Consider the following 288358-nt stretch of genomic DNA (forward strand, 5'->3'; position numbering starts at 1 on the left):
TGGACGGGTTGGACCGATGGGGTCTGTTTCTGTGGTGTACATCTCTATGACTGTATGACTCTACGAACAAGTGCAGCTGCTTTTTGTTTCAGTTTTGACTTTTGCCTGTTGTTCAAAAAATTAACATTTTCAACTGTTTAAAGTTATACATTTCCTTCACGTGATGCTCCCAGATTGAACAAGATGTCATGGTATAGAAGGTTTTGGAGAAGAACTAGCAGTCCCTTGGAGAGCTCTAATGTACAGTGGTTAGCACTGCTGTTTCACAGCATCATAGATTTGGGTTCAATCCCAACCTTAGGTAACTGCCTGTGTAGACTTTGTGCATTCTCCCTGTGTCTGTGTGGGTTTCCTCCCACAGTCCAAAGGTGTGCAGATTAAGTGAAAAATGCAGGGTTCCAGGTCATGGGGTGAGCTCAGGTGGGATGCTCTTTAGAGGGTTGGTGTTAACTCAATGGGCCAAATGGCTGCTTTCAGACTGTAGGGATTTTTCAAAATAATGTTAAGTACAGGAGCTTTAATTTGTGTAGCTGCAGTTGTAATGACAGTCGATCAAGTGACACACAGATGCTGATATTACAGCTGTAATACATTTACAGATATAAGTCTCAATTTGCAATGTCACTTAACTGCTCACAGAAGATGCTCCTTGTCATTTCCCTCCCACTCCATCTATTATCACTGGCTATTTGTTGTTGGTAGCAATTGATGTGATGCACAGATATGAACTTTTTAAAATTTTATAAATATACTTTACTCATTAAAAAAAAATTGGTTCATACAAGAGGTTTGCCGTTATGTTCTGGACAATCGTTTCAATGAGGGAAAAAAGAAACCCAAACAATACGTTGGTATTGTACATTCCGCAGAGCTACCATGCAGTTGCAAATAACAGCCGTTTTTATCTCATACAAGAGGAAATAGTAAGGAAACGAAGTGGTCTGATAACTTTCCCTTCAGCAGGAAGACTTCAGACAGTGGTCTTTCCCCACTGCTCCAGGCTTTAGTGCGTCCCTCAGCACCTAGTCCTGAAGCTTGGAATGTGCCAGTCCGCAAGACTTTGTCAAGGTTAATTCTTTGCACTAGAAGACCAACAGGTTTCAGCCAGACTAAAGAGGGTCTTTCACTGCATTGATGGTCCTGCAGGCGCAGTCAATATTTGTCTTGGTGTGCTTCCTGGGGAACAGACCGTAGAACACTGGTACTGCTCAGGCTGAATGTCACCAAAAGCCGTTATATCTCTCTCCAGACCTTCTTTGGCAAGGGCGGATTCCAGAAGGAGGTGTGTGACAGTCTTTTCACCAGCACCTTCTTCATTCCTGAAGAAGGGCTGATGCCCGAAACGTCGATTCTCCTGTTCCTTGGATACTGCCTGACCTGCTGCGCTTTTCCAGCAACACATATTCAGCTCTTCACCAGCACAGCCATACTGAGGGTCTATACACAGCGTGACAGCCACACACAAAGATGGCCATCAGGATGAGGGTGGTGTTAGGTATGTTCTCCCCTCATTATCCAGAGTTTTGTACATAGTGTCCCTGTGGACCCAGTGCACCTTTGAACTCCAGATGATGTGGAAGCTGGCTCGGGTGACTGCAGTGGTGCAGGCTCAGGGAATGGGCCAGATCCACCCCACGTATCACAACAGAGAGAGTGCTCCACACCTGATGACCAGGTCTTTACCCTCAATGGAGAGGGAGCAGCGTTTTTATTTATCTGGTTTCTGCTTCACCTTGGCAAAATGCTCCTCCCAAAATTTTGCACACACCCTGGCCTCTCCAAATCATATTCCGAGCTCCTTCAGAAATCTGTTCTGATGGTGAAGGGGCTAAAGGATCAATCAGCCCAGTTCCCAGAGAGCATGGCTTCACTCTTGCCTCGATTTACCTTGGTTCCCGAGGTCAGTTCAAATTGTTTGGCACAATGGCTCAGTGGTTAGCATTACTGGCTCACAGTGCCAGGAACCTGGGTTCGAGTCCAGCCTCGGGTGACTGTGTGCGTGGAGTTTCTCCCCATGTCTGTGTGGGTTCCCTCCAGGTGCTCCAGTTTCCTCCAACAGTCTAAAGATGTGCAGGTTAGGTGAATTGTCAAGTGTCCAGGGATATCTAGGCTAGGTGCATTAGTCAGGGGTAAATGCAGAGTAATACGATAGGGAAATGGGTCTGGGTGGGTTACTCTTCGGAGGGTTGGTGTGGGCTTATTGGGCTAAATGGCCTGTTTCCACACTGTAGGGATTCTGTGTACATGTACAATTATATATAGGTCGCAGCTGCTCATGCATCTGCGCACTGACAGTGGATCTGAGCAGAAAACGGTGACATTGTCCATATATGGGGAGACTTCGACCTGCAGGCACCGCTGCCTGAAATAGTCACCCCTCCCAGAGTCGCATCCTTCCTGATAGACCTGATCAGGAAGCTTTCTGAATCCACTGATTGAGACTGTGCTCACAATGTTGGTGTAGAGCAGTTAGATCCAATTGCGGATTCCCTCCCGAAAGCCCATTTGGAGTGCACATCCTACATGTTGATGTGCGATATCCTGTCAAAGGCTGATGAGGCAGGTGTCCACCCCCTTGTCCTGCACATAGCGATCATATCCCTGAGGAGCACGAGACTCTCAGCGACCTTCCTGCCCAGGACAGCACAGGTTTGGTCAAGACGATTCACTGATCCTAGAGCAGACCTGACCCACTTGGTGATGACCTTAGACAGGATTTTATAATTCACATTTAACAGTGAGATTGGTCACCAATTTCTAAATTCTTCCCCCTTGTAGATGAGAATGACGATACCTTTCCTCATGGATTTGCACATGGTACCTGACAGAAGCACACTATTGTGCGCCCCCAACAGGTCCTGGCCAATCAAGTCCCACAGAGCTGAATACAGCAGGTCCTGGCCAATCAAGTCCCACAGAGCTGAATACAACTCAAGTATACAAGTGTCCTAAGGAAGGGTCACTGGACCCAAAACGTTAACGCCGAATTCTCTCCACAGATGCCGCCAGACCTGTTGTGATTTTCTGTTTTTGTTTCTGAGTTGGGTTTTAGGTATGGTGCCAGTGGCTAAACCAATTCCAGTCTGCTCCAATTAATTTAGCTCCATTTCTCATGGTCCTCCACTTGTCTGCTCCTCTAGGTGGCGCAGACTGCCTGCCTAGGGGTCCTCAGCTCATCTGCTCCTCTAGTTGTTAATGGCTCCCCCTTTCTCAAGAACCAAGGGCTGGATGAATTGAGACATAATCCATGAAGATGACTTCAACTGAACTTTTACAAAGATGGAAATTTTTCATACCTTGGACCCCTAAAGGTTTTCTGCCACAATATTCACACTGTTCAATATTCCAACCAAACCCAAAGAACTGCAGAAGCTGGAAATCAGAAAGTAAAACAGAAATTGCTGGAAAAACCCAGAATTAAAGAAGGATCACTGAATCTTAACTCTGCTTCCCCAGCCCTGCCGAGATTCTCCAGCAATTTCCGACTTTGTTTCAGTTCAATTTTGCTCCTTCCTCAGAAAAACGATGAAGAAGAAAAATATTAGTTTTTGAACAGGGTGGTCTGCCTTTAAACATGGGGGCACCTCCTGTATGAAGACCATGGGTCATGTCTCTTTCTCAGTCAGAGATGATGCAGCAAACCCTCATTGCACATTCACCGGATTGCTGACGCATAAGGTAGCTGTATCCTTTCTAAACCAGATTCCTGACTTCCTCCAAGTCTGTCTTTCAGGTCACTGATGGAGAACAGAGTTCAAATCTGCGTTCCCTTAACTTACTGAGATCTAAATAAAACAGGAAGTCCAGAGGTGAATGTAAAAGGAAATAGATTCACATGGAATCCAGACAGAACTAGTCATTTGGATCCAAACTTGGCTTGAAAGTAGGAGACAGAATAGTGGTGGAGGGTTGATTTTCAGACTGGAGGCTTGTGGGAAAGCATAGACTGCAGGTGCTGGAGAGTCAGAGTCGGAAAGTATGGTGCTGGAGAAGCACAGTAGGTCAGGCAGCAGCCAAGGAGCAAGAGAGTTAATGTTTTGGGCATAAGCTCTTCATCAGACTGAAGGCCTGTGATCAATGGTGTGCCGCAGTGATTAGTGCTGGGTTCACTGCTTTTTGTCATTTATATAAATGATTTTGATGTGAACATAGGAGTTATAGTTAGTAAGTTTGCAAATGACACCAAAATTGGAGGTGTAGTGGAGGTGAAGAAGATTATCTCAGATTACAACGTGACTTTAATCACATGGGCCAATGGGCCAAGGAGTGGAGGTGGAGTTTAATTTAGATAAATGTGAGGGGCTGCATTATGGAAAGGCAAATCAGAGCAGGACTTATACACTTAATGGTAAGGTGCCTAGGGAGTGTTGCTGAACAAAGAGCCCTTGGAGTGCAGGCTCATAGTTCCATGCAAGTGGACTCGCAAGTAGACAGGATAGTGAAGAAGGTGTTTGGTATGCTTTCCTTTATTGGTTAGAGCATTGAGTATGAGAGTTGGGCATGTTATGGCTGTACAGGACATTGGTTGGGCCACTTTTGGAATAGTGCGTACAATTCTGGTCATCCTTCTATGGGATGTTGCCGGGACTGGAGGATTTGAGCTATAGGGAAAGGTAGAATAGGCTGTGGCTTTTCCCCTGGAGTTTCTGAGGCTGAGGGATGACCTTATTTGAAGTTTATAAAATCATGAGGGGCATGGATATGGTAAATATTGAGGGTCTTTTTCCTAGGGTGAGGGGGATCCGAAACTAGAGGGCATAGGTTGAAGGTGAGAGGGGAAAGACTTAAAAAGACCTGAGGGTAACATCTTCAAACAAGGAGGTGGTGCATGTGTAGAGCTGCCAGAGGTGGAGGCTGGTATAATTACAACAGTTAAAAGATATCTGGATGGGTATATGAATAGGGAGGGTTTAGAGGTGCTGGCAAACGGGATTAGATCAGATTGATAACCACCTGATGAAGGAGCAGCGCTCCAAAAGCTCGTGCTTCCAAATGAACCTGTTGGACTATAACCTGGTGTTGTGTGATTTTTAACTTTGTACACCCCAGTCCAACACCGGCACCTCCAAATCAAATTTAGATCAGATTGGGATAGCTGGTCGGTGTAGACAAGTTGGACCAAGGGTCTGCTCCTGTGCTGTATGAATCTATGACTTCATGACAGAGTGAAGTAAAAGAAGAAATTAAAAATTGACTTAGGATAGAGAGAAAGATGATAGAAAGTAAAAGTAACTAAGGAAAGTTTTGCGTGTAAGATGTGACCACATTAATAGACCATTTTCATGGCCAGAGATGTTGAATTACAGTCAATTGACTTCACATCTCCTAGAACACCGAAAGGAGAGTTAAGCTTGTAGTGACAAGGCTTAGCTTTTGCTGCATTTAATGAGCAATTCATGTGGTAAATGTAGCAACTAACAAGAACATTAAGTGCAAATTACAACCTTCACCATGTTATTGGTGGGCAACATGACAGATTTTGGATATTCAGTTTTAGCTGCACCTTTTCTCCTATTCTGAAGCTTCTGGACTAATTATCCATCAACAAGGGCGGGCACCTTCTCAGCATTTTGCAGACATTTTTAGCTCATTGTTTAAATGAAAATCTTTTGATGGTAAGTTTGTCTAAAAAGATAATTGTCACAAAACTGCGATATTGATAGAATTAAAAATCATGGATCCAAGCACTAAATATGCCACGTCTCACTTTTTTTTGCATACTCCAGAGTTAGTTATTGTTTTATTTTGATTTCAAGCAAATAATTTACAAAATTCACAGAAACATGATAGGCCCTTCATCGCCATAAGCCTGTTCTGCTATTCAACACTACCATGGCTGATCATCGAGCTCAATAACCTAATCCCACCCTTCCCCAACACCCCTTAATCCCTTTAGCCGCAAATGATATATCTACCTCCTTCTTGAAAGCATAACTTTTTGGCCTTAACCACTTTCTGTAGTAGTGAATGCCATAGGCTCATCACTCCCTGGGTGAAGACATTTCTCCACATCTCAGCTGTAAAAGATTTGACCCTGAAACTATGACCCCTGCTTCTGAACTCTGCCTCCATTGGGACCACCTTTCATGCACCGACTCTGGATAGTCCTGTTAGAATGATCTAGGTTTCTATGAAATCTTCCCCACATTTTTCTAAACTCCAGTGAATGCAATCCTAACCAACGCAATCTCTTCTCATTCGTCAGTCCTGCCAACCCAGGAATCGATCTGGTAAACCTTCGCTGACATCCCTCTGTAGAAAAAACATCCCTACTTGGATAAGGAGACCAAAACTGCACACAATATTCCAGGTGTGGCCTCATCAACGCCCTGTATAGTTGCAGCAAGACATCCTTGTTCCTGTACTCAAATTCTCTTGTTATTTTGACCAACATACCCGCCTTGGGACCTTGCAACCACACAGTATCAATGTCGATTTCACCATTTTCCTCCCCTCCCCCCCCTCCCCCCCCCTCCCCCCCCTCATCTCAGAGCCAACCCTCTAACTAGGCACCGTCCTCTTGAACTGTCCCACCTCCATCTTCCTTCCAATTATCCACTTCAACCTCCGCTCAGACCAATCACCATCACTCTGTACCCCCACCTTCATCTACCTATCACATTCCCAGCTATCTTCCCCCCGCCCCCATCCTATTTATCTCTCCGCCCCCTTCCAACCCACCAACCCAACCGCATAACCCCCAAACCCCCCACCACCACCTGCCCCCCCCCATCCCACATTCCTGATGAAGAACTTATGCCCAAAATGTCAACTCCTGCTCCTCGGATGCTGCCTAACCGGCTGTGCTTTTCCAGCACCTTGCTTTCTCCAGCGTACCATTTACCTTCCTGACCGCTTGGTGCACTGCATGCTTACTTTCAGTAACTGGTACATGAGGATTTCCAGGTCTTATTGAACATTCCCCTCTCCCATTTTACAGCCATTCAAATAATAATTTGCCATCCTTCTTTTGCTACTAAAGTGGATAACCTCACATTTGTTCACTTTATACTCCATCTGCCATGCACTTGCCCACTCACTCAGTCTGTCCAAATCACACTGCAATATTTCTAGATTTTTCTCCCAGCTCATCTCTCCATCTATACATTTTGAGACATGACATTTAATTCCCTCCACCGAAATTGTCCACAAATATTGTGGATCACTGGGATCCTTGTTCAAATCCCTGTGGTAGCCTACTCGTCATTGCCTGCCATTTGGGAAAAAAAAGTTTATACCTAATCTTTGTCTCCTGTCAGCTAACCAATTTTCTGTCCATCTCAATACACTACCCTGAATCCCAAGTGCTTTCATTTTACACATTAATCTCTTATGTGGCACTTTGTTGAAAGTCCAAATTAACCACATCCACTGGCTCCCCCAATTAGCTCTACTAGTTCCACCTCAAAGAAACCCAGTGGGTTTATCAAGCATGATTTCCCTTTTGTAACTCCATGCTGACTATATCTGATTTTATTACTTTGAAAGTGTTCAGCTGTAAAATTTTTGACAATGGACTCTAGCATCCTCCCTATCAATATCAGACTCACTGATCTATAATTGTCTGTTTTGTCTCTACCTCCCTTTTAAAATACATAATGGGGTTACATAAACTACCTTCCAATCTGTGGCAACTGGTCCAGAGCTTAAAGAATCTTGAAGGAAGACCACCTCAAGTACTCTAGGAGGTAGATTATCAGGCTTTGGGGATTTAGCAGACCACTCAGTTTTCTTATAGTTATTCAAAGTCATCGAGGCATTTTCTTCATAATGATAATACAGGATAATTTAAAAGTATCTTACTTGTTAAATTTTATGTTTCTGTCTTGATAGTATTGTATCTATAATCCTTAAAACATGGCATTGGTTATTTAAGAAAGAAAGAAATCTAATTTTTTAAATCATTACATTGCACATTAATTTCTGTGTGTTCTAAGGTTTTCATAATTGACTCTATCATAAATCTTACAATACAAATGTGGATTGAAAGAATCTGGTTTTACATATTGTTATCTACTTTAGTATTTTAACATCTCTATCTGCACAAACTTCATACATGACAATTACAATTTTAAAAAATTGTAAAACATATTTTTCTGAGTAAGGCCTGAAGTTTATTGACTTTATAAACATTTGAGCTTATTAATTTCAAATCTGAAAATGAGTTAATTGTCTTCATTTTGAAAAGTTCACAGTTAAATATACACTTTGTGGGACAGGCACAGTAGTTATTTAAACTACAGACTTGTTTAAGGTGAGAGGGGAAAGATATAAAAGAGACCTAAAGGGCAACTTTTTCATGTAGAGGTTGGTACGTGTATGGAATGAGCTGCCAGAGGAAATTGTGGAGGCTGGTACAATTGCAACATTTAAAAGGCATCTGGATGGGTATATGAATAGAAATGGTTTAGAGGTATATGGGCCAAATGCTGGCAAATGCAACTAGATTAATTTAGGTTATCTGGTTGGCATGGACAAGTTGGACCGAAGGGTCTGCTTCCATGCTGTACAGCTCTATGACTCTATAACTTGTTAAGTAAAGTAATTTAGAGTAATAGAGTCATAGAGATGAACAGCACAGAAACAGACCCTTCGGTCCAATTCGTCCATGTCAAGCAGATATCCCAATCTAGTCACACCTGCCAGCACCCGGCCCATATCCCTCCAAACTCTTCCTATCCATATAGCCATCCAGATGCTCTTTAAGTGTTGTAATCGTACCAGCCTCCATCAATTCCTCTGGCAGCTCATTCCATACACGTACCACCCTCTGCATGAAAGAGTTGCCCCTTAGGTCTCTTTTAAATCTTTTCCCTCTCAGTCTAAACCAATGCCCTCTGGTTCTGGACTCCCCACACCAGGGAAAAGACCTTGTTTTGTTTATCCTATCCTTGCCTGTCATGATTTTATAAACTTCTATAGGGTCACCCCTCAGCCTTTGATGCTCCAGGGAAAACAGCCCTAGCCTATTCAACCTCTCCCTATTGCTAATTTGATCTATAAAATATGGCTTTTGTTAATATTAAGCCAGTTTGCCGTGAAGCAAGTTTGCATGGTAATGTGTTGGCATTGAATGAGGAAAATTAACAAGTGCTCAGCTGGCAGGAGTTGTATAAGCGTTATCATTGAAAAACAAAATAGTCAGATGCCTAGATGCTTATGGTCCCTGAAAAACAACTGACTAGGTTTTTTGGGGGGTGGGGGGGTGTGGGCGCACAGGGTGGAGAAGGTGAAGGGAGTTGGATCATTCTTTATTTTATTGACAGTGATGTCTTTACCTAGCCTGCCTGTGGAACTTAATCGTCTATGGATTGAGTTACCAGCCCTTTGAAACAAGGATGGGTTTTGACCTTGAGACCAAAGAGACATCAAGCGTTGCAACGATTTTGTTCTCTTACTTTTTTTGTTTTCTTTACTTGCTGAGCAATGTTAATTCTGTTTGAACAAAGAACATAAAAGTAGGTTAACGCTGCTATTATTGTAATTAGCATACATTAATAAAATCAAACAAATGTGCAATTCTAATTTAAGGTTCACTTGTTTCCTTGCCTCCTTTGATTTTAAAAGTGATGAGACTCATAATATCAGAAGTCATCCAATTTGTTAAAGTATTCCCTTTTATCAGAACTTTTCGTAATTCAGCACAATTTAATATAAATAATCTAATGGCAAATGCATTTTTTGATGGTTGTCTTGTTGTTTTGATCAGAAACACAAATTTTGAACAAATTCTGCTTTTTCAGAAAGACTTTTTCTGCAGAAGAACATTTTCCAAGCCTTCTTTTTTTTAACTTGAACCAAGTGAAAGCTCAACTTTACCACGTAGCAACCCAACCAAATCGTGGCAGCGGCAATGATTTTGAACCGCAAAGCAGGGCTGTCTCTTAACAGAGATTTCCATTTCAAAGCACCAGGTCTCTAGCTTCAACCTGGTTGACCATATATGGCTAGGTGAGTATCCCAGAATGCCTTAGCTGCACAGAAGCAAAACAAAATCTTAGGTGTGTGTAACTTAGAGGGAACTTACTAAACATTCCAATATTCTAAGATCGGTAGTGTGTTTACTCAGCAAGCACACAGAAGCGGGTGTCACTTTGGGAAGGTACATTAGCAGGAACTGGACTAACGTGTGACAATTACACCCTTGTTGCTATATTCATAAGTTGTGTGAAAGGTAAGTGTTGGACTGGCAGCTCTCAGCATAATGTGATTTTCTAATTCATTTGTATTAAGCTCCAGTTGTTTTTAATTTGGTGCTATTCAACTCAGTATTGCTGTATATATTATGTCATGCACAAAGTGCGATCGAGAATGGCATTTCGTATCAGAATTGTTTGTGACTCGTCTGATTTTTCACTTTGTTCACAGAACCTCAGTAGCACATGTAACATCAATATTGTGACGGCACTTACTTTGTTTGCAACTTTACACTCTGGCGTTTGGAAGTTTACTCAGAGAGAGAGAGAAAAAACAGTGCCCTGCGTTTGCTTAGAGCTGTGCATTAATTACGCAGAAGGGAAGACTTTATTGTGTTTTTGTTTTAAATATATACGATCTTACATTGGGAGGGGATAACTGAGCAACATATAAAATTTGAAAAAGGCACAATTAAACGGTTATGCAAGCGCACATTTCAAACCATGAAATAGTTTAATTTAAGGTAGAGATATCAGAAGTGTTATAGTGTGTGAAAAGTTCTCACTTTGTTTATCGTTTCATAAAAACAGTTGGAAATGTAATATCTTAAACAGCTAAGAATAAGGAAATAATTCATGGGATTTAAAAACGGTATACTACTACCTTTATTTCCTTACAGATATATTTTGGATTTCAATGTATATTGGAAAAAAATAACACACTAAATATTGCAAAGCAGTTTTTAAAAATTTTCACGACTTAATCATTTCTTCAACAAAAATGTAATAAGTCGGTATTTACTGGTACAGGAACATCGTTTAGTTAATCATTTGGTGGTGCGTTCTATGTTTATTTCAAAATGAGCTGATAATGTTGAAACCAAAACGCTGTAGATCTCAAATGTTTTGTGTCACCAGAGATAATGTATTGCACTTATACATTGCAAATATATATGTAGTGCATGTATAGAGAGAGAAAATATTTTGCAATATTTGTCCAGCATTCTTTTGCTTGGAAAATACATCCATAAATTGTATTTTATGTGAATGTGATTTAAAAATGTTCCCTCATAGTATTTTGGCCTAAATTAGTAAGTAAACATATTTGCATACAGGCCTGTGAGAATGCCAAATTGCTTTCTTCATTGTTATGTTTTGACAGATCTGGTAAAACTGTGTGGAAAGTTCCAGTAGCTTTCAGTAAATACTGGACAAACATGTGCTTGCTGCCTGTTGCTGAAATACTTGAGTTAGGTCAGACACGCAGCTGTTTATTCAAAAACTGCAGACCTGTTCATTTACATAATGAATTTATTTAAGCTACTAAAAGGGACTGGGATAACACTGTGCTGATTTCTATTGTTTCATTTAAACCAGTGGAACTGGATGCAGGGGAAAAGCTGTGGTTTGCATTACAAAAACAAAAAGCCCGGAGGCAGCTTGGGCAGAACCACAAGACTGAGCAAACAAATAGGAAGGATGAAGCTTTTGCCATTTCTTTGTCTGTGGATCAGTGATATTATCTGCTGCTGTTTAATGGGAAAAGGTACATTGCTTAGAGCACTGACTTAAGTGAGGGTTGGTGCTGCAGTTTGCTGGTAGCTGTGTACTCCCAAGTGTCATTTCCGATTCTAAGTCTTCCTGTCAAAGTCCACTGTGGGTTTTTTTTCCCCCTCTTTGTAGAAACTGCTAAACTCAGACATTCCCCAGTCAGAGTCTGCAGTGGTGACTGGAGTGCACTAACCCAGCTCTGCTCCAACCTTCTCAACTGCTACTATGTTATTTGCATATAACTTGGACAATTCGTGCATTGAGTACAGAGTTTCACATTATTTGGGAAAAGGATTACACTGGGAAATGGTGGTTTATTGAATTCAGAAGCTTGAAGGGCATCTAGAAGAGTTCGGGAGGATTTGCATTTAAGCTGCTGTAAGTACAAGTCTAAATCAATGAAATTGCATTGGACTGCCAGCAGTTGTCCAATTCTGAGGCATTAGTAACCCTTCTCTGTATTTGCCCTGGAGACTTAGTAAAGAAAGGCCTAGCTTATGTTTTAAATGGTACAGTTTTTGTACATAATAAGGTTTAATAATAATAATTAATCAATAATTATGTGCGCGCAGAGTGAATACCCTTAAATGTAGAGCGACTATTACATTAATTTGTAGAAATATGGTTTAATTTAATATTGACATAACATGCCTGTTACTTCCATTCATTGCTAAGGTTCATTTCCACACATTTCTTCTCAACTTCTGAATTTAAATGGCACCCCAGAGCAGGTGAACGTAGCCTTTTTTGGGGAGTTGTCATACTGATTTGCTGTCGATGTTTTCATTTATGATTAATAATATGATGAGGGGAAAAATGTTTGATATCTTGCCTTTGACATATGCTCCCTTAAATATACACAATGATCCATAAAAGTATATTTCTCAATGAAAATGAGTGTTATAAATTTGAAACTGAAGAATTTCAATGACCTTGTCAACCCTGCAAATCCCTTAATAAGTTTAAAGTTTTCTTGCACAAAGCAAAATACTAAATCCCCATAGAGGCTATTTCAGAGCAGAATAAATAGTGTCCTAAATTAAACCATTTCCATTTAATAGGGTGTCATTATGCTGAACATATGTCAAAAATGCTCACAAATAAATTGAATTTGTTTTTTACGTATGTTTGTGTCGCAATGTAACTTCTGATATAGTACATTCTATGGGCTATGTTTCGATTTGGTAGGAATTGCATAAACATGAAACATTAAAATTTTATTGTATTATTAATAAGTAGATTTAGTTACAATTTCTTTAAGTCATAAGCTATCATCACCATTCTTTTTGACTGTTGCTTTGTTAGTTTTGCAGCTTGATATTATACCATTTGTCGATGTTCTTTGAAAGGTATCTTTATTTGTATGGATTAAGTTTCCCTTAATGTACTGTTTATTTCGTATTTTTCAGTAGAACTCTTTAAATGCATTTGTCACATTCACCATGTTTTTGTCTTGAAATGATGGAGACATAATCTCAGTTTGTATAGCCAACTGTAAATTTATGTGAGCATGAGAAAAAAAAAACAAATTAAAGCAAACATTCTTTTATAATGGGGCAGATTTGAAGGAAAGAGGTGCTACCCGCTGCAAGAGTAAATATTGTCAGATTCACTTTAAAAGTGAAAGTCAAAAAGTATTGTGAATGATTGTTGGTTATATTCGAAATGTTGCCTTTTCTTAAAAAAAAATGCGATGCCAAACAAGTATAAAAATAATAACTAACATTAAGCTAGATAATTTGTTTGATTTATATTTCTGTGTTGTAATCTGCCTAGCAGTGTACGTTTGATAAATATTTGGCATAAAACGATACACTGTAATTGCAAACTGTAGTCCCATAAAAGCTAATAATTAAGGCAAGGTTTTGTTTCAGATATATATATTTGCACTTCATCCCTCAGGTGGCTTATGCAAATCTCCTTAAATGTGAGAATATTTTTGCAAACGGATATCAAAGACTGTAAGGTCCTCATGTGGCAGCCTTAGAAGTAATAAATGGTTTAGATTCGTGGCAAAAAAATTACTGGCAGCTGGATGTGTAGAGGTGCTAGCACCCTGTGGTGCCCTGACTGCTGTTAAGGGTTAGAATTAATTTACTCCTTCTGTCCAGATTCCTTAAAATCTACTTGGAAAGTGATTTATAAGAGTGAATGTTTGCATTCAGGTGTCGTTTTATACCTTAATATTTTACTCTTCTGACATGCAAACTTTGATAGTTCATATGTACATGAAAACACTGAAGGAAATTTTGCTAGAAGTAAATTATATGCATACTCGTTGAAAAATTCTCAATAAAGGTGTTTCTTAATCATTGTAGTATACTAGATGCTAATAAATAATCTTTTGAGAAGCTGAACCTCATATGTGACTAAAATTCAGAAACCTTACCTTATTCATATTATTCAAAACTGAAATGTCTGGGTATTTAATATTTTATGTTGTATTTTACTTGTAAATTGAAATTACTTGTAGATTTTTGGAGTTTAAACACAAAGCGAAAGAATACCTTCTCATTTTCTCCCGGCTCTGCGGTAGGGAAAATGTGATAAAATGTCTATCTTAAACCTTGTTTGATCATCTCTCAAAGCGTTTCCCTTCTGGAAATAATTTCTGGGGTTGAAGAGCACAGCATTAACAGATTTAATGTAGCAATTCAGGCAGATGGCTAAAACAGTATGTCAGATTCAACAAAACAAAAGAAACAAATTGGAAATGTTCATGGCTGTGGGTCTACAGCAAATTACTATTTAAAGAGAAATGATACTTTAATTAAAATAATTGCAACTGAGCTAATGAATTGTTTATTTTACAAATGTTGTTTATTCTGTCTTGTGGCTGCATTAGGCTTTTGAGTTTTTTTGTGAGAGAAGGTACTTCATTCATTTCAGTTAATATTTACTGTTTTTGTAATGTTGCAATATGTTTTTAGTTTAATGTTTAAACATGAAGAAAATGTATTGAAAACAACTTGCTTTTATTTCCTATTTTATATATGAAGTGATCAAATGGAAAAAAAGAAACCTTTAATCTATTAACCAATACTTGGTTATAAATATCCTGATTGCTTAGTTTTTTTCAACATCTTCAAAATATTTGATACATTTTGAGCTATAAATTTTGTTTTGATCTAAATTGTACCTAACAAAATACAGTAATTTTATGTTTCATCATTTTATCAAATTACATTCAAATTGCGTCTCGTTTTAAAATGAATTCTCCGAGGATATATTTTTCTTGGTTATTGTGGAAATTCAGGTGGGTTTTGAAGTTTAGTTACTTAGAAGTGCTGTAAACTGATCTTTTCAAAATTTTGACTTTTATTTTTTACTGCATTGGAAGAAGTACAATTTCAGCAAGATGTGTGCATCAATAATCAAGCACAAATAATGTAGAGATATTTGGATTCGAATAAATGAATCAGGTCAAAGTATCCATGGATATTGTTATCCCTCTATATCTTTTACTCACTAACATATTTTATTAAAACCAATACTGTTTATTTCCAATTGCTATGTTACTATAACTTATCAGAATTTAAACAATTAAGTAAATCAGAAGAAAATTGTAATGTGGAAAACTGAAGGTGTAGAATCTGTGCCGAAAAGCCATTTTTATTATCCAGATAGTAAAACATCACATTCAGAAATAAAACGGGACCATCATAAGGACATGTATGATTATAGACTTGAATGAATTTGGATGTAATTTAGGACAAAAATATTGAAACTGAACAATTTTTTTAATGACAATAACTTCAATTAAATAATGGATAGAAATAATTGTGTTGCTGCCCCAACCAAAACATCATGAAGTGTAATAATACTAAGTTGACAAAGAACAATGTCAATGTAATGTAAAAGCAAGTTACTAAAACTTGATATACGTTCATATTATCATCATAGTTCTCTTGGTTTGCAAGAATATTTTGAATATTTGAACCTTCTGCAATATTATACCTCTTTTGAAGCACTTTGAGATATTTGTCCAAATTAAAGATACTGCGTAATTGCAATTTGCAGTTTTTATGCCAGCAAATTCAGGAGAATTCTTTTAAATGTATTATGTTCTCATTTAAATTCCAAAACCAATCAAAATTCCATGCGAACCTTCATACTGATTATTGCATCCTGTATGTTGAAGCACCATTCTGTATAGAAGCTTACACTTGTAAACTCTTAGTGTTTATTAGTTCTATTAGTGAAACTAATTCCTTATCAGAAAAAAAGCAGGAGATTAAAATATTACCATGATGAATAGGATCTCTCTAAATTAAGTTCATCACAGGTGTTAGGCCTTGGTAAGTTAAACCATCTGGAATACTAACGCATTCCAGTTAAATGACCCACTGTCTATATTCTGTTTTTATTGCAGTTTAATAAAAAAAATCTTTGTTTTGATAGTCTAATATATTTAAAAGTAAAATTACCAAGCAGAGCGAAACACTTAAAAAAAAGTATAAACAGGGCTGTAAGAGTTGCTTTGTTGAATTGATGGCACTTAGAATGCTTCATCTCCTCCGGCTTTGTACTGAAAACATCAAAGAGTTACTGGGTTCGGGTTGAATTGAAATGCACATCAAAGATGCTGAATGCAGGGTTTTTAGACAATACTCTGTTAGCAAAGGATAGATTTCTTTGTGCTTTAGAGCCAAAAGTTTCGACTCACCTGGGCCATATCACCTGCTAGCAATTTGTATTCATTATTGCAGAAGGACTAGTGTCACTAGATGTAGCTCATACCTTTACATTGTTAATATGTGTTGTGATATAGTGAAAGTTCTTAATTAAGTACAGAAACTTACTTAAGTCAGGCAATTCCATTGGATCTTCACAGTAAGCATCATAAAATATGTATTATGATACAGTTAGAATGTTTTTTATAAAGTCACATTTTTAGGGGAATCATAGAAACACTATTTTCTCATTTTATAAATGCAGTTTTACAAATGCCTCTGTAATTGAATGAAATGAAATCACCACTGGTTTACTGGCACAAAGTTGTTGCTACATTTTTCATCTTACTAATGATAAGTAAAACAAATTAGCCAAAACAAAACTATTCTCATTCTTTTCACTGGGCTAAACGATGTCTTAATCAATATAAATGATGAATATTTTGTTCATCCTGCTGTGGAATGTCCAAAATTTCCTCTAAAGACAAAAGGGAAATTGGGTCAAACTTGATATTCCAGTAATGAGCAGGCTTTCCAGTACAATAGTTCTTCTATTCATTGTACAGCTGAAGGTGTGGAACATAGGAACAGGCAGAGGCCATTCAGCCCTTTGAGTCTGCTCCGCCATTCAATGAGATCATGGCTGGTCTGTGGCTTAACTCTCTATACCTGCCTTTGGCAAATATCACTTAATACCTTTGCTTAACAAAAAATTATCTACCTCAGATTTAAAACCACCAACTAATTTGGCATCAACTGCCATTTATGGAAGATAATTTCAAACCTCTATCATTAGAAAGAAGTGCTTTCTAATGTCTCAACTGAATGATTTGGTCCTCATTCTCAGACTGGGTCTCTTTGACTAGAAATAGTTCTACAGTAGTTGCTGGACTTCTGTCATGTGATCAATAGATATTATGCCTTGATTTATTGTCAATAAGAACTGTAATAAATTTACATTCACATTTTGTCATGCTGCCTTTACTAATACCATATTGGAACTTCAAAATGATAGAATCATAAAATCCCTTCAGCATAGAAACAAGTCATTTGGCCCATAGAGTCCACACTGATCCTCTGAAGAACATCTCACCCAGACACAAACCAGAGCCCTATCCCTGTAACCCTGCATTTCCCATGGCTAATCCACCTACCCTGCCTATGTCTGGACACTATGGGCAATGTAGCACGGCCAATCCACCTAACCTGCACATCTTTGGACTGTGGGAGGAAACCGGAGCACCCAGAGGCAACCCACGCAGACATGGGGAGAACGTGCAAACTCCAAACAGACAGTCACCCAAGGGTGGAATCGAACCCGGGTCCCTGGCACTGCGAGGTAGCAGTTCTAACCACAGAGCCCTATGAATGTTAAGTGGCAATACTTTGTAGTTCTAAAATACTGACGACTGTATTACATTGTCTTTACTATAAAATAATTTTATTAGAGCTGTAATACAGTTTGACTTGAGAACAGTATAATGAGGAAAATCTGCAGTACCTCTAACATAACAGTGGAGTCTATAATTCAAGAATGCTGAGGAAGCACTTTTAACAGTTTACAGCAATTGTGAAGAGATCAATTGCAATTTTTTTGAATAGTAAGAAATATTATTCCATGTAACCTGGTGACCCTTAACCTTGAAGCAGAACCAACAGAAAAGAAGTTAAAATGCAGAAGCCTCTTGGCCGATAACTGAGAAGACAAACAAAGAGGAGATAGGAAAACTAACAATCCGTTCCACATGACAGACAGAGAGAGAAAACAGGCAGATACAGAAAGAGGAACACACTGAACTGTTGTGAGGAAATGGGTCTGTTTTCTGTGTTTGACAGAAAAGGATAAATAAGTTCTTAGAGACACTATGTGTTGACTAAAAAGGACTAAAAGTTGGGAAACTGTGTGAATAGTTGAGATGCTAACGAGCATGGTTTCTTTTATCCCAGAAGTGCCAAATTGAATACCATGGTATTGTTGGTTGGTTGAGAAAGAACTTTGGAAAGCTACACCATCAGGCTGTCATGATATGAGGAAGAGAGACATCAGAGAAGTTTGTCGTGTTGTTGATAATCCTACCTGTGAATCTCGAGCCGAAAGCTTCTATCAGATAAAAATCTTTCCTGTTGTGGAACTGTGGAGTTACACAATGCCAAGTGTGTGGGAAATGATGTGGGTGATGGTGGTTATTTGAGTGGTATCAATGTTGGATTGACTACTTGAAATGAAATTTACCTTTTTTATGTAAAGTATCACTTGCCTATTAATTCACATTTAATTCATATTGGTTCTGAGTCATTTAAAGCAGATGTTACAAGAAATGAACTCTTTTGGATAATTTCTTCATTTGGAGTTCATTCAGTAATTCTGGCTATTTTAGTTTCTCATTTCCCCCATGGCGATTGTAACAAACTAATTACTCGATTTTACACAACCAAAGTATAACTCCTTTTTGCCAAATTATGTTTGGTTTGATTGAGTAAAAATTGCAGTCAGTTAATAAGTAAAGTGATGACAAGGCTTAACTAACTTTAATTATTTGCAGCTAAATTTAATATTGTTTACTCTTTATTCTTATTCAATTCATTCAAATGTACAATTTACAATTAGAGTCATAGAGTCATACAGCTTAGAAACAGACACTTTAACATTGCGATTTTTAAAAATCAGTATCTGCCCTTGAAATAGGACATTCACTCAGTGAACAAATGATTAATAAGCAGATTATTTATGAAAGTAATTAGCCTGCATTTTACCTTGCTGCTAGTTTTTTTTAGTTGCATTGTTACAAAATGTGCTGAGCTAGTCATAGCATAATTCATAATTTTGAACCTGCATTTATCTATTTTTGTCGAATTGAAAACTGACAATTAGGTCTCAGTTTATCTCAATTTTTCCTTTATTAGACAGGAATAAGGATGTATTTTAAGTCAAATTAAGAAAGTAAATGGGTATCTCAGTCTGTGATTTCCTCCAATAGTTCTTTGGCAGACTTCCATACTGTGAGAGGATGATTTACAACTTGGTGATCAATGCCATATTAAAAATTGCCCGTATGGCTGAGGAACTGCACTGTGGCAAGGCAATCACTGCTGAGCATAACGCTTGGGAGCAGAAGTGGACCATTCAGCCCATTGAATCTGTTCCACAATTCAATAACATCGTGACTGATCTGATAATCTACAACTCCACTCTCCAGCCTTTTCCCCGTTGTCCCTTCATTCCCTTACTGATTAAAATTTGGTCTATCTTGGACTTGAATATGCTGTAGATACTCGAGTAAAAGTCAATCTCATGTAAAAGTTGACCCCCTATTTGTGGATAAAGCATCTATAATTTTCCATATATCTCATGTAAAAGTTGACTCTAATTCTTCACCGATAACAGATCAACAGTTGTGAGGCAAGGTATTAACCTGTACATAAAAGTTATGGCTACAGTGATCAGTGAGACTGTATGAGAGTCAAATGTCTGATAACTTTTTTTTATCAGAAGTAAAAGCTTAAAATGTTTGAGTGAGAAATTAAAACAACAGTAGATGAGAGAAAACTGAGGGAAATGTTCGAATTTGGCACAACAGTTTAAGACGGATCAGGTCAGAGTCAGGTGAAAGCCTCCCTTTGTGTGCAGCTCAGCTGAGCACAGTTCCCCATAGCACTTGTATTTTGGACTGGAGCATGAATTGCACCCCCTCAAAAGTAGTATCCATGTAATAGTCAACCCCATAAATTTAACCTTAATAAAAGTCTAAAAACATTCAACTTTTACCTGAGTATATATGGTTCTTATCAACCCATCCACCACAGCCCTCTGCAGTTTGGGATTACAAACATTCACAACCCTCTGACAGAAGAAATTCCTCCTCTTCTCTGACTGAACTAGGAGACTCTCTCATTCTGAGATGATGCCTTCTGGTCCTAGTCTGTCCTGCAGAGGGAAAGAACCTTTCCACATCTACACTGTCCAATCCTATAAGGATCTTGTATGTTTCAATAAGGTCACTTGCCATTCTTCTGTATTCCAGTGGGTACAGTCCCAACCTACTCAATCTCTTCTCATGAGACAGTCCCTCCATATTGAGGATCAGCCCAGTGAACCTTATCTGGACTGTTTCCACTATCAATGTATCTTCCCTTCAAGACAAAGGATGCAAAACCATGCACATGATTCCAGCTGTGGTCTGACTAGTGCCTTGTGTAGCTTTAGCAAAACTTTGCTACTTTTATACTCTATTCCCTTTGAAATAAAGGCTAATATTCTATTTGCCTTCATTATGACTTGGAGGTGCTGGTGTTGGACTGGGGTGGATAATGTTAAAAACTCACACCTGATTTCCTCGCACAGTCCAAAGATGTGCAGGTCCGGTGAAGTGGCCATGCTAAATTGCCCTTTAGTCAGAGGGAAATGGGTCTGGATGGGTTACTCTTCGGAGGGTCGGTATGGACTTGTGGGGCCAAAGGGCCTGTTTCCACACTGTAGGGAATCTAACCTAATCTAAAAAAACAGGTTATAGTCCAACAGGTTTATCTGTTGGACTATAACCTGTTAGACTAGAACCTGGTGTTGTGTGATTTTTAACTTTGCCTTCATTATGACCTGCTGAACTTGAATGCTAGCTTTTTTTGTGGCTTTTTTGTGCATGGATGAGGACTCCCAATTCTTCCGTAACGTACTGCGGTGTGTCTCAATTTAAATAACATTCAGCTTATCTATTCTATTCCACCAAAGCGCATGACCTCACATTTCTCCTCCTTGTCTTCATTTGCCAGGTTTTTGAATACTGCTGCTTAGGTAACCTGTTTATCTCTGAGGATCTGTGTCATCCTCAACACGTGCCTTCCCACCTATTTTATTAAAGATCACACAACACCAGCTTATAGTCCAACAGGTTTACTTGGAAGCACTAGCTTTCAGAGCACTGCTCCTTCATCAGGTCGCTATTTAATACGACATATTGAACAGACCTAGACTGCTGTTAGGTAAAGTATCTCAGTTGTATGACACTATGATTGCTGGGTTGACATGACACCAGTTGTTAAAGTTCACTTGTGAATGTAACTTTAGAAAAGGTCTGCGAGTTACATATGAAAGATAAATGCATTAAGGATAAAAGGGTAATTAGGGAGACAATAGTGCTCTTCAAAGATTCTGTGTGGAGTCGCAGGAGATGGGGCAGATACTAAACGAGTATTTTGCATCAGTATTTACTGTGGAAAAGGACATGGAAGATATAGAATGTAGGGAAATAGATGGTGACATCTTGAAAAATGTCCATATTGCAGAGAAGGAAGTGCTGGATGTCTTGAAATGCATAAAGTGGATAAGTCCCCAGGACCTGATCAGGTGTACCCTAGAACTCTGTGGGAAGCTAGAGAAGTGATTGCTGGGCCTCGTGCTGAGATATTTGTATCATCAGTAGTCACAGGTGAGGTGCCGGAAGACTGGCGGTTGGCTAACGTGGTACCAATGTTTAAGAAAGGTGGTAAGGACAAGCCAGGGAACTGTAGACCAGTGAGCCTGACGTCAGTGGTGGACAAGTTGTGGGAGGGAATCTTGAGGGACACGATGTACATGTATTTGGAAAGGCAAGGACTGATTAGGGATAGTCAACATGGCTTTATGAATGGGAAATCATGTCTCACAAACTTGATTGTTACTTCTTCAAAAAACTCAAAGAGGACTGATGAGGGCAGAGTGGTAGATGTGATCTATATGGACTTCAGTAAGGCGTTCGACCAGGTTCCCCATGGGTGACTGGTGAGCAAGGTTAGATCTCATGGAATACCGGGTTTAACTAGCCATTTGGATACAGAATTGGCTGAAAGGTAGAAGACAGAGGGTGGTGGTGGAGGGTTGTTTTTCAGGCTGGAGGCCTGTGACCAGTGGAGTGCCACAAGGATCGGTGCTGGATCCACTACTTTTCATCATTTATATAAATGATTTGGATGTGAGCATAAGAGGTATAGTTGTAAGTTTACAGATGACACCAAAATTGGAGGTGTAGTGAACAGCAAAGAAGGTTACCTCAGATTACAACAGGATTTTGATCAGATGGGCCAATGGGTTGAGAAGTGGCAGATGGAGTTTAATTTAGATAAATGTGAGGTGCTGCATTTTGGGAAAGCAAATCTTAGCAGGACTTATTGGTAAGGTGCCTAGGGAGTGTTGCTGAACAAAGAGACCTTGGAGTGCAGGATTATAGCTCCTTGAAAGTGGAGTCACAGGTAGATAAGATAGTGAAGAAGGCGTTTGGTATACTTTCCTTTATTGGTCAGAGTATTGAGTACAGGACATTGGTTAGGCCACTGTTGGAAAACTGTGTGCAGTTCTGGTCTCCTTTCTGTTGGAAAGATGTTGTGAAACTTGAAAGGGTTCAGAAAAGATTTACAAGGATGTTGCCAGGGTTGGAGGATTTGAGCTATAGGGAGAGGCTGAATAGGTTGGGGCTGTTTTCCCTGGAGCATCGGAGGCTGAGGGGTGGCCTTATAGAGCTTTATAAAATCATGAGGGGCATGGATAGGATAAGTAGACAAAGTCTTTTCCCTGGGTTCAGGGAGTCCAGAACTAGAGGGCATAGGTTTAGGGTGAGAGGGGAAAGATATAAAAGAGACCAAAGGGGCAACTTTTACACACAGAGGGTGGTACATGTATGGAATGAGCTGCCAGAGGAACTGGTGGAGGCTAGTACAATTGCAACATTTGAAAGGCATCTGGATGGGTATATGGGCTAGGTGCTTGCAGGTGGGACTAGATTGGGTTGGGATATCTGGTTGGCATGGACGTGTTGGACTGAAGGGTCTGTTTCCGTGCTGTCCATCTCTATGACTCTATAACTGGAATCAACATGTTCATTCTAAAAGATGAGAGACTTAACAAACAATCCAGGTCTCTTTCAATATATAATTTCAGTTGCAACACACTGTAAACGTTTGCTATAAATTCTGTGTCTTATGATCTTATACTCCATAACTACCTGATGAAGGAGCAGCGCTCCAAAAGCTAGTGCTTCCAAATAAACCTGTTGGACTATAACCTGGTGTTGTGTGATTTTAAACTTTGTCCACCCGAATTCAACAGCAGCACTTCCTCATCACAACTATTTTATGTCATCCACAAACTTGACTATAGTATATTCTGACTTGGAGGTGCTGGTGTTGGACTGGGATGTACGAAGTTAAAAAAAAAATCGCACAACAGGTTTATTTGGAAGCACTAGCTTTTGGAGTGCCGCTCCTTCATCAGATAGTGTACATTCTATTCGTTAGTCAGTCCTCTCTCCCTGTTAATATACTACCACCAACACCATGGGCTCTTATCTTATTAAGTAGCCTAATGTGTGATACCTTATCAAATGTATGGACAGAAGGCAAATTTACAGTTGTCATTAAAATAGGTGGAAAGTAAGTTGCAATATACAAATTTACCAATGGATATGCACAGGTTAGGTGAATAGGCAAAAATTTGGCAGAAGGTGGATAAATGTGAGGTTATCTATTTTGCTTGGAAGAATAGAAAGGGAATTTATTATCTAAATGGAAAGAAACTTCAGAGTGATTCAATGCAGAGGGATTTGGGTATCCTCAATCATAAATCACTGAAAGCTAGTAAGTAGATACACCAGGTATAGAAGGAAGGCAAATGGAATTTTGGCACTTACTGCTCAAGGAATAGAGTACAAAATTAGAAAAGTGTTGCTACAACTATATAAAGCATTAATGAGACTGTACATGGAGTATTGCATACAGTTCTCTTGTTAGAGGAGGGATGTAGTTGTATTGGAGGCAGTTCAGAGGAAGTTCACTAAATTGATTCCAGTGATGAGTGGTTCGACTTATGAAGAAAGATTGAACAGTTTAGGCTGATACTCCCTGGAGCTTGGAAGAATGAAAGGAGACCTATTTAAGGTATATAAAATCCTAAAGAGAATCGACAGAACAGAGGTAGAGAGGATGTTTCCTCTTGTGGGACAATCTGGAACGAGAGGTCATGGTTTAAGAATAAAGGGTAGCAGGTTTAAAATTGTGATGAGCAGAAATTACTTCTCTCAAAGGTGCATCTGTGGGGTATGAGCCGGGTGCTGGCAGGTGGGACTAGATTGGGTTGGGATATCTGGTCGGCATGGACAGGTTGGACCGAGGGGTCTGTTTCCATACATCTCTATGACTATGACTCTAAGTGCAGTGGGTGCTGGGACTGAGTAATTTTAAGGAAGAAATAGATTTTTAATTAGTAATAGGCTGAAGGGTTATGGAGAAGAGGCAGGAAAGTGGAGTTGAGACTGAGGTAAGATCAGGTATGAAGGTATTGAATCCTGCTCCTGGTTCTAATATTCTGAGAATTCAATATATGACATCCACCGCTTTCCCTTTATCCCCATTGTTATCTCATCAAAGCATTCTAGTAAGTTTCTCAAGCATTATTGCCCTTTTACGAAGCTGTGCTAACTCTGCTTGATCATATTATGCAACATTTGTATTAATAAATAAAGATTTGTTCAAAAACCAAATGATATTTATTTTGAAAAGATTATTTCCAAAAATTTAAATAAGGTTTGATTTGATTAGGAATTGTGAAAGCAGAATAGAGAGGGGTAGCTGATATGTATAATCTTTCAGGAACAGAGGACTAGGGTCTGTTTGGAGCTGAATCATTGAAAGGATCAGGGAATGTCGAGAGATCTGTTAATGAAGCATACGCCATCCTCAGCTTTATCCAAAGGGACAAAACACACAAAAGCAAGGAAGTTCCGTCAAAATTGATTTCACAGATGAGGAATTTCAGTCCTGTAGAAATATTGGGGAACATGAGCTTGTTTCCCGTTGAGAAAAAAAAAAGGTTAAGAAAGTATTTGTGAGGGTTATTCAGAATTATGAAGGATGGCTAAAGAAATAATAGTGACGTGAGGAGAAAATGTTTTCACACAGCGAGTTTTTAAGATCTGGAATGCACAGCCTGTGAGTGTGATGGAGGCAGGGTCAGATAGACTCGAAACGTCAGCTCTTTTCTCTCCTTACAGATGCTGCCAGACCTGCTGAGATTTTCCAGCATTTTCTTTTTTGGTTTCAGATTCCAGCATCCGCAGTAATTTGCTTTTATTAATGGTACCTCTGACAGTGCAGCATTCCCTCAGAACTTCATGGGAACAGAGGCTTTTTATCCTCCAATCTTGGAGAGTGAGTTGAATCCAATGAGCACTTTTAAGCTTTAATTCTGCAATATCTTCAGGATGGAAAATCCTGTAAACTTCATTTCAGTTCTTGCTGTGAAGGAACTTTGAAAACCTTTCCATCCACTGTACAATTTACAAGTCTGACTGTGACTTGTAGTTTAATTTTATTCGTTTATCTAATCAGCTCTGAAATTTCTTTACATTGAGATTGTTAACAAGACCTTTTGTGAAATAATTCTATCTGCGCTCATTTTTATAAGTGCATCTTCATCATGAATCTTCAACCAAGATCAGTAGCCATAATGGATGAAATGTTTGTTAATGCTTTTAGGAGGGTGTGCCCTCTGTAGTGTGTGCGTTAAAGATAAACCATACATTTTTAATGTTATTTTTCAATTGTACATACATATGAATACATGAATTAGGAATAGGAGTAAGCTATTTGGCCCCTTAAACCAGCTTGACCTTTTGATAATATCATGATTCATCAGATTATCGTCAGGAGTCTTGTCAGAATGGCTTCTAATGTTATCAGGAAAATCGCTAATATTTCCCAAAGAGCCTGCCCAGCCATTCCCAGATCATGGTTGATTATCTCCTCAGTGCTAGTCTTCCATCCAATCTCCACATCCCCAAATGTCATACATTTTCCTAAGAGGCTAAAACTGTACACAGCCCTGCAGATGTGAAGCCTTATACAAGTGTAGCACATGGTCCCTATCTTTATATTTCATTCCCCTTGCAGTAGACAATACTTTAAATGACTTGGATGGCAAATTATGGTTTACATGACATTTTAAAAACAGTAACGTTTCAGGAATTTTCTTCTCATTTCTCCAATAAAGAATCTTTAATTCTATGACACTATGCCACTCTGCCACTCTTTAATGGTTAACATTATTTGAACAATATCAGAAAATTGATTTGTAAAAGTTGTCTAATATCTGGGATACTTTGGTAATGAGTTTAGAAGAATGATTAAATCTGCGTTGTTTACATATAAAAGTGTAAAGTTTAATGGCTGCGATCTGAAATACAGTACAGTGCATCTGCATAGCTGATTAAATTAACTGACATTATCAATGACAGTTCTGGAGCTCAGGGAGGGAATAATGATGGTATTTGATTACGTGAGTGGAAGGTAAAAGATCTAAAGTTGCTAGAGGTGAAATGCTTCTGTTTAATAAGTCCATTTTCAGGCATCCCCTGCTTCCAGCCAGTTTTTGCTGCTTTACCTTCACAAAGCTCCTTTACATGTGTGACTGCAGGGAGGGTTAATCCAGTTTGCAGCTGTCTAACCAAGTGATGAATCACCTTCTCATCATTTGGCTGCTTTCCCTGTTATGGGGAGGAGAAAAGACCTGTAGGAGGAAATGGCACAAAAGATCAACTGAAAGACAATGTGATTCTCTGTTACAGAGTCTCTCCTTGCTGATAAAGGGGAAGAATGTTTTTTTTTCAAGCTATTGTTCGGGAATATGGTGAGCCGTAACACTTGAATAACAAGGAGCTGTTTTGTTCTTGACTGGCAGGTGAAAAAAAAATCTCGACCTGATTCCAATGTTTCAGATCCGCCAGGTTCCAGGTAAGAGCATTGTTGAAATTTTACCAAATGCGTTATGATTAAACATTGTCTGTGCTTGATCTATGCTACATTCAAAAATGTAAAACTTCTAACAATAATCTCACGAACAGACTTTATTTGAAATGCAAGTTTACACTAATTCCACAATACTTCTTATTTATGAATACTATAAAATTTACATTCCACTTCTGAATTATTACTCATTTTTGTGTGCTGATTGTGCAGAGTAGCGAAACAAATTTCAAATATTTCAAGGTTGAGTTTTAATATAACATTTGTGACACTAGATCCACAATTATTAATATCACAGGATTTTTAAAATACTTTTGGAGTTGAAAATTTGTACAGCTGTGATAAATCATTAGATTTTAAAATAATGTGCCCTTTAATGATCAAGTGCAGAGTGAATACTGAGAATCTTGCAGATATTTTGGATCATGTCTTGCTGATGATACAAATCTTCCAGTTCCACAAGCGATAATAAATTAAATAATCAGACAGTGCACTTACCTCAGACTAACCTGTTTAATTGATTTGGCTTTGAGAGAGATGTGGACTCAGTCAGAAATCAAATAGATACAAGAAATGTTTTTTAACCTTCTGTTTTCCTTGTGGTAACTGAAGTACTCCAAATTACTACAGCAGTCTAAATCATTTACAAACTGTATGGGTGTAAATTTTAATCCTTTTCAATAGGACGTGCTTAATATAATCCAAAAAGCAAACAAATCGGAAAGCATAATAACGTTTTAATGTTTTTCATGCTGTGAAGGAAACAAAGCAGCAATTAAGAGTTAAGAGCTGGAGTAAACATATGTATCAAGAATGCCTCATTCTCTGTCAGTTCAGTTTGCAATTCTCAAGTTGGGTGGAGCGTTGGATGGCTGATTCAAACTAAAGTTGTGTATCATTTTTGGGAGATGTCTTATTGCTCCAAAAATTTTACATCATGTTGATAATGTTAACATGAGATTTAAATCACCATCAAATAATTACAAAGGATTGTTTGATAACATCAATAAATTGAGAATTTATACTAGTTTGATGCTCTGCATTTAATCTAATGTTGAAGAAAGTTAATTACGACAAAGGCAGTTGGTGACATTTCTGTCAAGTTGTGCATGGTCGCAATTTTAATTAAATTGTTTTGAGTTTTGTCACTGTTAAAAGATGGCATTTCTGAAATGCTGATTACTAGATATGGTAGTAATGTTTAAACACTAGTTCTGTTTTTTTATATTATCTTCTAAAGAGGATTTTTTGATGCAAAGTGTTTTGGTTGTGCAGCATATTATATCTCTGATCACCTACCCAGCAGTTAAAAACCATACATTTTCAGATTTGAGATTTTTTAAAAAAAAATGTTCCATAAAAGTTAATTTTTTTGGTGCATTCTCCATGGCAACATCTGTATTAATCAGCATGCACCTCTAACTAGCAGCACTCTTCTCAAAAAAAAAATACAAATACTGTTCTCCTTTACATTGGTAAACTTCTGAATGTCCTCATGAATGCAAGCTTCAACAAAATCTAACCTTTCTAACCAATATTTGGGTTGGAGTGGATGACTGCCAAAGATAAATGAGTGCACTTTTCTCAAAACAAGTTCTGAATGATTTAAATCTGCCTGGTCTTTAAGACTAGAAGTAGGAATAGAGATAGGGCAGTTTGCCCCTTCTGAAGACTGTACAGCCATTCAATTAAGCCATGACTGAGCTGACAGTGGCCTAACGCTGCCTGCTCTTCCCATAACCCTTGGCCCCTTATAGAGATCAAAATGAAAAGGCGTGTACTTTTAAAAATATTTTTCATAAAGAAACAAGGATTATTTCTTGTTGGTAGGTCTATGGAAATGCAGGATCTAGCGAGTCCACACGGGCGCCTGAGTGGAAATAGTGAATCTCCCAATAGTCCCAAACTTGACAACTCCTGCATCAATAATAATTCCATGACACCAAATGGCACTGAAGGTAAGCCCTTGATTTTCTCATTTTATTTGGTGCAGTATTGAAAGAAATTAGGCTACTGTGCTTTTTCTCCCCCGTACATTGTTTTGCCTTTCAAACTCCAGCTCGAACATTCGCTGTTTCCTCCAACATATTTGAAAATATCGTTCTTAATCTTTGAAGTACCTCTTTAGAAGGCTGTTATAACCAGGTGAAATACATCCTCCAGATCTTACATTAGGTGGGGACATAAATCTTGTGACACACAGCAAGTTTAATCAGGCAGGCAAAAGTGAGGACTGCAGATGCTGGAGATCAGAGTCTGGATTAGAGTCGTACTGGAAAAGCACAGCATGTCAGGCAGCTTCTGAGGAACAGGGAAAAAATGACATTTCAGGCAAAAGCCCTTCATCAGCAAGTTTAATCAGACAGACTAATGAAAGGAAGGCTAAAGTGAGAATATTGCTCTGATTATTAGTCAATTGAATTGAATTTATTGTCATGTGTACTGAGGCACAGTGAAAAGCTTTGTCTTGTGAGCAATACAGGCTGACCAGAGTTAAGTAGCATAGATAATTAAATAATATGTAAACAGTAGCAAAAACAAAAAGCACAGGTACAGACGAATGTTAAGAGTTTGAGAGTCCATTCAGTATTAATAGGAACAAATGCCGACTCATCGAGAAGTGGCAGATGGAGTTTAATTCAGATAAATGAGAGGTGCTGCATTTTGGGAAAGCAAATCTTAGCAGGACTTATACCCTTAATGGTAAGGTCCTATGGAGTGTTGCTGAACAAAGAGACCTTGGAGTGCAAGTTCATAGCTCCTTGAAAGTGGAGTCACAGATAGAAAGGATAGTGAAGGTGGTGTTTGGTATGTTTTTCCTTTAATCGAGTACAGGAGTTGGGAGGTCATGTTGTGGCTGTACAGGACATTGGTTAGGCCACTGTTGGAATATTGTGAGCAATTCTGGTCTCCTTCCTATCAGATGTTGTGAAATTTGAAACGGTTCAGAAAAAGATTTACAAGGATGTTGCCAGGGTTGGAGGATTGGAGCTACAGGGAGAGGCTGAACAGGCTGGGGCTGTTTTCCCTGGAGCGTCGGAGGCTAAGGGGTGGCCTTAGGAGGTTTACAAAATAATGAGGGGCATGAATAGGGTAAATAGACAAAGTCTCTTCCCTGTGGTGGGGGGAGTCCAGAAGTAGACAGCACAAGTTTAGGGTGAGAGGGGAAAGATATAAAAGAGACATAAGGGGCAACGTTTTCACAGAGGGTGGTATGGGTATGGAATGTGCTGCCAGAGGATGTGGTGGAGGCTGGTACAATTGCAACATTTAAGGGACATTTGGATGGGTATATGAACAGGAAGGGTTTGGAGGGATATGGGCCAATTCTAGCAGGTGGGACTAGGTTGGGTTGGAATATCTGGTCGGCATGGATAGGTTGGACCGAAGGGTCTGTTTCCATGCTGTACATCTCTATGATTATGACTTCCTTTTGTTTGCTCAGTCATAAATTCTTATTATTTTCTGACATTATTCTTACTTTGTTAACTGAACACATCCTGCCAAGAATTATGTTTTGGAATTTTTAAAGTTTGGATGAGAAAGTATTCAACACATCTAGATGCAATTATCTAATTTGACAAATAGTTTTTGTTTGCTGAAAAATGGCATTTCTCATAATGGAATACAAGAGCTCAGCAGCTGTAAAGAAACTTAATAATTTGTTACTAGTCTTGGTGGTGGTGAGGTAAATTTAGGAGATGGCAAAATTATGATTTAACATGGTAAAAAACCAATTACTGTCTGATTGACAGGGAAATGTCAAATAAAACTCTCAAAGAGAATAAAGGAACATTACAGCACAGCAACAGGCCCATCGGCCCGTGTTTTTTCTAAGGATCGGTATCCCTCTGCTCCCTGCCCATTCATGTATCTGTCTAGATATATCTTAAATGATGCTCTCGTGCCCACCTCTACCACCTCTGCTGGCAACGCATTCCAGGCACCCACTTCCCTCTGTGTGAAGAACTTTCCACGTATATCTCCCCTAAATTTTTCCCCTCTCACTTGGAGCTCATGACCCCAAGTGATCGAGTCCCCCACTCTAGGGAAAAAAAGTTTCTTGCTATCCACCCTGTCTATACCTCATGATTTTGTAGGCCTCCATCAGGTCCCCCTCAACCTCTTTCTTTCCAATGAAAATAATCCTAATCTACTCAATCTCTCCTCTGAGCTAGCACCAAAATTCTTTTGGTAAAGTAGCAACCAGAACTATATGCAGAATTCCAAATGTGGCTGAACCAAAGTCTTATACAATTGTATCATGACCAGCCAACTCTTGTACTCAATACCCCATCCAATGAAGGAAAGCTGCCATACGCCTTCTTGACCATGGTACTGACCTGCGTTACCACCTTCAGGGAACAGTGGACCTGAACACCCAGATCTCTGCATCTTCCAAAATGCATCACTTCACATTTGTTCAGATTGAATGTCATCTGCTATTCTTTGCCCATCTCTCCAATCTATCTGTATTCTGATGTATTCTGACAGTATCCTTCACTATCTGCCACTCCACTAATCTTTGTCATTGCAAACTTGCTAATGAGGCAATCTACACCTTCCTCCAGATCATTTATTTATATCACAAACAACTGGTCCCAGCACAGATCCCTGTGGGGCACCACTGGTCACAGGTTTCCATTTTTAGAAGGTCCCTTCCTCTACTGTCTGTCTCCTGTTGCCCAACCAGTTCTCTATCCATCTAGCTAGATCACTTGACCCCATGCAACATCACCATCAACCTACCATTGGGAACCTTATCAAACGCCTTAAAGTCTATGTATATGACAGGTACATCCCTTCCCTCAATCAACTTTGTCACCTCTTCAAAGAATTCTACTAGGTTTGTAAGACATGACCTTCCCTGCACAAAACTATCACTGATAAGGCAATTTTCTTCCAAATGTAGATCCTATCCCTTAGTATCTTCTCCAGTAACTTCCCTACCACTGAGTCTCACAGGTCTGTTATTACTTGGATTACCCCACTACTCTTCTTAAACAAGGGGACAACATTAGCAATTCTCCAGTCATCTGGGACCTCACCCATGTTCAATGCTGCTGCAAAGATACCTGTTAAAGCCCCAGCTATTTCCTCTCTCGCTTCCCTCACTTACCTGGGATAGATCCCATCCAGTCCTGTGGACTTGTCCTGCTTAATGCCTTTTAGAATACACAACACTTCCTCCCTCCTTATGCCGACTTGACCTAAAGTAATCAAAGATCTATCCCTAACCTCAACATGCACCACGTCCCTCTCCTTGGTGAATACCGATGCAAAGTACTTATTAAGAATCACATCCATTTTCTGACTCCATGCATATCTTTCCTCCTTTGTCCTTGAGTGAGCCAACCCTTTCCCTAGTTACCCTCTTGCTCCTTATATATGAACTAAAGGCTTTGGGGTTTCCCTTAACTCTGCCCGCCGCTAAGGATATCGCATAGCCTTTTAACCCTCAATTCCTAGTTTCAGATTGGCCCTACATTCCTGATATTCTTCCAAAACTTCATCTGATTTCAGTCACTAGACCTTATGTATGCCTCCTTTTTCCTTAGCTAGTCTCAATTTCACCTGTCATCCAAGATTCCCTAATCTTACCATTTCTATCCCTCATTTTCACAGGATTGTACCTCTCCTGAACTCTAATCAACCTCTTTAAAAGCCTCCCACATAATCGAATGTGGAATCCCCTTCAAACAGCTGCTCCCAATCTACATTCCCCGGCTCCTGCCAAATTTTGGTTTAGTTGGCCTTCCCCCAATTTAGCATTCTTCCATTAGGACTCTCGTCTTTGTCCATGAGTATCCTAAAACCTATGGAATTGTGATCACTATTCCTAAAGTAATCCCCCACTGAAACTTCAACCACCTGGCTGGGCTCATTCCCCAACACCAGGTTCAGTATGGTGCTGCCCCAAGTTGGACTATTTACATACTGCTCTAGAAAATCCTCCTGGATGCTGCTGCTTACAAATTTTGCTCCATCCTGACCTCTAAGTGAATCCCAGTCAATGTTGGGAAAATTAAACTCCCCTATCACCACCACCCTGTTGCTCCTACATCTTTCCATGATCTGTTTACATATTTGTACCTCAATCTCACGCTCACTGTTGGGAGGCCTATAGTGCAGCCCCAACATTGTTACCCCACCCTTCCTATTTGAGCTCTGCCCATATTGCCCTCCTTCAGTACATATCCTCTGACCAGTAATGCGCATCTTCCATGCCTTTTACCCCCCTCTCCATCCCACCTGAAGCATCGCTATCCTGGGATGTTTAGTTGCCAATCATGTCCTTCCCTCAACCAAGTCTCAGTCATAATAACACCATACTCGCAGATACTAAACCAAGCCCTAAAGTTAATCTGCCTGATCTACTACACTTTTCTTATTAAAAGAAGTGCACCTCAGACCATCAGTTCCTCTGCATTCATTTGCTGTTTTCTGCCTACTCCTCTTACTCACGCTGACTTCATTCTCCAGTTCCTTCCAGGCTTTAGTTACTACCTCCTTCCTGTCCACTAACCTCATTTGGTTCCCATCCCCCTGCCACATTAGTTTAAACCCTCCCCAAAAGGATTAACAAAAGCACCCCCAAGGACATTGGTTCCAGTTGGGTCCACATGTAGACCTTTCAATTTGTAATAGCTCCACCTCCCCCAGAACTAGTCCCAATGTCCCAAAAATCTGAACCCCTTCATCCTGCACCATCACTCCAGCCACGCATTCATCTGGCCTATTCTATCATTCTTACTGACTCACATGTGGCAATGGTAGCAGTCCTGAGATTACTACCTCTGCGGTCCTACTTTTTAAACTTGGCTCCTAACTCCCCAAGTTCTGCTTGTAGGACCTCATCCCATTATTTTACTTATATCATTGGTGCCTATATGCACCATAACTGGCTGTTCACACTCCCCCTTCAGAATGTTCTGCAGCCAATCCAAGACATCGCTGACCAGTGCGCCTAGGAGGCAACCTACCATTTGGGAGTCTCATTTTCAGCCACAGAACTGCCTGTCTACTCTCCTTACAATTGAATCCCCAATGACTATAGCCCTTCCACTTTCTCCTGCCCTTCTGCACAGAGCTAGCCACGGTGCCATGAACCTGGCTACTGCTGCCTTCCCCTGGTGAGCCATCTCCCCCAACAGTATCCAAGACGGGATATCTATTTTGGTGGGAGACGACCACCTGCACCACCTTCCTGCTCCTTCTTGGTCTTTTGATTGCCCATTCACTGTCTCCCTCAGCAATCCTAATCTGCGGTGTGACCAATTCACTAAACGTGCTATCCACGATCCCCTCTGCATCACACATGCTCCAAAGTGAGTCCATCCGCAGCTCCAGAGCTGTCGTGCAGTCTAACAAGAGCTGCAGCTGGACACTTCCTGCCCATGAAGGGACATCAGCCGCATCCCTGAGCTCCCATGTCGAGCAAAACAAGGGTCTGAGATCTGCCATTTTTCCCAGGGTAAGGGATTCAATGACAAGAGGTCACACATTCAAGGAGAGAGGAGAAAAATTTAAGGGGGATACATGTGGAAAGTATGTTAGAGGGTGGGAGGTGCCTGGAATGCATTGCCAACAGAGGCAATAGAGGCAGGCACAGTAGCTTCATTTAAGATGCATCTGGACAGATGCATGAGTAGGTGGGGAACAGAGGGATACAGATCCTTAGCTTTAGACAGTAGATTTGGATCGGCACAGGCTTGGAGGGCTGAAGGGCCTGTTCCTGGGCTGTAAATTTTCTTTGCTCTTTATTCTTTTTAATCTTAAGCTTCACCTAAGTTGAAACTAAAAGTTACAAAAAAGAAAGAAGTTTTTTTAACCATCTTACCTTACCAAAATCCTGACCTTAACACAACAGACATCCTTTTTGGTTGGAGGAGGGCGGCAGTTGGGAGACACTACATAGGTGTCTCTTCGGTTCAGCCGCTGCCCAATTAAATCAGCTTTTTAAGCTGTTTGTTTAGCTTCCCAGCAGCCCCCTGGTCATAGTTCTCTCTGGCCTCGCAGCAACTAAAATGGAGGCCGCAGACTCTCAAGGGAAGCTTTTTAAATGGTTAGTTTACCTTCCTAACAGTCCCCTTGTCCTCCTTCCATCTGCCCTTGCTGCAATTAAAATGGAGACTGTCAACTAGTTTGTCACAATGTTAAGTCTCGCAGTATAGTTACCTCAAAAACGTATTGAACAACTCCTGTATGTATAGCTGAATGTTGCATATTTTAAAGAACTTCAGACTTTACTTTTTAGAAATAAGTAGCTATGGTAAACTGCTTCCCTGCATCTTCCAGCATTCACAATCACATCCGATATTCAAACCTCAAGCATTTTGGCAAACCTCATTTATCATAAACTGGATTAGTGATGCTGGAAGAGCACAGCAGTTCAGGCAACATCCAACGAGCAGCGAAATCGACGTTTCGGGCAAAAGCCCTTCATCAGGAGGGGTGATGAAGGGCTTTTGCCCGAAACGTCGATTTTGCTGCTCGTTGGATGCTGCCTGAACTGCTGTGCTCTTCCAGCACCACTAATCCAGTATTTGGTTTTCAGCATCTGCAGTCATTGTTTTTACCTCATTTATCATAAAGTCTGTTGTTAAGTAGGTAGGAGTTAAACCCAATTCACCTGACCTGCACATTTTTGGACTCTGGGAGGAAACCGGAGCACCCGGAGGTAACCCACACAGACGCAGAGAGAACGTGCAAACTCCACAAAGAGGGTGGTATCAACCCCAAGACCCTGGAGCTGTGAGACAGCAGAGCTAACTACACTGCCACCATTTGCTGGTGGAGATTTTAACATTTAAGCACAAGGTGTTCCAGTATTTTGAAAAGATTGTTCCTATTTTCTCACTAAGTCAGGACTCTTTCCCTTAAAGGTTTCCAATTAGAATCTGGGTCAGTTCAAGAGTCAGATTCAGTTGTAATCAGTATGACAGACACCAAGAAGGAGACTCCATGTTTTTTGGATGCAGCCATTGTAGAGGGTACCTACCAAAGGGCTGCTGATTGCTCAGCCAGTTAGAAACAGGGAGTAGAATTTCCAGGTAGACCACGTGCTGATATTTCAGTCTCCAGGCTTCATGGCTCTGGGGAACTCCAGATGAACTGAGAAAGGCAGGAGGTCACTGCCTGTATGGAATAAATGGGAACTTACTGGAAACCCAGGGCCATCTATATGTCAGTGCAGCTGAGTGTGAGGTAGAAGGAAATCTGCAAGCAGCTGCTCGCTTGGTGTCACTGAGAATGATTAGAGTCTGGGAGAATGGGGCACTGCCAGCTGAGGACTGACTGTTAAAGAACCTTTATTGGTCAGAGTATAGAGTACAAGAGTTGGGAGATCATGTTGCAGCTGTACAGGACATTGGTTAGGCCACTGTTAGATTATTGCATGCAATTCTGGTCTCCTTCCTATCAGAAAGATGTTGTGAAACTTGAAAGGGCTCAGAAAAGATTACAAGGAAGTTGCCAAGATTGGTGGAACTGAGCTATGGGGAGAGATTGAATAGGCTGGGGCTGTTTTCCCCTGGAGTGTCGGAGGCTGAGGGGTGACCTTATAGAGGTTTATAAAATCATGAAGGGCATGGATAGGATAAATAGACAAAGTATTTTCCCTGGGGTCGGGGAGTCCAGAACTAGAGGGCATAGTTTAGGGTGAGAGGGGAAAGATATAAAAGTGACCTAAGGGCAACTTGTTCACACAGAGGGTGGTAAGTGTATGGAATGAGCTGCCAGAGGATGTGGTGGAGGCTGTTACAATTGCAACATTTAAAAGGCATTTGGATGGGTATATGAATAGGAAGGGTTTGGAGGGATATGGGCCGGGTGCTGGCAGGTGGGACTAGATTGGGTTGGGATATCTGGTCGGCATGGACGAGTTGGACCAAAAAGGTCTGTTTCCGTTTTGTACATCTCGATGACTTTAACACGAATGCTCCTGTGATTAGACGCTGGAGTGCAGCCACAGGAATCCAGCGGAGGACAGTTTCCTGATAACAGACTTATAGAGTCAAACTCATTCAGCATGGAAACAGGCCCTTCAGCCCAATTCATCTGTGCCAACCAGATTTCCGAAAGTGAACAAGTCCCATTTGCCTGCATTTGTCTCATATCCCTCGAATCTATCCTATTCATGTACCAATTCAAATGTCTTTTAAATGTCGTTATTGTACTAGCCTCCACCACTTCCTCTGTCAGTTCATTCCATACACGCACCACTCTGCATGAAAAGGTGCCTCTTAGGTCCCTTTTACTTTTTCCCCCTCTCACCTTAAATTTATGTCCTCTAGTTTTGGACTTACCAACCCTAGAGAAAAGACTTGGTCTATTTACCATATCCATGCCCCTCATGATTTTATAAGGTCACCAGTCAGCCTCCTACACACCAGGGAAAGAAGTCTTAGCCTCGCTAAGTTGCATCCTTATAAATCTTTTGTTACACCCTTTCCAGTTAATAACATCCTTTTCACAGGAGGTTGACCAGAATTGTACAAAGGCTCAGTGGTTAGCACTGCTGCCTCTCAGAACCAGAGAACTGCATTTGATTCCAACCTCAGGCAACCATCTGTATGGAGTTTGCATGTCCTCCCAGTGTGTGCACGCAGGTTTCCTCCTACCAGGTGTGCAGATTAGATAGTTGGCCATGGGCAATGCAGGGTTACAGGGCTGGGGTAGGAGATTGGTTTGGGTGGGATGCTCTTCGGAGCGTCAGTGCGGACTTGATGGGCTGCTTCCATACTGTAGGGATTCCATGATTTTACTCCAAATGTGGCCTGACCAATGTCTTGTATGGCTGTAACATGATGCCCCATTCCTGTACTCAATGTTTTGACTGTTGAAGGCAACCAAGTCAATGCCATCCTTCCCACAGCCTCTAACTGTGATGCCACCTTTGAAGAACTATGTACCTGTACCCCTTAGGTCTCTGTTCGACTTGTGAGGAGGTGAGCTCTCAATGAAGAGATTCTTGAAAGAGTGACTACTGAGGACATCTCAAAAGCTAGATCTTTGAAAAAGAAGAAATCTAATCTCTCATAAAGGAGGCAAGATTCTAATGAAATTGGGTGACTTACGGTGTTTTGCTGAGAAATCTGAGGGATACGTCTGCAACTGTTGCATGGTAATGCTATGTGGGCTCTATTTTTGACTCTAATCTCCAGCATCTGCAGTCCTCACCTTCACCTAGTCTATTAATGCCTAGTTATCTTGGGGTCAATCTTACTTTTTTGCCAAAGGTGAGTTGTGTTTAGTTTTTGGAACTATTTCCACCACACCTTTTCTCAGAATGTCTTACCAAACTTGCTTTGTTAATTACCTACCCCTTCTACGGCGTTCTTCACACCCCGGCCTGTGTCCATCTTGCCATACACTGTTCCCACGATGACACACCACAGGAGGTGCACTGCCCGTACCATCTATAAACAGCACCCAGATGCGCCCCTGGACAAGGCCAGTGTCTGGAGCGGTCCTGCACCATGGTCCCTGGAAATTGGGGAAAATTGGTACTCGGCTGTGTGGGCATGGTCCTGGAGATCCCACTGGGCAGGGTGGTGCGGAGGCAGGACCTCTTCTTCCCAAAGGATTGGTAGTGTCAGCCTGGTCTGAGGATGCCCACTGTGTCCCTGCCATCTGGAGGAATGCCCATTCTGCTAGGTGGAAGGTCAGTACCCTTCTGCATTCTGTCATTACAGGTGCCATCAACTTAATCGCTGTACCTCACTGTCACTCCACCTCTGCTCCGATACCCACATGAGCTCCTGCTTTACCACCCCTCATGCTATTACCTGCAACACCTTCAATCATTTCCCACCACCCACTCTATGCCCCTCTGTACTGTCTACTCACTCACTGGGGACACAGTCACAACTGTGCCACCCATTATCACCTGTCCATGTACCTGTCCAAATGTCTTTGAAATGTTATAATTGTACCAGCCTCCCCCACTTCCTCTGGCAGCTCATTTCATACATGCACCACCCTCTGTAAAAGTTGCCGCTTAAATCCCTTTTATATTTTTCCTCTCACCTTAAACCTATGCCCTCTAGTTCTGGACTCTCCAACCCCAGGGAAAAGAACTTGGCTATTTGCCCTACCCATGGCCCTCATGATTTTATAAACTCTATAGAGTCACTTTCAGGAGGAGAACAGCCCCCAGTTGGGCAGAAAGAGTCAACACAGGTGAGTGATGCTGTCTGACTTCAGGTTTCTTGCTCTTTCCGTGGAGAGTCTGCTGGCAGTGACGGTTCCGAGTGGTTGATTGACTATGGCCACATCCCCAGACTAGAATGAGAAGGTGCCCTTGACTTCCTGTGCCAGGACCTTTTGGCTGTAGGTTATCCCCCTTGACCTGAATCCCACTGACAACAATGACACTTTCCTGACTTAGTGTCTGCGCTAAAACCCCATGACAAGCTCAAAGTAACAGGAGCTTGTGTACTCTGGCTGAGGAGGCAAAGCAGAGATGCTGTTTGTGTGCACAATATTTCTGTTTTTTTCCCAATCGAAAAGTGAACAACAGATATCCTCTTGTTTCACCATTGCACTATCAAACTGTTATCTATTGACAGATGTTCCTGACTAAACATGGAAGTTTTATTTAGGAATGAAGTTTCATTATCCCATAACATTGGCTTACTTAGCAGACTGAACTCTGCATTGAATAAAATAATTATGTTAATGAAAGACAACTCAGGTGTTTGTTATAGAGAAGAAGTGGTTATGAAAGACAAATGGGATTGGTTTAGAGTGGCATCAGGGCTGGCACAGACATGGGCTGAAGGGCCTGTTCCTGAGCTGTATTATTCTATCTTGATGTGAGAATATTTCTTTACCTCCCCACAACCTCTGGAATGTTCCAGCTAATGTTGTGTCATTCAGTTGTATATGGGGACCCCCAAAGTAATAATCTGGAATGTATAGATTGAACACACACTAGTCGTAGTCATTACTTACGTTGAGTTTTCCCTGTGCACTGAGGTTGGTTTCCAAGACACACCGCACCAGAAGACATCCTAATGACTAAATTGTAAAACATTGAATTTTATTTTACTTCAAATGGATTGAATCCCAACATATATTTCGGTTTTGCTACAAAACCATTCTTCCTATTTTTCATCCGAGTTAAGACCATAAGACATCAGAGCTGAAGTAGATCATTCAGTGAGGTCATGGCTGATCCTCAACTCCACTTTTCTGCCTTTTCCCCATAACCCTTGACCCCTAACTGATTAAAATCAATCTCTCTTGAATATGCTTAATGACCCAGCCTCTAAAGCTTCATACCCTGTAGAACTTCACAGATGGACTACACAGAATAAATTTCTCCTCATCTCAGTCTTAAATGTGTGACCCCTTCATGTCTTCAGACAGTTCCATCTGGAGAGAGGTAATAGTTTGAGGTATCCTATCCTGATCTGTAGGACACACTACTGCAGTCCTATATTTTATAACTCCAGAGAAGGTCAGTTCAATTCTTATCGATAATGTCCATTTAGGAGAGAGCATCACTGTGGTCAGCACAGCCAATGGCTGTTCAGGTCTAGTACAGAGAGCGCTGCAGGTTTGTGTGGCCATAGTAGAGAAAAAAAAAATCACAAGATTTGATTAATGATCTCACATCATGTGTTCTCTGAATTACCCTACAAGAGTGGTTTTAGGTTAGTTATGCTGTATACAGGAATTAGGAATGGGAGTAGATAATTCAGCCCTCTGTCATTTAACATGATCATTGCTGATCTTATCTTGGTCTCAACTCCACTTTCTTGCCTGTTTCCCCACAGTCCTTTATCAGAAACATATCTATTTCTTTCTTGAATCTACAACTTTATTCTGCCTCCTCTGCACTGTGAGACAGTGAGTTCCACAGAGTCACAATCCTCAGATAGTTTCTCTTCATCAGTTTTGAACCCAGCCCCTCACTGATTAAATTAGATGATTAGATTACTAAAAAAAGTGTGGAAACAGGCCCTTCGGCCCAACAAGTCCACACTGACCCTCCGAAAAGCAACCCACCCAGACCCATTCCTCTACATTTACCCCTTCACCTAACACTCCAGGCAATTTAACGTGGCCAATTCACCTAACTGCACATTTTTGGACTTTGGGAGGAAACCCACGCAGACACAGGGAGAATGTACAAACTCCACACAGACAGTTGCCCGAGGCAGGAATTGAACCTGGGTTTCTGGCACTGAGGCAGCAGTGCTAACCACTGTGCCACTGTGCCCCCATCTATGCCCTCTTTCAAGGCTGTCCCACAAGGAGGCTCATCTGTTCAACATCCACTTTATTAGTCCCCCTTAGCATTTTATATTCTTTAATCAGATTCTCCTCATTCTTCTGAACTCCAGTGAGTACAAGCCCAAGTTGTTCAACCGCTCCTCGTACAACAGCCCTTCCATCCCTGGAATCAACCTGGTAAACCTCCTCCAGTGCCACCACATCCTTCCTCAAATAAGGAGGCCAGAACTGGACAAAGTGCTCCAGGTGTGGCCTCACCAATACCTTATGATTATAAAAGAAGTGTTGTTGCAATCTAGTCCTTTTGCAATAAATGGGAGAAAGTGAGGACTGCAGATGCTGGAGATCAGAGTTGAAGAGTGTGGTGTTGGAACAGCACAGCCAGTCAGGAAGTATCCCAGGAGCAGGAGAATCAACGTTTCAAGTATAAGCCTTTCATTAGGAATTCTCCTCCTAGGATACTGCCTGACCAGCTGTGCTTTTCCAGCACCATACTCTTCGACTTTTGCAATAAATGCCAAGATTTGGTTTGCCTCTCTATTTTTATACAGGCTTGTATAATACTTCTGTTTATGAAACTTAATTTATTGCCAAAAAAATCGTAAGACTAACATCATGTTTCTTGTTCGTATTATAAAGATATTAATCCTGTATTGTCTGTATGATGGGATTGTACCATATCAATAACATTGTGACAATTTGTGTCCCAATGATTTAACCAACACCCAAACTCTTTCTACATTAGTCATATATTTGCAGAATTAAAATTTGTAAGGATCTATTTCATTTCAGTGCATTTTAGATTGCTGTATAAAAGTCAAACACAGTTTATGGCTAAACAGTAACTTCCAGAAGTTAGAGGTAGTTTTGCAAATAACCTATTTCCATTTACAGATCACAATCAGAGCCTGTTCAGGACAGCACAGTAATAGTAAAAGAAAATGTGAAGAAATTTGTAACAATCTTTTGAAGTAATGTTGTTCCAAGTTAACTATCTTAGGTTAGATTAGATTCCAGACAGTATGGAAACCAGCCCTTCAGCCCAACAAGTCCACACTGACCCTCCGAAGAGTAACCCTCCCAGACCCATTCCCCAGCCCTATTTACACCTGACTAATGCACCTAACACTATGGGCAATTTAGCCTAGTCAATTCACTAACCTACACATCTTTGGATTGTGGGAGGAAACCGGAGCACCCAGACACTAGGAGAACGTACAAACTCTACACAGACAGACAGTCACCCAAGGCTGGGATTGAACCCGCGTCCCTGGTGTTGTGAGGCAGTATTTCTGACCACTGAGCCACCTGATGAATGACACCAACAGGAGATGGTGGGCTGAGTATTCCCAACATTTGACTTGATCCTAATGAGGGAGTTCCATGGGGAGTTTCTCTCAATGAGCTCTCATGATTTTTCTCGTGCACTTTGACAGTGGTCACCTCATTAACTACATTCCACAGTACTGCTGTCTTACTATTGTGCACCCCCCTGAGTGGATGTGCTTGCACCTGCTGGGTTTCGACATCATATTCAAACCCCAGTTCTGCACCAGGTCAGACCCTACAAGTGGGAGTTGCCACCGAGATGCCAATTCGATGGTGGCTGGGCTGGTGTGGAGAAGAGGGCTGTCCTTTTTTTTGTGATTGCCAAAGGACCGGGACCTGACCAGCAGGATGGAAAGTGACAAAGGGAGTATTGCACTGAGTCACAGCCCCTCCCCCCCACCCCATGTCTTCCTGTGCGCTATTATGTCCAACTCCTGTGCAAAGTTATCCCTCCTTCTCAATTTATGGCCTCTGTCACCAATTCTCATAATTAATATTGCACATTATCCCTGATAATCCCCCCCCTTGACATTCAATTACCATCCACCAAGGCCTAGCTCCCTGCCTGACTTGGAATGGCAGCCCTGACAATAACTGACCAAACCCACAGATCCCCATCCACCGCCCCTGTTCCCCCACCCCAGGGGTGATTCCCACCTTCTGGAATGCTGAGGTGGTTTGGATGTACAAGAGTGGTCCCACCTTGCTGTCATCTCCTTCAGATGCCTGAAGCTCAGTGCAGGCACAACTGAGGATGACCTGGGACACAGCCTTGTCTTCTGCACCCTGAAGGAGTGGCTGGCCATCCCATGGGTTGCCAAGGTGGCACCATGACACAAGTGTGCCTGACGTGTTCTGAACACCCACTGGGGATCTGTGCGGAATCCTGGTCCCAGACTGTTACTGCTTTGTGTAAGGTCGCAAGGCAAAGTTTTCACTGTGCCTCTGTACGTGACACTAAATTCAATTCAAGGTCATGCTGCCTCATCTCTTTTCCCGGGGGGGAAAAGGTCAGTGCTACAGCCTGGCAGTGGGATTTTATAAAATATTGCTGCCTTCCTCTAGGTGCAGGGCACTATTTCTCTCGATGCATCGACAGCACCTTGTTATAAATGAGGTTGAACTAAAAGGAAAGGGCACCACTTAATGGGCACCTCGTCACTGCCACATTGCTCAAGATCTGTGCCCAGTATCCTGCCAAGATGCCTATGTTCTTGATAACAGGCCAACTCTTGCCTCATTCAAAGGGCCAAATGGCTTCTTGTAAACAAGACCTAGCCCTTCCAACCAGGGCTGATGGCTCCTTTTAAGAAACCTCTTGACTGAGTAAGAACACAGGCATGGTGGAGCCCACTGTTCCACCAAGGCCATTAGGGAACTGTAGTAGGGTGGCTTATACTTGGTTCCAAGCAGTCTGGACAAGACTTCAGCCAGAGTCTGCTCCTTAATCTGTCCTGGATGTGCACAATTGAAGCAGGTAAAGAGGGAGTGGCCTGGACACCGAGGAGCTGGGAGACCAACTATCTCAAAGGAAAAAGCTGAGGACTTTGAAGGGGAAGAATATCACTGTCACCATGATACAATAGACCAGACAGAACAGAATTGACAGCTGAGATATTGAGTGATTGGAGCACAGTGAATGCATAGTTTTATGGTGGCAAAGGCCAACAGTCCCTGTTGGTTCACAAGAGTAAATGCAGCTGTTTTAATATATCTTTCTTCGGTTTTGTGCAATAGAAGTTACTGTTTATCAACTGTTTGAGTGCCTAACATCTGCTACTCCCACATTCAAGAAAAACAGCTTCATCTGTTCCGCTGGGCATTTGGGGGAAAAACTGAGCACTCATTCAGGCAGCGTTCTGACATCACCTGGCAGTAAGATTAGGTTTTGAGGCTTCCTTTCAAGTCAGTTGTTGAAGCCTCACCGTGCATTGGGCCATGGTGACTCTGTCTGCAGCATCCGAACACAGACTCATCTCAATATACAGCCTTCAGCATCTAGAATTTCACTTACATCACTGAATGAGCATGTCATTCTTTAGTTGACTTCACTACAACATCAAGTTACTAAGTCGGTTCTACAAACCTCTTTTCCAGCCAGTTCGGAAGCCCAGTTTGGATGTTTGTGGACATTGCACTCCCTTATAAGACCTACAGAGTTAACCTTTAACCCTGGAGAAATATGCAGTTATGGATGAGGATTTACATGCATACACAATGTGGCTATAAGTCTGGAATACAGGTGGAAGTAAAGACCATCACAAAACAATTTCATTAATTTGTAATTTCCTCACCTCAGTTTTGTCTTGGCTGTAGTGATGAATGTGAGGGAGGTCTGAAATCTACAGCTATGTGGAGATAAACAAGGCCTTGCAACTATCTATTTTGGGATTAATGAAGGAGCAGCTTAACTGTGACATAGTAACCAGTTAACCTGGTTCCATTGCTAAATGGAGAGTTGATCAGACAGCTGCATGTTAATAATTATGGATGTGAGATTCTACTGATAGTATATTGTCATCTCTGCTCCCTGAGATTGTTTCCATGTTCCTTGCCTTCACCCCATAGCTAGGTCCAGCCCTGGTCTCTGCAACTGAGCTGGAGGGAGCCATCTTGTCACAGAGCTGGTTAGTCTGGCAGGTTTGGGTGGATGAGCCCAGGGTTGTTAATCACTAGAGTACTGGAATGGTCTTCCCCAGCTACAGGCTCACTGTTCCCCAGTTACAGGTTCTCTTCCCCAGCTACAGGCTCAATTTTCCAAGGTCATGGATTCACAGGGTTGAGGAGGGCTGGCTGGGTGCAGGCAAAGGGGATCCAGGTACTGGGGAGTGTCCAGAGAGGATCTCTCTCTCTCGTGTCTGTGCATATGTATGTGTGGTTCCCCCTTTGCTGTCTCTGAGAGGAAGGAGCAGCAAGGTTGAAGTCAAGGTTGCTGGTCTTGCTGTCCTTCCCAACACAAAGCCCTCTTGCTGAGGGTGCAGGTCAGTGCACACACTGCTAAGCCTGGCTGCCCCTGATGGCACCAACCTGCCCGTGCTGCCAGCCAGGCAGACAAATACCAAACAAAAAGAATAGACATTGCTGAAAAGTTCAGGAGGTCCAGCAGCATCTCTAGAGAGAAATTAGAGTTAACACCTTGGGTCCAGTGACCCTTCTGCAGATTCTCTCCACAGATGCTGCCCAAACTGGAGTTTTTCCAGCAATTTCAGTGTTTGTTTCTGATTTCCAGTATCTGCAATTCTTTTAGTTTAGTCAAATACTCAAGCCAGCATTGGACTCCTCCAAGCTCTGATTCAGTTTACTGAGAGCTGCTATCTTTGTGCATGTACACAGCATTATTAATGGCTGAAACCATGCAGTGATCTTCTGCATGGGGTCACTCAGGGCCTGGTCTCCAGCAATCCTTCAAATGCCAGCACCCTGGACTGTTTCTTCCTTGAGCAGTGAGGAGACATGGCAGCCATGTGTTCATTGGAATATACTCCTGAGTCTAATCCCCATCGAGTACCCAGCGAGGCAAAAGTCTGAGTTGGTGGAGGGAGCAGGAGAAAGCTATGCCAGTGCATCCCCTGAAGGGTCAAAGTGCAGACAATGGGGTGAGCTGTTGGCATTGAGAACAGAGGATGTGTGAGTGCCAATGGTGCCTGCAGAAGACAAGAGATGGAATGGGTTGTGCAAGATTGGTTAAAGCTTGAACATGTCTTTATGCAGAGGTCTTGTCACCTTCACGAGTGGTTTCAATCTCTTGCTCATTCAAAGATCATCTTCTGGAAAGAGATGATAGCAGCAGGAGTAGGCCATTGTTATCCATCATGGGTCAGTTTCTTCTGCAGTGGGAAAAAAAGACTGAAGATATCAAGATGGGAGTGCTGTTAGAGAAGGAGGAAAGCTGGTGAAGAGATCTGAGTGAATTAGTAGGAAGTGCAGAGAGCCAGAAGTGTTAGTAGCTTTTGGGGGGAGGTGGGGGGGGGGGGGGGGGTGGGGTCATAGCTGTTCAGTGAAGTGCTACAGTTTGAGTGGTAGACCAAACCATCAAGCATAGTGCAGTGGCAGAGTTAGAATGTGTGTGATGAAGCAGAAAGGATGGTGACACATATCCTTATGGGAACACAAAGTCATTGGTTGTCTTGAGATACTGCAGCAGACTCACTTTGACCATGGAAGTGGCCCTGAATAAAGAGCTATCTCCAACCAGGCCAACAGGGTAGGATGCTGTGGTCTCCACTGAGGAAAGAGGGTGGTGCTGCTCTCCAGGAACATTCCCATCAGGATCGCCAGGTGCCTGTTTACAGAGCAGTGTGCCAATTTCCCTTTCTCAGCTGTCACCCTCTGGAATGTGGGTCAGCTGACAAACCCAGAATGGGCATCCCTGGCATGCAGCATTTGAAGTGGTGCACAGCTGGGGATTAAACAGTGCCCACTGCATTGACATTGGTGAGTTCTGTACAAGAGGGCACCTTGGAGCCTGGTTGTATAATTACCAAGGTGAGCAGCAAAAGGTGGTGTGAGGAAATGCATCAAGGCCCAGGAACTGAAACTTCCATAAAACTCCAAAACTCATACTTCACCAAAATATAGCAAGAGTCAACCCAGTGTGACTCTCCGATTCAAATTTGCCTAATTTTGTCAGTGACAAATGGTTGGTGCTCATAACATGCACTTGGAATAAGGCAATGCCATTGATGTTTTCCATCAAGATGGTTTTTAAAATTATTAATTCATTGGCAATTGTTACTCATTGAAAAATATAAAAAACATGATTAATTTTAATACAGGTTTGTAGTGTCAAAGACTGGGTTATAAACATGTAGCTGTCAGAAAGTGAAGCTATACTGTACATCCTGTCTACTTGAATGTAAAAGAAATCTGTTGTATTTTGTTATAATCCTGGTTATGGTGACTGTATTAGAAATTAGGTCTGAGAGAATTTGACAAGCTTAACTTGCATCAATTTTATCGATTAGTGAGCTTTACTACATTTGCTTTCCATTTTAGGAAAAATGTGGTGGCTCAAATTGTTTTATTCTATTCCTTTTTGAGAAGGCAGTGGAGAATTGGAGCTTTGCTATGCCACTTTAGTATTTCACAAATTAAACATTTGTATGAAACTCCTCTGACTGCCCTATTGAAGATGTTGACCAATTTAAAATAAGTGTGTTAGTTCTTAAACTTAATAGCAAGATTTGGGGCTAACCTGCTTGTGATTGATATACCACAGCACAATTGTATGTCAGAGTTAGAGACAGGACCCAATTAATGCTGATCATTGTTAGTAGTACATTGGCGATTTTAAGAAACTTTCTCTTCAGCTCAAAAGTGAGTTTGATGTCTGAATTGTAGTTATGTGTGCAATGAGAAGAATGAATAAGTATACACCATTTTTTGTTTAGTTTTCAGAGTTATACTTTGAGTTCAATAATAAGTAATAAAAATCAATCTTGCATTTTAGAGTTGCAGATAATTTTAAAGTCTAGTTTAAGACATGTGTAACAATTACATTCAACCTAATTCTACTATGATTTAGAGATGCTGGTGTTGGACTGGGGTGGACAAAGTTTAAAAAAAAAAATCAACACCAGATTATATTCCAACAGGTTTAATTGGAAGCACTAGTCTTACAATAGTGTACTCCACAACCACCTGATGAAGGAGCTGCGCTCTGAAAGCTAGTGCTTCCATTAAGTAAAAAAGGTAAAAACAATGACTGCAGATGCTGGAAACCAGATTCTGGATTAGTGGTGCTGGAAGAGCACAGCAGTTCAGGCAGCATCCAAGGAGCAGCAAAATCGACGTTTCAGGCAAAAGCCTTCATCAGGAATAAAGGCAGTGAGCCTGCTAACCCTGTTGGACTATAACCTGGTGTTGTGATTTTTAACTTAATTCTACTACAACAGCCTTCACATGTTCCAGTTAAAAACTGGTGGTTTTGTTGTTACCTATGGGACCATTTAGTAGTCTTAGTTAAAATTGCTGGCAATAAACTATTAGTTTTGTAACTTTAAAACAAAGACAATTTAAAGCAAGTAACATACCAATTTACAGTTGTTAGAATATCAACTAGTAGACTAGTTGAGCGGTATTATATCAACTAGTAGGCAGCACGGTGGCACAGTGGTTAGAACTGCTGCCTCATCAGTGAGGCGGGTTCAATTCCCACCTCAGGCGACTGTGTGGAGTTTGCACGTTCTCCCCGTGTCTGTGTGGGTTTCCTCCGGGTGCTCCGGTTTCCTCCCACACTCCAAAGATGTGCAGGTCAGGTGAATTGGCCATGCTAAATTGCCCGTAGTATTAGGTAAGGGGTAGATGTAGGGGTATGGGTGGGTTGCGCTTCGGTGGGTGCAGTGTGGACTTGTTGGGCCGAAGGGCCTGTTTCCACACTGTAAAGTAATCTAATCTAGACAAATATCGATGACTGATGCCCAGCCATCGATCCATATTTTCCAGCATTTCTCCAGTTCCTTCTGTGTGAGCCTAGAGACTGGAGAGAGACACCATCAAAAGGTTGTTTGATCTGACAAGTCTATCTCGTCTTCACCCAACACTAAGACTGGCGTGGTATTATAAGTGGAAACACAGCGGAGGCCAATCATAATGTTATCACACCTACATTGATTTATTGGATCTGAAGCATTGAATGTGGGACAGGTGTTGGCTCAGTGGGTGAAAACATCCTCCGCATTGGTCCAACCTTCAACATGAGACAAGTCTTTGCCCATGAGTACCATCTAGTATGTCCAAAGTGAACGAGCAGTAAGGAAGCCTAGGTGAGTCATAAAATATCAGAGTATAGGTAAATCATCAAGCCTTTTGGATCTTAGAAAGTAGGAGCAAGGGTAGGCCATTCAGCCCTTCAAGCCTACTCTTCCAATTGATATGATAATCTGACCCAGTCCTCTAATCTTCCTTTCTCCCAATACCCCTTTGTCCCTTTAGTCCTAAAGATTGTATGTACATCTTGGCCTCAAAAGTCTAGTACTTTAGTATCAATAGTCTTCTGCTGTCGTGAATTCCATTGGCTCAGCTCTCCAGGTGGTGAAGAAATTCCTCCTCATCCCTCTGCTAAAGGCTTACCTCTTAACCCTAGACTGTGGCCCCTGGTTCTGGACTCCCCTACTGCTGGGAACATCCTTCCTGCATCTGTCTGATCTAATCCTGTTAGAACTTAAGTTTTACATCTACCACCAGACTAGAGCAAGCTTGGCAGTTGTCTTGTAGTAAACCCATGGGAAGATAGCAACAGATTATGCTGGATGGACTAGGGAGATAATTAATAGCCCACCCATATTCCAAGATGGCTATGGATTGAGTCACCTCAGCCAGAGCTCATCCACTCCTTTTTTCCTCTTGTGCTTTTTTTTGTTCCTTTTCACTTGGTGATGTCTAGAACTCAGCCTCAACCTGGTGGTCTCTTAGCCCAGCGTAGCAATCCTACCTACATTTATAGAGGTTTATAAAATCATGAGGGGCATGGATAGGATAAATAAAGAGTCTTTCCTGGGGTGGGGAGTCCAGAATGAGAGGGCACAGGTTTAGGGGAAAGATATAAAAGAGACCTGAGGGGCAATTTCTTCATGCAGAGGGTGGTACATGTATGGAATGAGCTGCCAGAAGTGGTGGAGACTAGTACAATTGCAATGTTTAAAGGCATCTGGATGGGTATATGAATGGGAATGGTTTGGTGAGATATGGGCCAGGTGCTGGCATGTAGGATTAGATTGGGTTGAGATATCTGGTTGGCATGGATGAGTTAGACTGAAGGGTCTGTTTCCATGCTGTACATTTTTATGACTCTAAATAGATATTTTGTTCAAGTGCTTAATAAAAAGCAATATTCATATTCACTGCCCCATTGCCAAGATTTTATAGCCATTTGCAGCTGTCAGTCAGACTGAACTGATGAGCCTCCCACTATGACATGATAGATTGTGAAGTTATTCATAAATAGCAGCATAAATCCTATAATGATCCAACTTAAATCAACAGACAGAATTAAATAGCAAAGGTTTCATTTAAACTGCAGCATTTTGATGCATTGGCAAATTGACAGGCCCCTTTTGACAGCTCCAATCAACTTGACGTTTCCAATGTGTTCATACAGTTTCTAATGCATGTTCATGACTAATTTTAACTAATCCCAAAAGGTACTTGAACCTTCCTAAATATCACCCGACATCTCAGAGGGATGCCCCCGAAACTATTCAAAATGGTGCCCTGTTAGACTTCTTCCTGAAAGATCTAAAGTTAAGATGGGTTTTGTCCATCCCACTAAATAAAATTGGATCCTTTTAAAAGGCAATTCCACTTCAACACATGCAATTGCCTCCAAGAATCACAAATTTACAAAATATAGCCAGTCCTCAATTGTCCATCATTTCACTCACACCTCTCTCCCCCCCCCAACTTTCCCTCAGCCAACCAACAGGATAACATTGTGGCTAGCCTTCTGGAATTGGAGTTTTGTCTTGATGGAAATCACAGACCTGAGTTACCAGAGTAATTAATTATATTATAGTTTTACATTGAAAACATTGCTTACTTATTGTAAATAAGTTTCATAAATAGTAAGCTCTGAAGAACCATGTAAAACAAACAGAAGTCTCAAATCAAAGAAACATGTTAAAAAAACTAAACAAGATTAAATTATGACATATCCAGTATCAAATAAATGGGAAACTTGAGCTAAAGAAACCTATTTACTCCCCTTTTCAAGCTTACACTTTCTACTGGTGGTCTATGATTCCCTATCATTTGCATCTCCAATTGCTTTACACATTACATTGGAGATATGTGACTCTATATACAAGCTGTCATCTCAATGTTCATAAAATGAGGAACTACCTTGGTCTCAAACAAAAACAGAAATTACTGCAAAAGCTCAGCAAGGCTGGCAGCAGCTGTGGAGAGAAAGCAGAGTTAACATTTCAGATCCAATGATCCTTCCTCAGCACACATTTGTGAAGAAGGGTCACTCAACCTGAAACATTAACTCTGCTTTCTCTCCACAGATACTGCCAGACCTGCTGAGCTTTTCCAGTAATTTCAGCTTTTGCTTCTGATTTACAACATGCTGCTGTACTTTTGGTTTTTAAAATACTTACATATAGGTTTGCTCACTGAGCTGGCCGGTTCACGTCCAGCCATTTTGTCACCCTACTAGGTAACATCTTCATTGGGCCTCCAGACAAAGCACTGTTGCTGATTCCTGCTTTCTGCTTTCTATTTATATGTTTGGATTTCTTTGGGTTGGTGATGTCATTTCCTGTGGTGACATCATTTCCTGTTGTGATGTTATTTCCTGTGGTGATGTCATTTCCTTTTTTTCTCTCGGGGTTGATAGATGGGGTCTAACTTGATAAGTTTGTTGATAGAGTTCCAGTTGGAATGCCATGCTTCGAGGAATTTTTGTGTGTGTCTGTTTAATTTTTAAAAAAATTAACATCAGGTATAGTTTTAGATTTCTGTGAAGGTTTGCTCATCACATAGTTGACAGAGCTTCCTTTTATTTTGTTTTCAGTGAAAACAGAACCAATGAGCAACAGTAATATTGTCACGACATCAACAGATGGGTCTTTAGACAATTTCTCAGAATCGGGTAAGAAGACATGAAACAGCTGATGGTTATGGCCTTCATGTGTATCGAGCAAATCCACTAAAACCGCAGATAAAGAATAAGGTTCTCACATACAGCCCAGGAAGCAGGACAGTAGGCAAATTCTACTCTTGCATTTTTATTGAGGTGGAAAAATGGACAATGTGTCATTCATGATGCCAATATCCACCATTTATTGTCTTTTTACCTCTTTGATCTATTCCTCTTTGATCTATAGGATGACTAACATAAATTTGAAAAATGTCTTAACTATTATGTAAATACTCATTTTAGTTGGCAAGACATGATACTTTTATGTAGTTTTGAATGTTTCTGCACTTAACAGATATATTTCTTATTATATCCCTTAAGCTATACAGTAAATTTATGTTTTATATTAACCAATACTTTTATATTTGTTGTTATTTTCATTCTGTCGCAATCCATTGTGTAATGTGAAACCCAACATTCAGTTTAAAGAGGAAGAGTAAAATCTTCCTGATTTTCCTTCAGCAATTGTAGTCCAATTTTATAGAGTCAAGCAATAGTCTCAGAAATTTGTTTGATATTCTTGTAAAAAATAAATGATCTCACTGATTTTGAGACAGTCCTATTCAGACTGCTTTTTAACATCGTTGATGGTTGGTGTCCCCCTGTATTCTATGGAAGCTTAATGGAAAATAACGGGATCACAGTTGTGGTCTGGTCTGGCCACTGGATGTAGGTCAGTTTAGCTCAGTTGGCTGGATGGCTGGTTTGCGGTGTGGAGTGACCCCAACACTATTGGTTCCATTCCTACACCCACTGAGGTGACTATAAAGGATTCTCCTTCTCAACCTGTCCCCATCCTGACAAGTGATGACCCTCAGGTTAACACCCCCCCCCCTTCCTTCCCCCCACTCCCCCATGCATTGTTGGCCATGCCTCTGGAGGGTCATTGAGTGGCTGTGAAGAAAGGTTCTCTTATCCCCTCCTAGCCTTACTCCGTCTACTGAAAACCAGCATTAACTGACCTGACATACTCCCCTTGTTACTGGGGTTGCTGCTGATACCAGTGAGGGTGATGAATTTGCCACATAATGCTGGCTGCAGTGCCACAGATCTGGCCTCTGCGTGTAGTCTGTGGCTGCAGGAAGGTATTGGGCTCCCTTTCCGCCACGTTTTGTTGCTATTTAATGAGCCCTTAGCTGAGAAGCAGCATGGTTCCTATGAATACAATGCATTAGGTTGAGGAGAAGGAGAAAATTGACCAGAATTTCAACTTCTGATTTTATTCTGCTGAATGATCTACATGATCATTGGATTGAGAATAATATCAGACCCAGCACATTATTAGTAACAAGCAAATAATCCATCAACAAAACTGTCTTAGCATATTCATAAAGGAAGGTGATGCATGTTAGTTATTCAGGACCAATTTCTATTGTGGAACTGTAACCTTGCAAGTATCATGTAATCCAGGAGGACAGGAAAGGTAAAGAAATTTCAATTCAAATTAGCAATGTGTGAGATAAATTAGGAGTACTGTAAATGTGTTATGGTATTTAATTGTTTTATGTTTCTAAAGTGTAGGTCTAACATGCAAAACTATATAAATATTCAATTTCCTCTGCATAGATTACTCATCCAGTGGTGTAATGAAAGTTTCCATAACTGGACAATTTTCTGTTCATTTCAGCATCTGCATTTTATCATGTTTTACTTGAACTGAGTGCAATGAAGAACTGATAATTATCTAGTTATGATATTGTTAGTAGATTACATGTGGCCTCCTGGCTTATTTCCACTCTCTACTATTTCATAGTCTGGAATGTTTGGAAGATTAATGCAAGCAACTGAATTGGACCATAAAGTTAGGAAATGCAGAGTACAGAATAAGAAGCTATAACTAGTATTAACCTTTAGAAGTTTTTGTACTTTTAAACTGAACAATTTTTCAGAATTAAAAAAATGGCTTTGGAGAATTCTCAGGTGCTATGTAGAAATGCAAATTTGAAGTAAGATTTGATTATCCATTCATTATGGGCATCATAACATAGAGTCATAGTCAAAGAGATGTACCGTATGGAAACAGACCCTTCGGTCCATCTCGTCCATGCCGACCAGATCTCCCAATCCAATCTAGTGCCACCTGCCAGCACCCAGCCCATATCCCTCCAAATCCTTCCTATTCATATACCCATCCAAATGCCTTTTAAATGTTGCAATTGTACTAGCCTCCACCACTTCCTCTGGCAGCCCATTCCACACACGCACCACCCTCTGCGTGAAAAAGTTGCCCCTTAGGTCTCTTTTATATCTTTCTCCTCTCGCTCTAAACCTATGTCGTCTGGTTCTGGACTCCCCTACTCTGGGAAAAAGACTGTCTATTTACCTTATGCGTGCCCCTCATGATTTTATAAACCTGTATAAGGTTACCCCTCAGCCTCCAATGCTCCAGGGAAAACAGCCCCAGCCAATTCAACTTTTCCCAATAACTCAAATTCTCCAACCCTGGCAACATCCTTGTAAATCTTTTCTGAACCCTTTCAAATTTCACAACATCTTTTCGACAGGAAGGAGACCTGAATTGCATGCAGTATTCCACAAATGGCCTAACTAATGTCTTGGAAAGCCGCAACATGACCTCCCAACTCCTGTACTCACTACTCTGACCAATAAAGGAAAGCATACCGAATGCCTTCACTATCCTATCTCCCTGCGACTCCACTTTCAAGGAGCTACGAACCTGCACGCCGAGGTCTCTTTGTTCAACAACATTCCCGAGGACATTACCATTAAGTGTATTACAGAAGTGTCAGGACTAGGGATTGCTGCAGCACATGCTTTTGATGGAAAGTGAAATGATAAAGATTGTCATAGAGTCATACAACACAGAAACAGATCCTTCCGTCCAACTCGTCTATACCGACCAAGTTTCCCAAACTAAATTAGTCGCACCTGCCTGCATTTGGCCTGTATCCCTCTAAACCTTTCCTATTCATGTCCCTGGCTAAAATGTCTTTTAAATATTGTCAGTGTATCTGCATCTACCACTTTCTCTAGCAGTGCGTCCTACATATGAACCACCCTCTCTTTGTTCCACTTTGGCACCAATGATGTAGGTAAAACGGTTGAAATCCTGAAAGTTGAATTTAGGCAGCTGGGTAAGAGACTGAAAAACAGAACCTTTTCAGGTAGAAATCTCCAGTACCACATGGTGGTGAGTATAGAAACAGGAAGATTGAGCAAACATGCAGCCGGCCAGAGAAATGTCACAGCAAGGATTGCTTTAGATTTTGGGGCATTGGGACCAGTTCTGGGGAAGGAGTGACCTGTTATAGGAGATGGGATATATCTTCGCAGGACAGTGACATATATCCCTGTGGAGAGATTTCCTGGTTTTTCTGAGGAGGGTTTAAAATAGTTTGTCTCAAATCAGTTTGTCAGGGAATGGGAACCTTAGAGAGGATTCAGGCAGGATAAAAAAAGAACAGGCCAAGAATAGGAAGTGGAAAAGTTGTAAATGAAAGTGGAAAACAGTGGTACTGGAATCAACCAGGATTAAATTACAGAATAATGTTTAATAACATAAAATTAAAAGCACTCCATCGGAAGTGTGCACAAAAGGAATGGAGAATTGATGGTGCTAGTGGGGGAGATGGGTCTGTTTTAATTGCCAGTATGGCTATGTGACGGTGGAGTGACTAAGATTGGGAACTTTAGTCAAGGCTTAGGAAAGGTGGGATTAAAGGAGCAGGATAAAATTATGGGGCAGGACCTCTGATCAGGAAAAAAAAGCAAGTAGAATCCATTTGGGTGAAACTCCAAACAGCAGAAAAAAACAAACATTGGCAGCAGTGGTTTATAAGCTGTCACAGTAGCAGCCATGCAGGGAATGATATGAATCGGGAAATTAGAGGTTCATATAGCAAGGTATGAAGTAATCGTGGGATAACTTCAATCTGCAGATTCACTGGGTAAATCTCATGACTTCAATGTGGAGGAAAAATTCCTGGAATGTGTTCAAAATAGTTTACTGGAATAATATGATGAGGACTGTTGCTGGAAAAGTGCAGCAGGTCAGGCAGCTCATGCCCGAAACGTCGATTCTCCTGCTCCTCGGATGCTGCCTGACCTGCTGCGCTTTTCCAGCAACACATTTTCAGCTCTGATCTCCAGCATCTGCAGTCCTCACTTTCTCCTCTAATATGATGAGGAACCAAGCGTAACAGAGTCAATTTTAGATCTACCTTTATGCAGAGCAAAGAGGTCATTAATCATTTTGTTGTAAAAGAACCTGTAAAGAGTAATGACTATAGTATGATGGAATTTTCCAGCAAGTTTGAAAAAGACGTAGTTCAATCTGAAACTGGATTTCAATTTAAACTAGGCTACTTAAGAAAGTATGAGGAGGAAGTTGGCTGCAGTCGGTTGGAAAAACAGATATAAAGATTTGATGATAGAAAGGCAAAGGCTGGTATTATAAGAATAAATGCTTGTTTTCAAGGCAAAAATCCCTGCAGGAAAAACACAAGCTCTTTGGGTAACAGCTAAGCTAACAATAGTATTGGATCAAAGAAGGTGCCTTGTAGAGTTACCCAAAATACTGTAAGCCTGAGGATTGGGAGAATTTCAGAACTCAGCAATGGAGGACCAAGCAATTGTGAAGTAAGAGAGGATAGAATACACTTATAGAATAGCAAAAAAAAAAACTATTTGTAAAAGCTTCTAGAAGTATGTAAAAAGGAAAAGATTAACAAAACTAAATGTTGGAACCATTGCAGGCAGAGACAGGAAAGTTTATAATTTATCCACTGCTTGTCATAGGGGATTGGGCTCTTCATTTTTTTAAAATGAGGCATTATATAGTTGAAAGATTTTAAATATGTAAATGGGATTTTACGATTTTTTTTCCGTTTTTCTGAAATCTGCAGTACTTAGTATTCACCATGGGAAAAAATAAAATAAAAATCTAAGTGAGTTGGCATGGTAGGTGTGAGGGCAAAGAATGGGTTGGCATGAATTGGCACTATGTTGTCAGAGGTGCTATAAAAGGTCATGAGACCTTTAGAGGTGCATAACTTGACATGAAAAATGTGCCATTGAGGTTTGTATAGCGGCATAGGTTGGCATAAATGATGGGAATGTTTTAGGGGTTTTAGAGATGGTGAATTTTATAGGATGTTTAAGGGGTTGTAAAAGTGGAGACTAGAGGATGTGTTATATTTATTGTTTTTTCAGAAGTTATAGTACCCTGGTACTTCACTGAGAACAGTTCTGAGTTGTTGTTTTCAGACTGGTAGCTGTATAGGATCCTGTTCACCAGAAGTTGAAGCTAGTCTTAATCTTTCTCCTTTTTATATATATATATGAATAGCTGGAGTGCACAGGACATAAGTTCATAATTTGCAAGTGACCGAAAACTTAATAGGGGAGACTAGTGTTCAGCTGCAAGAGGACTGAGGTAGATGACTGAATGGTCAGACACAGATGAAATTTGAAGCACAGAAGGTATGAAGTGATAGGAAGTAAGGGAACAGATGTTATAATATAAAGACTGCAGTTCTGAATGGGTGAAGGAATGGTGAGATCTAGGGTCAAATGTTCACAAATTGTTGAAGGGGGTGAGACAACTTGATGAAGCAGTTTATAAAACATACAGGATCCTGACCTTTTTAGATAGAGGCAGGATACTAAAGCCAGGAAGTTATCACAAACCTTTATAAAGTACTGGTCAACCTCGACTGATTATTGTGTGCAGTTCTTGGGATGATACTTGTGGAAGAATATGAAAGTATTTGAGATAGTGAGAAAAGATTTATCAGAATCATTGCAAGAAAGAGGGATTGCTATAATTTGGGTATGTGGAGATGGTGGAGTTGTTTTCTTTAGAGAAGAGGAGATTTAAGTTTCTAGCAGAATCTAGACAGAGTTGATAGAGTTTGGTAGAAGATTTGTAGCTCGGGTGCTCGTTGTTGTGGTTCTGTTCGCCGAGCTGGGAATTTGTTTTGCAAACGTTTCGTCCCCTGTCTAGGTGACATCCTCAGTGCTTGGGAGCCTCCTGTGAAGCGCTTCTGTGCTGTTTTCTCCGGTATTTATTCCAGCTTACAACCGGAAGCGGCAGAGACAGGCCACTATAAATACCGGAGAAAACAGCACAGAAGCGCTTCACAGGAGGCTCCCAAGCACTGAGGATGTCCCCTAGACAGGGGACGAAACGTTTGCAAGACAAATTCCCAGCTCGGCGAACAGAACCACAACAACAGAGTTGATAGAGGAAAAACTATTCCCATTGGCAGACAGTCAAGAACAAGATGACACAGACTTAAGGTGATTGGCTAAAGGACCATAGGTCTTGTTGGAAATGTCTTGTTGCCCAGCTTGTAGTTACAGCCTGGTATGTGCTATCTGATAGGGCCATATCAGTCATTTCAATCACGGGTGTCAAAAATAAATTAGACAAGCAACGCTAGGAAAAAAATGCAGCGCTGTGCAAAAAGGATGCAGGCATGATTCCTAGCTAAATTGATCTGGAAGAGAGATAGTGTGGTCTTGAGGGGCTGAATGGGCTGTTTCAACATTGTGGATTAGTGGTGCTGGAAGAGCACAGCAGTTCAGGCAGCATCTGAGGAGCAGTAAAATCGACGTTTCGGACAAAAGCCCTTCATTGGGCTTTTGCCCGAAATGTCGATTTTACTGCTCCTCAGATGCTGCCTGAACTGCTGTGCTCTTCCAGCACCACTAATCCAGAGTCTGGTTTCCAGCATCTGCAGTCATTGTTTTTACCCTGTTTCAACATTGTAACCATTCTATGAGTCACCATTTTGCACTCAAAATTCCATTCAATGAGACCTCGCTGCATATAACAATATTTTCTCCATGTTCTTTAAGAGACTTAAGAAACTTCTAGTAATCATTGTGTGTCAAATTGTTCCATAACTTCATTCTTGAAAGGTCTAATTTTAAGCTGTACTTCTTGTCTTTGATTCACAACCAATGGAAGGAGGTTCTCTTGATCCATACTAAATCTTCCTAAAACTTGGAATCACATCACCCCTTAATCTTTTATATTGTATGGAATAGAACCCTTATTTTTGCAATCCCCCATAACTTAACTGTTGGAGTCAGTATATCATCCTGGTAGAATTACACAATACTTACTCCAAGATCAGTATATGTTTCCTGAAGTATGACACACAGAACTGCAGGTAGTACTCCAGTTGTGGACCACCAAGGCTCTGCATAGCTGGAGCATCATTTCTACACCTCTAAAAGCCAGAATATTTCTTCAGTTTATTTTCTGTACGTGTCAGTGATATTTTAAGGATCTAAGGACCTGGACTGCCAAAGTCTCTCTGGTACCTGCACTGTTTCTAATTCTTCACCACTTGGATCTAACAAAAATATGGCAGAGTACTTCCTAAGTGAATGATCGGGCATTTGGCTGTATTGACATCCATTTGCCAAGTTTTGTCAAATCACTTAAAATTCCAAGTAATCATAGAATCCCGACAGTGTGGAAACAGACCCTTCAGCCCAGTAAGTCCACAACGACCCTCAGAAGAGTATCCCACCCAAACACCTTTCCTAATACTGTATATTTACCCTTGACTAATGCACCTAACCTACACATCCCTGAACTCTATGGGCAATTTAGCATGGCCAATTCACCTAACCCACACAGACAGTCACCCAAGACTGGAATCGAACCTGGAGTCCCTGGTGCTGTGAGGCAGCAGTGCTAACCACTGAGCCACCATGCTGCCCCATTTGCATGATGCTGGAGCTTATGTTTCCACCTACAGAGCTTACAATCTGACCTTCCTTTCCTTCTGTTACAGCAAACTTGTATACATGGCTTTTTGTTCAATCATCTAAGTTATCAATAAATACACTGAATAGTTGTTGTTACAAACCAGTTACTTGGGGGACATTCTGCTATTTAGAGGACCTGCCCATCAGCCTTATTGTGTCTCCTCTGCCTCTCAGCCAATCTCCTCACTAGCCAGTAATTCCAATACCATAGTTTTTAACTGACAGTCTCTTTATGACACAAATTTCTGAAAGCCCGCTTTATTATCACTCCATAAGGCATGCCTCTGCCTCTACCTCCCCCCAGCAGTTATAGAACATAGAACATTACAGCGCAGTACAGGCCCTTTGGTCCTCGATGTTGTGCCAACTTGTGAAATTAACCTGATGCCCATCCAACCTACATCATTCCATTATTATCCATATGTATGTCCAATGCCCTTAATGTCGGCAAGTCTGTTGCAGGCAGGCCATTCCACACCCCTACTGTTCTGAGTGAAGAAACTATTCTTAATATTTGTCCGAAATCTTATCACCCCCTCAATTTAAAGCTATGTCTCCTCGTGTTTGCCTTCAACATCTGAGGAAAAAGGCTCTCATTGTCCACCCTATCTCACCCTCTTATTATCTTATACGTCTCGATTAAGTCACCTCTCAATCTTCCTCTCTCCAACGAAAACAGCCTCAGTCCCCTCAGCCTTTCCTCGTGAGACCTTCCTTCCATATCAGGCAACATCCTAGTAAATCTCCTCTGAGCCCTTTCCAAAGCTTCCACAGCCTTCTTATAATATGATGACCAGAACTGGACACAATACTTCAGGTGCGGCCTTACCAGTGTCTTGTACAGCTGAAGCATGACCTCATGGCTCTGAAACTCAATCTCCCTACCAATAAATGCCAACACACTATATGCCTTCTTAACAACCCTTTCAACCTGGGTGTCCAGGGATTTATGCACCTGGACACTGAGATCTCTCTGTTCATCTACACTGCCAAGAATTTTACCATTAGCCAGTATTCTGCATTCCTGTTACTTCTTCCAAAGTGAGCTACCTCACACTTTTCTCTATTAAACTTCATTTGCCACTACTCAGCCCAGCTCTGCACCTTATCTATGTCCCTCTGCAACCCACAAAATCCTTCAGCACTAATAACAACTCTGCCTACCTGAGTGTCATGCCTACATTATTTTAATCATCTTTTCATAAACTTCAAACAGATTCACTATGAAAGAGCAGATGAATGACATCCTATGCTATGTGATTCTGAGTTTACTGACCTCCGTGACATCATAAGACCATAACATATTCCAGCTGCCAATTATTTGTCCACTCTCTTAACCTGAATAAATTCAGAGAGTCATAGAGATGTGCAGCATGGAAACAGACCCTTCGGTCCAACCCGTCCATGCCGACCAGATATCCCAACCCAATCTAGTCCCACCTGCCAGCACCCAGCCCATATCCCTGCAAACCCTTCCTATTCATTTACCCATCCAAATGCCTCTTAAATGTTGCAATTGCACCAGCCTCCACCACTTCTTCTGGCAGCTCATTCCATACATGTACCACCCTCTGTGTGAAAAAGTTGCTCAAGATTAGAGTGGTGCTGGAAAAGCACAGCATCTGAGGAGCAGGAAAATCGACGTTTCAGGCAAAAGCACTTCAACAGGAATAGAGGTTGCCCCAAACGTCTCTTTTATATCCTTCCCCTCTCACCCTAAACCTATGCCCTGTAGTTCTGGACTCCCCAACCCCAGGGAAAAGACTTTGCCTATTTATCCTATCCATGCCCCTCATGATTTTATAAAGCTCTATAAGGCCACCCCTCAGCCTCCAATGCTCCAGGGAAAACAGCCCCAGCCTATTCAGCCTCTCCCTATAGCTCAAATCCTCCAACCCTGGCAACATCCTTGTAAATCTTTTCTGAACCCTTTCAAGTTTCACAACATCTTTCCGCTAGAAAGGAGACCAGAATTGACTTTGCCCAACAGTCCCTCCAAGATCAGTTGTGAATTTCACTGTTAGATAATTTTCCCAGGTGCACTCTGATGTCCAGCAATACATGAATTCAAACATCAAAGGCAGTAACGATGCAGGTTTTTTTTTCTCTCTCTCTCTCTCTCTCTCTCTCTCTCTCTCTCTCTCTCTCTCTCCTGCACTGACCTCACCCTGTGCTTCCTTTGTCTACCCTTTTGACTTTATTTTTCCAAACTTCCAAAACAATGCAACAGCATATAAACCAGTAATTGCTGCTCCTGGAATTTGAGGAAATCACCTCCAGCACCTAAAATACCTCAAAAAAGGAGCAGCTGTTACAGTCAGAAATGTTTCCCGTCCTCCAGCTTCCTCTGCAGACCTTGTGTCGTCCTTGCCATTTGCTTTTCTACCTATTTTGATGTCAACTGAAACAATCTGAAAGGATTAAAACTGAAAGAATTGCAGATGCTGTAAATCAGAAACAAGAATAGAAATTGCTGGAAGAGCTCAGTAGGTCTGACAGCATCTATGGAGAGAAAGCAGAGTTAACATTTTGGGTTGAGTGACCCTTCCTCATAATCTGCAAAGATTATTTCTCTAGCTTTAAATACAAGGGAATACAAGCCAAATTAATGCAAAATATCATCTTAATTTAACCCTTTATGTCCCATTATCTTTCTGGTCAGTCTGGTTGTATCACCATCAAGGCTAAAGAATGAAGTTCAGTGCAAAAAACTGAGTATAACACTCCTAGGATATGACCAAGGGTCTGTTCATCTGAAACATCACCACCTCACTTCGAAATGTCAACCTGTTGCAGTTAAAGGCTAACATTCCAAGAACCATTAACATAACCATTAACCAAAGGATGGTGAAAATTTAGAACTTATTGCTGCAGAAAGCTGTGGAGTCCAAGTCATTGAGTCTAATTAAGTCAGAGATTGATCGGTTCTTGATTAGTAAGGGGGTCAAGGGTTAGGGTTACAAGGCAGAAGAATGGGGTTGAGAAAGATATCACCCATGATTGAATGGGGGAGCAGTCATGATGGGCTGAATGGCCTTTTCCCCTCCTATATCTTATGGTCTACACTTATTGATTGCTGTTTGATCTTATCATTTGTTGACTCTGACACCTAAATCTCTTTGCTCCCTCACAACTCTGCACCTGTTGCCATTAAGAAAATGGTGCCCCATTAAGAAATGGTACACTCTGATATTCTCAGATCCAAAATGAAAGACCGAACACTTCTTCAAATTAAACTGCATTTGTATGGTTTTGCTTATTCCGAGGGATAATTATTCAAGCATTAATGTGTAACAGGTTCCTAATCTATTATACACTATTGACAGATGTCAGAATCACCTCCATTTAGTCTGTCTATGTCTCTTTAGACCATCTTGGTCCAATCCACACAGTTTGCAGTGCTTTTCAGCTTTGTCATCCTCTGATCTCTCTGTCTCTGTCTGTCTGTCTCTTTCTCTCTCTCTCTATGTGACTTGGAAATGCCAGTGGTGTTGGACTGGGGTGGACAAACTTAAAGATCACTCAACACACGGGTTTATTTGGAAACACTAGCTTTCAGCGCACCCCTCCTTCATCAGGTGGCTGTGTAAGAAGCAGCGCTCAGAAAGCTAGTGCTTCCACATAAACCTGTTGGACTATAACCTGCTGTTGTGTGAGTCTTAACTCTCTCTCTGTTCACCTTCTCTGCAGCTGTGACACTGTAGTCTGCACTCTGTTCTGCTACCCTGATGCCTTGATGTATGGTATGATCTGCTTATATAGAATGCAAAACAACACTTCTCCCTGTACCTCTATACATGTGACAACAATAAATCAATCAAACAATCATTCAAGTAATTGGTGTATATGGTGAAAGTTGAAGTCCCTGTACAAATCCCTAGAGAAGGATTCTCCCAATCAGAGTACAAAGCCATTGCCAGGACCCTCTGTCTGTCTCCTACCCCTCAATCAGTTATCAATCCGCACAGTAAGATTTATAATATCAGCTCACCTAAAAAGTAAGCTGGGCACTTGGAAATTTAATAAGCATGGGGTCAAGGGAACAAAGGGTGGGTTTGAACGACAGGATGAGATTGATCGATAACACAAAGAGGATGCTGGAAATCTGAAACAAAAACAGAAATTGCTGGAGGAACTCAGCAGGTCTGGCAACAACTATGGAGAGAGCAGAACAGGGTTAACATTTCTGAAGGAGAGTCATTGGGCTTGAAATATTAACTCTGCTTTCTCTCTACAGATGCTGCTAGACCTGGAGAGTTCTTCTAGCAGTTTGTGTTTTTGTTCGAGATTGATTAGGCATAGTTTCTTGGGGGGCACCTGCAGAGAGGTTTGGTATGATGGAAAAGGGAATAGATTTAATTTATTTCATTTTGCTAAATTCAAGCATATTAGGTCAAGTATAGGGTTCAGTATCTTAAGGTTTATGCTACTGGACCAGTCAGTCAGAGTTTCGGACTAACTACTGGATGTTTGAGTTCAAGTTCTATCATAGCAGCTGAAAATAAATTTGAATTAAATAAATTAAATTAAATAAAACATCATCATAAGAAATTTGACCATGAAACTTCCAGACAGACATAAGTACCCAACTGCTTCAATCAGGAAATGACATCCTTAACTGGTCATATCTCTTTACCCACAGCAGTGTGGCTGACTTTTAACTGCCCTATGAAATAACACAGCAAGCCACCCAGTTATGTTAATCCCCTTCTTGAGGTGAAGTTGCCTTGGTCCTGCCAGACCATAGGGCTGATTTCTCATTAAAGGGAGAGAGAGAGAGAGAGATGACTGGTGGTGGTTTAACCTGAGGGTGACCACGTTTCAAGTGAGGTCAGCCAGTGTAGGAATTGAACCCACACTGTTAGAGTCATTCTGCAAACCAACCATCTAGCCAACTGAGTTAAATGCATACCCTATGAAAGAATAAAAATATTGAGCCTGCACTTGATTCCATTGGTGCGTTGTTTTAATGGATTCCATTTAATTCCAGTCGTTGTTTATTTTGATTTTAGAACTGAGGTAATAGTAGATTAGATTAGATTACTTACTTACAGTGTGGAAACAGGCCCTTCGGCCCAATATATCCACACCGACCCTCCGAAGAGCAACCCACCTAGACCAATTCCTCTAAATTTACCCCTTCACCTAACACTACGGGCAATTTAGCATGGTCAATTCACCTAACCTGCACATCTTTGGATTGTGGGAGGAAACTGGAGCACCTGGAGGAAACCCACACAGACATGGGGAGAATGTGCAAACTCCACACAGACAGTTGCCTGAGGCAGGAATTGAACCTGGGTCTCTGATGCTGTAAGGCAGCAGTGCTAACCACTATGCCACCCACTTTTTTCACAGCTTGTGCAATATCTTCCATGTATAGGCAGAAGGGCCTACACTACATCTAGACAGTACTCAAAATGGCACCTGCATAGAATCATTATAGTGCTTGGAATTAAATACCATCAATGTTTTCTACATCAGGGAAACAACTTGGATGTGGTTGCAGAACAGTCAGTGTAATATATCTATGATTGTTCAAGGAGATAGTTACTGAATGGGGCCATCGTCTACCATTTTAAATGGAAGTGCAGCATAGTATCAGTCACAGTGACTGCAGCCCTAAATAATTATGCTTTAGGTTGTTCTCACATTCCTGCAGGATAATTCTTTTCAATTCATTCAGACGATGTGGGCCATACTGACTGGTTGAGCATTTATTGCTCTTTAGAAGGTGCCCTCTTGAACTGCTGCAGTCCCCTACAGTGCGATCAAGGAAGAAGTTCTATGATTTGTGGAAGGTGACTAAGGTCTAGGGGTGGGATGGTACAATTTGAATGAATGATTTTATTGTCACGCATTTGACATTAAAAGATAACAGTAAAATACAATGAAAAACTTCCATTGCCGATGGCTATGATCTGTTGCCATTTTGAACAGCTTAACAATAATATTAACGCGAATCCATAACCCTGCCACCACCGCTTCACGGAGGCTCGTGTATATTCGAGATGATCAGAAACAGTGGCCTCGGTTTCTCAACTCCTGAAATGGAAGGCAGCAGAAGCCATACTTCACCGAGACAGGGTTCTGGTAATAGCACACCTGGGTTCACAACTTACTGTACTCTTAAAAGGTTTGTTCACAGGATACAGGTCGTTCCATTATAACACGCATTTTGACAATGCAAATTCGCTGTACGCGATTGGCAAATTAGGGACACGGTTTCTACAGAGTGAAGTTTTAAAACCTGTATGAATTGTAACATGATTTCATCACCAGCGCTTTAAGCACTGTTTCTAAAGCACGATTTCTCTTTAGCATGGGGTTGTGAAAGAATGGAACCATCATGTTATAGAGGAACTGACCAAGGCTGCTGTTTCTGATCATCTCGAATGTACATGAATCTCCGTGAAGCGGTGGTGGCAGGATTATGGACTCTCATTAAAATTATTCTTAAGCTGTTCAAAATAGCCATTGGCTATGGAACTTTTCATTATATTTTACAGTATCTTTCAATGGAAAATACGTGACAATAAAATCATTCATTCATTCATTCATTCAAAAAGTCATTCATTCATTCAAATTGTACCATCCCACCCCCCCAGACCTCAGTCACCTTCCACAAATCATAGAACACAGTGTGTGAATTTACCAGAAAGCTAGGAATGGAAGTGTTCGTTGGGAATGTGAAGAGGTGCCTCAAGAGTGTCCAGTGGAACTGCAAACTGCACTGCTGTGAAGAGAAGAAGGCTGGGGATGTTAAAGAATGTGGATTGGTTAGACATTGCCCCCACCACCTTTTCTGCCCAGCTGAAGTCAAGGAGCCATAAGTTTAAACATTTAACATCTGAGCAGGCTTGGCAGACTAGATGTTAAGGCAAATGGCCCCAATCTTCACCACAACAGGAAATGTCTCCACCGTGGCAAAGTGCTTGAAGAACATGGCACTTACAAGCCCACCCATGAACTTAGCACCTCTCATTTATTTGCAGGAGTGGGATTCAGGGTGGGGTGGAGTTTTTGAATGCACTGGGTCCTAAAAAAACAACTATCCATTTTAATGACCCGCTGCTTCCACTGAAATAGGATATTGGAGTCTGTGGTGTCTGGAACTAGAGTGTGAACATTAGACCGGGTAAAAGCAGGTCTCTTCTCAGTGCATTTCTTTTGAATAGCCAAGATCCCTTTTCCCAAATTTTTCCACTGCTGTATCCTCACCTTGCTTTCAATGTTGACTTCCAGGAAGCAAAGTCAAAGTACATTCGGAGAACCACGTTAATGTTACTGCAATTGCCTTATTTACAAGGGGCTGCTCACAAGTGGTTTACAGCATCGCAGTTCACATGGAAGTTGCCGTTTTCCCAAAATGCTGGCATGTTTCCTGGATTTCGTATCCCTTCCCATCATATTTACCTTTTATCCAAGTTGAAGTTCTCTCTCTGTGCATGAAGTCTCTGACTTTCTGCCCCCATCACTAGTTGGGTGTAAACTGCCGGAACAGATTACCTTCCTGCTGGGGAAGCTCCTGCTCCTGCTCCTGATTTTTGTTTCCATTAATTTCAGCGGAAGTCAGGCAAGTCCTGTAAATGAGACAGTGATTCGCCCTTCAATTTATACCCAGTTATAACACTGCGAAACATTTGAATTTTATCGGGCATGAGCTGGACACCTGCAGTTTCCCACAGTCCATTCCATTCAGATGCTAAGCCCCACCCAAGGGACTTAGAGAGGTTGTTATTTTCTAATCAGCCTGTGCAGAGATGTTCTCGGGCTTTCTTGGCACTGTGGTAGTGTCCATACCTCTGAACCAGGTGATTCAGCCTGGAGGTGAGTAATAACATCCATGAGCGGTTGATTAGAAAATCACCTCAGAGAAGCTATTACACACCTCTGGAGCAGGTGGGACTTGAAGTCGGCTCAGGCTTAGGCTCAGAAAAATGGACGCTACCACTACACCACAGGAGCCCGCAGAACTAACAGTTGTAGATATATTTCTAATCAACCCATCCAGAGATGCTGTTGTGGTCCTCTAGTGGGACTTGAACCCAAGTCTGCTGGCTCAGAGATAGGGACGCTACCACTGCACCATAACAGCCGTAAGAAACAAGTGATCTCAATATATAGTTTGAGGTATTAACATCCTGTTCAGAGATGTTCTTACTCACCTATGTAGCAGGTGAGATGAGCCCATGCCTCCTGGCTCAAAGGTAAGGATGTTACCACTGCACCACAAGTACCCTATCTAGCAGATGTAGATATTAATGTTTTAGTTAATCCATCAGCATTGAGTTAGCTTCTGAAATGGTGCCATACTTGGCTTCAGCAAGCTGGAGCTGACGAGGTAAAGACAAGGTGAGCTTAACTTTCAGCTGAAGCCAATAGTGGACAGCAGGATTCTCCCTGTAGACATCATTCAATGTCAAGGAAAAATTAGGCAGTAATCCAGCACTGAGCTTTTTATGTCCTTGGTGAAGATGGAAGCTTTACAGAATCTCAGTAATTGATCGTTACTCAATATTTTGAGCTAGAATCTGTGATACTGTGTCAGCCGAGGAAAGCATAAGACTTTATCCATGCTGACCCCTTACAGTTGTCAGGAGTGGACAGAAAAAAAACACTGAAAAACAATGAGAAAGACTGCCTTTGTAAATTCCAAATATTAATGGAAAAGCAGAATGCACTGACAAGTATTGTTAGATTACAAGTCAATTAATAAGTAAACAAATTGTTGAGGTGGCATCAATGAACATTATAGAGGTTTATAAGTATCATGAGGGGCATGGATAGGGTAAATAAACACGATCTTTTCCCTGGGGTGAGGAGATTTAAAAAAAACTGCAGGGCATAGGTTTAGGGTCAGAGGGGAAAGATTTAGAAGGGACTTAAAAGGCAACTTGTTCACAGAGGATGATGCAGGTATGGAATGAGCTGCCAGAGGAAGTGGTGGCGGCTGGTACAGTGACAACATTTAAAAGGCATCTAGATGGGGATATGAATAGGAAGGTTTAGAGGGGCATGGGCCAAGTGCTGGCAAATGGGACTAGATATCTGGTCGGAATGGATGAGTTGAACCGAAGGGTCTTTTCCGTGCTGTACATCTCTATGACTCTATAACAGGAGTGAAGTTACAAATTTTCAATGCCTTCAGAAGTCTTTTAACAAGAAATGTATCCTGTAACCAACCTCTCCCTTATTTAATTCTCTACAGCAATCGGTAGCGGCTTTAGCCCAAGACAAACTCATCACTTCTCTCCTCAGATTTATCCTTCCAAGTAAGATTTCTAATATTCTTTAAAGAGCATGCAGCAAAAATATAATTTAAACTCATAACCAGCTTCTTCTTTTTCAATATATTTTAGCTTCATTATTTGTGTGAAAAATATGTCTCCATGTATTGAGCTGCTCATTCTCTCCAAATTCTTCATTTACAAATTTAACTCTCTTCAGAGGTAACATTACTTATTAACAGTGAATGCTGGAAATCTGAAACAGAAACAGGAATTGTGGGAGAAACTCAGCAGGTCAAATAACATCTGTGGAGAGAAGGCAAACCTCTGAAAATGGATCAAAATGTTAATTCGGTTTTCTCTCTCCTCAGCTCTCCCTCTCCCTCTCCCTCTCCCTCTCCCAAGATGGAGGATGGGAAAAATTTCTGACTGTAACAGCTGCTCCTTTTTTGAGGTATTTTAGGTGCTGGAGGTGATTTCCTCGAATTCCAGGAGCAGCAATTACTGGTTTATATGCTGTTGCATTGTTTTGGAAGTTTGGTAAAAAAAAAGTCAAAACAACAGCTGTTTTAAAAGGGAGAAGAACGGACAAAGGAAGCACATGGTGAGGTCAGTGCAGGAGAGAGAGAGAGAGAGAGAGAATCTGCACAGTTAGTGCCTTTGCTGTTTGAATTCGTGTATCGCTGGACATCAGAGTGCATCTGGGAAAATTATCAAACAGTGAAATTCACAACTGATCTTGGAGAAACTGTTGGGCGAAGTTCACAGCACAGAATCAGATAAGTTAATCGTTGTTATTAAGTGTGGCCCACAGAGAACCTGCAGTAGAGAATAGAGTGGGTTCATTCTTGATTATATGTTTTATGGAGATATGTCTCTTGATTAAACTTTTCAACTGCAACATTTATAAGGATGGGTATATGAATAGGAAGGGTTTGGAGGGATATGAGCCAGTTGCTGGCAGGTGGGACTAGATTGGATTGGGATATCTGGTTGGCATGGACGGGTTGGACCAAAGGGTCTGTTTCCATGCCGACCAGATATGACTCTATGAGATGCTGCCAGACCTGCTGAGTTTCTCCAGTAATTTCTGTTTTTTTGTTTCAGATTTTCAGCATCCATGTTTCTTTATTTTATACTAGTAATAGATTGTTTTATTTAGATATTGAAGTGGTAGAATTAGCTGCAAATCAATAGTTGATGGCAATTTACATAGTTTTTAATCATTTGTAAATCTCTGCTCTGTTATTTCTCATAAGCAGCAGGTCATATCCACATATTCTTCCCACACCTTCATCACAAACCATGGCATCATATGGACAGTCACCGTACACTACAGGAATGCAACAAGCCTCAATTTATGCAACATATCCACAATCAGGACAGCATTACGGAATCCCATCCTATGGTAAACAGACACATTGCTTGTTTCAGTTGACTTTTTAAAAAAAATCTTGTTTATAATTACATTCAGAACGGCACAAAAAGATCGAAAACAGCTAAAAACAATAACTTTTTCATTTTGTTTAGAATGATAAGTTTTATCAAATGCTAACTCTTCTGTTTCTGATATACTTGAATGAGAGCCTGCAGATCTGATATCACTAACCAATGTAGGTACATTGTGGACAGGCATCAAGACCGAAGGTGGATTGACTCAATCACAGTCATCTGGCCAAACGGGATTTCTGAGTTATGGTTCAAGTTTAAGTGCACCTCAACCAGGCCAAGCCCCTTACAGTTACCAAATGCAAGGTCTGTGTCACTCTTAATGTGATTTAAGCAATGTCATTGTGCTGTATTGTTTAACCAATTTATGCTATTTCCAAGAGCCAGGCCTGGATTTTCGCAGACTCTCCAGGAACATCCTAGAATAATGGGTGGAACCCTGATTCAGAATGCCCAGCCCGTTTCTGACAGATCCTGGGGGGACTGGAACAGGATGTGACCCCCCCCCCCCCAATGCAGCAATCCCAAACTCAGCAGAGCCATGTGATCTCAATGCTGAGTTCCTACAGAGCTCAGTTTCACTGGAGCCAGTGAACTCGCAGTGTGGGAGTTATAGGGTTTTTGAGACATCCTCAATGAAGGGTGTTGTAAGCTGTAGAACTGTCAAGTTGTTGAAATGGTTAAAAATTGAGAAAGAACTGTAAGCCTCTCTCCATGAGAGTTATAAAAGGTCTTCTGGCTGTTTCGGTCACAATTTGTAGTGTCTACCTGAAACGTTATCATTATATTGTTAATAAGCTACACTGCTGTCCATATTCTGTGATTATCACACTGATGGGAGAGGGAGACATAGCATATGCATGGCTTGACAGCTTAGAAGTGTTATTCATGGATTCGTTGTCACTATGGATTCGTTGTCACTATGGATTCGTTGTCATTATGGATTAGTTGGATTAGTTGTCACTATGGATTAGTTGTCACTTTGGATTAGTTGGATTCGTTGTCACTATGGATTCGTTGTCACTATGGATTCGTTGTCACTATGGATTAGTTGTCACTATGGATTAGTTGTCACTATGGATTAGTTGTCACCTTGGATTAGTTGGATTCGTTGTCACTATGGATTCGTTGTCACTTTGGATTCGTTGTCATTATGGATTAGTTGGATTAGTTGTCACTATGGATTATTTGTCACTATGGATTATTTGTCACTATGGATTAGTTGTCACTTTGGATTAGTTGTCACTATGGATTAGTTGGATTCGTTGTCACTATGGATTAGTTGTCATTATGGATTAGTTGTCATAATGGATTAGTTGCCACTATGGATTGGTTGGATTAGTTGTCACTATGGATTAGTTGTCACCTTGGATTAGTTGGATTCGTTGTTACTATGGATTAGTTGCCACTATGGATTAGTTGGATTCGTTGTCACTATGGATTCGTTGTCACTATGGATTAGTTGGACTCGTTGTCACTACGGATTCGTTGTCACTTTGGATTAGTTGTCATTATGGATTAGTTGTCATAATGGATTAGTTGCCACTATGGATTGGTTGGATTAGTTGTCACTATGGATTAGTTGGATTAGTTGTTATTATGGATTAGTTGTCACCTTGGATTAGTTGGATTCGTTGTCACTATGGATTAGTTGCCACTATGGATTGGTTGGATTAGTTGTCACTATGGATTAGTTGGATTAGTTGTTATTATGGATTAGTTGTCACCTTGGATTAGTTGGATTCGTTGTCACTATGGATTAGTTGTCACTATGGATTAGTTGCCACTATGGATTAGTTGGATTAGTTGTCACTATGGATTCTTTGTCACTATGGATTAGTTGGATTAGTTGTCACTATGGATTAGTTGTCACTATGACAGTTGTGCTTGTTTTCATAGGGGATTAAATATTTGCATGGATTCAAATATTTTGAATGGACTTTCGTGAATGGGATTTTCTTTATATATTGAACCCTGTAACTGATGTAAAAGTATAATTAATCTAAGTATAATGGACAGGGGAGTCATGGTTTGGCCTGGGGACATTGGTTGGCGTGGAGGATATGAGGGGCCATTGATGTAACTGGGGCCTGAGTTGGTATTTATACGCATGGAAAATACATGGGGGGGGTATAGGGATCAGAGTAAGAAGACCTGATGTTTAAGAAAATAACCGCTATGAAGTCCCAGAGAACCAAAGGAGAACCTCAGCACTAGGCAGCTAATGTGACCAACTCTGACTGTGTACAGGGACGGCAGATCCACTCCATCCTGCACAGCCCTCCACACCCCCAGGAGATGATCGCGCCGTTTAGGACACATTTTCCTAGGTATGGTCTGGCATACTAGAAAGGTTCCTGACTTCCAACTCCAAAGAAAGTCCAGGCCTTAGTGTTGCCCACCAATGTTTGTAATGGTTTTCATCGTCTCTGTATTGGCACTAAGGTGTTTTTATGCACAAAATAACAGTGCTGTTAGGGAGTCATAAAGGGGCATTAAGTTCAGCTTTGAAATGCAGTCTGGGTGAGAAAGCTTTGTGTATTTTCATGTACTTCTCTGTTCATGAGCAAAGGAACAAATAATGTGAAGCCTCTGTCATGTTGTAGTATCAAGTCATGTATGTGAAAGGAAATATTTTAACATCTTTTTCAAAATAGACAATGTAGTGATAATACAACTAACTGCAATTGTGATTAGTTGCTATTATTCCTTAATATCATTAGGATCGATTAAAATGTGGATGCAGTTGGTAATCCTATCAGGTACCTCATTTCACTCAAAGAAATAAAACCTCACTGGTGCCTGCAAACTGATCTTGATTTGTATCAAATGGAATCTTTGCAAATAGAACTACAAGGTTAAGAATTCTGCTTACAGCTATACATTCATTCTACAATTGTCTGCTTTCCTTTGATTTGTAAGACCACTAGATTACCCAGTTTTAAAGACCATATTGCAGGAAAGGATATTTATTCACTTTCCTCTTGACTAATGACATTTGAGCAATTACAGTTAGTCTGATGTTAGTGGTAGGGAAAACATCTGAAAAAATTTCTGAGGGACAGGATTAACCAATACTTAGAAATGGTTGATCAGGGATAGTCATCACAGATTTGTTCAGAGGAAGCCCTATCTGATTGTTTTAATTTTTTTGAAAAGGTGACTAAATATACTGATGAAGGTAGTGCAGTTGATATGGTGTGTGTGAACGTCCATAAGGCCTTTGACAAGGTCCCACGTGGAAGGCTGGTCCCAAAGGAAAATGCCACTGGGATCCAAGGCAAACCCAAAATCAGCTTCCAAACAGGAGGCAAAGGGTAATGGTGGATGGTCGTTTTTATAATTGAAAGCCTGTGACCAGTGATGTACCACCACTGGGATTTTTGCTGTTTGTTATGTACATGAACAATTTGGATGTAAATGTAGAAGGTATAATTAGTAAGGTTGCAGATGACACAGAAATTAGTGGTGTTGTTGATAGTAAGGGGATGGTCTCAGCAACAGCCTGATATTGATCAGCTGTAAATTGGGAAAAGCAGTGCAGCAGATAGAATTTACTCCCTATTAGTGCAAGTGATACATTTTGGGAGGTCTTATAAAGGAAGGACATAAACAATGAATCACATGTCCCTAGCGAGTACTGAGGAACCAAGGAACTATGGTGTAAAAGTCCATTGATCCCTAAAGGTGTCAGCGCAGGTAGACAGGATGGGGAAGAAGTCATACAGGATATTTGCCTGCATTAGCCAGGATGTAGAATATAGGAGCAAGGAAGTCTTAGAACAACTTTGTGCAGTATTACTTAGGCCACAGATGGAATACTGTGTTCAGATCTGGTCGCCCCACTATCGGAAAACGTGACTGCACTTGAGAGGGTGCAGAAGAGTTGCCAGGGATGGAAAGTCTGAGATATGAGGAGAGACTGATAGGCTGGGATTGCTTTCCCCAGGCTGAGGGAAGACCTAATTGTGAGGTATACAATAGTATGAGAGGCATTGACAGAGTAGATCGTTGGAATCGTGTCCCAGTGGCACATGTGTCTGAGACCAGAGGATATACGTTTAAGGTGAGGAATAAGTGGTTTAGAGGAGATCTGAGAAAAATCTTTTTCACCCAGCGGGAGGTCGAAATACCTGAGAGGGTGGTGGAGGCAGGTACTCTCACAGTATTTAGAAAACATCTGGATGAGCTCTTCAAATGCCAGGGCATAGTAAGTTATGCACCAAGAGCAGGTAAATGGAATTACTATAGTTTGGTGTTTGTTGGTTGGCATTGACATGGTGGGCTGAAGGGCTTGTTTTGATACTGTATGTGAGATGTTGTCAACCTAAAGGTATTTATTTTGTCTCCCCCAGAATAAACCAGGCCAATGTACAGTTAGAGGAGCAGGCAGGCTCTTCCTATCAGAAAGAAGAAGGAAACCAGTTGGAAGCCAGTCTACTGGTTTCTAACTCTTTCCATTAATTTGAAAGGTTTTTGTTTGAAGTGACTGGGATAGTCATATTCAAAAACACGCAGTGGTTTTTCTCATCATTTGTGCCCTCCGAGATCTAGCTACTGTGAATGTCTATACATTTCTTATGCCCTGTGTCACTGCAGAATGTTGAGGAAGCATGCGGGGAGTGTAAATTGTGTTTTAAAGGCACTCTAGAGAATTGATATGGTCATAGTGTGAATGGTTCCATTTCTCGAGCCTGTTAAATTTAAATTTTAGACAAAATTAACACCATTCTTTGACTACTTTGAGATAGTCAAATCTTATCTCCATTGTTTGTCATTTCCTCCCTGCCCATCTTTCATAACACAGTCAACGGAAACCCACCAAAATGATTGAACTTACTTTCAAGTTGCATCGCAGTTCTGGCTAAGTCGAAATTTCCAGCCCTCAAATGTTAGAGGAAGATTTATATTTTGGAATGGTGGAGTGAGCTCTAGTAAGGGGGAGGCTGCAGAAATGAGGTGATCTTCACTGAACCATTTACTCTGATATTCCATCAGTAAAAATAAATGCAACTTTTGGGAATATATTGAAACTGGTATTATGGATAAGGAGCTAAATTTGAAAATAAGGGAATGGTTAATTTCTTTCCTTGGACTGTCTACGTTGTTGGTGCCTCCTAAGCACATCCTCCTCCTCCCACTATAGGTTCTTCTCCAGCCCTGACATTGAGTAGACTTCTAGATTTGAACTCTTCCCTGTAGATAACATTGTCAATGCCCCTCCCAATATTGTCCACTACTACACTGCATTTATTTTTCTCCCACCCAGTTGAGGTGCTTCCTGTACCTTGGTCAGTTCGCACGGCCATCCTCACCCTCGCTGAAAAGGGGAGAGAACCTTCGAACAGTTGGGATTAATGTGATCGCTCAGGTTCCTGTATCCTGACCCTTTGGATGACCTGGCTTTCCTGAGCTGTAGCTGCATTCCTTTGTCCCTAACCACTGGTCAAATCAGAAGATGACCCTCCCCTTTGCTGTTTTGTTGCACTGTCTTCAGCGCAGCCCTCAGTAACTCTTAGCTGAAACTCCTTAACCTCGTGGAGATAGTGAGGACTGCAGTTGCTGGAAAGTCAGAGTTGATAGAGTGTGGAGCTGGAAGAAGCACAGCAGATGAAGCCACATCAGAGGAGCAGGAGAGTTGATGTTTCGGGTCAGAACCTTTCATCAGGACTTTTTTTTGTGTGTGATGAAGGGTCCTGACCCGAAACGTTGAATCTCCTGCTCCTCTGATATGCCCGAGGAGATACCGCATGCTTGACGCATCACATACCCTCTCATCTAGAATGTGTTCTAATTAACTCCTCAATCATTTTATTCATAGATTGATTTGCCTTTGTTACATATTCTATTCCCCAAACTAAGCAAGTTACAGGACATAAGTGGACAGTTATCCATGTCCAGTGTTGGAACTGTGCTGAATAGCTTGGTAACACGTGGATTGAATGGAATTGATAGAATACTTGCATGTGTGATACAATGGGGGGGGCTTCAGTCATACAGCTTAGAATCAGACCCTTGGGCCATAACTATCCAAACCTTCCTTATTTGGAGGAAGTGAGGACTGCAGATGTTGGAGATCAGAGTCAAAGAGTGTGATGCTGGAAAAACACAGCCGGTCGGGCAGAATCCGAGGAGCAGGAGAGTCAATGTTTCAGGCATGAAGAGCTTTTGCATGAAACATCAATTCCCCTGCTCCTTCGATGCTGCCTGACCTGCTGTGCTTTTCCAGCACCACACTCTTCAATTCTTATTCTTCTACCTGTCCTTTACATCGATCTGATGGGCTCCACCATCATTGAAGATGAGGACTTTTTGTGCAGTCTCCTCCTTCATTGAGCTGTTTAGTAGTCACCCACCATTCATGACTGGATGTGGCAGGACTTTGGAACTTCTATCTGAACTGTTGGTTGTGAAATCACGTCGATGTGTCTATCTTGTACTGGCATGTGGCTTCAGTAGGTTGATGCCTCTTCTTAAGATTGACATGGTGTTGTTCCTGACTTACCCTCCTGCACTCTTCTTTGAGCTGGGGTTGATCTGTTGACTTGGTATTGAGTTGAATTGAATGGGCTTTGTCGTCATGTGTACTCAAATGAGTGCAGGGAGAGGTTTACAAGTCGCCACTTACAGCGCCTTTTAGGAGAAGGGTACTTTGGTACAATCCCTTAGTTACAGAATAGAGAACTGAAGAAAAAAGAAAGCTATGTTCAGCATTACACAGTATAACCATATGTCAGTAAAACAAGAGGCAAAGTTAAAAAAACAAATATCACAGTCATTCTCCAAGGGCTGCCTGCAGCAGACCAGCGCAGGGGTGCCTCCACATGGTCTGACACTCACCGCGCCCCGCACCGGGCCGCTGTCCCCGCGCCCCGCACCGGTCACTGGTGTCTCCACTGACCACCAGTCCCACGTCAGAGGCTGAGCATCAGAGACCAAGGCTGGGTGTCTGAGGCCGAGAGAAGCTAGGAGAGGGAGCAGTAAGATGAGAAATTGTAGCCGGCGTAGAGGAACTCCTGCTGGAGCTATTCGACCACCATTTTCCCAGAGTATGGGACACACCAGGCCATTAGGATCCAGCACCCTGTGGATGCCAGGCTTGAGTTGCTCAATTTGTTTGACGTCTATCCCATTCAGTATGATCGTTGTGCATCAAAACATTTTCAGTGTGAGGATGGAACTCTGTCTCCATGGTAACTGTGTGACGGTCACTCAGGATGATTCCTGATGAAGGGCTTTTGTCCGAAACGTCGATTTTCCTGCTCCTCGGATGCTGCCTGAACTGCTGTGCTCTTCCAGCACCACTAATCCAGAATCTGGTTTCCAGCATCTGCAGTCATTGCTTTTACCACAATGAGGTCAAGTGGACTGTGCCCTCTTATTGGTTCCTTCCCCACCTGTTACAGATCAGATCCACCAGCTATGCCATTTATCAGTTAACCAGCTTGTGGTTATTGGTTAATGATCATCGCACCACTCCTGGTGAATAACTTTGCAGCCCCTCCCCCCAAACAGAATTATCTCCTGCTCTCAATTAGACAGGCCTTTCTAAACCCTCAAACATAAACAGGAAATCACAATTCTGACCTGGGTAGATGCCTTTGCCTCTGTTTACCTTACTGATACACTAAGGCAATAACTCTAGGCAATGCTGACAAATGCAAACCTGCAGTATTTAGCCAGAAGGTTGAAATTTCTGATTATGTCCTTTACTCCACTGGGAACAGTGGTATTAGCTATGCAGAACCATTGGAACAAGGGCTGTTTGCACTGTACTTGGCTGGGTTTACACACGGATTTGCTCAATGACTTTCATAGTGACATAAACCAGTGAATCTCTTAGGAAACCAGTTCAGCATCCACAGCAATGTTCAGCACCCACTCTCAGCCAGTACTGCAGCCACTCCTACTCCAAAGCCCCTTCTGCACCCCTGACCTATTCTTCCTCTGATAAAGGTGTTCACTCCCTCCCACTGCCTGTGTACTCACCTTACACACACACACACACACACACACACACACCTCTGAAGTCCCTGCCTTCAGTTCGGCTGATACCAGAAGGGTCAGCATTGTTGGAGTGTGCAGCCAAAGGTGCAAGGCGAGAGTGATCATTTTTATCGGACAAGCGAGACTGAATATTGTTGGCTGTGAGCATGTAGTGAACGCACTTATTTGGGTGAGGCCATAGTTTCAGAGTTTAGCAGCTCCAGGCAATCTTAAATCCCGTGAGTTTGTTCCGTCAGCATTGGAGAGTGCATTCAAAGTTTATTAAGCAAGGTATTGCAGGTAATTTGCTTTAGAAATGTGATAATGATTGTTATGATTTGGAGATGCCGGTGTTGGACTGGGGTGTACTAAGTTAAAAATCACACAACACCAGGTTATAGTCCAACAGGTTTAATTGGAAGCACTAGCTTTCGGAACGCTGCTCCTTCATCAGGTGGTTGTGGGAAATAATGATTGTTGTTACTATACCTCAAAGGAAGTATAATATAGTTTCTCCCTGTGTCTGCGGGTGCTCCAGTTTCCTCCCACAGTCCAAAGATGTGCAGGTTAGGTGGGTTGGCCATGCTAAATTGCCCATAGTGTTCAGAGATGTGCATTAGGGGTAAATGTAGAGTAATAAAGTAGGGGAATGGGTCTGTGTGGGTTACTCTTCAAAGGGTCGGTGTGGACTTGTTGGGCTGAATGGCCTGTTTCCACATTATAGGGATTCTAGGATTGCAGCTAGTACTGTAAAAGGTGGGTGTGGATATTGTGGGGAATCTCTCCACTGTTCCCTGTGAGTATTCCTATGCTTGACAAGTTTGGAAGGATCTGTCAGGAAAATCGGAGGAAGATAAATCCGTCAGCTTTTGTCCAATCAGCTTCAAAAAGTGCAGTTCTCTCACTGACTGGAAGATCTGAGTTGCATTTAAACACAAAGAGAACTGTTACTGAAGGTTTCAATGTATTGGAAATTAGCTGGGTAAATAAGGTTTGGAACAAAACAAAGAAATGTCGAAGTTGAAATGGGATTGATTTGCCTTGATGCTTGGCAGGTCCAGAGGTAGAGAAATCTTCTGCTGAACTGTTTCCCACAGGCTTCTTCTGTCATGTAAAGTTTATGAGGGCAAGGTCTTAGTGCTCTGAAAACTAATAAAGTCACTTCATTGGCATGGGAGTGTCACTAAACACAGTGACATTTACTTCTGTAGTTGCAGAAGCATTCTTAAAATTGTTTCACAGGCAGAGGTTTTTGTTTTGCATTGTGTCGAATGTCGTTCCAAGTTCTCCCACAAGGAGATGGAGGGTGAAGAGTGTTATAGTCCCCCAAAGTTACAACAGCTGTATAGGCACTGGAGGAAGATAGGGTGGGAGTTTGTTTTCATAAGGTTCTTAATGTGGAATATTTACCAGTTATGCACATTCCTGTCTATCCCCAGCACAGAGAGCAGGTGGTTAAACTTCATACCTTCCCTGCAGGCAAATGTTTACCAGGGTCACACACTCTTAGAGGAACCTTGAATTGTATTAAACTGGGAATAAAATACTTGCCCAGAATTAAATATCTCCACACATCATTCCCACACCTCCATCTCCCCCGACGCACGTGCATGCACGCGCGCGCACACACACTCTCACACACAACAGCTGGCAAGAACAGAAGTTGCTGAAAAAGCTCAGCGGGTATGGCAGCACCTGTGCAGAGAAATCAGAGTTACCGCTTCAGGTCCAGTGACCCTCCTCAGCCCCTTTCCTATGTCCATTTATCTGACTGGAAGGAATTAATCCCTCAGCCAAAACTCTATTTTGCTCGAAGTCTCTGCTAAAAGAATTTAACGTGAATTCTATTGTAAAATGTAAACTATTTTATCAAAACACATCAGGGTACATTTAAATGTTTTGAATCTTGGCATTTTGAGGCAAATTTTAAAAAAGTATTTCTTCATTAGCGGTCACTTTGGCTAATAAATTTGAACAAAACCATTTAATCTGATCATTTTTAAACAGCTGATTTGAGGCTTTGTCATAAACTCTCAAGGTCCTGTAACTAAGATGCTTGGAGTATTAAAGTGCCACAAGCTGTCTCTGTTTTCATGACCTCCCTCACTGTTTCAATATCTCTCTCCTCCATTTAGTTTCTTTACTTCTGCACTCAGTGGAGGTTAAAAGGATGAGGGAGGGATTTGATTGAAACATACACAATACTGAGAGGCTTGGATAGAGTGAATGTGGAGAAGATGTCTCCACTGATGGGAGAGACCAGGACTCGAGGGCAGAGCCTCAGAGTGAAGGGAGACCCATTAGAACAGGGACCAGGAGGAATTTCTTCAGCTAGATGGTAGTGAACTCATCAGAAGGCCGAGTCATTGAGTGTATATCAGACAAGAGATAGGTTTTTGATGAGTTAAGGGGTCAAAGGTTAGGGGGAGAAGGCAGGAGAATGGGGTTGAGAAACTTATCAGCAATGATCGAACATGGGCTGAATAGCCTAATTCTCCTCCTGTATCTTACCATTTTATGGTCCATGGATGTTGATCATGGAGTTATGTTAAATGCAAGGACGAACCCAATTTATTAGTGACCTCTGGGATAGATTACTAACATGTGCAGTGAGTACAGATTTGTTACAAGCATTCGAAAGATGGCAAAGCTGTGGGAATGGCAAACAGGACCGAATATAGAAATCATCCCTAAGCTATCTGTTTTAGAAGGTTGCATGACTACGTGGAGTAAGAAAGAACAGTGTTGGTGATGGTGTATAGGAGTTACATAATACCAGCATGGCACATGATTAATGACCCTGTTCCATTTCTTTAATGTATTGGATTTGATTGGATTTACAATTGTCACGTGTACCTAGGTACAGTGAAAATATTTGGTTTGCGTGCAGTACAGGCAGACCGTACCATACGAAGTGCAGTAGGATAATATAATAGAGTGAAGAATACAATGTTGCAGCAGCAGACAAGGTGCAGAGTGAAGAGTGAAATCAGTATTACATTTGAGAGATCCATTCAGCAGTCCAGTAACAACAGGGAAGAGGCTGTTCTTGATCATGTTGGTCTGTGTGTTTAAGCTTCTGGCTGATGGAAGAGAGTATAACCGGGGTGGGAGACGTCTTTGAGGTTGGCTGCCTTTCCGAGGCTCTGGGAAGTGTAGGTGGAGTCCACGGATGGAAGGTTAGTTTGCATGATGGACTGGGCTGTGATTACAACTCTCTGTAGTTTCTTACATTCCTGGGCAAAGCATATGCCGTACCAAGCTGTGATGCATCCAGATAGGATGCTTTCTATCGGGCATCTATAAAAATTGGGAAGAGTCCTTATGGACATGCTGAATTTCCTTAGCCTCCTGAGGAAGTAGAGGCATTGTCATGCTATCTTGACCATCGCAGCAATGTGAGTGGACCAAGACAGACTGTGTCCATATTTATATGTTCTGTTTCATCACTTCCTTCACATCATTTCCTTGTCTTCCACACCTTCCTCTGAGTTATCCATCTCTCCTTCCTCACCTTTCTCACTCACACTTGTTTCCATTTAACTTCCATCTCTGTGTTATACCTCCTTTTCAAGTAATTCTGACCAATATTATTTTCCCTCTACTATTGTACAACTTCAAACGTGTTTGTGGGAAGAAGAGGCGGAAATATTGACACTATAAAGCGAAAAGAGAGGTCGGTGTTTGATCAGAACAGGATTGGGTGGGGGTGGGGGGGGGGGGGGGGGGGGGGCGGGTGCAGCTGAGGGATTAATGTAGTTTGTCACTCAGTGCGAGATACCTTGTACCTGCTCATTTCCAACTTGAACTGAGGTCAACAGGTGGGTTGGTGAACAAGCTGATCCAGGGGCTACAAGTCTCATGAGGGGACTCTTGTGGCACAGTGGTAGTGCCTCTACCTCTGGACTGGGAGGGCTGGGTCTCACCTGCTCCAAAGGTGTAGTATCATAAAAAGGTTGACTTGAAGAGAATAATTCAGCTTTTAATTACTATCAGCTGAATTTGCCAAGAGATACACCAACAACCTGGTGCAGCCAGGTGCCTGAATGAAGAATCCAGTGGCTTCTCCAAAGGCAGTCCTTGCCAGGCTTCAAAACCCCACCATCACGCGCTCCACCATGCCCACCTACACTGTCATGCCACTGTCACACTGAGGCATCTGACATTGCCCCGCGATCAACAGCCCATACCAGCCTGACCACTTTTCCCCTCTGGTTAACCCCTTGTTCCCAGAGTGGAGTTACTTGCTACTATGGTTGTCAGTGACTGTGTCTGTGGCTCCAGAATCCCTACAGTGTGGAAACAGGCCCTTTGGCCCAACAAGTCCACGCTGACTCTCCCAAGAGTAACCCACCAGACTCGTTCCCCTACTGACACATCCCTGAACACTGTGGACAATTTTGCACAGCCAGTTTACCTGACCTGCACATTTTTGGATCATGGGAGGGAACTGGAGCACCCAGACCTGGGGAGAATGTGCTAACTCCACATAAACAGTCACCCGAGGCTAGAATTGAACCCAGATCCCCGGTGCTTTGAGGCAGTAGTGCTAACCACTGAGCCAACATGCCACCTCATCAGTGATTAAACAGGTTAGGTCCTAAGCAGAGGATCAACCTTTGACATCCGAGACTGGCTGCGGAATTGAAGCTGCATAGTGAGTCCCCACCTCAATTTTCTGGCTGACCTCCTCTCTATGACCAGCTCAGTGAAGAATTTACCAAGGTCTCCCACCGAGAGTGAAGGGGGGGGGGGGGGGGGGGGTGGTCCTGCAGGAACTGGGGAGGAGCGACTCGAGGAAACAATGTCTAATTGTTAAGTCCTGTCTGTTTGAGGACCCTTTCAGAACTGGTATGTACGTTGGATGACAAGCCACGTTTATCTCTCTTCATGTTTGCATCTCACCTTGACCCCCGACTTCTTGGGCCTGATACCAGCATTCCCAGCAAAGTTATCTGTGTCCTTCTGATCCAGGAGAAACAACTTCATCTTCTTGCAGGTCATTACAAGCCAATTTTTATCCCAGTGGGTCTAAAGGAGCACATAAGGAACACAGGCTGTCAACTGTGCTGACAACTTCTGTTCTGTTGTATGGGTTCGCTTGCAGCTAGTTTGTAGTACAGAGAAGCAATGTGCAGCTCTTTCTTGACTAGACATGTATCACGCCCATGTCCTCTCTCAGACTTCTGAGGTGCGCATCTCCTTGGACCCCCATACGTCTACTGTTCTACTCCAGGGCTACTTCATGTGACTAGAGAGTGGCAGAGTTCTGTAAGGCTGCCCCAGTTGAATAGTTCAAACTATGTGGAGTGAATGGGAGCTGTGTGTTTTACTGGCAGCGTTGGAATGTGAGACAAAGTATTTGGGTGTTCAGCATGAGCCCTGGCAAACTGAGTGATGGAGGAGCATTGAGCAACATAAAAGGGTGCTCCCATAAGCCCCATGGCTCTCATTGATGCATACAGCAGAGAGACAGGCCCCTCGGCCCATTGGTGGTGCAGTGGGTGGGATGTATTTGCTGACTGTGACCACCTACTTGAGGCATTTGATCTTTTATAGTGATGTTGCCACATCCTTAAGACCAGTCCCCTAGACGTGTCATACTTTTAAGGTGAGAGGAGAAAGGCTTAAAAAATACATGAGGGGCAATGTTTTTATACAGAGTGTGGTTGGTGTGTGGAATGAACTTCCAGAGGAGGTAGTGGATGCGGGTGCACTTACAATGTTCAAAAGGCATTGAGATAAATACATGAATAAGAAATGTTTGGAGGGATATGGACCACACACAGGCAGGTGGGACTCATTTAGTTTGGGATTATGGTCAGCATGGACTGGTTAGACTGAAGGGTCTGTTTCCATGCTGTTAGATTCTATGACTCTTGGAGCCTTCTCACTCACACCCTTAACCAACTGCACCCTCATCGCAGAAATCACAGTGATACAAAACTTTCCGGTAACTGAGGTACTGATACATCATTTTTTGCTGGTTTATTGAGAGTGACAGTTCAAAAAGGTACCAGTTATAATAAAGCTTCTTCATTATTCCAGATTATTTCTCTCCAGTGCTCTGCACAACTGTAGCAAAACATTGAACTTTTATATTCAGTATCCTTTGCAACAAATAGCAACTTTCCATTTACCTTCCTAATCATTGGCTGTACCAGAACTGTGAGACATAACCTCTCGCTGTCTTTAATTACAGATAATTGTTGCTATATTTATTCTGATAATTTGTTTGCTGGTGGAAAATATTGATTTTTGTTTGCTACCAAGATACAGAGTCACACTGCTGCTGTTTTGAAACACTGATCGTTTGTCATGTGTGTCTGGAAATGCATTTTACAGCAATAAGAGGAACGTTAAATGGGCGTGATACATGTCTAGTCAAGAAAGAGCTGCATATTGCTACTAAAATTCCTGACTTGTAGCGAAAACCTCTGTCTTGTTCAAATAGGACTGTGTAGATGAAGTATATGATGGACAAATGTGAACTTGTCTACTTTTGATTTGATTTATTATTGTCATATGTACCTTGGTAGAGTGAAAAGTTTAGTTTTGCGTGCAGATCATACCATTCAAAGATGATTGGGTGATTGAACATACTGAGGAATACAGAGTTACAGCTGCAAAGAAGGTGCACAAATAGCAAGATCAACATTAGATGTGAAATGTGAGAATTCCATTCAGAAGCGGGGAAGAAGCTGTTCTTGAGCCTGTTAGCACATGTGTTCAAGCTTTTGTGTCCTCTGCCTGATGGAAGAGGTTGGAGGCGCTTATAATTGGGGTGGGAGGGTCTTTGATGATGTTAGCTGCCTCCTCGAGGCAGTGAGAAGTGTACTTTGGTCGGAAGAGAAGGAAGGTAGAATATTATTTAAATGAGGAGAGACTGTAGCTGAAACCCTATAGTCTTCAATCTTCACTGTTCTTCACTGCATGAGTAGATAGTGTGTTCAAATTCAAATTTGTAACTTCCTGGGCAAAGGGCAGGAGAGTTGGACTCATTGAACAGTTATTTCAAAGACAGACATGATCAGATTATGCTGAATGTCGTCTTCCTGGACTGTGCCATTAAAGATCAATAATTCAATGTAGTAACCCATAGTTCAACAGATTATTTTGGAATGTTTGTGACCTTTCCCTTTGTATTTACTCTGAATTCATCACTGAGTTCTGTTTTCTCTTTCCAAATTGTTTACTTTCTTGTTTTCCAACATGCAGATTCTAAAATAATTGAAGTCAGCAATGTGCCGAATTTATTCTAACTACTTAATGCAATTGATGATCAAATGTATTTTAAGAAAAAAAATGCAATAAGAGCTATATGTGGGGAAAATACATTTGCAGGTTATAGTGTTCTCATCTGTAGAGAGGAAAGACTGATAACAACATGGATGTTGGTGTCCAACATGTAAACTGTGTTACAATTGGACTGAAAATGTGTTGCTGGAAAAGCGCAGCAGGTCAGGCAGCATCCAAGGAGCAGGAGAATCGACGTTTTGGGCATGAGCCCTTCTTCAGGAATCAACTGGACTGCCTACAGCTGGACTATTTGGTTATTCTGAACGTCCCAGCTCCCTGTGCTGTTACCACTGTAGCTTGTTTGTTTCTTTTGTTTTCCACAGCTTTCCATTCTCTTTGTCAGATTATAGAGCACCTTCATCGTCCCTGTGGTTAGATGAGGTTGTTGTTGTCGCTGGAATTGACTTTGGGTTGAATGGAAACCTTTTGTATCTCAGTGGAGGCACATGGCCAGCCATTTGCTCCTGGAAGCTGATCTTGAAGCAGATCAAAGCCAAGTCTAGGAGCAGTCACGTTCCGTGGAATAACTGCAAGGTTTTACGCTCAGAGTTATTCCCAGTGTCAGGTCAATTACAGCTGTACAATGTTTTAGGTGCAGCCACTATAGCTTGTGAGTGTAATTATTTCTGAGCACAAAGGACTAATTGCAGTCTGACTGCGATGATCAGGTGGAGAAAGGTGGTTGCGCATGCGTTTGGAAACCATGAGACCCCCATTCTTTCAGTAAAGTTGTATCACATCGGTCTGCATTACAACAGACTTCCACTGGGGTCTGTGCTGAAAGGATTTATCCCCATGTTAGAGAAACTAGAAGGAAGGGAAACTGCTTAAAAATAAGTGGTCACCCATCCACGACTGAGATGAGAACACTTTATTTCTCTCAACCGGTTGTTGGTAAGTGGAATGCTCTCGCTGGAGGCTGTATTGATAAATATTTTCATGGAGAGCTAAATAGATTTTCTATTGACAAGAGAGTCAAAGATATAAAAGGTGCACAGGGAAGTAAATGCTGTAGTCAGATCAGCCATGATCTTGTCAAATGGCTTACTGTATCTCCTCATTTGTATGTTTGCATGCCTGTGTCATGCTGATTTGACTGGCTGCCGCACCTCATGGATGTGTGACTTGCCATACAACATTTCCTTTGTAGAATGTGTTGTAAGGTTACCACCTTTCATTTTCCATGTTGCTGCTTTTCTTCACAATCACATTATCTTGTTTGGTTATAAGATTTGAATGTTCCAAGTAGCTTAAACTTCTATAGTTATCCTTATAGTCTCATTACCCTCTTTAAAAAATACATTTCAGCAGCAAAGCGATATCCTTCTTGTCTCTGATTTGTGTTCTTTCACGTAGCCAGACATCTCATTCACGCTGGTAGTTTCACTAATTCATTAGTAACTACAGTCTGAATAAATATGTATAACTTTCAGGGTGAGAAAAAGATCATTATACAGTAGTCTAATGTATATTAACATGTCACTTATTTCAACCTTGTTTGTTTTGGAAGCTCGGTCTATGAATATAAATAAATTTTGCGCACCTACTGTTGTAATTACAGACTTTGTGAATTGTGTCATTAAGTCTGGTGCGAGTAAAACACTCAATTCAGATGTACAATCATCTACATTAAAGTATAAACTGGTAATTGGTACAGAATAAATCCGTTTGGAATTCTTGATTTTAAAGACCCCATCTGGACTTCATAGGGATTTCCCCAGAGAGGTCTTCTAACTGCTGCCACATATATTGTGTCCTGATGATAGACGGAGCCCATGGCAAGGAGCTGATCAACCAAAGCAAATAGACTCCTGTCAGAAAGCCACAAAGGAAGCTTGCGTCTTGCCCAGAAAAATAGGAATTGGGAAAAAAACACTCTACACAGGGGAGCCGCAAACTAGTCCCAGCAGGACATCATTCTTCAAATGCTGCTGAGGTTGCTAGCTTTTATGTGAGCCTGTGCTCTTTCTTGACTTGCCCTCTGACCTATAGGCTTAAGCTTTTATCGCATTTGGAAGTGCCTATCCAGCTAATTTGTTCTACAGAGGAGTCTTGAGTGTTACAGAGTGCTGTAGGACTTGTAGCCTCAGAGACAAAACCACACCATGCTTGCTAAATTACACAGAAAGAGTATTGGCTTACACTTTAAAGTGTAAGACTTGATGAAACCTTTATGCTGAAACGACTGTTGTAATTTTTGCCCATCTTACCTGATTAAATTGGCATGTCAAAGCCAGCAGGACTGGTTAGGCCACACAGCGTCTTGTATCAAACCTGGTTTAGGTTTGTTACGGTGTGTAAGACCTCCCCATGAGCTGATGACCACAGGATGAAAGGGCCATGCTCATTTTGCTTCCCCCAAACTGAGGTGCAATTACTTTTTCTCCTGGCTGCTGTAAATTAATCTCCTGTGCTTTTTTTTTGACAAAGCTGGTAATATTGAAGAGCTTTGAAATTATGAGACGGCTAAGGTTTCTGTTTAAATTCTTTTTGACTGGGCAGTTGCATTGTGAACGTGTGTGTACCTTTTTTTTTGAATGCAGAGCTTTTTAGCTGAATTGTACACAAAAAAAGTCTCGACGCACTTCTATCCTCGAAACTTTAGCCTATTCAGTTTTCACTAATTTTGCTGCTTAAGCAAAAAACAGAGTTCTAATCTTTTTACTAAATTTTTTTTCCCTCTTTTTAAACCTTGATTGGTGATGAATGCTGTTCCTAATTCTTCAAGTGCCAACTGCCCTCCAGTATTACACCCCAGAGAGATAATGAACTCGGCTTTTACCCTGGGTGAAGGAAAGAGAGTTTGGGACTGTTTCCAGTTCCTGAACCCACCCCAGGGGGAGCAGAACTCAGTTGCGATTTTCATGGGCCAACACCTTAATTGGTGCAGAAATCGATTTTAGCGGCCAGTTAACTAAATGCGATAGTCAGAGTGGAGAAGTGCTGGTCCAATTTAACGTCCTCATGGCAGCCTAGCTAAAAGAACAGGGAGGGTGGTCAGCGAGCCTCAAGCTGCATCTATATTTCTTCATGTCTCCAGAAAGCCGCAGGCCTAGAGGCTTGAGCAAGGAGGATCTTTGATGATTTTGAACAGCAGCCTCAAATTCGTCTGGAGACCACTGGGAAGAGAAGGGAGTTTTTGTTTTAGGGTGTAGATTAGATTCCCCTACAGTGTGGAAACAGGCCCTTCGGCCCAACAAGTCCACACCGACCCTCTGAAGAGTAACCCACACAGACCCATTTCCCTCTGGCTGATGCGCCTAACGCTGTGGGCACTTTAGCGTGGCCAATTCACCTGACCTACGCATCTTTGGATTGTGAGAGGAAACTGGAGCACCCAGAGTAAACCCACGCAGACACGGGGAGAATGTGCAAACTCCACATAGACAGTCGCCCGAGGCTGGAATCGAACCTGTGACCCGGGTTCTGTGAAGCAGCAGTGCTAACCACTGAGCCACTGTGCCGCCCCAAGACCATCCCTTCAGGTCCAAGACTAAGACCATCCATTCAGGTCAAAATCGCAGCAGTTGTTAGTGACAGAAGTCAAGCCTGGATCCAGCGTGGGAAATGAGCACGTCGGCTCTGACAAGCTCTGTGCAAACTCCAGCCCTCCTGGATGCTCACTGGTTATTCACCCTCCAGCAAACAATACCAGCTGAGGAATGGCAGGGCACAGGTAGCTGGTCTGCCCATGTCACTCCCTGATCTCCCGGAGTGACCGTGAGCTGTAGTGCTGCTGGAGACTTACTGTCGCTGAGGGACACCGATTTGAATGAATCAAAACAGTTACCATTGGCTGTCTCTTGTCCTTGCAGAAGTCGGCACCTCATAATGCCCATGAAAGGGCACACATTGGCAGAAGGGTGCCACACTTGGAAATCCTGATGGCAATGAAGGATCAAGCAACAGGGGTAGATTTCTGAGTAGATTTTGATCCTTTCATGTGCTCCCTCTATGTTCAGGCCATCACCACCTCACGAGACCATCCCCATCACCACCACCACCACCACCACCCCCAAATAAGGTGTCACTGGGTGAAGAGCACATCTCGAGTATGCAGGAGGAAGTGCCGAGGCAGATGTGATTCAGGGGGGGTGTTCCCTTGGACACACACAGCTGGGCGTAGATGCAGACTCTCAGGGAAAGGGGACATTCCCTATACTACCCGTAGTAGATGTGCCCCCACATGTTGGAGACCCAGGAAGTAGCATGGAGTCAATGGATGAGAATGGAACAGTCTGTCCAGCTTATGTATGCCACATTGGCTCAGGACCATGGATGTTTGAGCATCTCCATAAAGAGCGTGGCCAACTTCCACAACAGTCAGACAGCACGTTTTATACCGACATACACCACAGCATGTGGCTGGACCAGTCAGTGGCACCGATCACGGGCCAGCAGCGATGTTTGCAGGGAATCCCAGTTGTGCTCCAGCTCAGCGTCTCCTCCAGCTATGCAGAGCAATCACCATTGGAGGGGAGGGATGCTGGGGGTGGTCACTGGCCCCCATCGTCACCCTTAGGCTGTTTACTTAGAATCCCTACAGTTGTGGAAACAGGCGTTCAGCCCAACTAGTCCCCAAACCGATCTTCCAAAGTGTATCCCAGCCAGACCCATCCCCCTACCCTATCCCTGTAACCCTGCATTTCCCACAGCTAACTCACCTAACCTGCACATCCCAGGATACCGTGGGCAATATACCACACCCAGTCTGACTTGCACATCTTTGGACTGTGGGAGAAAACCAGAGCACCCGGAGGAAACCCACGCAGACACTGGGAGAATGTGCAAACTCCACACAGACAGTCGACCGTGAGTGGAATCGAACCTGGGACCCTGGCGCTGTGAGGCAACAGTGCTAACCACCGGGCCACCGTGTATGATCCCTCTGACAGTGGGAGTCTCTGCTCTGCAAGGCCCAAAGTCTACAGCTGCCCCAACAAAGATGAAAGGATGATGCAAATCTCTGGAAATATCCCCGTTGGCACTTCCACAACGAGGGGCAAAAGCAGAAGTTGCTGGAAAAACTCCGCAGGTCTGGCAGCATCTGTGAGGAGAAATCAGAGTTAGCATTTCAGGTCGAATGACCCTTCCTCAGAACTGCCAACTCCTGCTTCTAGTTTTTGTGTCATGGTAATCGTGTGACGTTGGTTGTATTGCGTGCATTCCTGTGTCTGGGATTCTTGCAGATGGAAGAGTGCCCAGTTCTACAAGGACAGTCCCTCATTCCCAAGGATCCATTCATGAACTTCAGAAGCTTGGAGTAGAGAGCTGCCAGAGGATAAAGGAAACATGGTAATTGTTCGGAAAATAACAGGACAGTCGAGTTGAGCATTGATAAAGTGGAAGCAATTCCTGTTGATGAATCTCACTAGACAGTGACTCAGAACCCCTTTTTATTCCCAAAGGCCCCTGTATGAGGCTATTTCTAGAGTATTGGTGCAAGCCTGGGATCTACCATGGTCAGATTTTGGTTTTGCTATTCTAATGAATATCCTCTGAAGGCACATTGATGTACTTTACAGTAACTGACCGTAAGTGCATAATGAAGCAAGAACTGTTTAAATATAATTCTCTGGCATGTTCCTTATTTCAAATTGAGCATTCAACATGTGAAGTTGCTTACAAAAAGCTACTAATGTTTAATAGTAACGGTGTGTATGGAATCTTTATTCAGGTCCTGGTTTTATATTGAGTAATACATTTGCTATCACCATTTCATTGACGTAATTACCTGAAGCTGCTCCTTCAATCTATTTGATGAAGAATGGACAGTAGTACATCATAATTATTTACATCATCATCATTTATCTCTCCACCCCCGAGGCTCCCAGCCTCATTCCTGATGAAGGGCTTTTCCCCGAATTGTCGATTCTCCTGCTCCTCGGATGCTGCCTGACCTGCTGTGCTTTTCCAGCGCCACTCTAATCTTGACTCTAATCGCCAGCATCCTCAGTACCCACCCCCGCCTAATACATCATAATTGGCAGAGGCCCTTTGGTAGTGCCCCTATCCATTGACCAGGAGGCCTGGGTTCAAGTCCTACCTTCACCATATTTGTAAAGTAGCATCTCTGACCAGGTTGATCAGAAAACTAGGTTTTATAATAATTAGCTCATATTATCAAGCCCAAAGTCACATTCTCCTATTTATTGTTTGTATTCAGCACAACAGTTGTAATGTTCAGTTTATTAAGCTCTACTTAAGAGCAACTGATATTCCCTCAACCCTCACCCATCATTCAGATGAACTGAGCTGTAATATTTGTTGATAACTGGACCAAGCATTTGTGATTCCACGGGTGGTGAAGTGCAGCGTGTCCCATGTCCAAATGCAGCCTGACCTGGACAGTATCTAGCTTTAAGCTGGAAAGTGACAAGGTCATTTTGGCACCATACAAGTTCCTTCAGCATTAAGAGAGTATCTTACCACCGCCCCAGGACGTTCAATGCATTTTTATTGCTGAATTCCCCATCATCAACATCCTGGGGGGTTACTGGTTACCTCACACTGAAGGACCTGGAAGAAACCCACGCAGACATGGGGAGAATGTGCAAACTCCACATAATTGCCATACAGTGGTATGGTGGCTCAGTGGTTGCCACTGCTACCTCACAGGGGGTGGGGGGGGGGGGGGGGGCGGAGGGGAGAGAACCTAGGCTTGATGCCAGCCTTGGGTGACTGCATGTTCTCCCTGTGTCTGCTTAGGTAACCACTAGGTGCTCCATTTAGCAAGTTTTGAGAAGGTTTGTAGCTCAGGTTGAGGTTCTGGATGTAAGTTAACTCACTGAGCTGGAAGGTTTGTTTTCATTCGTTTCATCACCACATGAGCTAACATCATCACTGAGCCCCCGGTGAAGCACTGGTGGCATGGCCCACTTTTTGTTGATGTGTTTAGGTTTCCTTGGGTTTAAACCACAGGGTGTATGTCAGGAATGGGATGGGACAACCTATACGGGTGCAGCTCCAACAACACTCAAGAAGCTTGGCGTCATCTAGGACAAAGCAGCTCACTTGATTGGCATATGGTCTTTTCAGCATTTAACCTTGAAATATCTGGGCAGGAAGAGTTGACTAAATGTAAGGGAACCCAGCAGTTTTCTATCCACTTAACTGAATAAAAATTATGGTAGTCCTGCTATCACAGGCATACTTTTTTTGTTTGCTTTGTCATTTTGTATTCTGTCTGTGTTAGTACCCAATACCCAAGTTGAAATGAATAAACAATGGGTGGCAGGGTTGCTCAGTGGTATGCACTGCTGCCTCACAGCACCAGGGACCTGGGTTCAATTCCACCTTCGGGTGACTGTCTGTGTGGAGTTTGCACATTCTCCCCGTGTCTGCGTGGGTTTCTTCCGGGTCCTCTGGTTTCCTCCCACAATACAAACATCTACAGGTTAGGTGGATTGGCCATGTTGAATTGCAGATGTACAGGTTAGGTGAATTGGCCATATTGAATTGCAGATGTACAGGTTAGGTGGATTGGCCATGTTGAATGCAGGTGTACAGGTTTGATGGGTGAACTATGGTAAACGTGGTGCTACTGGGATAGGGTTCAGAGGATGATTGCAGACTCGGTGACTGAATGCCCTGTATCTGCATTGGAGGAATTCTACGATTCCAAATTGAGAGAGAAACTCAGCAATATCTGTGAGATTAAAACAGAGTTAACGTTTAAAGTCTGGTGACTCTACTAGAGCTGGGAAAAAGTGATATTTATGCTGAAGCCAAAGCTGTGGGCGGAGCCTGATGAAAAGCCACCGGATGCTTCCCATGGATGCTGCCAGACCTGCTGAGTTTCTCCCGCAATTTCTGTTTTTTCTTTCAGATCTCCAGTTCTTCTGTAATGAAGACAGTCTGCCCCAAGATACTAAGCGATCCCCCTGTAGAAGCAGTGACTAACCTGTTTTGTTGGTTTTAAAGAACCTTACTATAATATTGTTACTGGGCTAGGACACAGATAAATGTTCCAGAGACACAAGTTCAAATACTACCTTTGCAGTTCCAAGAATTTAAATTCAGTTACTTAATAAATCTGGAATAAAATAATAATCTCATTAATAGCAATCATAAAACCAATGGGTTATTGTGAAAAAGGAGCATAATCGGGCTCATGGGTGTCCTTCAAGGGGAAGAAAATTGTCACTTTATCTCGTCCGGACTTTGAGATTTCCAACATCTGCAATATTTTGCCTTTATTATAGCACCACTGAAACTGGTCTTACATCACGTGTGAGGGAGAGAATTGCTTACATTTAAATATTGATGATACTTCCTGCCTCCTGCAAAATAAATAATAGGGTCTCGTAAAAAGGAGTAATTATTGAAAAACTAGTTATGGATTCTTTTGTCATTTTAGGTTCCTGTCCAGGGAGGAATGAGTTGTATGTGTACACTTTTTATACAGTTGTGTACTTGTATTTAAGATGGCCCCTATGCTATACATACAGAGATATACACCATGACGCTTAATTGATTCATCATGGAGGCATGTGTAGAGTAAAGTTTAGGGCACGTTTAGCCTTCAGCCACTCGAGGTTCAGGGGAAGTCAATACCACCCCCCCCCCCCCCTCCCCCCACCAAGGGGCATTGTGAAGCTCTAAACTAAATGCAATATCTTGAGGTTATGGAATCATCTGATTCCAACATGAGTTTAGAATCTTCAGAAAAAAATCCTTGTCTCCAATTTAAAAAGAAACCTATCATGTAACCACTTTTATTTTTGCAATTTTGAATGCTTCTTCTCAAGGCAGTGCCATATCCGGTGACATCAGTGGCTGTGACATCATTGAGGCTGTGTTACCGGACTGGTCATCTGGAAATCAAGTTCAAATCCTACCTAGGCAGCTTGATGTAAACAGCTAATATCAGTAACGGAGCCCCTGAAACTACCAAATTGTTTTCAAACCCCATGGGGTTTGTTAATGTCCTTTTGAAAAGGCAACTGCTATCCATAACTGATCGACTCTAAATAGGACTCCAGACTAGCAGCAGTGTATTTGACTCTTGAGTTATCCTCTGAAATGATTTAGCAAACCATGTCAGAAATGCTGACTTTGTGAGTGATGCTTGCATCCTGTGAATGAGTGATGTTAAAACAAAATCCACACTCAGAAATTACTGGGTGTGAGAATCCAGAATTGGTAACTGGGAAATAAGTTAGCCAGTCGTTATGCAATGTGGCGTTTTATGTTGTTACCTCTGGTATATCTTGTTAATTTATTTACCTGAGATGCAAGAATGAGATTCTCTGGAAGAAAATAAAAGTCTAACAAAAGTTTTCTTTTTCAGGGGGATGTTTTACATCAGCATCAGGAATTTACACAGGAAGCAACTCTCAGACAAACTCAACAGGCTTCAACAATTCACATCAGGTGTTGCACTTTTATGCTTTACATGATATTGTTGTGCAAACATTATTGCATTAAGGCAATGCTAATCTATATTGATGTAGCTACGAAATAAATCCAGCAATGTTACCAGTATTGTAGATCAAACAGTGCTATTTTATTAATTCCTCGTTGTTTTATGGGAAAATTTTAAATTAAATATTCAAATCAAATTAGTCAGGAATGGAAATGTGTAATAGGATTTATTTTAATTGTTGCAAATGGCACTATAATAAAGCAAAAGGAACTACAGGCACTTTGAAAAACAGCCGATTGACCTGCCAGCAAATGTCTTGCCGGGTCCTGTGGGTGGACCACTTCCAGTGTGCCATTTAGAATCCCGTCATGAACAAAGGACCCCAGACTATTATTCTACAAAAGACTTGAAATCAGAGAATGTACTCTCTGGTTAACTCCGCAGGCAATAGTGGAGAAAAGGCCCAGAAATAGTAAGTTTACATTTCATTTGGTGAAGTCAGAAGCCGCACAAAAACAAACCCTAATGCACTTCGAGAGAATTATGAAATGAGTACTCTAACTCCCATCACATGCACATGACGATATAGGTATCTTCAATACTCTACATATTTCTGCCATTCTTCTGATTTATATTATTTTAAACTTCTGACCTCTGCTTCAGTCCACAAGCATGACTCTCGCCTTCCAGTCCAATATACCATCCTGCTGTTAGGATCACATTCCTGTCTTAGTTCTGCTGCAGTGTTCCAGTGAAACACTTTGTTTTCAGTTCAGGCATTGTAAAAATAGATAAAGTCACCATAGTCCTACCAAACAAAGGAGCAGTGCTCCAAAAGCTAGTACTTCCAAAATAAACCTGTTGGACTATAACCTGGTGTGTGATTTTTAACTTTGTCCACCCCAGTCCAACACCAGTACCTCCTCGTCATTAGAGAGAGAGAGACAGAGAGAGATGACTGGTGGTGGTTTAATCTAAGGGTGACTATGGCTCAGGTGTGATTTGGTTTATTATTGTCACATGTACTGAGAAATAGTGAAATGTATAGTTTTGTGTGCTAACCAGACAAATCATACCTTACATAATTACATTGGAGTAATAGATCAGAGTGCAGAATATAGTATAGCGACAGACAGTGCAGAGAAAGATCAACTCTAATATACGTGGGGAGGAGGAGGCTGGATTGCAGTATGGACACCAACAGTGAGGATTCCGTTCCTGATCTGACTGAGGTTACCATGCAGGACTGTCCTGCTTAACCTTTCCCCTTGGCTGAGGCATGGCGACCCTCAGTTAAACCACCACCAGTCACCTCGCGCTCTCTCACTCTCTCTCTTGAGGGAATAACCCAATGGTCTGGGAAGATTATGGCAACTGTAGACCCGGAACAGCCTTCTCAAGTCAACATTGAGTTTGAGGACTTCAGATAAGGAACTCTGTCCACTGCTTTGATTATTCCACACTCTGTTTCCCCACCTCCCCACCGCCTTCCCCCCCCCCCCCCCCCCCCCCATCCCCCCACCCCAAACACAGAGAGTGCTGCATCTTGTTTTCATGATTTCGCTTTCAGTTAGAGCTCATCTTTATTTGTCATTAGCTCCTATTCTGGATCTATGTGGTGTCTTCACTTTCACCATTAGCATTCCATTTGTCTTTTGTTCTGCGGGACCTCTCATCTCCCAGAACCTTTCATTGATCTGCTTTTGTATTCCACTTGCATTTCCCTCCCCCGCCTTCCACCTTTAACAGCCTGAAACCCATCAATTTTGCACCTCTGTTCAATTCCGAAGAAAACGTTGGACACGAAATGTTAACTCTCTCTCTCTCTGTCTGTTTCTCTCTCTCCACAGATGCTGCCAAACTTGCCGAGTTTCTCCAGCATGTTCTGTTTTTATTTCAGATCTCCAGTATCCACAGTATTTTGTTTTCATTTCACATATCTGATTTCAGTCAACTGTATTGGCCCTTTCTCTCTCTAGCCCAGCATTCTAGCTCATTGCTCTTTCGGCTTAATCTTGCATTCTCAAGCCAGCAACACATTCCAAATGTCTGACCTTCTTTGTAGCTTCCTTTTCAGATGGGGGTTATCGGTTTATGATATGCAGCAAACATTCAGTTACCTTCTGAACATTAGCAATCTGGTTTATGGTATCGATAGAGAGGTCTTCCTTGAAATCTGGATGGGAGAAATTAATGCACATTGATACATTATTTTCTGTGCAGAAAACCAGGACCAAGAGGAACAATGTTGCCTCATTCGCCAGTAAAGCCTGAAATATTTTTACCCCCCCCCACCCCCACCATGGATACTGGGTGACTGCATTAAACATGTATTAGATTCTTTGCATAATTTAGTCAACGTCTAATTAAAAACACTCCTCCAGAGGCTGCATAACCTTGTTTTCAACTCCTTCCATGAGCGCGCTCTCCTCCCAATCCCTGCACTTCCCTCTAGTCTCTCAAGTCTCCCAAGATATCCTTCCATCTGGCCTTCAGCACATCACCATTTTAATTTCTCCACAGTTTAGCAGCCGTTTCACTTGCTTGATCCTAACATCTATCCTAAAACCTCACTGCCTGTCTACTTTTCGGTCCTCCTTAAATTGTAACACTTTGACTAAACTTCTTGTCATCTGACCTTACGCCTTTTCTATGCTTCAGCTCTTTTGAAAACACTCCAGTTAGACCGTTGCTGTGTTCGAGGCACTGTATATGAACTGTTTATTTCCAGTCTCAGATGCGAAGAATAACTATTCTCTTTAGAATGTGAAAGGAGAAACATGGAATGAAATATTTGCATAAAAAGTCAAATTACAGAAGTTCAAGAAACCGTAGATCTTGTGGCTGCCAAAATGCAAAGTAACAGTTTTGAGCAAGTTGTTCAGTTGGTCAAAATATGCATTGGCTCTCAAGGCAAAATTCACGCCAGAAGCTGACTTGCAGTGAACATATGACTAGAAAGTTCCAACACATGGTTAAAACGAAAACATTGTACATAATCAAATACAGGTGCGGACAGTCATTAAGTACTGCCAAACTGTGATCCCAAACTGAGCTCTTAGAATGAGGGATGGCCATAAGACAGTGCAACTTTAGGCATCATAGCTCACTGAGACTTTGGCTTTCTGTTTCTAATGATACAGTAATAGTTTAAGCAAAAGTATATGTTTAATGACTGCCATTCAATTCCTGTATTTGACAATCAGCAGAAAACTAAGAGAATACTTCATGGATCCATATGGACTTCAGTAAGGCATTCGTCAAGGTTACCCATGGGAGACTGGTTAGATCGCATGGAATACAGGGAGAGCTAGCCATTTAGATACAGAACTGGCTCATAAGGTAGAAGACAGAGGATGGTGGTGGAGGGTTGTTTTTCAGACTGGAGACCTGTGGCCAGTGGAGTGCCACAAGGATTGGTGCTGAGTCCACTACTTTTCATCATTTGGGCACATTGGAAATGTGGAGCTTATTCAAGGAAAAGCTCCTGTGTGTCCTAGATAAATATGTACCTGTAGAGTGCAGGAGCCATGGTTTACGAAGGAAGTGGAATCTCTGGTCAAGGGGAAGAAGAAGGCTTATGTTAGGATGAGATGTGAAGGCTCAGTTAGGGTGTTTGAGAGTTAGAAGGTAGCTAGGAAAGACCTAAAGAGAGAGCTCAGAAGAGCTAGGAGGAGACATGAGAAGTTGTTGGCGGATGGGATCAGGTTAAACCCTAAGGTATTTAAGGAAAAACAGAATGACGAGAGTAAGATTAGGGCCAATCAAGGATAGTAGTGGGAAGTTGTGATTAGAGTCAGAGGAGATGGGGGAAGCACTAAATGAATATTTTTCGTCAGTATTCACTCTAGAAAATGACAATGTTGTATGGGAGAATAGTGGGATACAGGCTACTAGACTAGGTGGGATTGAGGTTCATAAGGAAGAGGTATTAGAAATCCTGCAGTGTGTGAAAATAGATAAGTCCCTTGGGCCAGATGGGATTTATCCTAGGATCCTCTGGGAAGCCAGGGAGGAGATTGCCGAGCCTTTAGCATTGATCTTTAAATTGTCATTGTCTACAGGAATAGTGCCAGAAGATTGGAGGATAGCAAATGTGATTCCCCTGTTCAAGAAGGGGAGTAGAGACAACCCTGGTAATTATAGACCAGTGAGCCTTACTTCAGTTGTTGGTAAAGTGTTGGAAAAGGTTATGAGAGATAGGGTTCATAATCATCTAGAAAAGAATAATTTGGTTTGGGATAGTCAGCACGGTTTTGTGAAGGGTAGGTCGTGCCTCCCAAACCTTATTGAGTTCTTTGAGAAGGTGACCAAACAGGTAGATAAGAGTAAACCAGTTGGTGTGGTGTATATGGATTTCAGCAAGGCATTCGATAAGGTTCCCCACAGTAGGCAATTGTACAAAATGCAGAGGAATGGGATTGTGGGAGATATAGCAGTTTGGATCAGTAATTGGCTTACTGAAAGAAGACAGAAGGTAGTGGTTGATGGGAAATGTTCATCCTGGAGTCCAGTTACTAGTGGTGTACTGCAAGAGTCAGTGTTGGGTCCACTGCTGTTCGTTATTTTTATGAACGACCTAGATGAGGGCGTAGAAGCGTGGGTTAGTAAATTTGCAGACGGTGGAGTTATGGATAGTGGTGAAGGATGTTGTAGGTTACAGAGAGACATAGATAAGCTGCAGAGCTGGGCTGAGAGGTGGCAAATGGAGTTTAATGCGGACAAGTGTGAGGTGATTCACTTTGGTCAGAGTAACCAGAATGCAAAGTACTAGGCTAATGGTAAGATTCTTGGTAGTGTAGATGAGCAGAGAGAGCTCGGTGCCCATGTACAAAGATCGTTGAAAGTTGCCACCCAGGTTGACAGGGTTGTTGAGAAGGCATACAGTGTTTTAGCTTTTACTAAAAGAGGGATCCAGTTCCGGAACCATGAGGTTATGCTACAGCTGTACAAAACTCTGGTGCGGCCGCACTTGGAGTATTGTGTGCAGTTCTGGTCACCGCATTATAAGAAGGATGTGGAAGCTTTGGAAAGGGTGCAGAGGAGATTTACTAGGATGTTGCCTGGTATGGAGGGAAGGTCTTAAGAGGAAAGGTTGAGGGACTTGAGGCTGTTTTTGTTGGAGAGAAGAAGGTTGAGAGATGACTTAACAGAGACATATAAGATAATCAGAGGGTTAGATAGGGTGGACAGGGAGAGCCTTTTTCCAAGTATGGTGACGGCGAGCACGAGGGGCATAGCTTTAAATTGAGGGGTGATCGATATTGGACAGATATTGGACTCTCTTTACTCAGAGACTAGCAATGGTATGGAATGCTTTGCCTGCAATGGTAGTTGATTCGCCAACTTTAAGTACATTTAAGTTGTCATTGGGCAAGCATATGGATGTACATGGAACGTAGGTTAGATGGGCTTCAGATTGGTATGACAGGTCAGCGCAACATAGAGAGCCGAAGGGCCTGTACTGCACTGTAATATTCTATGTTCTATATATAAATGATTTGGATGCGAGCATAAGAGGTTTAGTTAGTAAGATTGCAGATGGCACCAAAATTGGAGGTGTAGAGGACAGCGAAGAAGGTTACCTCAGATTACAACAGGATCTTGATCAGATGGGCCAATGGGCTGAGAATTGGCAGATGGAGTTTAATTTAGATAAAGGCGAGGTGCTGCATTTTGGGAAAGAAAATCTTAGCAAGACTTATACACTTAATGGTAAGGTCCTAGGGAGTGTTGCTGAACAAAGAGACCTTGGAGTGCAGGTTCATAGCTCCTTGAAAGTGGAGTTGCAGGTAGGTAGGATAGTGAAGGAGGCATTTGGTATGCTTTCCTTTATTGGTCAGAGTATTGAGTACAGGAGTTGGGAGGTCATGTTGCGGCTGTACAGGACATTGGTTAGGCCCCTGTTGGAATATTACGTGCAATTTTGGTCATAGAGTCATAGAGATGTACAGCATGGAAACTGACCCTTTCGTCCAACCCGTCCATGCCGAGCAGTTATCCCAACCTCCTTCCTATAGGAAAGATATTGTGAGGATTTGAGATATAGGGCGAGGCTGAATAGGCAGGGGCTGTTTTCCCTGGAGCATCAGAGGCTGAAGGGTGACCTGATAGAGCTTTACAAAATTATAGAACATAGAACATAGAACAGTACAGCACAGAACAGGCCCTTCAGCCTACGATGTTGTGCCGACCACTGATCCTCATGTATGCATAAGGGGCATGGATGGGGTGAATAGCCAAAGTCTTTTCCCTGGGGTTGGGAAGTCCAAAACTAGAGGGTATAGGTTTAGGGTGAGAGGGGAAAGATAAAGAAGAGACCCAAAAAGTGCAACTTTTTCACACAGAGGGTGGTACGTGTATGGAAGTGGTGGAGGCTGGTACAATTGCAACATTTGAAAGACATTTGGATGGGTATATGAATAGGAAGGGTTTGGAGGGGTATGTGCCAGGTGCTGACAGGTGGGACTAGATTGGGTTGGGATATCTGGTCGGCGTGGATGAGTTGGACTGAGGGGTCTGTTTCCGTGCTGTATATCTCTATAACTCTATGACTCTATGACTTTGCTTTTGGACACAGAGTGCTTTTCCATTATTTCACAATGGTCCGGAGAGTTAGTGTAACACCTCCTTGCCAGTGATATTACCTGCAAATGTGACCTTGTTAGGGACAGTTTAACAACACTACAAAGCTATCTAACTATACAAGGTATTTTGTAAATGGCATTACTTTTGCTTGTTGTCTGTATAGGATCTTTCAAGTTCATTAGCTGCTGTTTTCGTGTGTTGGTGGGTTTGTGGGCTACCATGATGCCAAGGGGTCTGAGTAGTCTGGCAATCAGCTCCTTGCAAAAACTGTAGCAAACACTACATTGGACAAACAAGCAGAAAGTTATCCACCAGGGTACATGAACATCCACTAGCCACAAAAAGACATGACCCACTCTCGCTAGTATCCTTAAAAAGATGAGGAAGGACACCACTTCGACTGGGACAACCTATCCATCCCAGGACAAGCTAAACAAAGACATGCATGAGAATTCCTAAAAACATGGCATTCCAACTGGAACGCTATCAACAAACACATCAAGTTGGATCCCATTTACCAACCTCTGAGAAAAAAGAATAGGAAATGACATCACCACAGGAAATGGCACCACCACAGAAAATGACATCACCCACCCAAGGAAACCTAAACATAACTAGAAAGCAGGTCACTAACACCTGTGCTTCACCAGAGGCTCACTGATGATGTTACCCAGTATGGTGAAAATGAACCTTCCAGCTCAGCGAGCAAACTTACATCCAGAACCTCAACCTGAGCTACGAATCTTCTCAAAACTCAATGACATTATTGTATCCGTCAACCACTACCTTATCTTGACAGCCACAACCTTTCCCCAAGTAGAAGCAAATAGCTTCCAACTCTTAACATGTCACCAGTATCATAGCCCTGTGCAAGACTCAGCACCATTGGTCATAAACATAATCATATTTAGCAAGACCAGTCTAACAGTCCAGTTATCCATTATTAAATATGGATTAAATTATCTTAGGTTTTGCCATTCCTCCTTTGCTACTGTCCATCTTCCTATTACTTTATAGAGTCGTAGAGGTTTCCAGCATGGATACAGACCCTTCAGCCCAAAATGTCCATGCTGCCCAGTTTTCACAATTAATCTAGTCCCATTTAAATTTCCCTTGGAAAACATTTGGCGTACTGTGTACAATTCTAGTTGCCCTCTTATAAGAAGGATGTTATTAAACTAGAAAGGGTATGGAAAAGATTTATAAGGATGTTACCTTGACTGGAAGGTTTGAGTTATTTGGATAGGCTGGGGCTTTTTGTTTTGCCTGGAGCTTAGGAGGCTGAGGGGGTGACCCTACAGAGGTTTGAAGTATTAATAATTTTATTCATGGGTGCACATACCCAAAGATATGGATTTCTAAAACTGAGGGGCAGAGAAAAGGCAAATAGCCGAGGTCTTTTGCCCAGGATGCGGGAGTCCAAACCTAAAGGACATTGGTTTAAGGTGAGAGGGGACAGATTTAAAAGGGATCTGAGGGGCAACCTGTTCATGCAGAGAGTGCTGTATGTACGGAATGAACTGCCTGAGGAAGTGGTGGAGGTGGATAGAGTTACAACATTTAATAGATATTTGGACAAGTACATGGATAGGAAAGGTTTGGAAGGATAGGGCCAAATGCAGGCAAATGGGATTAGTTCAGGTGAGGAAATCTGGTCAGCATGGACGAGTTGTCCTGAAGGGCCAGATTCCATGCTGGATGACGAGAACAGAAACAACTCCAAACTCCTCCACTCCGTTACAAACTTTTAAAGTTTTTTTTGTAATGTCATAATTTTAAAGTGAAAGGAAAGAGATTTAAAGGGTGTTTGAGAAGAAACATTTTTTCACCCAGACAGTCGTGGGAATGTGGAATACGCTGCCTAGGAGGGTGGTTGATAGCTGAAACCTCAGAACCTTTAAAAGGAGCACGGACATTGTCTGCATTGCTTTTGGATGACTTTAGCAAAGAAACACACAATGGAGCAAATTTCCATCTTCAGTTCTGCACCATTCATCTTTGCAACAGTGCCCTCTCGTAGTTCTGCTCACACCCGATATTACATGCGCTCCATGTCCATTCCAGTGATTTCTTGGTGTTTGCCAAATGACCAACCCTGTTCATGTTGCTGTAATATCTGGTCTGCTGCAATATGGCAACACTGTGGGTCAGCATTGGCAGACCCACCTGTCCACTCTCACTCCGTAGACCTGGGGCCACATTTGTAGTTGCTGTTGAGGTCAGGAATCGGTCCAAGAATGCTCTAAACATGTATTCCCGGATTCCAATGCTGGATCCCAAAATCTCTGGGGTGAATCATGATCTTCAATAGAAGGTGGGAGGCATAGAGTGGAGAATGTATTCACCTGCGTTTAGTTGCATGAGGAGTTTGTAGTGGACTGGGGAGGGTGTGGACAGGTTGGTGAACCTTGTGTGTGGTTGTGCACTGCTATCAGATCGATTGCATGAAGAATTGCAAATTTGCTTTTGAGTTGATAAGACAGTTCAATTCATTGGGGTTCTTGCACTGGATCCAGCACCACAATTTTATTTGCTGTATCCCCACTTCCTTTTGTCTTAACCATCTCTGACTGTTGACAGAGTTACCTTCTCTCTTTGATAAAGCATCAGCAGCCTCCACTCTGGTTGCTGCTTGTCTTTGTTGCTGGTGTTTGACAGGCAGTCCCTGCCTCCTGGACACACTCAGTGCCATTAATTGGATGCCAAACATCTGCCCAGTTGCATTTACAAGACACACTTTCAGTGGAGTGTCGGCGTCTGGACATTTCCCCACTTTGAAAATCGAACCTTCAAGTAGAAAATCTGGGCTGATTTTCCAATTCAGGGCAGAGGCACCCGGAGATCTCACCTTTTGGTTGAGATATTAAATTTGTGGCCTTTGAGGATACTGGGACAATATTGAACCCTTGATCAAGTTGTTTTTCTGGCATTGGCACATTGCTGCTTGTGGCATATTGCTGTATGTGAAGTAACTGTCATGTTTCCTACCTTCAAACAGTCAGTACACCTCAAAACTACTTAATTGGCTATAACAGATCCTGAGATGTCCTCAGGTTAGCAAACAGTCCTATCAAAATCGAAGTTCTTTCTGTCTTCCTTGCAATGCTGTTCAGTAGCACAGGTCAGCTTTTACTTATCTGGTACTTACTCAGGTACAACTCATCACCTTCTCTATTGACCTCATATATTCCACTAGTATTCCAACTGTCTCTGCTATGTTAGTAGCTGAATAAGCCAAAATTTAAACAAATGTAATGTCAACAAAGCTGAAGTTATTCTCCTGCAGACACCAGTGCTGCTCCAGGTTCAAATCCAGTTCATTCTTCTCAGGCTTAAAATCGGGGAGCATTGCATCAATTAACATTTATTAACCTCTTACTCCAGATCCAGTCAGCCACTTCAGCCATTTTCTGACACCTGTGTAATGTTACCTGCCTCCTAATCTACCATTTGTTACCCTTGGACAGACTTTCTCAACACTGTCATTTCTCGTTTTCCTACCTCTGTTACTCATCGTTAGAAAAAAACCATGATTTGGAGGAGCTGCTGTTGGACTGGGGTGTCCAAAGTTAAAAAAATCACACAACACCAGGTTATAGTCCAACAGGTTTATTTGGAAGCACTAGCTTTCGGAGCGCTGCCCCTTCATCAGTTCATTGTGATGAGACAAGATTAATATGGTGCTGGAAAAGCGCAGCAGGTCAGGCAGCATCTGAAGAGCAGGAAAATCGACGTTTCGGGCATAAGCCCTTTCCTGATGAAGGGCTTTTGCCCAAAATGTCAATTCTCCTGTTCCTTGGATGCTGCCTGACCTGCTGTGCTTTTCCAGCACCACTCTACTCTTGACTCTGATATCCAGCATCTGCAGTCCTCACTTTCGCCTGGTTGTGATGAGACAACCGTCTGATGAAGGGGTAGCGCTCCGAAAGCTAGTGCTTCCAAATAAACCTGTTGGACTATAACCTGGTGTTGTGTGATTTTTAAAATTAGAAAAAGCCTTATCCCTCACCCACACCAATCCCATAACCTTATCTCTCTATCCTTGCTGTGGGTCATTGTCAGGTACAGGGAAATCAATCAGGTTTAAGTTTCCTAAGCTCACTTTGAATGACCTCCAGGTCCACTTTCCTGATTTTATGCAATCTTGTATACCTCGGCATCACCCTTGGACCTTCAGTATTACTTTACTCCCTCCTTCCCCCTCTCTACCATCCCTCAGCCGTTCTTTGAAATTCACCAAACATCCCCAGACAGCATCTTCCAAACCCATGTCTGCTTCCATCCAGAAGGACAAGGGCAGCAGATACATTAGGGAACACCACCACCTGTAAGTTGCCCACTGAGCCATTCACCATCCTGACTTGGAAATATATCGTCATTCCTTCACTATCACAGGGTCAAAATCCTGAAATTCCCTCCCTAAGAGCACTGTGGGTCAACCCACGGCCAGTGGAAATATATTGTCGTTCTTTCATTATCATTGGATCAAATTGCTGGAATTCCCCTCCTTAACAGTACAGTGGGTCCACAGCACATGGGCGGCAGCTGATCAAGAAGGCAGCTCACCCCCACTTTCTCAAGGGCAACTAGCAATAAATGCTGGCCTAGCCAGTGACACCCACATCCCACACGTGAATAGATAAATTGTAAAAAGCCAATCTTTGAATAATTTTGATCTGTCCTCTGAACTCCTCAGCCTCCTGCTTTGCCATATATTTTTCCTAAGCTCCTTAAGATCCATCTTTTTGACTCTGTTCTGGCACCTCCTGTTGTGTCGACACTGAGTACTCACTCATTTACCCGTGCCTTATTAAACATGGATCATCTCTCAGCATAAAATGAACATGATGGAGTTGTGTTATTATTCATCTATAGTATACAAGCTGAATTATTTCAGGACAAAGGCAGGAATATTTAGCCAGAATCTAAATATTTTTATCTTGCCTTTTCTAGGAATATTCTTACGCAGGCTTTGGCCCAGGACAATATACACAGTATTATAACAATTCTGCGTACCCTTCTCCTTATTTGACAAGCAACAATAGCAATCCAACAACTCCTTCAACTACTACAACATACCAGCTCCAAGATTTATCAGCTGTTACTAGCCAAGCGGTTACAGATTCTGCTGCAGGTAATGAAACTGTTTCCATTTTATTGTAAATAAATAATGTGGGTAGCAGTAACAGCTGGTACATCAAATGCGTGAACAAAACACTCAATAATACAGGTATTCATAAGAATGGAAATCAATGAGCCTGATGTTTCCGGAGGCAGGAAGGACACAAATGTGGAATTTTCTTGCAATAGCAGCAGGACTTTCAGGAGAAGCCTAGATATGCTGTATTCCACCCTTTTGAAAATGCCGAAAAATCCCCTGGTCGTGGTAATGGAAAGGATTGCCAGCCAATAGAGACAACAACAGATCTGGCTAGAACGTGGCAATAGTTACACATTTTTGGGTTAAAAGCTCTTCTGTTTATCTCAGGTTTTGTAGCTTTCAGACCAGGTCCTCCTGGAGAGACTTCTCTGCCTAGACAGCTTGGAAGAAAAGCTGTCCAAATTGTAAAATGGTGTTCCTAATGGACTCTCATGGAGGATAAGCAAGTGGGTGCATGGAGAGAACACTGAATAAGGAGACACTGCTGGTGATGTGGTCTAGGAGCCCCAGAGAAATTCTGTCAGTTGCTGTCACTGAAGGTGCAGTCCTTATTGAGGCTGTGCTTATAGTCATGTAGAAGAATACAATATCAAGCTTTGGTTAAAACAAAATGAAATGGCTTTTGCTGCGTAGGTCAATCTACTTTTAGTAATATTGTTCTATTGGGAACTCCAGGGTTTCCTAAGATCCAAAATGGTATGACATGTCAGACAGTTGAGATTAGAGTGGTACTGGAAAAGATCATTCCTTCATTCCTGATGAAGGACTTTTGCCCGAAACGTTGATTTTCCTGCTCCTCGGATGCTGCCTGACCTGCTGTACTTTTCCAGCACCACTCAAATCTTGACTGTAATCTCCAGCATCTGCAGTACCCACTTTCGCCATGATGGACAGTTGTTATAATTTCATAAACAGAACAGGATTTCACTTGAAAACAAAAAATGCTGGAAATCACAGCAGGTCATGCAGTATCCATGGAATGAAAGCAAGCTAATGTTTCAAGTCTAAATGACTCTTCATCAGAGCTTGGAATGTTAGCTTGCTCTCTCTCCACAGAAACTGCCTGACCCACTGTGATTTCCAGCAGATTTTGTTTTCATGTGAAATCCTATTCTATTCATGAAATTATAACAATTGTCTGTCATGTCATACCAGAGTTGAAAAGTGTGCCGCTGGAAAAGCACAGTCGGTCTGGCAGCATCCAAGGAGCAAGAGAATCGATGTTTTGGGCATATGCCCTTCATCGGGAATGTGAGGGGATGGGGGAAGGGGGCTGAGAGATAAATGGGGTGTGTGGGGCTAGGGGAAGGCGATAGGTAGATGGAGGTGGGGGGTGATGGTGATAGGTTGAAGGGGAGGGTGGATGGAGAGGTGGGAAGGAAGATAGAGAGGTGGGACATTTCAAGAGGGCAGTGCCGAGTTGGAGGGTTGGATCTGGGATGAGGTTGGGGGAGAGGAGTTGTGGAACCTGGTGAAACTTCCTCAGAACTGATGGTAGCTAGGAAAATGTCAGTGTATATGCAACAGATAGGATGAGGGGGGGGAGGCTAAAACGTTAGGTAGGGATAGAACTCAAAGAGAGAGAGAACAAGAAGGACAGACAAATGAATTGAAAACAATCTGGCTGGAGAGGGTGAATAGCTGTTAATGGCTAACAAAGGGTAGTGTGTAATGGCAGACTATGTGATAACAAGGCCTGGTGTGTGAGGTAAGGGGCTAGGACTTGGGGGAGTTCAGACCCTAAAATTATTGAACTCAATATTGAGTCCCCAAGTGGAAAATGAGGTGCTGTTCTTCCAGCTTGCACTGAGTTTCTCTGGAGCACTGCAGTAAGCCTGAGGCAGGGATGTTAGTCAGGGAACAGGGTGGGGTGTTAAAGTGGCAGGGAACTGGAAGCTCAGGGTCTTTTTGCAGGCAGAACGTAGAATGGGTGACCACTTTGCAGAACATTCCACCAGATTAGAAAATTAAAGCCAAAAGAGAAAATGCTGGAAAATCTCAGCAGGTCTGGCAGCATCTGTAAGGAGAGAAAAGAGCTGACGTTTCAAGTCTAACTGACCCTTTTAGAAAATTAAAATGTGCCTCAAGGAGTGATGTGATGAGAATGGGTTTTCATTCATAGTTCATGGGCACTAATTCTTGGCAAAGAGCGAATTGTTTGATTGAGGTAGGAACCAGTTAAAGTGGCCTGTAATCAATGTTTTGTTGAATTACGTAACTCTGACTGTGGATAGGCCTTTGAACTAAAAGGCACTGGGCAGAGAAATCCGAAGAGAAAAGTTGAGACAAGAGAACAATGTGCTTTGGGAAACAACTAACAGAATAGATGAGGCAGGGACTGAGAGTTTAATGGCAATACTACATCTGTGAATCAGTTCATGCAAACAGCAATTAAAAAATACAATTAAATGCTCGTAATCTGAATACTCAAAGCACACTTACAGCTCTGTTGTCATTCATTGCTGTCACTGTGTGCCTCTGTGGACTGGATGCCTTATTGTGTCATAGGAATGTTGTAGTTAGGTGTAAGTGTAGGCCATTCAGCCCTCAGTAAAATTGTGAATCATGTTGTCAACATAGATTGTCATGTCAACTCCACTTTCTTGTCTTCTTTCTCTTATTGCTCATCTCTTTTCTCTATCAAAAATCTATCCAACTTGGCCTTGAATGAAATCGATGACCCAGCCTGCACTATTTTCTGGAGAACACAGCACAGTGACCATTTTATTGAACTTTCCTCATCTCCACTTTAAAAGTCAACCTGCATACTCTCAGAATCCACTGCATCAGGCTGCTCAGGAACCTGCAGGATTCATTAAGGTTACCTTTTAGGAGAGGAACCTGCCCATCCTCACCTGGTCTGGCTACCTGTGACTCCAGTCCCACAGCAATGTGGTGGACTTTCACCTGCCCTCTGGGCAACTAGAGATGGGCAGTACATGCCTAGCCGAAGACGCCCTCCTACTGTGAATGAACTTAAAAAAAAACTTTTATTCTTCTGAAGTCCAGTGAAAAAAACCTGACCTGTTCAACTTTTCTTTAAGTGCTTCATCCCAGGAATGAGTCAAATGAATAAAACGGTGGTGTATCCTTCTGCTGTCGCTAGAATCTGGTAATTGTCCAGCCCTTGTTTTCCTTAGGACACTTCCATCATGGTTTCTGTGAAAAGCAGAAGAAACAGGAGTGGAAGGAAGCTAACAGATCCTCACTTTGCTGCAGATTGTATCATTCAGGAAGATTACAGCTGAGTTGCTATATCTTCTCCGCCTTCCCGCACTAATCCCAACTGCTTAATTCCCTTTGTATCCTCGAATTGAGCAATCTCTGTCTTGAACTATTGTCAATGGTTGAACATCCAAGTCAGTCTGGCTTAGTCATGATTTGGAGATGCCAGTATTGGACTGGGGTGTACAAAATTAAAAATCACACACCAAGTTATAGTCCAACAGGTTTATTTGGAAGCACTAGCTTTCGGAGTGCTGCTCCTTCATCAGGTGATTATCTCTGGATTAAAGAATTCTAACGCTATGCAAGCTTTTGAGTGAAGAAATGTCTCCACTAACCAGTCTAAGGTGGTCAACGCCCTTATTTTGAGATGCAATTCCCAGTTCTAGGTTGCACAGTCAGAGCAAACCATCATCTATCCCCTGTAAAGGCTTTTAAGGATCTTACATGTTTGAATGGGAACATGCACCTTCTAAATTCCAGGGCAAATCGGTGTGGTGTACGCAATCACTCCCTCTTGGCCACCCCCTTTATCCCAGGAATCAGTTAAGTGTAACTGCATTACACGCCCTCTAAGGCAAATATATACTCCTTTATGTAAGAAGAACAAAACTGTACACAATACACCAGGTGTGGTCCCTCAAAAACCCTCTATAATTACTCTTGTGCTCCAACCCTTTTATAATAACGGCTCGGATATCCTTTATATTTGTAGTTGTTTGCTGTACCTCTGTGTTAACTGCCTGTAATTACTGTACAAGAACACCCTTTGATTGCTGACAGGTCCCTTTGCCATTTAAAAACATTCTACTTCTCTATTTCTCCTACTGAAGTTAATAACTTCAAATGTACCTTCATTACATTGCAAACCCCTGTCCTTGCCCACTTGCTTAATGGGTCCATATCTCTCTGCAGCTTCTTTGCATCCTCCTCACAGCTTATGTATTGCCATTTCATTATGGACCAAAGGAATTTATAATTAATTATGTTCTTTAAAAGGTTTTACATAGGCAAGAAACTGCAACCCCCCCCACCATCTCCTCCAGCTGTGAGAGTTATCAACGTAGGCTTAACTCATACTAGAGATTGGAATTTATTGAGACGTGCTTAATTTGAGTCAAACAAATTGCATCCAGCAACTTGGTGTTATTAAACTTGCAGAAACTTGCAAAAGAAAACCAAATATTGTGTGGAAATGTGGCACAAAATCATACATGTATGGTTTTTTAGGACCATTAAACTTTGGAAGGAAAAAAAACTTGCAAAATGTGCCAACTTTATAATCAGTTAAAAATAATAGACCTGGAAAGTTTTAACTGTCAGAAGTTGGCCATAAATGTTTTGGAGCAATCGCCATCAGGTGATTTGGAGAACAAAGAGTTGCGTCTTGGTTCCTCTGTAAGTAATCAAGTTGTCTCATGTTTTAAAATGAAACGAAGATCTGTGGATACTGGAAATCCAAAACGATAGCAGAAATTGCTAGAGAAACTCAACAGGGGGCACGGTGGCACAGTGGTTAGCACTGCTGCCTCACAGCGCCAGAGACCCGGGTTCAATTCCCGCCTCCGGCGACTCTCTGTGTGGAGTTTGCACATTCTCCCCGTGTCTGCGTGGGTTTACTCCGGGTGCTCCGGTTTCCTCCCACAGTCCAAAGATGTGCAGGCGAGGTGAATTGCCCATGCTAAATTGCCCATAGTGTTAGGTAAGGGGTAGATGTAGGGGTATGGGTGGGTTGCGCTTCGGCGGGGTGGTGTGGACTTGTTGGGCCGAAGGGCCTGTTTCCACACTGTAAGTAATCTAATGTAAGTAATCTAATCTAATGTAGGTCTGGCCGCGTCTCTAGAGAGAAGACGGCATTAATGTTTCCAGTCGAGTGACCCTTTAGTTTGGAAGTTCTTCGGTCTGAAGAAGGGACTTGAAACCTCAATTTTGCTTACTCCCCATCGCTGCTGCCAGACCTGCTGAGTTTCTCCAGCAATTTTTCTGAATCATATTTTGTTTGTAGGTATTTTCTAATCAACCTGCACATCTAGAGCAGGTGAGAATTGAACTAGGGCCTTGTGGCTCAGAGATAGGGACACTACCACTGTGCCACAAAAGCCCTCATATATTTATTTGTACAGGTAGTCCCTCAATTGTGAACCAGTTCAGCTGTAGAGTTTGTATACCAAGTTGATTTATAAACAAATCGAACACTGGACAATATAAAGGAGCTGGCCAGATGGAGAGGAAATGTTTGTATATCGGATCTTGAGAATTACAACCCTGTATGAGATTTCATTTGTAAATACAAGTGTTCATAAATCAAGACCCCCCCCCCCCCTGTCAAATTGTATTATGATGCCTTGATAAATTAGGTGTAAATGTGTGATTAATATACACACATCCCTTCAGCAAATACTGGGTTTTAAAAATCCATTCATGGGGTGGGTATGTGGATTGCTGTTCAGGGCAGCATTTATTGCCAATCCTAATTGCCTAGGAGAAGGTGGGAGTGAATTGCCTTCTTGAATGGTCGCAGTCCACTTGGTGTAGAAGGAGTGTTCCAGGATGTTGACCCAGTGACAGTGAAGCAATATGGTTCCAAGTCAGGATGGTGTGTGATCTGGCAAGGAACCTGCTGGTCATGATGTTGCCATGCTGCTTCTGACCTTGTTCTTCCAGGTGGTAGAGGTTACTGCTTTGGAAGGTGCCATTAAAGGAGCTTGATAAGTTGCTGCATTGCACCTGGTATATACTACACATTGCTGCCTGTGTGCACTGTGGTAGACAGTGCGAAAGTTTAAAGCAGTGTATGTGTTTTTTTTTAGATTACATTACAGTGTGGAAACAGGTCCTTCGGCCCAACAAGTCCACACCGACACGCCGAAGCGTAACCCACCCATACCCCTACATTTACCCCTTACCTAACACTACGGGCAATTTAGCATGGCCAATTCACAAGACCTGCACATCTTTGGACTGTGGGAGGAAACCGGAGCACCCAGAGGAAACCCACGCAGACACGGGGAGAACGTGCAAACTCCACACAGTCAGTCACCTGAGGCAGGAATTGAACCCGGGTTTCCGGCGCTGTGAGGCAGCAGTGCTAACCACTGTGCCACCGTGCCGCCCGTGTTCTTATCAGGGGAGCTGCTTTGTCCTGGATGGTGTCAAACGATTTGAGTATTATCCAGATAAGTAGAGAATATGCCATCACATGTCTTACTTGTTTCTTGTGGATGGTACACAGTCTTTGAAGGAGAGGTTCTTTGAGGGAGCTGAATTAACTACTTCAGAATGTCCAGCCTTTGAGCTGCTGTTGCGATTACCATATTTACACGGGTGGTCCGATTCAGTTCCTGGTCAGTTGGAACCCAGGATGTTGATTACAGGAGATTCAGTGATGGTAATGTCAGATTGGAAATGATTAGATGCTCTCTTATTGGGAGATTATGCAAAAGAAAACCTAAAAGGAGTAAACTTGGGAGGTTTGAAAATGCACCTGGAGGGGGTCATTGTACACCGGTATGGTGAGAAGGTAAGGATTGTGTACATTAGCTTAATGCAGAAAAGCTTTTAATGGGAATAAATGAATCTTATAGAGTTCTGCATGTCATCAGATTGGTGGCCTGATAATAAAATCAGGAAAATAAAACCATTACTATCTACAATAAGTACATAAGCCAAGTCCTCGTTGGTTACATTGATATAAACTATGAAGCTGTGATTCCGAATCTGTGCAGAAAAGTTCATTCCAACCAATGAGGTACTATGGAAGAGGATCTACCTTTTAGGAGTATTTGTTGAGGAACTAGAAACAGAAAATGCTGGAGAAACTCTGTAACTCTCAGCATTTGTGTGGAGAAGAATGGAGCCAAGAGTTTGATATAATTCTTAAGAACTCTGGATTCTTTAAGGCAGAAGCAGATAGACTCTTGACCAGCAATGGAGTCAAAAGTTATCCTGGGTAGGAACGAAAGTGGGATTGAGACCACAATCATATCAGCTATGCTGTTATTGAATGGCAGAATAAGCTTGAGGATGGAAATAGCCCACTCCTACTCAAAATTCATATTTCCGTTTGTATGTTCAGATATTTCTTGGGGCATATGTTCCATTCAAGCTGCACAGCCAGGATTGTGGATTGAGCCTTTTACTGGTTGCCTATTCACTGAAAAGGGAGACACAGCTTTTGAAGTTAAGGGCACATGGGCAACATCTTTATTCAGTGGTGTAGCCATCGAGTTGTAGCTTCAGGATATCAAGTCCATGTTGATTTATTTCATCTTTTTAAAAACTGGGACTGAAATGAGAGACAGCTGTTTGAAATGGTGGTTACAGATTGAAAAGCAGGTAACCTGGCACCCATGCCACCATCATGTGGACAGTGATTTGTACAAGCAGTCATTGAAGTTTGATGATTCAGAGTTGTGGAGGTGTGCATCTGCAGTTTTTTGTTGGCAACAGGAAGGTGTTAGGCCTGTGGACAGTGATCAGTTATCAATAATGGAGGTCTTTTTGTCTGCCAACAACTGTGTGACTTGTTCTCAGGAACTGATCAGCTTGGAGCTGAGAACAAGATAGAGAGAATGTGTGTATTCAGCTCAAGAGTGGTCCCTCTCTGCAGTCAAAGATCACTAAATCTGAAGATAACCAGTGTATCTTTCCTACAACAGTTGTGACTTTTAACTGATGAGGCAGAGACTTTTTATAAAGGAACTGTCCACGTTATCTGTCTTACCAAAAACTATAAGCATCCAGAGTAGGATGGCCAAAGCAATGTACAGGCCAGCAGAAGAGTCATAAGGATGACCTCAAACAACAGAACCTGGGAACTAAAACTATCTTCCCAGTTTTCCCCTTTGTTCATAATCTATTTTACCCTGTCTATTTGTCGTTCCATCTTTAGCTGTGTAAGGGGGAGTTTATAAGGGGGATTAGAGTTAATTAGTCTCTATATCTCATGTCTAATTACTTGCAGTAAATAGTAAGTCTTGTTCAGTACTGAAACCCAGCTGGTGCCTTCTATCCATCTCGGTCTGAAAATCAGCAATATTGGGGAAATTTGCATTTTTAACTCTGTGACAACTTTGGGAATAGCAGGGCTCGCTTAGCAGCTCACTACCGCAGTGAGCTGTGACAGTCGACAAAGGAACATTGTCCAAGACCTTACTTAAAAACCTACTGTTAGAATAGCTTGGAGATCTGAATGGACTAGATTTTCCTCATCTCAGTGACATGCCAACATTAGGATCATTGCTAGATTCAAACTGCATTGGACTTCAGTGGTACTGAATGTCAATACTTTCTGGAGACAGTCACAATACCTACTCTCACGAAGAATGGACAAGAGGTACAAATAGTACATGGGTTGGGCCCAGGTTAAAAGCCTGCTAGTTATCAAAGTGCCAACAGACAGAGGGAAGTGTCATGAGGTACAGTCCAGAATCTTACAAGTGTACAATCTCACGCTTTACTAAATGTAGCTGTTGACAATTCTTAATAAAGGAGGATATGCAACTGGAACTTTTCAGACTTGAGTTCCATGTGATCTGACACTTCTTTTTGCATATACTCAGTAGCAATTCCTCGAGTACAGGTATAGAGTATAATTAACCCTTAACTCCACATCGACCTCAAATCCTTTTGTTGTATCTATTTAGTCATTAACTTTTCACCATGGTTATTTAACTCTTTACTTGCCGTCCTCACAAGTTTCTTTAGTTTCAGGCATGATTCAAAAGTAGTTAGAGGAATAGTAAATGCACTGTTTATAATTTTCAGGAAAATAACTTGATCCTGGAAGGGTCCCAGTGAAAAATAACTAATGCAACAGTTCTGTTCAAGAGTAGAGTGAGACAGAGAGCAGAACATGATAGGCGATTAACATCTGTTATAGAGAAATTGCTAAAAAAAACATTATTAAGGAGGTTAAAGAAGGATGTTTAGAAAATGATAATGTGGTCAACGTGGCTTTGTGAAAGAGAAAGCATGTAAGATTGGTTCATTAGGTTTTTTTTCAAAAGACTCAACAGCATAAGTGGATAAAGGGGAACTTATAGATGTAGTACAATCTGAATTTTGGCACAGTACAGAGAATAGCAACAACATGGATAAAGGATTGGTTCACTAAGTTTTGAATCCCCCACAGTACATATGGAATTTGAATCCAGTAAAGAATGTGAAATTAAGGGTCTAATGATGACCATGAAACCATTGTTGATTGTCATGAAAACCAAAAGCAGAGAAGAGATAAAAATAGAAATTGCTAAAAAAGCTCAGCAGGTCTGACAGCATCGTGGAGAGAAATCAGGGCTAACATTTCAGGTCAAGTGACCCTTCCTCAGAAGTCATAAGAGATAAATTGGTCTGTTTCACATTGGCAAGCTGTAACTATGAAGTGTTGCAGGATCTGTGCTGGGGCATCAATTATTTACAAGCTATATCAATAACTCTGATGATGTGGTCAAACCTACACAAACTAACTTTGCTGGTGACACCAAGATAGGAAGGAAATTAAGTTAACAAAGGAGGTAGAAAGTTTGCGAAAGGAATATAGGCAATTTAAGTGAGTTGGCAAAATTTGGCAGATGGAGTAAAAGGAAGAAAGTGTAAGTTTGACAGGAAGAATAGAAAAGCAATATGTTATTTAAGTGGAGAGAGGTAACGAAGCTAGTGGACTGGCATTTCTCGGTGTTCTGGTAGACATATCAGGAGATATTAGTGCGAGGATGCAGCCTGCTATTAAGAAGGCCTTTAGGTTATGATATTCAGATAGAGGAATGTGAGACAAGAGGTGTAATTATCAACAGCAAATGAAATCTTTTTGAACGTGCACGGAACTTTCCTTGAATCTAATGTAGCTTTCATTGGTAAATACTTGTAATAAGCGAAACAAAGCATAGATTTGAAATTATTGTTGACCGTATGAAAAATTATGCTCAAAGCCGATACTTAAGCATCTTGGATGTAAATATACTGCTTTTTCAAAGAGACCTTACTGTGTACATTTTAAACTGGTGAACTCCTCCATTGAAGTAGTCGAAAGTGGAATATAATGGAAATGTATTTAGCATTCACTTGCTAACCTTACAAATGTTAATTTTGTCCTTCCCAACCAGTTATATGTAATATGAGCCTGCCATGTTATCCCAACCATCTTGTTGTAAAGATATACAGATCCGCAAAATTTCCTCTTGAAATTTTAGGTTCCCTAAGGTTGCAAGTTGATAGCATACATAGTGATTTCCAAACTCCTTCACCTATTTTTGTTAAAAGTTTATAATGATTCTGTCTTTCAGGAGAGTTTGGTACAATTCACAGTTCATCAACATCCACTAAAGATTCAGAATTGGATCGATTGCGTCGAGTTTCAGATGGAAAGTCACGTGGCAGAGGCAGAAGAAATAATAACCCTTCACCTCCCCCAGACACTGACCTTGAGGTAAGGCTAACATATTGATTCCATTAAAACTAAGCAAACAAAAGCCACACAAAAGATGATGCATGAGCAGCAATAAAGGCTGCATTTGCTAATAGAATAATGAAATTTACATGCATGAAAAATGAAAGTGTTAAATAGCTTAAAATCTTTTTGTGATTTTCTTTTTCGGTAACAGTTAATCGAGTATTGATTTTTTTAATGTTAATTCTCTTGATAGATGATCTGTTAAATGTATGAATTAGTTAATACAATCTGATCTAGTAACCATCAAGCATTAATATACTGTCACCTATAACTATTACTTCATTTGTTGAGTGACTTAGCAATAGATTTTGCTGGCCTTGGTGTACAGCCTAAAGTCCTTTAGTATGTAATGTAGAATGCTGGGTCATGACACAGTAGCACTTAACTACAATTCCCTCTCGTTTCACAATTATTGATTGAGTTATCATTTTTCAGTGTACAGAGGACAGCATTGATTTTTTTTTTCTATCTCTCTTCACAGCGAGTGTTCATATGGGACTTGGATGAAACAATAATTGTTTTTCACTCCTTGCTAACAGGGTCCTATGCAAATAGATACGGAAGGGTAAGATTTATAAAATTCTTTTAGTGGGATGTGAGTATTGCTGATAAGGCCAGCATTTATTGCCCATCCCTAATTTGCTCTTGACTTGAGGGGATTCTGCACCTGTTAGCCGTAGACGTTCAATTGTTCTTGCTGGAAAAAAAGAATGCCTTTTTAGCCTTGCGATGTAAGATACGTGTGGAGACTTGTGGATAATCTGGAAGTAACTGCTACTTTAGCCAGATCTTGCCTTACTTTAATAAAATCTACCTTTCCTTAATCCATAACCACTTTTTGCAGATCATCTTTTTCCTTTTCCAGAACAAACTTAAATCATGATGTGTTGTGGTTGCTACTATTAAAATGCTCCCTCACTGTCACCTCTGATGCCTCTACGGCTTTGTTCTCCAGAATTGGACCAATCCGTCTTGAACAACCTGCTCAGAATACTCTGCTCATATTTTCACAAATTCCACTCTGGCAGCTGAGGCAAACCAGACATTCTAAACCAATTAATTATAACATTCTTTTAAAAAATAACAATGCACACTATCTCCCAATGTTGACAGGTCCCATAGACATAATCCAGGAATTGGATCTATAGCTTCTTTGGGCTGTGTCCTGTGTACAAAGCTTTACTGAGAGCCAGCCATCTGTTTTTGCAACATATTGTTTACAGCCAAACAGACTAACATTGCCTCCATCTACCTTCAATGTCAGAGATAAAAACAATCAATAAACCAATGGAATAGGATACCAAGACATATTCAAACAACACCCACTCATCAGTACCCTATTTGTCTATGAACAGATTCCATTGTGCTAGACCTGTTTGATTCCAGACCTCCGCATAGCTTTTATCTAGATATAGACTGGGTGCCGGACTGGTGAGAGCAGTCATGTATCTGTTTTTACGTCTGTGACGTGAAGGAAGGTGGCTGTGATTTGTTTTTGATGGTTAGCTATCACCACATCATTTTAAGGGTCCCAAAGGAAGCATTTTGACCCACCCCACCTTCAGGTGCTCCTTTAATGCTCTTTGCCTTATCATTCCTGATGAAGGGCTTTTGCCCGAAACGTCGATTTTATAGCTCCTTGGATGCTGCCTGACCTGCTGTGCTTTTCCAGCACCACTCTAATCTAAACACTTATCATAATCCGGACTGGTACCGTACACTGACAAATACAGAATATTCAGACTATTCACAACTACCCTGATAGTGAACCAACCCATCCCAAACTACAGCAGAACCTGAGTGACAACCGGTCTTGGGCTGATACATAATATTCATTCATAACAAATGCAAGTTAATGACTATATTGAACAAGGGAAAACTCTTCCAATGATCTCCTAAGACACCACCATCACCACCATCACCTGTTGACTGAGGTCACAAGAAGGTAAACTTGAGTTCCATACCAACAAGGTAGCTACAAGAGACCAGGTAAAGCTGAGTAGTTGAAAATGTGTTGATGGAAAAGCGCAGCAGATCAGGCAGCATCCAAGGAGCAGGAGAATCGACGTTTCGGGCATGAGCCCTTCTTCAGGAATGAGGAAAGTGTGCCCAGCAGGCTAAGATAAAAGGTAGGGAGGAGGGACTTGGGGGAGGGGCATTGGAAATGCGATAGGTGGAAGGAGGTTAAGGTGAGGGTGATAGGCTGGAGTAGGGGTGGGGGCGGAGAGGTCAGGAAGAAGATTGCAGGTTAGGAAGGTGGTGCTGAGTTCGAGGGTTGGGACTGAGACAAGGTGGGGGAAGGGGAAATGAGGAAACTGGAGAAATCTGAGTTCATCCCTTGTGGTTGGAGGATTCCTAGGCGGAAGATGAGGCGCTCTTCCTCCAGCTGTCGTGTTGCCATGGTCTGGCGATGGAGGAGTCCAAGGACCTGCATGTCCTTGGTGGAGTGGGAGGGGGAGTTGAAGTGTTGAGCCATGGGTGGTTGGGTTGATTGGTCCGGGTGTCCCAGAGGTGTTCTCTGAAACGTTCCGCAAGTAGGTGGCCTGTCTCCCCAATATAGAGGAGGCCACATCGGGTGCAGCGGATACAGTAAATGATGTACGTGGAGGTGCAGGTTAGTTTGTGGCAGATATGGAAGGATCCCTTGGGGCCTTGGAGGGAAGTAAGGGGGAGGTGTAGGCGCAAGTTTTGCATTTTCTGCGGTTGCAGGGGAAGGTGCCGGGAGTGGAGGTTGGGTTGGTGGGGGGTGTGGACCTGACGAGGGAGTCACGGAGGGAGTGGTCTTTCGGAATGCTGATAGGGGAAGGGAGGGAAATATATCCCTGGTGGTGGGGTCCATTTGGAGGTGGCGGAAATGACGGATGATTTCCGCCACCTCCAAACGGGCCCCACCACCAGGGATATATTTCCCTTCCCTCCCCTATCAGCATTCCGAAAGACCACTCCCTCCGTGACTCCCTCGTCAGGTCCACACCCCCCACCAACCCAACCTCAACTCCCGGCACCTTCCCCTGCAACCGCAAGAATTGCAAAACTTGCGCCCACACCTCCCCCCTTACTTCCCTCCAAGGCTCCAAGGGATCCTTCCATATCCGCCACAAATTCACCTGCACTTCCACACACATCATTTACTGCATCCGCTGCACCCAATGTGGCCTCCTCTATATTGGGGAGACAGGCCGCCTACTTGTGGAACGTTTCAGAGAACACCTCTGGGACACCCGGACCAACCAACCCAACCACCCGTGGCTCAACACTTCAACTCCCCATCCCACTCCACCAAAGGCATGCAGATCCTTGGACTCCTCCATCGCCAGACCATAGCAACACGACGGCTGGAGGAAGAGCGCCTCATCTTCCGACTAGGAACCCTCCAACCACAAGGGATGAACTCCGATTTCTCCAGTTTCCTCATTTCCCCTTCCCCCACCTCGTCTCAGTCCCAACCCTCGAACTCAGCACCGCCTTCCTAACCTGCAATCTTCTTCCAGACCTCTCCGCCCCCACCCCTACTCTGGGCTATCACCCTCACCTTTACCTCCTTCCACCTATCGCATTTCCAACGCCCCTCCCCCAAGTCCCTCCTCCCTACCTTTTATCTTAGCCTGCTGGACACACTTTCCTCATTCCTGAAGAAGGGCTCATGCCCGAAACGTCAATTCTCCTGCTCCTTGGATGCTGCCTGATCTGCTGCGCTTTTCCAGCAACACATTTTCAGCTCTGATCTCCAGCATCTGCAGTCCTCACTTTCTCCTCGAAGAGCTGAGTAGTTGCCTGTATATTGTTTTTTAACTTGTACATGATTTATGGGCTTTGCAGGTTGAAACATTTTTTGCTGTTGAACTGAATTGCTTGCTCGGCCAATATTTTGAGCTTGAGCTTGCAATTTGGATGACCATTTAAGGCTGTGGAGCAGTGTTTTATTGATGGTGCATGCTTTGATTAGGTATCAAAGAGCTTTTGCAAAACTGGTGTCAGTGAGGATCAGGGAGGAATCTTTCCACTAGTTGGAGTCATACAAGCATAATGCAAGGTGGTAATGGTTGCTGGAAGGCCAAGCACCTCAACTCCAGGACTAATCTCCGGGGAGTTCCTCTGGTAGGCCTAACCATCGTCATTTCGTTTACCAATGACCTTTCCACATAAGGTGTCATCGATAAGCTGACTCAAGACTTAGGACCTATATATTTCACCTATATCTTTCTTTTTTTATATTCTTATTGTCGGATTGTGGCAACTGTTGAAGCTTTTCACTGTATTTTGCTGCGATATTCACCGTGAAAGGCAAGTGACAATGAACACTTCATTCATATGTGTCTCATTGAGATGGTGCATTGCAGAATCTCATCAGGACTCCTCCAAGCCACCTTCCAAACCTGGGAGCTGCTGCCTAGAGGAACAAGGGCAGCAGGTACATGGGAGCATCACCACCTGGCAGTCTCTCTCCAAGCCAGTAGCCATCTTGACTTGGAAGAGTATCGCTGTTCCTTCACTGTCGCTGGCTCAAAATGGTGGCGTTCCCACTCTAACATGGGATACACTCTAAGCATGTCAGGTGTATCAATCCCCAGGGGACTACAGCAGTTCAAGATGGCAGCTCATCATCACCAGCTCCAGGGCAATCAGGGATGAGCAACAACTACTGGCCTAGCTAGCGACAGCCATATCCTATGCCTGAATAAAGAAGAGCACTGACAAAGTGGCTTGCGTCTGCTATTTTACAACTCTCTTTGATGTTCTCAATGTCTTGACATCACTAAATCGAAAGGAAGTTCAGCAAACTGAGTGTTATCTGGCGCTCCACCAACCAGAATCTCAGATCACCCTTGGAGATGTCATTGATGTGATATAAAACACCAATGTTATCCGTCTCAAGTGATTGTTGAGGAAGAGGCTGAAGGTTAAAATATTTTTTACAGTGAAGAAACAGAGATGGAGAGATTCAGCAAGTTGTACTCATTGTCAAGGAATATTTTTGTTCAATTCCTATTCTTGCCACAAACTGTTAGCCAGCAGCACAGCTCAATCTCAGTGCATACCAAATAAGTTCAATTTTACTGTGGAACTTTGGTATTTTATATTCCTTTATCTTTTGCTAAGTGTCAGCACAGTGTGAAGCTAGATAACATTTTAACCAACCTATTCCATATCTGATCAAGGTGCAAATATAGTCATGTCCGCACATAGACAGTAAGAGCATAGGAACAGGAGTAGGCCATCTGGTCTGATGAGCCTGCCTCACCATTCAATATCATCATGTTGGATTGTCCACATTGATGCCTTTATCCCACTCTATCCCCACATCCCTTTATTTCACAGAATCCCTACAGTGTGGAAACAGGCCCTTCAGTCCAAGTCCATGCCAACTCTCTGCAGAGTAACCCACCCAGACCCATTCCCCTACCCTATTATCCTGTATTCAGCCCTGGCTAATGTACCTAACCTACACATCCCTGAACGCTGTGGGCAATTTAGCATGGCTAATTCACCTAACCTGCACATTTTAGGATTGTGGGAGGAAACCGGAGCACCCGGAGGAAACCCATGCAGACATGAGAACGTGCAAACTCCACAAACACAGTCACCTGAAGTTGGAATCGAACCCAGGTCTCTGGCGCTGTGAGACAGCCATGCTAACCACCAAGCCACTGTGCCGCCCGAATCTTATTTATATAAAACAAAGAAGTGCAGATGCTGGCGATCAGAAACAGAAATTGCTGGGAAAACACAACAGTGTGTATGGAGAGAAATCAGAGTTAATATTTTTATTCAGGGACCCTTCATCAGAAGAGGCTTCACCTCCCCTCATACCCTGGGCTCCATTCTTATTTAGCAGCTTCAATGCGACACCTTGTAGAAGGCCTTCTGGAAATTCCAATAGATCACGTCCACTGGCTCTCCTTAGTCTAACTTACCTCTTTAAGGAATTCTAACAGACTTTTCAGGCATGACCTCCCCTTGACAAGACCCTATTTCACAATGCACTTCCAAGTACTCCAATCTCATCCATAATAATGAACTGTAAAATCTTACCAACGATTGAGGTCAGGCTAGCCAGCCTATTGTCCCCTGTCTTCTGACTTCCTCTCTTCTTAAATATTGTTTTTCAATTTTCTATGTTTCTGTGTAAGACTTCATTATTCCTGTAACCAAGCCCTCTTGTAATAAGTCTACACATGACGCGTTGCTTTAAATCATGTGTGCAGAGTTGTGGGTGGGAGGAGAAATGTGGTGGGGGTGAAGGAATCAGAAATATGTCCAGGGTGGAAGGATCACGCCGAGGTCGGGGGGGAGGTGGAACAGACTGGGACTGGGAGGATGGAAACTGAGATCCGGGTGAGAACTGGAGTGTGTGGTGGAGGGGGGAAGCGAGACAGACTGGAGTCTGGAAGGGAGTCAAAGCAGGAGAGAGAGAGTCTCCCAGCTTCTGCTCCCTCCTCATGCCATCCCTTCCTGGGTCCTGGACTCTCCTGGTCAACTCCAATGTCTAGGCCCTCTTCACTTCCCAGTCCAGGGGCTCCCTGCTGTGTATTCAGTGTCCCTCAGCCCTCTCTCAACACTAATGCCCAGTTCAAAATCACATGCTTCCTGATGCAAGCACTTCCACATGATGTCACACATGAAGATGACATCAGTATTTGGAAACATGCATTCCCCAATCAATGTGCGTGCATAGTTGCCTACAATGGGTTAGTGCAAGCAAACATTGCCTTGCAATAAATACAGATGCCTGCCTTCCTAACTGCCTGCTGCCTCTGTATGTTAGTCTTCAGTGACTACCTGGCAAGGACATTCCAGACTCCTAACACTGATTATTCAAGAAATACTTTGAGCATCTGTTTTTCCAACCGTGATCCCATTCCCAAAGCCTATCGAAAAGCTCTTGAAGCTGCTTAGCATTTTCCTCATAGCACACAACACCACCACCCCCCCCCCCCCACCCACCCACCACCACTTTGATTTGTTTTATTTTCATCTTGGAAATGTAATATTCGGGCCCCACATCTGACTCATTGGGAACAGATGGAGCTCAAGTACTGTCCCTCGATGGACCTCACCAGTACAGCCTGCCAATACAAGAATGAGCTGTTCATTCCCACTCTTTTCCACGTATTAGCTAATCCTTAATCCATGCCAGCACGTTGCCCATGTACTCTAATTTTGCTAACCATTCTTCTGTGGAGGATTTTATCAAAAGCCTTCTAAATGTCCAAGTAGATGATTTCCTTTCATTAATGCTGTCAGTGCCATCCTTGTAAAAACTTGCAACAGGCTTGTCGAACGCAAGTTTACTTTCACAAATCTATGCTGACTATGCCCAGATTAGTATTGTTCACTGTCCATTTATCACATCATTATAATGGATTTGAGCAGTTTACTTCTTACTGATATAAGATTAAAAGATTTGTAGTTCCTGATTTTTTTTTCTCTCCTGCCCTTTTTAAATAGTGGGGTGACATTTATTACCTTCCAATCTGCAGAAATCATTTCAGAATATATAGAATCATTGACGATTATCATAAATATATCAGTCATCTCCATATCCGCCTCCTTGAACATTTTGGGCTTTGGAGTATCAGTTCCTTGGGTACTTATCAACCTTCAGCCCCACTAATTTATTTAAAACAACCTTCTTACTAATACTCATTTCCTTCAATTCCTTAATCTCCCTCATCACGTGAACCTCTAATTCTGGGAGATTACTTTAGACCTTCCTCAATGAAAATTAGGCACAAAGTAATAACTGTGTTTTTCTGCCGCTGCTGTCTTCCCTATTGTAAACTCTCCAGTGGATGCATGTGTGTCCCAGTCTAATATTTCCTGTTGATGTACCAACAGAAGTATTTACAATACATTGTAATGTTTCATGTTAGTTTGCATTCACTTTGTATTCTCTTTCTTTATTATTTTCTTGGTCCTGCTTTGATCTTTCCTGAATCTTGCCAATCCTTCTGGCAGTATTATAGTGTTTTCTTTATCTTTTGGTCTTATAAGATCCTTACCTTCTGTGTTAGCTTGGTTTGACTGACATTTTTGGGGTGTATTTGAGTGTAGAATGAATACCTGAAAACTATGTAATCATTCTTTAAAGACTTTCCATCGTCTGTGTACCATCATATGTACCTTTTAAAGTATTTTTTTTTCCAATTCAATTCAGCCTGTTAGCCCCTCATACTTTCATAATTTCCTTTAACCCCCTTGCTTCAGATTGAAACCTCACTTGAAAACATAATGCAAAATTCTATCACGTTCACTCAACTCCAAGGGTTCATTTACACAGGATTATCAATTAGCCTTTTTTCCATTATAAAACACTAGGCCTAAAATAACCTGTTCTGCTGTCAGTTCCCCACTGTATTGTTCGAGGAAACCGTCCCTCAAGCAAAGCACACGCTCCGCAGCATCAGTCTCACCAGGGTTACGCAGTCTCAATGTATATTGTAGCCTCCCGTGACTAGTGTATCACTCATACCACATGCTTCGCTCCCAATTGATCTCATCATTAATGTCATACCCACGCCACCATTAATACTTGGTGGTCGATCGATGAGTCCAATGTTAGCGGCCCTTGTTGTTTCCTAACTCCACCATGACTGATTTCACATTTTCTTCATCTAATCTGACCTGTATTAATGTACAATCCCATCTTTTCTCATCTGCACAGCACCAACTTCCCTGTTTTACCTGCTCTTCATAAGTGAATATTTAGTTTGCAATCTTGGTCAACCTGCAACCATGTTTCCATTGTGACAAATAGATGATAGCCATTGACATTTATCCCTGCCTATAATTCATCTATATGGTTGCAAATGTTGCATGCATTCAGATGGAGTGCCCCCAACTTGTCTTTTTGACACTGTTTCACAGTCTAACCTTAGGTGGTACACACTTTTATTTTGCCTGTCTTCTAATTTAACTCAGCATTTTTCTTCTTCCTGTTGGCAGCTTTCCTTCCTTCCAATTTGAGTGACCTTTCTGGTTCCCATTCCCCTGAAAGCAGCATAAACAATTTCCCTCGTGAGGTTTTCAGTCCTGGTCCTGTTAAGATATAACCCATCCAGCTTTTCCAGGTCTCACCTGACTGAGAACTAGCCTCAGGGCCTCAGAACGATGATGTCTTCCCTACTATTCCAATTTTTCAGCAATATATTCACTTCCTCAATCCTTCTGGTTTTAAGTGCATTAGTTCTTGTTACTGAGAGTTATCTGAAGATTACTGCTCTTCACCTCCTTATTTTTAATTTGCTTCCCAACTCCCCCAAAAAAAACTGCTTTTGGCATCTCATCCATCTATGCATCCATGTCATTGATACCAATGTGGACCATGACCTTCACTATTTACCTTTAAGCCGAAATGGTTATTCCCTGGTGAGACTAACAAATTACTACCCACTCCTAATGTCCTTGAGAAGGTGGTGATGAGCTACCTTTTGATCTGTTGCCTACCTTGTGATGTGGGGACAGTGCAGTGCTGTTAGGGAGGGGATTCCAGTATTTACTGCAACAACAGCGAAGGAAAAAGTTACAAGTCACACGATTCCAGGTTATAGACCAACAGGTTTATTTCAAATCACAAGTTTTTAGAGCACTGCTTCTTCATCAGGTGAAGTGGAGGGAAACGCACAGGCACAGAATTTATAGGTGGAGAGATAATGGCAAGATAGTTCCAGGTAATTAAAAGTGTCAACAGATAAGTGTAAATGGTGTGAATGGAGTGTCAACAGGGTGAATAACAAGTCTTTGCAGGGTTTGTAACTTTTGAGGCATGTCGAGGTTGCTTCGTCTTTACTCTGTAAACCTGGTGGTCATTCCCATTATGCTGGATTGAGCCAAAGTACCCTGCATAGCTTTGGGCAAGCACACCAGGCCAGTACTTACCCTGCTGCTGTGAAACTGAGGAAAACAGAAAGGCAGCAAAGCCTGAAGGACTTGGAAAAACTTTCAAGTTTTATTTGTGTAGAATGCAAAGAGTTTGTCTCCATCAGGAGATGTTTTCAGCAGTCTGGATTTTTATGTTAGTGTTGTCTCAAGAGTTGTTTGTAATTTTCGGATATATTCATGCTACAGGCCATTCTAAAAGCACATGTTTGGCAACTCTGCATACTAATTTATTGATGTAGCTTTGTGGGATGCTCATTTCACAATCCCAACATGTATTTTAAAATGAATTTCCTCAGTGTTGAATGAGCATCAACAGCTAGAAACCTATAGTAATGCTAATAGCTGTGCCTGGATTGGTGAAATACTGTAAAGTGTTCCCAGGGTCACTGCTAGATCCAGTTTTGCTTTCAAAATACTTTACCAAATCATATGCCACAAGTACTTCACTTTAAACATGTGACACGTTGAGAAAATGAGCAGTCAATGATGGACGTGGCCTGATGGCCCATTTGAGTACAAAGTTCAAAGTTTTGTAGGAATGCCTTTAGTTTTGCCAAGAATTTTGGGTGGCTATTTTTTTTCTCAAAGCAATTCCACACATGTCAATTTTATTATAGGGTTTATTGATTCAGTGCATAGGCTGTACCGAGTGAATGAGTGCACAAGATTATCACTTCGTATTGGAGGTTTATTGGGTTTGATAGGGACATGACTTGACGTCAAGATGACATGAGGCCATAAGTTAGCATTGGGAGTTAATGGGTGCAATAGGAGGTGAGAAATGATCACTAAATGAGTCTTATGCTGCGAGCTAGAAGGAAACTTCTACTGGAATGGGGAGGATCCAGTCATTAGATCCAGGTAGGTATCAATGATGTCACTAAAACTGGAAAACAAGTCCTGCATAGAGATTATGACAAGTGAGATACTGTACTGAAAATCAGAGCCTGAAAGTTTAGACTCTCTGATTATCTGAGCAATGTACAAGTTGACGTAAAGTATTCCACATCTCCAGCCAATCTGATTCTCCACCTTGATCTCCTGAATCACAAGTAAACCTTAATTACAATACAATGCCATCCCTGACTAACAGTGCTACCCTTGTACCTTTCGCTACTTTCCTTTCATGTCATATCCCCCTCAGTGTTCAGGACCCAAACCTTGTCACCTGAAGCCATGTCTCCGTAATGACTATCCTGATGTGTTTGTTTACATCAATAATTCCTTTACTTTGTTATGACTGTTTGATATATTCAGACACAGAGCCTTTAGTTTTGCATTTTGTGTTGTCTTTGTTACATCTAGACTTGATGATATATTCCATTATTTTCCCTCGGACCATCTCTTTCCATGTTATAGTTTCCTCTCTTAGCTCCTTATTCTTTGATATTCCACAACCTTCCATATTTGATCCTTCATCTCCACTATTTAGTTTAAAATCCTCTCACCTTCCCTAGTTATATATTGTGTAGGAACAATGCAGGTGCACTGCTCCCAATATTGGTGCCTGTGGGTCACAAGCTTCTCCAAAACAAGCCTTTTGGTCAATTATTCAGCTCTTTAATTTTATGTCATAGGGGAATTAGTCACTTTGTAGGAGTGGTCTACAGGCCCTCAAAGAATAACCACAATATAGGTTGAAGTACACAGAAAGAAACATTGTGCGTTTCTGATAATAATTGTGGTGGCTTTAGCCGACATATAAACTGGAAAAATCAGATTGCCATTAATAGTCATATCATGCTTTTGAAATAATTTTGCAGCACATTCTGGAACTGACTAGACAGCGCTTTATATCAGATTTGGTATTGTGTAATTTAACAGGATTATTTAATTACCTCAAAACTAAGGCACCCCTAGGTAGAAACAACCCCAATATGGTTAAATTTTATATCCAGTTTCTAAGGTTAGTATTTTAAACCTGAAAGAGACAACAATGTAAACTAAAGTTGAACAGAAATAAGCTGAATGAATTATGATTTATTGTTACTTGTATTTGACAGTGAATAATACAGTAAAATACTGTGAAAAGCTTCAACTTGGTTCTGGGATTGATCAATATCGACACAATGACAGACATAGCATCGTAGAGATGTACAGAACAGAAACAGACCCTTCGATCCAACTTGTCCATGCCGACCAGATATCCCAACCCAATCTAGTCCCACCTGCCAGCACCCGGCCCATATCCCCCCAAACCCTTCCTATTCATATACCCTTCCAAATGCCTTTTAAATGTTGCAATTGTACCAGCCTCCACCACCTCCTCTGGTAGCTCATTCCACACACACGCACCACCCTCTACGTGAAAAAGTTGCCCTGTAGATCTCTTTTATATCTTTCCCCTCTCACCCTAAACCTATGCCCTCTAGTTCTCCCCGAGCCCCTATTTACCCTATCCATGCCCCTCATAATTTTGTAAACCTCTATAAGGTCACCCCTCAGCCTCTGATGCTCCAGGGAAAACAGCCCTAGCCTATTCAACCTCTCCCTCTTGCTCAAATCCTCTAATCCTGGCAATATCCTTGTAAATCTTTTCTGAACCCTTTCAAGTTTCACAACATCCTTCCAACCCAAAAGTGGCCTAACCAGCGTCCTGTACAGCTGCAACATGACCTCCCAACTCCTGTACTCAATACTCTGACCAATAAAGGAAAGCATACCAAATGCTTTCTTCACTATCACTGCAACTCTACTTTCAAGGAGCAATGAACCTGCATTCCAAGGTCTCTTTGTTCAACAACACTCCCGAGGACCTTGCCATTAAATGTATAAGTCCTGCTAAGATTTGCTTTCCCAAAATGCAGCACCTCGCATTCATCTAAATTAAACTGCCACTTCTCAGCCCATTGGCCCATCTTATCAAGATCCCATTGTAATCTGAGGTAATGTTCTAAACTGTCCACTACACTTCCAATTTTTGGTGTCATCTGCAAACCTACTAACTATACCTGTTATGCTCGCATCCAAATCATTTGTATAAATGATGAAAAGTAGTGGACCCATACATTCAAAGAGAAATTTCAGAATATTCAGTAAGGATATTCCTGCTAGAGAGAAAAATTCTAAAAGGAAAAACCCATCATCTGTGGTTAACCAAAGAGAGTTAAGAAAGTATCAGCCTTAAGGGAAAAGCATATAACTCTGCAAAGGGGTGAGGCAGCCCAGATGACTGGTCAGAAGATAAACAATGAGAGAGAATCACAAAAGGTTCATCAGGAGGAAGGAATTAGAATATGAGAGGAATGTAAAAATGGACACATGAATTTCTGCAAATGTTTAAATTAGAATAAATAAAAGTGAGTGTTAGTGTTCTAGAGAGGATTTAATATTAAATAATAAGGAAATGGCATATGAAATGAACAGAATGTTTTAAATCATAGAATCCCAACAATGTGGAAACAGGCCATTTTAGCCCAATAAGTCCACACCGATCCTCTGGAGAGTAAGCCCACCCAGACCCATTCCCCTACATTTACCCCTGAACATTTTGGACAATTTAGCATGGCTAATTCACCTACCCTGTACATCTGTGGATTGTGGGAGGAAACCAGAGCACCCAGACATAGGGCAAACATGCTTGCTTCACACAGACAATAGCCCAAGGTTAGAATTGAACCGAGGTCCCGGGCACTGTGAGGTAGTAGTGCTAACCACTGAGCCACCTTCCCGTCTTCACCATGTCAATGTTCCAAAATTCCCTAGATTCCGGAAAGGTTCCATAATCTGTCCATTCAAGAAGGGAGTGAGGCAGAAAGCAGGAAACAGGATAAGCCAGTTAGCTTGATGTCTGTAGCGAGGAAGATGTTAGAATCGATCATCATTGGCGGACCAGTTCCACTTCCATGTAATACTCTCCATCTTGAATTCCTTGGGGAGCCAATGGCCTTGTGGTATTATTGCTAGGCTATTAATCCAGAGACCCAGGTAATGTTGTAGGGACCTGTGTTCAAATCCTGTCACAGTAGATGGTGGAATGTGAATTCAATGAAAATCTGGAAATAAGAGTCTTGTGATGGCAAAGCTCTTTGTCAGAAGTTAAAAATGCCACAACACCAAATTATAGTCCAACCGGTTTATTTGGATGCACTAACTTTCAAAATAAACCTGGTGTTGTGATTTTTAACTTTGTACACCTCAGTCCAACACCGGCATCTCCAAGTCATTGTCAGAAGGGCTCATCCTTACCCTGGTCTGGCCTACATGCGACGCCATGCCCACAGCAATGCGGTTGACTCTCAACTGCCCTCTGGGCAATTAGGGATAGGAAATAAATTCTGGTGACGCCCTCATCCCATGAATGAATAAAAATAAAACTTCAAATAGTGAAGGGTAGGGATCCCTTGCTTTTACAGGACAGGAAGATGACATTCAATGTCTGATGGAAGCCAACTGTAGTGAAGCAGTGCAGCCTGTCCAGGAAGCAGGAAGTGATCCTTTCTAATAGGTTTTAACATTACTTCATGGACTCACAGACTGTTGTAAAATTAGCAGGATTGAAACCCTCATTTATCATATTGTTGCTCAATGTCAGAATTTGCAGCTTCCCTGCCAGAACTTGAAGGGGATGTTGTTTAACATTTAACACCACTTCAGCTCCGCATTCCTTATATTTGGTCAGCCGGTGAAGAGGAAGGAAGGAGGGCAGACAAGTTGGGACACTGCCTCACGAATCTGCACACCTTCTCTTTCAATAAAAGGAGGAGAAGCAACCGGAGCGATGAAATCTGAGAATTGGAAGGATTTTGGAAAACAGCAAAGGATGACCAAAAACTTGGTAAAGGGGGGGAAAGGAGAGAGAAACTAAGGAGAAACATATGGTCAGAAGTCACGCGACACCAGGTTATAATCCAACAGCTTTATTTAAAATCACAAGCTTTCAAAGTGCTGCCCTTTCATCAGGTGTCATTGAAAAGCTCCAAAAGCTTCTGATTTCCAATGAAGCTGATGGACTATAACCCAGTGTCATGTGACTTCTGACTTAGTCTACCCGAGTCCAATATCGGCACCTCCTTATCCAGAAAGATATGAAGAGATAGTAAGAGCTCCTGCAATATTTAAGGGAGAAAGTAATCTTGAGGTGCTGAATAAGGAGAAATTATACCAGGGAATAGTGAGATGTTATGCAATTACTTTGTGTCTGTCATCACAGTAGAAGACAGAAAAATACCAGATGTAATAGGGAACCAAGCTTCTCAAGAGAATGAGGAATGTTAATGTTAATAAAGATTTTTTTTTAAATGACATAAAGCCTTGACATACCCTGGACACTGTAAGCTCTGATTCTATAACTTGATCTGCAGCGATATTTTATGTTCTGGTCGTGATTTTCCAAAGACCTCTAGATTGCAGACTGGTCCCAGTTATTTGGAAGATTTTCGATGTAAAAACACTGTTCAAAATAGGAGTCAGAGTGAAAACAAGGAAATCCAGGTCATTTAGCAGTTGGTAGGAAAATACTGGTGTCCATTCTTACAGGTGTGTGCCATGAGAAGATTTGGCTGACTCAGCCTGGTTTTGCGGAAGGAAATTTGTTTTTGACTAACCTACTCTAAAATTATAACTACCAGAGTCAATAACGTAGGTGAATGACAAGCATATTGGGATTTTTGAAAGGCATTCAATAAGTTCCACACAAAAGGTTGCAACATAAGGGTTTATAGGATTTGAGGTACAGTTGAAGGATTAGTTAAAGGAGGGGAAACCGAATAACAATAGAATTTTACAAATTAAGAACAACAAGCTATTCAGCCGCTCTATCCTGCTCTGCCATTCGATAAGATCATGGGCTGCTATGATTGCATTACCTACTCCACGATCTGACCTAGCCCAATAACCAGGACCTCCCTAGTTAGCCAAGAAGCTATTGTCTCTGCCCTAGACTGCATCAACTCTTTGGGCAAGGGAGTTTCAAAAGTTCATGATGCTCTGAGGGACAAACGTCTTACTTAATTCCATTCTAAACGAAAGACTCCTTCTTTTAAAACCGTGACCTCTAGTTCTAGTCTCTCCCACAATTCATGACGTCCTTTTGTAGACAAGCAGGAGGCTGGAAGAACACAGCAAGCCAGCCAGCATCAGGAGGTGGAGAAATCAACGTTTCTGGTATAACCCTTCTTCAGGAATCCTTTTAGCAACCACCCTCAGGATGCTGGGTCAGCATTTATTGCCCATCCCTAGTTGCCCTTGAGAAGGTGGGGGTGAGCTGCCTTCTTGAAACATTGTAGTTCACGTGCTGAAGGAATGACAATATATTTCCAAGTCAGGATGGTGCTGCCCTTGTCCTTCCAAATGGAAGTCGTCGTGGGTTTGGAAGGTGGTGTCTGAGGATCTTTGGTGAATTTCTGCAGTGCATCTTGTCGACAGTAATGTTGCCACATCACTATAATTTCTTCTTTTGTTTTCTAAATTATATTTCTTTTCAACCCTCCTAAATATCCCACATATGGATGATGTTCCTCTGCCAAAGCCCAGTTTGTAACTCAGTTTCTATTAATTCTGTTAATCTAAATCATCCTGTAAAATAATTGCTTCCAATTCCCACAGTTTATGCCCATCGTTTTTATTGCAAGATTAGCCTACATTTGTGAAATAAAACAAAATTTCTTCCCATTTCTTTTCTGACCCTAATACCTCCGTCTTTTCCCTCTTCATATTTAATTGATTTGGTTACAGTCCTCTACTTCATCCTTATACTAAAAATAGTTTTCTGCATTAATATTCTCAGATATTTCTCTCTTCTGCATCAGCTGCAGTTTTAAAATTTCTCTATCCCTCTCCTCTTTCCAATTTCAAACTGTGCGGAATGCTACATATCTTCAACAACGTCTTTTTAACCAATCCCTGCACTTATTGTTGTATCGTGAAACATTTGTGGATACTGACTAAGTTTACTAAGTTTACTTTCCCTAATAATTCCCTCCAACAAAATGTTTTTGTGAACTTGCTGCCCATCAAAAGGCATTGTTCTACCTGAAGCATTGTGGAGTTACAGAAATACAATTCCAAACTGGCTAAAAGTAAATCTCATGGCATAGAGGAAATCTTTGTAACCCACTGAGTGCCCAGTGAGCTTTGAGAAGATTTGTAGCTCAGGTTGAGGTTTTGGATGTCGGTTTGCTCACTGAGCTGGAAGATTCATTTCCAGACGTTTCGTCACCCTAGTAGATAACATCTTCAGAGGGCCTCTAGGCGAAGCACTACTGATGATTCCTGCTTTCTATTTATATATTTGGGTTCCTTTGGGTTGGTGATGTCATTTCCTGTTCTTTTTCGCAGGGGGTTGTAGACGGGATCTAACTTGATGTCTTTGTTGGTAGAGTTCCAGTTGGAATGCCATGCTTCTCGGAATTCTCGTGCATGTCTCTGTTTGGCTTGTCCTAGGGTGGATGTGTTGTCCCAGTTGAAGTGGTGTCCTTCTTTAACTGTATGTAAGGATACTCGTAAGAGAGGGTCATGTCGTTTTGTGGCTCGTTGATGTTCATGTATCCTGGTGGCTAGTTTTCTACCTGTCTGTCCAATGTAGTGTTTGTTACAGTTCTTGCACAGCATTTTGTAAATGGCATTAGTTTTGCTTGTTGTGTCACTCAATGCCCTTTAAAACAATCTTAATACATACACAATATTAATATATGCACAAAAGACTGGGGCCTGCAGAATTGTCAGTTTTAAATCAGCACTTTATCAACAACATTAATTCCAATCTGCTGCATAAACTTTGCTCAAATTTATGAGTTCGTTCACAAGACTGCTGTTCTCCTGTCTCTCCATTACCCAATAATAACTAAGTGCCCATAACAGTGCACCTTTAAAGCATGTTTTACACAGTAAAGTACCCTATAGGTCACTTTCAAACAGGATTTGCCATTGAACTGCATAAGGAGATGTTTGGACAGGTGACGATCACAGCATATGTTTTGTAGATGGTCTTAAAAGGAAGTAAGGAGAAAGGCTGGGGTGATGCTTTGAGGTGGATTTTCGGATCTTGGAGAAGACCACAGAAGACAGAGAGGGGTGCTAATAGAGGCCTGATGAATTTCAGGAGCGCACAAGAGGCCAAAATTATTCATACAGCACATGGCTCGTTTCTTTTTGTATGCATGTACATGGTGTAGGAATTATAGCTAGAGCCAAATTCACAGACAGAGTGACATGAGGGAGCAGGGACGGATTTGCAAACAAGAATCAGAAGAACTTTAAACACTGGCTAACCAGGAGGCAGCATAGGTCAGTAAGCAGATAGTGATGGGTGAAAGACATTGGTGTGAGTTAGAATACATCCAGAGAATTTGATAAAAAGCAGCTGACTGGTGAAGATCAACCAGGAAAGCAGTTGAATGGACCGACTTGAAAAACATGAATTTGTATTTCAGCAGGTTTGAATTTGAATTTTGAATTTGAATTTGAATTTGAATTGGATTTATTGTCACGTGTACCGAAGCACAGTGAAAGGCTTTGTCTTGCAAGCAATACAGGCAGATCACAGAGTTAAGTAGCATAGATAAGTAAACAATAGGTGAGTGAAGGACTCAGCAACACGAAGCAGGCAATCTTCCCAATTGGCAGGATATGGCATCAAACGCTCAGCTCGAGGTTGGACAAGACTCAAAGTTACCAATAACCTGATTCAGTCTCCACAATGTTCAATTCCATTCCTCACACAACAGTCAAGGCAAGGGATAGTGCTGGTGGTTAGGGAACAGAGTTTGTGGCAGGAACTTGACTGCAGCTTTCAATGAGATCACCTCTCAATTTATAAACTCTTATAGACAGAGTTTGGGAGAAGATTTGTAGCTCGGGTGCTCGTTGTTGTGGTTCTGTTCGCCGAGCTGGGAATTTGTCTTGCAAACGTTTCGTCCCCTGTCTAGGTGACATCCTCAGTGCTTGGGAGCCTCCTGTGAAGCGCTTCTGTGCTGTTTCTTCCGGCATTTATAGTGGCCTGTCTCTGCAGCTTCCGGTTGTCAGTTCGAGCTGTCCGCTGTAGTGGCCGGTATATTGGGTCCAGGTTGATGTGTTTGTTGATAGAGTCTGTGGATGAGTGCCATGCCTCTAGGAATTCCCTGGCTGTTCTCTGTTTGGCTTGCCCTATAATGGTAGTGTTGTCCCAGTCGAATTCATGTTGCTTGTCGTCTGTGTGTGTGGCTACTAAGGATAGCTGGTCGTGTCGTTTCGTGGCTAGTTGGTGTTCGTGTATACACGTCTTATAGACAGAGGCTTAGCCTTTCGAATAAGTTTGCAGATGACACTAAAATTTGAAGGTGTAGTGGACAGCGAAGAAGGTAACCTCAGAGTACATCTGCGTCTTGATCAGATGAGCCAATGGGTTGAGGGCTGGCAGATGGAGTTTAATTTAGAAAAATATGAGGTGTTGCATTTTGGGAACGCAAATCAGGGCAGGACTTATACACTTAATGGTGAAGTCCAAGGGAGTGTTGGTGAACAAAGAGACCTTGGAGTGCAGGTTCATACTTCTTGAAAGAGGAGTCGCAGATAGATAGGATAGTGAAGAAGGCATTTGGTATGCTTTCCTTTATTGGTCAGTGCATTGAGTACAGGAGTTGGGAGGTCATGTTGCAACTGTATAGGACATTGGTCACTTTTGGAATACTGTGTTCAGTTCTGGTCTCTCTGCTATAAGAAAGATGTTGTGAAACTTGAAAGGGTTCAGAAAAGACTTACAAAGATGTTCCCAAGGTTGGGGAGTTTGAGCTAAAGGGACAAGTGGAATAGGCTGGGGCTATTTTCACTGGAGTGTTAGAGGCTGTGGGGTGTCCTTATACAGGTTTATAAAATCATGAGGGACATGGATAGGATAAATAGTCAAAGTATTTTCCCCGGTATGGGGGAATCCAGATCTAAAGAGCATAGGTTTAAGTTGAGAGGGGAAAGACTTAAAAGGAATCTAAGGGGCAAACTTGTGATGCAGAGGATGGTGTGTGTGTGGAATGAGCTGCCAGAGGAAGTGGTGGAGGCTGGTACATTTAAAAGGCATCTGGATGGGTATATGAATAGGAAGAGTTTAGAGGGATATAGGCCAACTGCTGGCAAATGGGACTAGATTAATTTAGGATATCTGGTCGGCATGGATGAGTTGGGTTTGTTTCCATGTTGTACATCTCTGAGTCTATGCCATCCACCTCTAACAAGTGACCTTTTTCAAAACTGTTTTTGAGACTTTTTTTCTTGGTGTTTCTTTCTTAAGTAAGGAGTTCAAATCTGTACACAGTACTCCAAATATGCCCTCATCAATTGTTGAAAAACATTCCCCATGTAATAAGCAACAATATTCAAATTATCTTCCTGATCACTTCTTTTACCTCCTGTAATGATCCTTTGGATGTGGATGTGAAGTGTCACTGCTAGTCCCCATTAGCAGTTATTCATCCTCCCACACTGTCTGTCCAAATTTCCTTCTTTCTCTCTTTGTGCTCTATCCCCACCTGTCATTTATTCCTTTGGGGGGGGGGGGGGGGGCTAGTGTTAGGTGAAGGGGTAAACATTGGGGAATGGGTCTGGGTGGGTTGCTCTTTGGAGGGTCGGTGTGGACTTGTTGGGCCGAAGGGCCTGTTTCCACACTGTAAGTAATCTAATCTAATCTAAGGGTCAATCTTTTCACGCAGATGGTTTTGCGTGCATGGAATGAGCTGCCAGAGGAAATGCTGGTACAATTACAACATTTAAAAGGCATCTGATTGGGTATATGAATAGGGAGGGTTTAGAGTGATACAGGCTAAGTGCTGGCAAATGGGACTAGATTAATTTAGGATATCTGATCGGCATGGACGAGTTGGACCAAAGAGTCTGTTTCCGTGCTATACATCTCTATGACTGCATGTGGTGATTGGTGTGCCACAGGGACCAGTGTTGGTTCTTCTTAAGTTATAATTTATCAGGATGACTTGAATGGAGGGACCAAGTGTGTGAATGCTAAGGTTGCTGATGATGGGTCAGAAAGTAAGTTGTGATGAGGATACAAACTGTATCAGAGTATCTGTGAAGGAATATATTATACCAAAAGAACTGCAGATGCTGGAAATTGGAAACAAAAACAGAAATTGTTGGAAAAGCTCAGCAGGTCTGACAACAGCTGTGGAGAGAAATCTGAGTTAACGTTTCAGGTTGAGTGAGTGTTCCTCTGACCTGATGGTAGTGAGGAAAATGTTGATAAGGTGAATGTTAATGATAGAGTTTGAGAGTCCATTCAGTATTCTAACAACTAGAAACTGTTATGAAACTGGCTGGTGCATGTGTTCAGGCTTCTGTACCTTCTCCCCGATGGTAGAGGTTGAAGAAAAACATTGCCAGGGTGGGATGGATTTTTAGGAATGCTGGCAGCCTTTCCTTGACAGTGGATTCTGCAGATAGGAGATTGGCCTTTGTGATTGTCCAGGCTGAATTCACCACTCTCTGTAACTGTCTCTGATCTTGAATGGTACAGTTGCCATATCAGGTAGTGATACATCCTGAATGCTCTCAATGACACACCTATAAAGGTTGGCAAGGGTATTCGCCATCATGCCAAATTTCCTCCGCTGCCTGATGCTTTGTAACCAATGCATCCACATGGAGAGTCCAAGAAAGCTTGTTGTGGATGACCACTCCCAGGAGCTTGACACCCTCCACTCGTTCCACCTCTGTGGTGTTAATGTGTAGGGGGAGGGGTGGCATGAGTAACATCCCGCCAAAAGTCAATAATGGGTTCCTTGGTTTTGCCGGCATCGAGAGCTAGGTTGTTCTCAGTGCAACATTTTCCCAGGTCTTCCACCTCCCGTCTATAGTCTGTTTCATTGCCATCTGAGATTTGAACAACTATGGTGGTGTCATCAGTGAACTTGTAAATGGCATTAGTCTGGTATTTGGTGATACAGTCATGAGTATACAGTGAGTACAGTAGGGGGCTGAGTACGCACCCCTGGGAGTCTCCTGTGTTGAATGTTAGTGACGATGAAATATTGTCCCCAATCTTCACTGATTGTGGCTTGTGGGTCAGTAAACTGAGGATCCAGTTGCAGAGAGTGGGGCTTAGTCCGGGATGACTAAGTTTAGTAATCAGTCTCGAGAGGATAATAGTGTTGAAGGCTGAACTGTAGTCCATGAGTAGGATTCTTAGGTAACTGTTCTTGGTGTCAAGATGTTCTAGGGAGGAACGAAGGACAAGTGATATGGTATCTCATGTGGATCTGTTGGTCCGATAGGCAAATTGAAGTGGGTCAAGAGTAGTGGGGAGGCTGGAGTTGATTAATACCATGACCATCCTTTCTAAGCACTTCATGACCACCGAAGTTAGGGCCACTGGGCAATAGTCATTGAGACATGCTGCATGAGCCTTCTTAGGCACAAGGATGATGTTGGCCTCTTGGAACAGACAGGGACAGTGGTCTGCTGCAGGAAGAGGTTAAAGATGTCCAAGAAGACCTCTGCCAGTTGATCTGCACATGCTCTGAGTGCACAGCCTGGTACTCCATCTGGTCCCATTGCTTTTCGTGGATTCACACGAAGGAAAACTCATCTGACCTCTGATAAGTGACTGTTGGGTTAGATTCGTCAGGACTTGTCAGAATAAGTGTTACCTCTCTGCCGAAATTCTGCTCAAAGCGAGCATAGAAGGTGTTGAGATGATCTGGGAGGAATGTGTCATCATCTGCTGTCTTGCACTGTCTCTTTTTAGAACCTGTGATGTCATTCAGTCCTTGCCATTGTTGCCGGGTGTCTGTCTGGGCCTCTAGTTTGGAGCGGGATTGGTCCTTGGCTGTCTTAATGGCATGAGAAGGTCATACTTGGATTCCTTATATTTGAATGGGTCTCCTGATCTGTAGCCTTACCCCTGGGTTTTTAGCAGGTTTTGTATGGACAGTAAAGCACAGAAACCGGCCCTTCGGCCCACTAAGACTGCACTTGACGCATGATACCTTCATAATCTAAAAACTTTTTGCCTCTGCATGGTCTGTATCCCCCCCAGTCTCAGCCTGTTCACATGTCTGTCATGCTGCCTCTTAAACATTGTTACTATATCTGGCTCCACCAACTCCTCGGGCAGCACATTCCAGGCACTTGCTACCCTCTGTGTAAAAACAAAAGAGTGTCTCACATCTCCTTAAACCTACCCCCTCACAGCTAGATACTGCAAGGATCTGTGCTGGCCCTCAGTTAGCAACAATCCATGTTAATAGCACAGTGAAGAGACTGACTCTAATGTGTCTATGTTTACTGATGATGTGGTGCTAAGCAGGAAAGTAAGATGTGAAGAAGATCCTATGGAATCTGCACAAAGAAAAGATTGATTAGAGTCATAGAGATGTACAGCATGGAAACAGATACTTCAGCCAACATGCCAACCAGATATCCCAACCTGCCAGCACCCGGCCCATATCCCTCCAAACCCTTCCTATTCATATACCCATCCAAATGCCTTTTAAATGTTGCAATTGTACTAGCCTCCACCACTTCCTCTGGCAGCTCATTCCATACACGTACCACCCTCTGTGTGAAAATGTTTTCCCTTAGGTCTCTTTTATATCTTTCCCCTCTCACCTAAACCTATGACCTCTAGTTCTGGACCCCACGACCCCAGGGAAAAGACTTTGTCGATTTATCCTATCCACGCCCCTCATATTTTTGCAAACCTTTATAAGGTTACCCCTCAGCCTCCGACGCTCCAGGGAAAACAGCCCCAGCCTGTTCAGCCTCTCCCTATAGCTCAAATCCTCCAACCCTGGCAACATCTTTGTAAATCTTTTCTGAACCTTTTCAAGTTTCACAACATCTTTGCGATAGGAAGGAGACCAGAATTGCACGCAATATTCCAACAGTGGCCTAACCAATGTCCTGTACAGCCGCAACATGACCTCCCAACTCCTGTACTCAATAACCTGTCCAATAAAAGAAAGCAAACCAAACGCCTTCGTCACTATCCTATCTACCTGTGACTCCACTTTCAAGGAGCTATGAACCTGCACTCTAAGGTCTCTTTGCTCAGCAACACTCCCTAGGACCTTACCATTAAGTGTATAAGTCTTGCTAAGATTTGCTTTCCCAAAATGCAGCACCTCGCACTTATCTGAATTAAACTCCATCTGCCACTTCTCACCCCATTGGCCCATCTGATCAAGATCCTGTTGTAATCTGTGGTAACCTTCTTCGCTGTCCACTACACTGCCAATTTTGGTGTCATCTGCAAACTTACTAACCGTACCTCTTATGTTCGCATCCAAATCATTTATGTAAATGACAAAAAGTAGAGGACCCAGCACCGATCCTTGTGGCACTCCACTGGTCACAGGCCTTCAGTCTGAAAAACAACCCTCCACCACCACCCTCTATCTTCTACCTTTGAGCCAGTTCTGTATCCAAATGGCTAGTTCTCCCTGTATTCCATGAGATCAAACCTTGCTGACCAGTCTCCCATGGGAAACCTTGTCTGTCGTCTTACTGAAGTCCATAATAGATCACATCAACCGCCCTGCCCTCATCAGTCCTCTTTGTTACTTCTTCAAAAAACCTCAATCAAGTTTGTGAGACATGATTTCCCATGCACAAACCATGTTGACATGTGCATCCTGTCTCTCAGGATTCCCTCCAACAACTTGCCCACCACCGAGGTCAGGTTCACTGGTCTATAGTTCCCTGGCTTGTCGTTGCCACCCTCCCTAAACAGTGGCACCACGTTAGCCAACCTCCAGTCATCCGACACCTCATCAATGATACAAATATCTCAGCAAGAGACCCAGTAATCACTTCTCTAGCTTCCCACACAGTTCTTGGGTACACCTGATCAGGTCCTGGGGATTTATCCGCCTTTAACTGTTTCAAGATATCCAGCATTTTCCCCTCTGTAATATGGACATTTTTCAAGGTGTCACCATCTATTTCCCTACATTCTATATCTACCATATCCTTTTCCACAGTAAATACTGATGCAAAATACTCATTTAGTATCTCCCCCATTTTCTGTGGCTCCACACAAAGGCCACCTTGCTGATCTTTGAGTGGTCCTATTCTCTCCCTAGTTACCCTTTTGTCCTTAATGTATTTGCAAAAACCCTTTGGGTTCTCCCTAATGCTGTTTGCCAAAGCTATCTCATGTCCCCTTTTTGCCCTCCTGATTTCCCTCTTAATTGTACTCCTACTGCCTTTATACTCCTCTAAGGATTAATTCAATCTATACTGTCTATACCTGACATATGCTTCTTTCTTTTTCTTAACCAAACCCTCAATTCTTTAGTCATCCAGCATTCCCTATACCTACCAGCCTTTCCTTTCACCCTCACAGGAATATACTTTCTCTGGATTCTCGTTATCTCATTTCTGAAGGCTTCCCATTTTTCCAGCCGTCCCTTTACCTGCGAACATCTGCCCCCAATCAGCTTTTGAAAGTTCTTGCCTAATACTGTCAAAATTGGCCTTTCTCCAATTTAGAAATTCAACTTTTAGATCTGGTCTATCCTTTTCCATCACTATTTTAAATCTAACAGGATTATGGTTGCTGGCCCCAAAGTCCTCTCCCACTGACACCTCAGTCACCTGCCCTGCCTTATTTCCCAAAAGTAGGTCAGGTTTTGCACTTTCTCTTGTAGGTACATCCACATACTGAATCAGAAAATTTTCTTGTACACACTTAACAAATTCCTCTCCATCTAAACCCTTAACACTATGGCAGTCCCAATCTATGTTCGGAAAGTTAACATACCCTACCATAACCACCCTATTATTTTACAGATGGCTGAGATCTCCTTACAAGTTTGTTTCTCAATTTCCCTCTGACTATTGGGGGGTCTATAATACAATCCCAATAAGGTGATCATCCCTTTCTTATTAGGTGAGCAAATATTTTACACAGAGGTTCACATGTGGAATGAACTTCCTGAGGAAGTGATGGATGTGGACACAGTTACAACTTTTAAAAGATATTTGGATAAGTACATGAAGAGGAAAGGTTTGGAGGGATATGGGCCAGGAGTAGGCGGGTGGGACTAGTTAGCCTGGGGGTGTGTTCAGCATTGATTGTTTGGACCAAAGGGTATGTTTCTGTGCTGTTTGACTGTATATCTCGATAAGTGAAGGTAATTTGGGTATAATGATGAAAGTGCAAAGTTTAATTTTAGTAGGGGGAAATAGAGAAACAAAATACATTTTAATGATGTGTACTACAACTTGAGTAATGACTATTTGGAAGAGAGTTAAAATGTGGGCTAACAGTATCTGGGAAGTATATTTCAATTGTAAATCAATAATTTATAAAGGAGAGAATAAATTGGCAGGAAAAATTGACTAGTTTGATGTTAATAAAGTCAATCGCCCTTTCTTCAACGTTTCTTCAATCTTGTTTAGTCGTAGGTTGAGACTGTGATCAAGTTAGGGGGATGTTGGTTAGCCATGTTACTTGGTGAAAATCTCCTTTGAACAATGTCTGCTCTTGGCTGCAGAGCAAGAAATATAAGTTGGATAAGGTTCCCCTGTTATGCTCATCAGTTATCTCAACTGGCATCAGTAATTCTTAAACATAAACCTGACAGTTCAAACCAGCTGCATGGTGATTAGATTTTGGAAGCTGGGGAAAAAGCTGACATTCGGGAGATCGCACTGATGACTGAAGACAGGTGCAAAAACTAAAGAGCAGCTGAAGCCTGACATTTTCTTGCATGGTTGCATCTACAAATTTCCTGTACTAGTTGGTGCTGTATTTAACCACTTAATAAAGGAACCTCACAATTGGGAGAATATATATATATATATATATTTTGCAATGTGCATATGTTTATAAAGTACATTTAGGGGTCAAATTTCTTATAATACCTACAACTCCCTGTAGTTTTTTTGTACTGATTATAAGCATTGTTACACAGAATATAGGTGGAAATAATCCTTTGCTTTACATTGTCCTGATAAAGCTATAATCATTATTCATTGTGGGACTGCACTAAGGAATAATTCCTGTTCTTCAACATTTTTGAACTGTGAGATTCAGTGGAAGTGAAATTAAAAATGGCAAGGAGCCTATGTTTTCAATCCACCCTCTGGAACATAGCTCTGTTTAAGATTCTAAAGCAAGCAGTCATTTTCTCTTTATAGCTAATCCTTACCCCCCTCAAAGGTTTGTTCACAGTTCAGCCACACCTTTTAAGATTGTCTCATTGAACTGCAAATCCTTATAAACATGTGAGCATTGTAAACTTTCTCCTCGGGTGTGTTATTACAACTTGGAGTAATTAACTTCCAATTAGTTGATTTAACAGAAAATGAAAGTTTAATTGAGCACAATTTTTCCATCACTTTGGTCTCAAAGGGTGCACAGCAAATTTGTCACCAAGCTGTTAAATAATTATAGCTTTCAGAGTCTCAGACAACATTTTAAGAAGTCTGAGTTGTCAAATTTAATTTCTTTGCGGCCTCCGTGAAATATCATTGCGATTGAAAATATCAGACAAAGCTTTGGAACTGTAAACTGGAAGTTTTTTTCACGGCTGCAGAAATGTTACCCCTGGAAACAGTCAACGAATTCACCGAACATCAAATTCTGAGTTCAAATCCAACTTCAGCCGTATTTTAACTATTTTGTCGCTGAATGGCTGCAAAATTTGAGAAGACTTGAAAATGTGCAAGCCAGCTGGGAATGCTCGATCCTCCTGCCCCCATTGCTTCTGATGCAGGCAGCATGTAAACATTGTGCTGCCTGGTATTTCAGTGATTGTAGTATATAGTCCGGGCGAAGTATGGCGATGAGTTGCTGCACGCTCAAGTAAGGAGTGTAGTTACAGAAGATTAAACGAGTGCATCAAGCCAATGACTTCAGACCACTGAAGAGTGTTCACAGGAATGTTTACACTGCCAGAATCCGTGGTCAAAGTTTAAAAAATCACGCAACATCAGGTTATCGTCCAACAATTTTATTTGGAGGCACTAGCTTTCAGAGCACTGCTCCTTTATCGGGTGATTGTGCGTATTAGATCAAAAGACACAGAATTTTTAGCTCAAGAGTACAGTGTCATCCAGAGGTGTATTGAACAAACCTGGGTTGTTAAGTCTTTCATCTTTTAGAATATACTCCACAACCATCTGATGAAGGAGCTGCGCTCTGAAAGCTAGTGCCTCCAAATAAACCTGTTGGACTATAACCTGGTGTTGTGTGATTTTTAACTTTGTCAAACCCAGTCCAACACTGGCTTCTCCACATCATGGCTAGAATCTGTAGATGCAGGACGATGTACTTGCATTTCTGAAAGTGGCCAAGTATCAAGAGTTTAAGCTCTGTGGACAGGTTGTTGTAGATCTCTGCCGCCCATGTAACCAACTGCCCATGTATATCAATATTGCTTATTGGAGTCAATGTCATTGACACCCTCAATCTTGCTTTCTACTCCTTCTCGGGATCTTGGAGTCCCATGTACATAGATCCCTGAAAGTTGCCATCCAGGTTGATAGAGCTATTAAGAAGGCATACGGTGTGTTAGGTTTTATTGGTAGAGGGATTGAGTTCCAGAGCCGTAATGTCATGCTGCAATTATACAAAACACTTGGAATATTGTGTATAATTCTGGTCACCCCATTACAGGAAGGATGTGGAAGCATTGGAAAAGGTGCAGAGGTGCAACCAAGATGTTGCCTGGTCTGGAGGGAAGGTCTTATGAGGAAAGGCTGAGAAACTTGGGTCTGTTCTCATTGGAAAGAAGAAGGCTAAGAGGGGAATTGTTAGAGACATACAAGATGATCAGAGAATTAGATAGGGTAGACAGTGAAAGTCTTTTTCCTAGGATGATGATGTCAGCTTGTATGAAGGGGCACAGCTACAAATTGAGGGGTGATAGATTAAGACAGATGTCAGAGGCAGGTTCTTTATGCAGTGTGGTAAGGGCGTGGAATGCCCTACCTGTCAATGCAGTTACCTCAGTCATATTAGGGGCATTTAAACAGTCCTTGGATAAGCACATGGATGATGATGAGATAGTGTAGGGGGATGGGCTTAGATTGATTCACAGATCGGCGCAACATCGAGGGCCAAAGGGCCTGTTCTGCACTGTATTGTTCTATGTTCGAGGCTTCAACAAGCTGCATAATTCAGTGTTCCGAATATACTCACCTGAAGAATAACTGGGTCCATGTTTTATAGGGCATGATAAAACTCCCCAAGTTTACTTCAGCAAGAGAGTGCTGAATCTATCAAATTCACTGCCACAGAAGGCTGTGTTAGCCAGGTCCTTGAGCAAATTAAAGACTGAGATAAAGGTATCAAGGGTTACGGGGAGAAAGTGGGAGAATGGGGTTGAGAAACTTAACAGCCATGATTAAATGGCAGAGCAGACTCGAGGGCTGAATGGCCTAATTTCCGCTCCAATGTCTTATGGTCTTACTCAGGTCCTAGAATTTCCCCACATTCAGAGTGTCATTGACTGCACCCCCCTCCGAACCTGGTGCTCATCTCCAGATAGTCTCATAGAAAAGGGCAGGAAAAAGCTGCCATCTACCACAGAATCCCCAGAGCATGGAAGCAGGCCATTTGGCCCAACAAATCCACACCAGCCCTCTGAAGGGCATCCCAGTCAGACCCACCCCCCCCCCTACCCTATCGCTGCATTTCCCATGGCTAATCCACCCATTCTACACATCCTTGGACACTACAGGCAATTTAGCATGACCGATCTACCCTAACCTGCTCAGCAGCAGGAAACTGGAGCACCCAGAGGAATCTTGTGCGGACACAGAGAGAAAGACAGGGGTCAAATTCCACACTGATAGTCACCCAAGAGTGGGTGCCAGGGTGAGCCAGGGTGCTGCCTGTTTTAATTTTGTAGATGGACTTTCCTGCAGAAGCTCTCCACCTCACCTGGGTTTTTTTTTTCATGCAATCCCCTGCAGCATGGAATCAGGCCATTTGGCCCATCAGCTTCTGTTTTCTGTCTACCAGGAGCTTCGGACCTCACAATGTCTGAAACATTTTTGCTGAAATAGTCTGGGTTACATCTGCAGTGTGGTCCTAGTTAATAGCACATTACTGTGACTTTAACACCAGCATTTCTCTGTTCTCATTGGCAGAGCAAGTTAAAAATGTGGCTGAACTAGTTAAACTAAATATTTTCAAGCGAATTATACCAATAGGCCAATTCTTTTGGATAAAGTAATTAAACCTTGTGTATTACACAGAATTTGACCTCTATTTTCCTTATCTAAAGGTCATGCAAGGTTTACAAATGCTGGAAGCAGGAAGAGAAATGGTTTAACAAGGCAAGAGTCATAGATAACAGTTTTGTGATAGGTTTTTATTTAAAAAAGCACTGGTTTTCAATTAACCAAGCAATAAATTGTCTTTATGTTACTTCAGTTAAGCAGACTTTTCAGCATGCATTGTCCTGTGAATTGGTGACAAACGTTATGTGACCTTAACAGTGGTTAGCACTGCTACCTCTCAGTGCCAGGACCCAGGTTCGATTCTACCCTCGAGAGACGGTGTGGAGTTTGTCCGATCTCCCTGGGTCTGCGTGTGTTTGTTCTGGGTGCTCCAGTTTCCCCTCTCAGTCTGGAGATATGCAGGTTAGGTGGATTGGCTGTGCTAAATCGCCCATAGTGTTCAGGGATGCACAGGCTAGATGGGTTAGCCATGGGAAATGTGGGGACACGGGGATAGGGGAGGTCTGGGTAGGATGCTCTTCGGAGGGTTGGTGTGGTCTCGCTGGGCTGAATGGCCTGCTTCCGCACTGTAGGATGTATGACTATGACTATTATTGTTTTAAATTCTGTTATGTTTTGCATATATTTGTATCTATTTTAATATCACAGAACTGAACATCACTGCCCGTTAAAACTTTCCAAAAACATTACAAAGATAAACATACTTTTCAATTTTTTTGTCAAATCTCATCCAAATCTAATTATTATTAATGACTGTCTTCATAGTTGTATTTTGTATCCTGCCATATTTTAAATTACGCATGTTAAACAAGGCAAAGCACACTTTAGTGTACACTATCACCTCCTGCCTTTAAATTTAGCACAAAATGATAGCCGTTTTAAATTTAAACCTCAAGAACTTTCAATGCATATTACACCTCGACCAAAATTATCAATAGTGCTGAACGTTTTAACCAGAAAAGCCTCAGCTCCATTTAGAAAAAGCCAACAATTGTTAAGTTCTTCCCGGAAACTGAATCAATCCAAAACTTTTGTGTTTCAAATATATGCATGATTACTAACATCAACTCTACTTCTTTAAGCTATGGATATCCAAACTATGGCTGAACATGGTCTCAATGACTAACAACTCAGCCAGTAAAGAACAACTCTGGTATTCCGGCCTGTTTGTTGTTTGAATTTTAAGAGTGGAAATTCTGAAACACAATTCCTGGCATTTGTTGTGAACTCCCAAAGCAGACACCAAGATGTGTCAGTATTAAAAGCTTGAGATTTCAGTTTGAATTTTTAAACAAGGCCCTTGACAATTGATATCATGCACTTACGTGATCAATAAGAATAATAAGTTAGAGTACCCTTGTGTTAGCCAACAAGTGCTGTTTTCTTATTTGAACCTTTATTTACAGGATCCACCTACATCAGTGTCACTTGGGCTGCGAATGGAAGAAATGATCTTCAACCTCGCAGACACGCATCTGTTTTTTAATGATTTAGAAGTAAGTGATGACTTTTATTTTACAGTTAGCCTTTATTGTTAAAATTTACTTGTGTTCAAACCAGCTCATTAGAAAATTGTTTTTCTTCTCATTGATGGACAGATGATTAGGGGAAGGATGAATGAACTCAATAATAAAGCTCCTTTTGTTCAATCTTCAATTTAATTACTGTACTAACTCAACAATACCCCTGAAAATATTCCCTATCCAGGGGAAGTATCCTGCACTGGGGCAGGAAATCAAGCTGGCTGTTTTATGTATTGAAATTGCACTGTGATAGGTTTTTCTGAATAGTGATTCATACTGTTTATATTACTACATCAATCAACAACAATGTGATGGTGAGAATGTAATGAGAATTCAGGTCTCAGTTGGCATTCCAACAAAAATGTGATGTTGTACATCACCTCAGTAATAGTCATGTTGATTTGGAATATCCTAACACAAATGTTCCTAGGGCATTTGAGTATTTGTGTTAACAGTTTTAAAAACCTGTGTTAAACATTTATGTTAAAAACTTGATACATTGGACAAATTATTTTGATATCTAATGGTAAGATATGATAATAGGTTGCAAATTGTGAGACAGTTTTCCAAGGAAGGTTAGAACATTTGGAGTCCAAATTGGCTCTTCATTTAGACTCAACGTTAGCTTGCTCACTCTCTCCATGGACACTGCCTGACTCACTGTGATTTCCAGTATCTTTTGTTTTCAGTAGAGATTCTAGCATCTGCAGTAATTTGCTCATACCTATTAAAGTGAGTGTTCTGTACCTCATTCTTGCAAATATTTTTCTGATTTTTTAAAAAAATTATTTAGGGACCTGTTGATCCAGCTGACCCTCCTGTCATTAATGTGGAGCTGTTGAGAAATTGAGTGACATTTGCAAAGGGACAGGAGTGGCCAACTCGAGTCAACTAAACTGTGAAATTATGCTTTTATACTCGTTCTGATTGTTGTCAGTAATTTTGTTTTAAAATGGCATGTTGTTAGTTCTTTGCAGCATTTTAAAGAGCAGACACTAAGGATATGTCAATGTGTACAGGTATGACCTTGCACATAATAAGGTGCTGCAGTGGCAATAAAGCGATTGACCAATTAGTTATAAATCAAAAATAGAAATTTCTGGAAAAGCTCAGCAAGTCTGTAGGCATCTGTTGAGAGAAATCAGAGTTAATGCTTCAGGTCTAGTGACTCTTCTTCAGAACTGATAGGAGCAAGGAAAAGCTTTTTTTGCACAGAAGATGGGTTCGGGGGAGGGGTATGGAGTAAATGATGGATAGAGATAGAGCCCAATGAGAGAGAGAAGAACAGTTGGACAGACCAAAAAGCAGATAACAATCAGTTCAGGAGAATGAATAGCTACTAATGGGGACTATCAGTGGCTAACAATGGGTCGTATATAATAGCAGACCATATGATAACAAGGTCTGGTGTTGGGTTGATGTTGTGGGAGAAGATGCCTGACCCTAAAGTGTTGAACTTGATATTGATTCCAGAAGGCTGTCGAGTTAATTATTTTCTATTTGAAGGAGTAATACTATAAGAAAAAATATGTTTCTTATTTGAATAGCCCTTTTTGAATGAGTAGATAAGACTTGTATTAATATCTTACTCAAAGCCAACATGTCTAGCAATGTGGTAGTCCTCAGTACTGTGCTACTGTATCAGCTTAGGATGTGTTAACAGTCCTGCAATAGGTCTTGAACCCTCAAGCTAAAGAAATGGTATTGAACCAACCTGACCCATTGTCAGCATCCTCGGATGCTGCCTGACCTGCTGTGCTTTTCCACTCTCGACTCTAATCTCCTGTATCTGCAATCTTCACTTTTGCCACATTGTTTGTAAAGCATTTTGAGCCATTACTGAGAGGCATGTCATGCACTGTGTAAATAGAAATCTTCATTAGTTGCAATTCTAATCCTCAGAATGCTACAAGTCTGTTACTTTACTGGTATGATTGGACTGTCATTGACATAAACCAGATTACTCACTCTGTGTTTCCTAGCTTGATGTTATAAACCAGTTGTCAGAATCACTTACAAAATTTGAAACTACTGGCAGTTTTTGAACTTAAAAGCTGAACAGTTTTCAGCCAACCAGAAGTTCCCAGCTTCACAATTGTTAGGAGACAGAGGAAAAATGTAAGAAAAGAGCATCATATATTTTTGAATTCTGAGAGAAAATTTATTCCAGACAAACAAGGAAGAGAGAGAGAGCAGGAATGGGAACATAGCAACAAAAGTAAAAAAAAATAATTTTAGGCTTGTTTTTCTTTTAAGTGCAGAGTAACCATTCTGGAGTATTTATGATTTATAGATATGGAGCAGGAAACGTGATTTGATTTATTGTATTGAAAATCTTTGTTTTGTGAGCAGTACAGGCATATCATCGCAAACAAGGACATAAAGATCATAGGGTGCGTAAACAGAGTGAGGCATACAGGGTTCTCTCTCCTGCACGACTCCAGCTTCTGGGAATGTACTGGAACAAAAATGTGTTACTGGCGTTGCATATGAAGGCAATATTGATTTCAAGGGAACAAACAGTTCTACTGGTGCTATTTGTAAAGCAAGAGTAACAGGACATGGTGAGGGAGAGGCAATGTGAGGCTAGAAAGGATTACACGTGTAAGAAGATAGATCACATGAAGGGCTTTTGCCCGAAACGTCGATTTTCTCCTGCTCCTCGGATGCTGCCTGACCTGCTGTGCTTTTCTAGCCCCACTCTGATCTGGACTCTGGTTTCCAGCATCTGCAGTCCTCACTTTTGCCGAGATCGATCTTGGGGCATGAGTTAAAGATGTTGTTGGTAATTTTAATCAATCCAGTCTTGATGCTATGCACAAGTGGGAAACCTTTATAAAGAGAGGCATGAGACAATGGCATTTCCATGGACCACAGCGGGGGGGCAGCATGGTGGCTCAGGTCTGGCAGCATCTATGGAGAGAAATTAGAGCTAACATTTCGGGTAGAATGACCCTTCCTCAGAACTTCTGAGGAATGTTAATGCTGATTTCTCTCCATAGATGCTGCCTGACCTGCTGAGCTTTCCCAGCATTTCTGTTTTTGTTTCTGATTTACTGTGTCCACAGTTTTTTTTCTGGTTTAGTCAGTAATGATTGTTGTATTATGTACATGTTAGCACAGATACTTATATAAATCTGCTTTAAATGTGTGACTGGCATCTAAGTCTTCCACGAATCCAAATGTCTCAAATTGCAGAAGTTCTGTTGACAAGGGGTCTCATTCTTTTATGACCTTCAGTAAGGTTGTGTTGGGTAAGATCTTCCATATGGTGGCTCTGTAAGCTGTATACAGAGGAACCTCTGATCTGAACGAGATGGGCGAGCAGCATTTCATTCAGATAATTGATTCTTCGGATAAATGATTCAAAGCCTCTCCTCTGGGGCTCGGAGTTTTCTGAAGTTTCCTTTTTCCTTGCGCTGCCTTGCTCCCTCTCACTGTCTCAGGGTTTGTTTCTGAGCAGACACACACACTTGTGTGTAAGGGACGTGCCGCATTGCTGAAACCTTCCCCCCACCCCCCAACAGTTCAATTGGATTGACACAGCAAGCACTTGCTGTGTCCATTCAGAAAACTAGGCAGTAGCATACTGCGCATGAGCTCCCCCTTCCTCCCCCAGTCCCGTCTGCCCCACCCCACCCCCAACGCCGTCCGACCCTCCAACCCCACCCCCCATCCGACCCACCCACTGGCCGCCCTGCACCTCCTTCCGCTGCTGCCCACCCCCATCAGCTCAGGTCACCATCCCCCCCCCCCCCCCCCCACCAACACACACACACACACACACACACACACATATATGCATACACATACACACAGACATACAAACACACACACAGACACATACATACACACACGCACAGACACATGCACACACACACACACACACACACACACACACACAACACACACACATGCAGACACACAGGCACGCACACACAGACACATACATACACACACGCACACAGACACACAAACACACATAACGCGCTCACAGGCACACACACACAGACACTCTCAGACACACACACACACACACACACACACACACACTTACATTGCTTGCCATTTCCATTCTCAGCTTTTAATGTTCCCTCTGGCCACCTTTCTCTTCAACTTTCTTGCTTGAAAGGGTGCCCAGTTCTGTCCCTGCACAGCTCAGCTTTTGCTGAAACCTTCATTTGTGCATTTTTGTTCACCGCTAGATTTGACTATTCCACTGTGAAACTGAATAGTTTCCCATGTTTGGGGAGGCAACAGCCTATTGGGGTTATCGCTAGCATATTCAGCCAGAAATTCAGTTAATTATCTGGGTTTGAATCCTGCCATGGCAGGTGCTGGAATTTGGATTCAATTCTTTAAAAAAATTTGTAAGCAAGAAGCCATCTGGTTTACTGATGTCCTTGAGGGAATAAAACTGCCATCCTCACCTGGTCTGGCCTACGTGTGACTCCTGACCCACAACAATTGGATTGACTCTAACGTGCCCTCTGAAATGGCCAGCAGGCAGCCAGGGATGGGCAATAAACACTGGCCAGCCAGCAAAGCCCATTTTTCCAAGTGAATTAAAAAAAAGTTCTAGTCTCTATAAGCGGAGGTTATCAGAACTCTGACCTAACACACAGCAAGTTCCTTTCTCTGCGCTTGCCGACCTGAATTGGCTCTCACTTAAGCAATGCCTCAATTAGAAAGCCTCATCTTCACCTTCAAATCTCTCAACAGACTTGTTCCTCCTGATGTTTGCAGATGACACCAAAATTGGAGGTGTAGTGGACAGCGAAGAAAGTTACCTCAGATTACACCAGAATCTTGATCAGATGGGCCAGTGGGCTGAGAAGTGGCAGATGGAGTTTAATTCAGATAAATGCGAGGTGCTGCATTTTGGGAAAGCAAATCTTAGCAGGACGTATACACTTAATGGTAAGGTCCTAGGGAGTGTTGCTGAGCAAAGAGACCTGGAGTGCAGGTTCATAGCTCCTAGAAAGTGGAGTCGCAGGTAGATAGGATAGTGAAGAAGGCATTTGGTATGCTTTCCTTTATTGGTCAGAGTATTGAGTACAGGAGTTGGAAGGTCATGTTGCAGCTGTACAAGATATTGGTTAGGCCACTGTTGGAATATTGTGTGCAATTTTGGTCTCCTTCCTATCGGAAAGATGTTGTGAAACTTGAAAGGGTTCAGAAAAGATTTACAAGGATGTTGCCAGGGTTGGAGGATATGAGCTATAGGGAGAGGTTGAATGGACTCGGGCTGTTTTCCCTGGAGCATGATAGGCTTAGGGGTGACCTTATAGAGGTTTATAAAATCATGAGGGGTGTGGATAGGATAAATAGACAAAGTCTTTTCCCTGGGGTTGGAGAGTCCAGAACTAGAGGGCATAGGTTTAGGTTGAGAGGGGAAAGATATAAAAGGGACGTAAGCGTCAACTTTTTCACACAGAGGGTGGTACGTGTATGGAATGAGTTGCCAGAGGAAGTGGTGGAGGCTGGTCCAATTGCAACATTTTAATGGCATCTGGATGGGTATATGAATAGGAAGGGTTTGGAGGGATATGGGCCAGGTGCTGGCAGGTGGGAATGGATTGGGTTGGGATATCTGGTCGGCATGGACGAGTTGGACCGAAGGGTCTGTTTTTGTGCTATACATCGCTATGACTCTATGTCTCTACATCTGTAACTTTCTCCAGCTCCATAATGCTCTGTGACAGCTGCTTCTCTCTTGTGCATCCCCAATTTAAATGAGTCCATTATTAGTGGCTGTGCCACTCTAATCCTCTTTGTTCCTTAATGGCCACTTGCTAAGAGGCAGTTCATGCTACCCCAGCCTGCACCTCCACATCGTGGGAATGAATATTTTTAAAAATGTTATTCCTTACCACCACCTCACAGCTTTTGCTCATCTAACTCCTTATCTGGCTCATTGTCAATTTCTTTTGACAATGACTGATTGTGTAAAGGGCCTGAGGACATTTTGCTATATTACAGTTGCTACATAAATGAAAGTTGTTGTTTTTAAGCACCATCCGTTGCTAATTTTTGACTGATCGCTGAGAAGCAATGAAGTTAATCCTGTCTCTCTCTCTCCAAGTTACCCATCACTTATGAGAAAAAGAGCTTCACTCTGTGATTTTCCCGATTAGGAAATTGTAATGGTATCAGTATGGGGTGGGATGGTGGCTCAGTGGTTAGCACTGCTGCCTCACAGTGCTAAGTACCTAGGTTTGATTCCCGCCTTGGGTGACTGTTTGTGTGGAGTTTGCACATTCTCCCCGTTTCTGGATGGGTTTCCTCTGGGTACTCCAGTTTCCTCCCACAGTCCAAAGATGTGGAGGTTAGGGTGGATTGGCCTTGCTAACTTGCCAATAGTGTTAGATGCACTAGTCAGATGGAAATGGGTCTGGGTGGGTTACTCTTCTGAGGGTCCGTATGGACTTGTCGGGCCGAAGGGATTCTAATCTAACTAAAGTATATGGAACTACTTGCATGAGCTATCCTTCTGTTTAATGGTAGTGTTTATCCATCTATTATCTCAAACACCAATCCATGCTTCAAATGTATTTGACACTCAACTGAAATTAATAGTCTAATTTCAGAAGTTTCTAAACATTTAAAGTGTGTAAAAGTCTTAACTAGATTTCCATATACTGATGAATGGCAATGCAAATTGCAAACACTATGTATCGGTTCGAAAAGTAACTTGTTAAAGTGATGATTCGGTGTTGAAGTCATTTCAGTTTGTTTTAAAAGACCAAATGCTGATGAAGATTGGACACTTAAATATTGTGCTGAAAACAACTACTGCTGGAGAGCATCTGCAGTTTTTTTGTCTCCATTACTTCCTCTGACAGCTCATTCCAAACACGACCACTCTCTGTATGAAAGAGTTGCCCTTTTAAACCTTTGTCCTCTTTTGGAAATACTGTGTGCAGTTCTGGTCTCCCTGCTATTGGAAGGATGTTGTGAAACTTGAAAGGGTTCAAAGAATATTTACAAGGATGTTGCCAGGATTTGAAGCATTTGGAGCATTGGGAGAGGCTGTTTTCCCTGGAGTGTCGGAGGCTGAGGGGTGACCTTGTAGAGGTTTATAAAATCATGACGGGCATGGATAGGATAAATCGACAAGATCTTTTCCCTGGGATGGGGGAGACAAGAGCTAGAGGGTATAGGTTTAAGTTGAGAGGGAAAAGGTTTAAAAGGGACCTAAAGGGCAACTCTTTCATACAGAGAGTGGTCGTGTTTGGAATGAGCTGTCAGAGGAAGTAATGGAGACAAAAAAACTGCAGATGCTGGAATCAAAAGTAGACAAGCAGGAGGCTAGATCAGAAGATAGAAAATTGAATTGAATTGAATTTATTGTCAAGTGAACCGAGGCCCACAGTGAAAAGCTTTCTCTTGCGAGCAATACAGGCAGGTCACATAGTTAAGTTGCATAGATAGTAAATAATAGGTAAACAGCAGCATAAGCAAAACACAGGTACAGGTGAGTGTTAAGAGTTTGTGAGTCCATTCAGTATTCTAACAACAGAAGGGTAGAAACTGTTTCGAAAACGGCTGGTGCGTGTGTTCAGGCTTCTGTACCTTCTCCCCGATGGTCGAGGTTGTAGGAAAACATTGCCAGAGTGGGATGGATCTTTGAGAATGCTGGTGGCCTTTCCTTGTCAGCGGGCCTGGTAGATGGATTCTCTGATTATCTGGGCCGAGTTCACCACTCTCTGTAACTGTCTCTGATCTTGAATGGTACAGTTGCTATACCAGGTAGTGATACATTTAGACAGAATGCTCTCGATGGTGCACCTATAAACGGTGGCAAGGGTATTCGCCGTCATGCCAAATTTCCTCAGCTGCCTGAGGAAGAAGAGACATTGTTGGGCCTTTGTAACCGGTTCGTCCACGTGAAGAGTCCAAGAAAGTTTGTTGTTGATGACCATTCCCAGGAGCTTGACATTCCCCACTTGTTCCACCTCTGTGCTGTTAATGTGTAGGGGGACATGAGTAACATCCCACCAAAAATCGACATTTTTGTTGTAACTCTTCTTCAGGACTGGTAGAGACTGGTACAATCGCAACATTTCAGAGGCATCTGGATGGGTATATAAATAGGAAGGGTTGAGAGGGATATGGGCCAAGTGCTGGCAAAAGGGACCAGATTAATTTAGGATATCTGGTCGGCATGGACAAGTTGGACTAAAGGGTCTGTTTCCATGGTGTATACATCTTTGACTTTATGACTCTATCACAACGGGTCAGACAGCTTCTAGATGAAGAGTCATCTCAACTCAAAAGTTAGCTTATCTCTCCATGGATGCTGTCTAACCCACTGTGATCTTCAGCATTTGTTGTTTTCAGTATAGATTTCAGCATCTGTAGTAATTTGCTTCTGCTTAAATATTGAACTTTCATACCCATAACCATTTATCAGGTGGCACGGTGGCTCAGTCATGAGCATTGCTGCCTCATAACACCGGGGAGTTTGCATATTCTCCCCCTGTCAGCATTGGTTTCCTCCAGGTGCTCCAGTTTCCTTCCATGGTCCAAAGATGTGCAGGTTCAGTGGATTGGCCATCGTGTTCAGGAATGTGTAGGTTAGCTGCATTAGTCAGGGGTAAATGTATGATAATAGGGTCGGGGAATGGGTCTGGGTGGGTTACTCTTCGGAGGGTCAGTGTGGACTTGTTGGGCCGAAGGGCCTGTTTCCACACTGTCGGGATTCTAATTCTGTCAGTAGGGTGCAGATCCCTCCATTACATCCCACTGTCTAAAAGTTATACCTTCTGCCCCATGGAATATGAATTTGACAGGATCAGTCAGTCTTTGTGCTTTGTGCCATAATCTTTTACTGCTATTCCCAAGCCTCTTACACCTGTGAAGTACAATTTCTTGGAATCTATGGTTTCTCTGCCAGTCTTGTCTGTCTGTATCATACCGTGAGCACTTAATCTGAGCATTTATGAAAAGATAGTTTGGCACTCATTCACATGATTGATTGCGACAGTGAATGCTAGCAAGGAGAGGTTTTTGAGTGTTTTTTTGTTGTCAGATTTTGGTGAATCCCTATGAAAATCTCGACTGGTATTTGAGCACAAATCACACAACCAAGTGGCTTAGATTTAGATTTTATTGTCACTTGTGCAGGAGTACAGGAATACAGTGAAAAGTGTATAATGTTACCACACAAGGTACCTTGGTACAAAGTCAAAGAATTTAAAAGATAAAGCATTATTGCATATTGGCAGAAAAATAAAGAAATAAGGTAATAGTTAATAGTCTTTTGTAGTTTAAGCACTAAGTTAAAAGTTCAACAGTCCTTGATGAGTCCTCCATTTATCTCAATTTCCGGAGACCTCAGATGTCTGTTCTTGACGATGCGGCAGTTACCATCTGGAACTGCCAAGTCTCCTATCTCCCCCCCGGTGCCTCAGGAACATGCCTGAGAAGGACCTACTCGCACGCCAAGCTGAGACACCATCATGAAATGCTGAGAGACCAAATGAGACCCACCAAGAGACCAGGCTGAGATCCGCTGAGAGACCGAGCCGAGACCTACCAAGAGACCGGGCTGAGACCCACTGGGAGACCACCATGGGCCACCAAGAGACCAGGCCGAGACCCATTGAGAGACCACACTGAGCCACCAAGAGATCGGTCTGAGACCCACCAAGAGAGCAAGCCGAGACACACTGAGAGACCAGGCCGAAGCCTGCCACCGTGGAGGTAAATGTCAAGAGGGGGAGAACACCAAAGTTGGAGGGTGGGAGGAGAGAAAAAGGGGATGAAACTGAAGGAAACAAGAAATAAACAGAAGGAGCGGAAGAGGTCTGGCTGGAGCTTTACCACCATCTTGATTGGTTAGTGTTAAAAATAAAGTGTAGCTTTATCCCATTAATAACACAGGATGCTATCTTCATCATACATAAGGAATGAAACGTTTTGGTTTGGCCTAAAGACACTGTTCTTTCAAAATGTGCAATCTCAAAACGTCGATCAATCCGATTCAACAAAGTGTGTCAGGTTAATAGCTTTTGCAAAAAGCTTTCATGAAATTTCTCTGGTGTATAAATCTGGATCTGTTTGGTTTAGAGGAAGGAAGAATCAAAAAGATTTCAGTTGATACGAATCTTGCTTATCAAACTTAATCAACTGCACTTTTTTATTTAAATCATTCCTGATGTTTGCTTTTTACAAAATCCAGCAGTGCACCTTCTTTCACAAATGAAGCAAAGTCAATTGAAAATACCAGGTTCTAAGAGTTTCAGTGAACATCTGTGCTATATTTTGACCTTTTTCATCTTTTGATGGAAGCAATTACAGTCATATTGTGAGTTGGCACATTGATAAAATGGTTTGCAAGCACTGTAGCTCATTGTGCTGTTTCTCAAAACTTCTTTAATTAAGTAGGAAAATCCCTTCTGATCTACATTATTATTTCCCAATAGCGTTCATGTGCTGGTGAAATATTTTGTTCCCTGTATGAGCTATATGGGCAATAATTGGGAAAATCAGATTTTTGACATGGAGAAAAACATTCTTGATGTTTTTCCTTTCGAGTAAAAACAGCGAGTTCAGAATCTTGAGAAGGAGCAGCAACGAGAGCATCCAATGTCCTCATTTCTTTGCACCTCCCATTTCCCCTCTCCTTCCCGAGAAACTGGGTAGCAGCAATTCCCCACTTGGATGTCATGGTGAACCAGCGGGAGCAGCTTTTCACTTGCTTTTTCGAACCTGCATCCCACCCTGATTCACCCTGACATCCCGGTATGCTCCAATAACGCCACCTCCTTCCGGCCTTCACCCAACGGAGTTCCCGATGGTACACCGTCAGCCACACTGTCATGGCTGCTTTCAAACCAACTCCGTCACCCCCATCAGCCCTTTAGGACTCCACCATGGGGCTCCAGGGCACAGATACTTTGCTTGCTTCAGTCAGGTCACTTTGGGGCACACAGGCATCCCCACCAGGTGTGTTGTTCAGCTCTGAGCTTCCTCCCTTACCTCTCTTACTGATTTGTGGTCACTGGAAAGTTGCCAGCCTCCATGCGTTGCATTGTTTATGAGCGCGTGGGGAGAGGCGATAACTCTTCCGGGCGTGGGCACGTCGCTGTACAGCACAATGTGCGCTAAATCAATGTCACGACGACACCACGTTCCAGCAGATTGCACAGCAGACACAGTGCTTCCACTTTACCCAGTGTATGAGCATCAAAGGAGAGCAGCCCTTGGTGGTGTACAGGGCACCACAGTCACTCAAGGGACTTGTCTGATTCGAGATCAGGGGCCCTGCCACAGTCAGTAATCCAGGACAAGTACGACCTGCCCAAGAATCATAGGACCATCTGTTGGGTTGATGGAGAGACAGGGGTGTGTGGGGTGGGGGTGTTTTGGGGGGCGGTGGTGGGGGGTGTATGGGAAAGCAGTTAAAGATGTAGCTCAACCCTACCCATTCCCCTCATGATTTTATAAACCTCTATAAGGTCACCCCTCAGCCTCCGATGCTCCAGGGAAAACAGCCCCAACCTATTTAGCCTCTCCCTAATGCTCAAACCCTCCAACCCTGGCAATGTCCTCGTAAATCTTTTCTGAACCCTTTCAAGTTTCACAACATCCTTCCGCTAGGAGGGAGACCAAAACTGCACACAATGTTCCAAAAGTGGTCTCACCACTGTCCTGTACAACTGCAACATGACGTCCCAACTCCTGTACTCGGTGCTCTGATCAATAAAGGAAAGCATACCAAACACCACCTTCACTATCCTATCTACCTGCGACTCCACTTTCAAGGAACTATGAACCTGCACTCCAAGGTCTCTTTGTTCAGCAACACTCCCTAGGACCTTTATCATTAAGTGTATAAGTCCTGCTCTGATTTGCCTTTCCAAAATGTAACACCTCACATTTATCTATGTGTCTGTAATGATTATTTGATCATATTTATTCACCGTGTATCAGATTCACAGCTTACTCCAAATGAGTTAATGAAATCTGTGTATTTATGTGAAGTATCCAACGTAATAATCAAATAATTGTCTTAGTATTTTATATACACCAGTTTCTTAAACACTTTGCACTTTGTATGAACACCATAGTTTCCCATCATGCCTGTACAAATTACCAGATTCAAATCCAATTAAGCAATTAACACCCAATTATCCAACAAAACCTTTAATTGACAGTTTAAAGACATATTCTATGCTTCAGACAGAGAATCTCAAAGTCAGGGTTCCTTGTTCTGGCAATGTCCATGAGACAGGAGTGCTAAAGGTAATGGGATTTAATGTACTGTGAACATTTTTAAAAATAGGTGAGTCTGTTTTCCAATTCAGTGTTTACTCCTTAATGAAGTCTTTGTGTGATTTGATCCCAATAACAAAGGCTACATTTACTCACTCATTGGAGTCCAGAAGGACCATTTAAGACTTCTTATAGCAGATTTTAATTTCTTTACTGTTCATCCAAAAATTGAACTGAATGAATTGGGTAGGAAGAATTCTTTTTGTTCTTTTTATCCCGCTCTAACCTACAGGTAATCTGCTCCACACCCCCCCCCCCTCCCCTCCCCAAACTTCTTCTGCATAGAATAATTGTAGTGGGAAAGTGAATGAAATGCAAGGGGTCAGGAACCATAGACCTGACAAGGATGACAGGCTGTGCCAAAATGAGAGCCAGAATTGAGAAGCTGTGAACCGTAGATTTAGGTTTCTCACATGGTATTAGCTCGTAAGAAGAATGTTGTGACAATGGCTGGAAACGTCCAAGGTATTGGAGATCCTGCATTGTGAAAGATTTCAATGGCTTAAATCCAATGAAGCATTTTGGTATGAAGAGTGTTGGTGTTCCTAAAACACTCTGTGGTTAAGAATCCAAAGTAAAATTTAAAAATAATAAACCCCACTGTTATAAAAGGAAGTCAGTTTTCCAAGAATTCCATAAAGGTGATGCAGAGTGATAGATTACAGTTGGCAATACACTGGTTTTTATGCTCCATGGAGAGACTGGGATGCTGGATGTTAACTGCCTGGTGACATACACAGAAATAACAGAGGAGGCCCTGATGCCTTTCCTTTCAACTGGGGAATATCCAACCCAGTCTTTCTGAACGAACAGAGGAATATAATGTGTGAATGAAAATAGACTGATTCCAGAACATTTTCATCCAATCAGCTCTGTGTTTTGCTTTGACTGATTTTGAAAATCAAACATATCACTCGTTTGTGGAAGGGCATCTCCAGTATATTTGCCAAAAATGTGCATTACTTTACAGTTCAAAAAACATACAACAGTACAGGCCCTTCGGCTGTCAATGTTGTGCCAGCCTTTTATCCTAGTCTAAGATCAGACTAACCTACATACTCTTCATTGTCCATGTGCCTATCCAAGAGTCATTTAAATGTCACTAATGTATCTGCATTCCACGCACCCACCACTCTCTGAGTAAAGAACCTACCTCTGACATCTCTCCGAAACCTTCCTCCAATCGCCTTAAAAGTATGCTCCCTCGTGATTACCACCCTGGGAAAAAAAGTCTCTGACTATCCACTCTATCTATGCCTCTTATTATCTTGTGCACCTCTATCAAGTCAACACTCAACCTTTTCCACTCCAGTGAGAAAAGCCCTAGCTCCCTCACATTTCTTCCTGAGACATGCCCTCCAGTCCAGGCAGCATCCTGGTAAATCTCGCTCCACCCTCTCTAAAGTTTCCACATCTTTGCTATGATGGGGTGACTGGAACTGAACACAATATTCCAAATCTGGTCTAACCAGGACTTTATAGAGCTGCAGCATAACCTTGTGGTTCTTAAACTCAATCCACCTGCAATGAAAGCCAACACATCATATGCCTTCTTAACAACCATGTCAACTTTGGAGCAGTTGTTGCGAGTGATGCATGAATCTGTTCCTCTGAGATAGGTAAGAATGGGTAAGATTAAGGAACCTTGGATGATGAGAACAGAGGAGCTTCTCATCAAAAGGAAGAAGGCAGCTTACGTAAGGCGGAGGAAGCAAGGATCTAGCACAGCTTTAGAGGATTAAAGGCTTGCTAGATAGGACCTCATCCGAGAGGAATAAGAGAATGATCAGGAAAAAGGTAGGGCCGATCAGGGATAGCAGAGGGAACTTGTGCGTGGAGTCTGAGCAGATAGGGGAAGCCCTGAATGAGTGTTTTGCTTCAGTTTTCTCCAAGGAAGAGACTTTGTTATGAATGAGAACTTTGAGGAGCTGGGATACAGGCTTGACCAGATCAAGATTGATGAAGTTGATGTGCTGGAAATTTTGGTAAACATTAAGATTGATAAGTCCCCAGGGCCAGACCAGATTTATCCTAGGCTGCTCTGGGAAGGGAGAAAGGAGGTTGCTAAGCCGCTGGTGAAGATCTTTGCCTCCTCAATCACCACGGGAGTCGTACCAGAGGATTGGAAGGAGACGAATGTTGTTCCTCTTTTCAAGAAGGGGAATAGGGAAATCCCCGGCATTTTTAGACCAGTCAGTCTTATGCCTTTCGTCAGCAAAGTTTTGGAAAAATTCTGAGGGACAGGATTTATGACTATTTGGCAAAGCATAGTGTGATTAAAAGCAGTCAGCATGGCTTTGTGAGGGGTAGGTCATGCCTCACAAATCTTATTGAGTTCTTTGAGGAGGTGACAAGACAGGTCGATGAAGGTCGAGCAACGGATGTGGTGTATGTGGACTTCAAGGCATTTGATAAGGTTCTCCATGGTAGGCTCATTCATAAAGTCAGGAAGTATGGGATACAAGGAGATTTGGATATCTGGATTCAGAACTCGTTGGCTGACAGAAGGTAGAGAGTGGTTGTAGATGGAAAGTATTCTGCCTGGAGGACAGTGTTGAGTGGGGGTGAGTTTTCCAGGACATGGCTGAAGAGCAGGGCAGAGGAGATGACCTGAGGGTTGCAGTGAGTGAGAGAGAGAGAGAGAGAGAGAGAGAGAGAGACCCACTGAGATTCTTGTGGAGAGAGGAGGAGAATTTCTTCAAGGTAGGCATCCTTGCAAGAGGATACACAGTAAGGTTAAAATTTTGCCAAGTGAATTCCACAGGCCCACCACACTCTGGCTGAAGAAATGTCTCCTTATTTCCATTCTAATTTGGCCCCCTCTAATTCTAAGGCTGTGCCCACAGGTCCTAGTATCCCCGCCTGATGGAAACAACTTCCCAACATCCACCCATTCTAAGCCATGCATTATCTTGTAAGTTTCTATTAGATCTCCCCTCAACCTTCTAAACTCTAATGAATACAATCCGAAGATCCTTAGCCGCTCATCGGATGTTAGGCCTACCATTCCAGGGATCATCCATGTGAATCTCTGTTGGACACGCTTCAGTGCCAGTATGTCCTTCCTGAGGTGTGGGGCCCAAAATTGGACACGGTATTCTAAATGGGGCCTAATTAGAGCTTTATAAAGTCTCAGAAGCACATTGCTGCTTTTATATTCTAACCCTCTTGAGATAAATGACAACATTGCATTCGCTTTCTTAATCACGGACTCAACCTGCAAGTTAACCTTTGAGAATCCTGGACTAGCACTCCCAGATCCCTTTGTACTTTGGTTTTATGAATTTTCACACCATTTAGAAAATGGTCCATGTCTATTCTTTTTTCCAAAGTGCAAGACCTCACATTTGCTGACATTGAATTTCATCAGCCATTTCCTGGACCATTCTCCTAAACTGTCGAAATCTTTCTGCAGCCTCACCATATCCTCAGCACTACCTGCCTGTTCACCTAACTTCGTATCATCGGCACACTTCACCAGAATGCCCCCAGTCCCTTCATCCAGACCTTTAATATATAAAGTGAACAGCTGCAGCCCCAACACTAAACCTTGCAAGATACCACTTGTCACTGGCTGCCATTCCAAAAAAGAACCTTTAATCCCAACTCTCAGACAGCCAATCCTCAATCCATGCCAGTAGCTCACCTCGAACACCATGGGCCCTCACCTTACTCAGCAGCCTTCCATGAGGCACCTTGTTAAAGGCCTTTTGGAAGTCTAGATAGATAACATCCACCGCCTTTCCCTGGTCTAGTCTACTTGTTACCTCTTCAAAGAATTCTAACAGGTAGTCAGGCACGACCTCCCCTTACTAAATCCATGCTGACTTGTTCTAATCCAATCTTGCATTTCCAAGAATTTAGAAATCTCATCCTTAAAGATGGATTCCAGAATTTTACCAACAACCAAGGTTAGGCTAATTGGCCTATAATTTTCCATCTTTTGTCTTGATCCTTTCTTGAACAAGAGGGTTACAACAGTGATTTTCCAATCATCTGGGACTTTCCCTGACTCCAGTGACCTTTGAAAGATCACAACCAATGCCTCCACTATTTCCTCAGCCATGTCCCTCAGAACTCTGGGATGTAGCCCATTGGGACCAGGAGATTTATCAATTTTTAGACCTTTTAGCTTTTCTAGCACTACCATACTCAACTCTGTCCCTGACTCTCCTTAATGTTTGGGATATTACTTATGTCTTCCACTGTGAAGAATGATGTAAAGTACTTAATAAGTTCTTCAGCTATTTCCTTAGCCTTTCAACATCAATTTGGATTGGCCCAATGTCTACTTTTGCCTCTCATTTGTTTCTTATGTATTGAAAGAAACTTTGACTATCATTTCTAATATTACTGGCTAGCTTACCTTCATATTTGATCCTATCCTTCCTTATTTCTGTCTTTGGTATCCTCTGTTTGTTTTTGTAGCCTTCCCAATCTTCTGATTTCCCAGTGCTCTTGGCCACTTTATAGGCTCTCTCTTTTTTCCCTTTGATACATTTCCTGACTTCCTTTGTCAGCCATGGCTGTCTAATCCCCACCCCACCCCCACTGGATAATCGTTCTTTTCTTTGGGATGAACCACTGCACTGTGTCTGCAATTACACCCAGAAACTCCTGCCATTGTTGCTGTACTGTCTTTCCCACCAGGCTCTGCTTCCAGTCGATTTGCATCAGTTCCTCTCTCATGCCCCTGTGATTATCTTTATTTAAATGTAACACCATTACATCCAATTTTGTCTTCTCTCTTTCAGACTGAACTTGCCCATATTATGATCACTGCCTCCTAAGTGTTCCCTTACTTTAAGATTTTTTGCAAAGTCTGGCACATTACATAGTATTAAGTCCAGAATAGCCTGCTCCCTTGTGGGCTCCATCACAAACTATTCCAAAAAACCGTCCTGTAAGCATTCCATGAATTCCCTTTCTTTGGATCCACTGGCATATTTTATTCACCCAGACCACCTGCATATTGAAGTCCCCCATGATCACCGTGACCTTACCTTTCTGACATGCCCTATCTGTTTCCCAGTATATCTTGTGCCCCTGATCCTGACCACTGTTAGGAGCTCTGTACATAACTCCCATTATGGTTTTTTTGCTTTTGTGGTTCCTCAACTCCACCCACACAGACTCCACATCATCTGACCCTATGTCATTCAGTTCCATAGATTTAATTTCATTTTTAACTAATAAGGCAACCCCGCCCCCTCTGCCCACCTCCCTGTCTTTTCAATAAGTTGTAAATCCTTGGATGTTTAACTGCCAGTCCCGAACCCCCTGCAACCACGTATCTGTGATGCCTACCACATCATAATCATTCATGATGATTTGTGCTGTTAATTCATCTACTCTGTTACGAATACGACAAGCATTCAGGTAAAGCGCCTTAATGCTAATTTTCTTATCCTCATAATTTCCAACATCTCTGGTGATATGTCCTAAATTATCCTTCCTTTTTGCTTCATTCCTGGTCTGCCTTGAACTTAAACCCTGCACACATGCTAACCTGCTGCTTATCTTTCTACTTGACTCCATACTCCCTGTCGCTTTCCCTTTCCTTTCCCCCGACTCACAAGATTAAAGTGCTAGTTATTTATCCTATTTATCCTTTTTGCTAGAACACTGGTTCCAGATCAGTTCAGGTGGACACCGTCCCATTGGTACAGACCCCCCCCCCCAACCCCCGTTCCAAAATTGATGCCAGTGTACCATGCAATGGAATCCCTCTTTCCCACATCAATCCCTTAGCCACGTGTTTACTTCCCTAATTTTCTTATCCCTATGCCAATTAGCACATAGCTTGGGCACCCTTGAGGACCTGTTCTTCAATTTCCTTACTTGTGCTTCTTAATCCCCAAACAGGTCCTCCTTCCTAGTTTTGCTGATGTTGTTAGTCCCAACTTAGACCACAACAACTGGATCTTCTCCCTCCCACTCCAATATCCTTTCAAGTCAGTTGGAGATATCCTGCACCCTGGCACCGCACAGGCAGCACACCATGCGGGACTCCCAATCCGGTTCACAATTGATACTATCTGTCTCGCTAATTATAGAATCCCCTATAACAACTACTTGCCTTTTTTGCTTCCCCTCTTGAATGACCTTCTGCACCATGGTGCCATGGTCAGCTGGTTCATCCTGTCCTTTCCCTCATCCATACAGAGAGCAGGAATCTCATCCCTGTTGGACAAGGTCAAGGGCTGAGGCTCCTGCACTCCTGAACTTAGCATCCCCCTATCTGCCTCACTTACAGTCACACCCTGAACTCTTACTAAATTTTAAAGATTAAAAGAACCTTGGGTGATAAGGAGTATAGGACATCTAGTCAAGAGGAAGAAGGAAGCTTATTTCAGGTTGAAGAGGCAAGGACCAGACAGGGCTTCAGAGGGTTATAAGGTAGCCAGGAAAGAACTGAAGAATGGTCTTAGGACCATGGTCTTAGGGTGTCTGTCTGGGTCTCTAGTTTGGATCGGTATTGGTCCTTAGCTGTCTTAATGGCTCTGTGAAGGTCATACTTGGATTCCTTACATTTGAGTGGCTCTCCTGATCTGAAGGCCTCGCGCTTGGTTTTTAGCAGGTTCTGTATGTCCTGATTCCTCCAGGGTTTCCTGTTGGGGAAACACCCAGATTGACTTCCTTGGTATGCAGTCCTCCACGCACTTTCTAATAAAGTCTGTGATGGTGGTGGTGTAGTCGTCCAAGGTACCTGCGGACTGTTTCAACATAGCCCAATCAGCTGATTCCAGACATCACCAGAGTTGATCCTCCTCCTCTGACCAGCACTGGACCTATATCCGTAAGGGGGTCTCCTGCTTGAGCTTTTGCCTGTAAGCTGGGAGAAGAAACACAGCAGTGTGGTCGGAGTTCCTGAAATGAGGGTAAGGGATGGAGCAGTAGACATCCTTCACAGTGTTGTAGCAGTGGTCTAAAATGTTCGGGTCCATGGTGGGGCAGGTAATCATCTGGTGGTACTTGGGCAACGCCTTCCTTAGATTGGTTCGATTGAAGTCACCAGTCACAATAAACAGGGCCTCGGGATGTTCCCGTCTGCAGGGTGTTAGTGGTGGAGTACAACACACCCGGAGCTTCCTCAACCTTTGCTTGTGGTGGTACGCACACAGCAGTTAGTATGGCAAGAAATCCCCATTTTAGATAGAAGGGGTGGCATTTGATTGGGGAGCAATGGCTGCCCAGGGTTGACTCCCCTCTAATCTACTGTGCTCTTCCAGCACCACTAATCCAGTATTTAATTTTCAGCATCTGCAGTCATTGTTTTTACCTTGTTTTTCCCCTCTAATCGGCCTATCTGCATATTGCGTCAGGAACTCTTTCTGGACACACCTGATGAAAAACTGCACCATCCAAACTATTTGAACTAAGTCGGTTCTAGTCAATATTAGGGAAGTTAAAGTCACCCATGACAACAACCCTGTTCTGCCACCCAGTCTGCTCTTCTGTGTCTCTGTTGCTTTTGGGGGGGCCTGTAGAAAACTCCCAATAAAGTGACTGCTCCTTTCCTGTTTCTGACTTCCACCCATACCGACTCTGTAGACAAATCCTCCGCGACAATCTCCCTTTCTGCACCTGAGATAATATCCCTGATTAGCAATGCCATTCCTCCACCTCTAATACCTTCCCCCATATTGCTTTTGAAACATTTAAACCCTGGAACATCCAACAACCATTCCTGCCCCTGTGATATCCATGTCTCCGTAATGGCCACAACATCATAATTCCAAGTACTGATCCATGCTCTGAGTTTGTCACCTTTATTCCTAATACTTCTTGCATAAAAATAGACACACTTCGATCCATCACACTGGCTGCTCTTTTGCCCTATCAAGTGCCTATCCCTTCTCACAGATTCTCTGCACACTGTATCTGGCTATTCACTATCCACTCCATCATCTGATCAATAGCTCAGGTTCCCACCCCCCGCCAATCTAGTTTAAACCCTCCTGAAGAGCTCTAGCAAACTTCCAACCCAGGATATTGGTGCCCTTCCAGTTCAGGTACAACCTGTCTTTCTTGTACAGGTCCCACCTTCCGCAGAATATGATCCACATGTCTGAACCCCTCCCTCTTACACCAGCCTTACAGCCACGTGTTCATCTGCACTTGCTCTATTCCTGGCCTCACTAGCACATGGCACAGGGCACAGACAGCAATCCTGAGATTACTACTCTGTTCATCCTGCCTTCTAGCTTCGAATCTAACTCGCTATACTCCCTTTTCAGGTCCTCCTCCCTTTTCCTAGATATGTCATTGGTACCGACGTATACCACAATTTCTGGCTGCTCTCCCTTCCCTTTCAGAACCCTGTAGAGTCAATCTGAGACATCCCTGACTCTGGCACCCAGGAGGGAGCACACCATCTGGGTGTCTCACTCGTGTCAATAGAATCTCCTGTCTGTTCCTCTCATGATTGAATCTCCTGTCACTATTGCTCTCCTATTCTCCCCTCTTCTGTTCTGAGCCACAGAACCAGGCTCAGTGCCAGAAGCCTGGCTGCTATGGATTTCCCCTGGTAGGTCGTTACCCCCTAACAGTATCCAAAACGGTATACTTATTATTAAGAGGAACGGTAACAGGGGGTTGCTGCACTGTCTGCCTATCCCTTTCCCTCTCCTGATGGTCACTCAGCTACCTTTATCCTGTAACTTAGGTGTGACAACCCCTAATAACCCCTTCAGTCTCCTGAATGATCCGAAGTTCATCCAGCTCTAACTCCAATTCCCTAACGCGGTCTGTGAGGAGCTGAGGTTGGGTGCACTTCTTGCAGGCAAAGTCAGCAGGTACACTAGTGGTGACCCTTACCTCCCACATCCTGAAAGAGGATCATGCAGCTGCTCAAGCCTCTATCCCCTGTGCTGTAAAATGCCAAGAGAGATTGAATAAATGAAAAAAAAAATTTAAAAGCCTTAGTTTACCAACCTTCCACACATGATCTTTTTTTTGGTTCTCGGAGGAGGACGGGTGGGAGGCACTACACGTGTAGGGTCTCAGGTTTAACCACAGCCTGAATACAGTATATCAGTTCACGTGCCCAACAATCCCCATGTCCACATCCACTCCTGTTGAACCTTCGCTCTGTCTACTCACGAGGTAAGTATTTAAGAGGAAAACTTACCTTCCCAGTGTCCCCGGTCCTCGCTCTCACCGCTCCTGCCGCTGTGCAAATGGAGGCCATTGATTCCATGACGAGGTAAGTATTAAGAGTACTTACTCCCTTATACCAGTGTAGCTTGTGCAGGCAGTTCTCCTGTAACATGATGGTTGCATTCTTGTGCAACCCCGCATTATAGGAAAATCGTGTTTTCGAAACAGCACTTAAAGTGTTGGCAATGTAATCAATTACAGCCAACACACGTTTTAAAAGTTTGTGGTTTAGAAACGTGTTCCCCAATTCATCAATCACGTTACAGTGAATTCTCATTAACGAAACATGTATTATAGCAGAACAACCTGGATATCTGATGTCATACATGTGCACTGAAATTATTGTTTTCAATGAACTAATTTACCTTTCGCATTTATATTGCCACTGCACTTGTTAACCAACCATCCCATAATATTTAATCCAATGATATGTAATATCAGAGGTATCAATCAGTCACCCCATCCTTCCAACCAATACAGGCAACAAATAGAGTCATAGAGATATACAGCACGGTAACAGACCCTTCGATCCAACTCATCCACGGCTGACCAGATATCCTAAATTGAAATGTAAAATCTGTTTCTCTACAATTCCTTGTTTTTCCACCATTGCGGTCAGAGTATTCCAGTATTTTCAGTTTTTATTTTGAATTTCTATATCTGCATTGCTTTGTTTTTATAAACAACAAACTATCATTTTCTAGACCACTTTACCTTAGAGAAGCTCTTTCACTGGCAGTTACTCCCGTAATTATAAAATATCTTTTACAATTTATGCAAATTACTCAGTAAATTATTCTGTAATCCAAATAGCACCTGAGTATGGTGACATTATCCACTTTTCATTGTACCTGGGTACACGTGACAATATTAAGTACATCTAAAATCTACCTGCTTGCCAATGCTTTAGCAGTAGTGAATGCCCAGGTTTTACTCAGCCCTGGGAGCTCCCATTGGATCTTCTTTTAAAAATGAAATCGTGTTTAGCAATCCGAAGCATTTCTGATTTACAATAAATTTTCTTCAAGAAAGGAAGCACTATGTAAAACGTGGAATAACGTGTGGAGCTTACCGGCTTCCTTCCAATCCATCAACTCAGTAAAGTATTCTGTTTGCACCTGACAGAACTGGAACTATTTGGTACTGCTGCTAGTGCTATTGGAAAAAAATACATCAATAAACCACCAATAAATCCATCAGGGCAGCACATTGGCACAGTGCTGCCTCACAGTGCCAGGGACTGGGGTTCAATTCCTGCCTCTGGCAACTGTCTGTGTGGAGTTTGCACATTCTCCCCGTGTCTGCGTGGGTTTCCTCTGGTGCTCCAGTTTCCTCCCACAGTCCAAAGATGTGCCGGTTAGGTGAATTGGGCATGCTAAATTGCCCGTAGTGATGGGTGCATTAGTCAGGGGTAAAATGTAGGGGAATGGGTCTGGCTGAGTTGCTCTTCGGAGGGTTGGTGTGGATTTGTTGGGCCGAAGTACCTGTTTCCACACTGTAGGGAATTTAATCGAATCTAAACTGCATTTCCCAGTTTGTAACCTGCAGACTTATTTTACATCATCATCCTTTAGAGCAGACATCCCTTTAGGTAATCCGTGGGATTCATGGAATTGTATTAATTAATCTTTGGACAGTCAGCATTGAACTCCCATTAATCTAGCTGGCAAACTTTCTAAAGCTGCATGTGTAGGACGACATACCTCCAGGTGACAATGTGGAGCCAGTGTGTCATCTTGTTTCACAAGTACAGCAGTAGTCTTGAAAACCTATCAGTTAAAGGATGACGGCATTATATATGTGCTCTGCTAGTGTGTCAAGCTATAGCAAGAAGACATATATTTGGTCACTTTACAATAGCATGAGGTGTTATGATCTTCGAACATGTGAAGTAACTACAGTTTCAATGTACAGGTTGCTCTGCTATAATGTGTGCTTCGTCAGCGCAAATTGGCTGTAACACGATTGTCAAATTGTGGGTGATGTTTGGACAACGCAAACTTTCTACTGAACGAGTGGAGCAATTTTCTATAGTGGTTTTCTATAGTGTGAGGTCGCAGAGAAACACAGCCATTGGTTGCAGTAGAACGACTTGTGTGAAACATTTTGAAACCTCCTACAGTTAGGTAAAGGTATGAATGAGATGTAAAGCTCTGAGAGTTTTGAATGGACAAGCAGTAAATATGGAACAGGTTGACATAGAACACCTTATGGCATGCAATTTGAGATTACATACCCACTAATGTAAACCTTTTCTCTCCTTTAGAATGAATTGCTGCTTGAATTGCTACAGTACCAGAATTCAGTAACTAGTCTTGCCTTGCCAGAGTCCTTAAAATCTAGTCCTTTGCTGATGCTAGAGATAATTTGCAGAGAATCAGACTGATCAAGCCCAACTATTCTACCAGTCAGGCCATCATATAAATGTGTTGATTTAATTGCCAAAAGAATCAATTTAATTCCTTTATGTAATCCTATCCAGAATAGGAGAATTTCTCCAGACTTTTTTCAGAAATTAATCCATTCCGTACAACGCAAAGGAGGTAGTATTGCTGTGGTAATGTCATTGAACTAATAATCCAGAGGCTCATGCTAATGTTCTGGGATCATTGGTTCAAGTCCCACCAGAGATGATGGTGACATTTGAATTCAATAATGATAAAGCAATCGGGAAATAAATTGTTCTGTTGATTGTTGCTAAAAACTCATCTGGTTCACAAATTTCCTTAAAAGCATGAATTTTGACATCTTCACCTGATCTGACCTATATGTGACTCTAAGCCCACAATATGTTTGACTCTTAAACATTAGGGATGGGCAATAAATGCTGGCTGAGACAGCAACTTCTATGAATGAATAAAAACAACTTATGATTAAAATGGTTGGTGAACATTGGTTAACCTTGAAGATATAATACAGAATTAGAACAAAATCCTTTTAATTACAAACAGACACACCCACAGCACACAAAATGACAACAAACTGTGCAGAGATTTTCTTTAAGAAAGGGCAAAAGGGAAAAACGCCAATGTTGGTCAAGGTCCTGAAAACATAAGCACATAAGCCAGGCAACCATAAGCACAGAGGCCACCATGTTCTTTTCAAAGTCAGGTTTTCCAGCAATTAAGAGCAAAAACTCCAAAGTCAATTGATTTTCTATTAATTGAAGGTAAATCATGGTGCGCATTAAACTGTTGCTCCCATTTTCCAATCACCATATGATCAAAACCCTTTCCAATCCAGAAGAGGTCCCAGATCTTCTCAGGTTTTCATGTAGTCCATAAATAGAAACATATTTTCACACTCAGATGGAGGTCTGTCTTTCCAGTGCTTCTGTCACAGATCAAACGTTGTAGTAGGTCATCATTAGGCAATAAAATGTGATTGGGTGCTGTCATGTTAAATTCTCTTTCACATTATTATTATTATCAGATGCTTCTTCTCATCTTTTCACCTACCTTTGGCAAAAGCGAACCAATATTGAATGTCATATTTAAGTTTCAGAAAGGCTGAAACAACTTTTTGACTTCCACGGAGTTCTGGTTTAACCTGAAACCTTGAACAGCCTCATTCTCTACAGATTCTAAACATTTCCAGCCTTTGCTGTTTTTATTGCAAAATTTCAGTATCTGTAGTATTTTGTTTTTGGACCTTTCTTTAAGGTTGGGTTTTTATGGTCAGCATTGGAGGTGGGGAGTGACAGGCGTGGGGTAAAGCTACGTGTAAATGATTCTCCGTGTCCTGGTCCCATGTCCACACCTCACCCGTATGGATGGCAAACCAACCAAGTACAACCCACACTTGGTTGGGGCCAGCAATGAGAATCTTGTTCAGATTGTCAAGGACCCAATTTAGTTTGAGTTTCACCAGGTTTACAGGGCAGAAAAGTTGTGGCAATGACTACATTTGGCAGCCATTGGATCAGGGTGTTTAGGATTGAGGAGAGGGAGCGAGGAGTTAAGGATCAAGCCCCCATTATGCCATGTAACTGCTGCATAAATACAAGGTGTTGCATTTTGGGAAGGCAAACCAGGGCAGGACTTACACAGTTAATGCTGGGGCCCTGGATAGTGTTGTTGGACAGAGAAATCTAGGGGTGCAGGTGCATAATTTATTGGATTGATTTGGAGGAGCCGGTGTTGGACTGGGGGGCTTTTGCCCGAAACATCGATTTTGAAGCTCCTTGGATGCTGCCTGAACTGCTGTGCTCTTCTAGCACCGCTAATCCAGAATGTTCAAAGTTAAAAGTCACACAACACCAGGGTATAGTCCGACAGGTTTATTTGGAAGCACTAGCTTTTGGAGCGCTGCTCCTTCATCAGGTGGTTGTGAAGTATAAGATCATAGGACACAGAATTTATATCAAACGTTTACAGTGTAATGTAACTGAATTTATATATTGAAAAAGACCTGGATTATTTGTTGAGTCTCTCATCTTTTAGAATTGGCATGCTGGTTTCAGTTCTTTGATATGTAAATCCCAAATATTCATTGAAAGTTGCATCATAGGTAGGCAGGGTGGTGATGAAGGCATTTGGCACGCTTTCCTTCATTGGTCATAACATTGAGTATAAGATGGTCATGTTGCAACTAACAGGATATCGGTGAAGCCAGTTTTGGAATACTGTGTTCAATTCTGGTCACCCTGTTATAGGAAAGATGTTGTTAGACCTGAGAGAGTGCAGAAAAGATTTACAAATATTTTGCCAGGACTGGGGGGGATTTGAGCTAGAGGGAAAGCCTAAATAGGCTGGGCCTATTTTCCTTGCAGTATCGGAGGCTGAGGAGCGATCATTTAAAGGTTTATAAAGTCATGAGGGGCATGGATAGGGTAAATAGACAAGGTCTTTTGCTTGGGTTAGGGGGGTCTGTAAAACTAGAGTGCTTAGGTTTAAAGTGAGAGGGGAAAGATTTAAAAAGGACCTAAGGGGCAACCTTTTCAAGCAGAGGGTGGTGCGTGTATGGAATAAGCTGCTGGTACAATTACAGCATTTAAAATGGGGCGGCACGGTGGCTCAGTGGTTAGCACTGCTGCCTCACAGCATCAGGGACCTAGGTTCAATTCCCACCTCGGGCAACTGTCTGTGTGGAATTTGCACATTCTCCCCGTGTCTGCGTGGGTTTCCTCCCACAGTGCAAAGATGTACAGGTTAGGTGAATTGGCCATGCTAAAATTGCCCCTAGTGTTAGATGCATTAGTTAGGGAGATGGGTTGCTCTTCGGAGGGTTGATGTATACTTGTTGGGCCGAAGGGCCTGTTTCCACATTATTTTAAAAAAAGGCATCTAGATGGGTAGATGAATAGGAAGGTTTTAGGGGGATATGAGCCAAGTGCTTGCAAATGGGACTAGGTCAGATTGGGATGTTTGGTCAGGATGAGTTAGACTGAAGGGTTTGTTTCTGTGCTGTATCACTCTATGACAGTGTGAATGTGTGATCAATATGGTTCCTTGTTCTAGTTGCACAGGAAGTCAGTCAGTTCAATGTAGCTCTGGCTGTTGTTGTACCAGGCCCTACACAAATGACGCCTATGCTGACTCAGGTGTCGAATGTTAATCCTGTAATTCCTGTTATAGTTTGGCCGTTTCCTCAGCCACATGCTTTGATGAAGTGACTTTGAAACAAATTGTTTCAGAATCTGAAGGTTCCCCGATGTGGTGGCACTGCCCCTGAACTTGCATTCGGTAAAGTGGTCACTAGTTTTACCATAAAGAAAGAACTCTTGGAGAAGGAAGTCAGACAATGGAATATTCCCTTTCAGAACTTTGGATGGTTTCAGTTTTCCAAACTGGATTAACTCCTCTTTATCAGTTATCAGGATGAGGTTCACAAATTGTTTTTGTTTAATTTTCAGTTTACATGTTAATGTTTTAAAGATTAATTTTGAAATTTCAGCAGGGGTACTGTATGACTAAGGGAGTGTTCCACAGTTGACCTCTCTTTTCATTCATTCATAATATCATTCTCCATGGAAGATAATTACCAAACTCCTTTTATTTTGCTTTTAAATTAAAATACAATTGCCCATTATTTGACATTAGGCTTTTTCATCTTAGTTTAAACTAATCAAAATGAATTAAGCAAATACACCCTCCTTTACCATTATATCCTTCCCCTAACAATCAACTGAAAGAAAATTTCCGTACTGTATGACTCTATGACATATGGTTGCTTGTTTTAGGCTAAGCTAAACAGGAAGTCAGAGTCGAGAGTGTGGTGCTGGAAAAGCACAGCAGATCAGGCAGCATCCGAGGAGCAGGAGAATCGCTGTTTTGGGCATGAGCCCTTCATCAGGAATCAAACACCTTTTATTTTGCTTTTAAACTGCTTTCCTGATGAAGGGCTTATACCCAAAATGTTGATTCTCCTGCTCCTCAGATGCTGCCTGACCGGCTGTGCTTTTCCAGCACCACACTCTCCACTCTGATCTCCAGTATCTGCAGTCCTCACTTTCTCCCTGCACAAGAAGTCAGTCAGTTCAATGTTGCTCTGGTTGTTGTCATACCAGGCACCACCCAAATAATGCCCATACTCTCCCGGGTGTTGAATAACAGCCCTATTGCTGACAACAAGAATTAAGCATTGTTACAGTTTGCAGAATATAAATGTAATGCTTATACAAGACATTTCAAACTTTCTTCTGATCAGTAAGATAAATCTTCTGCACCAAGAAAGAAACAGAGTTAATGCTGTCTGTGTGGAGTTTGCACATTCTCCCCGTATCTCAGTGGGTTTCCTCCAGGTGCTCTAGTGTCTTAGATTAGATTACTTACAGTGTGGAAACAGGCCCTTCGGCCCAACAAGTCCACACCAACCCACCTAAGCGCAATCCATCCAGACCCATTCCCCTACATTTACCCTTTCACCTAACACTCCGGGCAATTTTAGCATGGCCAATTCACCTGACCTGCACATGTTTGGACTGTGGGAGGAAACCGGAGCACCCGGAGGAAACCCACGCAGACACTGGGAGAATGTGCAAACTCCACACAGACAGTCGCCTGAGGCGGGAATTGAACCCGAGTCCCTGGCGCTGTAAGGCAGCAGTGCTAACCACTGTGCCACCGTGCCTCCCATAATCCAAAGGTGTGCAGGTTAGGTGAATTGGCCCTGCTAAATTGCCCATAACATTCAAGGATGGGTAGATTAGGTGCATTAGTCAGTGGTAAATGTAAAGTAATAGGGTAGGGAAATGGGTCTGGGTGGGATAATCTTTGGAAGGTCAGTGTGGACTTGTTGGGCCAAATGGCCTGTTTCCACACTGTAGGGATTCTATGATTTCTATGAATACTTCCATAGAAGCAGAGTTTCTCTAGTATTTTCTGTTTTTACTTTAGATCTCCAGCATCTGCATTCTTTACTTTTAAGATAAATTTGCTGAATTGTTTTCAGGGCCAATAGCTACCATATATAATGGTATAATGTTTCTGACAAATATAACATGGGGTTGCCAGTGATGGACTGCGGTGGACATAACCTGGTGTCATGTGACTCCTGACTATCGTCCAACAGGTTTATTTAAAATCACAAGCTTTCATAGTGCTGCTGCTTCATCACCTCACATATGACTCTTGACTTTGTGATCAACATAGATAACATTAAAAGATTTACTCCACAATAAATTTGTTTGACAAAACACAAAGGGGCTAGAATACTTAAAAGTAACACATCTAAAATGATAGGTAGAATAAGCAAGATTGTAATAATGACCACATATTGATGGTGTTGGTGAAGGAATAAATGTTAGAATCTAAGGAGACCGTCCCTGTTCTGCCATGGGATGTTTTACATCCATCTTGAGGAAACCTTGGTTTGGTGTCTTTTGTGAAAGATGGCAACCTCAGTAATGCAGAACTCCCTCAATGTCACACTGAAATGTTAGCCAAACAGTGTGGGCAAGTGTGAGTGCAGAGGCTTAAATCCAAAACCTTCTAACTCAACAGGTGAGAGACTGACTACATTAACAGCCCATTACCTTAGGCAGAACTTTCCACTTAATATTAGCCCATTATGCTAGACTATTGATGTGCTCAAATCAACACTTGAATTATCTGATTTGTATGCTGAAAGTTAAATGAGTAAGTTAAATGACAGTTAGCTCAGTTGGCTGAATGGCTGTTTGGTGATATAGAGAGATACCCAACAGCAGGGTTCAATTCCTGAACTGGCTAAGGTTTCCATGAAGGATTCTCCTTCTTGACCTCTTCCCCTCACATTTAGATGTTGGACTCCCAGTTTTAACCACCACCAGTTGTGTCTCTCTAACAATCGAGAGCAGCCCAATGGTCTGGTAAGATTATGGTAACTTTACATTTGCTCAAATATTGCCAGAACATGTTAAATTCCATTTAGATTTTGCTTTCTGTTCCAATATTCTAACATTAGCACTTTGTCACAATCACAGTATTACAGAAACTGGAATGGGAGTTGTCAGGTTGTTTTTATTCACTTGTAGGGCATGGTTGTCACTGGCTGGGTCAACATTTATTGCTCGACCCTGGTTGTCCTTCAGAAGGCGGTGGTGAGCTGCCTCCTTGAACTACCGCAGTCCATGTGCTATAGATAAACCCACGATGCCCTGAGGGAGGGAATTATAGCATTCAGCAAAATTGGAGGAAAGGTGATATATTTCCAAGTCAGGATGGTGAGTAGCTTGGAGGGGAATCTCCAGGTGGTGGGGTCCCCATGTATCTGCTTCCCTTGCCCTTCTAGATGGAAGTTGTTGTGGGTTTGCAAGGGGCTGTCTGAGGATCTTTGGTGAATTTCTGCAGTGCGAATTATAGATAGTACACACTGCTGCTTCTGAGTATCAGTGATGGAGAGGGTGGATGTTTGGGAATGTGGTGCCAATCAAACAGGCTGCTTTGTCCTAGATGGTGCCGGATGGCTTGATTATTATTGGAGCTATACCCTTTCTAAGCAATAGACAAATATACACTGCCTTATAGATGGTCAGCAGGTTTTGGGTAGTCAGGAGGTGAATTACTTGCTGCAATAGTCCCATTCTCTGACCTGCTCTTGTCACCACTTTGTTTATATGGCAAGACCAGTTGAGTTTTTGGTCAATGGAAACCTCATGGATGGTGATAGTGGGGGATTCAGTGATAGTAATACCACTGAGTGTCAAAGGGCAGTGGTTACCTAGTCTCTTCTTTGGAGATGGCCATTGCCTGGCAATCCTGTAGTGTGAATGTCATTTGCCATTGGTCTGCCCAAGATGCATTTTGACAAGATCTTGTTATGTTTTAATGTGGACTGAGGCATCACAAATGGTGCTGAACATGGTGCAATCATCAGCAAACATCCCCACTTCTGACCTTATGACGGAGGGAAGGTCATTGATGAAGTAGATGAAGATGGTTGAGCCTAGGACATCACCCTGAGGTAGTCCTGTTTGGTCACATCACCAGGCTGACACCTCATTTTTAGGTATGCCTGCTGCTGTTCCTGGCATGCTCTCCTGCACTCTCCATTGAACCAGGGTTGATCCCCTGGCTTGATGGCAATGGTTGAGTGAAGTATATGCCGGGCCATGTAGTTACAGATTGTGCTGGACTACAGTTCTGCTGCTGCTGGTGGCCTTAGCATGACATGATTGCCCAGTCTTGAGTTGCTAGATATATTTGAATCTGTCCATTTAGCCCAGTGATATTGACACACAATACGATGGAGGGTATTCTAAATGTGAAAGTGGGACTATGTCTCCACAAGGACTGTGCGGTGGTCACTCTTACAGATACTGTCATGGACAGATGTATCTGCAGCCAGCAGATTGGTGAGGATGGGGTTTGTATGTTTTTCCCTCTTGTTGGCTCCCCCACCAGCTGTTGCAGACCCAGTCTAGCAGGATCCGACCAGCTCAATCAGGAGTACTGCTGTCAAGCCACACTTGGTGGTGGACATTGAAATCCCACACCCAGAGGATATTTTTCACCCTTGCCACCCTCACTGCTTCCTTCAGTGTTGTTCAACATGGAGGATTACTGATTCTTCATCTGAGGGAGGATGGTACATGGTAATCAACAGGAGATTTCCTTACCCATGTTTAACTTGAAGCCATAGACTTCAAAGGGTTTCAGAGTCAATGTTGAGGGCTCCTAGGGCAGCACCCTCCCAACTGTACACCACTGTGCCACGATCCTGGATGGGTCTAACCTGCTAATGGGACAGATCATATCTGGCAATGGTGATGGTAGTATCTGGGACATTGTTTGGCTAGTCTGTGAGACAACTCCCCAATTTTAACAATAGCCCTCCACTGTTAGGAAGGAAGACATTGCAGGGTCAACAGGGCTGATTTCGCCAGGCCTAGCTTGGCGCTGCAGTGATTGTAATGAGGGTAGTCAGCTGGACCTCATGAAATATGAGTGCCCTGATTGGGGCTGTTTAATCTGGTCCAATCGGGGAGCCCTGGCTGACGTTAAAAGGTTGTCTGTCAGGATACTGACACTCTGGTGCTTGGCTCTGTATGAGGCCATACTAAAGTCAAGGAATGTTCATTTTTAAATAAAAGATGACTTGGTGATGGGATACCAGTCTGTGTAGAGTTATTTCAGCTACCTCTGATTTTATTTCTTTGTTGAGACTTTGTAACCATTGATTTAACCGAGGTGCTTGCTCAGCCATTTCAGAGGGCAGTAGAGAATCAACTACATTACTGTGGCTCTGGAGTCACATGTTGACCAGACCAGGTGAGGATGACAGATTTCCTTCTCTGAAGAACATTAACAAATTCACTAAATGTTTATTCACAGGAGGTATGATCCATTAATATAGTTTGGAAAAGTTATTGGAAGCCTTCTGATTGGCAAGCCGTTGGGAAGTAAAAGATTTCTGGTGTGAAATTCGGCAACAAATTGATTGTTTGATATGTGCATCTGAAATTAATTTTGTACCATTACAGTCAAAGTCGTTATACTACCATTAAATAAATTCAACCTGGAATGGTCCTGCTTATCACCAAGTTTGCTTACCATGATGATACACTCATCTTTACTCCTGTTCAACATCCCTATTCCTGGTTTTGTGAACACCAATTTTCCCACTATCCATAAATATTACTCTTTTGCAAAACCCATCCACTGTAATCATCTGATATGGTCTAAAGCAATACCTGAGCTCTAATGGAGTGAGGAAACAAATGATGGATATATTAATTAAGAGTTAACTGGGTGTGAATTGCTAGTATAAATAATATCAGTGGGTGTTAGTTTTATTGAGTGTGGTGAACTGGAATAAAACCCTCACTTAAAGTGTGGACTTGAACTCTGTTGATTAAAAACATTTATCTTCTCGTGTACAATATCCACCAGGGTTAGTCCTACACACAACCTGTCCAAACCTACCCTTCCAGAGGTCAGTTGGCTCACTTTCTCCAATGTGTTGAAATCAAAATATTTCTCATCATCTTCAAACCTTTGCATGACTTCAGCCAGCCTTTCTGCTTTATGTGCACTGCTGCACAATTCAGTCCTCTGATTCCACCCTTTCACGCATCTTCTGCTCTGTATCTTTTGCTACCTTACCCTGCTTACAAACACATTCCTCCAAATATCTGTTCATCTCTACTTGTTTTCATCATTTATTTTGGTCACCTCTCAGTCTGAACGTAATCCTTTACCCCTGCAATGATAGTTTGTACAAAGTATAGCAGACTGCAACATTGGGGTGTTCTTGCTGGGGCAGATTGAAGTCACACACTGGACTGATGCAGGCACAAAAACCGAAATTGATGGAAAAACTCAAAGTTTAGAGAGAAGTCAGAGTTAATCTTTAGGGTCCAGTGACCCTTCTTCAGAACTGGAACCCGATTCTGTTTTTCTGCTCTGTTTTTGTTTCAGATTTCCAAGATTCTTTGTGACTTTTTTTCAAAATTTCTTTTACAAATACATCATGCTTCCCTTTTGCTACCAGCAACAGTAGAGGCAGGCTGCTAACTTTGCAACCCTGTTATCTCACTGAGCTTTTGAGCTTCCTCTGTCATTGCAGCAGTGATATCATTGGCAGAAGGACTGGGGATTACACTGTCCACAATAGAAGCACATTGAAAGGAGCCTTCTCTCATTAGCAGTGATGCACTATGGGAAAAGTAAAGTCGCCATCGTCCTACGACTGGGCCTCAGGTGAGGGGAGAGATTGAGGAGGGGTCACAATAAGGTAACCTCAGCCAGTGCAGGAATTGAGCCCATGCTGTTGGCAGCAGAAGCCATCCACCTAACCACATGAGCTGACCAAACCCCTGGGGTCTTAAAGGGGCAAGTTTAAAGCCTGTATGTAAGGATACCTGATGCTGTATTCTGGTGTAAACAGCCCTTTTCAACGATAGAACCAGTGCATGAAGCCATCTCAGCTGAGCACAAATACCATTATTACTGGAGTAGCTATTTTTAAAAAACTGGTTCTATCTTTACCTTTAGGTCCAGTCAATCATGAATTAGCTGTTAAAATCTGAAAGGAAATGAATAATTTAGACAAAATCCCATCGAATAATATAGTCATTTCAATTACAATTCTGCAATATCCCAATTTTTATAACTTGGCTTTTATTTTAAAGGCTCTGAATCTGTGATTACCAAACACTTGAAGCCACCACCAGCCCGATTGCACCTTGACAAATTCATTTTTAATTGCAAACTGACTGTACGTTTCCATGAATACATCAACTTTGATGTTTCCTAAGTATGATATTTACTTGTGGTAGTTGACTGAGGCTTTACTATTGTTTTTGTTGAATGGATATTTGTTTAAGCCTATGACAAAATTGGTTCCATTGAGAGAGTTGGGAACTTCACTGTGCAAAACAGACTTTATATTTTCATGTGTTGTCTGAGGTCACTAGCTGTGCAGAATGAAAGATGATAATGTACAGTTTTACTCGTAATTAATCATTTCTCACTCAAAGTAACTCAGTTTAGCACTAAGGAAAGAGAAAGGGACTCCATGCAAAGTTATGTACAAATGTTTCTCATATTCTTGTAGCTTTAGTGTGATAGAACTACATTGAAAATGAACATTGCAAATTTTTTTTAACACTAAGAAATATGTACAATGAACAAAACAGTAAACTAATGTCAATTTTCAAAACGTAAGAATAATTAAATTGTAGGCACATATAATAAGTTTTTTTTAATTCATTTGTGGGATGTGGATGTCACTGGCTGTTCAGTATTTATTGCCTGACCCTTAGTTGCCCCTTGCGAAGGTGGGGTGAGCTGCCTTCTTGAACGACTGCAGTCCGCCTGCTGTGGGTTGACCCACCATACCATTAGGGAGACAATTCCAAATGACTGTGAAGGAACGGTAATATGTTTCCAAGTCAGAATGGTGAGTGGCTCAGAGGGGAACTAGTAGATGGTGATGTTTCCAAATATTTGCTGCTTTTGTCCTTCTCGATGGAATTGGTCATGGGTTTGGAAGGTGCTGTCTGAGTATCTTTGGTGAATTTATGCAGTACATCTTGTAGATAGTACAAAAAAAATCTTGTGAAAGTTTGCGAAAATTACGAAAATTGTACTTCACCTAAGTAATCAAATGCAGGTTCGTTCATACTTTTAAAACAAATAACGATGCACCATTTCCTTTCTCTTCTTAAAAAAATTGCCTGTTTTTCAGTCTGTTAGGAAAGATGCATGATAACAAATGTTCCTATTTGTACCAACTGTTATAATTTCTTTCTCCACACTCCACTCCTGCAGCTCAATGCACATTCCTATCCTATTTTGGACATGTTCCTTGCAAAAATGCTTCGTTACTATTTATAATAAATAGTCTCATAACATATTTTACAAAACTTCTGTCATTGGTTCTCTTTAAGTGTAGCTTCATCCTTTCAGAGCAAAACTCTTTCTGATGTAGCAAATTCCTGGTGAAAAAAAAACAGGTGAGATTGAAATGTCAAAGTGTCATTAACCTGACATGTTCCTTTCTCAGGGGAGAAAGTGAGGACTGCAGATGCTGGAGATCAGAGCTGAAAATGTGTTGCTGGAAAAGCGCAGCAGGTCAGGCAGCATCCAAGGAGCAGGAGAATCAACGTTTCGGGCATCAGCCTTTCCTGAAGAAACGTCGATTCTCCTGTTCCTTGGATGCTGCCTGACCTGCTGCGCTTTTCCAGCAACACATTTTCAGCCATGTTCCTTTCTCAGATGAGTAATGCTGTACCTGTTTAAGTAGTCATTTCTCCTAAGGCATTGCAGCTAACTTAGTTGGTTCAGTCCAGTTAGTCAGGTCAAATGGTATATTGGACCACTATATAAACAAAACAAATACTCCTGGATACAAGGGAGGTCCCACAAAATTGGAAAGTGGTAAAAGTGACACCCTTCTTCAAGAAAGGTCTAAAGACCATCCTAGTGACTACAAGCAATTTTAGCATCTATAGTGGGAAAGGTTATAGGAACGAAAATCAGAGAAGTCAGAGTTAATGTTTCAGGTCAAGTGACCCTTCTGCAGGAATGTTAACGTTAACGTTAACCGAAACGTTAACTCTGATTTCTCTTCACAGATACTGCCAAACCTGCTGAGATTTTCCAGCAATTTCTATAACTTACACAATCCGCAGATCTTTCAAATTTATAAAAGTATAGAAACAATGAATATTCTGAGACAAACTTAACAAGTCATAAAGTCATAGAGACATACGGCACGGAAACAGACCCTTCAGTCCAACCCGTCCATGCCGACCAGACATCCAAACCCAATCTAGTCCCACCTGCCAGCATCCAGCCCATATCCCTCCGAACTCTTCCTATTCATATACCCATCCAAATGCCTCTTAAATGTTGCAATTGTACCAGCCTCCACCACTTCCTCTGGCAGCTCACTCCATACACATACCACCCTCTGCGTGAAAAAGTTGCCCCTAGGTCTCTTTTATACCTTTCCCCTCTCACCCTAAACCTATGCCCTCTAGTTCTGGACTCCCCCACCCCAGGGGAAAAGACTTTGACTGTTTACCCTATCCATGCACCTCATAATTTTGTAAACCTCTATAAGGTCACCCCTCAGCCTCCGATGCTCCAGGGAAAACAGCCCCAGCCTGTATAGAGGAACCAGCAGATTTGTAAAAGGTCATGATGCTTGACTCATCCGAACGTTTTGATGAACTAACAGAGGAGATTGGCGAAGAGGATGTTGTATATGTCTGTAAATGTTTTAATAAATGTTTTTCCCAAAGTATCACATAAAAGCCTCATTGATGAGATTAAGGTTCAAGAAGTAGATGGTTAAGTGTCGAAGTGAATTGTTTAAAAAAAGCATGTGAATGGTAACTAGCAAGCTGCACTAAAAGGCTAGCTTTTAATCTAGATGGGAAATGGCAGTAGTTTACCCCAGGGGTCAGTCTGGGACCACTGCTTCTCTTAGTATATGTAAATGACTTGGATGATGCAATGCAGAATAGAATTTCAAAATTTGGCAATGATACCAAATCTAGCAAATAGCAAGAGTGATATGACTGGTTTGTAATGTGGTATAGGTGTGCTCGTGGAGTGGACAGGCAAGGATTGATCCAGAGTTTGGGAGGAGATGCGTTTTGACAAGAAAAATTAGGGAGAAGCAATATTTTGATTCAGAAACAGCTTCTTCCCCTCTGTTGTTTGACATTTAAATGGACCTTTTTAATGTTTGGGTTAATCTCTTTGTCTGTACTTTCTTGGAATCTGTAACATTGTATGCTGCACTCTGCTCTATTCCCCTGATGTATTGTACAATTTGTCTGTAAAGCAAGTACACGTGACAGAAATAAATCATGGACAAAGCAAGCTCAAACAGCAATTGAGGGAGATGGGAGAGAAATTGAGAAAGATGCAATTTCACGTCTAAGGAAGGGGAAATCTTTGGAGGAAGTTTGGTTGGTGTTTTAGGGAAAGGGAGGGAAGTGGGAGTGGCAGCTGATTAGGATGTTCCCAATCTAATTGATAAATCCCATTGATCTCTCCTGCAGAAGGCAGAGGAAATGAGTTTAAAAAGGAGATCTTCAGTAAAGAAGCTGTGGGCTTTTTACATTCATAGAGTCATCAAGATATACAGCACGGAAACAGACCCTTGGGTCCAACCCAGCCACACTGACCAGATATCCCAACCCAATCTAGTCAGACTTGCCAGCACCCGGCCCATATCCCTCCAAACCCTTCCTATCCATATACCCATCGAGCAGTTTTTACAAACTGTAGCAGGATCCAAAACATCCTGCCATCAACCAGGCAGATGGGGATGTTAGTGACCGTACCATCATGCCCCTTCACATTTGTATCCACTGCACTTGTGGATGCAGAGTGATGGGTATGCACGGGATAATGGCCAGGCTGACCGAGAATAACTATCAATAAAACTTGTCCAACTGTTCTTCTTTGCAAATTATGTTAGTGCTTCTATGACTCTGCTATGCTTCTTGATCCTCATATGTTTCATTATAGGGCACCATCCAGAAACATGTGGAACTGTTTCTGTGGCTGCACTATAACTCCTACAGTTCTTATTGTTTAGAGGCCTCCCATAGCATAAAGGCTTCAACATAGATGTCATCATTGATGGTTGGAGAGTGTGATTGACAAGATTGGTAGCTGCAGAAATGTCCAAGTGGATGGACAACCAATGGCTAGAAAGTGCACCATAAAATGTCCACACCATTATCCTATGTGCAGGTTAGGTGAATTGGCCATGCTAAATTGCCTGTAGTGTTAGGTGAAGGGGTAAATGTAGGGGAATGGGTCTGGGTGGATTGCTCTTCGGCGGGTCGGTGTGGACTTGTTGGGCCGAAGGGCCTGTTTCCACACTGTAAGTAATCTAAACTAAAAAAGACAGAAGATCAGTGTTTTGCAAGCAAACCATTATGTTTCTCGTCATGCCATGTGGGCTGTCTGTACGAGCGCTCACTATAAGTTAGATTTGCTGCCAAGGTAGGGATGTTATGTGGATGTTTCATTTTATTGTTCTGATTCAGTTATCTGCTCTGCAAAAATATTGCCCCACATGCAATAAGAGATTGTATGTGTGACAGCAATAATGCGGAACTCTCTCTCCCAGATCTTCACCTCCGACAGTTACCCAGAAAGGCTGTGGTGCACATAGGATAATGGTGTGGACATTTTATGGTGCAAAGTCTGAAGTGAGCAGCTCCTGCACCTTGAGTTGGCTATGGGACTTTGGAAGGTGCTTGCTACTTCGGCAACAAAGGTAAATCGATCCTGGCCACAAAACATTGCTTGTGCCTCACAGCCAATAGTAGGATTAATCCATGATGTTGTGATCAAGAGCACTTGTGGCCAGGTTATTAGGTGACAACGTAGTTCAGTGCATGACATCCACGTTTTGTGATAACAGGTGCCTTTTACCAGAACTGGGTAAGTGTCTACTTTATGGTACTGGCCTTTGAAGAGCCTCACGTCACATGAACGTGGTCCCCACCACTCACACACACAATGAAACATTTACTCAGCCCACTCCAGATGTGATGGCCACCATTTGCATCTCTATTGCACAGTGCATTGAGTACAGGAGTTGGGAGGTCATGTTGCGGCTGTACATGACATTGGTTAGGCCACTGTTGGAATATTGTGTGCAATTCTAGTCTCCTTCCTATTGGAAGGATGTTGTGAAACTTAAAAGGGTCCAGAAAAGATTTACAAGGATGTTGCCAGGGTTGGAGGATTTGAGCTGGAGGGAGAGGCTGAATTGGCTGGGGCTGTTTTCCCTGGAGCGTCGGAGGCTGAGGGATGACCTTATAGAAGTTTATAAAATCATGGGGGGCATGGATAGGATAAATAGACAAAGTCTTTTCCCTGGGGTGAGGGAGTCCAGAACTAGAGGGCATAGGTTTAGGGTGAGAGGGAAAAATTTTAAAAGAGGCCTAAGGGGCAACTTTTTCCTGCAGAGGGTGGTGTATGTATGGAATGAGCTGCCAAAGGAAGTGGTGGAGGTTGGTACAAAGACAACATTTAAAAGGCATCTGGATGGGTACATGATTAGGAGGGTTTTAGAGGGATATGGGCCAAGTGCTGACAAATGGGACTAGATGAGGTTGGGATATCTGGTCAGCATTGACATGTTGGACCAAAGGATCTGTTTCCATGCTGTACATCTCTATGACCAGATGATTTGCAGTTTGGAGCGGGATGGAGGGAAACAGTGACCACACCTGACAGAGTGAGTCACAGACACAGCCTCTCAGTCTAGCTGATGCTCCAAATCTTCAAATTCTTCTCTTTGTTGCCTCCTTGACAACCTCATTGACTTTCATCTTGCCATGTTCCCACCCAACCCATTTCTTTAGCTGTTTATTTCCACACTTTATCCCCGAGCACCAGGAATAAAGCCACTACAACATGTCCGCTTTGTGACTAAAACCACTACAACACGTCCGCCCCGTGACTAAAACCACAACAACATGATCGCTCGTGTGACTAAAGCCACAACAACATGTCCATCCCTGTGACTGACCACAGCTGCCAATAGGACAAGCTACTTGGCTTTGTGTCTACTCTAAAAGGCCAGGCCAGATGCCAACCCTCCCTGAGGGCATTGTGAGTCTCCCTGGGACTGCAGAGGTTCAAGAAGGCAGCTCACCACCATCTTCTCAAGGGCAACTAGGGACGGGGAATAAAGGATGACCCAGCCAGCAATGCATGAGGGTGAATTAAAAGAAAATTCAGAAGTACTGTGAGTCGGATCTGGCCAAAGGGACAGAGTGCAGAAAGGTACAGAAAGGCAGATACGTACAAGATGGTGAGTGAGTAGTGAGTGAGGAGGCCCAAGATGTACCCAGTCAAAGCCATGAGTTGGTGCCTGCCCCTGAGCACAAAGTGTTCAGCATTGCCAGGTAAGGGGCCAGGCTCCTCCAAAGTACATAACTGATTTGCAGGATTGCATCATAAGTGGGTACAAGACGTGCAGTGAGACTACAGTTGGTACTTCTCCAATGCCAACCACCATGGACAGAGGGCACTGCTGCCTCCTTCCCTTGGACCTTGTCCTGAAATGCTGGCAACCAGTGTACAAATGGTGAACTGGCATCGTCTGGTGTCTGACCTTCATGTCAGACATTCTTCCTGTCTAGTTTCTCTCCAATACATGGAGAATGGGAAATTGCTTATCAGTGAGGTGGGGTTAGATATTAACAACACACGGGTATATTCAACCAGGCCTCTGGCCGCCAACTAATAGGACACTCGACTTGCTTTTTGAACCATAGTTGCAGAATCTGACGATCTTGATGCCAAGAGTCTCCTTTTTGCCAATCTTTTCCCAACGGACATGCCAGTAACCGTGTTTTTAAGGGAGTGGGACGATCCAGTTTCACAGTCTGATGTTGGAGGCCGAGTTAAGTATAAAATGAGGCAGGCTGGCTGTACCCTTTCAATAAGTTTTTAGATATTGTCCACTGTGTTCTGTTGGATGTGATACTGCAATATAAAACTGTTAAAGTCATTATAGCCTTACTAAACTAGAGGGCTGCCCTTTCTTTAGAGAGGCTACTGATGGGTGGGGATTTAACCAAAGGGTCAGGTGAGGGGTGGGAGACAGAGAAGGAAAGTCTCCATGGTAACCTCAGCCAGTGTGTGAGTTGGCAGCCCTTTGTGTTACAAACCAGCTGTCCAGCCAACTTATCTAACTGAACACTTTATAGAATGACATCTGATTACTATAAATTCGTACTATATTGGCCTTTTCACTCCCGAGAACCCATCATAACATTTATGCATCATCAAGATGGCGGTGGAGTAGGGCTCCTGTCCTGGGGCTTGTCTGTTCCGGCTGGTTTATTTTTTTCTCTCTTTTCTTGTTTTTATTTTATACTTCCTTCCTTTTCCTGCCACTGACGGCGTCAAGGAACCCCAGCACAGACCGGAGCATGCCCAGCCTGAACTGGAATGGACCCAGCATGAACTGGAATGGAGAAAGTGAGGACTGCAGATGCCAGAGATCAGAGCTGAAAATGTGTTGCTGGAAAAGTGCAGCAGGTCAGGCAGCATCCAAGGAGCAGGAGAATTGCCGTTTCGGGCATGAGCCCTTCTTCAGGAAAGAGGGCCTTTCCTGAAGAAGAGCTCATGCCCGGAACATTGATTCCGGTGAACTGGAGCGGGCCCAGTGTGAACTGGAGCGGGCCCAGTATGAGCTGGAGCGGGCCCAGTGTGAACTGGAGCGGGCCCAGTGCGAACTGGAGCGGGCCCAGTGCGAACTGGAGCGGGCCCAGTGCGAACTGGAGCGGGCCCAGTGCGAACTGGAGCGGGCCCAGTGCGAACTGGAGCGGGCCCAGTGCGAACTGGAGCGGGCCCAGTGCGAACTGAAGTGAGCCCAGCACGAACCGAAGCAGGCCCAATGCAGACCGGAATGGGCCCAGCACGAACTGGAGCAAGCCCAGTGCAAACTGGAGTGGGTCCAGCACCGACTGGAATGGGCCCAGTGCTGACAGGAATGGACCCAGCATGAACTGAAGCAGGCCCAGTGCGGACCCAGTGTAGTCTGGAGTGGGCCTAGTGTGGACCAGAATGGACCAGCGCAGTCTGGAGTGGGCCCAGGGTGGACTGGAGTGGGCCCAGCACAGACTGGAGTGGCGCTGGTGAGGTAGCCTCTACTTACTTTTCTGGGATGACTCAGCCCCTGGCATTGGAATTGGTGGAGGTAATGTCGGCCAGGGAGACCTGGCGGTGAATGAAGGCACCTGGAAGTCAGTGACTTATTTGTTGGTTGGGCCCAGCACTGGTGGCAGGGAAGTGGTGGCAGAAGGGTGTCATGGTGACATCAATGAGGTAGGCTCAGCGGCGAGAGATGTGACTGTGATGTTGGTGAGTCTGGTGAGATGGGAAGGAGAATCGGTGAGGCGGCTGAGGATGGTGACTGAAACATTGGTTGGGAACGGTGTGGACGGCAGTGAGTTGGTGGAGGAGGGATTGTTGATGAGTTGGCTGAGGACCATCTTCCAGCTATATTTTTCTATTTATTCTTATTCTTAAAGCTATTCAAAATGGCACCGGTGGAAAAGCTTTTTGCATATTTTACTGTTTTTCTCACTAAATACACACGACAATAAAACGATCATTCATTTATGTATGATAAAGAAGAGGTCTGATTGGCCTGCAGTGAGTTCTCAGTTCCTTTTTCAGGAAAGGAACTGAGGTTAGTTTTGGAACCCAATAAGAAAGAATGAACGCTAATTTGTGTGAATACCCTTATCCCCAGGACATTTCAAAGAGCTTTACAACCAGGAATTGCTTTTGGGCTGCATTCATTGCTGTTATGTAAACAACCACAACAGCCAATTTGCTCACAAAACAGGAAATTAAAGGAATGACCCGGCTAATAGATTTTGAGGTAGAAATGTCAGTGCAGACCCTGGAAGGACTCCCTGTTCTTTGTCAAATAAATCAACAAGACCTTGTTGCATCTATCCAAGTGGACAAACGTTTTGGTTTAAATTCTCATCGAAAAAGATTTGGAGATGCCGGTGTTGGACTGGGGTGTACAAAGTTAAAAATCACACAACACCAGGTTATAGTCCAACAGGTTTAATTGGAAACACTAGTTTTCGGAGCGACGCTCCTTCACACCACCATGAGCAGTTACTGCAGATCCACTGTGTTATACAGAAGCGATAGTCAAGAACCTCTGCTCAGAACCTGGAATGGAAAGTAGAACGCAGATGTTTTTTGACCAAAGCCCAAAGGACAAGCCTTCATTGATGTAGCAAATTTGACTGGCAGATTCAAAAGCGGTTAACAATTTTTGAGGTGTTGATGTTTTAGTGCAGGTGAGCATCCTAGCTAATTTGAACACATCAAAGTTAGATGATAATATTTTAATTTAGCAGGGTTCATGCAGGAACCAATATTGGCTGCCAGAATCCCAGTCCTTTTTTTAACATGTTGCCAATGTATTTCTCACATTCTTTTAGACTGTAGACTAAAGCAAAGGCATCCTCCAAATATTGTACATAAAAAAATTTAATTTTCATCAAAACAGTTGAATATGTGACTAAAACACCAAATTTTTCTCTTTCTGTCATCCCTCTCCTCACTACCACTGCAGTCAAAACAAACACACACACACCCACACACACACACACTCTCTCGCTCTCGCTCTCGCTCTCTCGCTCTCTCTCGCTCTCTCTCGCTCTCTCTCGCTCGCTCTCGCTCTCTCGCGGTCTCTCTCTCTCTCGCTCTCTCGCTGTCTCTCTCTCGCTCTCTCTCTCACTCTCTCGCTCTCTCTCTCACTCTCGCTCTCTCGCTCTCTCGCTCTCTCGCTCTCTCTCTCTCTCTCTCTCGCGGTCTCTCTCTCTCTCTCTCTCACTCACTATACGGAAGGTCGCTGTGGACTCAATGCAATAAATGGCCTGCATCCACACTGTAGGGATTCTTAGAGTAAAGGGAAGACCTTTCAGAATGGAGATGAGGAGAAACTTCTTCAGTCAGAGAGTGGGGAATCTATGGAATTCATTGCCACAGAAGGCTTTGGAGGCCAGGTCATTGAGAAACTGAGATAGATAGGTTCTTGACTATCAAGGTTATGGGGGGAAAGTGGGAGAATGGGATTGGAAAACTTATCAGCCATGATCGAATGGCAGAGCACACTCGATGGGCTGAATGACCTAATTGTGCTCCTCTATGTCTTATGTTCTTACGATTCAAGGTCCATTCAGAAGTCTGACAATAATGGGGAAGAAGGGATAGTATGAATGGGAAGTGAGCTAGCAATGGGGAGGACGGTTACAGATGGGTAATTACAGAGTGAAGCTTAGAAACTAACAAGGTGGTCATGACACAAAAAGGCCATGCTTGGAGGGTGGGCCAGAGGACTGAGGGCTAGCTATGCCTTTGGATGTAATTGTACAATGGTGTTCATATGATACAGTGGTAGTGTCCCTATCTCTGAGCCAGGAGGCCTGGCTTCAAATCCCACCTCCTTCAGTGGTGTGTAATAACATCTCTGAACAGATTGATTAGAAATTATCTATGATTGGATAAATGGAGCATTTGGAATGGAAGTTGGAATTCAAGTGGTGAGAGGGCTTCTCTTATTATGATTCAGAGATCTAAAACACCAGCAACCATGCATTTAGATTAAATGATCTGTTGACAAATTAAACCTTTTGAATGAAGGGGTGAGACAAAAGAAATGCACTAGCTACAATTTTTATGTATAAGGGATTCAGTTCAGTAACTCCTAAGAAGCTTGTAAGAAAACAGTTAGACAATAAAGGAAATGAAATGACATTACAGACTAAAAGAAATAACTGCGGATGCTAAAGATCAAACAGAAACTTCTGGAAAAACGTAGCTAGTCTGGCTAGAGAAACCAGAGTTAACTTTTCGAATCCAGTGAAGTTTGAAAGAAGAGTCGCTGGACTTGAAAAGTTAACTCTGTTTTCTCTCTGCAGATGCTACCAAACCTGCTGAGTTTCTCCCGTAGCATAGATAGAAATTTGTTTGTCAGGCAGGAATCAGAGGGTTACGAGATCAGAAAGCAGTTGAAACAGGTGTGCTGAGGTGTCCAGTTTAGCTTTTGTTTGAGACAGATGATTTGAACCTGAGCATCGGGATTGCAATGTAAAAGGTTCTGACAGTACAGGTACAGAAGGTTTAACTCTCTGCAAGGAAGACTGTGAAAGATGTCAGAAAGTCATCAACAGCATAGTGGAATGCACAGACAGGTGTAAGATGCAATTTCATGTAACGAAGTACGAGATAATACATTTTGGCAAGAAATACGAAGACTGAGACTATACATTAAAGTGAGAGGTGCTGTAGGCTTTGCATATATGGCAAGGTCTGTTAGATTTGTAATTCATAGATTTATGAAGGCCATTCGGCCTATCATGTCTGTACCTATTCCCAAAACAGGTACACAGTAATCCCATTCTCCAGCGCCATCCCCATAACCCTCTACATTTATCACCTTCAAGTACATGTCAAGTTCCTGTTTGAAGCCTCCTTCCCCACTGTCCCAGGCAGTGCATTCCAAATCCTAACAACTCTGAGTAAAGAAGTTTCTCCTCATCTCACTCCTTGTTCTCTTGCTGACAGTCTTGAAATTGGGACCCCCTGGTTACTGACACACCAACCAGTGGAAACAGAATATCCTTTACTCTGTCAAAACTGTTCATAGTTTTTGTTATTCTCCAAAAGTGCAACTTATAGTAAAGTTGTTTCAAAAGTATTTTTAAATATTTTAAGCTATTGTGAAAAATGCCAAGATCATGTAAGGTTTAGTCTTAGAACATACAGTTGCATGATGAAGATGTGTGAAACATTGACAAAATTACAATCCCATTTTTAAAAGGTCTCTTACCGCGCTGGTGCAGGATCAACTATAATTAAAAGATTGGACATTGCTTCAAAATAAACCTGTTGGACTATAACTTGATGTTGTGTGATTTTTAACTACAATTAAAAGAGATTGGGCATACTGAAACTAATACCACAGAACAAAAACCAACAAAAGGTCTAAGAGCAAAGGCTTTTTTTTAAAACAATGAAGGATTTTGTTTGTGAATATGGAAAGACTATTTCCTCTGGTTGGAGAACTGGTATACAAAATTCATCGATTTAAGATTGTCACATTGACAGTGAGGAAGTCAGAGGTTTTTTTAGATTCGATTCCCTACAGTGTGGAAACAGGCCCTTCGGCCCAACAAGTCCACACCGACCCTCCGAAGAGCAACCCACCCAATCCCATTCCCCTACATTTACCCCTGATGAATCCACCTAACACTACGGGCAATTTAGCGTGGCCAATTCACCTGACCTGCACATCTTTGGACTGTGAGAGGAAACCGGAGCACCCAGAGGAAACCCACGCAGACACGGGGAGAACGTGCAAACTCCAAGAGTTGTAGGAGCATGGGCTGCTTTGTCTGATTGGAATTTGAAGGGAAAACGTCAAACAGTGGAAGTGGAAGATGATAACAACTGTGGGTTAGTTTTTTTTATTGAGTGTCGAAGCAGAACATATGGATGGGCCAAATAGTTTCCTCCTATGTTGTACAATTCTCCACTTTCAGTAAAATTAAGATGTGTTTTTCTTGCAACTGAGATAACATAGATCCCTCAAGGCGTAACTTCTATTCCACCTGATTGTAAAGGCAATTAAACATTCTAAGCAATGGACAAAGAAACAGTAATTATACCCTGTAACCACACCATGTGCAATCATTGATCATTAAAGCTACCATATTCAATCACTCCCACAAGTAAACAAATTTTCAGCTGTTGAATGTTTTACCTTAAGTAAGAAGAGTGACAATTGGTGTCAGATAATTATGGAAAGCTTGTGTTCTGAACAATGCTTCAAACAGTTGCTCCAATTTAATGCTGACAATCTAAACAATTCATTAAAAGAAAACAAACACAGGATGTTGAGGAAGAATAGTGATAATAGATTCATTAACCGGCAATTAGTTGCTAATTGGGTGCTGGAGTTCCACTAAAGAGCTTCTGGTGAAGTTTTTGTTTGTCTGTAATAATGTTAACTCTATAATTTGAGGCTTTGCTTTTGTTTATGTATACAAGCACACCTATCCTGATTAAAAGGATTATAACCCAGTTTGATGGTTTGGGAGCAACTAAACTGTCTCCCCCTCCCCAGCCATGGCCTTGGGGTGAAGATTTTTTCTTTCTGTCCGTTTTTTTTCCTGCAATTCATTGGTTTCTCAAATGTTGCGCCATTTGGTCAGCTGTCCCCGTGACAAATTGTCAAAACTGTCATCCATGAGAGGTCTCGAAACAGATTAAACAAACAGTTTTAAAACATTCCGAACTGTGCCTTCAATCGGTGACTTATGTCTTAAAACGTAAATTCACAGCCCTCCTGTGAGGCCACATAGACTTTCTTTCCCTCTTATCTGAAGTTGTTGACCTGTAAGAAGGAGGAGAAGGTTACAAGGTCAAAGTCTTTTCCTCCTTGGCCCTCACTGCTTGCTGGGAGAGGTTTGATTGCAGAATAGATGTATTTGAGCAGAGGTTCAGGGTCAGGGTTTTAATTCTGTTAAGGAACAGCTGGTTTCAGTTTCTCTGCACTCCTCTTCTTCCCCCACTCACCCTGACCCACAAATCCAGGAAGGTTAAAAAAAAAATCTGGAAAAGCAAAGTCAAAAGAAAATCTTCTGGATTAAACATATTATTTGCTTACTAGAGAGGTTTGCAAAATGTTCAACCGAGGTAACATTTTTCATGGTCAAGGAAAGAATTCAGTCTAACATTGTGAGATACACCACAACTTCTGATATTTTTCTGTCTCTCCTCTGTCATAGAAAACCATATAAAATGCCAGCCCTGTAATGGGCCCCTCATTATAACACACATTTTGTACGATTCCCAAACACAACGTTGTAGAGGGAATCTAGCATGCTTTATTAGCAGTGTCCTGTGTTAAACTCTTTCTGCTATTTACAATTTAACAAAACGAGGGCATCATACATCTCCAGCAAACCAGTTGCAGATTTTTTTTTCATCTATTGCCTTTTCAATGCAAGCCTGAGGCATTGGCGGTGTGTGGTACGACAGCAATCAGGGGTCATAATTTCACTGGCAGTTTGCATCAAGTTCAATTTTTCCAGCATTCAGTATCCAACAACAGTAAGTCTGTGTTTTGTTACTCTGAAAATTGACTGAAATAACCTAGTTGCGTATAATATTCAAATCATCATGTGAAACGGGGTTTTATTTTAAATTGTTCTATTTTTAAATTTTAGGGGGACAGGATTTTAAGATATCATCATGTGAGCAGAACTGAAACAACAGTTCAAACTTACCTACAAATTTAAGTTTGAGCTGAAAAAGTAACTGATAAAGAGTAGCTTTTCAACTTTCTTTCTTTCAGTTCTGAATTATTTCTTACTTAATCATTTAAAGATGATTTTTTTTAAAGTTTGAAATGTTTGCTGTATTTAAGTCTGGAAGCAAGTTCCTTTCAAACATGTCAACAAATCAGAATAAAATCTGATAAACAAGAACATTAATGAAAATTCAGAACCTGTGCAAGAAAATAATGAAATAAAGGCTGAATTGTGAATCTTTTTTTTAAGGTAAGTCCATGTTGCGCCCAGTTCTTTTGGAGGATTTACTGTCTCAAAGCCTAACGAGTTATTTTACTCAGTCTTACTAAACGTGCCACATTAATTGGCAACCTTGCTCCTATGGCATCACCCATGTCCAAGTTCCACACTGTTGTCCCACATGTCCTACCCAGAACACCTCGCTGCTCTGCAGATGTCCACCTAAAGCCGAGCAGTCCTTGTGCTGCTGCCATCTTCACAATACCACAGTACACCAAGCTGAGCACAGGCATTCTACAGCAGCCCTGCTCATGGAGGACAGAGTATTGAGTACAGGAGTTGGGAGGTCATGTTGTGGCTGTACAGGACATTGGTTAGGCCACTGTTGGAATATTGCATGCAATTCTGGTCTCCTTCCTATCGGAAAGATGTTGTGAAACTTGAAAGGGTTCAGAAAAGATTTACAAGGATGTTGCCAGGGTTGGAGGATTTGAGCTATAGGGAGAGGCTGAACAGGCTGGGGCTGTTTTCCCTGGAGCATCGGAGGCTGAGGGGTGACCTTATAGAGGGTTACAAAATTATGAGGGGCATGGATAGGGTAAATAGGCAAAGTCTTTTCCCTGGGGCGGGGGAGTCCAGAACTAGAGGGTATAAGTTTAGGGTGAGAGGTGAAAGATATAAAAGAGACCTAAGGGGCAACATTTTCACACAGAGGGTGGTACATGTGTGGAATGAGCTGCCAGAGGATGTGGTGGAGGCTGGTACAATTGCAACATTTAAAAGGCATTTGGATGGGTATATGAATAGGAAGGGTTTGGAGGGATATGGGCCAGGTGCTGGCAGGTGGGGCTAGATTGGGTTGGGATATCTGGTCGGCATGGACGGATTGGACCGAAGGGTCTGTTTCCATGCTGTACAGCTCGAGGACTCTATGACAGGGAAAGAGCTGATCATTGACTTCAGGAAATAAGGAGGAGGCCCCCCCCCCCCCCAAATCTGCATCAACGGAGCTGAGATGGAGAGGGTCGAGAGCGGCAAATTCCTGGGAGTGACGATAACCAACAATCTGTCCTGGACCCACCCATGTTGATGCACTGTTCAAGGAAACACAACAACGCCTCTTCTTTTTTCAATTTTCAAATCGAATGTTGATCTTGCTTTTTTATACACCTTCTTTACAGCTGCTACTCTGCATTCCTTGCTCTATACCCTATGAATCTCTGTGTCTTTGTATGTTATGATGTTCTATACTGCATGCAGACCAAAACTTTTCACTGTGCTTAGGTACATGTGCCAGTAATAAATCAAATCCATCCAAAGGTGTGTTCACAGGATGGCACTGCGATTCACTGGCATGAACCTGGGGTTCCTGATGAAAGGGCTGGTGCACAGAAAGGCCACTGTCTTTGTCTTCCATGTGGACTGAGAATGGAGGCTGTGTAACCAAATCTTACCAGTCTGGTCACTGCCAAAGGTGTGGAGGAACAACCAGCAATGCAGAAAGGAGGTCAGTGACCTTCTCCACTCTGCCAGGGTCAATGCCATGCTTATCTCTCTCTCTCCTGCCTCTCTCTCACACTATCTCTGCTACTGCACATACCTCCCACCAACGCATGTGCCGTTTCACTCTCTCACTATGATGCCTGTACCATCTTCCCCTGCTCGCTCCCCCCACTCCAGCCTCCCCACACTAAACTTGGATGCCCTCTGTACTACCTCTTCAGTCTCTTTGAGTATCTCAGCACCTTTCACCTGCGTGCACCAGCATTGCCAGCCACTACTCACTGTGACCAGCTTCATTTCCTCCTCCCTCTCCCCCAAATCTTATTCCAGGGGAAGTCAGCCCATAACAGGGCACGAGGAGATTGGAGAGGTACCCGGAATTAGGCTCCTTCCCCGCTACAAGGAGAGAATTGTGGCCCTTGCAGGAGAAAACTGAGAGACTGTGGGGCTGCTGAAACTTCCATATCCTGCAAATGAGGAAGTAGCACACTGTATGTTACTGCCACTGCCCCCTTAATGCCACTCTCACTCCCAGTCATTGGACACCACCTCTCATCAGTGGCTGTGATACCTTCTCTCCTTTTAGCCTTTCAGGTTTCACAAACCTACCCTCAACCTCCATGTTGAAGCCCCTTCAGAAGGCCCCCTATTGACCTCTGGGGTTGAGAGTATAGAGGCCTCAGAGGAAGGCAGCTTCCTGCATCTCCAGAACCTATCAACAGCCTCTGATTCTGGGACCTTGTTGGGCGGTGGTATGATAGAGTAAGAAAGTACACAACATGGTGAGCACTGCGGCCACTCTGTCACTCCCTTTCTGCTTCACCCCAATCCTTAGTTTCTGAGGACAGAGCTGACAGACTGACCCATTCCACCCCACCCCCCCACCAACTGCCATGACTAGACAGCCCCAGGCAAGAATTGTCTAGAGTACTGCCAGTACATCTCCCTCAGCAAACCTCCCCAAAGGCTGACTGCAACCCAATTTCTGGACTGCAGAAGCTGGGAAGCCCCCAATCCCCCCACCCCTGCAACTGGATGCCTGACTGTGGCCAGTCCTCTGGACTAGTCTGGGAGGTTGGCATTGATCTTCTGTGCTGGGACACTCTGACTGAAGGCTGCCTCCAAGGACTCATTCAAGGGCGACTGTGTTGGGGAGCTGGCAGGCCCCATGCTACACAATACAGTGTCTTTGGCGACACATGGAGCAGCTTTGGGATTGACATTGTGCACTTTGCCATTGCAGCACAGTACCTGACAGGCTGAGGACTGCTGAGTAGCAAGGTAGGTTGCCTGGTTATGTCTGTTCACTAATTGGCACAGCAGGTGGGCACTAAGAGAGCAAATGCCACTAGAGTGGGTAAGTATCCCTGAAATACAGCATAGTCCAGACTGTGAGCTGGGAGTCCACCCCAAGGACCCAACTGCAGCCTTTCACTGCAAGTTGCTACCATGCCCTGCCATGCAATCACATGGCAATGCAATGCCAGTGGAGTGGCAGGATAGTCATGGGTGCGGCTGGTGCCTATGAGTCATGCACCAGTCAGTTTGGCCATGGATAAGGTGGAGGTGGTTGGGAGTAGGCAGTGAGCTGTAACATTCTCAGTACCTGGTCGACATTTCCTGACATTGGACTTAGTTGGAGCATTTGGTCAGTGTGTGAATATTAATGAGGCAAGGTGTGGTCTTACCTGAGCATCCACCATGTGTTAATCTCCACCAGCTGGCATCCCACCACCGCCTGGCGAGAATCTTGCTGCACCACTTGTGCAAACCATAGAAGATGGAGCAAGATGATCTCCAAGACCAAATGGGTGTCCCCAAATCTTTATCAAATTCGGCCAAACATTTCACCACAGCTCAGGTCACTCAGACACCTTTTGATCCTACTCATAGAGTTTTACTTTTATTGTCTGACATCGAATACTGTGTGGGCAGAACTTTCCTCTCTCTATAATCAGGAAGGTAAAAGCATTTCTCTTCTAATTCACCCATGGGACCTGGGTGTTGCTGGCTGGGCCCAGCATTTATTCCCTGTCCTAGTTGTCCCCTTGAGAAGGTGGTGGTGAGCTGCCTTCTTGAACCGCTGCAGTCCATGTGCTGTGGGTTGACCCACAATGCCCCCCCACTTGAGGGAGAAAGTTCCAGGATTTTGACCCAGCGTCAGTGAAGAAAGGGTGATCCATTTCCAAGTCAGGATGGTGAGTGGCTTGGACAAGAACTTGAAGGTGGTGGTGTTCCCATGTATCTGCTGCCCCCAAGTTTCTACATGGAAGTGATCGTGAGTTTGGTAGTTGCTATTTAAGGTTCTTTGGCGAATTTCTGCAGTGCATCTTGTAGATAGTGTACATTTGGCCCAAACCACAAACACTCATTTGTAGCTACCTAAAGGTGATCCAGGATTTTGTTTTCTGCAGATTAGTTTCAGTACACTCCAGGCTTGCTTTCTTCAGCTTGAGGTGATCGAAAACAAAACTGCCTGCATTCTAAATGACATCAAATCCAATCCACCCTGTGCTCAGGGACATTAGTGCCTAGTGAACCGATGCCATGATTTTGAAATTCCACACTGCGTTTCATAACCTGTCTGGCTTCATTCCGCTGTCATCTTTTGAAGTCTACATCTCCTCAGAAGTTCTGAGTTTCTGCAAGTCTGGCCTTTTGAAGATCCCCGATTTGAATCTTCCCACCATTGGCATCTGTGCAATGGCAAGACCATAGGGGCTGGATTGGTCTCCCTATACCTTTTCGCCTCTACACTTCTGTATCCTCCTTGAAGCTAATCCTTAAAAAGGGAGGTGGTGATATTGTGGCAATGTCACTGCACTGGGAATCCAGCACTCCAGGTCAGCATTTTCAAATCCCATCACAGCAGATGGTAGAATTTTAATTCAGTAAAGAACTGGCCTAAAGGTAATATGTAGCCGTTGTTGATTGTCGTTTTTTAAAAAAAAGAGACCCATCTGATTCACAGTTGCCCTATGGGGAAGGAAATCTGCCATCTTTACCTGGTCTGGCCTACATGTAATTCCAGACCCACAACAATGTGGTTGACTGTTAACTGCTAACCCAACCCCAGGCAATGAAGAGAGGGTGAAAATGCTGACCTAGCCAGCGATGCTGCCATCCTGAGAATGAACAGAATGTGCTGTGTCGCCCCCTCCGTGGGACTGTGCGTACTGGTGATGTAACAACACATTTACTGCTGGATTCAGAGGTCAGCACAGCACCTGGAGAAATCAGAGGAAATATGCCTTTGAATATCTGCTTACGGTGCTTGTGGGGAGTTGGTTAGTTCAGTTATCTGGATGGCTGGTTTGTAATGGAGAGTGATACCATGACCATGAGTTCAGTTCCTGTACTAGCTGAGGTTACTGTGACAGGCTTGCCTTTGCAATTTCTTCCCCTCACCTGTACAGTGACCCTCAGGTTAAACCACAGCCAATTCCTTTCTTCTTTCTCTCTCACTTTCCTTTTCTTTTTCTTTCTTTTTTCTTCCATTCTCTCTTTCCTTCCTTCCTTCCTTCCTTCCTTCCTTCCTTCCTTCCTTTCCTTCCTTTCCCTCTCTCTCTCTCTCTCTCTCTCTCTCTCTCTCTCTCTCTCTCTCTCTCTCTCTCTCTCTCTCTCTCTCTCTCTCTCTCTCCCTTTCCCTCTCCCTCTCCCTTTCTTCCCTTGCCTTTCTTCCCTTCCCTTCCTTTCTTTCTCCCTTTCTCCCTGTCTTTAACAGGAGAGCAGCCCTGTGGTCTGGTAAGACTATGGTATTTCTTTTTCTATTTTTTGGTGCTCAGTATCAAATTCTGTTTGATAATTCTCCTATCTTGGAAAGTTTTACTACACTGAGGGTTCGTCAACAAAATGAATACTTACTTTTGTCATCCTTAAAGAAGTAGCAGATAGATTTACATATCATGTTTCTTTCCTTAAAATTTTCTTTCAAATTTGCAAAAGCAGATGTTAATATTAGAATATTACTGAATATCAAAAACTGGTTTCATTAATTTTGACATCATTCTCCAAACCAAATGATTCTTCAGTGTATTTTTTTTCAACAAGTCAATGGAAACAGTAATTTTGCAAAGCTATCAGCTATTTGTTAATCCTAATTAATCCAGTATAGATTATTTAATGCTCTCTTTTAAACATGATTCAGCTATAGCTATGGTTTATTCAAATACTGCATAAGCATGAAGAGAAAAAGGTAAATATTTTCATTTGAATTTTACAGCAATGTTTTAATAAAACAAAGTTAAAATACTTGAACAGAGGTTTGGCAATTTGTACAAGTTCCCTGTTTGTCCCCATTATTTTCAGAACCTTTTCAGATAGAATAATTTTAGCCTATATTTAAATTACCTAACCAACATCTTGAATCCTTTACAGGAATGTGATCAGGTTCATATCGATGATGTATCATCAGACGATAATGGGCAGGATTTGAGGTATGTTTATCACAAAATGGAAGTTCTGACAAAGGGTCACTGGACCCGAAAAGTTAACTTTGATTTCTCTGCACAGGTGCTGCCAGACCTGCTGAGCTTTTCCAGCAATTTCTGTTGTTTCTGATTTCCAGCATCCGCAGTTCCTTCGGTTTTTGTTGAGTAGAATTTACAGGCTGGGCTTTCGCATTTCGAGTTGAAGTATTTCATCGACTGAGAGTCATGGCAGCTAGTCTGCCAAAGCATGGAGCAGATTTGTTCACTCAATCTTCTGCTGTTCACCTCATCTGGGCTCCATGGCACTTTTCTCAGGGAATCACATGGAATCTTCAGGCATTCCCACCACTAGCAGAGGCTAAGGAAGGCAATGGCCTAATGCTATTATCACTCGACTATTAATCCAGAAGCTAAGCTAATATCCCGGGGAACTGGCTTCAAATCCTGCTATGGCAGATTGTGGAATTTGGATTCAATTAAAAATGATGACCACAAACCATTGTCAGGAAAAATCCATCTGGCTCACTAATATCCTTCAGGGAAGGAAACTGCCACCCTTTCCTATTCTGGCCTACGTGTGACTCCAGACCCACAACAATGTGGTTGACTCTTAGCTCTCCTCTGGGTAATTAGAGATTGGCAACAAACATTGGCCTAACCAGCCCTCATCCTGTGATTGAATTAAAAGTAAATGGTGCCACATTGAAAGCCCAGAAGCAAAGCACTTTAGATGCCCATACAGGCCAGGTTCCATGTGGCTTGGCTCGTGTAACCGAGGGCATGGCCCATGCTGGTACCCCAGTTCACCAACAGGAAGCCAGAGATACTACCAGATCGGTGATAGAAAGAAGGGGCTCCAGGAGGAGATGTAGATTAAGCTTGAGCTGGTTAAGTAGTTGGGGGCACAGTTTAAAAATAAGAAGGCCCCAGATGAGAAGGAAGTATTGTGCATTTTTGCAATTCTCTGGCATAGGACTGTAGAGGTGCAGTTCTGAGGATGTTTAAGGTAAAGATGAATGGATTTCTGATAACCCTGTACACCATTGGTAGTGGGGATGGGGTAGGTAAAAGGCATTGTAGTGCTCAACCTGTCATGTTTGTATTGGATGGTGGGGCAGGCACGGTGGCTGAATGACCTACCCCTGTTCCTGTGTTGCTATGTTCCTCCTGATTGCTGCAGAGTCCATACCACCAGAACCAAGATGGCAACCCCGTGAGTCACACAGCAGTACAGCGAATGACCTTCCGCACTGTCCAAGGGTACAGTGGTGAAGCTAGTTGTTTGTCACGAGTTCCTTTTTCTCATTGTTTTGCTGAATGAACAGAGTAGATAGACTGAAGCTGTTTCCGCTTCTAAAAGAAACAAGGGCAAGAGGACATAGATTTAAAGTGACGCACAAATGAAATAAGTGAGCTCTGCTGAGGAATCATCTAGTCTCGAAAATTTACCTTGCTCTCTTTCCACGGATGCCACCTGACCTGCTGTGATCTTCAGCACTTGTTGTTTTCAGTGAATGAGGAAGAGTTTTTCCCTCCAGTGAGTGGTTAGAGTATAGAATGCCTTGCCTTGAAATGTGGTGGAGAGAGGTTCAATCGAAGCATTCAGGAGGGTATTGCATGGCTAGTAATGGTATACAAGGATAGGGGGAAAAGACAGGAGAGTGGCACTGGATAATAGGGGCCGAATAGTGTCCATCTGTGCTGTAACAGTTCAGTAGTTCGTTCAAGTGCTACCATCCCTGCTACTTCACCCTTTCAGGACCAGCACTTGTTTAAGTACTGCCACTGCACAGACAAATTGCCAGGGCTAATGGACCAGAGTACTCACTGTTACATGGAACATCTCCATGGTACCTGGACTTCAGGTGACAAGTTACGAGGAGAGACTATACACATTAGGCCTATTTTCTCAAGAATTGAGAAGGTTAAGGTGTGATCTGATGGGAGTCATTGAGTCATACAGTGTAGCAACAGGCCCTTTGGCCCACCCTGTCATTGCCAACACAGCAAACCCATTTACCTGCACGTGGTCCATAGCCTACTATGCCCTGGCATTTTAATTGCTCATCTTGGCTTCGTAAATATTGCAAGAGTATCTGCCTCCATTACCTCTCAGGCAGCACTTTTCATATTTCTACCCCCTCTGGGTGAAAGATTTTTTTTCTCCGACCTCCTCTAAAGCACTCGCTGTTCATCTTAAATGTACGCCCTCTGGTCTTTGACACGTCTGCCCTGGGGACACGATTCTCACCATCTACTCTGTCAATGCCTCTCATATTTTTGTATACCTCACAATCAGGTTTCCCTTGCTGTGCTCCAGGGAAAGCAATCCCAGACTATCCGGTCTCTCCTCATATCTCCAACTTCCCATCCCTGGCAACACCCTCGCCACTGTAATCACCCTCAAGATATGAGCAGGAAAAGACAGGGTAGATAAAGATAAACTAATCCCATTGGTTGGGGATTCAAGAGCTAGGGGCATTGTCTGAGAATTAGGGCAGACTGTTCAGGAGAGATGTTAGGAAGCACTTTTACACACACAGGGTGGTAGATGTTTGGAACCCTCTTCCCAAATGGCATTGGATGCTGGTTGTTAATTAATTGGTTGTTAATTGTTGTTAATTTGAAATATGAGGAAGACTGAGAGGGCCAAGGTGTGTGTATGGGCTTGAGGGGAGGGTGTGAAGGGATATTGGTGGAATGCTCCATATTTCACAGGAAATGAAAATCCGCATGTTAGCTGGAGAAGTTCAGTTGTTCACTTCGGGACCTGGAGACCTCAACATCCAACCAGGACTTCAGAGCCCTAGTCCAGGATTCCCTTCAGCCTAATCTACAGGTTCAATTGGCAGTTAAGAAACCAACTGCAGTGTTCACATTCTTTTCAAGAGGGCTAGAATACAAGGACAGGGATGTACTGCTGAAGCTGTATAAGGCTACGGATAGACCACATCAGTGTGAGCAGTTTTGGGCCCTGTATCTAAGGAAGGATGTGCTAGTGTTAGAGGCAATCCAAAGGAGATTTACAAGAATGATCCTGGGGATGAAGGGCTTGTCATATGAGGAATGGCTGACTCTGGATCTGTAATTGATGGAGTTTAGAAGGATGAGGGGGAAATTTGATTGAAACTTACAGATTACTGAGAGGTCTGGATTGACTGGGCATGGAGAGGATGTTTCCACTAGTAGGAGAGAATAGGACCCAAGGGCACAGCCTCACAGTGAAGGGATGACCCTTTAGAACTGAGATGTCTAACATTAAGGACACTCATACCTGTAAATTCGATTGTCTGCACTTAACCTGCAGGACCACCCTGTCCCAACCCGTGGATTGCAAGGAGCCTGGTAGGAACAAGCAAACAAATCTGCCCTCTGATTGATCATAGTCCTGCACCTCTTCGATTTGCAAAGATAGCCACTTGGTTGAAGTACATGCAGTGTGGTTGCCACGTAAGCTGCTGGTTTATGCTATAAGTGTGAAGTTGATGAAGCATAGTGCCATGAAGTGATATCCTCAACCCCTTGGCTTTTCAGTGCTCCACACTGTGACAAGTTGCCTGTCTCTCCTTCTGAGCTTAAAAGCCACACAATCCCCAGAGGCTGCCAGCACTGCTACTCCACTGCATGCCAAACCTTACATCCTGAGCTCCTTCAGGACTGAACATCTCCTTGTACACACAGTCAGTCTTCAGAAAGTAAGCGAACAGCCATAAGCCATCCTGTTTAGTTGCACGACATATATGTTCAAGGCAAGCTGGAAAAAGCGATAAGTTGGAGGTGTCCCTAAGCTCCAAAGTGGAGTGTTGAAGGAGCTGAAGGGGTGGGAGTCAGATTGAGAGCAGTCATGATAATGTGCTGTGAGGCTGCTGGTTTGCCCATGCTTGTTGACAGAGTGAGACATGGTGCCAAGAACCGAGCTGGATAGAAGACGAGCGAAGCAAGCTGCTTTGGTTTATATGTCAGGAGTTCACGGCATCTGTTTTCTCTGGGTAGGAGAGGAGAATTGGAAGTGGCACGTAAATGAGGTGATTCAACAAGATAGTAAGGTAGTCACTGCTCAACTCGGGATCCGAAATCACTGTTTCAACTTTAAAGAGAAAATTGGGAACTTGTTCCTCAACGTGAGGATTCCAATTTTATTTTTAATTCTCGCTACATTTTCCCAACTTTCTTATCAATGCTCATGCCGCACCAGGGAAGGAGAAATTAGATAAGGCGCAGGATGTTATATGAAATACCAATGTGTTTGTTCTCCACTGACAGTTGTATAATTTGTGTCCATTTATACAGCACTTATAACTTTGCTACAGATGGCTTTCATGCTGCAGCAACTAGTGCGAATCTTTGCCTAGCAACTGGTGTGCGTGGAGGAGTTGATTGGATGCGGAAGTTAGCTTTTCGCTATCGACGAGTAAAAGAAATATATAACGCCTACAAGAATAATGTTGGAGGCAAGTATTCTAATCTTCTTTCATGATATAGTTGGCTAATTTGCAATAAATATTTGTATCATCTGTTAACACAGGTGAAGTAATGGAAGGGTGGCTAATGTTGTGTCATTGTTTAAGAAAGGCTGTAAGGAGAAGCCTGGAAACTGTCGGATTCTGTGGTGGGTAAGTTGTTGGAGGTGATTCGGAAGGTTAGGATTTCCATGCATTTGGAGAAGCAAGGATTGATTAAGGATAGTCGGCATGAAAGGAAAATCATGTCTCACCAACTTGATTGAGTTTTTTAAACGAAGATTGGTGAGGGCAGAGTGATAGATGCTGTTTCCTTGTATTTCAGTAAAGCCTTTGACAAGGTTCTGCATAGTAGACTAATTCGTATAGTTAGATCACATGGGATTCAGGGTGAGCTTGCCAGTTGGACACAAAATTAACTTTATGGTCAGAGACAGAGGGTGGTGATGGAGGATTGTTGTTTGGACTGGGAGGCCTACGACCAGTGGTGTTCCACAAGGATCAGTACTAAGCCCACTTTTGTTTGTCATTTAAATAAATGATTTGGATGAGAATTTAGGAGGCATAGTTAGTAAGTTTGCATATGACATCAAACTTGATGGTGTAGTGGACAGTGAAGAAGGTCAGCTAAGATTACAAAGAGATCTTGACCAATTGGGCAATGGGTAGATGAGTGGCAGAGGAGTTTAATTTGGATAAATGTGAGTTATTGCATTTTGTTAAAACAAACAAACACAAGAATTATACAATTAAAAATAGGGTGTTGGGTAGTGTTGGGGGTCAAGTGTGTGGTGCTGGAAAAGCACAGCAGATTAGGCAGCATCCGAGGAGCAGGGCAATCGATGTTTCATAAGCCCTTCATCAGGAATGGCTGATCATTCCTGATGAAGGGTTTATTCCTGAAACATTGATTTTCCTGCTCCTCGGATGCTGCCTGACCTGCTGTGCTTTTCCAGCTCCACACTCTCGACTCTGATCTCCAGCATCTGCAGTTCACACTTTCTCCCCGTTGGGTAGTGTTGTAGAACAGAGAGACCTGGGGTTTCAGGTACGTAATTCTATGAACTTTGCATCACATATAGTTAGGGTGCTTAAGAAGGTGTTTCACACCCTTGCCTTCATTGCTTAGACTTTTGCATATTGGAGTTGGGGGTTATGTTGAAGTTGTACAGGATGTTGGTGAGGCCACTTCTGGAGTACTGTGTGCAGTTCTGGTTGCCTTGCTATAGAAATGATATGATTAATCTAGAGAGGGTTCTGAAAAGATTTACCGGCATGTTGCCAGGGATGGAGGGTTTGAAATATAAACATAGACTAAAACGGTTGGGTCTTCTTTCACCAGGACGTAGGAGGTTGAGGAATGACCTTATTGAGGTTTATAAAATCATGAGGGGCAGAGTTATGATGAATTTCAAGGCTGTTCCCTCAGGTGGGTGAGCTCAAATCTAGGAGGAATTTGTTCGGCTGACAGGCGACAGGTTTAAAAAGGACAAAGAAGCAAACATTTTACCCAGAGGGCATTTCATATGTCGAATGAACTGCCAGTGAAAGTGGTGGTTGCAGGTCCAGTTACAATGTTTAAAAAACATTTGGATAAAGTCATGAATAGGAAAGGTTTGGAGGGATATGGATTAGTGGTGCTGGAAGAGCACAGCAGTTCAGGCAGCATCCGAGGAGCAGTAAAATTGACGTTTCGGACAAAAGCCCTTCATGAGGAATACAGGTGAAGGGCTTTGGCCTGTAACGTCGATTTTACTGCTTCTCGGATGCTGCCTGAACTGCTGTGCTCTTCCAGCACCACTAATCCAGAATCTGGTTTCCAGCATCTGCAGTCATTGTTTTTACCTTGGAGGGATATGGGCCAAGCCCAGACAGGTGGCACTAGTTCAGTTTGGGAACATGGTCGACATAGGCTGGTTGGACCGAAGGGTCTGTTTCCATTCTAAATTACTCTATAAGTAACAGGTAAGAGCAAATAGATATTTTCTAAGTAATTTGTGAATACTGTTTTGATTAAACATTAAATTGATAATTTTTGTGATATAATGAACACTGAAACCTGCTAAAAATAGTGATTTATGCAGATAAAGTTTTAAAAGGCAAAATTCAAAACAGTGTTCTTTTCATGTAATTTATCTGTTTGGAGTAAAACACATCATGTTTCTTGTCTTAATATGGTAGCATTGGAATATTTAAATGCTTGCCGATTGTAAACATGTATAAGCACTTTATAATCATGGTCTGTGACTATCCAGTTCTTCAGTGGAGACTTACTGGGTTTAATTAGGTTTGTACTAAACAACAGTATCTGTATTTGCAGCCAGCTTGGCATAATCTTCTATATATTTTCTAAATAAAAGAAATCCAACCAAAATATTTGCGTATGTGGGTTTTCTCTTGGTCAAGTTTGTATATTTTGTTTGAAATTTATCAGTTCTCAAATAAACTGGTAATTGGATCACATTAATGAATTGCACATTTGCATGTCAAAAGATGCTAAACTTCCAGTGGACTTCAATTTCCCCACTAACCCTATTTGACTCATGTTTCCAGTTAGACTTTTACAGAAGTAACCCCCCAAAAGAAACATGATTCTAACAGGGTTTTATTGGTTAATCAAGTGGGTATGTGATCCACGCTGTTTTATCCTGCTGACTGAATGTGGCTTTATGACATAGAGAGAGAAATAAAAATCAAAATGTAAAATCAAAAAAAAAATTGAAAATAATTAGGTTTTAACTTTTATGGCTTTGTATAATATTTAGGTATGCCATTTGGTAATATGCTTCATTCTCTTAAAAGTGTTCTGTGACAGAATGCATTGAGTAGTTTTATGTGGGTCTTATTAAATATTGAATTTTGTTGTTATTCTTTCAATGGATGTAGGCATTATCTGTTGCCCATTCTCAATTGTCCTTGAACTGAGTGACTTGCTGGGCATTTCAGAGGGCAGTTAAGAGTCAACCAACACATGAATGTTTAACTCAGAATAATTATTTTGAAAATCTCAGGTCTCCTTGGTCCGACGAAGAGGGAATCATGGTTACAATTGCGAGCAGAAATTGAAGCTTTGACAGACTCATGGTTAACAGTTGCACTGAAAGTTCTCACACTCATTCACTCAAGGTGAGGAGCAATCTGAACTTGCAGTTTACAGCACACCAAAGTAATTAGATAATGAAAATGGTATGTAACAAAATACAATGTATTAGAGTACTTATAGAACACAACTTATGGCGTTTAGTTGATAACAAAATGGCAGAACATGTTTACTCGGCTATATAACTGATTCTTTAACCAACTTCAGAATATAACTTTTAATAACGCCAAATATATGATGTCTTTCAGGTCAAACTGTATAAATATTTTAGTAACAACAACACAATTGATACCTGCTCTTGCCAAAGTCTTGCTGTATGGATTAGGAATTGTTTTTCCAATTGAAAACATATATAGTGCAACAAAAATAGGTGAGTAAAATCAGAATACAAAGTGTAAATAACTTAAGTATTTCACTTCATCTCTAATCTAATTATATCTGGCACTTATCAAAATTGATCTGTGAATTTTATTTTCCCATTGAAGAGATGGTTATAAACATATTAATGTTAAATTTTGACAATTTCAGAGGGAAAGCTTTTCTACGAGATGGAATGAATTGCAGTTATTTGTTGAATTGTCTGACGATAGGTTTGGGATCATACACCTTTCCAACGCAGGAAGTTATTTGGGCCATCGTGCCTGGGTCAATAGAGAAAGGGCTACTGAGACTAATTCTGCTGTCTAAACCTTAGTCTGTGATACTGTATGTTCCAATGCTTCAAGGAATATACAAGTAAATTCAATGTAAATGTCTGCCTCTTCGACCTTTTGATACAGTATGTTCTATACCTGCACCACTTTGCAACTTTTTTGCCCATTTACCCAGTCCGTTGATATCTTCCTGCAATCTGTTTCCTTCTCGCTGTCAGCCAGAAATATTAATTCTTGCAGCAGCTCGCAATTTCTGAATCGCATCTCCTACATTTAAAGCTCAATCATTGATATATATCGTGAAATACCAATTAACAGCAATTAACCATTAACCTTTTACTTCCTACTACATGAATTGTACAGAGAGAACTTGCATTTCTTTATAGATATTAAATTGAGGTAATCATTTCACAATAAAGTACATTGTTATTTATTTTACTCTAAATGACACTACTTACAAAAGTTTTGGTTTTGTTTAAAAAGAAACCTTTTTTTTTCTCCACTTCCTTTTCTCCCAATATCATCCACTATTCCCAGTTAAGGAGACACTAACTTACTTTCATTTGATTGTCAATGCCAGCATATGGCATACTTTCACTCTCTCGCTGTGTCCTTTGATGGCAGAGCTGATGTTGGTAGTTCATGCAGGTAATTCAAAGCAAAAAGGTATATACTTTCAATATATGGTACAGCATAAAGTCAGACTTATACAGAATGCAATCAGAACCTTCAGTCCAACCCGTCCATGCTGACCAGATATCCTAAATTAATCTAGTCCCATTTGCCAGCATTTGGCTCATATCCCTCCAAATCCTTCCTATTCATATACCCACCCAGATGTCTTTTAAGTGTTGTAATTGTACTTGCCTCCAGTACTAGTACTAACTTCCTCTAGCAGCTCATTCCATAAATGCATCACCCGCTCATGAAAAAGTTGCCCCTTAGGTCTCTTTTATATCTTTCCCCTCTCACCCTAAACCTATTCCCTCTAGTTCTGGACCCCCCTATTCTGGGGAAAATAGTGTTAGCTGTCTACCCTATCACTGCCCATCATGATTTTATAAACCTCCAAAAGGTCACCCCCTCAGCTTCCGATGGCCCCAACCTATTCAGCTTCTCCCTATAGCTCAAACTCTCCAACCCTGGCAACATCCTTGTAAATCTTATCTGCACCCTTTCAAGTTTCACAACATCCTTCCTATAGGAAGGAGACCAGAATGGAATACAGTATTCCAAAAGTGGTCTAACTAATGTAGTGTGCAGTCGCAACATGACCTCCCAACTCCCATCTCAATGCACTGACCAATAGGTTTCAATCTGCTACACTTAAAAAGCAAAATATTTAAATTTGGTGTAACAGTAAAACAATGTGTCATTTCAAAGTAACAATTTGCATCTTTTACTTTAGGGAAAGAAAGCTGCTTTGAACGTATAATTCAAAGGTTTGGCAGAAAAGTAGTGTATGTTGTTGTGGGAGACGGTGTGGAAGAAGAACAGGCATCTAAAAAGGTAAATTATCTAAGATTGTAACACTCTCTTTGTTAAACAGCACTTATGTGTCCATTTCTTAATCAAAGCCCATTAAACAAAAGGAAATTGCTACCAATCCACTTGCATCCATGTCGCACAATCACTTTAAGTATCTCAAAGACTGCAGGTAGCAACAATCAAAATCTGAATCAGTTTTCAATCATAGCAGATAACAATGTTACTCCAGAAGTAAGCCCTTCAATTATTACATAAATATCTCATCTTCAGAAGAACTAGCAGCAGGAGTAGGCCATTCAGACCCTCGAGAGTGGTCCCCCATTTGATACGATCATGGTTGATCACACCTCAGCCTAAACTCCATTTCCCTACCCACTCTCTATAGCCCTACAACCCATTGCTAATTAAAATTCTAAGCATCTCCTTCTTAACTTTACTCAATATCCTCGCATCCACTGCACTCTGGGGGAGTGAATTTGACAGATTCATGACCCTTTGAGAGAAGTAATTCTTCCTCAACTCTGTTTTAAATCAGCTACACCTTATCCTAAAACTATGACCTCTCATTCTCGATTTCTCTACATGAGGAAACATCCTCCTCGATGTTTACTTTGTCAGTGCCCTTTTCTTCGAAACTCCAGAGTGTATCTAAACGGCTCAATCTCACTTCATTAGTCAAAGCCCTCATCATTGGAATCAATGCAGTAAATCTTCTCTGAACTGCCTCCAATACAATCACTTCACATCAGGAGACAAGGCTATATAATAAACAGTGAAGACATGCTTTTTCAAACTGCAAGGTTCAAAAGTGTAGAATTCTTTAGGGGTCCATATTGCTTTTTCCTATTGAATAAATGAGCTGGCTTTAGGGATTCAGGGATAGCTGCTAAAGAGGCTGATCTGGTAATTGTGGCAAGCTGTGTAAAAGATTTCAGATGGCCATCTACAGGATGGTGAAGTGGACAAATAGGTGGAAGGTGTGGTACAGTGTCGTGAAATGAGACACAATCTAAGTAAGGAAGTAGCACAGTTTTCCTTGGGGAGGAGCAGAGGATCTTTGGTTTTTATAGCTTCCCTGATAAGTAAGATCGGACATGCAAGTGGATAAGGCCACAAAAAATAGAACCTTTAGTTTGATAAATATCATATTAACATGGATATTTAACACCTAACAGACAGGTACGTTGAATTTCCTTAGTTGAATTTAAGGCTTTAGTTAGGCCATAGATGGAGTACAGCAATCATTATAGGAAGTGTATAATCAACTGAAAGGGCACAACTTCAGTTTAAGACTGGTGTGGAAAGAGAATTGAGAATTTAGGGGTTTTTTACAGTGGGAATAAGATTTCAATTATAGTGTAGGTGGTGATTATAGTATATGGGTCTGAAAAGATTAATACTGCATAGTGCCAACTGCACCTTCCACTGTGACAATATCATGTGGACCTGTGGTTAGAACAGCTTAAGATCTCATAGGAGTGAGACCTTTCATCTTGTCCTCCTCAAAGTTGCCATAACAATGTCTACCTTGCTACAAACAAAGTGGGAGTCATGAAAGTCCCACCATTCCAAGGGTCAAAGATTAAATGTAAACCAACCTGACTCAATTACAAATATAGTCAAGTAGACATAAAGATATAAAGTGGGTTCACATGTACAGTTTGTTGTATGAAAATGGAAATTTAAGTAACACAAAATACACATTCTTCAGGTAAAGGAGGAAGAAATTGGATCTCTCTGTAAATATTAATTTTAAAAAGAAAAACACTCTGGTCATGAATTATTATTTTTGAAAGCAAAAAGGTATAAGACATAGAACATTTTGATGGCAGTCGGTCTGATTGCCTTATATATAGTTCTATCATTAACAAACACAGTTGTTTCTGGCTTATTGGCAGACACACATACTCAGGAAATACAAAACTGAGATGTTCTGTCCCTCTTCCAGAAGAACATTCAGGTTTCACAATCAATTCACTGCAAAGTTGATTCAGAAACTGGAAGCACAAGCTGTGAAGCATGTTCTTAGTAGGCTTATCCTCATTGATTCCAATAAGCAACTCTCCAAGCCACATTGTTTTTAAACAAGTGAGCACTAAAGTTCAGGCTGTGGGCCTCTGAGAAGTTAATCCGTTCAGTTATATGAACTCATATGTTTTCCAAGAAGCCTTGTTTTAATACAAAAGGTTTCGATGTTGAAGTCTTTTCGATGATCTTCGTTGTTTCTAAATGAATCCAGATTAAACTTTTGACAGATCGACTTTTTTCCACAATTCTTGAAAATACAAATCGTCAAAGAAATTTAAAATATTTGATTTTTCAAAAAAGTCATTCAGGGGGTGTAGGCCTGCATTTATTGCCCATCCTTAATTGCCCTTGAGAAGATGGTGCTGAGCTACCTTCCTGAGCCGCTACAGTCCATTTGGTAGGTACAACCACAAGGGGGATTGCAGTATTGTTACCGGCAACACTGATGGAACAACAATATATTTCCAAGTCAGAATGCTATTGTGGCTTAACCAGAAATTTGTTTTCTCATGCTTTTTCTGTCATTGTCCTTCTAGATGGTTGTGTTGTGGGTTTAAAAGGCATGTTCTAATGAGCCTTGATGAATTTCTGCGGTATGTCTTGTAGGTGACGCTACTGAGCATCAGTAATAGAGGGAGTGCTGGTGGATTTGGTGCCAATCACATGGACTGCTTTGTCCTGGATGGTGACAAGCTCCCTGAGAATTATTGGAGCTGCACACATCCAGGCAAGTGGGGAGTGTTCCATCACATTCCTGACTTGTAAATGGTGGACATGCTTTGGAGGAGCACAAAATGAGTTACTCAGTGCAAGATTCCCAGCCTCTCACCTGCGGTTGTAGACAAAGTGTTTGTGTATCCGATCCCAGTTCAGTGTCTGGTCAATGCTACCTCCCAGAATTGTAGCAGTGGGGAATTCAGTGATGGCGATACCATTGATGATCAAGAGATGGTGATTAGATTTGCTTTTGTTGGAAATAGTCATTACCTAGCACTTGTGTAGTGCAAGTGTAACTTGCCACTTAACAGCCCAGTCATGGATATTATCCAGGTCTTGCTGCATTTGGAAATGGATTGCTTCACTATCTGAGGAATGGTGAGCATAATACAACCATTGGTAAACATCCCTAGTTCTGACCTTATGACAGAGGGGAGGTCATTAATGAAGCAGCTGAAGATGGTTGGGCCTAGGATACTAGGCCTGAAGAACGCCTGCAAACTGAGCTGATTGGCCTCTAACACTCCATGACCATCTTCCTTTGTACCAGCTACGATTCTACCCAGTGCAGAGATTTCCTCTGATTCCCATTGACTCCATCTGTAGCAGTAATTAAAAACAATTGCCATCACATTATACATAATATGCCCTTATATGTGTACAAACCGTTTGTAAATCTCTTCCAAAAATGGTAGTGGATGCAGAATCAGTTATTAATTTTTAATCTGAGCTAGGTAGGCTTTTGTTAAGCAACAATATTTAAGTGTATGGGCCAAAGGCAGGTGTATAGAGGTAGGCCTCAGATTACAGTGTGGAAACAGGCCCTTCAGCCCAACAAGCCCACACCAAAGAGTAATCCACCCAGACCCATTCCCTACCCTATGTTTACCCCTGACTAATACACCTAACACTATGGGCAATTTAGCATGACCAACTCACCTGGCCTGCGGGAGGAAGCCGGAGCACCCAGAGGAAACCCATGCAGACACAGGGAGAATGTGCAAATCCACACAGACAGTCGCCCGAGGCTGGAATCGATCCCGGGATCCTGGTGCTGTGAGGTAGCAGTGCTAACCACTGAGCCACCGTGCTGCCACAGATCAGCCATGATCTGACTGAATGGCAGAACAAGCTCAAGGGGCTGAATAGCCCACTCCTGTTCCTGTATTGTGATGGGAGAATTTTGATCAGGAAACCTGGAAGTCCGCATTAGCTTCCAAAAGTTTACATATTTTTCTAACGAGAAGCCAATTCCCCAGAGGAGTGGGTAAGGAAATCGCTGCTCTGTTAGTGGGATCTAGATTCCTGGGTCCAATGGTGCTTGACAGATGGAGAGCCATCAACATGGTACATTTTTGGGGACTGAGATGCCTGGGAATCTGGTAACCAAGGTGAGAAGGAGCTCTTGCACCTCTCCTGGATTATAAGCAGTGCTGCAAAGACACTTAGCTTTTCTCCAGAGCTGTCCCCATTTTCACGAAGCTATTAGATATCATGAGGCTTGGAAACTTTGCCACCCCTGGTTAAACCTGTGAAACTGGTTACATATGAGATGTCCAGACATGTTACAATATGTAAATGACCAAACCAGCTCCATGGAGGAGATTGGCTGCTCACTGTGTTAAATCTGAGTATGAGTGGGTCAGAGCTGGATTGAGGTCAAGTGTGGACATTTATCTTTTTTTTTACATGTCACATGATCCTAACCCACCCCCAGTGGCTCCAGTCTTCCCAATATGAAAATATAAGTAATTCCTGATCTTGTAAGCAGTGCCAATGAGACAGTCGAAAGGTGGTGCCAAGGTACATCTGGATGTTGTTTGAATTTAATGGAACTTGATATTGGGTTTTCAAATGCTGATGCCAAGGAGCAATCTTTTGATTCATTCATGGCATCGCAGCATTGGTCAGTATTTATCGCCCATCTGTAGTTGCCTGGAGAAGCTGCTGGTGAGCTACTTTCTTGAATCATTGCAGTCATTGAACACCCCGTTAGGAAAGGATCCAGGATTTTGACCCAGTCTCAGTGAAGGAACAGTGAATTTTGTTTTCCAAGTTAGGACAGTGAGTGACTTGAGAGCGAACTTACAGGCAACACGGTGGGCTCAGTGATTAGCACTGCTGCCTCACAACATGAGGGGCCTGGGTTCAATTCCAATCTTGAGTCAGTCATGTGGAGTTTGCACATTCTCGCCATGTTTCCATTGGGTACTCTGGTTTCCTCCCACAGTGCAAAAGATGTGCAGGTTAGATGGATTGGCCGTGCTAAATTGCCCATAGTGTCTAGTGTCCAGAGATGTGTAGGCTAGGTGGATTAGCCATGGGAAAATGTGGGGTTAAGGGGATGGAGTAGAGAGGATACATCCGGATGGGATGCTGTTTGGAGGATTGGTGAGCACTTGATGCATTGAATAGCCTCTTCCTGCACTTTAGGGATTCTATGATGCTGTTGCTATGTATCTGCTGCCCTTAGTCTTCTAAATGGCAGTGGCCATGAGAATGGAAGGTGTCGGGTAGATTAGAATCGAATAAGGCAATGGCCACTGGAGCCAGCTGGACAATAAAGGAGAATGGGGCAGTCGGCCATGCCAGTGCCTGCTGACAGGTTAAGGAGGGTGGGAGAGCCATGGAGGGAAGGGGCTACCTTACGAAGCTCACAGTCACATGGTGAGCCGTATCTAGGAGAGCCTGCCTTTCAGACACAATGATGGGGTGGACAGTATGGAGAATCTGGGACAGTAAGGACTCAGCATGACAGGATGCCAATCAGATTCACAAATGAGTCACTTGAGGTCAATTATCCCTGAGCTAATCGGAATTTAGCAGCAGCTCAGCTTGGGGGTTTAATGTGATCACAAGCATTTTCCAAGGCTGCCAAAGACCATGCAGTAAAGCTTCCAGGCTTTTGGTGTCCATCAAGGGACCTGGCAGGTGGGAACGTGCCAAGGTGCCATCTCAGTGATTTGATTTGAATTGATTTATTATTGTCATGTACCTAAGTACAGTGAAACGTTTTGTTTTGTGTGCTGTACAAGTCGATCATATCGTAAAAAGATCATAGGGTGATTGAGGGTAAAAACAATGACTCCAGATGCTGGAAACCAGATTCTGGATTAGTGCTGCTGGAAGAGCACAGCAGTTCAGGCAGCATCCGAGGAGCAGTAAAATCGATGTTTCGGGCAAAAGCCCTTCATCAGGAATAAAGGCAGAGAGCCTGAAGCATGGAGAGATAAGCTAGAGGAGGGTGGGGGGCGGGGAGAAAGTAGCATAGAGTACAATAGGTGAGTGGGGGAGGGGATGAAGATGATATGTCAGGGAGGAGAGGGTGGAGTGGATAGGTGGAAAAGGAGATAGGCAGGTCGGACCAGTCCGGACAAGTCATGGGGACAGTGCTGAGCTGGAAGTTTGGAACTAGGGTGAGGTGGGGGAAGGGGAAATGAGGAAACTGTTGAAGTCCACATTGATGCACTGGGATTGAAGTGTTCCGAGGCGGAAGATGAGGCGTTCTTCCTCCAGGCGTCTGGTGGTGAGGGAGCGGCTGTGAAGGAGGCCCAGGACCTCCATGTCCTCAGCAGAGTGGGAGGGGGAGTTGAAATGTTGGGCCACAAGGCGGTGTGGTTGATTGGTGCGGGTGTCCCGGAGATGTTCCCTAAGGCGCTCTGCTAGGAGGCGCCCAGTCTCCCCAATGTAGAGGAGACCGCATCGGGAGCAACGGATAAAATAAATGATATTGGTGGATGTGCAGGTAAAACTTTGGATGTGGATGACTCCTTTAGGGCCTTGGATAGAGGTGAGGGAGGAGGTGTGGGTGCAGGTTTTACAGTTCCTGCGGTGGCAGGGGAAAGTGCCAGGATGGGAAGGTGGGTTGTAGGGGGGTGTCGACCTGACCAGGTAGTCACGGAGGGAACGGTCTTTGCGGAAGGCGGAAAGGAGTGGGGAGGGAAATATATCCCTGGTGATGGGGTCTTTTTGGAGGTGGCGGAAATGTCGGCGGATGATTTGGTTTATGCGAAGGTTGGTAGGGTGGAAGTTGAGCACCAGGGGCATTCTGTCCTTATTACGGTTGGAGGGGTGGGGTCTGAGGGCAGAGGTGCGGGATGTGGATGAGATGAGTTGGAGGGCATCTTTAACCACGTGGGAAGGGAAATTGTGGTCTCTAAAGAAGGAGGCCATCTGGTGTGTTCTGTGGTGGAACTGGTCCTCCTGGGAGCAGATACGGCGGAAGCGGAGGAATTGGGAATACGGGATGGCATTTTTGCAAGAGGTAGGATGGGACGAGGTGTAATCCAGGTAGCTGTGGGAGCCGGTGGGTTTGTAAAAAATGTCAGTGTCAAGTCGGTCGTCATTAATGGAGATGGAGAGGTCCAGGAAGGGGAGGGAGGTGTCAGAGATGGTCCAGGTAAATTTAAGGTCAGGGTGGAATGTGTTGGTGAAGTTGATGAATTGCTCAACCTCCTCGCGGGAGCACGAGGTGGCACCAATGCAGTCATCAATGTAGCAGAGGAAGAGTTGGGGAGTGGTGCCGGTGTAATTACGGAAGATCGACTGCTCTACGTAGCCAACAAAGAGACAGGCATAGCTGGGGCCCATACGTGTGCCCATGGCTACCCCTTTGGTCTGGAGGAAGTGGGAGGATTCAAAGGTGAGATTGTTAAGGGTGAGGACCAGTTCGGCCAAACAAATGAGAGTGTCGGTGGAAGGGTGCTGTTGGGGACATCGAGAGAGGAAAAAACGGAGGGCTTGGAGGCCCTGGTAATGGCGATGGCGGTGTAGAGGGATTGGATATCCATGGTGAAGATGAGGCGTTGGGGGCTGGGGAAACGGAAATCTTGGAGGAGGTGGAGGGCGTGGGTGATGTCTCGAACATATGTGGGGAGTTCCTGGACTAGGGGGGGGATAGGACAGTGTCAAGGTAGGTAGAGATGAGTTCAGTGGGGCAGGAGCATGCTGAGACAATGGGTCGGCCAAGGTGGTCAGTCTTGTGGATCTTGGGAAGGAGGTAGAACCGGGCAGTGCAGGTTTCCTGGACTAACAGGTTGGAAGCTGTGGGTGGGAGATCTCCTGAGGTGATGAGGTTCTGTATGGTCTGGGAGATGATGGTTTGGTGATGGGGGGTGGGGTCAAGGTTGTGGGGACAGGTTGAGGCGGTTAATGTCCCGGCGGCAGTTGGAAATGAAGAGGTCAAGGGCAGATAATTGGCCAGTGCGGGGTGTCCAGGTGGATGCAGTGTGTTGGAGGTGGGCAAAGGGGTCCTCGGAAGGTGGGCGGGAGTCCTGATTGTGAAAGTAAGCTCGGAGGAGGCGGAAGAAGTGTTCGATGTCACGGCGTGTATTAAATTCATTGATGCGTGGACGGAGGGAGATGAAGGTGAGTCCTTTGCTGAGGACTGATCGTGCGTCCTCAGTGAGGAGGAGGTCTGGAGGGATGGTGAAAACTCGGCAGACATCACTTCCGCCCTTCACATCATCGCTGATGTCACACGCTCAGTGACCTCCGCCACCCCTACTGCTGTGTCTGCCACCACTTCTGCCCCCACCAACGCCACTCACCTGCATTCTGCTGATACGCCCCCCACATATCCCACTGTCACCATTCCTGGCCCCCAGAACCCTGAGGGGAACACCACCCTTGCTCGTGACTCCACGCCCATTCCCCCCACCACTGCACCCAGTCCATTTACTGGCTCTGCCCCCACTCCCAGTTCCACACCCACACCAGATCCCATCTCCCAGCCCTGCCGAGTTTTCACCATGCCCCCAGACCTCCCCCTCACTGAGGACGAACGATCAGTCCTCAGCAAAGGACTCACCTTCATCCCCCTCCGTCCACGCATCAATGAATTTAATACACACCGTGACGTCGAACAATTCTTCCGTCGCCTCCGCCTCTGAGCTTACTTTCACAATCAGGACTCCCGCCCACCTTCCGAGGACCCCTTCGCCGACCTCCAACACACTGCATCCACCTGGACACCCCGCACTGGCCTATTACCTGCCCTCGACCTCTTCATTTCCAACTGCCGCCGGGACGTTAACCGCCCCAACCTGTCTACCCCCCTCCCCCACTCCAACCTCTCACCCTCACAACGCGCAGCCCTCCAATCCCTCTGCTCCAATCCCAAACTCACCATCAAGCCAGCAGATAAAGGGGGCGCAGTGGTAATCTAGCGCACTGACCTCTACACCGCTGAAGCCAAACGCCAGCTCGAGGACACCTCTTCCTACCACCCCCTTGACCATGATCCCACCCCCATCACTAAACCATCATCTCCCAGACCATACAGAACCTCATCACCTCCCACCCACAGCTTCCAACCTGTTAGTCCAGGAAACCTGCACTGCCCGGTTCTACCTCCTTCCCAAGATCCACAAGCCTGACCACCCTGGCCGACCCATTGTCTCAGTCGACCCCTGCCCCACTGAACTCATCTCTACCTACCTCAACACTGTCCTATTCTCCCCACCTAGTCCAGGAACTCCCCATATACGTTCGAGACATCACCCACGCCCTCCACCTCCTCCAAGATTTCCGTTTCCCCGGCCCCCAACGCCTCATCTTCACCATGGATATCCAATCCCTCCACAACGCCATCCGCCATTACCAGGGCCTCCAAGCCCTCCGTTTTTCCCTCTCTTGATGTCCCCAATAGCACCCTTCCACCGACACTCATTCGTTTGGCCGAACTGGTCCTCACCCTTAACAATTTCTCCTTTGAATCCTCCCACTTCCTCCAGACCAAAGGGGTAGCCATGGGCACACGTATGGGCCCCAGCTATGCCTGTCTCTTTGTTGGCTATGTAGAACAGTTGATCTTCCGTAATTACTCCGGCACCACTCCCCATCTCTTCCTCCGCTACATTGGTAGGGTGCATTGGCGCCACCTCGTACTCCCGTGAGGAGGTTGAGCAATTCATCAACTTCACCAACACATTCCACCCTGACCTTAAATTTACCTGGACCATCTCTGACACCTCCCTCCCCTTCCTGGACCTCTCCATCTCCATTAATGACGACCGACTTGACACTGACATTTTTTACAAACCCACCGACTCCCACAGCTACCTGGATTACACCTCTTCTCACCCTCCCTCTTGCAAAAATACCATCCCGTATTCCCAATTCCTCCGGCTCCTGTATCTACTCCCAGGAGGACCAGTTCCACCATAGAACACACCAGATGGCCTTCTTCTTTAGAGACCACAATTTCCCTTCCCACGTGGTTAAAGATGCCCTCCAACGCATCTCGTCCACATCCCGCACCTCCGCCCTCAGACCCCACCCCTCCAACCGTAACAAGGACAGAACGCCCCTGGTGCTCACCTTCCACCCTACCAACCTTCGCATAAATCAAATCATCCACCGACATTTCCACCACCTCTAAAAAGACCCCACCACCAGGGATATATTTCCCTCCCCACCCCTTTCCGCCTTCCGCAAAGACCGTTCCCTCCGTGACTACCTGGTAAGGTCCACGCCCCCCTACAACCCACCCTCCCGTCCTGGCACCTTTCCCTGCCACCGCAGGAACTGTAAAACCTGCACCCACACCTCCTCCCTCACCTCTATCCAAGGCCCTAAAGGAGCCTTCCACATCCATCAAAGTTTACCTGCACATCCACTAATATCATTTATTGTATCTGTTGCTCCCGATGCGGTCTCCTCTACATTGGGGAGACTGGACGCCTCCTAGCAGAGCCCTTTAGGGAACATCTCCAGGACACCCACACCAATCAACTACACCGCCCTGTGGCCCAACATTTCAACTCCCCCTCCCACTCTGCCGAGGACATGGAGGTCCTGGGCCTCCTTCACCGCCGCTCCCTCACCATCAGACGCCTGGAGGAAGAACGCCTCATCTTCCACCTTGGAATACTTCAACCCCAGGGCATCAATGTGGACTTCAACAGTTTCTTCATTTCCCCTTCCCCCACCTCACCCTAGTTCCAAACTTCCAGCTCAGCACTGTCCCCATGACTTGTCCTACATGCCTATCTCCTTTTCCACCTATCCACTCCACCCTCCTCCCTGACCTATCACCTCCATCCCCTCCCCCACTCACCCATTGTACTCTATGCTACTCTCTCCCCACCCCCACCCTCCTCTAGCTTATCTCTCCACGCTTCAGGCTCTCTGCCTGTATTCCTGATGAAGGCTTTTGTCCGAAATGTCGATTTTACTGCTCCTCAGATGCTGCCTGAACTGCTGTGCTCTTCCAGCACCACTAATCCAGCATAGGGTGATTGAACAGAGTGAGGAATACAAAGTTGCACAAAAAGCAAGATCAGCATTAGATTTGAAATTTGAAAGATCCATTCAGAAGTTAATAACAGCAGGGAAGAAGCTGTGTTTGAATTCATTGGTCGGTGTATTTAAGTTTTTGTCTTCTGCCCGATGGAAGAGTGTATAACCAGGGTGGGAAGGGTCTTTGGTGATGTTGACTGCCTTTCCAAGGCTGCGAGAACTAGAGATGGAGGCAATGGATGGAGATTGGCCTGCGTGATGGACTGGGCTGTGTTTACAACAGCCATTGCCCACAGCGCTCTCCCCACCAAATGCCAATCAATCCTGCCACCCTCTTGCTCCCCCATTCACCTGACTCCAGGGCTGAGTAGGAGCTTGGAGCAGCACTGACAGAAGTCATCAACCTTGATGGTGCCATCGGTGATTGGCCGGCAGTGGTCAGTTGGGGTTTCTGTCTTCCCAGGTTCAAATTCCAACCAGTTAATTGCCTGAGTGCACTTCAATTTGGGGGTCGATAAATGTGAGGCTGGAAGAGCAAAACAAAGCAAGTCGGACAGCATCCAAGGAGCAGGAAAGTCAACATTTCGGGCAAAAACCCTTTGTCAGGGCTCAATTTTGGATTGAATTCCCTTCGGCCCAACAAGTCCACATCAACCTTCTGAAGAATAACCCAGCCAGATCAATTTGCCTCTGACTAATGCACCTGACAATATGGGCAATTCAATCATGGCCAATTCACCTAACTTGTATATCTCCCATATATATATATATCTCCCACCTGTGGGAGGAAACCAGAGCACCTTGAGGAAACCCACACAGACCTGGGGAGAATGTGCCAACACCACACAGACAGTCGCCCAAGGCTGGAATCGAACCTGGGACCCTGGTGCTGTGAGGCAGCAGTGCTAACCACTGAGCCGCCATGCCACCCCTATTGTGTTGGGCTTTCCACACATAAGTTCTGTGAGGCTGCTATTGGTTTGCCACCCATTGGGGGTGACAGGAAAGGGAGTGGGGGGTGGAGTGGGGAGTGGATGGTGGCGCTCTCCACCAACCTGTCGTTTCTGATTTCGATGAGGGCTGTTCGAGTGATGTGGTCACAACAAGAATCTGAGTTTTGCATCTGAAAGGAAAAAAAATTGAAGTATTTTGGGCATACCTAATTATGAATGAATAAAGCATTCAAAGTACATCTGCATTTCGGTTGAAATTAAGGAATTTTTATGCCTGGTTTGCAATAAGAGGCATTCAGCTGGCAGCTGGTTTCTCTTTCAATCATTTTATGTTTGAATTTTCTTAAAAGCGCATGCTTCTTTGTTGTTGAAATTAAGAGACTGTTGCCCAATAAAAATAATTCAGCTTTTCCAGACTTTTGATGTCAACAAAATTCACACACGAGAACCACATCACTTAGAAGGCTAATTAAGGAACAGGCCAGGACCTGACCTAATAGGGGGCTTTTCTTAATTCAAACTACAGTTAAAGGTCATGATGATTAGAAAAGCTTCAGAAATTACGAGGTGAAAGAATGAGCCAGATTTGCTATTTTGAATATTTTCAGACAGATACTACTCAGGCAGGATTGAATAGCATGTTCCAACAAGCTCTGTCTGTGGGAACCTAAGTGCTGAAAGTTCTGTTCCTTGCAAGGCAGAAATACTCTTTAAAATTTTGTGCTACTGACCTATTCCATTGTAGGGAAGAAGATAAAGGTTAAAGTAAAAGTTAGAAAATAATGGCATCCTAAATGTGAGTCTTTTGACAACACCACGAGAAAAGCAAAAAGCACATGTGAGTCATTGGATGGTAGAAGTATCGCTTGCCAAGGTAATGTCCAATCCACAGAGAAAGCCCCTGAAGAGCATATTAACTTACGATGCACCTCAGTTTGCCAAACCTCCTACAAGTGTGAAAGAAATCTAAACAAATTGAAAGCAATAAGTATTTTTTTTGTAAAGTCCCCAAAGTCAAATGAGGGTATTTTTAAATATTTGCCTAGATACACTCCTCTGGTTTGGTTAACTAGTGAATAAAGTCATCATCCTCTACAGTAAAGGATTTATACAACAAAGAAAAGGTCATTATTAAGGTCAGCACAAACATTAGGGATTGGAATGCATTGCTTCTGAGAATATTTACCTTTGATAAAACATGGTAATGATCCGAGGAAAACATTTCAAGTCATTTCTTGACAAGGTCTCCTCTTAGTTCACCTGCGAGTCATATTTCCACAATGAATCCATTTGTTTTTATAGTGAACAGAATCTGATTGTCATCATTCGGTTGCCTGAGCAGTGGCAAGGAATAACCTATTGGCATAAATATCTTTGCTTAATGAAGCAGGCTCTTCCTATAGTAAATTTCAAGAATTGTTAAAGACTTGCTGCTTTTACCAAGTAAAAAGATCTATTTTAGTTCACGTCAGCTGCATCGTATGTATCAACTCGCTGGATATAGTGCCAAATGGGAATCGTGATTTAATGTTGCAACATACTAAAATTGAGGGATGTTTATGGCATGTACTTACTGCTTGCTTTCTCAGCTGCTCTCAGAAGTTTTCTTTAATACTTTAATTATTCTGTAAAAACAGCCAAAAGCAGTTTTGCTGAAAGTATAGTATGGATTTTTACAAATATTAAGCAATAACTTATGTAACGAAATGTTAAGTCTTTGATGGTTTGGGCTGTTTCAAGTTTGCATTTCAAACAATGAATTGTTTAACCAGAGCAAAGGCTACGTGGTCTTCTCAGATTTCCTGTTTGTATTGTTCACAGCACGCCATGCCCTTCTGGAGGATCTCAAGCCACTCTGACCTTATGGCCTTACATCATGCCCTGGAATTGGAATACTTGTAGCAGTACTTTGAAATGTAGCTCTCCACCTTCACTGTTTGTAGACTACAATATTTCTGTGTCTTCTGGCAGCTTCTGACTCTAAACCGTGTGATGTGTCCCAAGTGTTGACAGGCAGCTGCAATTTGTCTTAGCCCTTGACCAATCTTTAAATGGAGGCAAGTTAATCTATGGCAAAGCTCCTGATGGCTCACAAGACTGTGGAGGTTATACAATGAAAAGCCATTATAATGTTCAACAGCCCTGTTACTACTACAGTACTACAAGAAAATGGATCTGAAAATGTGAAGATTTTGGATCTGAAAAGATGCTTAGCTCTTACCAGTTATACGGCCTTCACAACAAGTGGTATGGATAACGCTTTAAGCATTGACAGTCATCAATCTAAGGCCTCTGTAAAGAAAACAATACATTTCTACCAGAAGGAATTTAAAACTTACACTGAAAACTGAGTTAGACAAATGCTAGCAGCATCTTATACTTGTGGAGGAGTTTTGTTTCCTAACTGATATCCAGGGTTGTTTTATTATTTATGAACTGACTGTTGTATGTTAACATCATTTATGAAGGTACTTAAATTAGAATTTTTTTGCCGTTTGACACCAGGAACACGTTTGATTCTGTCAAGTCACAAAGCGGTTTACAGAGAATTTGTTCTCTTATAATTTAAGATAACTTCAGTTTGCTAAGACAATCATGTACAGAAAATGTCGTTTTGTGTAAATTTGTATTCAGGCAATTCTTTTACATATTGTTAAGGCAAATGCAATTGAATGGGAACAATGCCTTGTTTGTGAAGTGTCGAAAGGCATTGTGTGCACATAAAACAGTGCTGTGCCTTATCAAAATGCTGGTGTGTTAAAGTGCAACGTTTTCTTGGGTAAATATGTAGATAATGGAATTTTTGTGATTATTTTGTAAAGACCAAAAGCTTGAATGTCAAGTGTCAAGATTTACTCCTTTTTCTGTAGCTTTCTCATTCCCCCAAAAACTTGTATCCGTCTTTCTGCAAACAAATAAATGAAATACTCTAATTGAATAAAGTCAAAAATAATTCCTTGCTCTGTTCGTACACAAATAATGTAGATGGTACAGTATATATTTTTATTACAGAAGTTGTTTTCATTTATTAACAATGGGAATGAGAATTACTGTAAGCTTACACCCTTGTAGTGTCTACATTCTTTTGTATGATAATACCTTTAGTTTTGTTTTGGAGCAAAAGTTGTTAGAATGTTACAGAATTTGTACAATTAGAACTGATCCATTTTGGTACTGGCCATTTTCCATCTGAAATATTAACATACCTAGCTGTCGACTGAGACTTTTCTATATCAAGCTTCAGGGCTTGTTATGGAAACTACTACAAGCTTGGGCTACTTACAGTAAATGCAACTTTAATTGTAATCCCTGAAATGTATACTTTCTCCCTCTCTGTGATCACTGTAGAAGGAACTTTGGTTCTGATGTTTTATACCTCATGTACTTAATAGTCTTATTGCTTTATAAAGTTCCACACAGATATCCGCTGCAGCAATTGCAAGAAATTGTTTGCAAGTCTGAAAAAGAATTCCACCTCTTTGTGAGGGGATTCCCGAAATGCATACAGCTGCTAGAACGTCTACGGTGAACTATTTTAACTACTTGGGAGCTAAATGTTTGCAGAAAAATATCAAGAATAAAAAAATCTGTGGAGTCTAATTTTGCTTTTTTTTCCAATCAGAGTGACTGGATACCAAACCGATCACCTGCACCTCATTCCAAGAAAAGAAGTGTGTTGTGTCTGCAACATATCTGTTCTCATGAATTTCTCAAAATACCTTTCTCATGAATTATGCATTTATTTAATAAAAATCAATTTGTGAAATGATGGTGTGTGTACTTATGAAATGCTTCCTTAATGGATGAACAGCTTTATCTGATAATACTGCTCACGAATCTAATTGTGTAACTGTTGTCTTATTTTGCTTCATTTGTCTTTTTGGTGAGATATTACTAGAACTGTTCTGGTAATTATATTCTCATGCATATATTTTGTTATGTGTGGAAACATTTCCTTCTATGTTACTTGTTTGTAAAGACAAAGAAATATACAACACAGAAACCGAAACAGAAACAGACCCTTCAGTTCATGCCAACCAGGTATCCTAAATTAATCTCGTCCCATTTGCCAGCATTTGGCCCATATCCCTCTAAACCCTTCCTATTCATATGCCCATCCAGATGCCTTTTAAATGTTGTAATTGTACCAGCTTCCACTACCTCCTCTGGCAGCTCATTCCATGCACACACCACCCTCTGCATGAAAATGTTGCCCCTCAGGTTCCTTTTAAATCTTTGTCCCCTCACCTTAAGCCTATGCTGTCTGGTTTTTGACTCCCCTACTCTTGGAAAAATACCATGACTAATCACCTTATTGATGCCCCTTCATGATTTTATAAACCTTCTATGCTCCAGGGAAAAACGTCCCAGCCTATCCAACCTCTCCATATAACTTAGACCCTCCAGCCTTGGTAACAGCCTTGTAAATCTTTTTTGCAATCTTTCCAGTACAATAACATACTTCTTGTAGCTGGGTGATTACATTTGTATGCAGTATTCCAAATGTGGCCTCACCGATGTCTTGTACAGCCACAACATGAAGTCACAACTGTGCACTGTGACCAATAAAGGCAAACTTGCCAAATGATGCCTTCACCAACCTGTCTACCTGTGATACCACTTTCAAGGAACTATGTACCTGCACCCCTTGGTCCCTCCGTTCGACAAAATGGTGAGTGAAGAGCCAGTGGAATTCTCTGCAACAGAAAGTGGTTGAAGCTAAAGCATTTAATGTTTTCAAGAAGGATGTAGATACACTGCTTAGATAGTGGCGGCAGAGTAGGCAGTGTTAGGGCTCCTGAGCCTGGGTCTCGTTCATTCCATCTGCTTTTGCTTATTTCTTCCTCTTTTCCTATTCTTCTAGTTTTTAAAATTATTTTCTGGAGAGAGCTTGGATGTGAAGGCAGTGATTAGGAGCCCAAAGTGGGTCTTTCACAGTCAGCGCATACCCGGATAGCAGTCATCAGTGAAGTGGTCATCGGTGAAATGGTGGTTATCGGTGATGTGCTGGTTATCAGTGAAGTGATGGTCTTTGGTGATGTCGTGGTCATCGGTGCTGTGGTTATTGGTGAAATGGTGATCATCGGTGATGTGGTGGACATAGGTGAAATGATGTCATCGATGATGTGGCCATTGGTGAAATGATGGTCATCGGTGATGTGGTGGCCATTGGTGAAATTGTGGTTATCGGTTAAGTGACTGATGAGCCCAGGTGGGACTTGGCTCAGCGATTGGGGAAAACGTGCCCTCGTTAGGACAGTCAAGCTTTAGCTTTGTATTTTGTGCCTGGATACCTTTGTAACTAAGATAGCATCAGAGAATGGTAACATGATAAACTTTTCACTGTACTCCTGTACTTGAGTACATGTGATAATAAAACCTAATTCTAATTTTAAAAGAGTCAAAGGATACAGGGTGACAACAGGGACAGGGTAATGAGTGAGATGATCACTGAATGGTGGAGCAGGTTGGAAAGGCAGAATATTCGACTGTTCTAATCTTCCTTGTTTCTAATTCGGTTAACTCAGTTTCCCTCGCCACAGACGCTGTATCACGTGAGTTCAATTTCTGTGTTTGTTACACAAAGGTAGTGATTGCCCCTCACTAACTGGCAGGTTGGAATCTCAGGATAGTGTTCCAAGGTGAATGGAATCCCCACACATTGCAAACAGGAATTATAATCTGGCCAGATCACCAAATACAAGTACTGACATAGTACAATTAAATATAAATGGTTTCAGAAAGAAAAATAATCTGAATAGCTCCCAGAAATTAGAAAGCATTGACAGCCTGTTGATTTTGCTTCTATTTAAACTTCAGTAGTAAGTAATTAAAGCTGTGCATTAAATAGTGCTGTCACTTCAATGACCTGAGAGAAACCTTGTCTGGTTTTGTTACCCACTGTGCAGACAGCGGTAATGCAACAAACTAGCATGCTCCATTAAAAGGACAAAAAAGTTTTCACTTGTGCTGGTTAAACAGGTTAAGCTAACAATCCTCGTAACTAAAAATGGTTACATTCGAATATGCAACCTCTTGAAATGGCATCTTTTCTATAACTTAAAATGAATGTTGACTTGGATTAAATCATTTGGAGAATAGTTGCAGCCTGCCTCATTTTTAAAAATCTATTTGATTTTTTTCGACAAAAGACAAGCCAAAAGGAGCGAGTTTGGGAATGTACGATGAGATCTAATTTGGGCTCCTAGGTGGCAATATGGTCACAACAATAAAGGTGCAGATAAATGCCTTGGGTAATCCATACAGAAGCGATTCTTTTGTTCGAAACCTTCATTCATTCACTTCATTTGGTTTCTCAACATTCCCCAGGCTTGATAGTAGCGGGAAAATGAAGACTTCCTCCTTGGATTAATTCTGTGTTTCTACCAGTTGATGGTTAGATCTATCGATATCATTGCTGAAATATTAAATATGTGTTTCTTGTGATCAGAATATTCCTAAATCTCAGCAATGAAGAAGCATCACTGGAGTTAAAACATTAATTCTGTTTTTCTTTCAGCAGAACTGCTGAGTTCCTCCAGCAATTTCTGCTTTTGCTTCAGATCTTCAGCATCTCTGTTTTATTAGATTTTCTAAATCCTGTTTTAAATGTGAAATCTGTTCTAAAAACTGCAGAGTAAATTTTGTAATTTATAAACAAAAGCAAAGAGTGCTGGAGGAGCTGTAGCGAAGGAGGGTCACTGTACCCTGAACGTTAACTCTGTTTCTCTCTCCACAGGTGCTGGGTTTCTCCAGCAATTTCTGTTCTTGCTTCTGGAATATAAAATTCCCTTATTCTGTAGGGTTTTTTTGTAATATATTGGTCTAATAACTGTTCTTAAATCTTGATCTATATTCCTTTGGAGTTTCATGAGCAATTCCAATATGTTATATTTTAACAAAATTGTTTGTTCACGCTGATTGTATTCAACGTAATAGAATTCAAATAAAAATTGCAAGAGTTTGGGGCATGGACAAGTTGGACCGAAGGGTCTGCTTCTGTGCTGTACATCTCTATGACTGTCTGACTGGCATCAATTAGTTTCCAGTATCTCCAGAGCTGCCTTACAGTCCGGATTAATAATCGAATTTACTGCCAACACCTCATTCAAAGGTGGTTCTGAAGAAGGGACTTGAAACATTAACTCTCTTTCTCCAGGTGCTGCCAGACCTACTGTGTTTCTCCAGCAAGTTCTCTCCTCATTCCTTCATCAAAGTTGACTGCCCTTTCAGTGATCAATTAGCATATTCATAGAATCCCTAGAGTGTGGGAACAGGCCTTTCAGCCTATCGGGTCCACACCGACCCTCTGAAGAGATTCCCATCCTATCCTACATGGCTAATCCACCTAGCGTACACATCCCTGGACAATATGGGCAATTTAGCATGGCTATTCCACCTAACTTGCACATCACTGGACTATGGGAGGAAACCGGACCACCCAGAGAAAACCCACACAGACACAGGGAGAATGTGCAAACTCCACATAGACTGTCACCCGAGGTTGGAATTGAACCTAGGTCCCCGGTGCTGTAAGGCAGCCGTACTAACCACTGATCCACTGTGCCATGCAATTTGTCGACAAATTAGATAATGAAAATAAACCTCACTGCAATCAGATTTGAGATTCTTTGCTGTGCGAGTGTTTACAATTATTTCAGTCCAGGGCATTTGACTTGCTTTTTTCAGGTTTTTAAAACAAATCATATTTAATAGTTCATCTTTGTGTCAACATACATGTTTGTAAATGAAAGACATTTTATACGCTTTCGGAAATATTTGTGTATTCTTCTTGGAGCAGAGAAGGTTAAGAGGCGACCTTATTGAGGTGTTCAAGATTCTGAACAGTTTTGACAGGGTAAAGAAGGACATTCTGTTTCTACAAGTTGGTCTGTTGGTAACCAGGGGTCACAAGTTCAAGATTCTCAGCAAGAGAGCTGGGAGTGAGATGAAGAGAAACTTCTTTACTAGTAGGGTTGTTAGGATTTGGAATGCACTGCCTTGGAGAGTGTGGAGGTGGATTCTATATGAGGTTTCAAAGAGATTTGGATATATCTTTGAAAATGATGAATTTAGAGTGCTATGGAGATAGGGCTGAAGAATGAGTCTAGCTGGATAACTCTTTCAGGCACCGATGGCTCAAATGGCTTCCATCTATACTGTAAAATTCGGTGGTTGTATATGTGTACACATAAGCCGTGGAGGTGTGTGGGATAGGTGTTGCTCTATTGAGTTCAAGAACAACATAGCTAACTAACTGACCAGGCTAATCACAAAACAGTGCAAATCCGGCATCACGTCAACAAGTGTTATCTGTGAGCTGGGTGAATTATTTCAGGACATCTGCTACATTTAACAGCGGTGGTGTAAACTAAATGGGCTCACTTTAGATAAATACTGGATTAGTGGTGCTGGAAGAGCACAGCAGTTCAGGCAGCATCCAACGAGCAGCGAAATCGACGTTTCGAGGGCTTTTGCCCGAAACGTCGATTTCAAAGCTCCTTGGATGCTGCCTGAACTGCTGTGCTCTTCCAGCACCACTAATCCAGTATTTGGTTTTCAGCATCTGCAGTCATTGTTTTTACCTTTTCACTTTAGATAAAGTCAACCAAAATACAATGGCAGTTGTTTTGACAATAATACCAAAAGGTGGTTTTGTGGTTAGAATGATTAAGGAACTTTGCAAATACCACTTGGACATGGTAAAGCTTGATGTAAGGTAGAAGTCAATGAATGAGGTGAACGAGCTCTGTGGACATGGTTGATTCTTGTTATGGCTGGCTCATTTTTCACAAATCACAATTTCACTGTAACAATTACCTTTCCAGATGGGCTTGAGTTCATAGCAAAGAATACATTCCCAGACTGTTCAAAGTGCTGGACCTGGTTAAAGCAGTTACTTACATGTAAGTGTCTTTGTGTTACTTGAGATGCAGAATGTTGTAGCTCCCTCCAACTGACCAACTGCAAAATGTTCCCCATCAAAGGGAACAGTATGTGAGGTACAGCAACATGGAGACTATGTTTCTGGATTTGTAATCCAGAAGCCAGGCTTCTTGCTATGTCAGTTGGAGATTTAGTACTCAGTTTTTTTTATTAGATTAGATTCCCTACAGTGTGGAAACAGGCCATTCGGCCTAACAAGTCCACACCAACCCTCCGAAGATCAACCACCCAGACCCATCCCCTTACATTTACCCCTGACTAATGCACCTAAAGCTATGGGCAATTCACCTGACCTGCATGTCTTTGGACTCTGGGAAGAAACTGGAGCACCCAGAGGAAATCCACGCAGACACTGGGAGAATGTGCAAACTCTACACAGACAGTCACCTGAGGCTGGAATCGAACCTGGGACCCTGGTGCTGTGAGGCGGCTAACCACTGTGCCGCTCCTCCCCCAATGAAGTTTGTAGAATGTGGATATCACTGGATATCCAAAATGGTCCTTAAGAAGGCAATGATCAGCTGGATTCTCAAACTGTTGCAGTCCACATGCTGTAGCGACCTGCACATTGTAAGGGAGGGAGTTTCAGGATTTTGACCCCGTGACAGTAAAGGAACGGAGACACTTTTATGAGTCAGGATGGTGAGTGGCTCGGAGGGAATCTCCCAGGTGGGTGGTGTTCCCATGTATCTGCTGCCCTTGTCCTTCTAGGTAGGAAGGGTAGTAGGTTTGTAAGTTGCCGGTGAAGGAGGCTTGATGAGTGACTGCAACACATCTTTCGAGAGCAGATGCTGTTACCAACGTGTGTTCGATAGAGTGAAGGTTTAAAGTAGATTCCTAATCATTTGGTGTTGCTGGAGCTGCATTTATTCAAGCAGGATATTCCATCAAATCCTGAACCTGTGCCTTGCAGATGGTAAATCAGTTTAGGGGAGTCAGGAGGTAAGTTACTTGTCACAGAATTCCCATTGTTTGGTGTGTTCTTGCAGCCACAGTATTTAATACAGCTGGTCCAGTTCAGTGTCTGGTCATTGGCCACCCTCCAAGATGTTGATGGTGAAGATTCAGGGTTGGTAATGCCATTGAGATGTTGATTAAAATATCCCTTGCTGAAGATTATCATTGCCTGGCACTTATGGCAATGGTGATCAAGTGAATCTAGAGTTAAAAAGCCAATGGTGATCATGAATTTATCAGATTGTCACAAAAATCCAACTCATTTAATTTGTATCCTTTAGGCAAGGAACATCACAATCTTATATAACACATTTAATATGGTAAGCATTCCAGCTTCTCACCCTGAGAGTGAAACAGAGACCATGCCTGCACTCTGCATACCTTCCATTAGGCAACTCAATCCATGATTCAAACCTTCCAACAGTGGCACGGTGGCTCAGTGGTTAGCACTATTGTCTCACAGCACCAGGGATCCAGGTTAGATTCCACCCTCATGTGACTGTGTGCAGTGTGCACATTCTCTCCACGTCTGCGTGGGTTTTCTCCAGGAGCTCCAGTTTCCTCCCATAGTCCAAAGATGTCCAGGTTGGGTGGATTAGTCATGGGAAATGCAGGGATAGGGTTGGAGGGGATGGGTCTGGGTGGAGTTGATGGGTCAAATAGAGTCTTGGAGTCATAGAGATGTACAGCATGGAAACAGATCCTTCGGTCCAACCCATTCATGCCGACCAGATATCCCAACCCAATCTAGTCCCACCTGCCAGCACCCGGCCCATATCCCTCCAAACCCTTCCTATTCATATATCCATCCAAATACCTCTTAAACGTTGCAATTGTACCAGCCTCCACCACATTCTCTGGCAGCTCATTCCATACACGTACCACCCTCTGCGTGAAAAAGTTGCCCCTTCGGTCTCTTCTATATTTTTCCCCTCTCACCCTAAACCTATGCCTCTAGTTCTGGACTCCCCGACCCTAGGGAAAAGACTTTGTCTATTTATCCAATCCATGCCCCTCATAATTTTGTAAACCTCTATAAGGTCACCCCTCAGCCTCTGACACTCCAGGGAAAACAGCCCCAGCCTGTTCAGCCTCTCCCTGTAGCTCAGATCCTCCAACCCTGGCAACATCCTTGTAAATCTTTTCTGAACCCTTTCAAGTTTCATAACATCTTTCTGATAGGAAGGATACCAGAATTGCATGCAATATTCCAACAGTGGCCTAACCTATGTCCTGTACAGCCGCAACATGACCTCCCAACTCCTGTACTTAATGCTCTGACCAATAAACGCAAGCATACCAAACGCCTTCTTCACTCTCCTGTCCACCTGCGACTCCACTTTCAAGGAGCTATGAACCTGCACTCCAAGGTCTCTTTGTTCAACAACACTCCCTAGGACCTTACCATTAAGTGTATAAGTCTTGCTAAGATTTGTTTTCCCAAAATGCAGCACCTCACATTTATCTGAATTAAACTCCATCTGCCAGTTCTCAGCCCATTGGCCCATCAGGTCCAGATCCTGTTGTAATCTGAGGTAACCCTCTTCACTGTCCACTACACCTCCAATTTTGGTGTTATCTGCAAACTTACTAACTGTACCTCTTATGCTCATATCCAAATTATTTATGTAAATGACAAAAAGTAGAGGGCCCAGCACCGATCCTTGTGGCACTCCACTGGTCACAGGCCTCCAGTCTGAAAAACAACCCTCCACCACCACCCTCTGTCTTCTACCTTTGAGCCAGTTCTGTATCCAAATGGCTAGTTATGCCTGTATTCCATGAGATCTAACCTTGCTAATCAGTCTCCAATGGGAACTTTGTCGAATGCCTTACTGAAGTCCATATAGATCACATCTACTGCTCTGCCCTCATCAATCTTCTTTATTACTTCTTCAAAAAATGGCCTGTTTCCATATTGTTGGAGTTCTATGATTAGGTAATCCTTGCATTATCAATATCCTAAATTAAGCAACTCCTTACATATCTGTACCATTATGTGTCTCAACAAAGAGGTGGCACAGTGGTTAGCACTGTTGCCTCACAACGCCAGTTCAATTCCACCCTCAGGCAACTGTCTGTGTGGAGTTTGCACATTCTCCCTGTGTCTGTGTGGGATTCCTCTGGGTGCTCCGGTTTCCTCCCACAGTCCAAAGATGTGCAGGTTAGGGTGAATTGGCCATACTAAATTGCCCATAGTGTGAGGTGCATCAGTCAGAGGGAAATGGGTCTGGGTTGGTTACTCTTCAGAGGGTCAGTGTGGACTTGTTGGGCCAAAGGGCCTGTTTCCACACTGTGGGTAATCTAATCTAAAGGTGCTAAGTAATTTTGTATCTCAATATGAAATTGAATGACACAAGAATTTCATAACCATCTTCCACAGCATTTATTAAATGCTAAGCTTTGTTTCATATTACTTTTAAAACAGATGAAAAATAATATTTTTCTTTTGGAAAAATGATGTTAGTTTACATTAAGTAATTCTTCTAACATTATGTATGAATGACTGTTTTCCAAACTTTGGAAACAATAAATTTTGCTGTAAATTGATTATTTATTTGCTTTGTTTATTGAACTTTCCAGTTAATTCTAGCTGAGAACTCTGATAATCCAGCTAATCAAAAAGCTCCTCATTAAACACTGGCGGGTGTTCGTGAGTAAATCCTTAGCAGAGACAATAGGAACTCCATCCAGCTATTCTGTAGGACAGACCAACAGTAAGAGTTACTGAGAGGTATGACAGAAATCACAGAATCTTGAACCCTGATGGCAGTCATCTTGAATAAAAACAGGAGCTGCCAGTCTGAACAGGATTCAGATGAAGAGCTTATACTCAAAACGTCGACTCTCTTGCTCCTCGCATACTGCCTAACCAGCTGTGCTTTTCCAGCACACACTTTTTGACTCTGATCTCCAGCATCTGCAATCCTCACTTTCTCAAAGTGTTTTCTCTCTGCTATCTCTCCACAGAAGCTGCCAAACCTACTGAGTTTCTCTAGCATTTTCTGCTTTTCTTTGAAATCTTCAAGATCTGCCATTTCTTGCTTTATTATGGTCAGAAGTCACACGACACCAGGTTATAATCCAACCTGACAAAGGAGCAGCGCTCCAAAAGTTTGTGATTTCAAATAAACCTGTTGGACGATAACCTAGTGTCATGTGACTTCTGACCTTGTCCAACACCAGTACCTCCAAATCATTGCTTTCTTATGGCACTCATCATGCCTGTACTGCTCAGAAATGTTTTGCCTACAAATTACAGATTCATTTGGACAGTTCTGTGCTTTCCTGTTGATCTATTTATGTCTTAAACAGCTCACCGAGTAACATGTATATTTACAAAATCAGTGAAAGACTGAAATATTGCTAAAACATAAAATGTTACAAAAACCAGAGAAATACATTTTCATAGTGGTTTTTTTTTAACCAAATGATTATAGTACATGGCTGCTTCTTCCTTTACTGAAAATGTGTTGCTGGAAAAGCGCAGCAGGTCAGGCAGCATCCAAGGAGCAGGAGAATCGACGTTTCGGGCATGAGCCCTTCTTCAGGAATCCATTAATTGTTTATCTCACTCTTGAATCCCTCATTGTTTCTTCAGTTTAGTAAAATGAACCATGCAAATATTAAGTTTACATAGCTCGCCTAATGTGGCTGTCTGTAGTTTCCATCATAAAAATTTCTCTGTGATATTCAAAGCTAAAGGATGAAGCAGGAGAAAGTGAGGACTGCAGGATCCATTCCTGAAGAAGGGCACATGCCCAAAACGTTGATTCTCCTGCTCCTTGGATGCTGCCTGACCTGCTGCGCTTTTCCAGCAACACATTTCCAGCTCCGATCTCCAGCATCTGCAGTCCTCACTTTCTCCTGCTTCATCCTTTAGCTTTGAATATCACAGAGAAATTTTAATGCTGGAAACTACAGACAGCCACATTAGGCAAGCTATGTAAACTTAATATTTGCATGGTTCATTTTACTAAAATGAAGAAACAATGAGGGATTCAAGAGTGAGATAAACAATTAACAGTGGTTCAGAGCATTATATCAGACCATTTGCCTTTACAAATAGAACAATGGAGCATTGGTGGGTGGTGAGAGGTGGAACACAAAAGGTTTTGTACAACATTAACAGCCAGTTCAAGATTAATAAAATGGTGTCGTTTTACACGCACCATATCTAGTATTTAATCACGTTCACAAGTGCTGTACCTGAAGGCAGATCCTTAGCTCATTGTCTGCTAATATCTGCCCTGTTTCTTTGGCACTTTACTTTTTGTTGCCCAGAGGACAGTTAAGAATCATTACTGTGGGTCTGGAGTCACATATGTAGGCCAGACCGGGCAAGGACAGCTGATTTCATTCCCTAAAATACATTAGTGAACCAAATGAATTTTTACAAAATTAAGCTAGCTTTTAATTCCAGGTTTTATTGAATTCAAAATTCACCTTTGTCCAAAGTGGGAGTTAAAAGCTTGTCCCTGGAACATCTTGTCACTGTCGGTTTGCCATTGCCCTCCACTCTCAGAGGCAAGACTTTGACTTCCCATGCCCCTGCCTCCCCGATCCCCACCCCCAACACTCACCGAACTCAAGAGATTTGATGATTAAGATTAGTGAGACTGTGAAGGTAACGAGTCCCTGGATTCTCCAAGTAGCCAATCAGAGGATCATGACTGTATGCCCAATCAGGTGTGCTCCAAGGCTAAAAATGTGTTGCTGGAAAAGCGCAGCAGGTCAGGCAGCATCCAAGGAGCAGGAGAATCGACATTTCGGGTATAAGCCCTTCTTCAGGAATGAGGAAAGTGTGCCTAGCAGGTTAAGATAAAAGGTAGGGAGGAGGGACTTGGGGAAGGGGCGTTGGGAATGCGATAGGTGGAAGGAGGTCAAGGTGAGGGTGATAGGTCGGAGTGGGAGTGGGGGCGGAGAGGTCAGGAAGAAGATTGCAGGTTAGGAAGGCGGTGCTGAGTTCGAGGGATTTGACTGAGACAAGGTGGGGGGAGGGGAAATGAGGAAACTGGAGAAATCTGAGTTCATCCCTTGTGGTTGGAGGGTTCCCAGGCGGAAGATGAGGCGCTCTTCCTCCAACCGTCATGTTGCTATGGTCTGGCGATGGAGGAGTCCAAGGACCTTGGTGGAGTGGGAGGGGGAGTTGAAGTGTTGAGCCACAGGGTGGTTGAGTTGGTTGGTCCGGGTGTCCCAGAGGTGTTCTCTGAAACGTTCCGCAAGTAGGCGGCCTGTCTCCTGCTCCTTGGATGCTGCCTGACCTGCTGCGCTTTTCCAGCAACACATTTTCAGCTCTGATCTCCAGCATCTGCAGTCCTCACTTTCTCCTGCTCCAAGGCTAACCAATTAAGATGACAAAAAGGTGTCCAATGTGTGAAGGTGTTCGGGGAAGAGAAATTCACCAGTAGCCTGCCTAATCATCACCTTGTGCCTCCCTCTTGACTCACCTCTAACTGCCACCATGACCCAACTCTCAGACACCCACAATGGCCGGAGTCTCTCCCATCCTCACTGTAGCTCTCACCATGCAACCTGTCCAGAACTACCCACAATTCCTTCCCCCAACACCACGCCTAAAACTGACCCCTACAGTGTCATGACCTGACTGTCATTTGCCTCCTTTTCAGGTCTGTATCTCGCTGTGACCCTCACAAACCCGTCCTTTGGAGTCCACCTCATGATTCCAGGCCTCACGTTGTATTAAACCAACCTCTGGTGAGATCTGCTGATAAGCTGCAAACCTAGGAGATAAAAGGCCAACCGGTTGGAGGAACTAAAACATAAGTTGCTGAAAAAACTGGTCAGGTAACAGCTGTGGAGAGAAATCAATATTAACAATTTGGATCGAGTGATCCTTCCTCAGAACTGATGATAGAAAAATGTCAGTTTATATGCAGATGGGGAGAGGAGGTAAGGCATAAATGAGAGGTGGGGATAGAGCCCAAAGAGAGAGAAGAAGAGTTGGACAAAGGCCTGGATAATGATCTGGCCTGGAAGGTGAATAGTTGTTAATGGCTAACAATGGATAGTGTCTAATGGCAGACTATATGATAACAAGGTCTGGTGTGTGGGGAAGGAGCAAAGACTTGGGGGGAGTTCAGGCCCTAAAATCATTGAACTCGATATTGAGTCTGGAGGGCTGCAGAGTTTCCAATGAAAAGTGAGCTGCTGTTCTTCCAGTTTACGCTGAGCTTCGCTGGAGCACTGCAGCAAGCCTGAGGCAGTGTTGGCCAGGGAACAGGGTGGGGTGTTAAAGTGGCAGGGAACTGGAAGCTCAGGGTCTTTCTTGCGAGCAGAACATAGATAAGCTTTTCCAGCAACTTCTGTTTCTGTTTCTGATTTACAGCATTCGCAGATCTTTTAGTTTTGATTGGATGAGGAACCTGTTGTAAAACCTTGCAGTCCCAGTTACAATAGCCTGAATGTCCACACACAGACACCTGGGAGGGGGCCATATTGTATCCACAGGCTGACTGGTAAGCAAACCTGATCTAAATCCATGACTGCAGATTCTGGAGATCAGAGTCAAGAGCGTCGCGCTGCAAAAGCACAGCAGGTCAGGCAGCATCTAAGGAACAGAAAAATCGACGTTTCGGGCAAGAGCTCTGGTGAAGAGCTTTTGCCCAAAACTTCAACTTTCCTGCTCCTCGGATGCTGCCTGACCTGCTGTGCTTTTCCAGCACCACTCTAATCTTGATGTCTGAGCCAGGAGCAATATTCTGGCCCTTTAGCCTTGATTTAACATTTTGTCCACATGACAGCACCTCCTGGTGTGGCAACTTAGATCTCTGCTCTCTGTCCTCAGGCTGGGCTTACAGGAGTCATGGCACAGGAGGGGGAAGTCAGTCTTGGATCACTGGACTTTGATTAGAGCTATTGGGAGGAATTGCTATCCTCAGAAATTGATTGCCAATCTGATCTTTCTGGTCCCCTTAGCTACCTCAGCATCCCTCAGCCTGAGTAATGGCCTTCTCTGGGACAGTTATTCCTGGAAAGAAAACAGCATGGATCTCAAACAGAGGCAAGTCAGGCAAACTCAATAGGGCAAGAGCTACAGAGGGATTGAGGACGACACAGTGGCTCAATGGTTAGCACAGCTGCCTCACAGCACCAGCAACCTGAGTGCAATCCCTCCCTCGGGTGACTGTCTTTGTTGAGTTCTTTCCGTGTCTGTGTGGGTTTCCTCCCACAGTCCAAAGATGTGCAGGTTAGGTGGATCAGCCATGCTCAATTGCCCATAGTGTCTGAGGATGTGCAGTCTAGGTTGGTTAGGGAATTATAGGGTAGGGGTTGGGTGTGGGCGAGTTGCTCTTTGGAGGGTTAGTGTGGACTTGATGGGCCAAATGGCCTGTTTCCACACTGTAGGGATTCTATGAGGACATTAGAAAGAGGGTCAGTTGGATGGGGCAGTGATTTTGGAAGCCAGGTGGGAGGAGCAAAGCATGCTGCCTGTAGTACACACAGGACAGTCCCTGAATGATGTGTCTCCCACTTCCTTTCCACCGTTTCTGTTGTTATCAAAAAATACGATTTCCACTGCTGCCTGCCTGCCAATGGCAGTGAAGGCAGATGGAGGGTCTTGAGTGAGAAATAGTTGACATTTTATCTCCTTGAGTTACTTTAACAACTCCTTCTGGGTATTATGGATACCAGGTTATGCTGGGCTGGACGATGGTGGATTGGACATCTGACACATGTTACCTGTTCCCTCAACCCACAAATCCAAGCCTGAGTTTGGATAACTACGTGGTTCAGAGGCAAGAGTGCTTCCATCTAAGGCATGGCTGGGTTGGGTACGGCAGGGGGAGAGCATAAATGATGAGGTGGGTGGTTGGGAATGGGTGAGACACTACCGACAATTGCATTTTCCTCTCAATCCCAATGCAAGATCATGCAACAGCTGATGGCGACTCTATTCCTACCACACCACAACTTCCAAAGAAGAGAAAGAAAGGGGAAAGAAACAGGAGAGACAGTGCAGACGGGAAAAGAGATTCAGGAAACACATGAAAAGTTCATGGGAGTCACAAAGAGACTTGAGAAATGGGGAAGAGAGTTGCCATTTTTTTCTCATATATCAAGTAATGCTGAGGGAGGTCCACTAGTAAATTAAAAATGTGCTCTGTTCTTAAATCAGAGTTTGGTTGGAGACAGAAAAACTGCAGATGCTGAAATCCAAAGTAGACAGACAAGACGCTGGAAGAACACAGCAAGCCAGGCAGCATCAGGAGGTGGAGAAGTCAATGTTTCAGGTATAACCCTTCTTCAGGACTGGGAGTAAGTGTGGGGGAGCTACGAATAAAGGGGTAGTGAAGACAGAGTGGTGAGGTAGGGAAAGTTGAAGACCACTAGAAACATTCTTAAGCAGGTAGCTCAGACCATAACTTTGCAATTTGTTTCGCTAAGTGTACAGTCAAAATTACCCAGAGTAAGTTAGCGAGGTTGACTACCAGGTTTAAAACAGACAAAAAAGTTTATTCACAAAATTATACAATGAAACACAAAGAACAGAATGAAGAACCCCTACAGAACTCAGTCTATCCAAACTAGACTTAAGTATGCTGTTCCAAATATACACAACAGTCCCAATAAACAACCCCCACTTAAAAACACAGTACAAAAAGGATCGGATGCTTAAAGGTTGAAGTTAGAAGGGCAGAAGAGAGAGTTTCCACACAGCTCACTGTTGAACTCCCAACCAATTCTGGACTGAATTAAACTGCTCAACTAGAGAGCCGACCATGCCTCTTTCATTCTACAGGTCACTTCTGAAACTTGACCACTTTGGCCTGAAGTCTCACCTGTTTAGATTTCATCTCTGTAACAGACCAGTCCAATCGGAGCCCAGCCTGGTTTATTACCCCACTGAAAAAAAATCAAGAACAGAGTATCCATGAACGAAGGAATAGCTATTAGGAAACAAAAGGACTAGCTTTCTGACAAGGTGAAAACAAGTTGATGGTATGACCTAGCTGGTCAATGGGAGGAATGAATTCAGTTGGTGTCAGGGACCAGTGGAAGGGAGGGGGAGGAGCTGGGAAGGGAGTCGGGAGATGGGAAGGGAGGTTATTTGAAATTGGAGAACAGAATGTTGAGTTCTCTGGGTTGTAGGCTGCCCAGGTGGAAGATGACGTGTTATTCCTCCAATTTGCAGTTTGGTTCATTGTGGCAATGGAGAAGGCCAAGGGTGGTCATGTCAGAAAGCGAGTGGGAAGGGGAATTAAAATGGGTAGTGACTGAGAGGTCTGGTTGGCCCATGCGGACCCGGCTAAGATGCCTGGTGAACCATTCCCTAAGTTTACATTTGGTCTCCCTGACGTAGCGAAGACCACGTTGGGAGCATTTGATGCAGTTTGGAGGGAGGCAGGTGAACCTCTGTCTCACAGGGCCCCAATCAGTCCTTCTAGGTGAGACAGAGGTTCACCTGCCTCTCTTCCATCATAGGAGAGAGTGAGGACTGCAGATGCTGGAGATCAGAGTTGAGAGTGTATGCTGTTGGAAAAGCACAGCAGGTCAGGCAGCATCCAAGGAGCAGGAGAATCGACGTTTTGGACAGGAGCCCTTCATCAGGAAGGATGACCTCTGACATAGTCCACCCCAGTCCAACACCAGCACCTCCACATCAAACTTGCAAATAATGGTGATACTGTCAGATTCAAACTGCATCCGTCAAGGTGTAGTCAATGACTTATTTCTGTTGTGGGATCATCGATTCCTTAGCCAATTTATAATGACATCACCCCACAGAACTAAACCTGAAAATCATTCCTGTCCTTGGATTTATGGTGTTTTACAGTCAATACAAGTTGTATTTAACAGAGGTGACAAACATTTAGAATTCGATTTTAAAGATGTTCAAAGTACATAGCACATATGATGAAAGATGAGATGTTAGATGACAAAGAACTCATACTCCATCATGAACATGTTAACCTTACCTCATGCCCATATTTTTATCTTGACATTAATGATATTTTCATATGACTACTCAATGTATATATTAAAGTTAAAGTGGACTGATTTATTTTAATACACTTAAACAAGAGTGTAAAAGAGTGAGGTGTAGCTTCGTCGCTAGTGTTTGTCAAGATTTCCTAAATCAAGAAACTTAAAGAAAAACTTTCTATGTTCTGTACTTTTAGATCGGTTTCATAAAATACAATCTGATAAACTAATCTCAGTATGTATAGATTTCAACCACATTGCTGAAAACAAATTTAATTGATTTCTAAAATTAACAAATGTTCTGATGGGAGTAATTACAGAATTATATAAGAAAGTGAAGCTACTTTAATTTTCTACAGTTTTCATTATAAGCCTATGGAATGTACAGTGAAAATGATACTGTTGTTTTAAAGTATCAATTGATCTGCAATTGTGGTTACACTTAAGCCCAACAACTTTGTGACGGATGGCAAGTTGATTAATCGCACAGTCACTGCACTCTGCATGCTTCAGTTCATCTTCAGCATGTAGTACCAGTGGAACTAATACCAACTAAGCAACAGCAGTTGTCAATAACCCAAGGAGTTACATGAAACAAGGAATTTAAAATTAAAAGGCAAACCTGGAACTGAGGTCAATCCTTCAGAGTTTGTTCAAGGTATTGTACCTGCTCTCAACAGGTAAGTCCTTGTTTAAAGTACACTCATTAGTATTGCTTCACTTTAGCATTGTTAATTACATATTGGCGATGTCTTTGTTTAATGTTGTGAGTTTCAGTGTAACATTGTTTGCCATAGGCTTCCTGTTCTGATTTCTCTCAAGACCTATTTCCCATGCTTCCACTCTAAGACTCAGTCCCAAAGTCCCTTTGATATTCGAACAGTTCTTGACCCTAACCTCAGTCCCTCATCTCCACCACCAGCCCTCCCCACCCCTCCCCATCTCCCATCGTCCCAGCTCCCATTGATCCCGGTGTCCACTCTCTCCTGGCTCCCATTCTGAACTTGCATTGATGTCTTGGGTCAATCTACTGGTTGAAATTGGCTTACACATACAGCTTTCAACTTCACCTACCACCCGACCAATTAACTTCAGTCACTAGGGGGAGCCTAATCAATTAAAGTGTTTACATTTATATTGTGTTTCTATATTTTAGGTTTATTTTGTTGTACAGATGATTTTATTTATGAATGTAGGCATTTATCATGTCCACCATTTCAACCTAATAATATTTTGAAGTTGTTTTTGCTGAGAAATATCTTAAATAACTTAACTGTTTCTCTTATATTTAGTAATTTGCTCTATTTTGTAAGTTGGGTCAGTTGCACAATTAGCAATACTGTACGTACCTTGTATGTTTTCCTTTTCTATGGAAGAAAAGATTGAATGAGCCTAACTCTAGTTTTAATATTGATTTCTATAGAAACCTATGGTTCACTTAAGGTTGTTTTAGCCACAGTCACGATTTCCAACAATTGGCTTGTTGAAGTGTTTCTTAACTAATCAAATGATGTAGCTTCTCCATAGTGCATCACCATCGAACATGTCCAGACAAAATCTATTGTGTTTCATGGAGGCACACAATGGCTCAGTGGTTAGCACTGTTGCCTCACAGCACCAGGGACCTGGGTTCGATTCTAGCCTCAGGCCACTGTTTGTGTAGAGTTTGCACATTCTCCCTGTGTTTGCGTGGCTTTCCTCCGGGTGCTCCAGTTTCCTCCCACAGTCCAAAGATGTGCAGGTCAGGTGAATTGGCCATGCTAAATTGCCCATGGTGTTAGGTGCATTAGTTAGAGGGAAATGGGTCTGGGTGGGTTACTCTTCGAAGGGTAGGTGTGGACTGGTTGGGCCAAAGGGCCTGTTTCCACACTGTAGGGAATCTAATCTAAAAAAAAAATTGAGGTCAACATTCATACTGGCAATCAATGTACTGTCACTTTTTAACTAGGTTTTGGAATGTAAAAGTACTTTAACAATGATAGAGATTATAAATTATTATACCAGTGAAAGGTGAAAACATCAATTTAATCAGTTAGCAATTGACTGCCAAATCATTCGCAGGAAGCTATATACATCTATATTTCTCCTTGTGTCACCAACACTGTGTAAGTTGCATCGACATTATTGCTCTCAATTTATTATAGTGTGGGCTTCCTGAATCAGATATTATTTGAAACATCCACAGACCATGACAGTGAAACAAGTTCTAATGACAGGTTATTCAAATGCCAACAAATTTATTGCTGTAAGTCAAACATCGTACTCTTCCTAAAAATATTAAATGGATGTAAACTTCAATATTCACCTTTATTTATTTTAGCTGTTCTTTAAATTCCCTTGCCTCTATTCCCACTGATGGCTGTGCCCTTGGCAAACCTCATTTTATGCACAGAATTTCTCAGTAATCTTCCCCCACCAAGGGCTTCACCACCCACAGGGTTTTGATGACTGACAAGTATTTTTATAAATTTCTCTCAATCCGTAGCCTCCAGTTCCCTTGAAAGTTGACTCTCTAATCACAACTCTAATTAAAATCCCCCCAGCAGAAATTGGACAACATCAAGTCAGACACTTAAATAAAAGCACAATACTGTGGATGCTGGAAATCTAAAATAAAAACAAAAATGCTGGAGAAACGTAACAGGCCTAGCAGAATCTGCAGAGAGAGAAACCATGTTAATGTTTTGAGTTGGATATGACTCCTTCAGAATCTGAAGAAAAGTCACTTTGGATTCAAATCATTAACTCTGCTTCTCTCTCTGCAGATTCTGCCAGGTCTGCTGAGTTTCTCCATCATTTTCTGTCTTTATTTGAGTCAGAAGCTTTGTTTAACTCAGCTCCAGATTTAATTGTGTTAAGAAAACAGTTTTATCATGTTTTGATAACCTTCTGAGTTCAATATTTAACCAGAGAATCCGACAACCAATGCAGATCCATCAGAGTGTGCAAGAGACAAGAGAAATCTGCAGTTACCTCCGACAGAGCAGCGATTAAAACATGTCCCACTGCAGGAAAGTCCTTGAGATGAAAAGTTCAAATTTACTGCAGGTTAAGGAATTAGTTTGATGCCTTTTCCACACAAATTGCTGCTCACTTGTAAAAGAAGCTCAATAACTGGGGCATCACAGGACGGGAACAAAATTTATACCAGGGATTGAAGGCAATAGCTTCCCACCTCTCACTAATTGAAGAAAATTTATTTTCACTTGGTTCTGAAAGTGAGATTAACAGTTTGACAAATCAGAGAGTGATGGAGTTGAGAAAGGGAGAGAGAGAGAGAGAGAGAGAGAGAGATGAAACTGTCCACCATCAGAATATATGTGGAACCTGATTAATTTTTTAGATGAAGTCACCAAGGGGCAGTGTGTAGATGAGAAATAGGAGTTGGTGTGTCTAGATCCTTAGGAGACTCTGTGGACACAGAATGAGAATGGGAGAAGACACTATTTTAAATGTTTCTCTATCACTAATATTATGAACAGAACCATTTTATTACAATAGTATTTTGCTTGTTCCAGTGAATGGCATCAGGCTCCTCCTGAGATGTAATGTTCTCCTTGAAGTCAGGAACAGTGGACCTACCATTGTTGAGAATCTCCATGTGCTCCTATGTCAGTGACCACGGATGGTTATACCTCCTATGACCGCTTGGACTCTGAGATGTAAAGCCAAGACCTAACATTAAAGGGAAAACTTTCAATGAAATCATCCTGAATCCTTGGCTGGATCCCTTTCCATGAAATCCGTCTGACACCTTACCATTGTACTTTCTCCTAAGGTGTGCTTCCAACCACATATTTACGCCATCACTAGGTCCATAAACATTCACCCGTGTTTACCCTTGCAATAGCACATTGACTGTTAAAATTCTCATCCCTGCCTTTGTTACCTCTATTTTTGAATATTTAGATGCTTTCCTGCCTGGATTTCTATCACCCATTCAACAGAGCCCATGTCTGCTGCCTGTATTCTAGCTCATACCAAGTCCCATTCACCTACAGTGCCCTCTTCCAATTCAACAAAACACTTCATTTTAAGATTCTTGTTCTTATTTTTGAATCCAACTCAGATGTCCCTTCTCCCCGTCCCTCATGTAGATCAACACTTTGACAAAATCCTTGTACTCGTCAGGTTTTGGTGCACTATGTATGTCAGATTGTAATTGCCCAACCAATGACACTGGTGTGTTCTGCTAGAGATTGGACTCTAAAGTTACCTCTTCAAAACCTCACTTCACTAACAGCCATTTCTCCTCTAAGATGCTTTTGAAAATTACCTTGTTGATGAGACCTTTGCTAATGGACAAAGCTTTCCCATTTGCTGTTGATTTGTTTTATCCTGTGAGATTCATTGTGATCAGATTCACCATGGTCCAGAGTGAATTACTTCATGCAATTTTCTGCTCTTCACTTCAGTCATTATGCAACTAGCTCTTGGGTGTCTTTCTCATGGGATCTCATGGCTGGCGAGGTGGTAGCACTATTGCCACTTTGGTGGGTCTAGAGTCATTGTTGATGTGCAATTGCAGGCCATTGCAAAGGCTGCAAGACAAGAGCTGTCCATCACACAATGGTGCCCAGGTGTTATTAGTGGGCCCTTGGCCCAGAGAAAAGGAAGACTCATTCCCCACTTGTGGAAAGAGACTTGGCATTTGGGTTTGGAGCAGGGCTGTCTTTTTTACTGCTTCCCCCCCACACAAGGGCTATGACAGTAGATCTAGCCAGCCTGAATGCAAAGCTTGGGTCAATACAGCGTCCTGAGTTAAAGGGAAGGCCCAACATCACAGGGAGTGCTCCACAAGGGCAAATACCACCACCTGCGGAATTGCTGGAAAATTCCAGCAGGTCTGTCAGCATCCGTGGAGAGAAAGAGTTAACATTTCAGGTCCAGTGACTCTTCGTCAGAACTGCCACTGGACCTGAAACAATAACTCTAGTTTCGCTCCATAAATACCGCCAGACATGCTGAGTTTGTTTTTGATTTCCAGCATCTGCAGTTCTTTGGGTTTTTATTTTGTTAGTGTTTCATTCATTGCCACATCTCTTCCAAGAAGCTGGATGGGTATATGAATAGGAACAGTTTATGAATCATAGAGTCCTTACAGTGTGGAAACAGGCCCTTCGACCCAATACGTCCACACTGACCCTCTAAAGAGTAACCCACCCAGACCTAGAACAAAAAAGATTTACAACCCAGGAACAGGCCCTTTGGACCTCCAATCCTATTCCCCTACATTTAGCCCCTGACTAATGCACGCAACCTACATATCCCTGAACACTGTGGACAATTTGGCATGGCCAATTCACCGAACCTGCACGTTTTTGAATTGTGGGAGGAAACCCACACAGGCATGGGGAGAATGTGCAAACTCCATGCAGACAGTCACTTGAGACTGGAACGGAACCTGAGTTCCTTGCAATGTGAGGCAGCAGTGCTAACCACTGAGCCACCGTGAGATTAGTTTAGGATATCTGGTCGATATGGATGAGTTGGATCGAAGGGTCTGTTTCCATGCTGTACATCTCTGTGACTCTATGTGCCCACCTTGTAGATGTTCTACTCCTCTCTCCATCAGGATCTATGTTCTAATTTTTTTTTCTTGTTTACCATCATTACTTCCATTGTCACTTCTGGTGTTTGAGAAGATATTTGCCAAAACTTGCTGGCACAGCCACATCACATTTCTCAGTGACTGCCCCCAACTGACCATCTCTGAAGAAGGGTCACTGGATCTGAAATTTTAACTCTGCTTTTTCTCCACAGATGCTGCTTGACCTGCTGAGTTTTTCCAGCAATTTCTGTTTTTATTTCTGAATTCCAGCATCTGCAATTTGTTGGGTTTTTTGTAAGTACCACCATCTCCTCTCTGATATCCCACGCCCACTCTATCTCCGGTACAGGACCTCCCTCCCATCACCCTCATGCTGTCACTCTATTACATGCAGCATTTCCACCACTCTACCTCACCCAACCCAACCCCAACACCATTAACCCTGTGTTCCCTTGTTCTGCCGACTACTTGCTTGGGACACTTACCCACCTGCAATAGAAGGGGACTAGTCTGTTGGATCTACACCCAGTACATGGGGACATGTTGGCCTGTGGGTGTTATTGATAGACTGTTAATGCACAGACCCAGGTAATGATCTTGGAACCCGGGTTCAAATCTGACTATGGCATATGGTGAAGTTTGAATTTAATACACATCTGGAATTAAGAGTCTAATGATGACCCTGATTCCATTACTGCTGATCAGAAAAACCTACCTGGTTCACTGATATCCCTTTACAGAGGAAACTGCTGTTCTTACATAGTCTGGCTGAGATGTGACTCCAGACCCACAGTAATGTGATTGACTCTTGGACGGTTAGGGATGGACAGTAAATAGCAAGCAATACTCCCACCCCATGAACAAATGAAAAAACATAGCCAGTGGCAGGCAGTTCATTGTCACCTTTTCAGGGTAACTCAAGATGATGCTTGTTCAGCCAGTGACGCCCACAAAATATGAATGAATAATTTTTTTTAAAGTTGAGTAAATCTGACAGATAACCAGCATGGACATATACGCACGGTGGCTCAGTGGTTAGCACTGCTGCCTCACAGCACCAGGCTCCCAAGGTTTGATTCCAGCCTCGGGCGACTGTCCATGTGGAGTTTGCGCATTCTCTCCGTGTCTGTGTGGGTTTCCTCAGGCTTTTCCGGTTTCATCCCACAGTCACAAAGATGTGCAGGTTAAGTGAATTAGCCATGCTAAATTGCCCATAGTGTTAGGTGCATTAGTCAGGGGTAAATGTAGGGGAATGGGTCTGGGTGGGTTGCTCTTCGGAGGTTCAGTATGGACTTGTTGGGCCGAAGGGCCTGTTTCCACAAATGTAGGGAATCTAATCTAATCCAGTCTAACCATTCCATGATCCCACAGGGAATTTAATATACGGAAGTGTTGGGAATGTAGTGATATCAGTGGAAAAGAAAGTCAGGCCGGAGAAAAAGAATCTCTGACTTACTGTCACCGTCTGGTACCATGTCTGAAGAGCATCCTTCTCATCGTTTAAAAGCAGATGTTCTGTAGAACGCATCCAAAAGAATTGTAAATAGGCAGCGATGTTCTTAAAACGATAACAACGGGACACATCTTCCTCATGCATCGCTAACCAATCAGTTTGTATCTTCTGTCCCCTTGTGGGATTGCAGATCCTGTATACAGAGAAAAAACATAAATGATCAGAGAAGCAATGCTGATGCGTGGTACCAGAATATGAGAGTGATGAAACAAAAGCCCGAGGGCCAGGAACAGCTCAGTATTTCAGTATCAGTGCGGTGTGATGTGAAGAAAAGCCAGCTGCCTGCCAAAGGTAACAAAACGCCAAAGTCCCACAGCTCATGCTGAAGTACATGTTCATTGGACTTAGTCATCAATAACTTTCACAAACTAAGATACAATGATTACCAGAAAAGAAGAATTAGATCCTCTCATAAAATGTAGTGCAACTGGTCATGCTTGGGGCAATGTGCAAATTAATAAATTACATTAATCGCATTATCAGTTATCATGAGGACAAACAGTTATGAAGCGAATGAAGTTCCATTGCTGTTTTACCTGAGAGATAATCATAACTTTATTTTATTAATCACTTAGTCCTGATCATCTTTTATTAGATTTTACACCATTTTGCAATTAAACACCATGCACAAATTCAGTTGTTTCTCAATATAAAAGCATTGTATAATCTTATTCAAACGTATAGACCATATTCAAATTGAGGTTTGAACCTTGGTACACTATACCTTGTATTTACAGGGCGGTCAGTATGAAGAAGGAACTGATATTTCTGACTTGGGAGTATTGTAATCACCATTGTGGCTATCTGCCAACTCCTCTCATATGCTGAAAAGGCTAAAAGCTTCAGAGAGTGTAAACAAACTCTGTATTCTGAGAAGCAGAGTCTTCAGGGACAGATCTGTTAACCATCAGTGGGCATGTTTCATCTCACCGCTTATTTCATGAGAGTTAAAAGAAGCTTTGTATACCTGCCTGCAGACTAGCACTGGGAATTTGTGGTACAGGAAACCATTGCCTCCCCCTTAGGCCTTTTACACAGACAATATACAGTAAGCCATTCTTCACACACCTTCCCTTAGGCAATTACTAAACATTTCATACAGGATGAACAGTAAGAAAAATCCATTCGATTATGTTTTACATGTAACAGTGTACAGTAAGTTGAGGTGCAGCATCAATCATCACTACATACAGACATGAAGTTCAATAGTTTTCAATGATCAGTGCTGGTTTCATTTTCACTTCAGATGTGAATTTTATTCATAATAGACCTATTATTAGACCTAGTAAACTCTTGAAAATTCTGAATTGTAGATTTCAGAGTGAATAAAATGATGTAATACTATTGGCCACATTAATTTATTTATAATTAACCATGCTATTTCTCTGCATTTATTCACAGCCTCTCTTTTCTTTTGATCCTAATGAGTTAATGCATTTCAATTAAGTCTGGAGAGCCACAATGCTCCTGCAGCTGCTTTCATTTAAAACCCTGCTACTGTACTAAAAGTCAAATCTTCGCAAAAACCTTAAATCTTCGAAATTTAGTATCATATAAAGCTTTGGAACTTCCTTCATTAATCCGTATAACTTTCCAGTCTGCCCGATACTCGGATATCTAATTAAGATTTCTAGTGGTTTGTTATTTTTGAAAAAAATAATATGTAACTAGGATTCTAGTCAGCTTGAGAAAAGGAGCCTAGATAGATGGACCATTGTTGTCAAGTGAATGATGTACAGCACAATCACCAGAAGCCAGTGATAGTGGAACTCTGCACTTGTCATACATCGTTTGATCTTTCCTGCCTGTAGTCTCAACATTTTTGACAATTGTCTTCCCAATTGGATACAAGGCAATATTTAGATTAGATTAGATTCCCTACAGTGTGGAAATAGGCCCTTTGGCCCAACAAGTCCACACCGACCCTCCGAAGAGCAATCCACCCAGACCCATTCCCCTATACCTAATACTACGGGCAATTTAGCATGGCCAGTTCACCTAACCTGCACATTTTTGGACTGTGGGAGGAAATCGGAGCACCCAGAGGAAACCCACGCAGACATGGAGAGAACTCCACACAAACAGTTGCCTGAGGCAGGAATTGAACCCAGGTCCCTGGCGCTATGCGGCAGCAGTGCTAACCACTGAGCCACCGTGCCGCCCTGAATTACACTGTGGTAGTGACACGGGCACCTTCACTTGATCATGTGTAATAACTGTCTGAGAATGGTGTTAAATAGAAAACGCCAAGGTATTGAGCCAGTGACTGTGAAGGATTGGTGGGACCTGTTCAAAAGAAGTTTGCTTGGCACCTCAGAGGAAATCTAATACTTCCATGATAGTGCGACATTTTGCTTATAACTTATCAAAGTTACAAATGACATCCTGTGGAAATAGATTAGATTGGATACAGTGTGGAAACAGGCCCTTCAGCCCAACAAGTCCATACCAACCCTCCGAAGAGCAACCCACCCCCCTCTGACTAATGCACCTAACACTATGGGCAATTTAACATGGCCAATTCACCTGGCCTGCACATCTTTGAGATTGTGGGAGGAAACCGGAGCACCCGGAGGAAACCCACACAGACACGGGGAGAATGTGCAAACTCCACACAGACAGTCGCCCGAGGATGGAATTGAACCTAGGACCCTGGTGCTGTGAGGCAGCAGTGCTAACCACTGAACCACAGTGCCATCCAGTTAAACTCTCACTCCTCATCCTTTATGACCTTTCTGTTGCCTGTCACACAAGTGGCCACGATATCCTCCTCCAACAGCTCCAATCCAGCTCTTTGGGGCCACTTTCACATTCCACAATTCTGTTGTATGTAGTCAAAAGTCACCCAACACCAGGTTATAGTCCAACAGCTTTATTTGAAACCACAAGCTTTTGGAGTGCTGTTCCTCCCTTAGGCAGCTAGTGAGGTAGGAAGGAACAGGCACTCCGAGCACTTCCGGTTTCAAATAAGTCTGTTGGACTATAGCCACATGTTGGGTAATTTTTGACCTTGTCCACCCCAGTCCAACACCGGCACCTCTACATCCTGACTAATCAGAGTCAGAGAATAACTGGCAATGGCTTTTATTCCTGCATTCACAGTGACCTCTGCCACCCCCAAGGATCTACCTTTGACCTCTTCTAATTCTCATCTATATTGCTACACAGCATTAATTTTCATCTCTGCACTAGGGACTCGGGTTCGATTCCAATCTCGGGCGACTGTCTGTGTGGGGTTTGCACATTCTCCCCCATGTCTGTGTGGGTCTCCTCCCACAGTCCAAAGATGTGCAGGTTAGGTGAATTAGCCATGCTAAATTGCCCACAGTGTTCAGGGATATGTAGGTTAGGTGCATCATTCTATAGAATAATAGGTTAGGTGTGGACTCGTTGGGCCAAATGGCCAGTTTCCACACTGTAGGGATTCTATTTTATGATCTAATAGCTCTGCCACACCACCACCTCCCTGGACTCCTCCACTGTTGCTAAATTATCAAACTGCTTATTCAGTTTCCAACAGTGCAAGAGAACACATTTCTCTGCTTAAAGATTGGAAAGATCAAATCTTATGCTTTTAGAATCATGCTCCAGATTCTCTTCCCTAGATACCCACTCCATCCCTGTGTCTGCCGCCAATCTGAGATAAAGTCAGTCTATTTACAACTTTGGTGTCACATCTGTCCCCAAGATCACCTTCCAGCTTTGTTTTCATTCTGCCCCCGAGACGGATTAATTCTGAAACAAAAACACAGATTGCTGGAAAAGCTCAGCGGGTCTGGCAGCATCTGTGGAGAGAAATCAGAGTTAATGTTTCGGGTCAGAACTGCCTTCTACAGACCTGGCTATTTCCTCCTCTGCCACATTACCCAACTTGCTTCCTACCCCTGGTCATCCAGGAAGGCTCACGATAACTCCAGGTTTGGCTACTCCAATGTGCTCCTGCCTGACACCAGACATCCTACCCTCCACAAGCTTGAGTTCATCCAAACCTCTGCTGCCCTCACCTATACATAAAAACAAAAGAGGTGGGAGCTGGAGTCAGCCAGTCAGCCCTTTCAGCCCGCTCTGTGATCCGATATGACCATGGCTAATCATCGAGCTCAATATCCTCATCCTGTCCTTTCCTCCCATATCCCTTCATCTCTTTAGCCACAAGAGTTACATCTACCTCCATCTTGCAAACACATAATGTTTGGCCTCAACCACTTCCAGTGGTAGTGAATTCCACAGGCTCACCCCTCTCTGGGTGAAGACATTTGATCTCATCTCACTCTTAAAATTTTGCCCCTCATCCTTAAACTATGACCCTCTTGGTTCTGGACTCCCCCCCCCCCCCCCCCCCCATTGGGAGCATCTTTCCTGCACCTACCCTGTTTAGTTCTGTGAACGCTTTCTATAAGATTACCCTCTCATTCATCTAACTCCAGGGAATACAATCCTAACTGACTCTATCTCTCCTCACAGCAAGAACATTCTTCCTCACAGCAAGACACCAGAGTTAGATGAAGGTAGATATCTTGGATGGGTGTGGGGCTGATGTCAGTTCCAGAGGAGATGCTGAATAGGTTGGGGCTACTTTCCCTGGAGTGTTAGAGGCTGAAGGGTGACCTTATAGAGGTTTATAAAAATATGAGGGGCATGGTTAAAGTGAATAGCCAAGGTCTTTTCCCCAGGGTGGGGGAGTCCAAAATTAGAGGGCATAGGTTTATGGTGAGAGGGGAAAGATTTAAAAGGGACCTAAGGGACAATATTTTTCACGCAGAAGGTGGTGCATGTATGGAATGAGCTACCAGAGGAAGTGATGGAGGCTGGTACAACATTTAAAAGGCATCTGGATGGGTATGAATAGAAAGAGTAGGGAGAGATATGGCAAAAGTGAGGACTGCAGATGCTGGAGATCGGAGTCTAGATTAGAGCAATGCTGGAAAAGCACAGCAGGTCAGGCAGCATCCGAGGAGCAGGAAAATCGACGTTTCGGGCTTAGAGGGATATGGGCCAAATGCTGGCAAAATGGAGTAGATTAATTGAGGATATCTGATCAGAAGGGTCTGTTCCCGTGTTGTGACTTTATGACTCTACAAGATAGGGAGGAATGGGTCCATGAAGGATTTGGCAGAATGTTTACGCACAGCCAGATCCTAAAACTGGAATCTGATAAATGGCCAGTTAATCATGGTTATGATAAATTTTAGAACAATAAAGCAAACCATTTCCTGGATTAGTTCTGACAATGTGCAGCTTTTTAATTTATGGACCATTTGTTTCTTATGCCTCACATGTTTGACTCTAACATCCACTAAACTTCCTTTTCTACCTTGCTGCAAAGTCTTTTCACCTCACACAGACATTTTATTTTTCATTCTGCAGCGATGCTCTCAACTTTCCGACTGATTTCCTTCTCACACTCGAATCTGTCCACACCTCTTTAATGAGTTCAATTCACTTCCTCTTAACTTCTCCCAGAAGCCACCGGCAGGAAACAGAGGTCTGATGTTGAATACACCAGTCTATAACCTTTTCGCCAAACATCAGACCATTATGTTTGTCACACATTCACCCTCAGCACTCCCCAGTGACCACTCTGTACAACATAGGAGCTATCATTATGCAGATCCATTTATTTTCTCACCATTGGTTAACACAGTTGGAAAGAAAATTGTGCAGATCAGGGCTGTGCAATCACTGACAATTCCTTGTTTGTATTTGGTTTGTCTACTCAAATAGTGACATTTACTTAATACATCGCAAAATTATTCAACCAAAATTACCAAAACGCTGGATTTATGATGTCCATTTTCAGAGATAACACATGAAGGGCTGAGTATTTTTCTTAATGCATTGTCTGTATTGGCCCCAGTAAGATGACTCCACTCCAGATATTTCCAAATCGGATTTACATAGTTTTGAGCAGAAATAGGCTGCTCAAAATGGGGAATGACAGCATCGTTTACATCCAATAAGCCTTTCTTTCACTAATCTAAGTGGACAGCTGGCACGTAGAGAATTTATTCATGGAGTTTTTTTAAAGCACAATTGCAGTACCTGGAGAGTGGAGACTCTGGCAAGGCAACCGTTTTTAAAAAGACATCCAATATTCAGGACATATTTCCAATGTTCTAACTGGAAAGAAAAATAGGCATTTATGCAGTGCTTCTCAAGATCACAGAGTGTCCAAAAGTGCTTTATGATTGAAATGTTGGAAATAGTGGCAGTCAATTCACACACTTTTAAAGTGATATATCAGACCACAGAAGCCTCTATGAAATAGAAATTCTCATGTCATATTAGCTAGAATGAGTTGAAAGGTTATGGTGCTCCAAGGTGGGATGGTGAAGGAGTGGATTGGGAAGTGAACATTTCCTGTGGATAAAAAAAATTGGAATAAGTTTTCCTTGAGTCAGTTTGATCATTTCACCAGAAACAAATTAACAGCACTTTTATTAATTGTGCTTCTAGTCTGTATAGAGCAAACATTGGGCATTTTAGCCATTAAAATAAATTACTAGAGAATCATAGTGAGCACCCTGTAGTGTCCACATGTCTGTCGATTGTACATGGTGTGTGCATTTGTACAACTGGCCTTACCATGTTTTTCTTGCAGCTGCACACCTAGATAACTTTATATTCTTCTAGTATGGAACAGTAAGTACCAGCATGGATGGTTAAATATAAAATATTTTGTTCTTTCATTCACGTAAAAGGTTGAAAAAGTAAACCTTGTTGTTTGTTCAGCTGCCTTTCATTTATAAAATTTCTTCTCACTAACAGTATGTTCCAGGTACCACTGATATAGCTGCATAGCTAAGCCTTTTCAAAAAGATCGAAGTTGGGTAGAATTGTTAGGAAGCCGCACATTGTAGATCCCACCCAGTCTTTCTCATCAAGGACGTTATACAGTAGGTAGTGACCTGCTGTTACCTATTTTATACCCTGACCGCCACTGAGTCCCAGCAATTCAATGAGTTGTCATATTTAGAAAAACCAGGTCATTTTTACTTGTCTTTTTCTTTTTGGATTTATTATTATCACAGGTACCTAGGTACAGTGAAAAGTTTTGTTTTGTAATCCGTACAGGTCATTCTGCTATAATGTGCTTTTTGTCAATGCCAATTGGTTATAACACGATTGATTAATTGTGGACGGTGTTTGGGTAACGCAAGCTTTCTACTGAAGGGGCATCACGATTTTCTATGAGCGATCTTCCACAGCGTGATTTTCTACAGTGCGAGGTTGCAGAGGGACACAACTGTCACGTTATAGTCGGACGACCTGTACAGGCAGATCATACCATACAAAGTGCATTAGAGTAATGCAACAGAGCGAGGAAGACAATGTTACTGCTCCAGAGAAGGTGCACAAAGAGTTAGATCAACATTAAAAAAGTTAAAATTAAAAAGAGGTCCATTCAGAAATCTAATAACAGCAAGAAAGAAGCTATTCTTGAATGTATTGGTACATGTGTTTAAGTTTTTTGTATCTTCTACCTGAGGAAGAGGTTGGAAGAGATTGGGTGGGAGGGGTCATTGATGATGCTGGCAGTCTTTCCCAGGCAGCAGCAAGTATAGATGAAGTCAATGGATGGAAGGTTGGCTTGCGTGATGGACTGGGCTGTGTTCACAACCCTCTGTAGTTTCTTATGGTCCTGGGCAGAGTAGTTGCCGTACCAAGCTGTAATCCACCTGGATAGAATGCTTCCTATGGTGCATCTATAAAAATTGGCAAGAGTCTTTATGGACACTCTGAATTTACTTAGTCTCCTGCGGAAGTAGAGGCAGTGTTGTGCTTTCTTGTCCTTCTCAGTCTGTTTCTCTGTCTACTTCTCCTTGCTGTGATAAAGAGAGAGTGCATTAGAGAAGAGTTTTGATTGGGAGATTTATTTTTCAATCATCAGTAGAGAAAACAGAAGAGGAAGGTAAAGAGAGTGAGAGACCAGAATTACATGAAGGAGAACTGCCAATGCAATGGGGAAGTAGAAATAATACTCTGCTCATAGGGGTATAGTTACCATGAAAATACTCCACAGAATTTTTGCCTGAATTTAACATAGTATAAAAGACAGTAGTTCTCTGGGTGGAAAAGTTACTGCTTTGGTCTTGTCAGAGGCTGAAGAGTGACCTTATAGAGGTTTACAAAATTATGAGGGGCATGCATAGGATAAATAGACAGTCTTTTCCCTGGGTTGAGGGAGTCCAGAACTAGAGGGGATAGGTTTAGGGTGAGAGGGGAAAGGTATAAAAAGGGACCTAAGGGGCAACCTTTTCACACCGAGGGTGGTGTGTGTATGGAATGAGCTGCCAGAGGAAGTGGTGGAGGCTGGTACAATTGCAACATTTAAAAGGCATTTGGATTGGGTATATGAATAGGAAGAGTTTGGAGGGATATGGGCCAGGTGCTAGCAGGTGGGACTAGATTGGGTTGGGATATCTGGTCGGCGTGGACGGGTTGGATTGAAGGGTCTGTTTCTGTTCTGTACATCTCTGACTGTATGACTCATCTTAAACCTTTAGTTTTTAGCCATAGGAAAAAGATCTCGACTATTCACTCTATCCATGCCCCTCATGACTTAGTTCTTAACATAAAAGACAGTAGTTCTTTTGTGTTTCATTCATATCACTTACAGGATGCATTATTTTATAACAAGAGATGTCCAGGTAAGATCTGGGGGATGCAAACTTTGATAGCCACCGAAAAGAAGTGAAGCAAACCTTACACAAAATTAACCCCCACCCATTCCTTCTGATGAAGACAGTTAGCAAAGTCTCTGCTGCCTGCTCACTGAGATGATAGTAATATGCAGCTCAACATTTAGCATGGTGTTGAATAAAAGCAGAGAGCTCAAGATCCTGCAAGGCTAGCATGATTTAAATCTGCTTGAAACCACTTTAAAGCCACCTGCACATCTCAAAGGGCAGGTGCTTCAGGAGCAGCTGAGGGAAGATTCAGATCAGAAAGAGCATTGATTAGAGACATAATGGCTCAGGGATTTTTCCTCCAATATTCTCAGATACTGCCTGCGTGCAGGAAGTAGACAAGAGAAGGGATGTCCTCTGTCCATAGGGAACCTGCAGGTCTTTAGCCAAACTGTAAAAAGACACTGGGGGGCAGGAAGCCATTGTGTTAAATGATACCAGTGCAGCTTCAAAGCTGTTCATCTGATTCAAATGTAATTGAGAAGAGATTTGATTGGAAAATGATTTGGAAGAACGCTTTCCAATAGTGTGTAGTGAAAACAGAAAGGGGAGAAGAGACAGAGACAGACCAGAATAAAGTTAAAGAGGATCAAGGCCAGTGAATCAGTCGATTGGCTTATCCCGACAACTGAACTCTCTTTTTTGTTTCAAAAATATATTTTATTCATAAAAATATCCATAAATACATCCATAGTGAAGCAGTTCAGTTCTGTATAATTGCATATGAAGGAACAAACAAACAATGGAGTTTGACTCTATCCAACAAACAAAGCAAAGGCATCTCTTACTTCTGCAGGATTATATTGATATTTAATTAGGGTACCAGGAAGGTCAGAATCCCATTAGGTCACAGCCCATTCACCTCACCTTCTTAAAACAATCTCAATCTATCATAACTCATGCCTCATGTTTATAGTCCTGCCCCTCACATACTGAGCATGATGGCAAGCCTCATATTTCCATCTGACACACCCTGAGAGCTGTTAAAGCACTGAGAGTCACCCCTTCAAACACATTCCACCAAACTCGATCATTTCTGAAGCAGCAGCACTTCTATTTCATGTGCACAGATCAAATGTGCTTTATTTGTATATTGGAGTCATGAGCCATGTGGTCAGTGAATAGCCCCCTCCACCCAGTCGATGCTCCCTGGTATCTCTAATTCACATGGTACTATAGACTTCTGCTGAGTGAAGGCGTTGTGACTAGTGCCAGGATACTAGACATTCATCCATATGACACTTTGACCCCCACATTTCCAGCACATTAGCCAAAGGAGTGAATCCCTTTCAGTAGCAGTACCTACCCAGGTTCACACAGCGCATTCACTACACTTGCCCGAAATGTTGATTTTCCTACTCCTCAGATGCTGCCTGAGCTGCTGTGCTTTTCTAGCACCACTCTAATGTACACACTGATCTCCAGTCCTCACTTTTGCCTCACTACACGACAGCCTACTCTTAGCCCTGTTTCTTGTAGTTTTATGGTGCTTTATTTCCTGGACGGGTTATGATGTTTACTGCAGCAACATCTAGTGCTGTGCGTTGTTGTGTCATGGAACCTCCAACAGTAGGTAGCAATGTTGAGAGAGGGTAGATGGAGCAATCAAGTGGTCCCAACCTGGAAAGAAAGGGGTCCATCTTGGTGAAGGAGGAAAGAGCAGGTAGACCAAGGATTTTTCAAACCAGTGTAAACTGCAGGTGAAATAACTCCATGGAGGCCAGTATCCCATCACCAAGTCACCCTTTATTTACTGTGAACAGTCCTTGACTCTAGAATTGTCTCTTCAGCAACTGCTCTCAGAGCACCAGGAACCTCTGATATTCCTGTTTATATTTTCTTTTCTGAACTGAGGAAATTCTAAATCTCCTGGTTATATATTTCTTTTGTTTCTCCTACATTACTGTCATGCAGCAGTTATGCTTACATTCTCCAGCACTCATAGTGTGCAGGTGTAGGTGCACAACCCAGTGAAAACATCAAGCATGAAGAACTTTGATATTCTACAACCAGGAAAGACACCGCTGTGGCCAAGGAACCAGTGACAAGCAAAGCCTGGAGTGAGCAAGGTTTGTGTGAAAAAAAGTGAAGGAAAGGGTAGGGATTAAATTAAAATAGAATTGGAGGGTGTAATAAAGAACTCCACTCCTCCTGGTGCTAGCACTCCTGTTTATTTTTTTCCTCCCCCGCACTACCACCTAACTGTGTTAGTGGTTATTTTTCCCCAGCAGCCATGTCGTGTGTGCTCAGGTGTAGGACACAGTGAAGAACGATATGTGTAAATCTTTATTTGTATTCCATCACCAGGAAGAAAGAAAACAACCAAGTGGCCAGTGCCCTTCACATCAAAGGGCATTAGATTAGATTACTTACAGTGTAGAAACAGGCCCTTCGGCCCAACAAGTTCACACCGACCCGCCAAAGCGCAACTCACCCATACCCCTACATTTAACCGTTACCTAACACTACGGGCAATTTAGCACAGCCAAAATCACCTGACCTGCACATCTTTGGACCGTGGAAGGAAACCTGAGCAAATGCTGTGTGATCAAACAGAGAAGGGGAGGGCAAGGCAGGGATCAAATCAAAATAGAGTTGGACGGGGAAATAAAACACTGTTCCTTGCTATGCCACTGATTTTTTAAAAAATATATACTCCTGTTTATTTATTTAAATATATTTACCCCCCCCCCACTAGCACCTAACTACAGTAGTGCTAATTCTTCTGTTTATAATAAAAAATTACAAAACAATTTACAAAAAACAGTTACATTTATAGCTGTATACAAGAGCAATTTTACAAGGGAGAGGAGCAGCAAAGCTAGGCCCCAAACCCTACCGTTCAACCTGTTTACAGAGAATTGACGACAAACCACAAATCACAGTTTCAAATATAAAAAGACAGCAACAATGACCTTAGACCCATCAAGCCCACGTCCCTCCTACCTTTCAGCCACTCTAAGGCAGCCCGCCCCTACGTACCTTCTGGCTCTCTGTCCACCCCATACCCCTTCCAGTTCTCAGTCCACCCTGACCGACCTTTCGACCACCTCGGGGGCAGCCCACCCCGGTACCTGCCCAGGGTGACAGCACTGAGGGCGGCTACCCACCCTCTGGCTCTCGGTCTACCCCTACATACCATTGGGCTCTCACTCACCCCAATGCACCATCCGGCCAGTGGGCTATCCTGGCACACCTTCCGGCCACCTCTCGGATAGCCCGTCCCCTTCCCTGGGACGAAGGTGTGCAGGGTAGTCCACAAGCTTTCCGGATCTCAGCCCGCCCCTACGCGCCTTCTGGCTCTCGGCTGCTCTGACACACCTTTTGACCACCTCAAGGGCAGCCTGTCCCGATTACCCCTTCTCAGGATGACACCGCTCAGAACAGCCTACCCACCTTCTAGCTCTCGGGGCAACTGGCATCAGGGTGGCCTACCCACCCTCTGGCTTTCAGGACAGCCTACCAGCCTTCAGGTTCACAGGATGGCCTACCCACCCTCCAGGTCTCAGGGTGACAGCTTTCAGGACCAAACACGAGCCTCCCAGCTCACAGTAAGGCCTGCCAGACCCAGGGAAAGTTCTTTCTGGTACACATTCCAAATATAGAGTCTTCAAAATAGAGAATCCATTCCAGTTATTAAGGTGCATTGTCCAAAATGGAGTCCATTCCATACTGCAGAGTCCACTCCTGAAGGCAGCAAACACACACACAGGTGTTCAGTCTCCATGAATCCTGGCCCAGCCTTGGAAAACCAGGCCCACTCACAGGAACAGTACATTGTACAGGTGCAGTTAACCCACAGGGGTTTGATCCACTCCTGAAGGCAAGGTCTTCCCCCAAACTCCAGGCTACAGCAAGTGCTCACATCCCAGCACATACACAGGTGTTCAATCTTCTGAGGCCCAATCCCAGAGCTAGGCCTCCCCACAGGAACAGCTCCTCTGGTAAAAATGTATGTCTTCCACAGGGGCTAAGTCCAAACACCAAAAATAGTGAAGACACATACACAAAAAACATAGGAAACTCGAGTCCAAGGGCTAAGCCCTACCACAAAATTAACATTGTCTGTTTCTCAAAAAGAGTAACACACAGGCTGTAACCAGCCAGTGAAACAATACTCCCCTCATGAGAACTGAGTTACACCTGAAACACATTATGTGCATCAGGAGTTTAACAATCAGTCCTCACTAAGGAGGAATGCCAGTTAACAAACTGGCTAAATAATTCAGCCAGTTCAGGAACCAGGTTTTCCCCTCCAAAAAAAAGAGAAGCAGAAACCAACAATAACACACTGACTGTAGCACCAGCCAGCACAGAGTCAGTCCCCTAAACAGAGGAGACTCAATCTCCTGTTTTTTTTTATTTAAAAGTAACCAACCCAAACCAATTTCCTTCTGACTAATGCACCTAACACTATGGGTAATTTAGCATGGCCAATTCACCTGCTCTGCACATCTTTGGACTGTGGGAGCAAACCCACACAGAATGTGCGAACTCCACACAGACAGTTGCCAGAGGCTGGAATTGAACCTGGGACCCTGCTGCTGTGAGGCAGCAGTGCTAACCACTGAGCCACCATATTGCCTGTTTATTTTTTTTAAATTTTATTAAACAAATTACAAAACAGTTTATAAAAAACATTTACAGCTGTATACAAGAGACAGCAATTTTACAAGGGAGAGGAACAAAGCCAGGCCCCAAACCCTACCGTTCAAACGGTTTACAGGGACATGAGGACAAACCTCAAATCCTAGTTTCACATAAAAATATGAAGAGACATCAACAATGACATTTGTACATTAGACAAACAAACCCAGCAAGCCCCTGCCCCTCCCACCTTCCGACCACTCTAAGGCAGCCCGCCCCTACCCACCTTCTGTTCCTCGGTCCACCCCATGCCCCTTCCAGTTCTCAATCTACCCTGACACACTTTTCGACCACCTCTAGGACAGCCCGCCCCAGTACCGGCCCGGGGTGACAGCGCTGAGGACGGCTACCCGCCTTCTGGCTCTCGGTCTGCCCCTACATACTATTGGGCTCTCACCCACCCTGTTGCACCTCTGACCAGTGGGCTATCCTGGCACACCTTCCGGCCACCTCTAGGACAGCCTGTCCCCTTGTCTGGGATGACAGCGTGTAGGGTAGCCCACAAGCCTTCCGGATCTCAGCCCGCCCTTATGCGCCTTCTGGCCCTCGGCTGCTCTGACACACCTTTTGACCACCTCTATGGCAGCCCGTCCTGATTACCCCTTCTCGGGATGACAGTGCTCAGAACGGCCTACCCACCATTTAGCTCTCGGGGCAACTGGCATCAGGGTGGCCTACCCACCCTCCAGCTTTCAGGACAGCCTACCGACGTTCAGGTTCACAGGATGGCCTAACCACCCTCCGGCTCTCAGGGTGACAGCTTTCAGGACAACCCATGAGCCTCCCAGCTCGCAGCAAGGCCTGCCAGACCCAGGGACACGCAAGTCAGTGCAGGTGATAGACCCAGGAAACACCACAATACAGTTAATTGCCAAAAAACAGAGTCCTTTCTGGTACACAGTCCAAATCTATACAGTCTTCAAAATATAGAATCCATTTCCAGGAGTCCACTCCAATATACAATGTGTATTGTCAGAAATAGAGTCCACTCCAAACTGCAGAGTCTATTGTTAAAAACAATCCGCAACCAAGGACAGAGTCCACTCCTGGAGGCAGCAAATGCACACCCCACAGCACACAGGTGTTCAATCTCAATGGAGTCCTGGTCCAACCTTGGAGAGGCAGGCCCACTCACAGGAACATAGTACAGATGCAGTTAACTCACAGGGGTTTGGTCCACTCCTGAAGTAAAGGTCTTCTCCCAAACTCCAGGATACAGCAAGTGCTCTCCTCCCAGCACACACACAGGTGTTCAATCTTCAGAGGCCCAGTCCCAGGGCTAGGCCTTCCCACAGGAACAGCTCCTCTGGTAAAATGTATGTCTTCCACAAGGGCTCAGTCAAAACACCAATAAAAGTGAAGACACATACAAAAAACAAAGAAAACTACAGTCCAAGGGCTATGCCCTACCACAAAATTAACATTGTCCTTTTTTCAGAAAGAGAAAAGAGTAACACACAGGCTGTAACCAGCCAGTGAAACAATACTCCCCTAATGAGAACTGAGTTACACCTTAAACACACTATGTGCATCAGGAGTTTAACAATCAGTCCTCACTAAGGAGGAATGCCAGTTAACAAACTGGCTAAATAATTCAGTCAGTTCAGTAATCAGGTTTTCCCCTCCAAAAAAAGAGAAGCAAAAACCAACAATAACACACTGACAGTAATACCAGCCAGCATAGAGTCAGTCCCCGAAACTGAGGAGACTCTGAATCTCCTGTTTTTTTTAATTTAAAAGTAACCTACCCAGACCAATTTCCTTCTGACTAATGCACCTAACACTTTGGGCAATTTAGCATGGCCAATTCACCTGCTCTGCACATCTTTGGACTGTGGGAGGAAACCCACACAGAATGTACGAACTCCACACAGACAGTTGCCCGAGGCTAGAATTGAACCTGGTGCTGTGAGGCAGCAGTGCTAACCACTGAGCCACCATATTGCCTGTTTATTTATTTTTAAGTTTTATTAAACAAATTACAAAACAGTTTACAAAAAACATTTACAGCTGTACACAAGAGACATCAATTTTACAAGGGAGAGGAGCAGCAAAGCTAGGCCCCAAACCCTACCGTTCAAACAGTTTACAGGAACATGAGGACAAACCTCAAATCCCAGTTTCACATATAAAAATATAAAGAGACATCAACAATAACATTTGTACATTAGACAATACCGACCCAGCAAGCTCCCACCTTCAGACCACTCTAAGGCAACATCTCCTCTTTATCTCTGTCAGTCAGGGCTCCCTGATTGGACCAGGTTAACAGCACCAATCTGGGTACTTATAGAGGCCCAGCTCACTGACCTTGTTACAATCACTACAACAGACTTCAGTCCATGTAAAAGCTTCCCTCAACTAACTGTAATTTCCCTTCATGTTTGCAATGAATTGATACCAGTGGAGTAAAGAATCCTTGCTTCATAATTTTTGGACTTTCTGCATTCAGAATCCATGTTACGTTGAAGTCAGGGTTCCACCACACAGGCATCAAGTCATGGCAGATGGGGTGAATAGGCACCTGACCAAGATGGTGAGGATGACAGAGAAGTTGAAACTGGTAATGTCCATGATGGAGACTGAAGCCAGTCCAGGATCATTGGAAGCTCAGGTATTGGCAGAGGGAATTGAACCTTAGGCCGAATGCATGCTCCCCATGAGTGTTTGCTTGAATCTACAGAGGAAGAGAATGGTACTCCTGGTTAGGTATTATATTTTATCGATGAAAAGAAAGCTGCACTGACTGGGGGGACATCCAGACGCACCCAATGATTGAAGATTAGATTAAGAACTAACCAGCTGGGTTGGCATCCACGGTCTTCAACATGAGTGAGCAGGCTACATTCATGACAAACCTTCTTTACAGCGAAGCCTGTCAGGAAAACTGGGAAGAGGTACAAATGTAGTCTGCAGTGAATCTGTGAGACATGGACAAGGGATTTTGGGTCAAGCAGCATCATGTCACAGCTACAGGAGAGAATTAATGAGTACGTAGTGCCACTATTTAAGAAAGATGGTAAGGGAAAGCCAGGGAACTATAGACCAGTGAGCCTGACATTGGTCATGGGTAAGTCGTTGGAGGAAATGCTGAAGGAGTGGGTTTACATGTATTTGGAAAGGCAAGGACTGATTAAGGATCATCAACATGGCTTTGTGCGAGGGAAGTCATGTCTCACGAACTTGATTGAGTATTTTGAAGAAGTAACAAAGAAGATTGAGGAGGGCAGAGCAGTGGACGTGATCTATATGGACTTCAGTAAGGCGTTCAACAAGGTTCCCCATGGGATACTGGTTAGCAAGGTTAGATCTCATGGAATACAGGGAGAACTAGCCATTTGGATACAGAACTGGCTCAAAGGTAGAAGACAGAGGGCGGTGGTGGAGGGTTGCTTTTCAGACTGGAGGCCTGTGACCAGTGGAGTGCCACAAGGATCGGTGCTGGGTCCCCTACTTTTTGTCATTTATATTGTCATTTGTGGGCGGCACAGTGGTTAGCACTGCTGCCTCACAGTGCCAGAGACCTGGGTTCAATTCCTGCCTCAGGTGACTCTCTGTGTGGAGTTTGCACATTCTCCCCGTGTCTGCATGGGTTTCCTCCAGGTGCTCTGGTTTCCTCCCACAGACCAAAAATGTGCAGGTTAGGTGAATTGGCCGTGCTAAATTGCCTGTAGTGTTAGGTGAAGAGGTAATTGTAAGGGGGTGGGTTGCGCTTCAACGGGTCGGTGTGGACTTGTTGGGCCAAAGGGTCTGTTTCTACACTGTAAGTCATCTAATCTAATATAAATGATTTGAATGTGAACATAGGAGGTATAGTTAGTAAGTTTGCAGATGACACCAAAATTGGAGGTGTAGTGGACAGCGAAGAAGGTTACCTCACGTTACAACACAACCTTGATCAGATGGACCAATAGATGAAGGAGTGGCAGATGGAGTTTAATTTAGATAAATGTGAGATGCTGCATTTTGGAAAGGCAGAGCAGGACGTATACACTTATTGGTAATGTTCTGGGTGTGTTGCTGAACAAAGACACCTTAGAGTGCAGGTTCACAGTTCCTTGAAAGTAGAGTCGCGGGTAGATAGGATAATGAAGAAAGCGTTTGGTATGCTTTCGTTTACTGGTCAGGGCATTGAGGAGAGGAGTTGGGGGGTCATGTTGTGGCTGTACAGGACATTGGTTAGGCCACTTTTGGAATAATGTGTGCAATTCTTATCTCCCTGCAACAGTAAAGATGTTGTGAAACTTGAAAAGGTTCAGAAAAGATTTACAAAAATTGTTGCCAGGATTGGAGGGTTTGAGCTAGAGGGAGAGGCTGAATAGGCTGACGCTATTTTCCCTGGAGGGTCAGAGGCTGAGGGGTGACCTTATAGAGGTTTACAAAATTATGAGGGGCATGGATAGGATAAGTAGACAAAGTCTTTTCCCTGGGGTGAGGGAGTCCAGAACTCAAGGGCATAGGTTTAGGGTGAGAAGGGGAAAAATTTAAAAGAGACCTTTGGGGAAACATTTTCACACAGAGGGTGGTGTGTGTATGGAATGAGTTGCCAGATGAAATAGTGGAGACTGGTACAATTTCAACATTTAAAAGGTATCTGGATGGGTATATGAATAGGAAGGTTTTAGAGGGATATGGGTCAAGTGCTGACAAATGGGGCTAGATTAGTGTGCACATTCTCCCTGTGTCTGCGTGGGTTTCCTCCAGGTGCTCCGGTTTCCTCCCACAGTCCAAAAATGTGCAGGTTAGGTGAATTGGTTATGCTAAATTGCCCGTAGTGTTAGCTGGATTAGTCAGGGGTAAATAGAAGGGTGTAGGGTTCTCTTCAGACGGTCCGTGTGGACTTGTTGGGCCGAAGGGCCTGTTTCCACACTGTAGGGAATCTAATCTAGTTCAGGATATCTGGTTGGCATGGATGAGTTGGACCAAGGGGTCTGTTTCCATGCTGTACATCTCTACGACTCTATGAGAAGCTGAAGGGAAGGATTTGGTTTCTGTATCCCTGAAGCTGGTGAAATGGTTCAATCATGTCTCCGTCAGGGGTCCCTCCTTCAATCGAATGGCGGTCAAGGAGCTGCCTAACAGAAACAGTGGGGGATGGGAACGTGCAGGCACATTTGAGAAGACTTCATAGTGACAAACCTGAATTATCTTTCTTTGAAGCATAGGATCCCATCATCCAGATCATGGGGAAAGGTTGGGATTCCTAAGGCCAGGAAAGAAGTTAGCATCATGGAGGTATCTGTTGGTGCAGATGGAGACGTGGACCTCAGGCTGAGGAGACAGTTATTGCTCTCCTATCTCCAAGGTAAGGCTCACAGTCAATCCTGCCCAAAGGATGTCCCAAAGTGCTGCTGGGATTGTAATGGGACTGGACATTTCAATGATCCAGAAGATGTCAGAGGTAGGTTCTTTACTCAGAGAGTGATGGGTGCGTGGAATGCACTGCCAGTGGTGGTAGTAGTTCGAGACATTAGGGACATTTAAGTGACTCTTGGATAGGCACATGGAAGGGTATGTAGGTTCGACTGATCTTAGAGTAGCATAAAAGGCCGATACAACATCAAGGGTCGAAGGGCCAGTACTATGCTGCACTGTTCTATGTTCGATGTTCTATGTTCTATGATACTGCCTTAAAAAACCACTGCCCCCTCTGCTGTCGGGCACAGAGATCGCACTCAGTGCAGCAGCCTTCCCTTCTCACCAGATATTGAATTCGATAAGCCTCCTACCAAGAGCAAGGCCCGACATGGGGATAAGATGTGGAAGCTAAGTCCCTTCAGGAAGAAACTCAGTTTGATGTAGAGTGACAGGGGCTTGCCCAACAGTTAGTGTGACATTCTGCAAGGTAGAATCGCACGTCTAATTCACACAGGAGTGGGAAGCCAATCATTACTCATCACCTTTTCCACGAGCATTTTACTGAGGAGCTGATTGATCAGGATCTCTGCTTCCAACTCATGGCTACATCGAGCTCTCCCCACCTGTCCACAATCACACTTTTCACAACCTGAGGACTCTGACAGTCCATGACCCAATCAATGCTCCAGCAGAAGTAAAGGAAATTGAGTGTGTGGAATGACCTTCCTGAGGAAGTGGTAGACCGAGGAGAAGGTACAGAAGCCTGAACACTCGCACCAGCCGGTTTCAAATCAGCTTCTACCCGATTGTTGTTAGAATACTGAAAGGACTCACAAACCCTTAACATTCGACTGTACCTGTGTTTTGTTTATGCTGCTGTTTACCTATTATTTGCTACCTATGCTACTTAACTTTGTGATCTGCCTGTATTGCTAGCAAGACAAAACTTTTCACTGTGCCTCGGTACACGTGACAATGAATTCAATTCAATTCAGTGCAGGTACAATTATAACATTTAAAAGACATTCAACTAAGTGCATGAACAGGAAGGATGTGGAGGGATATGAGCCTAGCACAAGCAGGTGAGACTAGTTTCATTTTGGATTATGGTCAATGTGGACTGGTTGGAGTGAAGGGTCTGTTTCTGTGCTGTATGATTCTATGACTCGATAATAACACACTTTTGAAGCATAACAACTGTAGTAATGTAGGGAGACAAGGCAGCCAATGTATTTACATGTTATCCATTAGATTCAACATTTTATACTAAATCAATATCACATTTTAAGAAAATATTAAATTAATTGACAATCTTCTTCTCTCACCAACTTGATTTATCGATGCTAAGGAACACTTGTTTATACATCATGATCAAATGTAAAACATTTTGATAAGGTGTTGCATGGGAGGCTGCTGGCTCATGTAAGACCTCGTGGGATCTAAGGGAATTTGGCTAATTAGATCCAGAATTGGCTGAGTGGCAGGAAGCAACGGTGATAATTGAGGGGTGTTTTTGCAACTGGCAGGCTATATATTTTTCTTTCAAAAGGGCAGTGAAGTGGGTGGAGCAGAGTCCGGGCCTTGTCTGCTCCTGTTGGCTTTCTTTCTCTTCTTTTCTTCTTTTTGCTTTTGCTTTTTTTTCTTCATTTTGCTTCATTTTCTTTTCTTTCAGGCCTCCAGCAGCAGTAGAGCCAGAACATGGCTTCACTCCAGCCCAGTGTCTTCCCCAAGTGAGGAACATGTCCCACGCTGACTCCCAAGGCCCAGATTCACAGGCTAGGCCAAGGCTCTGGGTCCACAGCTATGCCCGGGCTCCTGGAGGAGGAGAAAACAAGTCTTATCCTGGTGTGGAGCTCTCCCTTTGAGATGGTCTTGTCCTGGTGTGGAGCTCTCCATCTGAGGTGGTCTTGTCCTGGTGTGAAGCTCTCCATCTGAGGTGGTCTTGTCCTGGTGTGGAGCTCACCCTCTGAGGTGGTCTTGCCCTGGTGTAGAGGTCTCCCTGTGAGATGGTCTTGTCCTGGGGTGGAGCTCTCCCTGTGAGAAGATCTTGTCCTGGTGTGGAGCTCTCCAGCTGAAATGGTCTTCTCCTGGTGTGGAGCTCTCCCTGTGAGGTGGTCTTGCCCTGGTGTGGAGCTCTCCCTGTGAGATGGTCTTGCCCTGGTGTGGACCTCTCCCTGTGAGGTGGTCTTGTCCTGGTGCAGAGCTCTTCCTCTGAGGTGGTCTTGTCCTGGTGCAGAGCTCTTCCTCTGAGGTGGTCTTGGCCTGGTGTGGAGCTCTCCCCCTAAGATGGTCTTGGCCTGGTGTGGAGCTCTCCCTGTGAGATGGTCTTGTCCTGGTGTGGAACTCTCCCTGTGAGATGGTCTTGTCCTGGTGTGGAAGTCTCCCTGTGAGGTGGTCTTGGCCTAGTGTGGAGCTCTCCCTTTGAGATGGTCTTGTCCTGGTGTGGAACTCTCCATGTGAGATGGTCTTGTCCTGGTGTGGAACTCTCCATGTGAGATGGTCTTGTCCTGGTGTGGAAGTCTCCCTGTGAGATGATCTTGGCCTAGTGTGGAGCTCTCCCTTTGAGATGGTCTTGTCCTGGTGTGGAACTCTCCCTGTGAGATAGTCTTGTCCTGCTGTAGAGGTCTCCCTGTGAGATAGTCTTGCCCCGGTGTGGAGCTCTCCCTGTGAGATGGTCATGGCCTGGTGTTGAGCTCTCCCTGTGAGGTAGTCTTGTCCTGGTATGGAGGTCTTCCTCTGAGGTGGTCTTGGCCTGGTGGGGAGCTCTCCCCCTTAGGTGGTCTTGGCCTTGAGTAGAGTTCTTCCTCTAAGGTGGTCTTGGCCTGGTGTGGAGCTCTTCCTGTGAGTTGGTCTTGTCCTGATGTGGAGCTCTTCCTGTGAGATGGTCTTGGCCTGGTGTGGAGCTCTCCCTGTGAGATGGTCTTGTCTTGGTGTGGAACTCTCCCTGTGAGATGGTCTTGTCCTGGTGTGGAAGTCTCCCTGTGAGGTGGTCTTGGCCTAGTGTGGAGCTCTCCCTTTGAGATGGTCTTATCCTGGTGTGGAACTCTCCATGTGAGATGGTCTTGTCCTGGTGTGGAACTCTCCATGTGAGATGGTCTTGTCCTGGTGTGGAAGTCTCCCTGTGAGATGATCTTGCCCTGGTGTAGAGGTCTCCCTGTGAGATGGTCTTGTCCTGGGGTGGAGCCCTCCCTGTGAGAAGATCTTGTCCTGGTGTGGAGCTCTCCAGCTGAAATGGTCTTCTCCTGGTGTGGAGCTCTCCCTGTGAGGTGGTCTTGCCCTGGTGTGGAGCTCTCCCTGTGAGGTAGTCTTGGCCTGGTGTGGAGCTCTCCCTGTGAGATGGTCTTGCCCTGGTGTGGACCTCTCCCTGTGAGGTGGTCTTGTCCTGGTATGGAGGTCTTCCTCTGAGGTGGTCTTGGCCTGGTGGGGAGCTCTCCCCCTTAGGTGGTCTTGGCCTTGAGTAGAGTTCTTCCTCTAAGGTGGTCTTGGCCTGGTGTGGAGCTCTCCCTGTGAGATGGTCTTGTCCTGATGTGGAGCTCTTCCTGTGAGATGGTCTTGTCCTGGTGTGGAGCTCTTCCTGTGAGATGGTCTTGTCCTGGTGTAGAGGTCTCCCTGTGAGATGGTCTTGTCCGGGTGTGGAGGTCTCCCTGTGAGGTGGTCTTGGCCTGGTGTGGGCCTCTCCCTGTGAGATGATCTTGGCCTGGTGTGGGGCTCTCCCTGTGAGATGATCTTGGCCTGGTGTGGAGCTCTCCCTGTGAGATGGTCTTGTCCTGGTGTAGAGGTCTCCCTGTGAGATGGTCTTGGCCTGGTGTGGAGCTCTCCCTGTGAGGTAATCTTCTTCTGGTATGGACCTCTTCCTCTGAGGTGGTCTTGTCCTGTTGAAGAGCTCTTCCTCTGAGGTGGTCTTGGCCTGGTGTGGAGCTCTCCAGCAATGTTGTCCTGGTGTAGGCCTCTCCCTCTGAGGTGATCTTGTCTTGGTGTGGAGCTCTCCCTCTGAGGTGATCTTGTCCTGGTGTGGAGCTCTCCCTGTGAGATGATCTTGGCCTGGTGTGGAGCTCTCCCTTTGAGATGGTCTTGTCCTGGTGTGGAGGTCTCCCTGTGAGGTGGTCTTGGCCTGGTGTGGAGGTCTCCCTGTGAGATGGTCTTGTCCTGGTGTAGAGGTCTGCCTGTGAGATGGTCTTGTCCTGGTGTGGATCTCTCCCTGTGAGATGATCTTGTGCTGGTGTGGAGCTCTCCCTGTGAGATGGTCTTGTCCTGGTGTGGAACTCTCCATGTGAGATGATCTTGTCCTGGTGTGGAAGTCTCCCTGTGAGGTGGTCTTGGCCTAGTGTGGAGCTCTCCTTTGAGATGGTCTTGTCCTGGTGTGGAACTCTCCCTGTGAGATAGTCTTGTCCTGCTGTAGAGGTCTCCCTGTGAGATAGTCTTGCCCCGGTGTGGAGCTCTCCCTGTGAGATGGTCTTGTCCTGGTGTAGAGGTCTCCCTGTGAGATGGTCTTGTCCGGGTGTGGAGGTCTCCCTGTGAGGTGGTCTTGGCCTGGTGTGGGCCTCTCCCTGTGAGATGATCTTGGCCTGGTGTGGAGCTCTCCCTGTGAGATGGTCTTGTCCTGGTGTAGAGGTCTCCCTGTGAGATGGTCTTGGCCTGGTGTGGAGCTCTCCCTGTGAGGTAATCTTCTTCTGGTATGGACCTCTTCCTCTGAGGTGGTCTTGTCCTGTTGAAGAGCTCTTCCTCTGAGGTGATCTTGTCTTGGTGTGGAGCTCTCCCTCTGAGGTGATCTTGTCCTGGTGTGGAGCTCTTCCTCTGAGGTGATCTTGTCTTGGTGTGGAGCTCTCCCTCTGAGGTGATCTTGTCCTGGTGTGGAGCTCTCCCTCTGAGGTGATCTTGTCCTGGTATGGAGCTCTCCCTGTGAGATGGCCTTGTCCTGGTGTAGAGCTCTTCCTCTGAGGTGGTCTTGGCCTGGTGTGGAGCTCTCCCTGCGAGAAGGTCTCGGCCTGGTGTAGAGTTCTCCCTCTGAGGTGGTCGTGGCCTGGTGTGGAGTTCTCATCTCCATGTGGTGGTCATCTTCACCTTCAGCGTCCATATCTTCCAACCACCCAGCAGGTGGTCTCATCCAGGAGTGGTGATCTCAGTCCGACATGGTGGTCTCACCCTGGCTGCATCTTCCAGCTTTCCCATCGTTCTAACATCGACTTTCCCCGACCCCAGGAGCCATGCACTGGACTGTGATTAACTTTGACTTAATTTTACTTTTTTCTGTTGTGTATGTCGTCTGTCATTGATGCAGGCATTGTGGTGGGGTGACTTATAAAAGTTTTCACTGTATTTTTCATGTAAAACTACCATGGCAATAAATTTCAATTGTATTTTGTATCGAATGGGGATCCGCAGGGATCGGTGTTGGGTCCCTTGTTGTTTGTCGTTTGTGAAAATGATATTAATTTGAATGTGGGAGGGTTGATCAGTAAATTCTTGGATGACACAAAAATTAGCAGGCTGGTCAGCAGTGATGAGAACATCCTCAGACTACAGGAGGCTATAGACAGGCTGACCCAATAGTCAGGTCAGTGGCAAATTCAATTCAATCTGGAGAAGAGTGAAGTGATGCACTTGGTCAGGACAAACAAGGCAGGGGAATACATAATGAATGACAGGACCCTGGGAAGCAGTAAGGATCAGGGGAACCTTGGTGTGCATATCCACTGGTCCCTCAAGGTAGCAGGATGGTTGGATAAAGTAGTTAAGAGGGTACGTGTGATACTTGCTTTTATGAGCCAAGGCATAGAGTTTAAGAGCAGGGAGATTATTCTGGAACAGCTAGAGTGTTGTGTGCAGTTCTGGCATCCACGTTATAGGAGGGATGTGGTTGCACTGGAGAGGGTGCAGAGGAAGGAATTCAGTATTTATTCCTCAATATAAGAATACCACATTTTTGGGCCAGGAGTTAATGTGGGACCCATTTCCACTTTGTTTCTCCAGTCATGTAACTTTCAGTACAGAGTTGGGAACTCCAGACTGTAAACTTCAGCTCGACAACATCAGTAGTTTTGCCAGTTGAGTGCTAATTTAGTTTAAAAAATAGTTTTACCCTCTTGAAATGTGGCACATGACAAATGCCATTTGGCTAAAGTTGTTGGCTCAAAAGCTGGGTATACGTAAGCTTGGTAAGTTACTGTTTCAGTCGGCAAACAGTTAATTTGATGTCTGACTTGCCTTCGTCACTTTACCAGGCAAATACACACCCTTTCTTAAACATTCACAGATGAGCAAGTGTTCACAGTCGAAGGAGTCTCTCACCAGCACTCTTTAAAGGCTCTTTTCTGGTGAAGAATCGTCGAATTCAAAATGTTAACTTTGATTTTTCTTCCCACAGATGCTGCCAGACCTATTGAGTTTCGCCAGCACTTTCCAGTTTTGTTTCTTTAAAGACTGATTGCTTTTTACACTCTCTTGACTCTTGCTGATTTTGTGTAAGTTCTGGGTGTTTGGAGGAGTTGAACCAACTTGGTAAAGGGCTCCAGGAAGTGGTGTTGCACGTGGAGGGTAAGGTATGGGTTGCATCGTGAAGCATATCATGACCTCCTCAGGTCACGGTGCAGAAAGGGCACTGCCCCTTCAGCTATGTTACAAGAAAAGGATGATGCTGAAGCAGGGGAGAAGACAAACTGTTCATAGAGGGAGGAAGAGGAAAGGGAAACAGGAGCTAGAACCCACTCTCCTACCTGGTAGCTGACTTCCCCACAGTGCACGGTAAGCCTATCACAGTCAGGTGTCTTATGGCACTCTGACTGTCAATATTAAAAAGGACCAAACTGCCACTCACTGAATGTATAGTTACTGGGAGCCCACGTCCAACACATGATGCTGGTGAATGTCCATTATCCTGACAGCAGTCATAATGTGTTCATCCCTTGCCAGCCTGCCATTCTTGCATCTTTTAGCCATTGTGTTGAACCAGAGGGAGGTGCTGCTGAGCGATGACTGATTTTCACCCCTCCCCCCGCCATAACATTGCCAGATGTAGCCAGGGTAATGAGAGGTTTGTTGTCACCAGGAGCAGATCCTCGAGGATGCTGGATTAACAGTGCCACTGCCTCAACCATTTTTGGGGGAACCTTCAGTCATTGGTTGAGCCGGTGTCCTGATTCATGACGGTCTGTCGCATCACCCATGAGTCAGCAACATGACTGCACTGATTTAGCGATCAGCTCCAGTGAAGAAGCAGATAACAGCTGACAAATCCAGGCAGACTGTCATTATTCACTTCTGCCTCCTGGAGTCCCAGAAGTCGACAGTGCAAAAGGCAATATCCCTCCCTCATGCACCATCACAAAACAATCGTTCCAGCCAACTTTATCTCAAAAAACTGGCCAATACTCGAAACAATGTACCATTTATCCCCTGTGTTGTTCCTCAGTGCCTACCTCGACTGGTCTTGTGCTCTTGTTATCCTTGTGATTGCTACTTTGCTGATGAAATGGAGCTGCGTTTCATTGTGGGAAACTACAGCTGAGCTTGCAAGATGGTCTGATCAGCTATTGGTCTTCAGCTTCAGACTGTATAATTCTGGTGTGAGTGATGAGCACTAGCAAAGGTGTTGGCCAAAGGGCACCACTGGGTGTGTGAATGTAGGAGCCTTGAGTTACAACAGATGGTTCATGCTCCATAGGCCAACTTCCCTCTGAGCTTCCACCACAGCACTGAGATTCTGCCTAGTTGTGACTCCAGCTGTGATGGAAGCTGAGATATCGGTCATCAGATAATGGTTGGGACTGGAGGTTTCTTCATTGAGTTGATCACTGCTTCTACAGTGAGAAAAATATTGACTCCAAGCTCTTCAGAAAACCAAGCTGGTTCTGAATTCCTACTTGTTCCTTTCCCAAGATAGCAGACATTCTAACAGGATGACCAGTGAACCAGTTACAGTGTGCTCAGGGCAATACACAAATTTCAGTGGAACCTTCTTCTCCAGCATACATGTTATCCTTTACTCTAAATACTGACTCATCCCATACTGATCCTAGGAGAAAATGAGGACTGCAGATGCAGGAGGTTAGAGTTGAGAGTGTGGTGCTGGAAAAGCACAGCAGGTCAGGCAGCATCCAAAGAGTAGGAGAATCGACGTTTCGGGCAAGAGGCCTTCATCAGAATTTCATCAAGGGAGGGATCCTTGGAAGAGGCTTTGCAGTAAGGTTAAAATCAATGAGGAGAAAGTGAGGACTGCAGATGCTGGAGATCAGAGTCGAGAGTATGGTATTGGATTCACACTGATCCTATCGCTCCCTCAGGATAGAATTAGGCATCACATGTGGAAAAAAAGGGTGTCTTTTAGGAAAAGGATTTCTGATTGGGAAATCATATGAACTAACCTCCTGGAGTTTCTTGAAGAGATAATCAAGGGTCAATGAAGGTAACGCTGTTGGTATATGGACTTCCAGAAGAGGTTTGATACAGTGCCACACAACAGACTTGCGATAAAGGTTAAAACTCAAGGAATTAATTGGTCATTAACAGCGTCAATACAAAATTAGCTGAGAGATGGGAAAGAGGCTAATGGCCATTAGGTATTTTCCAGCCTGGAGGAAGGTGTATAGTGGAGTTCATCAAATTTCAGTATTGGAACCCTTGCTTTTCCTGAACAATATTAATGATCAAGATCTCTACATGCAGAGGAATAATATAAAAATTGGGAAAATTGTAAATTGTGGGAAGAATAATATCGAAGGCCATGGACATATTGGTGGAATCAGATAAAGTTCAGTGGAGATAAGTGCAAGGCGATGCGTTTTGATAGGAAGAACATGGACAAACAATGTAAAGTGAGGGGTAAAGGGGGTATAGAACAAAGAGACCTGGGGATATCATTGAAGGTGACAGTATAGCTGGACAGAGCAGTTGATAAAGCATACCTTGGATTTATTAATAAGGCATAAAATATAAGATCGAGGAAGTTAAGCTTAACTAGTAGAAGTCAGTGGTTAGACCTCAGCTGGGGTATTGTGTACAATTTTGGGTCCACACTTTAGGAAGGATGCAAACACATTGGAGGGAGTGCAGAGGAGATTTACAAGAATGGTTCTGGGTGCAGAAGTTCAGCTATGAGGGTAGATTGGGAGAGGTGGGGATTGTTCTCCTTGGAGAGAAGAGGCCCAAGGGAAGATTTGATGGAATGTTTAAATCATGAGAGATCTGGATACAGTAGACAGAGAGAAACTGTTCCCACTTGTAAAAGAATCGAAAAACCCCACAGACCCAGAGAATCGCAGGTCTTATTAGAAGACAGGGAGGGGGTGGGGAGGGGGAGAGAAAGAGAGGGGGTGTTAGAGGGGAAAGGGAGGGGGAGAGAGAGAGAGAAAGAGAGGGAGAGACAGAAAGAAAGGGAGAGAGAGAGAGAGAACTGGTGCTGATTTAACCATAGGGTCACCAGGTTTCAGGTGCAGGGAGACATTGAGAAGGAGTGTCCTTCACCTGAGTAACCTGATCGAAAAAACTAGACGTGGTTTGCAAATGTTATCTGAGAAAAGTCTTTTTCCCATGATGAGGGGTTAAGGTCAGGACTGCATTGCTTGGAAGTGTAGTGAAGACAAGATTAAAACCTGCAGATGCTGGAATCCAAAGTAGACCGGCAGGAGGCTGGAAGGACACAGCAAGCCAGGCAGCATCAGGAGGTAGAGAAGGTTTATATCTGAAACATTGACTTCACCACCTCCTGATGCTTCCTGGCTTGCTGTGTTCTTCCAGCCTCCTGCCTGTCTACTTTGGATTTGTGGTGGAGGCTGGTTTAACTGAGGCGTTCTAGAGGACACCAGGTGCTGACTTAAATAGAAGCAATGTGTAGGGTAATGGGGAAAGCAACAGTCGTGATGGTCTGCAACATTACAATTCTACAATACTGCTGCTCCCTCAGTGGCTGCTCCTTGGCTGATGGGAAGCTGCTGACTTCCAGTTACGAGATTGCAAATGGAGTTGTGGGACCATCTCAAACAGCTGTGTCTCCCGAGCTCGATGTGGACGGCAGCAATCTGGGGCTGGCTTGGTTGACAGCAAAGTGGTGGCAAAAAAGAATGCAGTCGCCCTGGTATTCGTACTCCAGGTGCCACTGCTACACCGGTAGGGCAGTGCTGGCTGAGCCAGTATTTATCACCCATCACTAACTGCCCTGCAACTTTCTTTTGAACTGCTGCAGTCCTTTGTGTGTAAGAGCACTCACTCTGCTGTTAGGGAGCAAATTCCAGGACTTTGGATCCACTCCAGTAAGCTTGATACATTACATTCTGTCTCACCTCCAAGTCACGAATATCGATAGTAAATAACTGAGGCGCAAGGATTGATCCTTGTGGTATTCCATTAATTATGTCTCCTCAACCTGAGAAAAGAACCATTCATTTAGGGCATTAGAGTTAAGGTGGCATGGTGGCTTTAACGTGGCACAGTGGCTCAGTGGTTAGCACTGCTGCCTCACAGCACCAGGGGCCCGGGTTTGATTCTAGCCTTGGGTGACTGTATGGAGTTTGCATATTCTCCCTGTGTCTGCGTGGGTTTCCTCCGGGTGCTCCGGTTTCCTTCCATAATCCAAGGATGTGCTGGTTAGTGTTCAGGGATGGATTGGTTAGTGTTCAGGGATGGATTGGTTAGTGTTCGGGGATGATTTGGATAGTATTCAGGGATGTGCTGGTTAGTGTTCAGGGCTATGTAGGTTAGGTGCATTAGTCGGAGTAAATATAGGATGGGAGAATTAGTCTGGGTAGATTACGCTTCAGAGGGTCGGCATGGACTTGTTGGACTGAAGGGCCTGATTCCACACTGTAGAAATTCAAGAACTGTATTATTGGGCTTATTGTACTTATCAAATGTTTCTGCTGCTATTAATTCCTGAACGAAACACATCAGCCGTGTATTTGCCTCCAGTAATGCTGCTGTACACAGGAATTGAACTCCCTCAAAAATAATTGGATGCAAATATGTTTAAACTACAGATTATGGTGGTATGGTGGGCATAGCACAGCCAATCACCAGTGAGTTGATTTCCCACAGTGCAGAATTAGGAATAATAATCCCATGGATATTTGAAGGCCAGTGTCCTGCCTGAAGATTAATTACTTTGGTGAGGTCTCAGTGGATTGATGAAATCCATGGAAGTGATGAGTCAGCAGAGTTAGGGGGAACGAGTCAGAGGGAGAGAGGACTGAAAAGCCTGAGTAAATAATAAGGGTGCAGCCTGGTGCTCCACAGTGAAATGGTGCTGAAAACAAGTCAATCTTGCAAACTTGTAGGTACATTTCATTTTTTTTGAGCATAAAATGGTCCTGGCAAGAAATATCATATGCAAAATCAGCCATATTATGGACATCTAATCAATGCAAATGTACTAGAGGATTGTAACAATTACCAGATAAAACAAAAGGTACCTGTAGTGAATGTGACAAGGTCAGTCAGGTAGACCTCATAGAATATGAGTTCCCGGATTGGGGCATTAATCTGGTCTAACTAGGGAGCCCTGGCTGACAGATATAAACAGGAGTGTCAGAGGTTCTGTTCCCTCTGAGAGCTGGCTCTGAGGGAGCTGGATCAGTGTCAAGGACCCTCCACATATAAATAAAAGGTGACTTGGTGAATGGATACTGGCCTCTGTGGAGATATTTCAGGAACCAATTTTTATCTGTTTCCTATCGTCGATTAATTGGGGGAAATTTAAAGTAAAGAGTTTCTTCAATTAACCATTTTATCTCAGAACCATATGAACTTCACAAAATAAAAACACTTTCTCATGGCAAAGCATGAATTCATTTCCTATTTGGACAATTCTAAGATTGAAAATTCCATAAGTATGTAATCTGTACACTTTCCATCCGTAAGCAACATAGGTTTTAATGTTTGCTTATGACACCCTGCCAAAATGCAGCTTTCAATTGGAAGGTTTAATAGTATGTTTGGGTTTGGGTTCATACTTAGCCTCTTGGTTCCCAGTACAATTCAATTACAGCTGAAAAAGGAACTGGCCCAACTCTCAACCACTGGAAAATTCTATATGCTTGTTTTAGTAGAAAAAATGATCGCAAAGGTTTAAACTGTTTCATAGAAAATAAACAGTGCAGTATAGGATGATGAATAATTTGTGAAGGTTAACTGTGGTTAATTGACCTTATATATGTGTTTCTCGTAACATTAAATGGTATGCACCATTTAATCTTCCTGTAGATGTCCATATTTATTGTTTTCCTCTACTAAAAGAGAAATGCAACCCGGGAGCCTCAAATATTTACAATCTACGATGACACAGATGAACAGAATGTGTGATTGCTAAATTCATTGATGATGCAAAGATAGACAGTTAAAGTAAGTTGTGAAGAGTCTACAAAGTCCTGTTGATATATTGAGTTTCTGGGCAAAATGTTGACACACGAAGTGTACATGGGGAAAATGCGAACTTGTCCACTTTGCCATACAGAATGGAAAGGTAGAATGTTATTTACCTGGAGGGAGACTGCAGAACTCTGATGTACAGAGGGACATGGATATCTTGCCACATGAATCACAAATAGTTAGTACACAAATCCAGCAACTGATTGGGAAAACAAATTGAATGTTGGACTTTTTTGAAAGATTATTGTAATATAAAAAGAGGAATGTTTCTCTACAATTGCGCAGAGCTCTGGTAAGAGCACATCAAGAATAATATGTAAGATTTGGTGGCCTCGCTGAAAGAATGGACAGAGTTACATTAAAATTCAGGGAAGGTTCACATGGGATGGAAGCATTGTGAGCAAAGTTCCAACAGGTTAGTCCTGTATCCATTGTAGTTTAGAAAAAGGAAAAGTGATCATAGAGTTATAGATTCATACAGCACAGAACCAAATCCTCCGGTCCAACTAGTCCATGCTGAATATAAGGCAAAAGTGAGGACTGTGGATGCTGGAAACCAGAGTTTAGGTCAGAATGGTGCTGGAAAAGCACAGCAGGTCAGGCAGCATCCGAGGAGCAGGAAAATCGATGTTTCGGACAAAAGCCCTTCATCAGGAATCCCCATTCCTGTTGAAAGGCTTTAGCCCGAAACGTCGATTTTCCTGTTCCTCGGATGCTGCCTGACCTGCTGTGCTTTACCATGCTGGACATAATCCCAACCTGAACTGGTCCCACCTTATTGAAACATTTAAGGCCCTGCAGGAACCCAAAAGGTCAATGCTGAAAGGATGTTTCCTTTTGCAGGAAAATCTAGAAGACACAACTTAAAGTTAAGGGGTCTCCCATCTAAGACAGATGAGAAGAGTTGTTGTTCTCTAGGATAGTTATAAGTCTGTGTAGTATCTTTCCCAGAGATCAGTCATTGAATATTTTTAAGGCAAAGCTAGATAAATCTTGACCAACAAGGGACTCAAAGGGTTAAGTGAAGTAGGCAGAAAATTGGAGTCGAAACACCATCATATCAATCAAGAAGCTTGACACCATTCACGACAAAGCAACCCTCTTGATTATCATCACAGCTTCTATGTTCACTGATGGTGCTATCGAGGCACAATGATGCCAGTGTGTACCATCTATAATATGTCCTGCAGAAATGCTCCAAAATTCCTCTGACAGCACCTTTCAATCCCAAGAACTCTACTCCTGCTTGTAAGTTGTTTGTTCATACATGCTTGAAAAATTTGACTAGATGCAAAATCACAAAAAGCTAACATATAAATTGAGCAGGTAATAGGGAAAGCAAATGGAATGTTGGCCTTTATTTCAAAGGCAAAGTTGAATGACAAGCCAACAGCTTTCACAATTATCTGGAAGCTATTTCTGTTTAGATTATATCTTTAACCCATCCCCCAAAGTTCAATCAATGAGTTATATTACTGTTTTATTTCTGAAGACAGTTGGGATCTGCCTTTTTACTCTAACTCATTCTTTGTTAACTTCAGATTCTGAAGCTAAAATGATTGTGTTTTTCATATTTATTCATGGGATATGGGCTTCATTATAATGGGCCAGCATTGATAGTTCACCTCTAATTGTCCCTGGAGAAGGTGATACTGAGCTACTTTCTTGAACTAATGCGTTCCTTTTGATATAGGGACATCTACAGTGCTGCGATGAAAGGATTTTCAGGATTTTAATCTAACAACAGTGAAGCGATGATGATGTAGTCCAAGTCAGGGTGGCTTGTGGCTTGGAGGGGAACTTGCAAGTTATTGTGTTCCCACTCATTTGCTGCCCTTGTGCCTCCAAATGATAGAGTTCCTGGGATTGCAAGGCGCTGTCAGAGGGATCTTAGAGCATTTCTGTAGTACATCTTATAGATGGTACACACTGACATCACTGTGCATCGATAGCGAAGTCAGTGAACATAGAAGATGTGATGATAATCAAGATAGTTGCTTTGTTGTGGATGGTGTCAAGCTTTTTGATTGATGTTGAAGCTGCACTCATCCAGGCAAGTGGGGAGTATCCCCTCACATTCTTGACATGTGCCTTGTAGATGATGTATAGAGGGAGTCAGGAGCTGAGTTGTTCACCGCAGGACTCCTTGTTTCTAACCTGCTCTTGTAGTCACAGCATTTTTATGTCTTGTTCCGTTCCATTTCTGATCAATAGTAACTCCCAAGATGTTCATAGTAGGGATTCAGCAATAATGATACAACTGAATGTCAAGGAGCGATGGTTGGATTCTGTCTTTTTGGAGATGGTCTTTGCCCAGCACTGGTGTGCATGTTACTCAAAACTTAGCAGCCCAAGCCTAGATGCTGTCTTGTTCTTGCTGAATTGGATACAGACTATTTCAGTGTGTGAACAATGTGCAGCCATTGGCAAACATCCTCAATAATGGAAGAAAGGGCATTGGTGAGGCAGCTGAAGATGGTCGGACCTAGGACTCTATCCTGAGGAATTCCTGCAGAGATGTGCTGGAGCTGGGATGACTTGACTCCAACAGCCACAACCATCCTTGTTTGTGAAAAGCATGACTCCAACCTGCAGAGACTTCCCTCCAGTTCCCATTGGCTCCACCTTTACAGGAGCTGCTTGACAAATGCAGACTTGATGTCAAAGGCAGTCCCTCTCACCTCCCTCTCTGGCTTCAGCTCTTTTGTCTGTATTCAGACTAAGACTAGAATGAGGTCAGGAGCCAAGTAGCTGTAGTAGAACCTAAACTGAGTAGCAATGAGCAGGTTATTCTTTTGCAAGTGCTGTTTGACAGCACTATCAGTGACCCCTTTAATCATTTTGCTGATTGTCAAGAATAGACTGATGAGGCAGTATTTAGCCTATTTCAATTTGTCTTGCTTTTTGTGCATAGAAAGTACAAGCCAATTTTTGATATCGTTGGGAAGATGCCAATGTTGTAATGATACTGGAAAAGCTTCATTTTGTGAAGTCCAGTTTTTAAAATTAGTATAGTTGCCTTTACCATAATATTGATTCCCCTCTTTGTAGCTTCTCATTTTAAGGGAACAGTCTGTTCTCCAAAGTGGAATGTAACACAAGCATAGCCCTAACTTCAGTCTTCTACAACTTCCATATTCTTTCTCTTCTCTTGAAACTTTTCTAAGATTTTACACCCTTGTTGCTTTTTATTCCATCATGTTACTGGTTGGATTTGCAATTATTAATTGACTTGTTTAACAATTGTGATCTAAGTCTTTCCATTTTCCTCTGTCTATGTAGCAACATGCACCCACATTTCCAATTGTGCATTGGGTGTGTATGAGTTAGGAACAGGAGTTATTTTCCTATCTTTGTATCAGCAGCAAATTTAGCAGCTATCACTTGGTCCCTTCATCAAAGTCTAATTGTTGAGGCCTCAGCATTGATCCCTGTGGCCCTCCACTAGTTACTGTTTGCCAATCTGAAAATGACCCATTTATCCCAACACCTTACCATCTCTATTAGCCAAGTAATTCTCTATCAATGCTAAATGTAGCTCTGTAACTACGATCATTTATTTTATGTAATATCTTATCAAAACAGCTTTTTAAAATCGTAGTATACCACATCCACTGGCTCCCTTCATCAACATGTCTTGTTACTTCCTTATAGAATGCTAACAAATTAATGATTTTCTTTTCACAAAACTATGTTGACTCTCCCTAATTGTATTTAGAGTTTCTAAATACCCTGCTATGAGGTCCTTAAGACATTCCAACATTTTCCCAATACAGAAGTTTGCCAACTGGCCTGCTTTCTGTTTCATTCCTTTCCTGAATAGGGGAGTGACATTTACTATTTTCTAATCTGATGGGACCTTCCCAGAATCAAGTTGGCTGAGGAAGTTACCTTTCCTATATAAATCCTACATACTAGGACAGGGTCTCCAGTTACATGTAGGAAAATATTAACGAGTATCAAGAAAATAGTCATAAATCTGATGTCTAAAAGTAATTCCATTTTCTGTAATGAATGTTTGCTTAAACATTACCTGTGGGAAGTCATGAAAATTCAAACTTTCGAGTGCACGTTGCACAGCTTGAGACCATAAAGCATAGGGAAGGTAAAGTTTGCAATATTAAAGCCGTGATTCATATCCAGCTGAGGTTTTTGATTCAATGTTATGGCAATTAAAATTTCAGGCATCAGCACCGATATTGAAATCATGTCAGTTGTAATTAAGTAGCTCCCAGTGTGCCATTTCTTCTGTAGAAAGCTTTTTTATTCTGTATAAATATTTTGAATGAATCATATGTATTCATTATGTCATGTTTTTATCATTAACTCTGTCAAGTTGACTATTAATTTATGTGAGGTATTCCCTTTCCTGGAGGCAACTGTTCATATCAAAGAAGAACCCTTTCAGTTGTGACATATCCAATTGCAAGATCCAGCCTGCTCTTGTTTCCAGGAGACTGAGTCTTCAGTCTTACATTGAAGTTCAAATACAAAACAAAACTGAAAATCTTGAACTCATTTAATCCAATTACAAGAATTTAGAAACATTCTGCAACTAAATTTATCAGGTTTCTCTTAATTCCATGAAATTGAACCAAATTAACCAATTCTTAACTAATTCTTTAAATGTATGTGTTCTATTACAGTTGTGTCTAACTCAAAGACATAAAAATATTTGCCACAATTTTTGCTGAACATGATGTTAAGCTATAAACTGATGAAGAAATTGTGAACAAGTTTATAATTCATGGTCAGCCCCAGAAAATATTTGGATAATGTTAGAAATCTGAAATCCTGGAATTAATGCTGGAAATACAAAAATTGCCAATCAGTATCTGAATGAAAATAAAGGCTAATTTGAGCATTGTGTTTTTCCCATATCAAAGGGACTTTGTAATTGCAAGTTACTATTTTTGAAATAAAAGTAACCCATGCCAGTGTCTTGCAGAGTAATATTCTGAATGATAGGGATTTATTCAATGTTGTGCTTGATTTGCAAACAACTGAAAATTATTCTAATGACTAGCTTTGAC

At 42.9% G+C, this 288358-nt stretch overlaps 1 protein-coding gene across 15 annotated transcripts; it reads left to right on the forward strand.

Annotated features, from left to right (window-relative positions):
- The first annotated feature begins 9983 nt into the window (after positions 1–9983).
- Positions 9984–229093, forward strand: eya1 (EYA transcriptional coactivator and phosphatase 1). Of its 15 annotated transcripts, XR_011960742.1 has the most exons (19): positions 11725–12065; positions 27060–27112; positions 28955–29082; positions 52212–52289; positions 69295–69358; positions 70573–70721; positions 70946–71068; positions 95340–95422; positions 106956–107136; positions 117672–117814; positions 118320–118403; positions 149245–149334; positions 203669–203727; positions 208012–208172; positions 211193–211307; positions 211530–211651; positions 213343–213443; positions 227183–228886; positions 228984–229093. XR_011960742.1 is itself a non-coding variant. In XM_072571413.1 (18 exons), exons 3-18 carry the CDS (start codon positions 28959–28961, stop codon positions 227261–227263), a joined length of 1758 nt encoding a protein of 585 aa, XP_072427514.1. In that variant the 5' UTR covers positions 9984–10174; positions 27060–27112; positions 28955–28958; the 3' UTR covers positions 227264–229093. The 15 variants fall into 15 exon arrangements, 14 of the variants coding, with proteins under 14 accessions (XP_072427514.1, XP_072427519.1, XP_072427521.1 ...); XM_072571413.1 differs by lacking the exon at positions 11725–12065 and adding an exon at positions 9984–10174 and having other exon boundaries at positions 227183–229093; XM_072571412.1 differs by having other exon boundaries at positions 227183–229093.
- The last annotated feature ends 59265 nt before the right edge of the window (positions 229094–288358 follow it).

Source organism: Chiloscyllium punctatum, chromosome 5 (assembly GCF_047496795.1).
Source record: "Chiloscyllium punctatum isolate Juve2018m chromosome 5, sChiPun1.3, whole genome shotgun sequence".
In the NCBI taxonomy this organism is placed as follows: Eukaryota; Metazoa; Chordata; class Chondrichthyes; order Orectolobiformes; family Hemiscylliidae; genus Chiloscyllium; species Chiloscyllium punctatum.

Excerpts from the sequence above, each read along its gene's own strand:
- eya1 (XM_072571413.1), top strand. The coding sequence starts at position 28,959 with ATGGAAATGCAGGATCTAGCGAGTCCACACGGGCGCCTGAGTGGAAAT. Across the intron at positions 117,815-118,319 it reads CCCCAGACACTGACCTTGAG|CGAGTGTTCATATGGGACTT; the intron begins GTAAGGCTAACA and ends CTCTCTTCACAG. Across the intron at positions 213,444-227,182 it reads AAGAACAGGCATCTAAAAAG|CACGCCATGCCCTTCTGGAG; the intron begins GTAAATTATCTA and ends TATTGTTCACAG.